This window comes from Pelodiscus sinensis, chromosome 13 (assembly GCF_052426305.1).
Source record: "Pelodiscus sinensis isolate ZL-2025 chromosome 13, ASM5242630v1, whole genome shotgun sequence".
In the NCBI taxonomy this organism is placed as follows: Eukaryota; Metazoa; Chordata; order Testudines; family Trionychidae; genus Pelodiscus; species Pelodiscus sinensis.
Window position 1 is genome coordinate 15,645,206 of NC_143064.1, and position 288,358 is coordinate 15,933,563.

Genomic DNA, 288,358 nt, shown 5'->3' on the forward strand with positions numbered 1-288,358 from the left:
GGCATTCGGCTGCCAATACTTTCTTCCCCAAAATTCACAGGGCTTGCTTGTGCTTCCAACAGTTGGTGTATTTCTCTGGTCTGAGCTCCTGGAGTCCTGTGATTGGGTGAGAGACTGAGCTTTTAGTTAATAATAAATAGAATTTCTAGCCTTAAGGCTGCAGAGAAAAGCTTGAGATTGGGAACCCGAAAGGCTAGAAATACCAAAGGCAAAGAGAACTTCAAAATTATTATTGTTAAAATCTTGTGGCATAGGGGTGGGGAGTAGGGCAGGCTGACTCATGATTTTTGCATGAGTGTTTGGACCCAGAGTTTTTCATGTGGAGGGTGGACCCCTATTTTGAACGTCTAGAATTTAAACTCTACTAAGACAGCTTTAAAGAGAAGAGGAAACATTCAATTTTAACACATTAACCCTATTCTGTGTAAAATGTGGCAGTTTCCTTTAGCAAGGGCTGATGGTGCAAAATCTACCCAAGTTCCATCCATTTGTTATGGCACCCACAAAATTCCACTCTGAGTTTCATTTTCAAACTAATCCCAAATGACATCATTCTCTACATCCAAGGCTTCTGCCGGTTTTGTGTCAAAACCAGGCAAGAAATCACTGATGTCAACAGAAAACCATAAATCATTCCAATCTGGCTGGAAAAGTTTGGGAGCTTCAGCAAAACTGAGCTGAGCTTCAAAAAGTGAAACACAAAACCAACCATGTTTGCTGGGATTGTGTTTTAGCCTGATTGTTTCCACAGCTGTATAATAAAATAATGATATCTGAACTGTTGAGTGTTCACTAGGTTTCTCCATTTTTCTCCCTCGATTTATTTCACATCAATGGCCCATATACTCACCTTGCAAATGTTATTTTCATATTTTTTCTGTTGGTTATATAGGCCAGTCCTGTAAATCCCCTCATTAATGCATGCTTACAGGATTGGGCCCTTAGGTCCAAATCCTGTAAGTGAACTATATGCAGGTGGATTCCTTTTAAATTAGAAGTCAAGGCAAACACTTGCTTTGAGGCCAATGGGATAGGCCAGCCCTGGAAACACAAGGAATAATATCTCTACATCTCTGAGAACTTGCCCCTGTAGATTGGGCAGTGAGGGATCTAGCTCATTATCTGCTAAAATGAAAAGGTTATTTAAAAAACATGGATTGTCCCTTTGTTTGAATAGCAGACTAAATGGGAACATTATTATTGGTATAATGGTAGCATCTAAAGGCCAGGACTTCAGTGTGCTAGGTACTGTGCAAACATAACAAAGAGATAGTACCTTCCCCGAGAGCTTGCAAACTGAGTGAGAGAGCATAGAAAAGGCAGGGACACAATAAATGGACAGGAAGAGCATGTGGAGACAATGGAAGACTGGTCAGCTGGAAAAACAGTGCACACAGCAAACAGCTGCCTACCTATTGTCCAGCTTTATATAGGCAGAAAGGCATTTAAGGAGGGACTTGAAAGAAGGCAAAGGGGTGACTCGGGGGATATTTAAGAGCACCTCCCAGGCATAAGGAGCAGCAGGACAGAAGGAGCAAAGATATTTGTTGGAAAATTTATTCCTGTAAAGTGACTTTACAGGGCAAAGATGAGATGCCAATGACTCAATGGTCCAGCAAAGTGACCAAGTCTGATGGAGTCATGCATGTGTAAGTCTGGCTAGCTTGTGGATCTGGTGTGGGAAAATCCTGATATATAGTTAGTGTAAATGTTTGGCCAACCCCCAGATCCTTCAGAAACTTATGCAGATGCTTAATTTTGCATGGGGGGGGGGGGGGAGAACACGCAGAAGTATTGTAAATGGTCAGAGTTTTACTGATGTGCACAGAACTATGATGATTTCTACCAGCTGAAGGTCTCCTGAGAGTAAGCCATTGATTTGGCTGAGGTTCTTCACAATGCATACATTTCAGTTCATGTGTAAATTTTTACAGCATCAAGCTTTGACTGTGAAAATGATGGGGGAAGGGGAAAGATGAGATGAACCAGCTGCTTCCTTATTTTATACATTCTCCTGCATGCGTTTCAGAGGGGTAGCCATGTTAGTCTGTAATAGAAAATACTTTAAAAACAACGAATAGTCCTGCAGCACCTTAGACACTAACAAAAACATGTTAGCAACCCACTTCTTCAGATGACTGTAGTTTAAGAGGTCCAGCTTCCAAATAAACAGCAGAGAAAGAGAGGGGATAGGGTGGGAAAGGAAAGGATGAAGAATGGGGAAAACATTGTCAGTTAGTGTCCAGGGAATGCTATACACTATGGCTGTGTCTAGACTGGCAAGTTTTTCCGCAAAATCAGATGATTTTGCGGAAAAACTTGCCAGCTATCTACACTGGCCGCTTGAATTTCCGCAAGAACACTGACGATCTCATGTAAGATCGTCAGTGTTCTTGCGGAAATACTGTGCTGCTCCTGTTCGGGCAAAAGCCCTCTTGCGCAAATCATTTCCGCAAGAGGGCCAGTGTGAACAGCACAGTACTGTTTTGCGCAAAAAAGCCCCGATGGCTAAAATGGCAATCGGGGCTTTTTTGCGCAAAACCGCGTCTAGATTGGCCACAGATGCTTTTCCGCAAAAAGTGCTTTTGTGGAAAAGCGTCCTGCCAATCTAGACGCGATTTTCCGAAAATGCTTTTAACGGAAAAGTTTTCCGTTAAAAGCATTTCCAGAAAATCATGCCAGTGTAGACGTAGCCCATTTGTTTAATTTTAGACCAGTGGTTCCCAAACTTTTCAGCATCATGCCCCCCTTTCTGATTTTTGAAAAACCCTCACGCCCCCCCCCCCAAAAAAAAACTTGAGCAAAAAAAAAAAAAAAAAAGTAACTGAGCAGAGCAGCAAAACTTGATGGGGGGAAGGGGCTGGGTCACCTCACACTCTCCTGGAATTTCTTCACACCCCCCAGTTTGGGAACCTATGTTTTAGACAGTGCCTGATAAACACCTCAAAAAAAAGGTTAGCCTGTTTGTATTTGGAACTTTACAAGTTGCTTATAAAAAAGTAGTCCCAGAATACAGTGTTTGCATAAGCAATTTTATTAGCTATGTCCACATTTAAAATGTGACAGCAGCATAGCTGCAGTTGAATTGCTATAGACCAGGGGTCTCCAAACTTTTCAGCCCGAGGGCCGCATTAACTATCAAACAGCAGTTCGGGGGCCGACTACACACTTGAGGTCCAAATAAAAAACAATCAAAACATGGATGTTGTTTTTAATTATTTATTTAATATTATTTTATTCAGTTATTATTTAATAACACATTGATACACTACACATGAACACCTGTATTAGTGTGAATGGTGAAATTGTTTCCTGGATGCCAAAATAGCAGACATTTCTGGCTTTAGATTTGTTGTCCCTAACATCAACAGTGACCTGAGATTATCATCGGACAAGTTTGTTCTCAAATTGTTCTTCACATATTTCAGACGTGGGGAACTCAGCTGTTGCTTCAGCCATGAAGACCTTGCACTGCTGAAAGTGCGTCAAGTTGTTGGCCTGTACTTGTTCCAAAAACAAATTAGCAGCATGCCAGGCACATGCTATGGGGTACTGCATTAATGCACTGGGGAAAACTCACCCTTCAGGCCAGCGAGAAGAAATCCAGAGAGTGAGAAAAATACTTAAAAGGAGCAAGGGACAAATGAAGCATTAAAAATTAACATTTTTCCTCACCTAGAAGCTGATTTTAGGCACTAGATCTGGTGTTTTAGGAGAGATCTGAAAGAATTTAATATCGATTTAAATCAGGGGTCACCTTTTTAAAGTTCCCGCCGGGGTTCACGTTCCCCCGCACGTCGCTGGGCGGGCGTTACCACCACCGCCCATCCTGCCCCCTGATTGGCCGGCTGCCCTGTCAGTCTGGGCGGGCAAACGCCGCCCATGCTAACCCCCGCCCCCTGCGCCGTTTGCCGCCGCGCGGCCGCTTGTCAGCGGAGCGGCCCGCTTCTCCTGCCCCGGCGCGGCGTGAGTACACGCCGCACACCCCTGACAGGGCCCCCCCACCGCGGCAAGAAGGGCCCGTTCGGCGGCGCCCCAGGGACGGTCTCCACGGGCCGGATGAGAGGGCCTCGGCCCGCGGGCCGTAGTTTGGAGACCCCTGCTATAGACTTTAGTGTAGATATTCACTACAGCGACCAGAGCGGGTCCGTTATTGCTCTAGTTAAAGCACCTCCCTGAGAGGAGGTAGCTAGGTTGGGATAGCTATGTCTCTCAAGAGTGTGGCTTTTTCATGCCCCTAAGCTACGGCTACACTGCCGCTTTTTTGCAGAAGAGGATATGCTCATCGCACGCTCATTTGCATATCTCTTGCTGATTCTGTTTGTGGAAGAGGTTTCGCCACTAAAAAGCCCTGTGAAGACAGGGCCATTTGTCAGGAAAAACCTCTGTTTTGCAAGATCCCTTATTCCTCAAAAATCCAGGTTTACAGGGTCTTGCGAAAAAGGGTTTTTTTCCCGACAAATGGCCCTGTCTACCCAGGGCTTTTTAGCGGCAAAACCTCTTCTGCAAAAAGAATCAAAAGAAGATATGCAAATGAGCACATGATTTGCATATCCTCTTCCGCAAAAAAACAACGCACTGTAGACATATCCTGAGAGATGTAACCATGCCACTATGAGTTTCCAGTGTAGACCAGCCCATAATGTCACCTAGTAATGTGAGCTCTGTAATGTTTCATCTATAGGGGAAAAAAATGTGTTTTTAAACACATCCTCCTCCTGAAGAAGGTTTAAAAATTGCACCTCACTGCCTACCAAAGTTGTTAGGTGCAAGCCTATCAGGTGCCAAGCTACCTTGATTCACATGGATTTTAATTTTGCATCTGCCTGGATCAAGTTTACCCTGTAGGAATACCAATTCTTTGTCCACCCTCTTTTGAAACCAAAACACTCAAACAGCTAACTGGGCAATGTATAGGTAAGACCTCCCCAATATGAGAGTAAGATAAATACTATTTGGTAATGTGATCTGGTGAAATACACTTTAACCCACAGTGCAATTTAAAATGCAGTACAGCAGACCACAGCTCTAATAGGGTAGGGTTTGCAGTTCAGTTTGCTATAGTACACTTTGTAGATCCATTAAAAACCTTCCTCCCAGAGTCAAGAAATCTAATTGCAAAGAGCTGGATGATGCATGTGATAGATGGTATTTTACTTGAATAGGCTCCATCTCTGCTGGGATTTGCAAAGGAACATTACATTGCACTCTACAATGATTTGCCTGACATTAGTAACAGAGTCACACAAACAAAGTCAAACAACCATCCCTGGTTTGCAGTTCTGTTTTTTCTCCCATGCATTCCCCACATTGCAGTGATGGAGGGGTTTCTGCCTTGGCAGTATTTATCATCTAGAGAAGAACAGGCAATCCTTACAGGAATTCCTTCCTGATTAAAAGCCAGGTAATCGGATTCTCCAGTTCATGCCAAACAGCCTTCATTAGTAGCAAGCAACTTAAAGTGGTAGAGTCAGGCCTGCAACCTGTGAAATTTTGCCCACAAAGTTTGAGGAGGAATCGAGATCTTCTCGCAGTACTAATGTTGTACTTAAAGTACAGTGCGGGCTCTTTTTCAGGCAGATAAGCCAAAAAACCACATTTATTGGTAATACATATATCAATCACTACTTTATCATATGCATATGATACATTACACTCATGCACTCACACACATACACAAACACACTTCATCTTGTTGTTACCAACTAGTTGCTCCCTCTAACTCGACTGGCCAGGTGAGTTAGATGGGGGAGGGGTGGAGCCGGGCTTCTGCGGATCCAGATCGATGCGCCGATGTTGACAAGACAAAACCCGGCGTTCTCCTGCAAGATACCTCAGATTTATAGTAGCTTCCCTCTCATGCAGAGCTATACCAGTTAGTCACCATATGCATATGCAAAATCTGTGTCATCCTATGCATTTGCTGTTAGCCAGCTGTAGCACCTTCTTCTGGGTGTTGTCTTAATGCTGCCACATTCATCTTCAGAGAGGGTGCTTCCAAAGGGAGGTGCCTGTTTCTGACTCCCAAGGACTTCTGTATCCTTGGGAGTCAGAATATCTGATCTTGTATCTCAGTATTGCAATGTGCCCACTTGGCAGGTCTTATTGTCCTCCGATCTGGCTTCCAGTTCCTCTCCAACTGTTGTAACTGCCCTGGGGTGCTTGCCTTCCAGGCCTTATCCGTTCATACCTTATTCATTCAACAGGGCAATCAATTAAGTAAGATGGGAGAGATCTATTCTGGTACAAAGACATGACTATACCAAAACATAATACAAAGTTATATATGGAAAGACTTAATACAAGGTTATAGAAAAAGGCTTAATACAAAGTAATATGAAAATGATACAAAGTTATATGAAGATGCTTAATACAGAGATTTATCTACAACAGGGCTCCTCAACATGCAGCCTGTGGGTCACATGTGGCTTGCGCCTGTGGTGCAGTTTGGGTTTACATGGGGCTCGACACACATCCTGCGGTTGGGATCCTTTGAACATGGCCTCCACTGGGAACTTGCTCCACAATGGCAAGTCGATAGAATGGTCTTCTGTTGAGATGCATTTTAGTAGTTAAATTCCTGGACTGTCATTGCTCATTAAAAGTGCTGTCATATGGGTGGAAATTGGGTAAATGTTGCATTTTATTAATATCAGCAGAACTGACTTAAATGGGGCCTGTGTGTTCTGTGGTCTTGCCTTAATCTTTGTATTCATGTCTGTCAGTGTGAAAGAAGCTATTTCCATTTATCTGCATATATATTTGCATGTATACAACCACACTTACATTGCGGCCCTCGGCAAGTGCTGTATCATTGTGGCTGTCGGCACTTCCAAAGTTAGTAGTCTTGATCTACACCATCGGGCCCCACCCCCATCAGGCTCCTGGCCAGATCAGTCCCATCTCATCCAACACACATTTAGGACCTAACCAAATTAAGGATGTTAAGAGGCGGGTAATGGACTAATTGTGTAGTGGATACAATTTGTATCAACTACATGATTAGTCATTCAGGGAAGGGTTCTGTCCTGGCTCACGCTGGATTTGGCTGTGGACAGGGTCTGCTGCTGGAGCAGCCTCCCCTACCTCCCACCCCTGCAGCTGCCTCTGATAGATGCAGCAGTGTGGGGTGAGGAGCAGGCAGCACCAGCGAGATGGTGTCGTGGGGGAGCCAGCTCCTGTTCCTCCCCTTGCTGCCTCTCATAGAGAGGTAGCAAGAGGAGAAGCGAGTAGTTGAGTATTCGACTCGACTAACTGATAAGCACACCCTTATTCTGGCTTCCTCTAGGCTCCCTGGAAGTCCATAGCTAGATCCCCCAGTGTGCTCCTGTAGGCTTTGCTAGAAGCAGATTTAGCTGGTGCATTTAATCTCCTAAGCTCTCTCTGCTCCTTCCCCACAAACCCCTCCATTGTTCCCCTCTTTCTGTCCTCTTCCTCACCCCAAACATCCACCCACTTTCCCTTTTTCACCAGCTCCTCTCACTGCCCTTCTGCCTTACCCAGTCTCTAGCACTCTCCTCTCTCCATTTTCACCCACCAGCCTATCCTAGACCATCTGTTCCCAACAATATCCTTCTCTTGTGCCCCAAAAGCTCCACCCTCGCCAAAGCCCCCACTTTATTTCCTCCCTTCACTTCCCTCACTCTATTTCACAATTCCTTCACTCTCACTCTTTCCTCATCTGCCAAACATTCTCTTCCTGATTTTTTTCTCCTCAATCCCTCCGTCTCTTCTCCCTCCTGCCTCAAAATGCAGCCCTGTCACCCGCTTCTCATTGCACCTTTATCTCCTCTTCCTTCCTCCAAATCTTCAGCATCTTTTCTTCCCCAAACACCTCCCTTCTCACTTTCCTCCCTCCAAGTCTCCTGTGTCTCTCCTCTTCCCCCACAATCCCTTCCAAATTCTTGGCCTCTCCCACTCCTGTACCCGGAATGCCCTGGGGTCAGGCAAACCCAAAAGCCCACAGACCAGTTTAAAGAGAGAAGAAACTGGAACCCTAAAAGATGGAACATACAGTAACGACCGACACAAAACCAAACTGGACAAGACTTTAAAATTGTCTCAGGGCTGATATGATTTACCCAGCATGCTACATCTCACACTAACAATCCTCAGCGCAGACTAGAATCACAGTTCAGGAAAGTGGTTTTTATGGGTGTTGCCTGCGGCTCATTAGAAAAACATGATGAGCAAGGAACTGAGTAGGGTTAGCAAATCTGTCAATTTCAATGAGACTGCTTGCCACCAGAAGGGAGGGTGAGATAAATCAGATTTTTTTACGGCTGGGTGGTTAGAAAGGCGCATGAGAGGAGTTTTGCTAAGAACACAGTGGTAGGGCTAGGGGTGTTTGGGCAGGTGCCTCCCACTTTGATTGCCTTTTGTTGGGGTTTGTATTTATTACTTCTATAAGCAACCCCTGATGTACCCACAATGTCCAGCCCTAGATGCAACCTTCCAGCTCCCTCAGCAGCCAGGAAAACAGCCCTGTCCCTTCTTGTGCAAAGCTCGGCAGGATTTACAGGTGAACATACAGCACAGTTTGGCAAGGAAAACCATTTTAGAGCATCAGAAGTGAGACTGGATACACTACGCTTTGTTTGTCCCCTGCAGGAGGGCCAGCACTGAGAGGTAAGCCACTACCAGGCTTTAATGCCCTGATCCTGCAGCGAGCAGGGTGTGGGCACACCCCTATACCTGCACGGAGTTGCACTCCAAAGTAGGAGAATCCACTCAGGAGCAGGCAGTTTGCAGTACAGTCAGGGCCAGAGACTTAAAGTTACAGGTTCAAGCCCAGTGTGGGTCAGTAATGACTGAAAGTTGTTACTCTCTGAAAAATATTTTAAGAAACTCAGTTCAGGTGCTCCTGGGCAGATGTCTGGATCAGAAGCCATTAGCTCAATTGTCCCCTTTGTTGGCCATCTCAGCAGAGACAGGCTGGATGGAGCTGGCTTGCAGACTGACCAGCCCTCGCACTCTAAAAGGTGGTCCTTTCAGGTCGGAGTGCATTCAATACATCTCCACTGCCCCCATCCTTACGCATTTAACAGCTCCATGCCCGTGTGGGAAAACTGGGTAACTGGGCATCAGCACATTCAAATTTCTGATTGGTATGTGAATGGGAAGGGGCTGACTGGGATGGGAGATGGGGAGCTGTGGGTCTCTGCCAAGCCCTGCCCACAAACCAAGCCCCTCCCAACTGAGATGCCACTCATGGTAGACTGGGATCTTCATAGTATGAGCATCCATCTCTCTTCTTGCAGCTCATAGTGACACTAGCTGATCATCCTCCGTCAGCACTAGAGGCCATGGCTGGGAGCTGCAGCTGGGAGTGGACCTGTGGTTGGAGCCAGGGGCTGTGGTCAAGGCCAGAACTGGAGCTGGAGCCATGGTCAAGACCACAGTGGGGTCTGGTGCTGTGGCCGGAAGCAGGGCCAGGAGCCGGTGGCCAAGGCTGGGGGTGGGGGTGGAGCCAGGAGTAGAGCTGGGGGCAGAATAGAACTGGGTGGTGACCCTTTCCCACCCACGGTGGGGGCTGATCTAACCCCCACTGCATCCTAAATGTTCCTCCATGCCTCCCTAGAGTGCTGCACCTCCCCAAACCTCTGCCCTAGTAATCAGAGAGCGCTCTAATCTCAATTTTAAAATGGCAAGTAATGGAGTATCCACCACATCTCCATTTCAGTTGTGCCGATGGCTAATCACACTCTCTATTAAAAAGCTTATTTCTAATGGATCTTGGTGTAACTTTTACAAAGAACCCTGTACTTGCAGAAATCTTTTAATGTAGGAGACTGTGAAAAAGTCACCTCTTTCCCCTCACCTGGATAAGCTAATTAGATTGAACTTTTCTGAGTTTTTCCACTGACTCATTGTGCTACCAAGTCCTGTAACCTCTCTGCATTTCAGAGAGCATCTGTAAAACAGAGACAACAATGCCTCCCCAAGAGGCTGAATAATTGTTTGTAAGACACTTGGGCTTCTTGGATGAGAGGTGGGTGCAAGTGCAAAGCATGCACGCATTTTTGAGACAAGTTAATTTCATCCAGTGAAAAGAAAACATCCTGTTGCTGTGTCAGAAAACACGTTATTGGGTCTGTTCCTAAGGCTCAGCTTCCCCTGAGTGACACCAGAAAGCTGGCCTGTGAAAAGTTACAAAACGCTGCTATCAAATGCAAAGTGCGAGTCTTCCCATGAACATTAGCACATGCCAGCCTTCTGGGGAGGGGAAAACATTTGTTCCCCTCAGCTAAACTGAATCAAACACCCCCAGGTGACCCAGCCTCACCTACACTGATAACAGTGACTGGCCAGGCCCCATGTAACAGAATGACACCGGGAACAGCGGGTGCAGATTCAGAAGTGGGTAACACAGGGCCTCTTGTGCCTGGAACAGGGGGGGGTTCATGCTTCTCTCAAACAGCCTATGTAAGAGGAGGGCTGGCCCTAGGGTTTGTGAGTCCCAGTGCAAAGTAACACACGGCAGGCCCCATCCTGCCCTTTATCACATCCCCGTCCTCTGCAGACTTCTCTGAGGCAGCCTCTCCAGCTCCGTGCCCTGCCCTCCACACCTTGCCGCCCTTCTCACGTTTCACCTGGGAAGCCAGAAGGGGGAGCCAAAGGGCAACTTTCCAAGCATGGAAGGGAGGTGGCTGATGGGAAACTCGCTCTCTGTAGAAGAGCCCAGAGATGAAGGACTTGGGGATGGTGGTTTAGCAGCCAGGCTGGGTGTCCCAGGAGTAGAAGGGACCTGTGTGTCTGCACAGAATACGTAGGGCTACAGCCGCCATGGGGCCTGCTTCTGCAACACTCAGTAATCAGGCAGATCTCTCCCAGAGGGCCAGAGTGCAGACTCCAGGCTCTGATGGCCGGCAGAAGTCCAGCTTGGTTTGTGCATGGCAGTGCTAAGGACTTCAAAGGAGCGGGAGGCTGCCTGAATTCACAGGGCTGCCTACGCTAAGTACACACATTGCACCAGAATATCTTGCACAGCCATGCTAAACTTGTGGGACCAGTTTCCAGGGGTGCCAAGCACCACCAGCTGCTATCAACTTCAGTGGGAGCTCAGGGATGCTGGAAACCAGCCCCCACGGAGATTGAGCCTCAGGCTACTCAGCAATTGCTAGTGGTTATATCTATAACTTTATTTGTAGCCTGAGATGAATGCCCAGAAAGTGTTTAAGAGGGAAGCCAGAGGCTTGTTCAAATGGAGGGCCTGCACCGGCCAGTGTAGACCCTGCCTTCCTTTCTCAAAACAGCCACTCATCTCCTGTAGCCACTGGAGGATGTTGAGTTCTCTCCTAGCTGTCTGTCTGCACCCAGGAGATGTTTATTTAACCCTGAGCTGGGCTCCCAGATGCTCTGAAAACATTTACTGCTTCTTCTGAGAGTGGGGGCTGGGATTTGCTGAAATGGAAATTCCTGGGAATGGAAAATGAGTGGGAGCAATTGGCATGAACGTCCATCGGTGCTATCAAGGAGAAGCTGGGTTTGTCTCAGCACGGAGATCAGGCCAAACAGTCTCTTCCTTTTTCTCCTTCGGCCCATTTCACACCGAGTGGAATTATTCAATGCAGAATTAGGTGAGGAAAGCAGCCAGATGCATGCACACGCGTCGCTGGCAAAACACTTCCCCAGAGACAAGTACAAAAACAGATCAGCACAAAAGCTCTTGTCATATCGGATTATCGGAGCTTTGATCTGATGCTCTTCTGCTACTCGGCCTCTGCCAAGGGTCAGGACCTCAGATCTCAGAGCATCCCTCGCCTACACTTAGCAAGGCCAGTGTCATGTCTGCCAGGGGTCGGTTAGTGCCCCAAGAATGAGATCAAATTACAGTTATTTATCCTGCAGTAGCAGGTGGGTGTCCCAGTCACGGACCATGACATCCCCACCCCATTGTGCAAGGTGCTGTACAAACACAGAACAGACAGTCCCAGCCTCCGAACGCTTCCACTCTAAGTAGTGACCCTTCCCTGAGCTTCCTCGGCGACAGGCCAGAACAGTAACTACATTTTCCAGGCACAAAACTTGTTTCTTCTCCTGCATCTGGAGCAACTCCACTGATGGCCCAGGGCCAGGTCCTCAACTGGTGTAGGTCAAGGTGGCACTAGGGATGTGAACTATCGGCTAATTGACTAATCGAGCCATAGGCAGGGGCTGCACCGGCTGGGATGCTGGGACAGCCCCTGCTTGTGGGGCACCCAGGCCCATTGAAAGGTAGTGGCTGCACTGGCCTCCCACAGGCCTGAAGCAGCCTCCTGGCCCTGGCAGGTGGGGAGCTGCTCCAGCCCCACCCATTAACCTTAGTCAGTAAGCCTCGCCTCTTAAGGGTGAAGCTTACGGGTTAACCCTTCACATCCCTAAGCATTACCTCAGTGCACAGTGAGATTGTGAGCGAGGCCCTCAGTCATGTTGAAAACTCAGCCACAGCCAGAGCAGGCCATACTCAGCAAATGCAACGCTCTTGAAGTCTATGATTACACCAGGGCAGCACTGACACAGAGGCTTCCTGTGGCAACCAGCGTCACACGCTACCAGATGGGCAACACCATTTCCCCCTTCAGCAGTTCTTATATGTCCCAGCCCCTTGCTCTCAGAGCAGGGATGGGCTGTAAAGAGAAGACTGATCAGAGTTTGCTGTGCCTATCAGACAGCTGAAAAATCAAGTCTTGCAAAGCCTGCCTCTGACGCACAGGAAAGCCCTGTCGCTGCCAGGCTGGGCTGGAGAGCGCTGGAGGTCCTAGCTATGATGAAAAGTCACCAAAGAATGTATCCAGAAGAGGGAAAAGTGTCTCATGGAAGAGATTAACTGGTTCCCCAGATGCCCACACACCTGAATTCCTGTGTGCCCAAACCATCCCCTGTCCCTACTCTGGGTCCAGATTCTGTAGCTGGCCCCTCCTTCTCTCAAGGACTGAACCAAAACCTCAGATCCAACCTCTTGGGCATTCTAAAGCCAGGTCCCCTTCCACCGCCTGCACTGTGAGTGAATGTGCTCTTACCAGGTGCAGCCTGGAGCTGGTGTTCCTTCACGGATGGATCCTCATTGCCAAAGCCTGGGGCCATTCTTGTAGTTTCCTGATGCCCATAGAAAGTGCTAGGAAATAAGTCGGAAAGTTTCCCTCCACCTCTTCCCCAATGTCCTGCGCTCCCATTGGCTTGAGTGGGGCTGCATGGAGCATGAGCTAGCCTAGGGTTTGGCCCATGGAGTCTAGACACAGATAACGTTCTACAGAGCTGGATCCGACGGCTGGATCCACCAGGAGATTTGCCACAAAGGTTTCACGAAATCGTTCTTCTGACGTGAAATGAGTGGGGGCTAAATTTCTCCCCCAGGAGAGACACTGCCAGCAGAGGAAGAAACATGCCAACATTGCTAAAAATAGACATGGATGGAGAATTGACAGGGCCAGATTGGGTGTGTGCCCAGCTGCTCTGGGTCTGCACACTGCAGCAGTCTTGGGGCCCATTTACTCTGGGGGCTGATCACTGTCCCAAATCTTAGAAAAGCAGGTGGGCAGACAGGAAGGTGGCTCCCCTTGTCTACACCAGCCTGCGAAGTGGGTCCAGCACACTGCAGGGAGCATTGATACCAGCTGAATGCTGGGCACCTCGGTGCATAGAAAGCCTAATGGGGTGAAATCTCCTTAGCGCTGCCCCTGTAGGGTGAATGTAGATCTCTTATGCCAGAGTCACTCCACACTGCTGTCAGTGGGCATCCAAGAACAGACTCCATCCCCAGATATGCCAGGTCACATACCCACAAAACTCCAAATAATGCAAATCACAATCCTTTAACCCTGACACATGCTCCCACCTCATTTTCCATGCCAAGTCTCCCTAGGAATAGTACACACCCCTGCTTTAACCATGACAGGGCCTCTGACTCACAGAAAAATCAGCTGGACACTGCACACAAGTGAGAAGCAAAAACAAAACGAAAACCAAATCCTCCCTTACGTAGCCCTGACTGAGAAGGAGAAAAACTCTGCCCACATTCCCTCCCCACCAGAGCCTAGTGGGGCCCAGGCTAGTAGATGTTGTGTGCTCCAGCCCTTCTGTGTGTGAGGGGTGGGGGGAAGAGGCTGGAACACCAGTGCAGGCTCCCCAATGCTTGGGGGGGAATCCTGAGCCTCGGGGGCCAGATCAAGACAGGCCGGGGCCCACATCTGGCCGGCCCCTGGACCTCAGGTTCCCACCCCTGCTGTAGTCAGATCACATGACATACTTAGAAACCCAGCAGGGCTACCTGGTATTCTTGGCTGTTTCTTCTGATTTTCTCCAGCTGGTCAGGGCTGACTCTTGGAGTTATAAATGTCTGGGAAACTGACACTGCAGAGTCCTAGCTGCAGCAAGTCTTGATTCAAAGGGCTAAATATAGAACCCCCTGGCCACCACCAAAGAGACTTTGCAAACATTCACACAGGGCTCACAGTGACTGACAAGCACACATTGACATACACATTCAGCCTCTAAGCTGCAGCCTGCTAATTTGTTAATCATTATCAAGCGATTGCTGGTCTCCCAAGCCTGAGGGGAAGGCTTCCTTGCTATCTTTTTGGAGATAGCTGACTGTGTTGTAAGTGCAAATGGCTTTAGGTGGAAGAGAACCTTAAGTGTTGTCCGATTTCCTGCTGCATGAGCTAAGACTTCGGATGAAAGAGAGTTATTTTTTTCATCCCCTCGCTACCATTCAACTCTTCTTTGCAAAGTCAAAAAAGCCGCAGATTGAGCTGGTCCCACTTGCTCCTGCTCATGGAGAAAAAGCCGTGGCCTTTCATCGTTTGCATTTAATTTAAGGGCTGAGCCAACCTTCTGCACGCCTTTCCTTTGCCGGTTAGTTGGAATAAGTGATGGGAGCACGCTGACTGTAGCAGGGTGGCACATACTGCATGGAGAGCAGCTTGTACCATTAACCTCTGGCGTGGCTTTTTATGATACTAATTGTTCCATTTTTCTGCATTTTACATAAAGCCATGGAAATAAATGCCACCTCCGGAGGTGCGGAAGGCCAGCATGAGAGCTACCACCAGAAGCTGGTGAGTCTTTGGGGGGGGTTGCAAACTGCCCCTTATAGAAATGAAGGGAGGTGGCAGGAGGGAGATCCCATTTCATGTCTGAGGGTGATAAATATAGAGCCTTTGCCTTAGGGATTGCTCCTGTCCCTTAATGCAGGGTGTATGCACTCCCTGTTGATCTGCAGTGACCTCCTGCTGGAAAGGTGGGGAGCAGGGGGGAGAGATGAGCCATAGGCAAACAGGACTGGAAAAAGCAAACAAAGTCAAGCTGTTCCTGATGCAACCGGGATGGGGTTTAGCCCTTTACATGGAGAACCAAGGAGCTGGGACTGGGAGTAGTGAGAGCAAACCAAGGAAACCGGTCAAGTGCTCCCAGGATGTGGGGCACAAGAGATCCTCAGCCTGAGTGAACCAAAGTGATTTCATTTAGCACAATAAGTGCTGCCTCTGGCTTGGGTCCATCACCCTGGCTTGGGTCCAGTTCTGTTTGACCATCACTTCTTCCAACGCTGCTTCCAGCGTGAGGTTTCAAGGAGACACAGAAGGGCAGATGCTGAGCTCTGCTGCACCAGTGAGTCTGGTGTGTAAGAGCCATTGAAATGAATGGGAAAACTCTTCTTAATGGCGATAGGACCAGGTTATCCCCCAGCTCCACAGAAGTCCAGATGTACACAGATGTCACAGAGGTGAGACTCAAGCCCTGAGTGTCCCAGCTTAATGCACCACAGATGCACCTTATACAGTTGCCCCGGCAGGAGCAATTAACAGGAGCAGGGAGGCAGAACGCTTCAGCAGCTAGGAGTTGGGAACATAAATGGGGACCCCTGGGCTGAGCCCTCTCAGGCACAGTCCATACTGAATCTCTGCAGGTTCACACAGCAGCTAAGTCCTGGTCTAGGCAGGATGGACTCATCTGAGCTTCTCTTACCTAAGGTAACCTAGACACACACACGAGTCACCAAAGTACAAACTGTCCTAAGAGAGATTAAGAGGCTTATGTAAGTGGCTGGCCGCCCTTCCCAGGGCAGTGCCGTTCAGGTCGATCAGTCACCCTGGCAGAGCTCCCAAGTCTTTCTCTGCTGGGGCATGTGGGGCGCTGTCAATTCAACCTACACTAGGGATGTAAAATCCTGTTTCAAATGTTAACCGGTTAAACTTTACGTTTAACTGGTTAACTGGCCTGTTGTGTAACACCGTGGGCAGGGAGCCACTGTAGCAGCCCCCCCTCTCGTGGCATGGTGTAGTGGGCCAGGCATCAGTTAACTGGTTACCTCTTTACGGTACGTCTACACAGTAGCACGTAGTTCGAAATAAGCTATGCAATTAGTATACTACTTGCGTTAGTATATTTAAAAATCACTTATTTTGAAATTTGGTGCTGTCTAAGCAGCGCTAATTTCAAAATAGAGCGCTATTCCGACGAGTCCCTTAATCCTCGTGCAACGAGGTTAACAGGATGTCGGAATAAACAGCCCAGTATTTCGAATGTATTTCAAAATAACAGCCTTGCTGTTCAGATGCACAGAATGCTATTTCGGGATAAATGCTGCACAGGGTTACATCTGGATCGCGCTCCTCTCTTTTAGCTTTGAGAATGGGACTTGATCCTGCAGGTTGCTGGGTGCCTAAATGCCCTCTAACGTTAATGGGAGCAGAGGGTGCTGAGCACCTGCGGAATGCAGGATGAAGGAGGCTGTTGCAGTCAAACACTATGTCCCTGTTTATGTGTCTCCCCACCTGCCAAATCACCAAACCCTTTTATGCACCAAAAGCCAAATTCTCCACTGGTGTAAATGGAGCCAACAGAGCCAGGCCTGACTGCATAAGCTCCATAAATGAAGAGCAGTGAGATACAAGGGTCACAAATGCACGTGAGCACCCCACAGCACCCCCTGGCTGGCAGGACACTATGTCCTGTTCCAGATACGTACAGAGCTCTTAGCTAATTGCTGTCTGGGTGATTTGTCCTAGGCATTCACTACCAGATGGTTCTGTAACAGCAGGAAACAAGGAGAGCAGGAGCAGACTGTGAAGGTTTCATCTGGGCTCAAATCCAGGTTAAAATGGAATGGCTTTACTAATGGACTCTTTGTCTACTGCATCCATCGCAGGAATACAGGCGGACTCATAAATGTTTCCAGAATCTCTTCTAATAGCATTTTTTTGGGGTGTGGAGATGGGGGATGGAGAATTTTCTAATCATTTGCATTCTCCCTCCCTCTGTGGGATCTCAATATAAGGCAATTATTACATCTCACACATTTAGATATTGGCTCCTTGCTGGCTAGCTGTAAAATCTCCTGATTTCACCATGACCCAAAGGAATAAACTTTCTGATGCAAAATCACTGCTTGTGGAGTTAAAGAGAGCCTATGAATTCAGAACTGGGAATTGGTAGGGGTCTGAGTGTTAGGGATTCAACAGTTTAGCGCTAGGGCTGTGTCTAGACTGCATCCCTTTTCCGTAAAAGGGATGCAAATTAGACACATCGCAATTGCAAATGAAGCAGGGATTTAAATCCCCCCCGCTTCATTTGCATAAACATGGCTGCCACTTTTTTTCGGCTCGGAGCTTTGCCGGAAAAAAGCGCCAGTCTAGATGGGGATCTTTCGGAAAATAAAGCCTTTACCGAAAGATCCCTTATTCCTTATTTTAAGAGGAATAAGGGATCTTTCAGAAAAGGCTTCATTTTCTGAAAGATCCGCATCTACACTGGCGCTTTTTTCCAGCAAAGCTCCGAGACGGAAAAAAGCGGCAGCCATGTTTATGCAAATGAAGCAGGGGGGATTTAAATCCCCGCTTCATTTGCAATTGCGATGTGTCTAATTTGCATCCCTTTTATGGAAAAGGGATGCAGTCTAGACACAGCCTAGAGGTATAATGGGATCCCATGTTCTTTTGCATGCAATGCTGTATGTACATTAACAATTAGATGCACACATACCTTCGCAAGATACTGAGCCAAACCCTGAGCTAATGTAAATCAGCAAAGTCAATGGAGCTACTCTGATTTATTTTATACCAGCTGAGGATCTGACCTAGGATTCCCGGTACCAAAATAAAGGGGAAGAGGGGTTGGTCCAGGCCTATCTATGAGTTAAATATTTTTATTTCACCCACAGGTCTCAGTTTTGTCACAGTACAAAATTCCCAGTACCTTGTGTTAGGAGGTCACCCGAGATGCTAGTGGAAGGGTGAAATAAAACAAAAGAATGCATATGCCTCTCTAGATCTAGTTCAAAGATTGTTTTAATTTTCCTTTCCCTCTCATGGGACTTCATCAAGGATGACATTTGGCACGTGCAAAAGCAGTTCCTAGAACAATGGATCAACTGCAGATTATGCACCTGAGCTGAGTTTTAGTCCCTTTGGTTTAGAAGAATTTTTTAAATAAGAGGTTATGAAAAGTCTGTGACTTCTGCTACATGCACATCTCTTAGCCACAACACTCCTGAAACTGCTGTGTGCATATCATTTGTGATCTCAAACTCCAACTGGTGCAGATGTTCAGTTTGTTACCCTGTTACATCAGGACTAGAGAAAGAGAGAGAGAGAGATTTTCTCAGCTTTGCGGATGCAAAGAAAAACAGATAATTTAGTCTCACCATGAGGGAATAACAATCTTTCCATTCCACTAGTATCCGTGGAGAATGTTAAATGGAAGCTACTCAAGTTAGATATTTTTATTTCAATTGATTCAGATAACTTGTATCAAAGAGTTTTAAAAGAGCTGGCTGAGAAGCTTACTGGTCCATTAATGTCGATTTTTAATGTGTTGGAGAAGTAGGGAAGTTCCAGAAGTCGGGAAGAAAGCTAATGTTGTGTCATTTCTTAAAATGGCAAACAGAATGACGCAGGTAATTATAGGCCTCTCAGCCTGACATTGATTGCTCACAAGTTAACGGAGTGGCTGATGTTACTTGCTTCATAAAGAATCAAAGGAAGGTAATGAGATTGGTGCAAATCAACACAGGTTTGCAGAAAGTAAATTCTGTCAAAGTAACCTGATTTTTTTTATTGACATTACACGTTTGGATGATAAAGGTACTACTGTGGATGTAATATTTAGAACAGATAATCAGCACATGAGCTCCCCATGTGACATAACAGCCAAAAGAGCTAATATGATCCTGGGTTACATAAAAAGGGACTCCCAAGAGGGATCAGAGAGATTGTTTTATCTTTATGTTTGGTGCAATGGCTGCTGGAATCCTCTGTCCAGTTCTAACCCGGTGACCCCAATTCAAGAAGGATGTTGGCAGACTTGGAGAGTGTTCCAGTAAGAACCAGAAGAACCATAAAAGGGCTGGAAAAATTCATCCTGTAGGGTAGGTCACTGCAGTAAAAGGCCCACAGCTGACCAGCTGTGCAGTGTAGACACTTGGGCTTGGCCTGGGACCTGGTCTGTGAAATCCCCATAAGGAGGAAAATCTCAGAGCCCAACTCCAGCCTGAGCCCAAAACATGTGCATCACAGTTTTTAGCATTAGAGCCCTAGATCTGTGCATTTGAGTCCATTGCCCTGGGCGCTAAGACTTGGCGCAGTGGGTTTTTTAATTGCAATATATTGTACCCAAAGTGATAGGCTCACAGAGCTCAGTTTAGCTTCACAAAGAGGAGACTGTGGGGTGACGTGATTACAGTCTGTAAATATCTAGGTGGGAAGCAAATGGCTCTTCAGTCTCGTGTAAGTGGGGGTATGGCCCTGTTATTGCGGGGAACTTTCTGGGCTTATACCTACCTCTGTGGAACTGGCTAGTAAAAGGGTCTGAGTCCTTACTGACACTCCCTTTACCCAAAGGCCTGCCTGGCCTCAGGACTCCCTTTCACCCTCCTGTGTAACCCTCACAAGACTGGGCCCACGATTCTGGAGTGGAGGGGGCGATCCCCAATCTAGTGGTCATTTAGCACAGGGGCAAGGGTGTCCCCACTCTGGGGTGCGCTCTCCACCCTGGATGCTACCCTGACCCCACTGATCATTGTATATAATTCAAAGCAACCAATTAACCATCACAACATGGGATGGGTTAAAGGAAAACATAACCCTGTGGACACAGGGAAACAACTGTCTCTGGGAGGGAAGGGCATTTCTCAGTCTGCTCCTCACCCCTCCCAGGCCTCCTTCCAGGCACTGGCTGTGCTGCAAGGATGCCTTGGGTCAGACACCTGTTCTGGCAGTGGCCAGTCCCCCTCAGGCTGTAGGTGGCAGGGCCCCTTCTTCCCAGTATTGGCCTTCCCCTTGGGGTTATGATCCCACTCCAAGTCCAGCCTGCAAGGCCTCTTGGTTGGTGGCATCTCCCTGCGCTGGGCCCTCTGCCAGGGTCCCAGCTACTCGCTGCACTCAGCAAGAGACTGCTCCAACCCCAGCAGCAGCTCCACTCCGCCTCCATGCTGCTGCTGCTTCTCTGCCTCCAGCTCAGCTCCTGGGGCTGCTCCTCTGGACCCTGAGGCTCTGCCCAGCTCCGGCTGCTTCCCTGGTTCACTCTGACTGAGGCAGCCCTGCTCCCAAGCTTAGCTCCGGCTCCTGCTCTCTCCTTAGCTCGGCCCACTCGTTCCAGCAGCTCCCGCTCACACAGAGAATGGGACCCCCGGCCTCCCTCATTGGCTGGCCTACCCTGTCAACAGGGGACCCACAGAATTGCAGGGCCCCATGGCAAGGTGGAAGGAGGGCTGGCTCCACACTCCCAGAAGGGGGGCGGGGACTCTGGAAGACAGGGCGGGGCTGGGACTAGCCTCCTCCTCCCCCCGCCAGCCCTGGAGCAGCCCTCCAGCAGCGATGTAAAGACCCTGGGCCCTGGCTGTTGCTGCAGTAGAAGCAGTAGCAGCAGTGTATGGGAACCTGGGGCCTTTCTGAATTGCCTTGCTCCGGGACAGTTGCTCCCTTTCCCCCTCTTATTGCCAGGCCTGCCTGTCAACCAGGATGACCTGAGGGGGCTGGCCTCTCCCCTCTGGCCCTGGCAACTGTCAGTCTCAGGGTCCAGCTTTCTCATTGGCCCTTCCCATTTCTTGTGATGCTAGGAGATGGCCAACCAAACCCCCTCCCACTAATTTTCAGTAAGGCTCCAAGGCTATGTCTGTTAAGAGTCTGCATCAATTTGTCTGTTCCATACAGTTGTTTTATTCACCCACAACACCCGGGCTACTTCGCGGTGCCCGTCCTGCCCTCTACGCATATGCTGTAGAGGCCAAAAGACGCGGAAAGTTGCCTCTGATTGTAGTCCCTAGATCGCCTGCCGGCGGCGGGGACAGAGGGTCCGGGCCCACCCACTCTCCTGGACCCTGGCCCAGAGCCCTAACACAGGGAACCGTGCTCCCTGTGGTAGCAGACAGGGGGTTACCCCTAAACTCGCGGGCTTCGCAACCCCACTCTGGGTCATTGTTCAATGCCACCGGGGACCCTCTTGGCAACCCCTCAGGTAGGTCCCCGTGCACTACCATCCCCCTCTGCCCCATTACCTGCCACCTTCGCCTTCTCCCCTCTGCTCGTGTCCTTCCCCAAACTTTTATCCTCCTCCCTCCCTTTCCACTCGGCGGGTGACATCATCCTCCCTGGTTGCCCCACTGCCCTATCCGCCCCGCCCCCTGTTGCATGGGTGACATCACTCGCTGTGACCGGCAGGGTGTTTTGCCCGAACGCCTCCCTTGCCCCCTCCTGCCAGATTCCTGTGCCGCGCATGCCAGCTCCCTCCCCAGGCGTACTTGTGGCACTTGCACTGCAGCTTCTGGAGGGGTGCGAGCACGTGTTCCTCCGGCGTCCCGACCCCCCCGTTGACTGTAGTGGTGGGGTTGCCTCACCCTGTCACAATGTCTACACTGCACACTTATTTCGAAATAACTCATGTTATTTTGAAACAACAGAATGCGCGTTGACACAGCAAGCCCGTTACTTTGAAATTATTTGAAAATAACGGACTTCTTACTCCGACTTCTGTAACCCTCATTTCATGAGGAGTAAGGTAAGTCGAAGGAAGAGTGTTCTTTCTTCAACTTCCTGCTGTGCAGACAGCGCCTAAAGCCAAGTGAAGGTACTTCAACTTCAGCTACGTAATCAATGTAGCTGAAGCTGTGAATCTTAACTCACCTTTAGCCCACAGTGTAGACATACCCAGTCCCCTTCCGCAAGCGTGCTCAGAAAAAGAAGTTGAAAAACTTATCAGCACCACTTCCTGGTGCATATCACATCACAGTGCAGGATGTATTAATGACAGAGGTGCTTCTTTTCATCATGTTACCATCGGTTAGACTCACTGAGCAAAGGGGCATGGCTAATGCAGTGTGACTGCAGAACCATATATGCCCTGGAAAAATGAATGAGTATAAACCGCAGCCAAAAAAAGTGCCTCTTCGTAACCCAGGAGCAATGATGGGGAAATGGAAATTTGAAACATCTCCAGATGTGAAAGTTCTCTTGCACTTATTTTTGGCCCATGAGACACTCATTGTGTGTGGGGGGGGTGTATGTTCTGTAACTATTCTAGGAAAATAAAGCTGAAGAGAGTGCACACCACTCTGAAGACGAGCAGGAAGAGAGCAAGAAAAAGATGGGGAAGAAAACTCTGGCTGATGTAATTCAAGAAATGAAAACTTTCCTTTGGAATTCAGAGACAAGAGAATGTATGGGAAGAACAGTTAAGAGCTGGGGTAGGTTAAATGGCTGAATTTCTTTCTTTCTTTTTTCTCTTGATGTGCTTCTCTGTGAATTTCCCTGCTGACACACTGCTGGAGCCAGCAGCCTCTGCAGGCCCCTTGGGAGTGTCGGAGTGGGCCCGGCTCCGTGCTCCCGGAAGGGGCAGGGCTGAGAGCAGAAAGGATGGAGCTACTGCCTGGAGCTCTGTGTGCCCCTCCCACCCGTGGCACGCTCCAGCATAGTGCTCTGGCAGCAATTTAAAGAGCTCAGGAATCCGGCTGCAGCTGCCGTCTTTGAATCACCGGGTCCTGGAGCAATTATCCCCTTTGTCCCTCCCCTTCTCCCTCCACCCTGTCAGCAGGCCTGGACACAGCAGGGAATCCAAATCCTAGACCTTTTAAAGGACCCATATCCATGCATCTAGCAGATGGCTCAATAAGGAATTATAAAATGCTCGCTGTCGATGTGCCCGTGGCACCTACAGCCACGGGGAAGTTACTCGTGTTTTTTCTCCTGTGCCAGAAATATGATTCCGACATGAGGGCTGCACGTTTGCTCTGGTGGTAAACACATCATAGATGCTGTGATTTTTTTCAGCTGGTTGGTGGCTTTTTGTGGTGCCTGGGGTTTTAATAAAGCAGACTTCCCCAAGCAGTTGTGACCTACCAGTGGGTGGCAGGATGTTGCTAGGTGGACTGCAGACCTGATATGGAAAGGAGACTTCCATTGCGGGCGGAGCGGGAGTGCAGGCCCACCTCCCACAATGGAAGCTGCTATCCGTGGGGCTGGTCTAGCTCTCCACTAGGGTTGCCAACTGTGCCTGAAGCTATTCCCGGAGATTTCCCTGCTCTACCCCCAACATGCCGTAATGTCATTTTCCTAAAAGAACCTATGAAAATTTCCAGAGTTGCTTTCAATAGTCACCATTCCGGGAGACGCCAGGCCATCTGTGGCGGTTTGGGAACCCTGCTCTCCGCTGGGGCTGCAGTGACACCGCGGTTTGGCCTGGCTGCCCTTTGTCACCATGGATGCAGGGTGGCCAGGTGGAATGCAATTGAGAGGTGCTGCAACCAGTGGCGAATTTAGAGTTAGTGGGGCCCTGTGCTCAGCTTCCTTTTGGGGGCCCCCTTGGGGACCCAGACAAGAAAAAGAAATTCTCTTCCTGCCCCTCCCATTTTTCATTCTTTATTCTTCATCCTCCTTCTAGATTATAAGTTATAAAAAGTAAATGAAAAAAAAGTGAGGTGCCTGGATTGTTTTTGGGGGTCTAACTTTTTTTGCACAGACCACTTGAAAACTGCTGAGGGTCTCAGTGGACCACTTAATGATCTTTCCAATTATTGTTTGTACCATTAGCTAACTATTGCAAAGTGCTTTGGTTGAGGGTGCTTTATAAAAAAAACCTCATAATCTCCATGGCTGTGGACGACAGCTTCAGGCACCCCGGTGGCCTTGCATTGGCTGGCCCGGCGATGTGGGGAACTAAAGGTAGTTCCGTTGGCCACCTGAGCGCCCCGGGCTCTCCATCCCCCAGCCACTTTCCCCCTCGCCCGCGGGCAGCTGCCACTCACCAGCACGAACAGAGGCTGGAAGGCTTCACTGGAGCATTGGGTAGCCACACAGCTGGTGGCTGAACAGAAGCGGCACTTTCTGGCTTCAAAGCGCCACTTTCCTCTGGCCGGTTGTGCGGCTGCCCCATGCTACTCTGAAGGCTTCTGGCCTGTGCTTGCGCTGCTCACTGCCTCCTTCCCTGCTCCTCCTGCCCTTCTGCCCCTCATATCCCTCTCTACAGAGGGACTGCTCCCCCCACTGCAATGCATCCTCCCCCTGCGCTGGAGGAGGTGCCACACATGGTGCTGGATTGCTCGGCTCTGGCGGCCCCATGCTATTGGGGGGCCTGTGTCAGGGTACTGTATGTTTCATTGTAAATCTGCCTCTGGCTCCAAGCTCTCCTCACTGGGCTGCGATTTTTGCAATGGCAGAAGCAGGAGGTGCTGCTACAGGTGGTCTGTGACCCCTTGGCAGAGTGAGGAGGAGGAGGCAGTGAGGGAAAGGTTTCTCTATGTTCGAGTTAGAGAGATATAGCTGAACTTTCATACCCATGACTTAACACACCAGTTCCCCCAGCTCAGCACTTCTAGTAAATTTCCCCATGACTGCGCCATAATTTTTGATAAAAAAATTCCTTGACCAATCTGTAGCCCTAAAGTTACCAGACACGGGGGTGGAGGGTGGCGCTGAGGCAAATCTAAGACTCGTGCCAGAATGCACAGACTGCAGGAGATGTCCAAGGTTGAGTGATTTTACTTAGACTGAACTAAAGATCTGCCCTGCAGTACGCCTGCATCCCCACAGATGTCCGTGGGTGTCCTTTCTAAGCTGATACTGGTATAAATCAAGAGTGACGCCAGGGAAGTTAATGGAGTTCACTGGTCTAAAAAGCAGTGTAAATGGGATCCTACTCCGGTGTGGATAAGTTGCCATGTAACGGAAGCAGGATTTGGCCCTGCATGTGCTCCATGGCCTTCGGTCTCAGCCTATACTCCCATCCTTTCAACTGGTAAACTGAGACCAAAACCATTAGGTTGGTGCAGCTTTCAAGCCAATCGCTGCTCTCAGCTAAACAGGTCTGGACAGCAGTGTGTGACCTTTGGGTTTTAGTAGCAATTTTCCGCAGTAGCATTAAAAGCTGTAGGAGAAAAAATTCACCAGTGACTTCAGCAAGTGGACAGGAAAGAACATTTAATTGGTTATTCATAGAATGGATTTGCCTGGCAACTGGAAGAGCCATTGCACTGTAGTAGACGCCCTTGCATTTAGACCGGAGCTCCATTCTCTCTGGAGCTAGTGTAAATTTGAACCTGGCAGCTAGGGATCTTAGTGCACGAGCCTCTAAAAAGCCAGCTGGCTCTCAGCTAAGGCTGTAGCAGACTCATTATTCTCTCTGTAAGTGGTCTCTGTGCCACTAAGGGGGACAAGGAAGCCGGCACTGGTGCTCCAGGAGGCCAACCCAGCATCTTTCATAAGCACTGAAGTCACCAAGGGAAAACATTTAAACACGTCTCCATTTTGGTGATGTTTGCAGCACTTCCATGTGGTCTAAGAACTTTGCACTCCCCTCCTGCCTCCCTGGGGCTGCACACCTAGATGGCTCGCACACCGATCATGGTTGAACACCACTTAGGTTTGTAAGTGTACCACTGTCCGGTGAGGTGTGTAAGTGGCCATTTGCACATTCTGTTCACAGTGACAAAGCATGCACTTTTGGTGAAATATCAGGCCCTGAAGGGATGTGTAGGGCTTTTCTGATGAGCGTGTAATTCCCACAAATGACTGAATCAGCTCCTTGTGCGTCTGTGTGGCTTAGCGTGTAAAGTGGTGCCCAGATGTCCCGGGGAAGGGTGATTGTGGATTAGATGAGATCAGTAGACACGCTGTGGGGTCCAGGTAAGTGTGTTAGCGCCATTGAGAGACCAGACAAGTATCTCCAAAGTGGATGGATCTGATTCACTTCACATTTACATGAGCATAAATAAAGAGCAGTTCCTGTGGCGGCATTACCCCGATGTTTAACTGATGGAAGCCAGAGAAGACTTCCCAAGTCTCTACTCTCCTAAAGCTGCTTCTCGCCCTGGGCTCAAACCCATGCCGTGTAAATCAGAATTACACACCCACGCTCAGATTCTAGCAGTGAAGCCAGAGATACAAAGTCAAGCCTGATCAAAGCATCCCTGCCCATCCCTTTGGATGAGTGGAGACTGTAGCCAAATAACTCGTGACATTACTCACATGAGTGTGGGAAGCAGGGGCTGGCTCAAAAGCTAGGATTTTGTTTTGACAGCCATTTTCATGGCCTTCAAAAAAAATTGTACTCTGGGCAAACCATGCTCAACAGGTTAAAAACAGGCCTTGTGGGGTGGTAGACTAAGAATGCCTGACCCAGAGCCATAAACATTGCTGCTGCTCCCTTACAGCACACAGATTGTGATGGGCATTTGTGGTTCTGTTTTCTTAGCCTTAAACAACTCATTCATGAGCATGAAAATGGTCAGTCTTGAACCTCGTGATGAGCACTTTTGCACTGGAGTAAAGTAGAGCAAATAACTTTGGCTTTACGCCAGCTGAATGCAGCCAATCGCGTTCTTAGTCCATTTCCTAAGTAGTGAAACGAGCCCAGACCAAATCTTGCCCTGCACTGTGTTCAAAAAGCAAAGGACAGACATTGTGGCGGCACAGAGTACTCGGCACCGGTCATGAGCCTACAAGGCCTCGCAACTTGTTTGCTTCTCCTGCCAAGTTTTCCGCGTCTCCTGCAAACTCCACAGTGACTAGCTTCACGTAAGTCAAGAGACCTGTTGTGGGAAATCAACTGAAGCAAGAGAAAACAGGGAGTGATTTACAGACGCTGCAGAAGCGACACAGCCAGTGAGCTGAGTGCCAAGGTTCAGTGGTGAGTCAATGATAGTTTTATAGCGTTGCTGTAGTGCCAGGATATTAGAAATATGAGGGGATGAGGTCATATCTTTTATTGGCCCAACTTCTGTCAGTGAGAGAGACAAGCTTTCAAGTTCACACAGAGCTCTGGGAAGTGTGACAGCTAAATACAATGTGGGACAGGATTGTTTAGCATATGTAGTTAACATATATTACTAGGGACCAACCAAGGTCCCGACTCATCTTCTGAAGGGCTTGTGTGGGTTTCCTTTGAGATCAGACAGACTGATCGCGTTGTGAACTTGTTCACTCACAGGCAATAGGGCGTTTTTGGCTTTCAGCATTTTCCTGTATGAGTTAATTCGAGAGTGTAGTGGTTGTCCCACATAGTTGCTATTAATGGGGTGTGTAGTGCACCGGATGAGGTGCACCACATGTTGTGACAGGCCTGTGTAGGACACATTGCTTTTGAAAGGTGTGCTGTGTGTGGGGAGGGGGTGGGTTGATCATTGTAGCTGTGGAGATATGCCTACAGGTTTTGCATCTGTTGTTCTGGCAGTGTCTGGTGCAGCTTGCATTTGATGTGTCCTGGTCTGTGGGGACCTTGCTTCTGGTGATGAACATGGAGAGGCTGCTGGGTGGAGGGGCATGTCTGACGTCGAGAAGAGGGGATTTGGGAAAGATTTCTTTCAGGATGTGGTTCCCATTAACTAGAGGTGGTAGCTGTTTAATGATACCTCATCTAGGTTCTAGTGTGGGGTGGTAGTGATTGCTAGGGATGTGCATTTGCAGGTTCTCTCAGGGCATTTGGGTGGCATAGTGTGGTGACATAATACATGTGTCATTCCGGCCAAACACAGAGCCTGGTTTTTGGTGGACATAAAATCAAGCAAAAATTTCTTCTGCATTTCCATACCCAGATTGTGGACTAACTGAAATACAGGGGAGACGATCTTCAAAGCATCTAGTGCTGATTTTATCCAGGTTGCTTGTGTGCTAGAATGGGTTGAGTCAATTCTGTGTACACACCCAACCAGGACAGATGCATTGACTGAACCTGCAAGCTCTTTATGGGTCTCTGGGGCTATGTCTACACTACAAGGTTTTTGTGCACAAACAGCCATTTTTGTGCAAAAAACGGCAGCGCGTCCACACCTCAAGTGCATTTTTGCGCAAAAAAAATACAGTAAATCAACAGGACAGAGGGCTTTTGCTGATAGTTATTCCTCTCCTCATGAGGAATAATTCCTTTTTGCACTTCAGCTCTTGTGCAAAAAGGCAAGTGTGGATGCTCCATTGGGGTTTCTTGTGCAAAAAGAGCCTATCAGAAAAAGCACAGGTGCTCTGATGGCCATTCTGTTAATGGCAATCAGAACTTTCTTGTACAAGAGCATCCATGCAGTGTGGACGCTCTCTTGTGCAAAAGCACATCACTTTTGTGATGAGCTTTTGAGGTGTGGACGTGTTTTTGCACAAGAAGGTTTTGCACAAGATCTCTTCTGCAAAAAGCTTCTTGTGCAAAAACCCTGCAGTGTAGACAAAGCGTTGGGGGTACATCAACACAGCAGTGTTATTTTGGAAAAACTGACATTGTTCCAAAATAACAGCGCTTGTGTACTCTACAAGCCTTTACTTTGAAATAATGTAGAGCTGGAGGATTTCTTACTCTGATTCATGGTAACCCTCATTTCATGAGGAGTAAGGGAAGTCGAGGAAGAGTGTTCTTCCTTCAACTTCCTGCTGTGTAGACAGAATCAAAAGTTGAATTAAGCTATTTCAACTTCAGCTTTGCAATTGACATTGCTGAAGTTGTGTAGCTTAATCCGACTTTAGCCTTGCTGAGTAGACATATCCTGTGAATTAACTCAAAGTCCCAGTGGGTCTTGAAGCATCAAACCCTCATTTTCTGAAAATGTTCAGAACCGTGGTGGTGTCTCTTTCAGGCAAAACCTTTAATTAATAATGCTGGATCACCTCCCCATCCCTTCGTGAATGCACATGGGTGGGTTACATCTATTATATATTTTGAAGAGTTTGTTTGTTTATGAATTTGTTTGTGAAAAATAAAGTCATACTTCGTGATTACCTACAGATACCAAATTTTACATAACCAATCTTGCCACATAAATTAGTGCTGAATGCACTACTTTTTAAACTGGAATATGCTGGGTAAATAATTTTTTTTTGTTTTTCTTTGGAAAAAAGTCATGACTTATGATTAGAGTTTATACAAATATTTGCTAACAATTAAAATCGAGTCACCTATTCAACTGTCATTTTAGTGCAAGAAAATTTTTAGTTACAATTCACAAAATAATTCAATTTAGTTATGGAAAGAGTAATGCAAGCTTTATGAGTTTCTGATTCAAATTTACTATGTATGGAAATTATTCAATAAAATGAAAAATGTTTGAAGTTTGAATTCCTACAAATTTAAAACTATTCTTTTATTTCCTTTTTGCAAGCACATTAATCAAAAATTCTATTATATATTTAATTTCTTGAAGTGTAATCTGTGCAAAATGACTTTGCCTGGTCAACAATGGGCCTCGCCACCTAGTATACAATAAATTATACATACATCTTAAAAACAATGGTTCTAGACCCCAGCCATGCTTAAATTCTTCCTTCATGGATTTTGTTTTTATACCAACCAATGTACTGTATTTATTTGGTCCTTAGCATCCTGGTGTGTACAACATTTGGTAACACACCTTTGTGCACATATACCCACTCATTCTCCTGCTCACATGAGCAGGCTCGATAGGTTTTTGCAGAGCATGGCATTTGAGCACCTAACAAGATCTATGCATTGGGTCGATCCCACTTTTAAAATAAGGGGGCCTCATAATAAACACTAAGCAAGGAATCAGCCAAAGCTTTCACATTGTGCATAAATACCAGCTGAAAGGGAAAGAGTATTCCAGGTCCAGATGGCTTCTCAGGGCATATGATGAAGGCGGATGAGCCAATCTTCAAAGAGTCTATTTTTTATAAGCATTCCTCCTTCCTGAACGGCGGGTCGACTGGTTGCTTTGCCGGCTGTTGTGCTTTACAGTGAGGATTTGCAAGAGCCCAGGCTACCTCTGTGATAGTGTTTTGCCCCATGTGTGCCAAAGCAAAACTGAAAAATAATGGTGGTTGAAAAACTAGCAGTGTTGGAAAGGCTGCATGATCAGACTCACAAGGCAGGGTGAGGACAGCAAGATACACGGGGAGTGTAGGCCTCAGAGGTGAAAGTAAGGGGGTGCGCCCCAGTGTGTAGCTCCAGCAAGAGCAGGCTGAGCTGTGGCAAAAGCCAGTAGGGAGCTACTTAAACAGCTGGCAGTGACCTGGGATGCGATTGGACAGTACCTGTAAGAAATGTAAGTTACTTTCACCCCTGGTAGGCCTAAAACTATCTCCTTACATGGAAGACCCTTACGGGAGGGGGAAGGGTGGGGTTCACTTGGCTTCAGCTCTCAGATACTCCGCTGATGTCAATGCAGTCTCCTGGGTGGGCAGTCAGGTAACTGGGAGTAGAATCATGCTCACAAGAGTACACCTGGGGTAAGTCCATTGACGGTGGTAGAGTGACTGCGTTCACCCTGGTGCAACCAAGAGCAGAATCTGGCCTATGGCCAGTCTGGGTGTGCTGAGAACTTGTGGGAGACATCTTGAGGTACCTGGTTACTCACTGGGCTCCCTGCTGCCTGATGACACAGCAGTTCCTCTCTCAGCAGATCTGGGGTAGGGTACACACAGACATCTGTCCCTCTCAGCTCCCACCCCTCTGCAGCTTCCTGGCTCACCACCCAGGATTTCTGTGATTTTGCTCCTGTCCAGCACAGAGAGACCTTAGGCAGGTGGCTGTTGAACAGCTCTGTCCTCTCCAGGGGGTTAGCACGTTGTTTCTGCAGTATCCCAGACTTTTCCAGAGAAGAAAGCCAGGAATTCTGTTCAGGTCTCTCTCATGGTTGGAACCTGCTCTCTGTTCCAGAACAGAGTTCAAGCATAGCTTCCTCCAGAAGGGCCCTGGCATCCAGAGGTCCCCCCCTACCTCAGCCTCCCTGCCAAGCTCCCTGGAGCCCTGCTGCACTGTAACCCTACCGCTGAGCCCCTGTTCAGAGCTCAGTTGAATTTGCCTTTCCATGTAGTTCCCATCACTTACAATCCCACCCAACATAAACACGAAGGGTGCGTCTAGACTAGCAAGATTTCTTGCCAGCTGTCTACACTGGCCGCTTGAATTTGCACAAGAGCACTGACTTTGTAATGTACAAAATCAGTGCCTCTTGCACAAATACTTTCACGCTCCCGCTCAGGGATAAGTCCTCAGGGATCCCGCTCAGGGATAAGCCCTCTTGTGCAAGAATACTTGCGCAAGAGGGCCAGTGTAGATAGGCACCTTAATTTTTTGTGCAAGAAAGCCCGATGGCTATAAAATGGCCATCAGAGCTTTCATGCGCAAAAGCACATCTGTATTGGCATGGATGCTTTTGCGCAAAAGCATCCTTGCCAATCTAGACTCTCTTTTGCGGAAATACCTTTAACGGAAAAACTTTTCTGTTAAAAGTATTTCCACAAAATCATGCCAGTCTAGACGTAGCCCTAGAGAATGCAGAGGTGAAAGTGCACATCTGTGTTCTCAAGGCTTGTTCCGCCAGCAGAATCACGGTTCCCCTGGGAAATGGCTGTGTTATGGCTTCACTTTACTTTCTAAACTACTGGTTTTTATTCAAGGCTTTGTTCTCCCAAGACAACCCCAACTCTCAGTCTGGTCCTGGAAAAGCGAAAACCCCAAATAGCTCTGGACATTGATCTTGTGAAGTAGCCAAGTGTAAAATGTATCTCAGAGGAGCTGAATTTCTAGTCAATGTTATTTGTAATGTTCCCTTAAAATGTGGTTCCTGGTATCAAAAAGCGGATGGTGGGATAAGAAGAGAGGCAATTTACCTATCTGTGGAGATGTCCCAAGGAATTCAAAATGTGTTAGAGGGTGGCTATCCATTGTCTCTTTATGTCTATAATGTCACTGTTGCTATTCGGAAAGGGTATGAAGCTGTTGTAGGTGGGATCTGGGTTCAGTCTGATCCTGTTGTGACGTAGTGGGGGTACCTGGCTGGTTTCTATGCTGCTGGCTCTGGGGTAACCCCCACTGGCTGCCGTGGGTACCACGACCCAGCAAAACAGGATGAGTCACTATGCAAACCAGTATGGCCAGACACCCCCCATGGAGAGGAACAAAGGAAGGTGGAATGCTGCCCTGGCTGGGGGGCAGGGCTGGAAGAGAGTGAGGGTATGTCTACACTACCCCGCTAGTGCGAACTAGCGGGGTAATGTATGCATACCGAACGTGCAAATGAAGCCCGGGATTTGAATTTCCCGGGCTTTATTTGCATAAGCCGGCTGGCGCCATTTTTAAATACCGGCTTGTTCGAACCCCGTGCCGCGCGCCTACACGCAGCACGGGCTAGATAGTTCGGACTAGCAAGCTATTCTGAACTATCTGTACGCCTCGTGGACGTACAGATAGTTCGGAATAGCTTGCTAGTCCGAACTATCTAGCCCGTGCCGTGTGTAGCCGCGCGGCACGGGGTTCGAACAAACCGGCATTTAAAAATGGCGCCGGCCGGCTTATGCAAATAAAGCCCGGGAAATTCAAATCCCGGGCTTCATTTGCACGTTCGGTATGCATACATTACCCCGCTAGTTCGCACTAGCGGGGTAGTGTAGACATACCCTTAGTTAGTTGCTGTCTGAGAGCATGGAGGAGACAGCCTAGGGAAAGGGGCTTGAGTTTAGGGGCCCAGTCTCCGCCATCTCAAGGGGGCCTGAGGCATCCTAGCCCAGCTCTGTGACCATATTACATCTGTGCTGTGCTGTATCCTGGAGAGGCAATAAACTTCCTCTATTCCACCGGCTGGTGCAGTCTGTTTGTGCCATTTCGGGGTGCAGGAGACGGGGGACCCCCAACCCGCCGTCACACCAGTGTAGGAATGTACATATGTAGATCCTGTCTAGACTCACCTATGACTGATGAGCCAGGCCATGAACTGTGGCTATAGCTCAGAATATGAGAATTTCCAGCTCCCAGGAGGATTCAGATCCATGGTTTGTGTGAGAACAGCTGCAGATAGTGGCTGGCTGAGACCAACAGACATGTTCCCTCTAATCTTTTCCATCCGTGTGCGGATTTTTTCCATTCGTGTGCAAAATACGTTTTTATGTGCACTGAGGCATGTTGCATGTGCAACACCACTAGGAAGCAAAAAACCTCCCTGTGGGCACTGTGCTAATCAGTTGGGCACCATTCGAATCTCTCCTGAGCGGTCGCACAAGCCCCCAACTTACAGGGAACGCTGACTCTGGCCCAGACTTTGCTAGAGTTTGAGGGGATTTGCATCAGGGGAAGGCTACTTCTGTAATTAAGGACTCTAGGCAGGGTTAGCAAAAACCAGATGCAAAGAAGAGTGATTGGGTCTGTCCTTTGTGACAGTGGAAGTAAAGCAACTGTGCTAACAGTGACATGTGCTCTCTCTCTTTCAGGCTTGATCTTATTCTTTTACCTCATATTCTACATGTTTCTAGCTGGCATGTTCTCCTTTTGTATGTACGGGATGCTGCTCACGCTGAGTCCCTACACGCCTACATACAGGGACAGAGTCTCTCCGCCAGGTAAGCACATTCCCACAGCCCTCCAAGCCCCCTGCTGACCTACGACTGCAGGAATGGTCTTGGTAGCCACTCGGGATGTAAAATCCCATTTACAATGTTAACCGGTTAAACTGCGTGTTTAACTGGGATCCCGGGGTGGAGGGCTGCTCCAGCCTGGCCAGGCCCACTGTGCTGCAGGCTGCTCTGGACAGGCAGGCTGAGCCCACTGCACGGCTCCATCCGGGGCAGACCACCGATTAACCAGTACCCCGGTGAGCATGCCGGTAAGGCACATGCTTACTGGGTGACCGGTAACCCTTTATATACCTAATAGCCACCCACATGCATGTTCTGTCTTTGTGGCTGCTGGAAGGGCGTTAGGCAGCTGCAATTCCATTTCCTTGATGGAGAAATCTAATGTGAAATTCTGCAGACAAGATTAAACGGCACATTTCTTGTCATGCCTGGAACAGTCTTTTCAAAGGTGAGGCGCATTGAGGAGAGTCTGCAGGAACGATATGTGTTAATGTGAAAGGGTGCAGCCAGAGACAGAGGTTGTTTCCCTGAGAACTTGTAGACTGTTAATTTTCCATTGGGCCAGATTCTCGGCTGGTGTGAAGCAAGCCAGTGGCAGTGTGTCCATTGACCCCAGTTGAAGATCTCGCCTGGTGTGTGTCAGTTAGGAGCTCAGGACTCTTGTTCATTTCTAGGAGCTCAGTGAAAAGATGAGTCAATTACACTGTCAGGGTACGTCTACACTAGCCCCTTAGTTTGAACTAGGGAGGCTAATGTAGGCATTCGAAGCTGCAAATGAAGTCTGGGATTTAAATATCCCGGGCTTTATTTGCATGTTCCAATCTGGTAACCATTTTGAAATTCCACTAGCCCGAAGTAACATTCCAGGAGGAGTAACAGTTAATTCGAATTAAGGACTTAGTTCGAATTGCCGTTTCACTGCCGCGTGTAGCCGCGGGCAGTTACTTCGGGCTAGTGGAGTTTCAAAATGGCGACCGGACAGGAACATGCAAATGAAGCCCAGGATATTTAAATCCCAGGCTTCATTTACAACTTTGAATGCCTACATTAGCCTCCCCAGTTCGAACTAGGGGGCTAATGTAGACATACCGTCAGTTTCTTGAGGCAGGGACTGTGTCTTACTATGTTTGCATAATGTCAAGCACGTACTCAGAAACCAGTAACTAGGATTATTGTAATCATGTGTGATACCAAGTATAAATGCTGATATAATGGTGTCATGAATGATACTACAGGTCTTCAAATCACATGACTGCTCAAGAAGATGCTATTTTTTTTAAATACCCAAACATGAAGTATCCATTCTAATTTTTTCCCAAGATGTACAAATAACCTAACATTCACATGACAAGCTATTAGTAGATTGGTTGTTCAGTTCCACTGATGCCCTTTTAAACTGAAGTCTTAAAGGTGAAACCCAGGCCAAAAAAATAAATAAAAATGTTTTGCCTTTTTTACATTTTTTCCTTTTTTTGGTGAAATGCAAACACTGTTTAAATCTTTTTTTAAATATATTTTTCCTGCTTGTCTGTTTCCATTTGAAACACCAGGTGCCCTTGCTTTCCCCATGCGTTACTGAGATCTTGGGGACCAAGAATAGGCATGTCCCAAAAGGGTGGGTTCTCCTCACACTTTTGCTGTGGCAAATTATCAGGCACCCCCTTAAACTCCATGGATTACACTGGTGTAAAATGAATACGAGAGGAAAATCAGCCCCTCGGTCTTAAACTACCTCCATAAAATCAGGGGGAAGCTTAAATTTATTTGCTAACTCACAAGGTAACACTGTAATATTTTATGTACTTCTACAGCACCTCGCACAATGGGACAGAACCTGGTTATGGCCCTTTAACGGGGTTTTCTCGCCACTGCAGTATCTTCTGCTGACTGTTTCAGGAGTTAACTCTGACACACAGTGTGCCCTCCTCTGGTGGTGTCTCGCTGCCCTCGCTTATGGCCCACATTACTCTTGGGACCACAGCATCCTCTTCATGACACAGCCCACCAGACATGTCATGCTCTGTTTTCCCCCTTTCAGGAGAACTGCAGTTGAGTCCAGTGTCTGGCCATGTCCTCAGTGGTGAGGGGTAGGAGGATTTGGGCTTGCACACTATGCTGGGTCTCACCCCAGGGACCCTGTAGATGGCCTCCACTTGATGTGCCCCCTCCGGCCCCTCTGCTCATTTCTCTGGGCCACTTTCCCATGGACTTTGGCACCCTCTTCACTCTTGTTTCAGGGCCTCGGCCTGTGAATCCCTGCAGCTGAGGAAGAGCCATCCTTACCTCACCCTGAACTGGTGGCATCATTGCTCTGTCCTGTGTGCACTAAGTTTTGTTGTTCAAGGCAGCCTGTTCTCCTTCCTTGAGCTCCAGGGAGCAAGTGACGCTGCTGTGCCCTGCAGCCCTCCTTATTTGGGCCTGCCTGGCTCTGATTGGCTGCTTCTTGTAGCCTCCCAAAGGCCCTCTTTAATTGGCTGCCTCTTGTGCCTCTATTAACACCTTGTGGGCCAGTGTAAGGCAGATGCTCCATAATAGGCACTTAGATTCTACTGCAATGTAAATAAATAATAAAATAATGCAATGTATTAATCTGCATTACCCAATTTAACCTCTTAGACTTACATACCTGAGCCAACAGAATCTCCATGACTTGTTAATACAACAAAGGCCTTTTTTATTTACCAGGAGTAATGATTAGACCATACTTACATGGATTTACCATTGCCTTCAATGTCTCTGAACCCAGCACATGGAAACCTTATGTGAACAGCATGCATCACTTCCTGCAAGGTAAACTGGTTGGCTCTTTAAAAATAAAGCACAGTCTTTATAGAACTTTGTTCTAGAAGCTTTTATTTTACCTTTAATAAACAGTAAAACACTCTGCAGACACTGGGCAATATGGACGAGGTGGTGCCAACCCACACATCATGTCAGCTAAACTGGGGCTGATAGCTCCATGACATTTCCAAAAGATCCGATGTTATAAAGATGTTAGGAGATGACAGTGACCATGTCCAATCTAGGCCAAGCCGCGTAGGAAATGTGGTGGGGGAACACACCCCTTTCCAAGGGTCTTTCCTGCAACCTCCTGCAATGCACTTGGGCAGCTTCCTTGGAGTGAAGTGAACCTGAGCATTCGCTCCTTTTATTTTTTGCTCCTGCCATGCTATCCTGATAAGAACACAGGCTTGCTGCAGCTAAGCCCCCACTGTCAAAATAAACTGCAAGGAAACAAACCACATGGGACCCCAAGAAAGATGGGAGAAGAGGACAGGGGAAGGCATGTCAACAGAAGTCCACAGGAAAGGCTTAGTAGACTGCAGAGCAGCAAGTCCAACCCCTTTGCTTTCAGTTGCCTTTGCAATAAATATGAAAGTACTCTAAAGAAAAGGTGAAGCACAAACTATCCCAAAAAATCAATGCTCCTAGTTCCCTGCCCATTCATTCATTTTTCAGGCCGGAGAAGCATTAGTTTCCAAAGGTTCTCCCTGCTCAAGACTCTCATTGAGAGGGGCTGGAATGTGATGGGGAGAGGAATGAATGTCTAGGCTCTATTTCCAGCCCTGCTGTTGAGTAAGGTTCCCTAACCCTATGAAGATTTTTGCATGTACTTAGCTTTCAGCTGCATGGTCCTTGAGTAGAGGTCCACTGAAGTTATAGAATTGGGTCACAAGTGTATAATCTTGACACGACAGCTCATCACTTGGTGCCCCCTGAATCCTCCCCGTTAAAGCGAGGACCGTAATACTTGCCTCAGTATGAAGGGTCGGCAGCACATCCATTCTTGGACACAAGTGTCAGTGGTAAAACTTTTGAGGTCCATGGTGATTTTTCAAAAAAATTGAATAACATAGCCCTCACCCTCCACCATCCATCTCTAAGCATGGAAATTCTGTCAAGTGTCCATCATGTAACTTGGTGATGCCAATCCCTACTTATTATGAACAATTTACCATTGCTAAAGTTGGTGCATTTTCTATACATGATGACTGCTGGATCTGGTATTAAACTTTGTCTCTTGGGAAGAGATTTTCCAGCTCCTTCAAGGCCTTTGACAACTTCAGCGTTGATGTAGGGATAGATTGTGATAGTGCATAATGTATTAACCAGTTCTTGGTTCACCTTAGCTTACAATGACAACATTCAAGAGGAAAAGAATATTGAGTGCCCGGCTGGCCGGTACTTTGTTCAAGATGGAAAGGAAAGTGAAGAGAAGAAAGCCTGCCAGTTCAAGCGCTCTCAACTGGAGAACTGTTCTGGGATTGAGGATCCTACGTTTGGCTACTCTACGGGCCAGCCGTGCATCTTACTGAAGATGAACCGGGTATCGAAAAACCTGGTCATTTTAATTCCTTCCTTGGATAGTACTATAAATTAATTATTATGCTGAGTTTGAAACTAGGCTAATTTTCTGAGCTAGTACAATCAGCTCTAAAATTAGATCCCCACATCAGGTGGAAAATAGCTTCATTCAGAGGAAGAGACATTCCAACAAAGAAAATTTGCAAAGCTCCTGGCACCTTGATTTGGTCAAGAAGCAGGCAACAGGAAGGTAATTCTTTGTTGGGATGTCTTTCCAGGCATTAAGCTATTTTTCGGAGGTCATGTCCCCTATTCTGCTCTCTTTATAGTTGTGCATTTTCTAAAGACCAGTGCATAATCTGAAATCTTTAAATATCCTAGAATCAAAGGGCAAGTTGCTGGCAAAATAAATGTAGAATACATAAGCTGCTTGGAAAAGCTTTGAAAGAACGAGGGGCTGGCCTTTTGATTGTGATCGTTGTAGTAATTTTCAATATGTGATGTATCGGCTCATCTGTGTCAAGCTAAGATCAAATGGTCATGTGAGGAAACAGCAGAAATTAGTTGCCTAGTAGACCTGGCTCTTTCTGAAATGGGTGACCACCAAAGTGGAAAACTTTCAGAAAATGTTTTTGTTGGGGGTGGTGTCCCTTCATGTAGAGTTCACTGGAGAGCCTCACCTTGAAGGGGCAGAAAGCCTGTTAGTCTTCTCCATTCCTGAGTTCTGGGGGGGTCAGACCCACAAGGAGGACAAGTGGGCAGGTGCATCCTCCCCCCACTTTGGGGTGAATGACCCCACTGGCTCATGGCAGAAAATGCCTCCAAAGTAACTTGCATTGGTTTGCAATCTGATCAGCTAAATAAGCTTAAGAGGGAGAGAGAACCTCTGGAGTGGGATGGTGATAGCGCTTGGGTGTCACAGGACAAGCTGCGCAGCTCACAGTTGCATGAATGCTTTTCTTTTCATAGATCATAGGCTATCGGCCTGGCTCTGGGATACCGGTGAGCGTGAACTGTGCCATTCAGGTAATTCTTTCACATATGTTGAGTGTTTTTTTCAGAAAGGGCCTTGCTGCCTCTCCCACTCCGTCCCTGTTGGTGATGAATTGCAATGCAGTTACAAATGTTTTACCAGCCCCTGTGTGAAGGACATTGTAGGGACCACTGACTGAGCGAGGGCTGCAGGTTTGCAAAGCTCTGTGAAGGTAGCTAGTGCTGAGTGTTATCTTGCCTCTCTCCATTTGGGACCTGATCCCGTGTGAGCTGCCAAAAACATCATGGGAATGCTGAGCCCTTCCAGCTTCCTGGGATGCCAATAGCAGAGGGTTCATCTTCAGCTCCACCCCTCCTAGGAACAGGTACACAGACAGAGAGGGGCTGAGACTGCCCCCTCTCTGTCCTTGACCCAGCACTCAAGGCCTGGTAAGTCTTCCTCTAGTTTCAGTGGGAACTGGCCCAGGCCTTTAGCTAGTAACAACGAGGCAATGAAGCCTGGAGACAGATTTATAGGAAGTAAACATGAACCTTTGTCCTGTTTGTTATTGTGCACTTGGTTCTCTGACGCATTCCAGCAACAGCTGGTGCTACGGGTAAGCACTCAGTATAAAAAGGTGACAAAGTACCTAGGCCTTTTGTGCTGGGGTCTCCAGAGATGCCTGCCAAAGCCCAGATGTGTTGTTGACCTGAGGGAGGCTGTACTGTACTGCCCACACATACTACACACCTGCTTATTTTTAATTACAGAAAGGCAATGAAAGTGCTCTTAGATCAGTGGACTTCTATCCAGGCAATGGAACATTTGATCTCATGTTCTATCCATACTATGGCAAGCTCACTCACGTAAGTAGAAACTTGGGGGCTAATTCTCTATTGGCTTCCCTTTAATCTCTCCTTGGGGAAGGAAGGGGGCAGGACCCAACAGGGAGACACTGTGAGATCATAGTCAGCAGGCTGCGGGCTGGTAGTTAGGACTTCCATGTTATATTTCTAGCTCTGACACTGACTTGCTCTGTGAGCAACTTATGTACCTCAGTTTCCTCATCTGTAAAATAGGTATGATATTTACCAGGGGCTCAGTTCTATTCAGTTTGCTGACAGCAGTAGTGCCATAAGCTGAAATTTTCCAAAGCAGCCATTGATTTGAGGTGGCTGGGCTTTAAAATGCCCAACTTGAAATGGGTAGGGCCCTGTTTCTTACAACATGCTCAAGTTGGGCAGAGAAAAACTGAGTTACCCCAAATCAACTTCCGAAAAGGTTGGCCCTTGCTTTTAATGGACCTATTTACATCTGGACTATTGTGTCCAGTTATGGGCAGAACATTTCAGGAAAGATGTGAACAAAAATGAAAGATGTGGAAAACATGATCTATCAGGAAAGATTGAAAAAAATATATAACATTTTTCAAGTATATAAAAGATGGGTTACACAGAGGAGAGTGGAATAATTGTTCTCCTTAATATCGGAGGCTAGGTCAAGAAGCAATGGGCTAAAATTACAGCAAAGGAATTTTTGGGTTGGACATTAGGCAAAAGTTCCTGTCAGGGAACAGTTAAGCACATGAACACTGGAGAGAGGATGTGGAATTTACATCAAGGGAGGTTTTTAAAAACAGGTTTGACAAGCTCTCTCAGGGATGGTCCAGTTGTTACTTAGTTCTGCCTTGAGTATAGGGGACTGACTAGATTACTTAGTGATAGGGTTGCCAGATGTCCAGGTTTTGACCAGATCACCTGGTTGAAAAGGGAACTTGGTTGCTCCAGTCAGCACTACTGACTGGACCATTAAAAGTCTGATGCAGTGACAGATTTAGAGTTGGTGGGGCCCTGTGGTCAAGCTTCCAGCCACGGGGACTCTGTGTGCTCCCTCTGCCCTACCCTGTGCACTAGCTCCACAGCCTCGATTGGCCAGGAATCCAAGTCAGTGGGAACTGCAGGGGTAGCCTGAGGCAGCACGCAAAGCCTCCTGACTCTGCCTCCGCCTAGGAGCCAGGGAACATGGTGTCACTTGCATGGGGCCACCCAAGGTGAGCACTACCTGGAAGCTGCTCCCCAACTGTCTGCCCCTACCCTGAGACTCCTCCCACACCTAAACTCTGTCCCAGAGCCTGCACCCCAAACCTCCCTCTGCGCCTCAAACTCCTGCCCCCAACTCAGAACCCCCTCCTGCATCCCACACCCCTTTGCTCCAGCCTGGAGCCCCCTCTTGCACCACAGATCCTCCTCCCCAGCTGCACCCCAGAGTTCTGCCCCCCCAGTGAGAACCCACACCCCCTCCTGCACCAGCCCAGAGCCCCCTCCTGCATCCCAACCTCCTCAAATCCAGCCCCACCACTGCCCACACCTTACTCCTCCAGCATCCCAATCCCCTGCCTCTGCACACAGCCCCCTCCCACATTCCAAAGTCCTCGGCCCCAGACCAGTGAACTCTTCTGCACCCCAGAGGCCCTGGCCCCAGTTGGAGTCCTCATCTCACTCACCCCAACCCGCTGCTCCAGCCTGGTGAAAATGAGTGAGGGTGGGGGAGAGTGAGTGACCATGGTTTGTGTGTGGAGTGAGCAGGGGCCAGAAAAGGGTTGGGGCCATGGGAGAGCGGCCTGGCAAAGGTCTTCAGTTTTGTGTGATTAGAAAGTTGGCCGAGTGAGGTTCCTTCTAGGCCTACACCTCTAAGATTCCATTTGGTGCGGGGAGGCTTAGATGAGCAGTACACATTCAAATAAGAGTTCAGAAAATTAGTTGAGGAAAAAAAAACCCATCACATGACAGGGAACCAAAGTTGTTGAGCAAAAAAAAAAATTGGACAGAGGCCAATACCAGACACCTGGCAACCCTAGTTCAGATTGAGATGTGTGAGCAACAAAATTCCCATTGTAAAAAAAACCAAAAGGAACAACAGCTCCCTTGTGAAACATAAGATGCATGCTCCAACCTTGATTTTTCAGGAGCCTGTACCTTGGGCACACGGATCACAAAGAGCATGATTATTTTTCATTATTATTGCAGACAAAAAAGCCACAATTTAAAGTGGCCAAAGGTATTTTATAACCTCATTAGCCTTTCCTTCCGATCATGGAAGGCTTGAATAGTAGCAAATCAATCCATAAGGAATATTATATTAGGAACTCAAATGTGTCCTCATTACTTTCAAACACATTGGGTCAGATCTGCAGCCTAGCACAAATTAGCTTTCCTAATCCTTGTAGCATCTGTACTGCTAAATCAATTGACACCACAGCAGTAGCAGGGCCCTTTCTCCGAACACTGTTTCACTGGCTGGGGCAACAAGATATTTGATGTTTTTCCTCCCTGCTCAATTGTTGTGCTTATCCAGTGCAGGACTGTAAATTCCTGTTTAACCAGTTAAGCGGTTAACTGCTTAATGAGGATCCCATAGGTGGGGGCTCCTTCAGCACAGCTGGGCTGGCGATTAACCAGTTACATCCCTAATCCAGTGTCTCGCCTTTTCAGATCAACTACACCTCCCCACTGGTGGCAATGCACTTCACAGATGTGAAGAAGAATGATATTGTCCCCATTCAATGCCGACTGAAAGGGGAAGGAATTGTGAATGATGCGAGTAACGATCGCTTCCTGGGCCGAATCACCTTTACACTCAGCATCGGAATGTAGCCCATGTATTCATTGGGCACTTTGTTTAACTCTGTTGATGGCAATCAGGGGCTTCCGCACCCCTTTGAATCCATGACATCAGAATATAGCACCTTTTGTGCTAGGGAAACAGACACCTTGTTTCCCATATAACTGAGACGTCTTTATTGGACTTTTTAAAATATATATTTATAGCTAGAGCCAACTGTCATGTAATATACACAGAAGAGCTACATTTTAAAAATGCAAAGGGCCTAACAAATATTAATGGTAGCAAAGATCCAGCCTTTTAATTACAGGTAGAGAGGGCCCACTAGCAATTTCAAGATTGATTTTAAATACTTACAGGATGTTTTAATATTATTTTCATAGGGTCACCTCAAAAGGAACATTCCTGACCTTTTTATTTTTAATTGTATCTGCAGGTACATTTCCCAGGTAGACACGACACTAATCGTTTGTCTGGGGTATTCCCTTGATTCTTTGGGTTTCATGTGTAAAACCAATAAAAAGGCCCATCTCAAAATCCCTTGAGCCCAGACAGCGGGGGCCACTGGGGACCTCATCCCAACTCAGCCCAGCAGCATTCGCAGGGGTAGCATCAAGCATGTCTTGATACAGGTAAAATACTTGTTGCCATTTCAAAGTCATAATAAGGAAGAATGATAATTTATGAATCACTAAGATTGTTGCCTGCACAACTGACCTGAGAGGACAAAGATGTACCCCCTCCTCTCTAATACACTCTTAACCTCTCTTCCCAAGGCCCTAGGAGTCCATTAGACTGAAAGCTTTTCCACCCTACTCCCCCCCAGCATCTCTCACTGGCAGAAAGAGAGTGCTGGGAAACAATACAAAGGTGTCCTTCTGCCCAGCCCAGAGCTGGGAATTCAAGCTGACTCTCTCTATGGCCAGGCAGAGTCCTGCTCACTAGTACCACTCCCCCACCACAAAACCTTCCAAATCCTTCACCCCTCAGAAACCAACAGATCACAGTGATAATGTCCCTTAAAACCAGAGAATTGTGAGGAATTGTGGAGCCTGTATCTGTCTGGGTGAAATTAACAGTGTGATATCAATCTTAATATATTGTATGGGGGTTTTCTTTTATACCTCCTGGTGTATGGCCAGTTGGTTAAATAGGCACCATCAATTCCACCTTCAGAATCCTCACAAGGATTTGTTTCACCCGTCGTTGTTTAGATCAACCTCATGGAAACTGTGCAGCTTGTTTATATGGGGTTGCTTGGGAGAACAAGATTGTCAGTGTTGCTGTTACTTTAGGGTTCATCAAGAGTGCTAGGCTCTGATCTTTGGTTTATTATTGTAGGGCTTATCACAAATGGTCGGTCTGGCTATTGAGAAGTTCTGCCCTATACAATGACTGTAACAACTGTACGTGTCAGGGGTGGTGGTGTCAAATTCATTCACTGATTTTGTAAGTCAAAAGAGAAATGAATATTTTTGTCTGACAGTCCTGCAAATTCACATTGAACCCTGACAATTCAGCAGTCTTTCTGCTGTGCACACCTGCATTAATAATGGAGGCAATGCAGGCTAAATTCTGCCCCCAGCTACATCTGTGTAACCCCACTGGCTTCAGATCATGTTCATAATGACACTTGTGTAACCCTGTTAACCTTAAATAGAGTAACAGCCTTTCCTCCTTAGTTCTCACCCTATGCTTTAGAAATTGGGGTTCTCCCTTCTGGTAAAGCTGTGGCATTGGGGGTTTTACCCTCTGTTCCTATGCTATATGCCAATGTATTGCTGAGTGCCCTACAGATCTGACTCTCTTCCCCTTTTGTTTCAACATGATGAGATCTGTGGCATTACACTCTGCACAGAGGTTCCCACCACTATCAAAGAAGGTTGAATGGGCTTGTTCTGAGACACCTTAGTGCTGCTCCTGGAATCATTGCGCAAGCCAGCACTACTGCTCCTATGGGCTACATGGAAGTCAAAGGCCAATTGGTGCTAGTTCCTAGGTTGACTACAAAAGTCATCACAACACATGGTTAAGTGCTCCCTCTTCTCCATTCCCTGGACAGAAACCCAAGGACTGGGGCTACGTCTACACGGGCACCCTTTTCCAGAAATGCTTAAAACGGAACAGTTTTCCGTTATAAGTATTTCCGGAAAAAACACGTCTACATTGGCAGGATGCTTTTCCAGAAATGCACTTTTTCCAGAAAAGCGGCCGTGGCCAATGTAGATGCGCTTTTCCGGAAAAAAGCCCCGATCATCATTTTCGCGATCGGGGCTTTTTTGCGGAAAAGACTACTGTGCTCTCTTCACTGGCCCTTTTCCAGAACAGTTTTTCCGGAAAAGGACTTTTGCCCGAACGGGAGCAGCATAGTTTTTCCGGAAAAACACTGACAATTTTACAGTAGATCGTCATTGCTTTTCCAGAAAAGCAAGCGGCCAGTGTAGACAGCTGGCAAGTTATTCCGGAAAAGCGGCTGCTTGTCCGGAATAAGTGGCCCAGTGTAGACTCAGCCTGGGTGTCTACGTTCTTTAGCTGGCTATTACCAGACTGTGTATACTCTATATATTATTTGCTGATGCTTACACATCTTGGTTCTACCCTCAACTTCAAGAAAACCAAAGTGCTCCATCAGCCCTCTCCAAATGTGGTACCATGTGCCCGATCTATTAAAAATCAATGGAGGCACACTGGAGAATGTCGATCATTTTCTCTACCTTGGACGTTGTCTTTCATCCAGGGCAGCGGTTCCCAACCTTTTCCAGATGGGGACCCATTTTGACAATTCAGGAAGACTTGGTGACCTAAGGCAATTAAAAAATGGGGGGAGGAGGGAGTGCAGAGCCACCCGGGGAACCACTTGGCGACCCTTTTGAAATGTAATAGCAACCCATATTTGGGTCCTGACCCATAGATTGGGAAACCCTGATCCAAGGCAATATCGATGTGGTTATCGAGCATCATCTGAGCTGTGCCAGTGCAGCCTTTGCTCATTTACAACACAAGGTTTTTGAAGATCATGACATTCGAACAGACCCCAAACTTCTTGTCTATCAAGCTGTCATTCTCCCACCACTATTGTGTGGGTCTGAAACCTGGACAACCTACAGACATCACTTGAAAGTCCTTGAGCGGTATCATCAACTCTGCCTGCACAAGATCTTGAAGATCAAATGGGAAGGCAGGCACACTAACATCAATGTTCTAGAAGAGGCAAAGACCACCAGTATTGAGACAATGATCATCTGTCAGGAACTTCGCTGGACTGGTCATGTTGTTCAGATGCCAGACCATCACTTCCCAAAACAGATCCTGTTTTCTCAGCAGAAAGGAGGATACCGTAACATGGGAGGACAACGGACGTGTTACAAGGACTTGCTAAAGGATAACTTAAAAAAGTGCAACATTGATGTTGGCACTTGGGTGACTCTCACGCAGGATCACTCAAAATAGAGACAAGTCCTATGCAATGGCTCCCTGCATTTTGAATTTGCCTGCCGACATACTGAGAAGAGGTGCAGGAGGGAGAGACTGGCTTCTAGTCATAGTCAACAGCCTCCTGCTGTACCTGGAAACATCTGTCCTCACTGTAATAGAACTTGAGGTTCAAGATTCAGCCTTACCAGTCACCTGAGGGCCCATAACTCCCATGGAACATGATCATACTTGGCAACTAGCAATCGCCCATCATTACCAGGCTGTGCAGGAAACACGTCTTTGCTCATTACAGTCTCCTTCTCCCTCCAGCAAGTGGAGCATGTTTATTTCTAGTATCTGGATCTGTGAAAAATGTATCCCAACTTATTCAACCATTAATTTTTCTGCATAGCCACCCACGTCACTGTGGTCCGAGTACTCCCTCCTGCACCCATAGGAATAGAGCGTAGCCTTCACTACAGCCACATGTACCGTGCAGGCCTCCCTCGTTGCAGCAAGACAACATACTCTTGAAAGTGTGCTTGCACTCATGTGGCTTCATTTCACTGACCCATTTAGGAGTGATTTTTTTAAAAAAACACTAATACCATCTACAATGTGTGTGATGAATGGGATCACTCAGCCCATTATCTTAGGTCATGAGAATAGAAGTACTGGGTCAGACCAAAGCACGATTTAGCCCAGTATCTTGTCATCCAACAGTGGCCAATGCCAAGTGCCCCAGAGGGAATGAACAGAACACATGAGCATCAGAAGATGAATCTCTTGATTATTTCCAGTTTCTGATAAAGAGGCTAGGGCCACCATTCCTTGACCATCCTGGCTATTAGCCATCGATAGATCTAACCTCCATGAATTTATCTAGCTCTTTTTTGAACCGTGGTAAATTGCCGCTCTTCACATCCTCTGGCAAGGAGTTCCACCGGTTGACTGTGTGTTGTGTGAAGTACTGCCTTTTGTTTATTTTAAGCCTGCAATGTATTACTTTCATTTGGTGGATCCTCTCATTCTTGTGTTATGAGTAAATAACTTTTTTATTCACTTTTTCCACACCAAAGAATTTTATAGATCTTTATCATATCCTCCCCATTAGTCATCTCCTATCCAAACTGGAAAATCTGTGTCTTATTAATCTCTGCTCATACAGCAACTGTTCCATACCCCTATTCATTTAGTTGCCCTTTGACACTTTTTCCCAATGCCAAGATACCTTTTTTGAGGCAAGGCATGCCATATTCAAGATGTAGGTGTATGATAGGTAAATTATTAAAGGAATAGAAAATAAGAGCAAATATCTCATGCTTCTATAAACCTTTCTTCAAATAATTTATTAATATACTGTCAGACTTACTGAGTTTTGCCTGGATCCTTCAGAGCAGAAGGCTGATGGTGGTGGAAAGGTGCAGGAGTCAGGGCAGGACCTGGGGATGTGGATGGGGGAGAAGAGGAGGCTGGAAGGGGTGGGGTGTGGAGGGGCTCAGGGCACAGGCCTCTTCTCCCCTGCAACCTCCTCCTAGCCCCCAGGGGCTTGTCTGTCTTTCTTCCCTCCCTCTTTGACACCTTAGGCAAGGGGCAAGAAGGTGGGAAAGGGAGCGATTTGGTGTGCTGGCAAGCCAGATGACAAAGCCCCAGCCCATCAGCCACTCCTAGTGGTGTGGTGGGCCCCAGTAAACACTGCAGGCTAGCTCTTCCCTGCAGGCTCACTGGCCTCTATGGACATTCTCACATCACATTCTTTCAAACATCAGCCCCTCCTTCTGCATGTTATGGAAAACAGTCCTTTTCCCAAGATTTCTGTGTGCCCTGGAACAACCACAGCCTGAGCTTGCTTTAAGTTAGAAGAGGAAACTGCATGCTAAATTTAGAGTCCCTAGATCCTATCGTTTAAGGAGTTCTTAAAGGGGCTGTGTCTACACTGGCATGAATTTTCGGAAATGCTTAAAATGGAATACTATTCCATTTTCAGTTTTTCTGGAAAAGGAGCATCTACATTGGCAGGCTGCTTTTCCGGAAAAGCCCCTTTTCCGGAAAAGCGTCTGTGGCCAATGTAGACACGTTTTTCTGGCAAAGAGCCCCGATTGCCATTTTCGTGCTCGGGGCTTTTTTCCGGAAAAGACTACTGGGCTGTCTACACTGGCCCTTTTCTGTAACAGCATTCCCGAATAAGGACTTATGCCCGAGTGGGAACAGAGTAGTTTTTCCGGAATAGCGGCTGATTTTGTACAGTAGAGCATTGTTGCTTTTCCGGAAATTCGAGGGCCAGTGTAGACAGCTTGCAGCTTATTCCGGAAAAGCAGCTGATTTTCTGGAATAAGTGGCCCAGTGTAGACACAGCCATGGACTTGCAGAGAAACAGACAGGCATTCTAAAATTTATATATAATTTAAAAGGACCGGACCTCTGTTGGATCCCATGTGATACTAGTTACTTCTCTCCATTCTGAAAACTGACCATTTATTCCTACCTTGTGTTTCCTGTCTTTTAACCAGTTACCAATCCATGACAGCTTACTTTAAGGCTGCATCTAAACTGGCATGATTTTGCGCAGATACTTGTAACGGAAAAGTTTGTTAAAAGTATTTGCGCAAGAGCGTCTATACTGGCATGTGCCTTTGTGCAAAAGATTTGCTTTTACGCAAAAGCATCCATGCCAGTGTAGAAGCTCTCTTGTGCAAGGAAGTGCCAAAGACCATTTTAGCCATCGGGCTTTCTTGCGCAATAAATTAACATTGCTGTCTACACTGGCCCTCTTGCACAAGAATACTTGTGCAAGAGGGCTTATCCCTGAGCGAGAGCATCAGACTATTTATGCAAGAACCACTGATTTTGTACATTACAAAGTCAGTGTTCTTGCACAAATACTCGCAGCCAGTGTAAACAGGCAGCAAGATTTTGCACAAAATCATGCCAGTCTAGATGCAGCCTAAGAGTCTTCACTGATAGACCTGGTCAAAGGCTTTCCACAGGATCCCTCTTGGCCACAGGCTTGATACAAAACCTACTAGAATTCTGAGGGATGCTCTCTTTGCAGAAATGATGTTGACATAATGTTCATCTGTGAGTCCAGTTAGTCTGTTCTTTAATATAGTTTCAACTAATTTGCCAGGTACCTAAGTTAGACTTACTGGCCCATAGTTGATAGAATTACCTCTAGATCCCTTTTTAAAAATTGGTACCATATTAGTTACCCTCTGGTTATTTGGTACAGAAGATGATTTAAGGATAGGTTACAAACCACAGTTAAAAGTGTTGTGATTTCATATTCAGGTGAATACCATCTGGTCCTGATGACTTATCACTATCAATTTATTCCCAAACCACCTCAAACTGGGATAGCTTCTCAGATGTGTCACAAAAAAAAAAAAAGGCTCAGATTTAGGAATCTCCCCTCACATCCTCAGCAGTGAAAAACACAAAGAATTCATTTAGTTTATCGGCAATGACATCATCCTTCAGTGTTCCTTTAGGAGCTTGATCACCTAGTGGCCACAGTGCTTATTGAGCTGGCTTCCTGCTTCTGATGTACTTAATTTTTACTACTTTTGGCTATCAAATTTTTTGACCTTTCTAATCATAGTTATATTTCATTTGCCAGTTTATGCTCTTATTTTTCCTCACTAGGATTTAAACTTCCACTTTTTGAACCATGCCTTTTTCATCTCTACTTCTTTTACTTTGTTAAGCCATTGTGGCACTTCTGTGGTTCTCTATAGGCTATGTCTACACTCAGGTTCTTGTGGCAGAAATATGCAAATGAGGCTAAGCATGGAATATCACCAAGCCTCATTTGCATACCTAATGAGCCACTAGTTTTGCAGAAGAGGCTCTTGTGCCAGAAGGAGCTATCTACTGATTAGTCTCATTCCACCAAGTTTAGGATCACTATCCTCATAGAATGTGCATAAGCACTTTTAAAAACTTATAATGGCAGATAACTAAATAGACATATGACAGACATTGACGGCTGAACTTACCTGTATTTTATATTACATCCTCTCTTCTTTCCTTAGGGAAGGGTCTATTAGAGATTCTGTATGTCCTAGTAATGTTCTGTAGGATCCATGTACTTCTCTGTACCTGGAAGCTTTTCCCCAGATGTTACTTTAAAAACTGCTCTACAGCTCTTTCAATGGTAAGCGCCAGCAATCTTGATATTTTGTTATAGGTAAAGCCCATCTTTCCTGTGTAGGCTTGCCCCTTCCCCAAAGTTTTGCCAGTTCCTAATAATCTAAACCCCTCCTCCCTACACCATCATCTCATCCACACATTGAGAGCCTTCAGTTCTGCCTATCTACTTGGCCCTGCATGGGGTACTAGAAGCATTTCAGATAACACAACCACTGAGGTCCTGTATTTCAATCTTTCCTAGCAGCCTAAAATTTGGCCTCCAAGATCTCTCTCCTATCCTTCCCTACATCATTGCTTTGTACATGTACGACCACCAGCTCCTCCTCAGCACTATACATAAGTCTATCTAGAGGTCTCAAAAGATCCACACCTTCACAGCAGGCAAGCAGGTCGCCAAGTGGTACTCCTGGCCATGGCAAACCCAGCTGTCCACAATCCAAACTTCACAGGTATGACATCTCTAGCAGCCTTAGTGGCCCCTTAAGTTTTGAGCATTATAACTGGGTATTGACCACTAACTTTTTTTTCCAGCACAAGTCTTTTGGAGGGGGTGGTATTTAATCATAATGATCAATCACCACTGCTGTAATCACATTAGGTTTCCAAGCAAAAGACAGATCATCATGTGATACTAACTTTGGTCAAAGTTTTGGAACTTGGGTATTCAAAAACTTAAGTGTACAGACTTCTAAATAAGCATCTTCAACACCCAAGACATCTTGATTTATGGGTACTCAGCATCTCTGAAAAATATTCAGACTTGTATATTGAGGTATCTCCATATACTTAGGTTTAGCACCTAGCTGTAAAAATGTGGCCTGGCATTCACTAAATAGGACTTTGTAGAATTACTCTAGTAACTTACCTTTAATGAGCCCTTTGTCACCACCACCTAGATTAATCTAGGGTAGATAAAATAATTTAAGGCAAAAGTATTAGAACCTTCCCTCCCAGCAGCCGAAGATCAAGCTGTCCTTGCTATATAGCCAAGGCTTCCATAGGTAATAAAGATCCAGTAATCAGTTTTATTGGCAATTTTGATGACACATGAACACTTTTTATAATTGCTATTGGTTGTATTGGTGAGCTAAAAAGATGGAACTCTGAAGACTGAGTGCTGAGCCTTGCTGCTAAACTTTCATAGAAGTTGAAAGGCACCAGAGCCATGGAGAGCACATAGATATTTCTTTTCATCACCACATGCTAAAATCCTTTTCATATTAACAGCATACTGTCTATAATCTTTAGTGTGCAATTATAAAAAATAAGTTACCCTTCCTCCTGTTCAGTTTTATTAACCCCCTACTCTTAAACTTGCAAAAGCCACATTCTGTGAATAACCAAGCAATGGCAGCACAAATGCCACCCATCTGTCCTGGTTTAGTCCTTATCTGAAAGGAGTTTGGGGTAAAAGAGCAAGAGACTGCTGTGTTTGCAAATCCATTGAAATTCAAGCCACACCAGCCCCTTATGCAAAGCTTTTAAAAGATGCGTTCACCTCTATCAAAGAATATTAAACACTGAGCAAAACATAGTCAACTCTGTTTAATATATATATACACTCTGTTTTCATCGGCAGATTTGTACAGTCTTTTCCAAAAATCCAGAACACCCAGTTTCTAACACTCTTCATGGCACAGTAATTTTAAAGTGCTTGCTTGATTTTGACTTCTGATTAAATTAATAATTTTTACTTTTAGGAAATTGCTGCACTTTAATAATGTCACCAGCTGGATTAAAAGGATGCAATGCATGAATCTCAGATCTGATTAACAGAACAGCAGGAATAGAACCTACTCATGTCACTGTGGAGGTGATGTTTTGAGGGGGGTGTTTTATGTTCAAAGTAGCCCATTTAGCACTTTCCCTCAGGAAAAGCATTGCAAGAGTACAGTAAAAATGGGAGACAAAAACTCCAACGCACAAGGGTTAATTTAAGTCCCCATCTGGAAAGGATCTAATCCATTCAGAGCTCTAATTCTGTCCCTTAGAAGGAACAGTGACAGCTCATGTATGATGCTGTAGTCAGAATAGAACTAACAATGTGATAAGAGCCTAAATAGTTTCTTTGAAATGTAAGTCAGCATTGAACGAACTTTCCTCCCCAATATTACTCAAATCTAAGTCTATTTGAACACCTTCTATAGACCAACCCCATATATGCTTTTACTAAACTTTGTTTCAGGCACCTATGCTTCTAAAGAAAGCCACATTCCGTATGAACTCTACTTTACATTCAGCACCTCACATGCTATATCCTCCTTCATGGTATCAAATGAGAAGGGAGATTGGAGCTTACTTCATGGGCTCTTTTGACAGTAGGCCCATCCAGAGAGGAGCACTCCTTCTGTAAACCAGTCATTCCAGAAATGAAAGTTCACTTCTCATCTGATTTGACTTAGTTCTTCCACAATTACCTGCATCCATTTCCAAGATCCAAACAATTTGTAAAGTTAAGGCCCAAAGCCTATCTGTAAATCAGGTGGAGATGCTCTTTCTGAACCATTGCTGGGGCAGAAACATTTTAACCTTGTAATACAGAAGATTGCTAAACACATTCCCTACAATGTCTAACCACCAGCTACTAACAGCCATGCAAAGAGGGTTAAAAAGTTGCCAGCCCATTAGGTAGTCCCAAAACCTAGTGTAAGAGCACAACAGCAGCTTCTGCAGATCTGCATCAGAAAGGTCCATGAAGGAAGATGCTCCTATCCCAATGGATCCATTCAGGGTGGCATAATTTAGCCAATAATAACTAGCTTCCATCCTGCTCCAGCCAAACTGTGGAACATGTTGAAGGCCTTTGTATGACAACATTAATGATAAGGTAGGGAGTTTAATTGGATACAATGTACCAGCCCATTCTTTGGTGGGATCACTTCTTTACTATGGTTGTAAAGAACGAGGTTCTAGAAAAATCAGCATTTTGTATACAGGATTACTTTGGAAGAAAGTTTTAAAATTAGTTCCTTCAATAGAAATGCAAGCTGAAAGATCAAAATTACCCTCTCCTTAAATAGACTGAATGAAAACTTGGACCTAGTGAATTCAGAATTTTCATTAGCCCAAAGTCAGGAAGCAGAACCACCTTTTGGTTAACACAAAGATGCTTAATGTGGTCCTCTTTGGACAAGATCAGTACAGAATACCTAGAGCTAGTAGCAGGCTTCCTTAACTTTGTCCGTTCACTAAGATCAGGTTCTTCTGTTCTTGGGCAACTTATGCTAGGACTCACCCAATCCATCTACACAAACATCTTTTCCAGATTGATATCAAATACATTAGTTACTAAGAGAAAACTTCTGGGTTATGTGTTGTAAAAACAAGGACCACCTTTGGATACAACAGGAAAAGCAGCTTTAAGTTAACCCCAGAGAACAAGCAGTTAGATGGAAAACAGAAAAAGGCAGCAGTAGTAAGTTTGCTTCTAGTAGTACAGTAGGAAAGATTTTGCATTTCTTTCCAACAGCATATACAATCCTTCGCTGGACAGCATTCAAACATCTAGCAGTGTTTAACTTGAGCATTATCAGAAGTGAACTGAGTTGCTGCATGTAACACTTGCCAACTGTGAGATTATGCAAAAGAATTGAGTTTAAAAATGTTGCATATAAACGGCATTCCCATCATGTCTTTTCAGTCAAATAACATTGCCCAAGGGACAGATATTGGTCCTCATCATAAGTGTTTCCTGGAGCTGTTTTACTTTACCTCAACGTCTTACAGTAGCTTCAGCTATGTCTGTTCTCACAATCATATGCACAAATATACTATCCTTTGTTTTAATATATCTAGTTGAAGAAAACCATAAACTAATAACTTTTGTTAAGGGAAAAAAGCAGCAGAGGCAGCACGAAAGATTATACAGATTGATAACCAGTACGACTTTTCCTTCTTCCAATGACATAAGAGATAAAGACAAGAATGATAAGGAAGCCAAGCGCCACACCCACTGCGATGGGGATAAGAAAGTTCAGGTCAGAATCTGCAAAGCATTCTTCAGCTGTAGAAGAAAAAAAAAGTGAGGGAGAGGAAGCATTAGAAACCAAACAAGCAGGGAGCAAACAGACCCTTTTAACATTTAATCCCTCCCTCTTTTTAAAACCTGTCATTCTATTTTTGAGGAATAAGGGATCTTGCGAAAAAAGGGTTTTTATCCAACAAATGGCCACATCTACATGGGGCTTTTTAGCAGCAAAACCTCTTCCGCAAAAAGAATTGGAAGATATGCAAATGAGCATGCCATTTGCATATCCTCTTCTGCAAAAAAACGTGTACACAGCCTGAAATCACTAGACCCTTCAAATCAACCATTGGTTGATTGAAGACCCACAAAATCAGCTACAGATTGTTTTGCAGTTGACCCCTGTACTCTACCCCTAACAAAAAAGTTGAGTTAGTGGATGGGAGAATTTATCCTGTCAACCTCCCCTCCCCCTGCAGTAACTTGACTTAAGGTATATCAACGCCAGTTGCTTGACTCTAGCCATGTGAATAATGTATCGTAAGTCAAATTACTGCATTCTCAGGCCATTGCTCTGTTTTCCTTGACAATGAATATCCCTGGGTTGCCTACAGCTAGAAGGTTCATTTGAAGTGTTCAAAGCAATCTGTCACATTTGGCCCCATATACCACTCTGAGTGAAGGTGTCTTCAGATCTTCACATTAGCATTCACTTGCAATTTCTTGCTCTCTCCAGACCTCTGGCTCTCTCACTGATGGCAGCCACAACCCAGGACAAAGTATTAATTGAGAGAACATACTAGTTGATCACTATGCAAGAGAGATTTTACCAGGATTAAAGCATCAAAATGGCACATTTTATCCCCACCCAACTGATTTCATTCCTTCATACATCACTGCATTTTCAGAAGTGTATGGAAAATGAGAACACAAAGGATATAGAAAGCAGCACTGTACAGATGGCTGTAAGAGAACCAAAAATATATCAGGGCAGCTGAAAATACTGAACACACACCACAGGCGCATATAGCTTTATTTTTTTTCCATCCATTCAGTACAAAGATCATGGAGATAATCACTTGAAGAATTAAGTAACTCATTGAAATCAACAGCATCATAAAAACATTTGTTGTAATGCCACAGTGGTTTTGCACAGTTTTTGGAGTACACATTAATTCTTCTGTTATAAATGATAAATTCAGAGTCAGTATGGGCTTCTGAGCATAGGATTCAGACCTAGCTCCAATGCCAACTCTAATCCCTTGGCAAGTTATACAACAGTCCTAGCTCACTTTCCCTATTGGTAAATTAGGGAGAAACTTACCCTCACTAGCCAATTGCAAGGACGTCATTTAACACTGCTGTTCATTTTAAAGCAAAGTGAGCATCCAATCCCCCAAGCTATTGGTCTTTGCTGGATGACCACTACCAAGAGGCAGGAGTTAAAATAACTTTTATAGACATGCAATCTAGTTCACCCCAATTCAGGTGGTATGATTTTGAAACCAGTTGTAAAAGCTTGGGAGATTGCTGCTGAAGAATAGGGTTTGTTTACTTTTACGTTTGAACAGAAGATGCATCTTGGACAGATGTAGCACTCTAAAAAGGTAGCAGCTACTACTTAAGTACTCCCCCATAAGTTGAATCTAACTTACAACCATGGCCTGTGGGCCATTTGCAGACCAATCAGCGCACAGCTACACCCTCAGTGTTGCCCTGTGTGGATGTAGGCCACAACACAGACTGCACATATAGCCCACATGCCAAACAGACTGAAAGCCACAGGTTTAGAAGAGATACTGAGACAAATTTATCTCAGATAGACACTTGCTAACAAACTGCCACTTATAAACCCAGCTTTCAGAGAATAAATGGATACAAACTACATTTTCCTCCCTACTATCCAACCAAAATACGTAAAAGTCTAGCCTCTGTGTTCATTCCAATTCAGAGGCCGCTGCTGTGCAGTACAGCATTGTGAAGGGGACAATTTATGGTACGAGCTATTTTTACAAGTGATCACAACTCTTTCAGGTTGCTATATAGTATTTACAATTTCATCTTGGCCACCTGCTACTCTGAATTTTGGGAAGGTAAGATTACGTGAACACTAAGTAGCACATCGGTACTAAGTCATTAATATGAACACAAGCTGATTTAATACTGAAAGGTGCCAAGTAGCCACCAATAGATTAAGTTTACATTAGCAAGGCAGGGAGATCAGGTTAGTTTTCTCAGATCAAATAAATGGTTTGGAACCTAACCTTTCAAAGCTTGGTGTGGCTACCAAGTTTGCAAATTGAAATACGGCTAATTGTACATTGATTCTACTACTAAGGCTGTGTCTACACTTGGACAAAATTTGTTGTTCATGGTTTAAGGACCCATGAACAAAGTTTTGCTATGGCAAATGCACACGTGAATGTTGTTCTCAGCAGGCATGCTCTCCTGCCAACAGACCAAAACTCTCCCCTAGAGGATGGAACTTTATTAGCAAAAGTGCCAACAAGCAGTGTTCACACAAGCTAAATGCAGCATTATGTAGATGAACCCATAATCACTGCAAGTCTGTTGTTCAAGACAGAAGGGGTACATTCTCTGAGGCATTTGGAAGCTATGCAGACTGGCCATGTGAATTCACAAAGACTGTGGAGTTAAGTTCCTGCCCAACCCATCTTCCCTTCTCTTGAATATCAGCTTTGACATTGGAGAGAGAGTCATGAATGCCATTAATTAGTAGCTCAAAAGACTATAATATCCTTAACAGTATTTTTGATCTGTAGACCAGCTGTACAAAGCAAATGAACCAAAGTGCAGTTAAGCTTGCATACTCAAAGCTGTATCCAGAGAACTGCATATACAGAGCATCTTTAAGTTGCAAAAGTCAGTTTTAACCATTCTATTAGAGACAGCCACACAACAGCTGTATTTGACAAACTGCATATAAGGCACTAACCTTTATTAGTATTGGATGTTGCAATGTACGATAGTATGTTAATACTTGATGACATCCACAGCTAGTTTAGTACTGATGCCATTCACAGCAATTAGGAACAAAACTTCATTCATATATAATCACACTGTACATAAGATCATAGAATTACTGATGTGGTATTTTTGGCAGCACTGTTTCCATATCCAGAAGATGAAACAAACTTTAGTATGACTGACCAGAATAAGTCACTCAAGAGGAGTTGTCAGATTCACACAGTACTAATTAAAAATCTGTTTCTTAAACAAGAGTCACTTTCAATAAATGGTTTTGTCAAATTATTCAGATGTAAGGAGAGTTGTTTTCCCCTATAAAAAAAGCTTTCCCGTATTTAAAACTGCTGATACCCAGCATTACGGCGTTTCTTGTGGCCTACAAAATAAGCCATAAGTACTAGAGCAACTAATCCTCCCAAAGCTGCTCCCACTACTATGGGCACAATGAAGTTGTCCACATCTGGGCTGCAGTCTTCAGCTAGATGGAAAAAGGGAAGTTTGAAAAGAAAGCCAGATGAATAGAAATAATGAACATTGCAACCTCTCCATAACTGTTCACATAGCTTTCCATCTAGTATTAGAGCTCTCCTTCAGCCAGACCCTGTTTATAGTTTTCAATGCTACCCCTCCCCATTTCAAAGACTTTAAATAGGAAATCCCATAGAATCCATTGTGTGTGTATGATGAGATTAACAAATGTAATATTCCAAATCCCTTCTTGGAGCTTACCACTTGTCTTCCCCCCACTCCGCAGAACCTGCAGGCCTTATTTGGGCAGATTTTCCATAGTTAAATGGAAATAAGGCAGTGATGCTGAAAACTGTTAGCTTTGCATCTGAGTGTAGTGCAGTTGAAGATGTGAACAGCCTGCTTCTCTTTATTAAAGCTATTTAAATTTTTAATCAAGAGTAAAATGCTTTGGAACAGTCATCCAAGTTTTTGCACTGCAAGATGAGCAAGTTCATTACAAGATGCAAATCTAGTAATTTGCAATTTTACCATCTGGTCTCATCCTGGAAGATATTTCAGAGAAGCTTAAGGGAATTAGGTGCTTAATCACCATTGAAGTTTAGACTTTGCCTAACTTTCTAGGAACTTTTTTTTTTTTAAAGTGTGAAGGTTCACTGATCTTAGATTAAATTTAAACTGCTTTTGACTTTAATCACACCACAGGCTGTGACTAATGATGCCTGGAGGATATGAAAGTGAGATTATCTTACTAATTGACCCTAGGCCAACAGCCAGGAGTCAAAAGAAAAGGATCTTTGATTTTACTCATCCCCCCTCCCTAATCAGACTATTGCCAATTCGATTCTGTATACCAAACATATAACCCCACTGTCAAGTCAGACTAGTAACAGAGGTGGGCAAGTGAAGATTTTAGTATTCACTCTTGAATCAAGAAACATATGTTACAGCATAATTATTAGTGCATGGTGTGACGTTTCAGCTAATGCACCGAATCTGTAATGAAACGATAAGAGTAGTTCTCCAGGGTAGAGTAGACCTACCTATCCAACATTTTCCCATGACATAGCTGTTAGTCAAAAAAGCTCTTATGGAGTTTTGCAACAAGTGATCAATTCTAACTTAAAAGCAATAAAGAAAGCACTTACATCAAGTACTGCATTTGAATTAACTATAGAAATGTTAGGAGAAGTTTCCCTTATTCAGAACGAGTTTTATGCCTGCTCTTTGGATTTCTGCAAGACAGATTTATGCAACATGAAAGTTGCATGCAACCACTTGGAGTATAACTGAGGCAATTGCTAGGCACCTTTTCTGAGCTTTGTAAATGACACCTACATCTTGCTGGCAGTTGAACTAGCAGAATCAGCTCTAGGTAACATTCTTCCTGCAGTATTCTGGGAAAGTTTATCCCCTTCAAGGACAGTACTTAGATCTTAGTGTACAGGAAGAGCCTTTACAAAGCATGCACAAATTCCAGCAAGAAAGAAGTCCATATAGTTCTCTACTTATAGTGAATGAAGTTATCCCTAGGTAAATTTAGGCTTGATAGGAGAAGCATTGTAAAGAGACTGACCTATTAATCTTGGCTATAACCTAGTCTGTTTAAGTTTGACTACTGAAATTAATTATATTTTGTAAGTCCACTTGAATAGAGAGGTATTACAATTCACTACAAGTGGGACAGTCAATATTCTAAAGAAAGTAATTTAATATTTATACTAGTGTTTTTAGAAAAGAGACTACTCTATAAGCAGACAATCCCTGCTAATGCACTTCAGAAAGATGGAGAACAACAGGACAAGAGAAGATTAAGAAAAGTTGTCCTACAATTCCAGCAATTAGGTTGGAGACTGATCTAATATAAGAACTCAATCATTTTTAGTCAAGAGGAAGTCTTTTTTGTGATTACTACAATTCAAAGAAATCATTGCTTTAATTAAAAAAGTTACCAAGATTCCTTAAGAAATAGAAGAATCTTTATTGTTTAAAGGAATATGTAGATTAAGCCGACAAGCAAGTCCCCACGGAGAAATACAATACAGAAAACTAGTGGTTTAAACACATGTATGAAACTTGATGTTTACATGAGCTAGTTACCTGCACATTGAATCTAGTATTTGGAAAGCTAATTCCTTGAATAAATCCAGTGTTTTTTCTTAAGTTAATATTTTTACACCTTCAAGAGATGGTGAAAGTTTAATCTGAAATTCAGAAATAGAGCTTGCATATGGAAACATGGGAAATATAAAATATTAGATGGACAAAAATAGCTGTAATAGGTATATTTTTAATCAGCACTTAACTGGCACATGTAAACAACAATTTCTGGCGTTCTATGAAGACAGTGTTACAATTAAATATTTTAATATAATTTATGTTTTTGGAGAAATTTGCAAAATAAGAATTAAGTTTGAAAATAGTTCCTCCCATTTACATGTCTAGTTTTGTTAAGGTTGATAGACTTAAGCCTGAGTTCTGCTGGGAATAAGCATTATCTAATTGTTCCTTCAATTTTAGAAGAACTGTCTTAAATATATAATAGCTGCTATTAAATCTCATGTTGTTACTGAGACCCAATTAGTATTAGATTTTTAAGAGCACAAAAGTCATATAGCTCTGTATAACTTTAACAAGCATCTACCACCATGACAATTCCAAGCCAATTTTAAGAAATTTGTAACTAGATTTCCCCATGAAACTCAGCCTGCCCTATGTTCATTAATATGACCAATCCAAGTTTATCACACAAAACTTATTCCTTTTTGGAAAGGCCACCTTTTTATATGATGCACTATGAATTACACCACTAATTAGGAGATTTGAAAATAAGCTCTTAGATAGTGAGGGCTAGTCCCTGGAGAGCTGCAGTTTAAGGAACAGTCCAATGGCATTACAGGTTTGTGTTTTAAGTGGAGGACCTACTGCAAATAAAGAGAAAGTTGCACTGAGTCATACTTTTGCATTCTTCACCGCATTAGTAACTCCTACACACAAATGCACAATTTTCACATTTCTGCACAGCACACAATTAAGTACAAAGTTCATGAGTCAGCAATTAGATGCCATCGTGTGACAGTTACAATGCAAATTGTTAGCAAAGAACCATTTAATATGGATACTTAATATGGATATTTAAAACAGGTGAAGTTGTGAGAATTGATTTTAGACCATTAAACTGAGAGCTTCTTTAACAGACAAAGGAAGTGACAAGACAGACTTTGAGCAAGGTATGCTTGAATTAAGTGCCCTTTAAGTCCTAGAAATAATTATTTATTCCCTTTTAAAGACTGGTGCCAGCAAGAATACTGTACCACGGTAGATTTGTCTGAGTTTTGATATCTTAGAGGATACCAGGTTAAAACAGTAAATTGGTTCCTGTTCACTTGTGCACTGCAATTTTCTGAAGCATTTTGAAACGGCTTTAACTACAAGGTAAGCCAAGTTAAATTTAAGTTACCCCCTTAATTTTCATATGTAAACTACAGGAATGAAGCTACCAAAATGAGAGGCTACTGCAGCTCATTGGAATTAAATGGGTTACTCCTGTCACTTCAATGTAAGCTTGCTTGAAAAGCCATTAGCATGGCATTTAGTGCTATGAGCCAAAGATGTACTAGGCACTTTGAAGACCCTGGCAAGCATTCCAGGTTTAATACATCATTAAAGGCACCCAGGTTATCCTGCAAATTGTGACAGTAACTGAGGAATGCAGGTGAGACAAGTTTAATGCAATTTTACAAGTTGTCCAGTGCATCATTTTAGTGCTCCAATTTAGGCTGTTCCCTGCGTCACTTAGTATTCGTAATACATACATGATTCTCAAGTGACTTGCAAGGTAATAACTTGAACCTAATAATTTGTCAAATAAGACTTGTATGCCACTTCTAGTAGTTATAAAACTGTTTCTTTGTTCAGGAAGCAGAGTTAGATCCCCAGTGTTTATCTGACAAAATAATCAAAAAGAGAAAGCACCCACAGTCTCCAGCCCTAAATAGATGATGCAAATGTTTACTTGAAGTTTGTTTGCATTTGGGAACTCGCACTTGCTTCATTTAAAGTGAGACTGGAACAGTAATCACATTCAGATTTACAAGGTTTGATATCCAGCATAGGTTTTTCTTCTGCCAATTATGTAAGCAATCACTATAATGATAATCAAGCCCGCAAGAGCAGCGCCAACTATAATTGGTATTAGAATGGTGTCATCATCCAGCGGACACTCCTGGGCTGTAGATGAGAAAAAGGTGGTAACAAGAAATAAATAAAGAGACAGTATGCTATGGTACTTCTCTTGGGAAACAAAACTATTTTCCTTAACATGAAGGCTCAAAGTTACTGGAAATATTTCTCATATCTGTATAGTTTAGTAAGAATACTGTACAGATTCATGGGTAGTTTCCCTATGTGCTATTCAGAGTTAGCAGATCAATGCACTTTTGGTGCAGAAAGTAGCATATTTACTAAAAAATGTTTAACAGGCTTTGAAGATATTGTAGGGCGTAAGTTTATGTCAGTTTATCAAATTACAGTATCAATTCTATTGGAGATTTAAATGCAAAGCTAGAAAAAAGCCAGGTTAGTGCAAGCCAGGCTGAAGTGCATACACAGATGTTTTATATTAATACAAATGTATGGTTCCAGTGTTGAAAATCCAGATGAAGATGCACTAAGCTAACATGTGGATGATGATAGCAGGGAGCACCAATTGTAGTAAGAATTCATTTAGTAATGTTTAAGGCAGCATTCAACATTACTATGAGGTGAGGTCTTCCAAAAAAAGATTTGAGACGCTTTTCACCTCCCATTCTAACTTACAATTTTCAGTCTACAACTCAGAAGTGAGCTGCAAGCATTAATGAGCATCTGTTGAAAACTAGGTACAGTATGTTACATTTGGCCTTCCACAATGAGAACTAGAACTGTTTATACTGCATCTCTTCAGAATTACTAGAAAAGATTATTTTCCACAGCCTTAGTCAATGCAAGATTGTTCTTTGCAGTAAGAGCTTTTTCCATTTTTTTGGGATTCTTATCACTGGAGTCATCCTTTCCTCCTCTAGCCCAATGAAAAAGCTTGGATAACATTCAGCAGAAGTGGTCTTTCCAAGCTTCATCCCATTATTTCTGGGGCAGTCTGGATAGCCTCCCTCACTCCCAGCATTTGCAGCTTTCAGTAATAGTATGGAAATCCTAACTCCCTAGGTTTTATATAAAGGTCCTGTTGTCAGTTTGTGATATGATTTTTTTTTAAAGCAAGTTACTTCAGGGCTAATCACTAATTAAAAGCCAGGTGTTCATATCAACCAGGAGAGAAGGCTGGTGCTGTTTCCAAATGGGAGTCTGAGGCTCATTTTAGCCTAAGCAAAAATAACATACCAGCCAATTAGTTATGCTAGTATCCATACAGCTATTATCCACCCCTATGTTATGAACCTTGTTAGAGCATCCTACAAATCTGCTTGATATTGTGTTAGTCTTACCTTTAGAATATCTGTCGTCTTCCACTCTGAATGGCTGAATCCTTAGATCAAAAGTATGTATTTGAAGGTCTTCAGTCACCACAACAGACTGCTCTTTTTGGCACATGTATGAACTGCCAAGGAAGGTGTCCCAGAGGCTGAGGTTGTTGTTTCCAGCATTTAAAGGTTCTTAAAATAAAGATTTTAATATGGACACTTGAGTTTTCTCTAGACTAAAGAAAGCCTACAAGTGTGCCAAGTTCAAAAGGTGTGCTAACAAAATAAGCCTATTTAGCTGAAGGCCACCAAGTCCATTTCTCAGCACTGTTCACTCTGAGGTGTGGTCATGTAGCAATTTAGAAGATTTACTAGTTTGTTGACTAGAGGAATTCAGCTTCTGTACAGAAGGCGGCGACTTAAAGCAGTTACATTTTCAGAAGATCTAAGTCACTAATCTACTCACGTGTTCTTGCATTGCCTTGCATCACTGCAATGTAAACTGCTTATACAGCTATACTTTTTGGCTTAGACATCTTGTTATAGATATTAATTGCCAACATATTAACAGTAGGCCTGCATGACCCAAGCCCCCAACCCCTATTTAAGAATTTTAAAATTAAAAACTGGTTTCTAGAGTGCTACAGAGATCTCAGTGATCTAGAAGACGGCTGTTCTATATGGATGGGAAACTTGATGTTTAAGCAAGTGTTTTAGTAGAACAGTGGTTCTGAATTTCATAGCACCCCCCCTTTGTATCTGTATCCTTCATGGCTCCGCCTTCCTGAAAATCTATACTTGTACAGGGGCAGTACATATACCAGGCACTAGAAACTTGTGGGGATACAAAATTTTGTATCCCCAAAAAAACTGCAGATATCTGCATCCACAGATGTAGAGACCCAGATAAAAAGCAGATATCTGTGGATTTGCATATCTACCAGGCACCCAGCTCTGAAGGCAATTGTGTGTCAGCAGCAGTGCTGAAGTGTGTGTGTGTGGGGGGGGGGGGAAGAGAATGGTAAAGTGATATTTATCAATATCACTTCACATCAGACTTTGTGCCCATTACCACCCTTACTTCTGTGCTGTTGCCTAGTCCTTGGTAGGACTTCTGAAGGCCGTCCTCCCCTCCCAGCAGTCCATCCCTTCTTCCCCCAGCAATGATCCCCCATACCTCCCTCTGATACTAAGCCATAAAGCATCTTACCAGAGCCATTTACAAAGCTGATCAGGGTGACGTTCACTTCCCTCAGGTAGAATTTTGGTACGTTTCCACTTGTGTTTTTCTGTTTTAAGAGAAAACTCCCATGATGTTAAAATTGAAGGTTATCCCATACACACAAGTACATATACATTTAAAAGTACATACTGCAGGAATGATCTTCTAAACTACAAGCATGAAAAAGCATTTACTGAAAGGCTACATGTGAGTTCAGTCACTTTAATAGGACGTACATCTGTGCATTAGACAGGTTACTGAACCAGGACACCTAGCAGCAAAAAATTAGAATGTGCGCTAGGATAGGGATGCAAATGGTTAACCAGTTAACGACTAAGCCTCACTCTATTACTGGTTCTGGCTAACTAGTACTGGCTAGAGCAGCTCCCTGCCCTCCTTGAGAAGTGGGTTGCTCCAGCCCCCCAGGACCCACCATGGGCAAGGGCTGTTCCAGTCAGTGACTCAGAGTACCCCTGCCTATAGGAGGTCCAGCTCACCCTCCCCCGTCACAAGCTTCATACTACTGAGTGTGCAGTTTCTGTAACCACTAGGATTTTTAACAATTATGTGGTTACATTTAAATTACTCCTAGAGTAGGGGGTGTAAAAAGTAATCTTGGGCAGTCAATTAAGAAACTCAGTTGCGTCACCTGAAGTGTAAGATGCCAGCCACCTCTACAACCCCGTAAGAAACAATGAAAAAGCATTTAAGACACAGGCACTATGCAAATGTTTACACAAGAAATGAAGATTTTATTGGAAGTCTAGTGCTCACTCGTAATATGTTACTTACTAAAGCAAAGGTGAAATCAATAAACCTTCTGTTGCTGTCGTTCAATTGCAGAGTAGCAGATGTGTTGCCACAGCTACCAGTGGCAGCAGTTGTCTTTGGGTTGATGTTAATCAAAGCAGGCTGAAATTAAAACCAAACGTTTGTCAATCAAGAAGCTTCTAGCTGTTCAAAAAAAGACAATCTGCTGCTGTCAGAAGGATTCCCTATTTCTCTCTCAATATCTCGTCTTACTCTAGAAGAAAGAATCAAACCAGGTAAGTCAGTCTACCACAGCATGAAGAATCCTATTTAGCCAAAACATTTTAGTGGCACTAAAGGCTAGCAGTACTGGACAAGATAGGAAAAGATCTTGCCCACCGACACTCCCCCATTCAACGGTTATGGAGCACAGGACATATCCTTTGTTTATTTTGTGCATCAGATATTATAGCTCTGGCAATCAGATGCCTTAATTCGAGCTCCCCCTGCAGTTAAGCAGAGCATCTGCAGACTCCAGCCTTAAGCTACTGAAATGCCCTGGTTAAGTTACAATATCAAGCATGGTATGCCTCAGCAAGTTACCATTTTAAACAGGTAGGTCGTTTTGGAGCTACAGAGTATCCCTCAGATACATATGGAATAGAGAGGACATATGTAACACTAAGGTAATGCCAAATATTGGTTGAGACTTTAGTCACGTATCTATATTTAAGCAAAATCCCCCACTATTGCAGCAATCTTAGAAGAGGTCATTGCTTTTAAGATACTAAAACCAGCACCTTCTCTTGGGAGGCATTCAGCTGCAGCCCAATTGTAGCCAGAAGACAGGTTTTACCACCATTTTTAAGAGAATAGTTTCCAATGAATGGTTTCTCCGCTGGCTTAGAAGTTGTAGTTGGGGAAGGTGATGAAGCAGTAGTGCTAGGTAAAGAAGTGAAGTTGGCAATAGTGGGCATAACAGTAGTTGAAACAGTAGGTTTATCAGCATCACATATAGAATCTGAAAAAAAAAAGAGAGTAACATGACTTCACAGCTACAAAACTGAACCTCCAACAACTGACTGTTCTACTGTCTTTTTTGCAGAGGGGAGTATTTTAGCCTTAAGTATACTACAGTGTCTCCTGCTCTGTTTCGTTTTGGTAAAATCTTTCACAATAAAGCATGCAGTAACAGTGAAGTATTTCAAACAGAATAGTCTTTCCATTAAGAGTAACAGAAGCAGCAATATAGTTCCATTCTGCACTGGCAAAGTTAGGAAGTGGTCACCATGCTAATATAGCAGATGAAGGCAGTAGGCAGAGGAAGTTCTGGCCAAGCTACTGGCTTTAAAGGAAAAAAGCTTAATATAAGCCTTTGACAAAAGGTGTCATATACTAAGATGCACACAAAGCATATGAGGCTATTTGTTAGCCACTGCCAAACTGGCCCCCGACAATCAAAATACTGGATATAACAAACAGGCAGTATAACTTGCTTACAGAGGTACCTTAAGATTCAGATATAATCTAGTTTTAGTGATACTTGAATTAGTTGCAGCAGCATATTCAAAAATACCAAGTCAGCTAGTAAATACTCATTAGGAATTGCATTTTTCCTAATGTGTCTGCATCACTGATTTAGTTTCATATCAGCAGTTAGCTCATGATGTGCACAAGGACAAATGCATGTTCATACTAATGTTGTTTCAAGAGTTTAGTCAAGGTAAGTAGCAATTCACGATTTTGCAACATGAAAGTCACATTGGATAGAGCCACCATGCAATTTTAAGCGACTTACCATTTTTACTAACAGTGCCATTTTGAACAAAAGCCTGCAGAGTGACATTCCAGAAGAACTGAGACACATTTGCAACCTCAACAGAGTCCAGGTGATGACATCTGTAGACAGTATTCAGTCGGACTGGATGCAGAGTGTCATTTGCAACAATAGTAATCACTTCTATAAGCAAGAGTACAGTTTAATCTTCATGTGTTTGAGAGAAAAGTTTACAATTTAAGACCGCTAACTGAATTAAATGCAAGGAGCAGAATTCCCATAAATGTAGTTACCTTTAACATCTCTTTGCTATGCATTTCCCTTCAGGTCTACTTTTTCAAGTATTGTAGAGCTAACTAAACAAGTCTTAGAAAATAAACTGCTCATCCCAGCAGGATACTTCCTTTTAAAACTGTTATCAAGGTACAAGAAAGGAATCCAAAGCTACTGCTTTGTTACTAACTGTGCAAGATTCATAATCTTTTTAGTGAAGTGCTGTGAATTGTAAAGATTTGTATTGTAGCACTAGTATTTTTAGAGACTGACCAACTCATTAAAATCAGCAAGCATGTAAAACTTTCCTCATCCATATTGAGAAAGATTCTAGTAGATCACTGCAATTATAAACAGTAACTTGAATCTACAACATTCATAAGAACTGACAAGATGCTCTTATTGGTCTACAACAGTTGTAAGAAAAACAGACCAGGGCAGAGATACGAATAGCTATAAAAACAGTAGCAGTATGGTACACTGCAGTAAACGCTAGTTTTGGTCATGTTCAGCTACATCGCAAGATAAAATCCCACATTTTACCTTTTTTTTTAGCATCTTTAAAGGCTACATCACTGGTATTGTAGGTAAATGTGATGATGTTCCCTCGATAAGTTTCATTTGTCTTAGTAAAGTTTAAACTCCAAGAATGACCTGCTCCAAATTGTATTGCTAGTAGTGGGTCATGTGTCTTATTGCCACAGGTGCTTCCCTTATGCGTTACATTGGTAGATGGTTCTAGAGTTACATTTTTCTAGAAGAGAAAGGTAGTTAATTCAGACAGACATTCCCCTCATTCTGGAGTATTTCCTGGAAAGTCTCAATTCTGTAGAAGTGGAAGCTTCCTATTTGTTTCCATTAGGAAATGTTGTGTGGAACAGCTAACTGAACTCAAAGAAGGGTTAAGAAAGTTACTCCATTATACACATTGTTCTAAAGTTTACCACCACTGGAATTAGAAAAGTGCTGTGTTGGACTCAGAATAGAAGTTGAAAAATCTAGCCAAAGGTCTTATCTTGCCTGCAAGACACTAGCATTTAGATTAGTGGTCTCCAACCTTTTTATTCCTGGTATTTTTCCAAGTGTAAGGACAAACCAAGATGTGCCCCACCTTTCCCTAAGGTCCCACCTCACTCACTCCATCCCCTGCTCTCATTTACTGACTTTTAACAGGGCTGGGGCAGAGGGTTGGGGTTCAAAAGGAGCCGAGTGGTGCTGACTGAGGAGTATCAGAACTAGGGATGTTCTGATACTAGCCTGGTGCTATGTGTGCTGGCTTTTATTCAGGCAGGCAGCTCCCAATGGCCACTTTCTAGCCAGAAACTGGCCAATGGGATTGTGCTGGAAGCAGGGGCAGTACCTGAAGCCTCCGCCCTGGATCAAAGTTTTGCAAGAGAAATGGCCCAGGTGCTGATTTTCTGAGTAGTGTGTGGGGCAAGCAAGGGAGTTTGCCTGGGGCTCCCCACTGCACCCATGGGCTGGATCTAGTGGCTTGGCAGGCCAGATTCAGTCCGCAGGCCATATTTTGTCCAGGCCTGTTCTAAAATAATTTTGTGACCCCTCCTCCTACACACTGCTTTGTGTGTTAGGACCCTTACAATTACATCACCATGAAATGTTAAGTTTAAAAAGGCAAAAATGATGAAGCTTACTATTTTTTTAAATCCCATGACAAACTGACCAAAATGGATCATGAATTTGGTAGGGCCCTAAGCATGACTGAATGGTGTGATTGAGTTTTAGGAAGGACTTAGAAATCAAATATTACAAATATTACAAGATTAGCAGCCTGATACTTAGCCTACTTATTGGAGAAAGAAAATTTTGTTTTGAAGTTTCTCAAGACTGAACATGGAAATGAAATGAATAGTACTTCTAACAGCAGAAGTTAGCATTAAATTCAATACTTACATATTCACTACTGTTTGTTTCATATTTTATCAAGAAGCTCATCATCCATTTTGCATATATGCATGTAGTATTGGAGGAATCTTTCACCTCTACTTCCACTGCATGTGACTGGAAAACCCCTATAATATATACAGTAATTGTTTGCATGTAAGACATTGATACTTCATTTTACAGTGTATTTCACAAATTAATTCACTACAAAATGTTTTAAACAGAGCAAATTCTTTCGGGTTTACATTAATTTTACTAGAGACATGAAGGCTACTTGATTTTCTAATACTAGAATTAGCAACACGATATAACTTCTAGATTTAAGTTAAGTTCTGGAGCTTTTATCTTGTCTTGCTACAAAGTAAAGAACATTTCACACAGACATTTAGCTCAGCAGAATTCACATTTTACGTAAAGGTAGCTAGGAAGCAAGATGTTTAGAAAGTTTGAGCACATTGGAATTTGTACTTGAGCTAAGCAGCTTGTCAGATCTTAAGAGGTTATGTCATTAATTCATTTAATTAATATTTGAACACTGAAGAAGTTTTGTATGTCAAGACAGAATTCCCTAAACAAGATGGTAAGAATGGCCGTAAAGAGTCATTATGCTCTGTTTTAGCAACAGATATGACCTAAGGCAGGGCTAGGCAAATTATGGCCTACAGACTGCATGAAGCCCAACAGAGCTTCTGACCCATCCTGTAGGATTACCAGGCCAGTGGCACATTGGGGCTAGGGCCGACTTCCTGCCCCATGCCACTCTCAGAAATCACTGGCACATCCCTGCAGTCCCTGGGAGGAGTGAGGGGGACAACAGGGCTTCATGTGCTGCCCTCACTAGCAGACATCATCCCTGCAGCTCCCATTGGCCAGGAATGGGGAAACTGAACCCCAACTCCAGCCATGAACCCCTTCCTGTGCCCCCAACTCTGCACAAGTCCTACACACATAGCCTGCCACCCACCTTCCCTACCTAGATGTGGCCCTCTGGCCAAAAAGTTTGCTCGCCCCTGAACTAAGGTGGCCTGCAAATTGAGAGTCTGTGGCTCTGTACCTTTCTTAAAATTGTGTTTTAGTTTCTGGACTTTAACCGAAGAGCCTAGTTAGTAAATTTAGTTCCCCTTCTGACTATAGATTGTCAATGCTACAGGTGTTTAAAAGTCTAACTTATGGGCACTTCTTAGTCAGACTTCACTTACTTGGTATCTACATTATATTACTAGCTTACCAGATGACCAGTCTTCCAGAAAAGAGACTAAAAATGCAGGACTTGACCAATAAAAAACAAGCCATTCCACAAAAACCACCACAAACCCTGTTTTAGCAGCATAGATCTCAAGTTTCTTTTCCTACAGAATGCTGAAGATTTTTGACTGAGTTATTCTCAAAGGCATTTTGAGAGAGACAGTATATAAAAAAAAAATCTAACAGTGGAAACTGGTTCAGCTTGTAGACTCCCTAGCTGCTGACAGGTAAATCAGCTTTGAGACTGGGCTACAATTTGCTATTGTTTCCCAAATATTATCTTTTATATTCAAATGACTACTTAAATCCAGTGATTTAAGTGATAGTGATAGCCAGTGTGTGATAGTGAGTCACACACTATCATTATTGACAAGCTAGAACTGACTTACTCTTATTATGGAAAGTGTAGCACCAAACACCAAGTTTCAGAAGCTTTACTGAAGGAACTTTGAAATATTAAATTGTACTTGTTACCACTACAAATTATTTTTATTTAGAGAGATTATAAATTAGGGAGATTACACTTAGATGCTTTTAGTATAGCAAGTGATTAAGACTCCAGTTTGGTTTATCCAAAAAGTGTAAGTGTTAAGAAATTTTAAATACAAGTGTCGCAATGCATAAGCCAGCTTGCCTATGCATGGTCATTTGTTAATAACGTTTCAGTGTTCAGAAAAAGCCAGTCAAAACTCCAAAAAGTCAGTGTTAGTACTTAAGGGTTTACAGTTTTGATCTACACACTCTACTTTAAAAACCAAAACAAAGTCTGTAATGTACAAGTTTCAAAACAACTTCCACTGGAGAGCACATATGTAAGCATTGACTGAGCTGTAAGGAATTGCGAAACCTGGTCTTAAGCAAGCATTCAAGCTTCCCTACCAGACCTTGTAAGTACTAGTCAGCCCTCAGCTACTTAATACCCCCCCCCATTCTTCAGAGAAAAACTTGCGCCTAGTACTAGACATTTTTCTTTAACCTCTCAAAAATGTTGCCTTCACCATGCTCCTGGCCCCTCTACTCTAATATGACAGGCTATCATGCATCTTTGAGCTTAGCAGACTGTACCCATTACAGAGAGAGTCCAAACGCCTCTGCACGTGACCATTACCAGAACTTGTCTCAACAAACTATTTCTAGAGACTGGAAACCTGAATATTGCAGTTATAGAATGTTTCACTTTCGTGTGGGTTTTTTTTTTTTTTTTACCATCACATTCAGTAAGGGAGATGCTTAGTGTTGCTCGATAAGAATCGCTACCATTTCCTGCTCTAGATAAGATAGGAGAGCAGTCTTACAGCAAGATGTTAGTAAAAGAAGTCACATGGAAATAAAGTCCAGAGGTATAGACATAAGAGTGGCAGTAATATAAACTTCATAATCTTCACATTATTATATATTAAAGATTATGATAGTTCTTTAAAACCATGGCAGTTATTCAAGACCACAACATGATTTATTAAGACAGTCCAAATTTTCATACGTATTCTACGAGCCACAGAGCACAATGCATGTAGCACTGAAATTACTATCTTCATATTGCCTAATCCTATGCTGCTTTTAAGACAAGACACTCATAGCAAGGACTCGGTTCTATTTTGTGCTGCTGACTTGCTCTGCAGCACCTGAATAAGTCTGCCTCATTTTCATTTTATGAAAAAAAAGCTACTGATGCACCTTCAAATAAAGTAAAGATATTTGAACAAAAGTACAACTGAAGTGCAGCATTCTCCTTTTGTCTTGCAGCTGAACTATTCCAATAAGAAAGAAGAATGACAGCAGAATTTAGAGCAATACCCTATATATGTAAAAAGTGCTCTTCCTGTTACTAACAATTACAAAGGATGTCTGGTTATAGTGGTGGGCCCTATTCAAAATGGAAAGTTGGATAACCTGGTTTTACCTCAAGCCTACATTTTCTAACCCACCCATCACCACCTGCAGAAATAAATTTGAAAACAATGATAACTTCTGATTCCTCTGGGAAAGTAATTTGTTCTGATGTGATGTGGATGCAGCAGAAGCTAGGGTTACCATACATCAAAAGTTTCCAGAAATAGCCTCTTTGAGCCTGCTTTCTCTGGGTGAGAAAAGATTTCAAACATGGGGGGTGGGGAGAAGGCTTGCAGAGCAGGCAAGCTGCAGCTCAGAAACAGCGCTTATTGCTCCCTTCCCTGCATCTGATTTGCCCATTCCCTGCAAGCCACAGCTGCTGGATCCCTCCCACACTCACCCCAGTCCTAGGGGAGGAATCCCAAAGGGCTTGTGCCAGCTGCCCTGCTACACTGACACCAAGTGACACTTTCCTCAACTCCACTGAGTATCCCCCAGGTTTCTTCTTCCCCAAGCATCCTTTATTTTGGGAATCTGGAATACGGTAACACTAGCAGTAGCAAGTGGCGGCACTTACCACTACAAGTTTTGCTGGAATAGCTAGGCCAATGAGAGGTGTGATGAAGTGTGATTTGTGACTGAAATAGCTGTTCTGGCAGAGAAGTATGTCAAAGACCAGACTCCTGATCCAAAAGAGAAGTGCCACTTTGAAAAACACTTCACCTGCTGAGTTGTCTGGTGAAAACCACAGGCTAGCTACTCTCACTTTGGATTAGTTCACCCAGTGTGAAAGGATATTGTGCCAAACGCACCAAATGAAGAATTACTTGCATCCATTAAGGTGTGGGGAAAGATGCCACTTAAAGTTTACCCAGCAGAGTATTACTCCAGCATACTCTGTACAGTTTGGATTTCTACTTGGCTTATTTGGACCTGCAAAACTGTAAAGACCAATTTGGCTACAAGTAAGAACATGTTTTACAGGAGGAGACTCTTGTTCAGGTATTTACAGTTACAGTTTTAGAGTGCTCTTGTGGAATACCCAGTATTTCAAGTAACAATGTTAATCCAACAGCCCAGAAAGCCATCAAAATGCAGTCTGTTGGTCCAAATAAGTTGAGAGATATATGACAAAAAGCTGGCGACTACTCCCCTATCCTTTTTCATTTTATTCTCCTATCCCTCTGGATAACTTAATATTAACCTGACAGCATAATTCTGTAAAAATATCAATACACCAAGGCTGGAAACAGCCTTTTCAACAAGTCAGGATTGCAATTAATTAGAAGAAATCAAATTCAGCACCATTTTCACTTTGCATAGGAGATCACATTGGGAAGACCTAGAGTTAGCACTTCTAGTCCATGTCTGTTCATCCCTATATAATGGTACACACTTCTATCCTAAACAGTAGCAAAAACAAACCTAAAGCCAGTTTGAGTTTGCAGTGAGAGAAAATCCAGGCCTTATAGTACAGAGTCCAAACTGAAATGCCACATTAAACAAAACAAAAAAATGAAGCCGTTAGGTAGACTAGGAAGGATTAAAGAAGCATTTCACAGACACCATGGGTCTGTTTAACACATAGAAGAAGGGAAGACTGGGGGGCAAGGAAGGGAGCACACCCTGGAAAAGAAGAAATGGAGAGTTATGACTGCCCCGAATATCATGTTGGAGCATCTTTACTGTGCTTTTGCCTGAAGCCCAGTTGTGCTCTCAGGGCACCCTCCCAAAGGTGCCAGAAAAGCAGCCACACAAGTGCCAGGAATGCTCACCCCGCCTCCTTCTCAGGGCTACCCCCCAGCACACCCTTGAGGGCCCAGCAGAGCTGGTTTGAGTGCAGGGGACTCATCCCCATCACTCCCAGGGCAAAAACCTCTCCCCGTGGTCTGAGCCTTGCCTCGAGGGACCAAGCTCCGGGACTTGGCGCACCTGCGAGCGAGATCCGCAACGCAACGCCCGGCCCCCAGCAGCCATCGCCCACTGCGCAGACATGACCCCCCCGCCCCTCCAAAACACATTCGCGCTACACGCAGGAGCCCCCCCCAAAGTCCACCCCCACCCGCACAGAGCGCCCCTACGCGCAGAAAGCCCGCGCCCACAGCCCCTGCACTTATCCCAGGGCACCCCCACCCCTTCAGAGAGCTCCCCAGAGCGCCCCCCTCCGCACAGCCCCGCCCCCAGAGCGCCCCCCTCAGAGCGTCCCCGCCCCCAGAGCGCCCCCCTCCTCAGAGCGTCCCCGCCCCCAGAGCGCCCCCCTCCTCAGAGCGTCCCCGCCCCCCCGGCATGACCCCTCCCGAAGGACTCGCCCGCAGGCTGCGGAGCTAGCCCCCGCCTCTCCCCCGCCTACTGGGCGCGCCGCCGCCGAGCACTCACCGGGGCCGCCGAGCACCAGGAGCAGGAGGCAGCCGCAGGTAAGGCTGAGGGGCCGCGACCAAGAGCAGCGCGTCGCCATGCTCACCAGTGTTGGGGCTCTGCGTGACGAACGGGCGGGCGCAGTGAAAGCGCAAGGCCGGTCATATGAAGGGGAGGAGCCCTCGGCGGGCAACCAATCACAGAGGCGCCTCACCCCACCATTAATTGTATGGGTCACAGGCATAGTCGAATTTATAACTAAGGCGGGCGGGCACAATATAAGACTAAGGGTCCAATATAAGACTAAGGGGACATCTGAGAATAAGGGGGAAAAAGGACTACATCAGCAGTTCCCAAACGTTTGTGCTAGGGACCCCTTTCACACAGCAAGCAACTGCGTGCGACCTATCTTATACATTGAAAACACTTTTTAATATTTTAACACCAGACCATTTCCCAGAATGACATGAGGGGAAACTAAGTTGTGGTGCCCGTGTTAGAAAGTGCTGAAGAACTTTTTCTCTAAGAATTTCTAGTGCTAGAATAGCGGGAGGGACTAGAACGGGACAAGGAGCCCACTGATACGGGACTAAAGAGGTGGAGGGAGAGAAACTGACTAAGGGGGGGGGGACTGGGAGCAGAGGAAAGAAGTGGGAATTAGGAACTAGTTGACTGGGAGGGTGGACAAGGTGTGGGCGAGTTTGGGACAAGGAAACCGGGAAGGGGAGACAATTGAGGGAATCAGGAAGTGGGTGGGTAAGCAGATTACACTGAGATTAGAGTCGTCGTCCTGGGAATGAGACTGGTCAGAGAGCTAGAAGGGAAGGGAAAGGAGGAGGCATGGAGACTGTGGACAAGAAGTTGCGGTGGGTGGGTGGAAATAATAGGCATTTGGTATTGGCTGTGGAAAGGGGAAAATTGGGAGTCAAACAAATGATTTGGAGTAGAAGACTCAGACTGGGTGGGTTTGTGGATGCTAGCAAGATGGGAGGAGTTTCAAGTACTTTTTAGAATTTTAATTCAAAGTGATCTCAACAAACTGGATATATGGTCTGAGGTAAACATAGGATGAACTTCAATAAGGGCAAATGAAAAGTACTCCACTTAGGAAGGAACAATCAGTTGCACACATACAAAATAGGAAATGATGGTCTAGGAAGGAGTACTGCAGAAAGGGATGGGGCAGCCATAGTGGATGGCAAGCTAAATGTGAGTCAATAATGTGACACTGTTACAAAAAAAGCAAACATCACCTAACTTCACATGCCTTTGCTTCACTTTAGTAATGCCAGCACGAAAAAAATTCTATGCAGACAGAAAATAGCAGAATCTGGCAACCCTGCCCATGGGCAACAGTAAACTCAAGTCTCATGGGCCACACAGATCCCCAATTGGCTGCATGCAGCCCAAGGGCCACAGGTTGCCCACCACTAGTGTAGATGATGCTTGGTTCTGTCATGAGTGCAAAGGACTGGACTTGATGACCTCTCGAGGTCCCTTCCAGTCTTATGAGTCTATAAAAAGTGAGTGGGACTGGGATGAGAAGCCAGAGTTATGGAGGCTGGACCTGGGTAGATAAGGAGCCAAGAAAGGAGAGAGACAGGACCAGGACAGGTAGAAGGGCATGAGCAGACAGTGTCAGTCTTGGTGAAAACAGGCAGAACACTTCCCTCCAGAGCCTAAAATAGAACTCAGGATTCCTGAATCTCAATATATCTCTGCTGTCAACAAATATCCAGGAAACACACTGGCAAAGTGTGTGTCCCATCCACCCCCTTGTGTGGGTCAGCCTTCTAGAGCAGTGTTTCTGAAAGCGTTCTGCGAAATCACTTTCAGAAACACATTAACTGGACGCCCCAGTTTGTTTATTTACTGGTGCTGCAGCCACAGAGCCTTGTGGCTCCCATTCACTCCGTTTTGTGCTTTGCAGCCAAGGGGAGCTGCAGGAAGTCGAGGTCCAGCTTTCAGGATCATGAACTGTGATCTCTCAGGCACATAGGACCATTTGCAGGAAGCAGTTTGAATATCAAAACAGAGACCTTCAACTAGACTATGATTGTAATTAACCTGGAGCCACTAAAGAAAGGGGGTCATTTGGTTAATATATGTGTAGCAGTCTGTGTTCTGGAATGCTCCTTTTTTTTAAATCAATTGGAGCTTTACTTCAGGGCCTTTGGATTAATTCCTAAATGCATGTGAATTTAAATGTTTCCTTGTGACATTTGTATTCTACACGACAGCCTTTACTTAGTACATCAGAACCAGAACGTGAGCAGGACCAGGAATTCAGCAGAAACTAAAATGAACCTGATAACAGCCTGTTTTATTGTCTGAGTTTAGCAGATTCATAGAAGTGACCAAATAGATTATTAAAACTTAACAAATGTTAAGAAGATTTGCTTATCACCAAATATGCCAGGGTATGATTAGAAACAGGTAAGGGATTTCTTAACATATATCTCATTTTTAACCTACCAATGCCCCCTTAACAGTGTCTCCTTTAATTTTAAGAACGCCCTTTGTAAGACTGACTGTGATGTCACCTCATCTCATTATGAGCTTATCACGTGCATTTGTGCATTATCATTTGTGCATTCTGAGGTTGGCTGAAACTGCTTCTTAGTATGTCCTGTTGGCTGTTTCAAGCAAGAGAAAAATGAGACAGTTCAAGCCTGAGAATTGTGGGATAGATAATTTTGCTCACCCAACTGAAGGGCCCAATCCTGCTCCCAATGAGGTCAGTGGCAAAACTTGCATTAAAGTAAGTGGGAGAGGGAACAGGATTTAATTTGTCTTAATAAAAATGACAAGCCCACACACAGTACAAAAATACAGACTGTGTCTTAGTTAACTTATTTTCCTGTCACACTCTGAAACAAGAGATACTGATGGCTGCTCTGGGTCTGTGGTTGCAAATTTCTGTTAGTTGTAGTGATAATGATGAGACAGCCCCATGGGAAAATCTCTGTAGGTCCCAGCTCCTAAATGTAGAGTCTGGGAGGACCTCTGTAAGCCTGGCCTGTGGAAACACAGGGATAGATTCTACCCTGGTGTAAATTAATGCAAGCTCCAGTGAGGCTAATGGAGTTGTGTCCAGAGATGAATTTGGTCTGCAGTATTCAGGGCTTTCACTTACCATTCAGCACCATTTAAGTGTTGGGTATAGTCTGGAACAGCGGACATTTGCATATTCTAAACAGCATCTTCATTCTCTCTCTCACTCATCTGACTCTAGCTATCTTGATCCTACTAGCAATGGCTGGGTTTCAAGGCATTCTCTCTGGCCCCAAAAGGGCTGGTATGGAGTCTGCATGACAGTTCTTTCTGGCAAGTCCCAAACCTTTCCCCACCACCGTGGAAGGGACAAAATAAATCCTCCCTTTAACAAAAACTGTCAGGTTGATTTTGTAAACCCACACCCATTTTTATTCCTCAAGCATGATGGCAAGGTTTATTGGTGAGGGTCAGACTTAGGGTGCCTATCCAGAAAGGTGCAGAATACTTTCTCGGCCTGCTGAAGGGAATAGGAATCGAGGACCTTACAGGATCCAGCCTTTGATGAGTACTTACTCTTAATTCTGTTTATTACCCTGGTGTCTAAGAGCCAATCAAGACTAGTTCTTTATTGTGCCAAGTACTAACAGAGCAACACAGTACATGCCCCAAAGGATTTACAATCCAAATAGACAAGACGTAACAGAGTGAAGGAATGCATAGAATACATCAGCAGAATGAAGACTGCGATAGCAGCAAATGGCATGTTAGAGCTGTGATTTTTTTCGGGGGGGGGGAGGGTTTAATAACAAAGAGAAGATAAGATGAAGGGAAAGGGACAAAGGAGATAAGGTAGGGAAGAAGAGGCTCAGGATGAAAAGACTCTGTGGAGGGATGAGGAGGTTGGAGCAGCCAGGCTATCTAATCAAAACTATAAAAAGTTCTTGGAATGTCCCAAGATCGCTGCTTTGGCTTGCATTTATGGTTGCCAACCCTCTAGGAATGTCCTGGAGCCTCCGAAAATTCGATATTAATCTTTCATTAAATATCACATGAAACCTCCAGGAATGTGTCCAATCAAAATTGATAAACCTACTTTTCTTACCAGCTGGAGTTTCTGGCTGATTCCTCTGCAATTTTCTTAGAAGGTGATATAGGGGTGGGGGGAAGGAACAAGCCTAGTGGCTCCAACATGAATAGTTTTCTTCTTGATTTGATGACATTGGTGGTGAATCCCATTGACTTTAGACATCAAGGCTCAGGCCTATATGATCAATTATTTACAACCAAGGAGTAGGGGATAGCAGATGAGGAGTAAGTAAAAAAATTGCATTTGACTGTATCGAGAAAGACTTCATGTGCATTTGGTATGATTTAGGGAAGTCCTGGTTGATGGCCACTTGATCCAGATTTAATGAGACATTTCCCATTGGGACAGTGTGATTTGAAATTAACAAATGGGATATTTCTATGTGGCAGTGCATTTGTGCTCCATGATGTATTGAATTTTCAGAATGGAGGTTTGGAACATCCTACCAAATGTTCAGAAGATTTTGGCTGCGTCTAGACTGGCAAGTTTTTCCGCTTGATTTTGCGCAAAAGCACTGACGTTCTACTGTCCGAAATCAGTGCTTCTTGTTCAAATGCTTTGACGTTCCTGTTCGGGCAAAAGCCCTTTTCCAGAAAGGTTTTTGCGCAAGAGTAGACAGTGTAGACAGCTAAAAACTGTTTTGCGCAAAGAAGCCCCAATGGCGAAGGGGCTTTCTTGCGCAAAACCGCATCTAGATTGGCACAGACGCTTTTCCACAAAAAGTGAAAAGCGTCCGTGCCAATCTAGACGTTCTTGTCTGCAAATGCATTTGTGGAAAATCATGCCGGTCTAGACGTAGCCATACAGTTCTAGTGTTGGAATATACAAGCCGCCAATAAAGGAGAGATAATATACATGAAATGCAATGGTTATCACAGTTATCCTGGTAAGTTTAGTCATTTGATTTGACTTTTACTTTAAGCCTCTTCTGCCTAGAGCTAATCCTGGCATACAAAAAACAAAACAATAACAAGGAGTCTGTACCCTGGAAGGGAAAAGAAAGAGGGGATTATGGATATGCACAATAGAGAGACATCAGACACAGACACCTCTGCATTATTGCAGCCACTTCAGGAATATTTCTTTTCCCATTGAGGCCAAATTCGTGGTTCAGTATGCAGGCTATGCAATGTGGATTTGGCTATCGTCTGGACAACAGCTTAATCAAGATCAGATAATATCCACTAGGATGTTACCATTATGAGGATTCTGCATGAAAGCATTAGCTTTTTAACATTAGGAAAAAAATTAGATCTTGAAAGGTCTGGACTGCCATATTGGTATATTTAAAGCAATTTCTTAATAACCATAGTAGTAAGTAATGTAGATTGTCTGAAAGAGGCAGGAACAGTCAACCACACAATTAAATTCAAATCACCTTAATGAAAATGATTAGTCAAGACTCTGGCTGTCACCTGATGCATTTTAATGAGAAACTACATCATGCTGCACAAAAAACAAAAACCCACAAAAAAACCTCAAAACACCAAAACCCCAAACTTCCAGCAAAAAGGAACAGGCTCAGAAGTAGAATTTTTCTGAAACTATGGGGACATGATTTGTGAGAGCTGACTAGAATGATAAGGGTGTGTGTGTGTCAGACAATATTTCAACATGGGGAGCTGTATAACTGAGTAATCAGTAGCTGATCCTTTTAAACTTGATTGCATTACCTGTCTGATTCTCCTTGAGGCCATAGCGATTTATTATCAGTCTTTAAATAAAATGGCACCCAGGTCTTGTGATTCGTTCATGTCTTTTTCAGCATCAGTTTCAGTATAGATCTGTTCTGGGCACAGCATGTTTATAGAGTTAGGATGTGAAAACCTGTGATTAGGATAACCATGTAATCGCTGAACATCTCAGCGGTTACACGCTTACCCAGGCTGTGAGCTCTGCAGTACAGGCAGTCCCCGGGTTACGTACAAGATAGGGACTGTAGGTTTGTTCTTAAGTTGAATCTGTATGTAAGTCGGAACTGGCGTCAGCCGCTGCTGAAACTGATCAGTTTCAACCGCGGCTGAATCTGGATGCCAGTTCTGACTTACATACAGATTCAACTTAAGAAACCCAGGCGTCCCCAAGTCAGCTGCCTGGGCTTCCTGTAGTCAGCCGCTGGTCAGTTTCAGCAGTGGCTGACGCCTGGGGCAGAGCAGCTAGGGTGCTGCTGGGTTGCTCCAGTAGCGCGGCTCCTTGGCTGTACTGGAGCAACCCAGCAGCACCCCAGCTGCTCTGCCCCAGGCGTCCTGATTCAGCCGCTGCTGAAACTGACCAGCAGCAGCTGAATCAGGATGCCTGGGGCAGAGCAGCTGGGGTGCTGCCGGGTTGGTCCGGAGCGGTGCTGTGGGACCAACCCGGCAGCCCCCAGCTGCTCTACCCCAGGGGTAGGCAAGAAAAGCCTGGTCTGCACGCTGGAGACAGCGATGGAGGGTGCCGGCTTCTCTGCAGCGAGGGAAAGTGATTAGTATGGGAGGGCAGGTTCCAGGGTGAGTCAGAAATGAGGGGTTCAGGATGTAGATGGGAAGATAGTGTGCGAGAGGGTGAGGGCTCCAGCTGGGGGTGCAGGCTTTGGGGCAGGGCCAGGGATGAGTTTTTTGGGGTGCAGGAGTGGGGCTCCAGAATGGGGCTGAGGGGTTCAGAGTGTGGAGATAGAGTGGGGATGGTCTTGGAGAGGGAGTTTGGATGTGAAAGGAGGTGTGGTGGATGGGCTCTGGGAAGGAGTTTGGGTGCAGGAGGGGGCTTAGGGCAAGGGGTAGGGCACTAGGTCCAAGCAGTACTCACCTTGGGCAATCTCCACAAGTGACAACATGCCCTTGCTGCTACGACTTGGAGGCACAGCTAGGCAGCTATGTGCATTGCTTCTGTCTGCAGGCACCTTCCCCCTCCCCCCGTTTCCATTGGTTGTGACTCCTGGCTAATGGGAACTGCACAGCTAGCACTCAGGGTGAGGTGGAGCACAGGCAGCACATGGACTCCACATAGCTCTTCCTTCTTGAGGACAGCATTTCTCAAATGTGGCCACAGGGGCTTTTCTTGCTACCACAGCCTCCTGCCTGGTGATGGGAGTGGGAACAATGCAGTGGCTTTGGGGCTTTGCCGGGGGGCAGGACCCAATTGTGGAACCCCAAAGTTGGATGAAAAAGCATCCAGGGAGCTGCCCACCTTCCTGGGGCTGGTGCAGTCAGGATTCAGGTCTAAAATGGCAGGCTGTATCCACGTGGCTTCTCCAGGCTCTGTGCTCTGGCTAAGAGGTGGTAGGATCTGACCCAAAGTTTATCATGCCTCCATACCAACCTACCCATCTAAGGCTTAAGTTGTCTTTAGGCTTCCTGAGGCAGAGTAAGTCTGCTGTGAAAAAAAAAAAAAAAGATATTTGTATGTTTGTTAATATTATTTTTCCACAGTAAACTTAGTGGCTAGCAAGTCTAAAAAAATAACCTAAAAAGCAAAAGAAACATCTAGGAAGGGGGGGAAAAAAAAAAGGCTGTGCAAAGCATCTTGTGTTTCTATTTTGTTTAGGTCCTGTAAAAAATAGGGACAGCTGTACATTATTTTTAAGTTTGGAAAAAATCCTACGTAAATAGTATATATCTTTCTCATTACCTTACTAGAAGACTTACCCAGTGTTGCTCGGGTCTTTCAGGGCAGGAGGTCGGTGAGTGTAGGAGTCAAGGTTGGGGGCAGTGAGGAGGTTTTCAGAGTGTGGGAGCTCCCTGGGAACGGCTCAGGGCAGCAGATGCTCTGCAGGGGCTGCATGGTAGGGGCCAGCCTGGGGTGGGTGGTGGATGTGCTGCCAGTTGTACTCCTGGGGTAGCCAGTGGCAAGGATTGTGTTCCTGGCCAGCAGCTGCTCCCATGGTCATTCTGTGTTACAATTGTCCCATATGCTTGCTGCCCCCTTGTGATCATTCATAAGTATAACTGTTGCTGCTGTCTCGCCTCCTCCCTTTCCATTTGATGAGAAACAAATCACATTCCACGCACATCCCATTGTCCTGGCACAGCCAAACCCTGACCTTGCTTTAAGTTATGATAAGAGGATGAAGATACATATTTGGAGTCCTAGCTCTTACCATTTAGGATGAGTTCTTGAACAAACGGTCTCTCAGACAGATAAACACACAGATAATTGACACACAAACTGAACGCTCTCAAATATATAGTAGATGGATCACAGGAAAGGCATATTTCAAGTCTGACCTCTGGTGCAGAAGACCAGCAGCTGACAGATAGAAAATGGAACAGGTAGTGACCACCTGATAATTAACCAACCTAATACCAATGGATGATGAAGTAGCATCAGCGATATTAAACACCACATGTCTTTTCTGCAGGCACTGTAAGAAGATTTTAAAAGGGACCGCATACGATCGACCAAATTGTGGAACTGTGTAGCATCCTCAGAAGGGGAAGGAGTCCAAAGCCACTCCTACCTGTTCACCTGGGGATAAGATGGGCTCATAAACCATTTTGGAATGTTTCTGTTCAAACAGAGGCACTACCGCTTCACCTTCTCCTTTAGACATTTTATTGGGCATCTCTGTTGGTAAAGTAGATGGATCAGGAGCTGGGCCCACGGATTTTGGGATTGTCAGATCTTTAACAGATAAAACATTTCCTTCTCCATGTGATTGAAGGATAACTGAAAAATTGCTGAAGTGGCCTCCCAATACAGCCATGAACCCCAGGACTGCCAATCTCCCCAGAACCAGGGTGCAGGAAACATATATGATCCGCATTCTGCAGGCAAGTGTTTCAAAACAAGCCACAATCGCTATATTCTTGTTTTGTCTTCTTCCCAGTAAAGATCTTTACTAAGACTGTACTAAGGGTAGTAGCAGGTCTGAATGTAGGCGTGAGATCCAGGTCTTGGGAGTCTCCATCAGAGTCCAGAGGAGGAAAGAATTCTGGAGGAAGACCAATAGCAACCTCTGAGCTTTTCTTCCTAACAGTGGATGATGAAGAATGTGGAACTAGGGAAACATGTCTCCTTTTGGAAACTGTTTCCTCCACTCAGAACTGATGAATCAAGTGGAGCTGGAAGATGAACTTGGGCAGTCATCAGTCTAGAACTCTCTGGAACAGAAGATGTAGCTGAGACTGGCCAGGAACCAATGATAGATTCAAAGACATGGACAATCTCAGATCCAACATTTTCCCCAACTGTATATCTCCTTTATTATGAAGTCAGAGGTGGAACAGACATCCACTTTGTCACCGTACCAGTCCTGTCAGAATCAGACAGATCCAACTGTTGGCACAGGAGCCAGCTTTGGTAACAGCAGACGTTTTGTCTCTGTGCTTCTTGTTTGGTGCTGTGGTAGATGGAACCAAAGGAGCTGCCAGCTCAGATTCTGGCAGACGGATCAATTCCATCTTTCTGAATCCAGAAGCAGAAGGTGGAACTGACCCTGATCTGCAACTGTGGGGTTTCCACAAGCTTCCAATAATCAGAAAGCACAAGGTATAGTACTGCTGGGCATGGCTGAGTTGTCTCTTGACCATACTTCTAGAAACATGACAGTCAGATCCAGTAACATGGCTCTTCACTCAAACATCTGTAGCCTCAGGGGCTTGACAGAGAACTGCAGGAACTGAGTCTGACCCAGGCTTCTTGGAAACCTTGTGGCTGGTCACAGAAGCAGTCTGGCCTCATAGCCATGTTAACTAGGACCTGATTGGATCTGTAAGGACTAGACCTTGTTGGGAACACAAATTCAGCACTACAGCATAGGGGCCACTAACCCTGGCTCTGCAGTCTGAAATTTCAGTGCAATTCAGGACCACGCTTTCTTCTCATAATACCAGCTACACCGATAAGGTTATGGAAAGCCTGAAGAACTATCACTTTAGCCCAAAGGTTTTGTTACATGAAGGCAGATTCAGGCTAAAACAATATATTAAGTACCAGGTGTCTTACAGCATATGGAAGGAAGGTGGATGTGTCTGAGGGCACTGCATGCAACTTTTACCTTTAGATTTACCTTTCCAAATGCACAAGAACAGCTTATACTCACATAGAGAATGCACATTGAGTAAGTAGCATTAACTTCTTAGACGGCATCTCAGCATTATCATTCAGGCTTGCTGTTCTTGCAGTACATCCTAGTTTTCAGCATAGAGCATTGCACGAAGAATGAGTGACTTGCTTTGCTCCAAGCTGCCAAACTGTTCAAGCCTGCCATAATATATTTTCAAAACATATGCCTCATGCCTTCACTGTAAAAGCAGCTGATTTAGCAAACCCTTATTTACCCTTTGACATCAGCGGGGCTTGCTTTGTGAGAGGAGAGCATCACTGTAGTGAAGTCTGCACAGACAAGTCCTATGCTTGTAACAAGTTTTCCCAAGAAGCACCAAATTTCAGATGGCACAACACACCATAAGGGTGGCCCAGCATCAATACAGAAGTAAGTATCAATGTGTACTTTCAAAAGTGTCCTTCATATTTCAGATTAAGCTCTACAATGAATCCAAGCAAGTTCTCACATAAGACAAGAAACACTGATTTAAGGCTAGCTTCACCCATTTCTTTCTCAAGAGTCATTCCCCAGTCTAGCCTAGGAACCTTGTATTTGGGTTCTATATTGTGAAAACAGGCAGCAAGCCCTATTCAATACTTTAGTACAGTTTTTAGTACTCCGGTGTATTCTGGGCCTGATTCTAAGCTCAGTGAAGTCACTGTATTTAATAGGGTTTGGAGCAGGCCATTAGGCTGGTATAGATGGTTTAAAATTCTCAGAAAACAATGTTTAAAACAAAAAGTGAATCAAAGAATGGAAACCCAAGTGAGCAGGATACCTCAACAAAAGGTTGATGAAATCAGGAAGACAGCAAAAATCTTGTTATCAAAATACCTCCCAAAGATATTAAAGGGAGTGTTAAAACACAGTAGCACACCAATATGTGCAAGTCTGATTAAAAAGACACACCACACACACAAATAAGAGTTTATCAACACAAAACTGTTTAATATTTATTAAATGACACAAAATACCTAGATAACAGACTCACTCTTTGAAAGGACATATATTTACATTATTTACCAACTTAACAAAGACTCTCTGTACCCATTTTAGACTTGTTATGAAACATTAAAAAGGTTTTGCTTTTTGCATTAGAGGACGCAAAGGTGACATGCCCCATTTGCAAATCTGCATAACTATAACATTTTGATGCAGTAAACAAGCACAATTTTATAGTCTAGTGGCCGAGTGAAGAGGCTTTTTAAAAGTAACAGGGTTAGTTTTTTCCCACTCCAGACATACTTCTGAAGAATTGTTATACAAAAAGTATATTACATTTTTTTGAATGCTGCTGTACTCTTACAACTTTACTGTAACTTTTCAAAGAAAATACTCTTCCTATTATATGAAATCACTAAAAAACAGTGGCATTTCAACTTTTTTTTAGATGCACAAATAAAACATTGTTTAAAAGAAAGCATTAGGGCAAATGATATGTTTAGGGAAATGAAAAATACTGTGACAAAAATGAGCATTAGATCAAAATATAAACCACAGCTAAAGCAACTTAACAAATTTGTTAGGTCTCTTATTAACTATTTACTTTGGCACCTTTGTGTGAACTATAGAACAAAACAATGTTTACAACACTTTCGCAATTACAGCATTTAAACAAAATGGTCACTTTTTTTAAACCAGCCAAGACAAAAAAAAAGTCCATTTATGGGTATAAAGATTAAAAACCTAAAATATATACTTCTAAGAATAAACTGCATTTTCTTATGAACAAGTCTGCTATAAACTGCATGCAAGAGTCAGGATTAAAAATGTGGCCAGACAGACAATCTGTTCAATAGCCAAATGAGTTGTGGTCCAAGCCCACTAAAACAAAATTAATATTGTGGCTCAATAGGCAGGCACATGATCCCAGCAAGTATAGCTGGATGCTAATCTTGGCTACAGCTTTGTCACTAACCAGGAGCAAAAACCACTAGAGAAGAAATGAACAATTTGTTGGGGGATATGCCAGTGTGGTAAATAAAGGGATATGAGGACATACTTTCCCCTGCTTTTCTTCAGTATCTAGTTTAGCCAGCATTCTCATAAGCCATTCATTGAGTTACTTGAATAGCTGAACTCCAAGTGAAAAGGTTAATTTGGTTTTCAGTGTCAAATCTTTGAAGCATGATGACAATTTAGGACATGAATTTCCTACACAATAGTCTCTGCATTTACATGTTGAAATAAATGGAATTATCAAAGTAAACAAAAAACCCTCACAAAATCTTCTGGCTAATTATAGTTGAAATTTAACACCCATCTAATTAGAGAGTCTAACCATCTCATTTTTCAATATGTGGCTTTGGTTGTATTTAACTGCTGCAACAGATTGGAGCAGGGGCAGTCAAATATGTTGGTTTCCATCCTTCCCTAAAAGGGAACCTTTTGATGCCCCTCCCCCAACAATATCCTAGAGAGAAAAGAATCCCCACATACATGGAGAAGAGACACACAATGCAACTGATACTGAAAGAAATTTAAAAATAATATAGAAAAGCCATGATCTTAATTTCATTGTTATACTCTCCCTAGTGGCTCTCTGATTGTGAGCTAATAATTAAAGGCTTGTCTGACTCCCTGCCAAAGCAGTCTCCAGCAAGAAACACCCGCCTGGAAAAATTATCCCTCTTGAAGGTAAAGGTGGCTCTGAATGTCTCTCACTGGATCAGAATGACAACAAACAAGTAGGCAAAAAAACTAACAGGTTTTTTACTATGGCTCATGTGGAGAGCTGTGCACATTTTACAGGAAGTCAGCTTTGAGGGAAGGATAAGAAATAAGCGGTACTGTTTATTTGGGACAAGCTACCTTCTTTTCTTCTATCAAGTGAGCACTTTTGGTAAAAAGTTTGAGGAAAAAAATTGAGACAACTTATACCATACATATGTGCTCACACACTCACTATAGGGATTATGTATTCCACAGGGCCTTAAATTGACAAAAGAATAGATTAAGAATAGGTGAGTGCCAATCAGACAGGTTAAGGAAAGGCCATTATTATTATTTTTAAATAAAGTAACATTTTCTTGCCTCCAAGGGTTGTCTGGCATTTCTCAGGGATGTAGATGCCTGAAAGTGGATCAGAGTCTTCATCCTGCTATGCAGCATGGCTGAAACTAGATGACTGACCAGATGATGTGCAGAGGAGTGTTCAAATATCTGTAAAAACTGGAAAAAATAACTTATGCTGCCACTTTATGATCTTGAAATATTCTGCTTAGAGAAAAAAAGGTTCCTGTTGCAAAAATGTCAAGCACTGTTTGGTGAGTCTCTGTATTCAAGCAATTTTTTACTCCCAGGTTTCATAAAGATCCAAATAATGCTCATGTAAACGAAGAAAACAGGATCTAGGTGTCTTAAAGTAATATTTAAGTATCTTTCTGTATGAGAGGTAGACTTTGGGCTCTTGGAAGCAAAGCCTGCTACTGTCCAGGGCTGAGTTCTTAAAGCTTTAGGTTGGATTGAGTTAATACCTAAAAGCAATACAAGGCAGGACACGTCTATAAGATTCTCACCCTTTCTAAACCTAAGATGAAGTTCAAGCCATTTAGGTTGTTGCAAAGAAAAATAGTATTAAAATCCATTTGTAATTTTTATTCATGTAGGGTTGTTGTTGTTGTTGTTTTTGGCAAAAACAGTTGCTTTTTGCCTCACTTTAAAATACATTTTTTGCTGAGTACTGTTGCAGAGAGTTGTACTCTCCTGCCCATGGCTAGTAAGAACTGAGTTTCTGTTGCTGCTGTTTTATATTAAGAAGAGAGCAAATACTTTACATTTTGGGGTAAACCATATAAATACAAGTCTAAGCTTGTTTAGAGTTTTACTATAGCACAGTTATTTAAAGAATGGCACATATTCTGTAACCTTACAAATCATTTTATGCTGTTACGAATTCATTTACATTTTGTCTGAATTGGAAGAGAAGATGTTTTCTACATAATAAGCATAACTTGACTTGGTAATTATTATCCAGCCCCAAGGGTGAAATCCAAATAGGAGTGAATCAAAATCATTGGTCATTTTGCTATTTGATAGATATATCCAGTATTCTGTACAGTAAATTAAAAGTTTGCATGCAGTTTAAGCATTTTAAAGGCTCTCTTCTGTATGTTAATTAACCTTCTGCTTCATACAAGTGTAAAAGAACATTAGCCATATACCAAGGGACTCCTCTTCAGACTCAGAGACAAATGGAATCACAAAGACCAGGTACTTTCTTACAGTTTTCTGCACATCATACTAAATAACATGCAAAGAGTTCAACAGCATTCTTCTTAAAATGTAAATAGTACTCTTTAAATGGGCATGTTAACCACTGAAAAAAGTTCACTCTACTATACTTTTCCATTACACCGCTTTCATTCATTCCTCGGTAGTATAAAAAGTCAAATAATGGGATCAACAGGCTAGTTTATCCACCGGCAATTTAGTATACACCAAATGTGCAGAAAAACAAAGGCCAACATATGTTTATGCAATATAGTTGTACTGGTTTGGGTTCTCTTTGTCTCTTTCCATGTAGTCCCTGTCAATTAAGGATTCTATTCTCTTCTTAAGGTCAGCAGGCTGTAAAATAATGCAGATCATCAGTATTCTTTTTTTTTTTTTTTTGCAGACATCTTTACAAAGTTTCTGATCACTCAATTCCTTCTACTTCAACATTACATCAACACACTTTTCAAATTACCACCTGAATACTTAAATATCTTATTGATCAATTAAAGGATTTTCCATGGCATTTCTGTAAGTACAAAAGCATGATAGATCTAAAATGTTTTTCACAGAAATAAAAAGCCAAAGCCTGATTGTCAAACAGAAAGCCCCATTAAAACTGGAGTTCAGGCAAACATACTGCCCATAATGTAATGCTTGCGTATTTTCTAAATTAGATCATAAAAAGGTATTTTGTAACAAAACAAAACAAAAAATGCTTCTGACCCATGCTCTCACCCAGTAACAGAGATGTACTTTGTACATTTGGAAGCATATTGCTTAATGCTAGGCTACTGCAATATATCTAGGCTGCTGCAAGGCAAAACCCCCATCATGAACAAGGGAGAAAGAGCGTGCCTGGTAGGGATGTGAATGTTTAACTCATAAGCCTCAACCTTGGTGTTTTCAAGAAAGCTACAGAAGAAAGTAGCAATACTTTCTATTTTACATTTCTTGCACTGGAGAATACCAGAAGTTACAGCTGGCTTAAGAATGAAACAAGTTATGTACACGTTTATTCGCAAACTAAGATCCGAATTCAATATGAACTTGGATGGATCTCTCACTATGGATACAGGTATCTTGGTCATTGTTTCAAACAACCATCAGCTAAAGGTGTTTTTAAATCTTAATTTCCACAAAGTGTTAGCCAGAACTATTTGTCTGAAAAGTTGTATTAGGTATATGGTGGTCTCTTCTTTATAGAGAAGTTTGAACTAAGCAGTTGGGAAGCAGCACCAATACTGGCACATCTAACAAAATTCCTAGAAGTAATAGCTTCCCTTCCAAATAAGAGTATTTCACTGGCTGTATTATTTATTTGACAGATCTCTGTGGCCAGATCTACACTGGCAGAGAAAAATCAATATAAGTTATGCAATTCTTTCTACAACAATTGCATAGCTGGAGTTGATACACCTTTCATCGATTTTATGAGGTGGCCCCACAATGGGAGGTGGTGACTTCCCTTACACCTTGTGACTGTGAGGAGTACTGCAGTTGACAGGGGCATCCTCAGCATTTGATTTAGTGGGTCTTTACTAGATCCACTAAACTGAACCTCAGAAGATCGATTGCCGGAGTGTCGATCCTCCGGTAAGTATAGACAAAGCCAATAACACCAATTAGGAGAAAGTATAGTAAGGGACCATAACTTATAAAACAAAAGAAAATCAGAAATTTACCTTTACTGGGAATTTAAGCTGGTTGTACACCTCTGACACAAGCAAATTGTGGCTCAGAGTCTTGCGCATCTTCATGATTCGCACAATTGCAGCATCAATCTGGTACTGCCGGTCCTGAAATACTCTCTCTGTAGTGCTTGCCTGCTCCTCTACCTGGATGAGCAGTTTAAAAAGAAGTTTTAAAAAGCACACTAAAATAGTCAAAGTAATCCTTTTCTGGTTATCTGACCTATAGACAGCTGCACATATACCACAGCATTTTTGGTGTCAAATATTTGTCTGACTTCCTTCTAAAGTCCTTTTTGGAAGGCTGTCTACAAAGAGAAACACGCTCATACAGGTGATTAAAATAGTTTGTTTCTGATATTAGGAGGAATCCAGTGACAAGTTAACACCTAGCCATAATATAGAAAACAAAATTTCAATGAAGGCTCTGAATTCTCTTATTCCCATGTAATCTAATCAGATTAAGCCATAGCAGTTTGCAAACATTTTATTTAGTACAGCTTCAGAAAATAAAAAGGTAAATGGCACAAACTACAAGTTCTATTTAAAGTCTGTCACATTCCTAGAAATATGGGAAGATCATGAGACTGGATTAATAGGATATTTGCAAGGGAATCTGATTTTGTTTGCAAATTTAAATTTAAACCCTATGGTTCACTTGCCACACAAAGTACACCTGCATACTTCATGAAGGTGACCAAATATGCAAACCCAACACTGGACAAAGAAAATTTACTGTATTTTTAACACATGCAAAAATAATCAAACTATGGATCAGGAGAAAGGGCAAGAGGGCAGCAATTGAAAGAAAACAAACCCCAAACCCATACCGTTTCTTTCATCTGGATTTGGTTGATCTTTATCCTGAAGAGTTTGTGTCTGAAATCATCATTGCATGTAAATTTATCACCATCTTCCACATCTTTGCCTTTTGGACTTTTAGTCAGTACTCTAGCTTTGCCACAAGCTAATGACTGGAGTGTTCTCCTTAACTCTCCATCCTCTAAAACATAAACAAACTGTTTAGTATTTTAGACAACAGTATTCAGACACCATTAACTGCATTTAATACTGACCTATCCCAGTAGCTTGCTTTATCTCCTCTAAACTGAACTCCTCTCCTTCATTAAACATAAGTAGCACCAGTGTCTGGAACAAAGAGACTTGAAGCTCTTTTTTTCCCTGTTGAGGTTGAAATGACCAGATGTTACTAAGTCTTCTTGAAAAGAAAGTAAAAAATTATTCTTCATGTGTTGTACATTAATTCAAATGAAAACTAAGCCTGAAGGAAAGCTATCCATTTTACTCAGCTCATGAGTCTGAAAAGGAATATTATTAGCCACTATGTGCTAACTATGAAATACAGCACCAGTCTTAGACAGTTTGTTCCCAACAACTACAAATATGGTATATATACTTAATGTATAGGTCTGAAAGTAGAAAAAAGTAAAATTCCTGTAATTTATCTATGACAGAAGACAGAATTATACCATCCAAGACCAGATACCCAGATTCATTCACACGCAATACTTTGGTGCCATTGCAGGAGCTACCCAATCTAGATGGTACCACACAGTCATTATATTAAGATATATTCAAGGTGGCTATTACCAATGCTAAATATTAACCATACTGCATAAATTTTTCCTAGAGGCATCCACTATTACAAAGTACCTCAAAATTGACAAAAGCCAGATTTCATGAATACCACAGCAGAAAATAACCTAGAGACCCAAGTACTTGCCTCTTTAAATTCTGCTTTTAGCACACAGTGACCTAGTGTTGATTGCCACTGAAGTTTCCTACCACTGTGTTTTCCCAGGTAAAAGGTTTTGAAAATCTCTTGAAGTTTTACCATCTAGAGAACAGGAAAGAAAAGAAAAACTCCACTTTGAATTCCATTTATTTAAAAACTTAAATAAATTAAAATAAAACAGTTTAAGGAAGAATTAAGTTTAGATACAAAAAACACATTAAGGTTTTATTTTTAAAAAAAGATGTTAACCACATACTTATGTCCTGAAGATTGATCTATTTTAAAAAGTGGCTATATTCCTAAACCCTTTATTCGAAAGGCAGTTAAACATTAAATGTTAACTAATGGCAAGCTTCAAGTAAGAAGTGTTCTACTTCTGTATGCAAAGTGCAGCAAAGTTATCCTTACCTCTGGTGGTAAGTGGACTTCCATAGGCACATAGGTTGGCCAATAACCCATAGTCAGGATGTTCACTGTTAGTTCAATGTTGCCAGGTACATTCTGATTTTGCATATACTGTGTAGAGAAACAAAAGCATTTTGAAAAAGTTGTGTTGTTTCCTTATTCTTACAGGTAAAACTACCAGGAAGTTAAACTGGCATTATCAGTGCCATGTCTGCACAGAATGCAAATAACCTCATTATATATTCTCTGCACAGAATGCCAGTTAATGACATGAGTATTAGAACGAGTATGACAGCATCTTGCAGAGGCTCTCAAAGCACTTTACAAACAGCACAAAGAAACCCTTATACCACCATTGTGAGTAGGAGACTCTTTAAAAAAAAAAAAAAAAAAAAAAAAAAAGAGAGAGAGAGAGAAACTGAAGCCAAGAATTTGCAAAAGTTAAAGTTATTTAATGTCAACACACCAAATCATTGGCAGATCCAGAAACACAACTAAGTTGTGGTATACTCCATCCATTAGTTCTTGGCTCATCAGCTTGTAATGCTGTTCAAGGTACACATTCAACAAGTTTGCTTATTTATTTCAATGTATTTCCCACTATAGGTACATTTTCTGCTGATTTTTCCTCTGTTATTAGTCAATACTAATACTAATAAGTCTGAAATCAAAGAGTAAACTAAAGTGGAAGATTCTACAAAGGCACAAACAGGATTGGAGTATTTAGTAGGATATTGAATACTTGCCGACTGACTTTTCAGTAGGAGTTGTGCTTCCAACTGCATTTTGCCTTTGAAAAACCATGCCCTCCCACGGATTTTTGTACAAAAAAGAAACACATTAAAAACTGCACCCTGCAAGTACACATTATTCTCTGTGTCTTCTGAAGGAGTAAAGTTCAAATAGTAAGGAAATAATTTACAACTAGGACATATTCTATATATTTAAACAAAACATTTTGGCCATAACACACTGTGACCCCAAAGCCCCCCAATGCCAACTGGCAAGAAGTACAGTAGGGTTATAGGTATCTCTTGGGTTTGCAATGTACATTCTTGTTCAGAGTATTAAATACAAGTCAATGTCATGCTATTCAACAGGATCTCTCAAAATGCATGTATATCTACACTGAAAATTGTTTTGAAGGTCTGTGTCTAGGGCAAGGGTGGGCAATAAACCAGAAGCAGTTCACCATGGTTAGCCCCTAGTGAGCCACTGTCATTTTATTTACCTGCACCTCTGCAGGTACAACCACTTGCAGCTCCCATTGGCCATGGATCACCTTTCCTGGCCAAGGAGAGCTGTAGGAAGCAGTGTCTCAGTCTTATTAGGGACGATCTAGATCGGGGTGGGCAATATAATGGCAGCAGTTCACCAAGGTTAGTTCCTGTGCCTCTGCAGGCATTGGACAATTGCAGTTCTCGTTGGCTGCAAACTGCTGTTCGCGGACAATGCGAGCAGCAGGAAGCAGTGTGGCCTGGGACACTGCTTCCTGTTGCTCACATTGGCTGCAAATGGTGATTCACAGCCAACAAGAGCTGTGATCATCCACTAACTGTGGAGACGCAGGAAAACAGCGGAGGGGGCCTGCCAGGGACTAACCCTATGGATTGGATCCGGCCTGTGGGCTGGAATTTGCCCACCCCGATCTAAATTGTGCTTTGTCTTGCTGTGAGCAGTGGACTAGACCTGATGATTTTGAGGTCCCTTCCAGTTCTAATATTCTCTGATCTGTGGCCAATGGGAGCTGCAAAAGCGACCACAGCTGGGCAGCGTAAGTAAATAAAGCAGTGGTGGCATGCCAGGGGCTAACTCTAGTGAACCATGTCCAGCCCACAGGCCAGTTATTGCTCAGTACTGGTTAAGGGACTGATCACCAGCAAATATGAACAACAGATTTTCTGTCTGTTTAGATGTAAATTAAAGTATAGTTCACCTTGGGTCTCATATTGGATGTTAGGGAAAGATTATAGGAACTTAAGAAATACCAACAGGAAGAGAAAAAACACCAAAATACCCATAAAACAAGACAACGGCAGTTGGGTGGGAGCAAAACCTTTTCTTCAGATGCAGTCCAATGGTTTGCTCTGTTGTATTTTGGGGAGTTGGGACACAAAGATGACACCCTAACATCCTTCACTGAGCAAGCAGATGGACAGAACTTTCTTTATTAAAAACAGGCCTCAATCAGGCTTTGTTGAATATGCTGGCTAGAACTTTGGCTGAAGTAAGCTTTTTTTCTAAAGGAGTATAAATTGTTTAGTCAGTAGAAAGCATGTTATGATTTTGTTTTATATGTAACTGCTTGTTTGCAATATTCTTACTACCACTTAAGTTGATCAAAGAACAGAGATTTATGTTTTCCATAATGAATTTAAGTGCTGTGGAGGTAAGTACATTGGTGATCTTGAGTTGAATCTCACAAGCAGGTGTGTACTGCTCCTCTGGGAACAGCAAGGCCTAGTAATTCTGAGTGTTCAGTGGATAAGATGATGGACATTGCAGGAAATGCTCTGAAGACTCCAGAATTTGTGTCTATATATTGTGAATTCCAGAGGTAGTGAGGCCTGAAGGATAGCGCTTGTGCTACCAGACACAGGTGGCGTCAGGAACAAGGAGTAGGAGTGCACAGCGCATGAGGTTCCAGGTGCAGGCTCTGGCCAAGAGGCACTTACTGTAGGTGGCTCCCAGCTGGCAGCCCACCATGACTATTGGGTAGGTTCCCTGCCTGCTGTGCCCCCACATACCACTCAAAGCAACCAGCTGCTGAGGCCAGCATATGTGTCTACATTGTGAAGGAAGGGATGCAGCAGGTCTCTGTGTGCTGCACAGGCCAAGATTCCTTCAAGCTAAAAGCAGGTAGTAGTGAGTTCCCCTGGGGTAGGTCCTACATACCCATAAAGTAATAAAATACTAAAAGACAAGCCACGGCAGGCTTTACAACTATACCTGTTTAAACTGTATCATGATGTCTTTTGAAAGCTCCATGTCTTTAAACATTCCTTCAAGCTTGCTGGTGAAAGCAGCTCCACATTCTGTAAGAGGTTTTTATAATAAAAAGCTAGTCAAAAATTAAGAAACAACACTTTAAATGGTTAAACCATATGTCAGAGAGCCATTCAAGTACAGCACACACGTACAGGTTCAGAAAATATCTCATTCCTAATTCCTGCGTCATCTTTATCTCCTTAAATTTGGGCCTGGATTAGAGCTTAGGAATTCTGGCTGACCAGGCACCAGATTTTGTGTTATGAAACAATGAACGACCATCAGTAAGAACTCACTGGCAATGATACAGGGTTGGGAGTCTTTATATTGGATAAAAACAATGACCCAGGAAGAAGCAGGACATTAAGTTCTCATAGCACAAGTATTTTGTACTAGATGCCCTCTGATTTACCCCCAAAGACCCAAATGGTACAAGCTAGATAAAGGCTGGGCAATCATTTTTGATTGGGGGAGCAGGGGCTGGCTACTCCAAAAATTTGGTCATGAGCCACACTTTTCTACAATATTCATGGAGGTAGTGCAGGGTCTGGGACTGAGATTGGGTGCAGAAGGGAGTTTGGGGTAGGGATCTGGGAAGGGTACTGGGGTGTAGGAGAAGGTTCTGACCTGGGGGAGAGGTGTGAGAGGGAGTGCAGTCTAGGAGGAAGCCTGGATATAGGAGGAGATTATGACTTGGGGCAGGAATGCAGGAGAGAGGGCAGTGGGTTGTGTCCTGGGGCAGGAAAGGTTGTGACCTGGAGTAAGGGCTTGGGGTGCCAGGTGCAGGCTCTGGACGGGAGGTGCTTACTGTAGGTGACTCCTGACCGGCAGCCCACTGTGACCCTCAGGGCTGCTTGTCTGCTGCAGCCCCACATGCTGCTCAAAGAGACTGGCTGCTGGGCCTAGTGTGTTTCCAGCCAATGAGAGCTGCGAGGACTATTCAGGGGGTAGGCACAGAATGTGGAGACCTCCCTCCCCACAAGGGGTGCACCTCACAGAGATACATGCTGGCCCCAGCAGCTGGCCACTTTGAGCAGCGTGTGGGACCATGGCAGACAGGGAATCTGCCCAAGAGGCCCATGGTGGGGTAAATCCAAATGACTGGTGGTCTGGATCTGGCCCATGGACCTTATTTTGCCTGCCCCTGAGCTAGATGATCAGTCTGAACTTTAAATTCGTGACTTATGCCTGGTACTAATATATTTGCTTATATGAAATTGTTTCCTTAAAACAGAATGGAATTATATAAACACAGCAGTGCAGAAAAAGATGTGTACGTACGTACATACGCATGCACTTTTCCTTTTTTTTTTTAAAGGAAATAAAAGGCAACATTAAAATAAAAACCTGACAAGGGGAAAAATATAGAAATTATAGTCTAAATTAGTGGTCTCCAGCCTTTTTATGCCCATGATAACTTTTTGAAATTAAGGGCATCTCGGAATCTACCCCACTCTTTCCCTGAGGCCCCACCCCTCAGACTCCATCCTCACCTCTCTCCATTGCTCATTCTCCCCCCACCCTCACTCACTTTTCTGGGCTCGGGCAAGTTGGCGTTCAGAAAGGGGTCAGATTAGGGCTTGGAGAAGGGTGGGGCGTGTGACCTCCTGCTGAGGGCACTTCCTGTGGGCAGCTTTCAGTTGTAGGTGCAGTGAGGCCAACTGCCTGCCCCGGCTCCACACTGCTCCCAGAAGAAGCCAACATGCCCCTGTGAGAGGGAGGCAAGGGGGCACATGGCTCTGCATGCTGCCCTTCTCTGCTAACACGACTCTTACAGTTCCTTGTTTCTGGCCAATAGGAGCTGTGGGGGCGGTGTCTGAAAGCAGGAGCAATGCGCCAAGCCCACTGCTCCCCACTCCAATGAGGCCACACTGGTTGCTTCCAGCAGTGGTGTGGGGACGCAGCAGGTAGGAGGCCTGCCTTGGGGCAACTCCACTGTGCCACCAAAGATCAGAATAGATGGGGAAAGCCACTAAGATCGACCAGCTGGCGCCACTGGTCTAAACTGATAACAGGAAAAAGCAGGGCAAGATACTCACCATGTTTGAGTTTGGAAAGCATAGATTTTTCTGCATCTACCGATGCACTTTTCCCAACTAAAAGCCGCTTTGCTAGATCTTTCTTATAGAAGGCCTCAAAGACATCTTTTCCTGTAATGTAAAAGATATGATTCGTTAACAATCAGATAAAACTTGTTTGTGAAAACAGCAACATTTAAATGAAAGGTTTCTTAAATGGGCCCCATCTAAAGTCCATGGGAACTTTTCAGTTAACTTCAATTAGCTTTGAATCAGGTACCAAATGAGCATTATGGGCACTCTACAACTAAATGACTGGAAGAAAAACTAAGTCCACGGAGATACTGTACACTTTTTAAAGGCAGATAGACTAGAATCAACTTGGAAGGAAATATTATATTATTACACATAAAATAATTAAACACAAAACTGTAACCCTTACCATAAATGAACCTAAATATAATCATAATTTTATCCAGCATTTTTTCAAGTTCTTCATCAGTAGCTTCTTTGTTGCCTGCACGTAGTTTTGAATCCACATACTTAGCTAAAAAGCAAAACAGGTAAAAGAAATTGAAAACCTGAGTCTGCTGTGCATTCAGAATGAACCTATATTAAAATTGTGACAAAACACAAGATCTTTGTGGAAAATCAGAACAATGAGCCATTATTATGAACAAATTTAGCAGTGCCATTCTGACAGCATTTTCATATACGCTGTGAAAACAATATTAAATTGCAATAGTTCAAGGTCCTCTTCTCATATGAGTGAGATACCACTTTAAATATGAGACAATGAAAATTCACAAACTTGTAACTATCATAATCACATAAAGGTCCTTAACTAAAGACCCAAGCTTAGTATAGCTAATGTAGCAGCAAAAGAAGGCATTGGGCACCAGAGTAAGATCTGTTAAAATTGATCGAGAAATTTAAACTTGGGAAGAAAAACTGCACATGATAGCTGATTTCAACAGCCAGTTTCAGTTTCAAATGGTGGGATAATACTTGCTAAAATGATTGAAACGCAGAAAATTGAAAACTAAGGCACTCAAGTGAATTTCCACTAAAATGACAGTGATATTCCCCCACAAATGTATACAGTCCAACAGATAACTTAACAGGTATGGCTCAATTACACAAGAAAGTGAGAGTTTCTGTATGCCACTGGGGCTCCATTTACTTTGATGGGGGGAGGGAGGGGGACAGGCAGGAAGGTTTTATGACTGGTGGATCCATAATGGCTCGGGCTGCAGACACCTACCTACATTGCTCTGTGCACATATGAAGTGTCACATGGGGACTCCTGAAGACCAAACTAATTCCACTATCAGGGAAGCTTTTGCCTAAACTCTGTTAGTGATTGACATCCCTCAACTGTTTCCCTGCCTCCCTCTGAAAACAAAACAACCTAGCCAATGAAATGATAAAGGGTCAGACTTCACAACGGTATCCAATGCTTTTTGGAATCTTAATAATCTTTTTCAGAAATATACATTGTGGGAGGAGATTCTACTATCTAGTTATGCTTTCTGTTAAATCTCATTTCATATGTAAAATCCCATCATTCCCCTAATCTGTTTGTCTAAAACCAAAAATCCCAAAATTAATAAAATAATAATAATAATAATAATAATAATAATAATAAACCCACAAAAAACAAATCACCACAGGAGAACAGTTTCTATGTAGGAAGAGGGACTGAAAAGTATACCTATCAGTTCAGCTGGTTTATTTGGTCTCTTGTTAATGAAGGTTTCAAAAGCTTCTTTCATAGCATTGACAAATTTCTCATTCTTCAAAAAGCAGACATCAATAATATGATCAACTTTATCCTTAAAGTCTAGCAGTTCTTGGACCATAGTTTTATCTTTTTCTGGGTTAATTACTATAGTGCTACCAAATGCCTGCAAAACAAAAATTCATCTTTCAACCAAAATTCTAAATACCAGATCTGCATGAAATCTTCAAATCAAAGGTTAGATGATTTGCTTCCCTAACACAGTGATTAAAATGGTAGAATGTACTTGCTATTCAGATAGCATTTTATATTTTGAATCGCCATACCAAGATAGAGAGCAATAATAATAATAATAAATAATAATAATAATAAAAAAAAAAAATTGGTGAAAGTCAGTGTATAATAGAACTTGCATTTCAGAAGAGATGCAAACACAATAGTAAGCCAACTTTATGGTACAACACTTAGATGATAGTCAAATTATATACAGCCAAAATATTACATGCTGCAAGAACTCATTTCTGCACACTTACATAGGTAAGACTCCCAGTGAAGTCAATTTCACCACAACAGTAATACAAAGAAAGCATTCTCCTACCAAAATTAGGATGCCTGTGTGACAATATTATTAAAGGTACAGAATCATCTGCCCACTGAACACTGAAGTCAATGGGAGTTTGCCTATGAATAAATGAAAGATAATAAAAGGTCTTTAGTGTTGTAATCTGGTATGTATGTCCTTTGCTTTTTAAGTAGCTTTCCCCCCTAAATCTACCACTCAGTGAAATCAGAGAATTTCAGTTTAGGCTGGAGCAATACAGATAGTGGCACTATACTTACACACACAAGAATACAAATGCTGCATGTATGAAAGTGTATTCCCATTTAATCAGGAAACACACTAAATTTATTGCTGAAAGTTAGAAAAAAACCCAAAAGCACTATGTGCAACACAAGGCATCAACAAACTAACATAACCCCACACGCGATGTTGGCAGCAAACTGCTCTTTTAGACAAGTTCTTACCCTGGCAATACGCTTGATGCTAGTGCACAGATGAAAGTAATCAAAATACATTCATGCAGTCTTCATTGCTAGAAATAGGCAAGTGTTTTTCCTTTGGTACACATAATTCATATGAATAAAAATTGGGATTTAAAATGTTAAAGTGAACTTTTATGAACAAATTAATGTAATCCAACATGTTAACGCTTTAAAAAAAAATGATAACTGAAGTATCACTTAAGATGGTGGTGTGGACCAAGCCTATATTAGTATAACTACATTATTGAGGAGTGTAGAAAATCCACACACAAATGACACAGTTATCCCAGCTAACCCCCACTACAAACAGCACTCTGTTGATGGAAGACTTCTCCCCTTGCATCGCCACTATCACTTCTTTGAGGTGGAGTACCTATGCCAATGGGAGAAGCTCTTCCACCAGCTTAGGTAGCGTCATTACTGAGCACTGCAATGCTTTAAGTGTAGACAAAGTACATTTGGCTTAGTAGTGGTTGAGGAAAGAACTTATTACAAGTTTTTTCTGTATATAAAACAAAACAAAAAATGACCGATCCTTAGACAATATTCAATTGATCTAAAACAATGTATCATTCCCAGTGCAATTTCAGAGGTTGTTCAGGTGCATATATGTATGCTGTTTAAAAGTTCCCAGGTCATCTGTTAAAACTAAAGTTGTATTACTAAGCTCCAACACTTGTTTAGACAAAGAAAAATGTTATGGACAATCCCCAGTGATTATATTAAAAAAAAAATCAGTATTAGCCCCTGGATATATATCAATACCTTAATGTATTCAATCCAATGCTGTAAGAGAACTTGCACTCCACCTCTGACCCGACTGAACAACTGATACAGAAGAGACAAGTCTTGAATTCGGTTTTCATCAAGAAGGTGGTTTAAACCTGTGAGTTTGAAAGTTTAAACATCTAAAAAAGGTATAAGCATTGGAAGCAAACCATGCATGCCAACAGAATGTAAAGAACTTCAAATCTCATGTTAACCCATTCATATCACTCAATATTTCCATTTCTTCTCCAACAGATTAATTTGTTGGTATTTTTTGCAGTCAAACTGGCTAGACAACAAAAATAGAATGGTAATCTGAATTAGTTCTGTACCTGAAATCCCTGGTTATATTGGGCCATGGATATCTTGGACTATTGCATTATATGTAACTGTGTCATCACATAAGCTTTGATCACTTATACTTCATTGCTACTTTAAATTCAGTAATAAAGTAGTTTAAGCTCTAATAGTCTCTGGGAAGCTTTGCTTGGAAGCTTAGAAGTCTTAAACTTCAATTTCTGCAGAAAATTAAGTTTTATAAACATTATAAAAATATAATTCTCTTCACGCAGCCAAGTAGCATCTTCATCTTTCACATTAATCACTTGTTCTAAAAAAAAAAAACTACAGCAGAGTCCAGGGACATCATGTAAGTAAGAATCCCCGAACACCCTCATTTCTAGTAGCTGCGAATAGGTGATGGCAATGATTCTCACCAGAAGACCTCTCTCCAGACAAATACAACTACAGCATTTGGCAAACACAGATCTAGTAATTTTCAAGTCAAAGGACAAAATATTAAAAAGGAGATCAGATGCACAATTTGTGTAGGCTGAACTCATGTATCCATTATTCACCAGCCATAGAGCAACACATGGACTCACATTGACTGCTTTTACTTTCTTTAAAGTACAGTAGCATGTTTGCTTGCTAATCCTAAATCGTCTCTATTATTATATCTGGCCTAATGCAAAAGCTACCTACAATCATGGTCTTCAAAATGTTACTGGACATCCTCAACTCAACATCTCTATTTGAATTCCAGTTTTCCTTCTGCTTTGCAATGTATTTGAAGACACCATCGTGGCTCCTTACCTCTGAAAAGGAGAATGGGACTTGCCCTTCTGCAAAATGTTCCAGTGCTACTTCATGAATTGAGTAGCAAGGGGTATTAAAGAATGATGTGGCTTGTGTCCTCCCCCAGCACCTGAATGTGTCACTTTCTTTTCAGCACAGGAATGAAAGCCCCGAAGCAGTAATTAGAAACATTTCTATAAAGAAGAAAGATTACCTTTCTGAAGAATGGCTGTTAAATGTTCACCTAGCAGTTGCTTTTCTACAGTAGCAATTAGTGGCTTCCTATAGAAGAAATGTTTACAATTACTTTTCCTTTTTCTATCACTGACAGCTTTAAATCTTATTTGGAGAACAGACTAGCCTGTCTTAAATCTCTATGTAGCACTTGATAGACTCCTGATGCATAACTTAGGACTGTGTGTTTCACAAAATTATATATAAATATATTTAACTTATTTCCCTCAGTAGGTGACCCTATTGTCTGGTTGTTCACTAGAGATTTATAGTAAACTCATCACTATGGTATCTGAGTGCCTCAAGGTGAAGCCAACAATAGGGCAGAAAGTTAAGAAATATGTTTCCTCCGATCTCATGGAGAGGGCATTCAGGCCCTCACAAAGCAAGACAACAGGTATCTGAACCAACTGCTCCTTAAAAAGGGAACTTTGCTAATAATGCATGCAGGAAGAAAGGATCCATTGAAGGAGCTAGCAGCTTCTTATGCTGGTGGCTGAGGTGGTGGTGTGAGGAGACAGCAAGCCTGGAGAAACAGCACACACAGACAGCAGTCCCGAATTCTTCCCCCAAAGAGTTTATCCCTGGGGTTGCTTCCTCATCCAGCATTCCTCAAATGCAGCCACCAGCAGGTGTCTTTTGCTGCCAGGACAGCCTCCAAAGCGTGGGGTGAAGACTCGGGGGGGGGGGGAAGGAGAGCAGCAGCCTCTCCCTGCCATACTCAGCTGTTGCTCCTGAATAACAGTCACCAAAGGCAGTGAGATGTACTGCCTTAGTGTTTGTTCTGGTGTTGCCAGAAGAGATTGGCATCCTGGACCACACAGCCTCCTCAGGGGCTCTAAGTAGCACTTCTGGAGACACATGGGGCCGGTATGCACAGCACTGGAAGTAGCTATAGTGTTCAGTCACTGAGATTCTCCCTTGGGCAGTTTACCTGTTCCCAACTGCTGGGGCATGAGGAACCTGGGGAACTCCACAGGCAGCTGGCGAGTTCCTGACCCTACTCTCGGGGACAGACACTTCCTGAAGAGTTACGAGGGTCAGTGACAGAGACTGGTTTGTCAGAGGGCTGGTGGCCACACTTTGAAGCCACCAAAATATTTATTGGGAGAACCCCTGCACTACATTAAGGGTACGTCTAGACTACATGCCTCTGTCGCTAGAGGTATGTAGATTAGGCTACCAGACATAGAAAAATGAAGCGGCGATTTAAATAATCGCCGCTTCATTTAAATTTACATGGCTGCCGCGCTGAGATGACAAACAGCTGATCAGCTGTTTGTCGGCTCAGCGCAACAGTCTGGACGCGCGGGTGTCGACATCAAAGGCATTTGTCCACCACCCAGGAATACCTCATCCCAGGAGGCATACCTTGGGTGGTCGACAAATGCCTTTGATGTCGAAACCCGCGCGTCCAGACTATCGCACTGAGCCAACAAACAGCTGATCAGCTGTTTGTCATCTCAGCACGGCAGCCATGTAAATTTAAATGAAGCGGCGATTATTTAAATTGCCGCTTCATTTTCCTGTGTCTGGTAGCCTAATCTATATACCTCTGGCGACAGAGGCATGCAGTCTAGACGTACCCTAAGAGGCCTCAGTGGCCTGCTCACTTCCAGTACCAACGTAAGTCCTGCTGCCCATCTACTCAAAGAGGCCAGATGTCCTGTTGCAGGGCTCCTCTCCCTCCTAGTAACCACAGAAGTGGCCCCAGAGTACATCTCTCTAGGGGAATTCCAGCATCCTTGCCAGCCACCTCCTACGCTTGAGGCCACCCCAGAAGATAATCTTCATTTTAAGTTTCCAGGATGATGAATATGTTGTCTGAGAAACGGATATTCAAAACATTTTCTTCTATAAATGGTATTTACCTCCTTGGAATTTTCCCACTGAGATACCTAATAATTTTTGCTGGTCTTGCTCTACTTTCATTAGGAAAGTTAACTGAGTACAGGCAGTCCCCAAGTTACGCGGATCCGACTTATGTCGGATCCGCAGTTACGAATGGGGCTTTTCTCGCCCCGGAGGATGGGAGCGGCGGGACGCCCAGATGCGCCACGGTCCGCCGCCCCCATCCTTCGGGGCGAGAAAAGCTGCTCCCAGTCTCCCTGGTCTGCAGGGAGACGGGGAGCAAAGCCTTGGAGCATGCCCGCAGCGGGACAGCCAAGGCGCGCTTGGTCTGTCCCGCTGCGGGCGTGCTCCCAGGCTTTGCTCCCCGTCTCCCTGGTCTGAGCAGCGGACCAGGGAGATGGGGAGCAAAGCCTCGGAGCACGCCAGCAGTGGGACAGCCGCGGCGCGCCTGGACTGTCCCGCTGCCCACGTGCTCTGTGGCTTTGCTCCGCATCTCCCAGGTCAGCAGACCAGGGAGACGGAGCAAAGCCGTGGAGGACTTGGGCGGTCCCGCCACCCCCGTCTCCCTGGTCTGCTGGGGGGGGGGAGGGGGTGCAGCTAGTGCCCCCCCCCCCCCCCCAGCAGACCAGGCTTTTCTTACCTACCCCTGGGGTAGAGCAGCTGGGGGCTGCCGGGTTGGTCCCGCAGCGCCGCTCCGGACCAACCCGGCAGCACCCCAGCTGCTCTGCCCCAGGCGTCCTGATTCAGCCGCTGCTGGTCACTTTCAGCAGCGGCTGAATCTGGACGCCTGGGGCAGAGCAGTTGGGGTGCTGCTGGGTTGCTCCAGTAGCGCCGAGGTTGCTCTGCCCCAGGCTTCCTGGAATCAGCCGCTGATCAGTTTCAGCAGCAGCTGACTTGGGGACGCCTCGGTTTCTTACGTTGAATCTGTATGCAAGTCAGAACTGGCATCCAGATTCATCCGCGGTTGAAACTGACCAGTTTCAGCAGCGGCTGACGCCAGTTCCGACTTACATACAGATTCAACTTAAGAACAAACGTACAGTCCCTATCTTGTACGTAACCCGGGGACTGCCTGTAGTTGCCACTGCTAGTAGGAATACAGGCTCTCCCTCCTAAAATGCCAAACAAGTCACATTAATCGCCCAAAGTCAAATCAGTTTTTAAAAATCAACCACTCCAGTTAGCTGTACAAGATAACAAAATTGGCTCCTAGTAATTCTGGGGAAAAGGAGAAGCGTTTGGCAGCCTACATTACATTCATATGCAAATAAGTCAGAAAATGAATGTAGTTATTTTGTGTGGCAAAAGCCTTCAATGGAATTAAAACAGAATGACTAAGTCAAGGCATATCACACTTACTGTGTACTCTGATCCAAATATGTGATAATTCTGTCTGCTTCTTCTTCTAATCGCTTGTTGACATGATGAAGATACTCTGGAACCTGAAAGATGAAAGAAAATACTGTTTAAATTATGAAGAAAATCTGAAGAGATGCAAGGACCAAAATCTAACAGCAGCTACAGATAATTTTAGGTCCAATAACACCAGGCCCTAGAGTAGGAACAGGCAAAATACTACCCATGGGCTGCATCAGTCCTGCCAAACCCGTCCTGGCACTGTCCCATGACCTAGCTATGGATGTTAAATTGTGTTTAATCAACTAATCGAGCAGTCAATGGAATTTCCATCAAGTACTCAGTTGATAAGGTGGGTAAACTGCAGAGCCGTAGCAGAGTTAGCTCCTGACTCCGGGAGCTCACCCTGCTGTGGCTCTGCCTTTTAAATGCATTAAGAGCCATCAGGCTCTTAATGCATTTACAAGGCAGATGTGCACCATGGGGGGGACCGGGCATGAGCTAGGACAGCTGATTCCCAGCTTGTGCCTGGTCGCCCCCAGTACATCTCTGCTTCTCCTGCCCCCCGTGGAGATGGTGCTGGGGGGAACCGGCTTTTAAGCTGGCTCCCTCCCAGCACTGGCTCCTGCTCCCCCGGATGGAGGCAGCAAGGTGGGGGGGAAGCAACTACTCGAGTCACTACTCGACTACCTGATAAGCGCATGCTTATTGGGTAGTGGACTATTCGTTTACATCCCTAGGCCCAGCAGGCTCCCTGCCTGACATACACTTGCATGCTACTCAATGTGGCTGGCAATGGGGGACATGGGATCTCTGTCTGCTCCAGGGGGAAGGGATGGGTTTTGTGTTGGGAATGAGCGTGGTGCACAATCTTGCAGCTCCCGTTGGCCAGTTTAGGAAACTGCCTGGGTTGCTCTGAGCGACATGTGGGGCTGCAGCAGATAGGGAGCATGCCTGAGGGTCACACTGGGCTGCTGGCTGGGACCCTGCACCTGGCACCCCAACCCTTCCTGCACTCCAACTCCCTGCTTGAGGTCACAAATCAAACTCTCTGCACCCTGACTCAGGTCAGAATCACCTCCCAAGACCCTGGACCCCCTCCTATACCCCTCCTCCAGGACAGAATCCTCTCATGCACCCATACCTCCTCCCAGACCCCACACCCCATCCCCTGCCCTAGAGGTCACAAACCAAACCCCTGCGCCAGGCTACAACCCCCTCCCAGACCCTGTACCCCCTCCCTGTCACAACCCCCTTCTTCACCCAAACTCCCTTCCACACCCCACACCCACTTCTGCACCCCAATCCCCTAACCCGAGCTCCCTTCTGTGCCCTACCTCCATCCCAGACTCTGTATCTCCTACCTTACGTTTTGGAGAAGAGTGCAGTCCTTGACCACTTTCCAAATTTTTGGAGTGGCCTCCTCATCCAAAATTATTGCCCATTCCTACCCTAGAGCAATGGTGCTTGAGTACATCTAGCACGAGTACATCTTTTAAAAGGTAAATTTGTAGGTTATACTACTGCTGAGACTATTTCCAGCTATCCTAGCACACAGAGAATGCAGTACAGGAACACATTCTGCTCTCTTGGAGCTCAGAAGTTTCATCGGTGGCTGTTAATAGGAAAAAGATTAAAACAAAATACCTCTCGTTCTTGCATAAGCCTCTGTCCCTCTGCTGCATAAAGACGATTAGTCTCTTCCAAGAATCTGTGTTCAAAAGAATCTTGATAAATCTAGGGAATGAAGAATAATAATTCAGTTTTAAGAACACACTATGCTTTAATACAAGTGCGATGCTTTTTTTCAGTTTTCTGCAAACTGAAGAAAATCTACTCACCTGCAAATCAGAAAGCATACTTAGAAGGCTTCGGAGCAAACTCCTATCAATAGCTTCACCATTTCTTTCCCTCTCAATCAGGAGAAGAATGCCATCAATGGTCTTGTTCTGAACTTTCTGATCGCTAATTATATGAGTCCTAAACAACTCTAAACCCATATCCCTAAAAAGGATTAAAAAACCTCTTAAATAATTGACATCAGTACCATCCTTGATTTATTTTGAACTATCACAATAAAAACCAACAGTACATAGTCGATTTTGATGCTCGAGTATTTACTGTCTCAGTTTCCCAAGACATTTCAGAGGCACGTAAATGCATACACACACATATACACACAAACAAACAGCAAACAACCACCAAAGGAAAACTCATGTATACATTCTCATATCTGTGCATACAAGTAAGAGATTTAGTTTTGATAATCACTTCATTTTAGGAAGTTAACCATTCTTGGGTTGAATTAGCTGGATTCAGAAAGATTAAAAACTCATGTTGCTTAAAAACTATTTCCTCAATTTAATATGAATGCTAGCATCTATTCAAAGATAAAGCAGATTTGTCAAAAGAACTAAACATAGAATGTAAGCCAAGGTACTAATCTCAACTCTGTCATTGGGTGTTCTTGGGCAAAGATTTTAAATGGAGAATGGCAATTTGGAGGCAAGGGTCTCAGTTTTGGTTGTCCAACCTGACACCTTAAATGGATTGGTGAATGGGTACTCATAACTTTCTGAAAAATTAGACCTTTACTAAGGTATATCAAGTTGCAGTCCAAACTCAAGCAATTCAGTCATCAGAATTCACTTTAAAAAAAAGCTGACCTCAACCTCTCATTGATCATGTCTTCACTATGAGATAATGGCAATGGTTCTCAAATTTCCCCCTCTCCTCCACAGACCACTTGAAAATTGCAGATTGTTTCACCAGACCCCTTGATGATCTTTCCAAATGTTGTTTGTACCATTAGCAAAGTAGTGTAAAGTGCTTTGTGTAAAAGTGCTATATATTAAAAAACCTTAACAATAAATGTTTTTTGTTCTACAAATAAAAGCACACGACTCATTTAAAATCAGCAGTGGTCTCTCTCCTGCCACAGCAACCGCACAGCTGAGGCTGGAAAAGAGGGCTAGCTGAGGCTGGAAAAGAGGGCTGGCTTTCCCCAGATCCAGAGCTGTGGTTGCTGGGAAGAGTCACCTTTCTTTGGTCGCTACAGCCCTGCATGTCCTAAATTCTCCCTACTGTCCCCCCCACTTACCTATTTTCCCCACTTCACTGCCGCTCTCCCAATTACTCCCTATTCCTGTGAAGGCCACCACCTCACCTTACATGTGCATCTTCTCCAGGGTCCAGGCACCTACTTAATGGATTCATGCCTGCAAGCCACTAGTTACGTGGGCAATCTTCTCTTGTGTGTGGCCACTTAAATGCACTTTAGACCACCTAAATGGAGCTTGCCAAACAGTTTGTGAATCTTGGAACCAGGGGTATGATTTCCCAGCTCATACACTTTCTTGCACTAGTGCAGTGGTTCCCAAACTTTTCGGCATCACGCCCCCTTTTTGATTTTTGAGAAACCCTCACGCCCCCCCCACCCCAAAAAAATAGCAGCAAAACTTGGGGTGGGATTGAGGCGGGGGTGTGTGGCTGGGTTGCCTCGCGCCCCCCCCGGGAATTTCTTCATGCCCCCCAGTTTGAGAACCCATGCACTAGTGTGATGAGAGCAATTGAAAGTATAAACAGTAGCATAGCAAAGGCAATGACAACAGTGGCATGGCTTAACCTGTAAATATGGACTTGAAATGGGTAAGCCATGCCATTACTGTCTGTCCTATTGAAGCTATACTTCTATTTATACTTGCATTACCTCAATGAGAACTAGTGTAAGTACATTTAGGAGACCTGGGAATCACAGCCCTAGCTGGTACTGTAGATGTAACCTTAGTTTCTCCCTTTATAAAAGTAGAACTTGTTCATATTTGTTATCCAATATATTTAAAGCATTTTATCTTTAGAAAGTTACATATGTACTAAATATCCTTATTACCTTTGATAAGTAGATGTGTAGCAAATAACTCTTTGACCCTAAATCCTAGATTTTCAATTACTGAATAGGCTTTCTTTTATTATGCAAACTGGAATTAGATTATACCAGTTCAGTTAAAATTTGGTGTTAGTCACTGCAAAACTCACACATTTCATGGAAATGAAATTCAAAACATTTCTCTCCAAGGAGTGAAAAATATAAACTAACGGAAATCCCTATATTTCAAAATACAGGTTGAATGTCTCTAGTCCAGGACTCTTGGGACCTGACTGGTGCTGAACCACAGAATTTGTTGGACCATAGGAGATCACTATTGTCTAGCAGCATTACCAACACTCCCACTGCTTACCTGGCTTTTAGAAGACACTTAGGGGTAAATTAGAGCTAAATAACAGCACAGAACACTGGGAGCTAGGATTGGTATCTGTAAACAAACTTTATGGACCATGGGAAACTGAAATCATGTCAGACCACAGATGTTGCTGGACCACAGTGTGCCGGACTAGAGAGGTTCATCCTGTAGTAAGACAGTATGAAAGAGTTTAAAAAAAAAAAAAAAAAAAAAACATCAATTTTATTCTTTGCATCCTTACCAAATTGATGGCAGCATTGAATTCTGAAGAACATAAGTTCGATCCAGGAACAAAAAGATACTCCTAATCATGATCTGTTGGAGGGGGAAAAATTATCAGCATTTCTATATCCATTAAAATTGAAATTCCAAATGTCATAAACCTCTATATGCATATGTGCCAAAATCATTACAATTTCTGGAGTATTCTGCATTTACTAGTATGCAGTGAGATGTTTTAAATAAGATGATCAACATGACATTTAATTTAGAGTGGGAAAGAATGAAAGTTAGTATTTAGACATGAACCAAGGGTAAAATTAAGATTCTCTCCCTCCCACCCCCCAAAAAAATGTTTATTGAAGACCAAAGTCATATGTTCAAAGATTCAGCTAGGGGAAGTGCTTTCAAAGCTACATTTCTACTAAGTCAGTGTCATTCCCTCCTATAAAGGAAGCCTTTACATAAGACATTAGATAACATTTCAGAAGCACAAAGTGTATTTGGAAAAAAAAAAAGTAAACTGTTAGGAATATAAAAGGTTTTTTTTAAAACTTACCATTTGTCTGCAGTGATCTTGCCAACATTTGTCTATTTTCTTTAGAAAAAGAACACTATCCAGCGAATCCATGAAAAAGCAGTTAAGAAAATTACAACAAATCTCATTGCTGACATTAGCTACCTAAAAAGCTTGAGAACTTGTTTACTTTTTCACAGTTTTCAGAAGAATGCATCACAAATTTACTAGCCACCTTTAGAAAAGATCACAATTTTTTTCATATTTTACTTATTTTTAGTTTATATCAGAGTCATGATTAACAGTTCAGGGCCAGGGTAAAATTATCAAAAGCACCTAAAAATCACTCCAGTCCCTCAGTAACATTATCAAAACCAAAAACTTAGAAGCTTAATCTACTTTAATGATTGTACTTTGCTAACATGAAAAACATTAATTACATATTTTTTAAAATTAAAACACAATGATTTATTAAAACGTAAACAGACAAGAATGTTATAGTTTCAGATCATATTTTCACAGGGACTCAAAATTAAATTTTACATACGAGATCATTTCCAAGCACAAATGCCAGAATTAAGGTGCTAATGCCAGACACATGACCCCAAATCTTATAGGTACATGTCTAAATGTACCATTTGCATTATGTTTTATTGTGGGCATACAATATGCAGGTGTAATATTAGTTGGTTATTGAAAGTATGCCTCTTAATAAACTACTAGACTTTCCAGTTAAGCAGAAAAGCTTTAAAAATTGCTAAAGATCCCAAACCAGTAACTGAGTACTAGCTATTTCTAGACTCAATACAGTTTAAGATAAAAGTTGCTGAAATTAATTGCCTCTTCTTACCTGCACGTAAAGCAGTTTCAGGAGTCTTCTTGTGTTTTACAACAGTTGATTCCATTGCTAATTCTTAGAAGGTGTCACTGAAGGGTGTTGTAACTAGGGATGTAAAAGTGTAACCGTTTAAATGGTTAACCAATAAGAATCAGCTTATTGGTTTCCGTTACGGTTACACTCTGGCTTTCTGGGAAGGCTTTACTGCGGGCTCAGTAGCAAAGCTTATATACACATGTAAGTTTGCAACAGATGTAACCATGTAACTACTAGCATTTTTAGCAGTTACATGGTTACATTTTAAATGATTTTTTTACATCCCTAGGGGTATGTCTACACTAGCCACCCTAGTTTGAACTCATTGCTGGAGGAGTAACGGTAGTTCGAATTAGGAGCTTTAATTAGAACTACCTAGCCCGTGTCACGTGTAGCCATGGGCAGGTAGTTCGAACTACAGGGCATTTAAAAATGGTGGTGCCCAGGAACATGCAAATAAAGCCCGGGATATTTAAATCCCGGGATCATTTGTAAGTTCGAATGACTACATTAGCCACCCTAGTTCGAACTAGGGTGGCAGTGTAGACATACCCTCGTTGTAACTAAAACAGTTCACGGACTGCATTTAACCATATTGTTGCACTCCCCTTCAGTAACACTTTTTGCACAAGTAACACTTCATTGTTTCTGTGAAGATCTCAAATGGCTCTACAAACATTTATCTAGTAGTTTAGCAGAAATGGAAAGAACACCCACAATGCCAAACTATAAGATAATGCTACCTTTCCAATACCATCAACTGATGCAAAAGAAACACGAGACTCTCAGGTGAACAGACTTTCAGTTCACCTAAAGTTAAAGGATATTCTCTGAATTGATGAATTTGTGCTTTGATGTGGTCTTCACAAATCTGTCTCAATTGTTTATACAAATTTGCAGAAATCTTGTAGGAGCAGAGATTTTCAACAGCCTAAAATAAATAATGAAACAGATATAGTAAGATGGATTTATCCCTTCCATAAAAAAATAGCACGACAAGTTTTTGATCCTTGAGCAAGATTCGCCCACTCTTGAACTTTACATAACATACTGCTGCTTAGAGCACAGTAGATGTATAAATGACATTACAGCTATAACGAGACAAAAAGGGCTTGCTCCTAAATAGTTCACAATCCATGGATCTACAGACTTCATGGGACTCAGACTATGTTTGTGTTGGAATAAGATCTGTGGCACAGCTGCAGTTGATCTGGGTTACTTGACTCAGGTTCACAAGGCTTGGGCAGCAGGGCTAGAGACTGCTGTGTGGATGTTCAGGCTTATGGTAGAGTCTGGGATCCTCCCTGCTCAGGGACCCCAGCCTGAGCCTAATATATGTCTGTGCATCAGTTTTACAACCCTGCAGCCAGAACCCTGTGAACCCGAGTCAGCTGACCCATCCTGGCTGCACGTGCTTAACTGCAATGTAGACATACCTTAATTGCCTAAGTGAGAAGTGTATGATTTGTCCCTACAGGGGATCAATTTTCCAGCAATTTTTGGGTTTTATTATTTTGAAGTACAGACACTTCAGGATTTATTTTATGAGCTACTGATCTTACTAAGCCATTTGTACTTCCACTGAGAGAGACAGGGAAGTGCAAGAAAGCACATTCGCGAGTGTTCACCCTTTCACACCCACCCCAAGTTCCCTCTAAACTCTGCCACATGTCGCCAGGTCACACAAGCTTAATTATGACTTGGACTTTTTTGGTAGTGCTCTGTATTCTATACTCTCTCAGTATATATATCTGAAGCCAGTGGTTCCCAGCCTTTTCGATACCAGCAACTGGCAAACCCATTCAAAAACATCTGGCAGATCAGTAACATGTTATTTGCATATCTGAATACTAATTATGCAAATGATGATTATACAAATAAAATGTTTCCAGTCCACCAAAAGCCAAGCCCCCAGTGCCAGGCCTAACCTCAAAATCCCCAACTCCTCCACTATCCCTAGCACCAGCCACAGAATCTCCTGCACTCAACCTCTCCCTCCCCCCCCCTCCGTTCCAGCATCCCGCCCTCAGAGGACCCCAGTGCCAGCCCTAACCCATAACTCCCCTCCACTATTAGCTCAACTTCCAGAGCCTCCCAGCACTAGCCCTGCCCACTCACCTAGCCCTTCGCTGGTACCCACGTAGTGGCAGCTCTGGGAGCCAGCGCTGGGGTACACTGCCCAGTGTCTCTCCTCCAGCCACAGCTGTTGGGAGATACATGTCCTTCCCCGCCTCTTGACCAACCGGTGCCAGGTAGGGGTGGGGTCTTCTCCTGACCACGGAAGAGCACTTCCCTGCGTGGCACCGGTTAGCTGACAAGCAGGGCAGCACGCTTCTCCCAACAGCTGCAGCGAGAGTGGTGTACCTCAGCCCTGGTCTCTGGAGCCACTGTGGCCCGGCAGTCAGAGGTTGGGAATCACTATCTTAAGCTATCTGAGGGCATTGTTAACTATGACCATTTGGGTGTGAATTAGAAAAAAAAAAAAAACCAGATGCATGTATCCTCAATGTTTAAGTGGAAAGTAAAAGGCAGTTAAGGTAAAGTCAGTAGGAATAATAGCATTGTGAAGTGACCCTGCTTATTATGTGGATGGCCCCTTCCTTGGTGCTTTCCTTTTATTGATTGTATTTATACTGAATGCACACAAACAACTGTAACAGTTAGGTTAACTAAGGTTTTTTGTACCAGAATATATGGGTATCAGAATATGTGGGTAGCTAATCTTTAGTTCCACATGCATCGTCTCTGTGATTTTCAGACTGCATTTACTCAGTTCAAAGTAAAAATGCATTCTGCCAGTGCCACTAACTCAGCATGGGATCTGACAGCTAAGCCCGGTTCTTTCTAGCTTCTGCATCAAGCACCAGCAGTAAAGACTCCACAGTCTGAAGTTAGCATTTCTGTGAAATGAATGCTGCTCACTCACCCATAATTATATTAACTCTAAAGGGAGAACAAGGAATAAAAAAATAGTGCGAACTTCTTGTGTCAGAAACTAACAGTTAACTCGGAATATATGGGATGCAGACTGACTGAGTTAGAGTTCATAGTATTTTCAATATACATTGTTTTCATGAATAAAAGTATCATACAACGTGCTACATAAGCATAAGCTGCTGGGAAAGTCACAACTGAATTTTCTGATATTTGAGAGCTTAAATTCTCGGTTTTAAGTTACATCAATATAATTTTTAAAAAACAATGATTTTCAACCATATTTCCTTTGCTGACCTTAACAGAAATTGAATGGAGGAGAGGACTCCTTTGGAAATCTTAGGCATAATCTGTGAACCACAGGCTGAAAATTACTGATTTAACAGGAAAACACTGTACAGTTCTTTGTTCAGATGGCACATAAGTTTCCCCCTCATTCTCTCATGCGTCTATAGCCTATGTTATCAGCTTCTAACTTACAGATCTTTAACAAGTGGAAAAAAGCCAGATCAAACTTTCAAGTAAACACAGGATACAAAATGTAACCCCTCTTTCATCCACATGGGCTTTGAGATTGGGAGAAATGACAACTGGATATGTAAAGATGGAACACCACCCTCAAGCCAGGTACACAACATCCACCCTGACTTAACTGACCTCATTAACACTGGTCCTCCACTTGATAATTTCCTTTTTTTGGGGGGGAGAGGAGAGGTTATATATATTACACACACATACCTGCCACTGTAATTTCCACTCCAATTCATTTGATGAAGTGGGCTTTATCCATGAAAGCATATGCCCTAATAAACCTGTTAGACTCTAAGGTGCTACAGTACTTTTTTTTTTTTGCGCAGATACAGACTAACATGGCTACCCCTCTGAGACGTAACCCTATCTGTCCTCAATCTTTTAGTTAATAAGCACAGCTAACAGTGTCTAGCCCTCTGTACTCCATTGGCAAAATGGTTTCTGGCCAATCCATTTGCATCTGATCCATCTCCGCTTTGTCCCTCCTAGGCAGCCTCTTTTGAAACGTTCCAGAATTCTGTACCCCCTGACTTTTGAAAACAGGGGCTGCATACATACCCACTGCATAGCGACTCTGTTTCCCATACTGCATCAGCGCAGGGACTTACGCACTTTGGAGGACTTTCTCTAGGTCCATTATGAATGGATGGATTTCAAACCATGTGCATTTATTTCAATGTGTAATAAGTGAAATTTTTAATATATGACATATGCACGCATGCGGAGCTGGATTAACTCCTGTGCGGATCAAGGGCTGTCAGTTTTTCGGAAGCCTCCTAAGCTCCAAGGTGGGGCCAAAAATGAGTGTTCAGAGAATGCATGAGGTGGCTATAGGCTGATGCAGGGTTGAGCATGGGAAGGGTGAGGGCTCTGGAAAGGAGCCAGGGATGAGGTGTCTGGGGTACAGCGGGGGGCTTCAGACTGGGGCAAAAGGGTTTAGTCTAGAGCTGTGAGTGCTGGGAAGGGGGCTCAGGGCTGGAGGCTGGAGTGTAGGGATGGGGAGGGAGTTAGGCTGCAGGAGGGGGCAACTCCCATTTGCTGGTGCAAGCCCCAGACAGGGGAAGAGAGAGAGAGTAGTTGGCTCTGCGTGCTGCCTCGTACTGGCCAATGGGAGCTGCAGGCAAGGGAAGTGCATCGATGGAGCTTCCCAGCACTTGCAACTCCAGCCCTGTTTGTAACATGTGGGGGACAGCAGTGCACAGAGCTATGGCCTCCAACCCCATGGCCAGGTAGAGCTGGAACACAGAGGCTTTAGTGTTGGTGGCCCAAGGCCTTAGGCTAAGTGGACTCTGCAGAAAAATCTGCACTTTTGGTAGCCTGGAGATCTTCTGAAGCGGTCCCCTTAGCCTAGTACCCTGGGCTACAGACCCTAAAGCCCCTTTCTTAATCCAACCCTGCATGAGCACCTGTATATTTGGAGTTCCATACAGTTATACATATTTGGAAAAAGTCACAACTCGCTTGTGTCAAATAGGATTTTCAAATATTTTGTTTTGACCCCAGATGTCAATTACAAAATACATGCATTTTAATGGAGAAATTCCACACCAAGTACGAAATTTTAAGAAAAACCACACACAATGTTTTTTTAAAATACACAGGTAGAGGGAATTGCCAAGCATGTGAAAACAGTGGGTTTTTTTTAAATGGAAGTATCTCCATATATACTGTACAACTGCTATTGCAACATTATAATAAATCAATATTTAAAATTATTGTATACAAGACATTTTGTTATTGCTAATGCTGCAAATAGCTACACTATACTGAAAAGATGTCTGTGACTTCAGATGTTCCTACTTGTGATTCACAGCAGTGGGTTATTCAGTATTAAGGCCCTGCTTGGGGATTCCACACTACCAAATGTATTAGCCATACTCAGGACATGGGACCAAGAAGCCTCCTCATCATGATATTCAATGGGTTAGTTTACATTTGTTTTGTGGGATAATAAGGTGTGTGTGGGGTGAGAGAGAGAGAGATCAGGTCTCAGGCCCTAGCAATAGGCACTTGGAGAAATGTTTAAAATGTCCGATTACAAATAAAATCAACTTTTTAAACAGGTAATTACTGCCAAAGTCTAGGCCTCTACTTTTTAGTATTGATGTACTTAAGAAAATTATTCCAGCAAATAAGTGTTTGTATAAAGCTTTGAGTTCTCCAGGATTATTTAGCTGCTTATCTCTGTACACTCTTCCTCAACTTCAACTTCAGAAGTAGATGAACTAACACAGCCCTAATGGCTAGTAGTCTAAAAAATTAAAGGCTTAAAAAAAAAAAAAAATGTTCACTCAGTGGGATTTTACTGGCACACAGATATGTCAAACTAAAACCAAGAAGCTTAACTCTGTTAAAAAACAAAATCTGAATCTGAACACATCCTTTTGAAAACTGTGGGAAGGAACTTCCATAGGCTTCTTTTTGGCCATTCCCGTCTCTGCTTGGATAATAACGTCTGCCAAAGCATATTTGGAATCGGATCCATTTACCAAGCAGCTGTTCACATGCAGCACTGGCTTATTTAGCATTTTAAATACTAGCAATAGCTATTACTATTTTTAAAATACGACATTTATTTTTAGATTCAACTTAAGAGTACAATCATAATATTTCTATTCACTTAAATATATTTAAATAATTATAACATTATAGTTGAGATTTTCAACACATACCAGGATATTCAAAGTCACAATTCGCAAAGTAGTTGTGACTCACTCTCCATGAGCATAAAGCATAGTGAAACCTGGTCTGTTTCTAACCTCTAAGAGGCTAACTTCATTTATTACTTTAAAGTAATGTCAAGATTCTCAGTAAGACTTTGTAGATAAAGGCCATCTCTACTAGTTAACTGATTAGTTTGTCCTTTGAGTGGTAGATCAAGGATGTTAAATATTGGTTAATTGATGTGCCAAGTCTCTGGCAGTGTGCAGCCAGTGTGCTCCGGCCTCACTCCTGAGAAGCCAAGCTCCCCTTGGGCGACAGGCAGCCAGTCCGCAATGCTGCTGCCTCTGATAAAGAGACAGCAGCACGAGATGGCAGCAGCCCCTGTCTAGGGGACGTCTGAACTCCTGGACCTGAAAATGAAAATGAGCTTGGCTGCCTGCCCGTGGGGCTCCTAATAAACTTTGCATGAAGAGCTGCAGCAGGGTAGGTCCCGGACACATCACAAGTCAGGGGTGAGGCAGGCTGCTGGCTAGCCTGCTAAAAAATGTACTGGCTAGGGGAGGGGGGGGGGGGGGGGGGGGAAGAGAGAGAAATGCATGGCTTCTGCTTATCGGTTAATCGACTACACCATTACATTCTTATGATAGGTTGTATTTTTCTTAAAGGCGTATTTGCAGTTCATTATTCAATATGGTACAAACCTCATTTGTACACAGTTTAAATACTTGGAAATCAACAACTGCTTTTGTATCTAATTTGCCATCAATTCCTTCAAATGCTGCAAACAAGACACGCTTTACTGTGGAACCATGTATATGCCAAAAGTGAAATTTCAAAACCTCTCTGTTTTTGACTAAAAGTCCAAAACAAGAATCTGAAGTATATGTAATATATGCACCGGGCAGTAAAACATTGGGACAAAAAAAAAAAAAAAAAAAAAAGGGTCAGTACGTGTTCAGGCAATTCAACTTCAATAAGACCTCAATACAGAATGCCATTACATATTTACTATAGCCAAAACCACATTCAAAATTCACCTGAAAAAAACATAAAAGCCTTTTTAAATGATAAAAGCTCGAGGAGAATAGGTGTACTTATTTACAACTAGGTGCAGCACTAAGTGGTATAAACTCCCCTAAGTTTAGCCAAAGTAACTGTGATTTCCTAAACAGTTTGAGGAATGTAACCACACATGAAGAAGTAGAAATGTAATTATATAAACAGTGAAGAGCTTAAAAAGGCCTACTACTCAGTTTAGACCTGACAGCATTCTTAAAATAAAATAAATCAGGGCAAAATAATCATTACTGAGGCATAAGAAAAAAAAAAGGAGTTTAAAATATTTTCACAGGTAAATATACATAATTCTAATGGCTAGCAATGACAACCAGGTGAATATGATTTTAATGAGAAACTATGGTGGCATTTTATATCTACTTAAAAAGTTAAACGATTTTTTAAATTAAAAATGGTTGTTCATGATTCCAAATTATGAATAGATTGCGTTTAGACAGACACAAATTGATTACATTTTAATCCAAATTGTCCGTTTCTTATCTAAACACCAAACATTTTAAAAGTTCATGTTTCTCCTTGAGCAGCTACACAGCACAAACTCAAAAACAGTAGCAAAGGGAATACAGCTTCTTGCCTTATTTAATTAATGTTAACTGTTGCAAGGGAAACTACACCTTAGATTATGCTCTTGGCAGGCAAAAAAGTTCTCAGTTCAACTTTAGCTTCTGAAAATCCTCTCTTGTGGATTTTTAAATTCATTTTGAGAAACTGTTCTAAGTAAACAGTTTGCTCTCTGGAAAAGCAGCTCCAAAATGTCATATTTCCTTTCTATTTTTAAAATCACAAATAAGTTTAATATGTGAAAAATGAACAGAGCATGTTCAGATGTTATTTAGAATGAAGGGCTTTAAACAGAGACCAGGCCCACCTACCTGATAGAGCTCTTCTAAATTGTACTTAATTGAAGTACTATTCTGGATAGCTTCCACAGCTTCTTTCAGTTTTTGCCAAGTTTCATCTGTGTAGTTTTCAGGCAATTTAGGCTTATCTAGGAGATAAAAATAATACTTGAGATCCTTTTTAAGGAAAACAGAAAATTCTAGTTGTTTTATAATGTAAAGATGACAAATTCGCAAATAAACATTCCACTAAGGATGTTAAGAGGTGGGTACAATGTGTATAGACTATACTATTACTCAATAAGGCGCTCAGAAGGAGCTACCCCACTGTGGCTCGGCAGTTCAAAAGTAGTAAGAGCCAGGCTCACAGGCAGCCCGGCTCCTACTACATTTAAATTGCAGAGCCACAGTGGGGTAGCTCCTGGACCCAGCATGAGCTGGCCTGAGCAGCCTCCCCTGGCCCACCTGCACTGCTGCCTCTGATGGAGGCAGCAGTGCATGGCCGAGGTGGGGGAGAGAAGCGGCACCACAGAGACAGTGCTGTGGCTTTTAAGTTGGCTCCCCTCAGCATCAGCTCCTGTCTCCCCTCCGCCTTGCTGCCTCTGAGATAGTGGCAGCAATGGGGGGAGGGGGGAAGAGGTGAGGGAGGGTGGATGGGAAGGGGAAATGCGAGTAGTTCATTTGACTGAACTACTAAGCTGATCAGGCAGCCTACTACTTTTACATCCCTAGCTTCCACTAAACATATATGAAAAAAATATCTTTAGGTATAAATCAGATTCTGCTTTCACTATTGGGTAGAGCAATGAAATTCTAAGTTTCAACTTGATTCACAGTGTTTAAGTCACTCTGTTGTGCCTGCACGTCACAGCGCTTGTAGCACAGATACCATCACTGGTCCATAAACTCTGCAATGCCTAGGTCTTAATAGTTCAAGTGAAAAAATATTGTCAGTCTATACTTTCATTAATACTGATTTTTATCAAGCTAACAGCACAGTGAAAATAATTAGAAAGTGACATATGGATTTATCATTGTGCATCAGTAAGATGAAGACAGCCTTTTATGTATAACACACGTTCCAAGACAGAGAACTATACATATCATATACATTTTTAATTATTAGTATGTACTACACTTCCTTGGCCCTTGTAGAGATGTGTTTTAGGTCCCAAGTGGGAAACTGGTGAAGGAGACTCGTCCCATCAATGTATGCAGATTTAAGCTATACTTACACAGGAAAAATGATTATAGACTTCTGTTTGCAAAGAAAACCTTCCGGTTTGAACCAATGCAGGTCTACAGGTTCCAGGGGTGGGAGGAGTTTAAGGAGAAAGATGCATACACTTTCAGATAAAGTTTGGCCCACAGTTTAGGTTTTGTAAATCCATTTTTTAAACAAAATTAAAACAGAAAAATTTACTGTCATTTTTTGGGGGGAGGGAGTCAAAATAAGATGGCATTTTGTTTTAAATATACATTTCCTATTTAGGTTCTCATGCACTAAGTAGAAATGTAATTAGCCTCCTGTTATCATCAAAGTTAAATGAATTAAAAAAAAAAACACGTGAAATTACAGTTTTAAAAACTTTTTATAATTTTAATAAGGTGCTAATAGTAACACAGATAGGGTTATAATTTAAAAAAATGTTTTCAACCTGTCATTTAATACTGACTAAATTAATAGCAGTCACAGAGCTGATAAATATTTGAAGTGTCAGCCAACACAATTCATAATATGCAACAGGTGCTCACAAGAATGTGTAATCTACAATTTTAACCAACATTACAAAAGTTGTGTAAAGCTACTGCACATATGCCATTCACCTACAAGCTGTTAGAGAAGCCATAAACGAAGACTAGATTTCAGTTCTATCATGTACCACGATCCTAAAATTCCAGAACGGAGTCAAACTAAATGTGGATAGTGCATTCTGACGCAGGAAGGAAGAAGTTTTGTAAGTAGTATCAGGAATACCAGAAGCAAAGTTATAATCTAATTTGAATATTCTAAATTAGCACTAGATATAGATGCATGACAAATTTACTGTCCTGATTAAGGCAATAAATTCCTCTACTCTTATATGTCTTTAAAGCACATGAAGTAGTTCAGTATCCTTTGGGAAGAAAATGTTATATAAACCACTGTTTGCTCAAAGTGAAGAGAAGAGGGGCAGGGAAATATATTGTCAGATTAGCATGTGGTGGTCCAAGAGAAGAAAGATGGAAAACTGCATGAACCTTGGATTTTGTACATAAGAACGGCCGTACTGGGTCAGACCAAAGGTCCATCTACCTCAGTATCCTGTCTACCGACAGTGGCCAGCACCAGGTGCCCCAGAGAGGGTGGACCGAAGACAATGATCAAGCGATTTGTCTCCTGCCATCCCTCTCCAGCCTCTGACAAACAGAGGCCAAGGACACCATTTTATCTCCTGGCTAATAGCCTTTTATGGACCTAACCTCCATGAATTTATCCAGCTTCTCTTTAAACTCTATTATAGTCCTAGCCTTCACAGCTTCCTCTGGCAAAGAGTTCCACAGGTTGACAACACGCTGTGTGAAGAAGAACGTCCTTTTATTAGTTTTAAACCTGCTACCCATTAATTTCATTTGGTGTCCTCTAGTTCTTCTATCATGGGAACTAATAAATAACTTTTCTTTATCAGCCCTCTCCACACCACTCATGATTTTATAGACCTCTATCATATCCCCCCCTCAGTCTCCTCTTTTCTAAACTGAAAAGTCCCAGTCTCTTTAGCCTCTCCTCATATGGGACCCGTTCCAAACCCCTAATCATTTTAGTTGCCCTTTTCTGAATCCTTTCCAAGGCCAAAATATCTTTTTTGAGGTGAGGAGACCACATCTGTACACAGACAGACGGCTCACTGAAAGCTATGCGCATTCCTTGTCTGCTCCTATAGCGGCTCATAATGCAGCTACTTGCTAAAATAGCTCACATGCCACATCACATCATCTTAAGCTTTGCAGCAATCAGCTTTGCCATAATTTTGTCTGGCCTCACATAGCACTCCGAAACTCAAGTAACAAGAGCAGCACAAATCCTACTGGTGAGAGGGTGGAAGTGGAGCAACAAGGAGAAGAAAAAAAAAAAGTATGCCAATCCATTAACAGGCCTAGAGAAAGGAAGAACTCAATCATAAAAATCTCAAGTATCAGAGGGGTAGCCATGTTAGTCTGTATCTGCAAAAGCGACAAGGAGTCTATAAGGTGCCACAGGACTAACAGATGTACTGGAGCATAAGCTTTCGTGGGCAAAGACCCACTTTGTCATGTGCATCATAAAAATCTTAGTAATCACCTAAACATGTAAGTTAATTTAAAAAGAATTAAAATAAGCACAGACCAGACAGTGATGGACAAAATGAGAAGTGCTGTGCCTATACCATTATCTTTTGCAGAGACCTGTCAAACAACCTGGACTAACCTATGTATTTTTTCAGTCAAAATTTTTACCTCAGGAATAAGCAAACGTTATCATTTGAAATAAGGGTGACTTAAAAGCAAAAAACAGGAGTACAACGTCTCAAATTCTTCCTCTCAAGAAACAGTGAAAATTGCCTTAAAAGTAATCCCAAACTATGGTGTCTGCCTCCAAGTGCGTACAAGATTTGTCAAGTTTTCCCTTTTACATTCACATGTAGGTATTTACCAGAGAAGAGTATTTCCAGTAAATCCTATTTACAAGCTAACTAGATCGCTTGTCATGTTGAAATTACACATAATCGAGTATCAACTCATCAAATTATGGTTTGTTGTTACCTTTAAAGTTCTTGATCACTAACTTCTTGGCAGAGCCAGGTTTACTGTTGGCGAAACTGGAGACCGTGGAGGAGGCAGCTTTGGTCAAGCCATTTGCATGATGCCCCACAGCCACAGAAGAAATCAAAAGGCTTTTATTTTTGAATTGTTGCTGGTGCTGCTGCTGAGAAGAGGCAGCAGGAGAAGAGGATGAGGAAGACTCTTCTGCCATCTTCACATCGAGTCCAATAAAATCCAGGGAGTCCTCAAAGCGCAGCTTCTTCTGCAGGTGATGGTTGGATGAGGGGCCACCAGAAGAGGCGGTGATGATAGAGGAAGATGATGAGTTTTTAGAAGGAGAAGAGGAGCAGGAGGAAATGGAATCAAACTCTTCTTTTTCAGAGTTGTTGCTGCTGTTGTTTAACTTTCTCTTCTTGCAGGAGGAAGAGGAGCTGCTGCTGCTATTACCATCAGTGGTAGGTCTGACCTCCTGAGCTGCTGGTGGGGGGTTGGGGGAAGAGAAACCTGTGGGAAACATGAACACACAGAGGTGAACTGCCTGAGGGGCATCAAATTCTTTTGGTGTGAGACAGAGAGAGAGAGAGAGTTAGTCAGTCTCTGGTTTGTTTTCTCTCAGAGGAGTCTCTTAACTCCTCCTTTCTGCCAGGACAGTCTTTCAGTTCCCTCCTCCTTCACTTTCTTCTCACAACAGAATGACTTATTTCCTCTCTTCACTGCTCCTTTGTTTCTTCTCAGCAGTTTCTCATGCCTCTCTTGCTTCTATGCTTCCCAGCAGCTTCTCTTCCTTCTTCTTCTCTCCACCCTATAGCCTCTCCCAGTCCTCTCTATACCCGGGTTCTACCTTTTCTGTTCCCACTGGAGTCTCTCAACTCCTCTCTCCTTCTTTTGCTCCTGCCCGCTTTCTCCAAGAAGAAACAAAAGGGGCGGCTGAGTGAGTATCTCTCGCTCCCTCTGGTCTTTAGACCCCTTTCTCCACCTCCTCCCTTCCCCGTTTCCTTCCTTCCTCTTCTCCTCAGCCCCCACCCCCTCGCTCGCTTTCCCCTCTCCTCTCGCCTGAGTTCCCTCGCTCTCGCTCTCTCGTCTCCCCCTCTCTCCCTCCTTCTCTCTCCCTCCCGGGAGGGGGGAACGGCCCGGGACGGATCGGGGCTTGTTATTGTCAATACAAGGGAGAGAGGGAGCCTAAAGATGGCGGCACATCCGGCCGCCAGGCATTGTGGGAGGCAACCGCCCGGAAACTCGGCTGAGGCCCCCAGAGCAGTGGAAGCCGGAGAGTGGGGGAGGGTCTCTCGTCACCGACAGACCGGAGAACGGGGCGGGGAACAGTCTCCCTGCGGGGCCTTCTCCCCGCTCGCTGGCTAGTTTAACCTGCCACCTTTTAGCACCCCTTCCGCTACCCTCTGACCTACCGGAAGTGATCATGGTGCCGGCTGCTCGCGCCGGGTGACGGAACGGGTCGTTATCCCCTCGCGCTCCGGAGCGTGGGGTACGTCGGACGGCAGGAGGCGTGGTTACAGCCCGACTCCGCGTGGCAGCAGGAGGGGGAGGGGCTGGGTTGGCTCCCTGTGGGATCCCGTGCCCGCCCACCCCACCGTGGACGGGGTTGGTTTGATCCTTGTCGGCTGCCGTACCTCCGCCTTGTCGAGTGAGGTAAGCGCAGGCCCCCGTGGTGCTTGGGCTCCGCCCGCTGCCCAGATCAGGGATGGGGCGGCTTGGGCCCGGCTTCTGTCACGCTCGCTCAGTGGGCGGGGGCGCCCCCTGGCGCGGCTCCATAGAACTGCTCCCTCCCCCTTAGCCGCTGGCAGAGCCGGCCCCGTGGGGTGGGGACGCCTCCCCGCCCACTTAGCTCGCGGGCTGCAGCCGCTCCCGCCCTGGGGCCGGGCAATCTTGGGACCTGCCTCTCCTGGCCGGGGGGATGCCCATAGTCCCACGGCCCTGCCTCCCTCGCCCTGCTGCCTGCGCCCCGGTCTGAGCCTTTCAGGCAGACGGGCCTGTTCCCCCGAGTCGGACAGCACCGCCTTGATCATCGGGTCTGACCTGCTGCCCTGGGCAGGTCTCAGAACCTCGCCCGCCACCCACTCTTCCTCAGCTGTTTGTGGCCCTCAGCTGCAGACTGGGTTGCCTTCCTACCGCCCCTCTTAGGGGTTTGTAGAAATGTCTGGGGGTGGGGTTTGACCCAAACCCTGAATGGTTGCCTTACTGCAAAAACTCACAGTCAAGATCATCTGAAGAAGTGGGCTGTGCCCACGAAAGCTCATGATGCCATCTACATGTTTTGTTAGTCTATAAAGTGCTACCAGACCATTTGATGATTTTAAAGTTTATTCTGTACAGACTAACTCTGCTACCCCTGAAGCCAAGATAATGTAAGTGCATTGTAACCCTTGCCCTGCCTATGAAGGCATACTGTAAGCTATCTACTTGACAGCTGGGGAAATATTCTGCAATACTTGGGCTTCCCTGGTGCCTTCTGTCTGAGGATGCTCTGACAATATTAAACAGGACTATGTAGCTCTTTAAAGACTAACAAGATGGTTTATTAGGTGATGAGCTTTCGTGGGCCAGACCCACTTCTTCAGATCAAATAGCGGAAGAAAATTGTCACAACCTTATATACCAAAGGATACAATTTAAAAAAATGAACACATATGAAAAGGACAAATCAAATTTCAGAACAGAAGGGGAATGGGGGCGGGGAGGTAAATGTCTGTGAGCTAATGATATTAGAGGTGATAATTGGGGAAGTTATCTTTAAGCATGAATTTAAGCATGAATGACAGTTCAGAGGATTCTCTTTCAAGTATAGTCCTCTGAACTATCATTCATGCTTAAATTCAACACTTTACGCCTAAGTTTGAATAAAGACTTAAATTATCTTACCCCATTACAAAGATAGCTTCCCCAATTATCACCACTAATATCATTATAACTCTGCTAAAATTTAGCCTAATGCAAATTTTCACAAAGCTTTGTAATCAAAATAAGTTTGGCTTTTGTTGGGTTTTAGAGTTAGAACCATTGGCATTGAGAGGGAGATAATTAGATCCCTTTCAGAACATCCTTTTTTGGTAGTGGTATGTTTTCATAATCAGAAAAAATATAAAAAATAGTCCACTGAATGTACTGTTGTGAGTCACTAAGGACTGAGAGATATTTGTGGGTGCTATCAGACACTGCTGTTGCAGAAAGTCTCAAAGAATTCCTCATAGTAGCTCACACCTGTTTGTTTGTTTGTTTTTTTTGACAGAAGAGGTCCTCAGAAAGACTGCTGGCAGCTATGTTATGCTAAAAAAAGATAACACTAACGTTTCTTGACAGAAAGCATGGTTTACAGAGATCTGGAAGAAATTTTACCGAGTTTTGCTGGAAATCTTTTTTTGTCTGAATACTAGAAATAAAGAGCTCAGACTTAAAACCTTGCATTTTTTCCACATGCAAGATATTTTGGAAATTGCTTTTGAGCCGATGTGTAATAGAATAAGTGTGCAATTATGTGGTTACTAATAGTGTAATAAGAAAGGTAAAATATAACAGTGTTGCTTTTATTACTTACTTTTTAGCCTAGTTAGTTTAGCTAGTCTTTATCAGTTTGCTCTTCCCTGTCTGCTTCTTCATGTCTCCGAAGCTATTTGAGAATTTTAAATGCTGTATACTTAGAACTAGGGATGTAAAATGCTATTTCATTGGTTAACTGATTAAACAAATTGTTTAACTGGTTAACTGAGTAAAGGGAGGAGGGGTGCCCCAGCCCAGTTGGGGTGGAGCAGTCTTGCTACCCCAGTGCTGCTTCTCCTCTAGGGATGTAAGTGAGCAGTCAAATACTTGACTACCCGATAAGCCTAGGCTGACTACTTGCATTCCCTCCTGCCCCTTGCAGCCTCTGTATGAGGGGCATCAAGGGGGGGAAGCAGGAACCATTGCTGGGAGGAGCTGATTTAAAAGTCCGTTCCCCCAGCACCGTCTCTCTGGTGAAGCCTTCCCCTCCCCTGTGTGGCTGCCTCTATCAGGTACAGCAGTGTGTGTGTAGTGGGGGGAAGGAGAGGCTGGCCGCAGTGGGCTCAGGCTCGCAGTGAGCAGAGGCTGCTCCAGCAGCAGTCCCTGTCTGCAAGGGGTAGAGGGTTGGGGGTGGCTGCTGGACCCGATGTGAAGACTGAGTAAGCTTGGCTCAGTCCCAGTTTGTAGTGGGTCTGGGACCTACCCTTGCTGCAGCTCTGCATTTTAAATGTACAGATTGAGCCTCTCCAGTTTGGCACCCTTGGGACTTGACCAGTTCTGAACGAGAGGATTTTCTGTACTACAGGAAGTCAGTATTGTCTAGCAGCATTACCAACACTTCCACTGAGAGCTAGGACTGGTGGCTGTAAACAAACTTTATTGGACTGTGGGAAACTTGGCCACATCCATGAAAGGTGGACATCCAGCTAACTAAAATCATTCTGGACAACAGATGTTTCTGGATGAGAGAGTTCTGGATTAGAGAGGTTCAACCTGTAGTAAAATGTACACCTGGCTCTGACTATATTTAAAATGCAGAGCCATAGCTGTGGTAGGTCCTGGACCCGGCTCAAGTTGGGACTGAGCTGGGCTGCCTGCACACCCAGCTCTTACTACATTTAAACTGCAAAGCTGCATTGGAAGTAGCTCTTACATCTGGCGTGATCTGGGACTGAGCACCTTCCCCTATAGACTAATTGTGTAGTCAATACAATTACCTGCCTCTTAACATCCTGACTGTCCTCTCCTCCCCTGCTGCAGACAGTGGCTGCTCTGGACAGGCTGGAGTAGCCCCTGCCTGCAGGTGCCTGGGCCCACTGTGGATGGGGCTGCCATGGCAAGTGGGGAGCTGCTCTAGCCCACACTTTAACTAGTTAACCTTTCACATCCCTATTTAGAACCTGCTAGGTGATTTCATTTGGAGTTGAGAGTGCAAAGTAGCTTGCATGAGGTACTCAGTGTAGAAATGCCACTGCTAATTAAGGTGTTATGCAAGCTAAGAAACAGGGAGTGCCCTGGCTTCCGTGTAAATCTTGGTGAGATTAATAATGATGAACAGTTGCATTACAAAACTTCATTATAAATGCTTTGGAATTTATTCAGTCTATATGCAAACATTCCAATCATGCAAAAATTAAAGTAGCCTTGAAGTCTTGGTTTGCAGATGTGCCTCCAAAGACACTCATATGCAGAAAAGAACCTGGGAGAACTGAAAAACAGAGGTGGTGGATATCCTGTTTTGGAACCCAGTGAGACAGAAAGAGTTCATCTTATCAGAAGACGGGAGATACTAGTTTCCTGGTGGAAGCCTTTTGTGTGATCCCTGTGGCCAAATTATGCTCTCAGTTTTACTGGTTATATATTTAGGTACACTGAAATCATTCCAGGTTTATGGCTGTGTTATTGGGGGCAACATTTGGCCTGTTCTTCATGCTATTTGCATATTGTGTGAATACAGTAATTTCTTAACTGTAGCCCTCTAAAAAAGGGTAACCATATCTAGCAAGGCTATGCTTACTAAGATGTAGCTGTATTACAGAAAATAAATGTCTTCCACAAAGCTCAAAGAAAATCCTCTTGGAATAGTTAGTGTCAAATTTCCCCCTTGTTTATACTCCAGTGAGAGAATAACAAGACTATTTGTATTGAATGAGGTCCCTAATTATTTTTTTCAAATGAGACTACAAATAATTGCTTTTTAAATTACTTATTTATATACTTGAGTATTTATATAATGTTGGAATTCCTTAATCTCTCTGAATTTCATATATTTATCATTTCTCCATGAGTATGTTTATTTTACCATTTGAATAAATGTTGCTTTTTATGCAGGTATCATTTTATACTGTGTATCATAGTTATAATTTTATTAAACATTAGGCCCTAGTAAATTGTACAGTATCAAGGTTGGTCAGTTCACTTTGCCTAGAAAAATAACCTAGCAGTTTGCATACTCAATGGGTTTGATCCTGTTTTCACTGAAGTCTATGAGAAATCTACCATTGGCTTCTATAGGAGCAGGATTGGAGCTCATCTGTATGTTTTCCTTTTTCTATCAGCTGTATAAAGAACAAAAGCATTTATGTCTAGTCTGACCCAATAAAATATTGATGGATACTTAAATTAATCTATTGTAACTTATTTAATCTATGATCTTTGTGCTAATTACCATGGTGGTGACTGTACATCCAGTTATCAGAACCATCACCAGATACGTTATAATTTGGTCCTAATCAAATATATAAAACATAACTGTCTTCACCAGAACCCATTCCCCCTTCCAGCAGCTGGGATCTTCATAGGAGGCCACTGTTGTTCCACTCCACCTCGACCTTCAGAAATGGCTCTTTAACTTTCCTTACCTTTGGTGCCAGGATCTCCTCCAGTGACACACTCCCTAACCAGTGTCAGTGTTCAGTCTTCAAGAAACGGATCTTTTTCCACCCTGCAATACATGGGGCCTTATTTGGAATTCAGAGGGTAGAGAAGGATAGCTTTTGTTCTGTTAATTTTTAAGACTATTTTGTAGTTTCAAAATACTCTGTGTTGAATAATGTTAATAATTACTTCTCCTTTCTTTTTGATGGACTATTTTTTGAGTGTGGGGAATAACACCCAGGAAAGTAGTGTTAAGGCTGCAAGTAACAAACAAGCTTCTGAAAGCATAATGAAGGCTTTGTTGTGCAATAGCTAGTAAAATTTTTATAGTGGTACATAAGACAACATTTCAATTCATGTATCAGGATGTAGTCAGATGTCAGTAATTAACAAGGAAAAATAATGTGGACCCTTTACAGTGCAGTAGGTTTGTGATCAATTTAGGATGTATTTATCTGCTAATTTTACAAAATTACATAAAAATGTAAAATAGAAGCCTTCCTTTTTGAGAACTTAAGGTCTCTGTCCAATGTATCTTACTGTGAAATCTCAACCCTAGCATCAGAGAAATATAAGAATTGTCATACCTGATCAGACCGGTATTCCTACCCATCCGGTATCCAGTTTCTGATAGCCGTCATTGCCAGATGCTTTCAGGAAAGTGTAAAGAAAGATTGAAGAGTTATGGAATAACCTGCTCACAGGGAAAGACTTTTCCTAATACCTCTCATGCAGAAGTTGGCTTATGTTCTGAAGCATGATGATTTATATTGTAAATCATATAATGGATATCAATAGAGGGCCTATTGCTAAAATTGGTTTGATAATTACTGATTTGGGTTTGAGCATGGGTTCATTAGCATCTAGAGCAGAGATTTCCCACCAGGGAAGTGCTGTTCTCCATTCTGTATGCAAATAAAGATGTCTGTCTGTCCTCTCCTGTCTTCCATGCTGTTGTATAGGGGTGTTTACTTAATCCTATCGCCCTTGTCTAGAGGGTTTAGGTGTGTCTTCCTCTGTCTTTGTCTTTGGTTCAAGCAGAGGGCTGGAGTGAGGTGGGTGTCCTCCATGAGCACCACACCCTGGTTCCCCAAGAACACAGCTTGTAGGTAACAGAAGTCTACTGTCAGGACAGCACTTATGCAAGTGTGCAGGGCAATACATCATATTTTGCTGTGTAGGACTGGGAGTCTGAGAAATGTGGATGACATAAATAGTGGTTGACTTTGCTGAAATGGTCTTTCTAAACTGGCGGGGCAATTGGCACATGTATTCCCATTATAGCGCCACCCTGCCTGCCACAGACTACATCAATCGGAAGGGTACTTCTTCATGAAGCTTCAGGCACCTGTGGATCACTGTAGGCATTTCACAGATATAAATATGGGGTGGTTGGAGAAGTGCACGATGCATGCATTTTCAGGAACAGTGGCTGTACAGAAAGCCTCAGGCTGAGACTTTCTTTCCATAACAGAAAATTAGTGGAGGAAGTGGAAATGATCCTAGGTAACCCCAACTTACCCCTTACAGACCTGGCTCATAAAGCCTTACAAGGGGCACCTCGACAGTAGTAAGAAGCGGTTCAGCAACAGGCTAAGCTGATGCCACATTGCTGAATGTGCCTGTGGGAGACTGAAAGGGAAATGGAGGTGTCTCAGTGGACTTTTTGGAGGATCATATCCCCAAGGTGGTGGCTGCATTCTGTTGCTCACATAATTTGTATGAGAGTTAGGGTGAAGTGTTTGCCTGGGGGTGGAACAGTGAGAGACAGCACCCAGATGCACAGTTTGAACAGCCAGACAATCATGCTGTCGGAGGAGCCCGTAAGATGGCTTATCAATATCAGGGAGGCTTTGAGGAACTACTTTGACAATAAGGGGCGCTGACATTTCTGTGTGTTGGGGTTGTATCCCTGCTTCATTCCACTGCTTATCCTGAAGAAGGCATTCCCATGAAACCCAGGGATTTTACAGGCTTCAGCCGGGGCCAGAGCAATTTCATAGAGGGATAAGGGATCTTTCGTAAAAGGCTTTATTTTCCGCAAGATCAGTGTCTAGATTGGCGCTTTTTTCTGGCAAAGCTCTGTGCCGAAAAAAAAGCGGCAGCCATTTTTATGCTAATGAAGCAGGGGAGATTTAAATTCCTGCTTCATTAGCAATTGCAATACGTCTAATTTACATCTCTTTTACGAAAAATGGATGTAGTCTAGACGTAGCCAACCCGTCATGCTGTCAACTTTGACCTGGTCCTGAACCTAGGTTGGTATGCACTTTATTTGTGGGGAAGCGGTTGGTACCAAGATGTTTCTTAGCCAGGCATTCTGTTACAACTTCTCTGGAATGTGTTTGCAGCCTGTGCCTGGTACCTTTTGGCATTCTTTATGCTTGACCTGGCTTATATTATTTTTCTTTAGCCAAGCCTCTTTCCTGCCTCCGGTTTCACTGAGCCAAAGTCTTGTTCACTAGATTTCAGGCCTGCTGTTTTTATGTTACAGGCCTTTAACTTACTACAGGCCTAAGTGACTTGGCTATGATTGTCTATTAAGTCATCAAGAGAGCCAGGAACTTAACTGAAATTTCCTTCATGCCTACTTGGTACCAACTACAAGGCCACCCTCCCAAGTCTCCTCTTGTACGTGTGTTGATGGAGCCCTTTTTGCAGGAAAAGTTGGCCTTCTCCAATAACTTTTTTTCTCAAACCAATCTGCATGATATCTGACTCTGGTCTATTTTAGTGTGTGTGTTTTAAATTTTCCCAGTTTGAAGTGAATCAGATTGTTTTACAGATTTCTCACTTGAAAATAATTCAGACTTGTTATTTTGGAATTTCTCAAGAACTGCTTCTCTGAGAAACCACACCAAGGGTTAGTCTTCAATGAAAGTGAGTTCCTTTTGAATCTCTCTCCCTCCCCCGCCCCGCCCCATAGTAGTCAGAAAACTCTTAGTTACAATTCATTCAGCTTCATCCTCATGAAGCTATGGGAGAGAGAAGGCATAATTTGCTGTCATGTGCAGCAGGTAGTAGAATGTTCCCTAAGGAAACATGGATCTCAGTACAAGCATGGAGGACTTGGGTATTTGTCTTATGGTATAGATATTGGCACTACCAACCTGTTTGCCACATAGTAGGATTTAGAGCAGGGATGGGCAAATTCCAGCCTGCAGATTTAGTTCCTGGTGGGCCCCAACCTCCATATTTACCTGTGCTTCGACAGGTATCCAGTGATCACAGCTCTCCTAGGCCACGGATTACTGTCCACAGACAATGAGAGCACCAGGAAGCACTGTCCCGGTCTGCCTCTTTCCCCCCCCCCCCCCCCTCGCCGCCTTTCAGTTGACTGAAATAGGCAGTCTGTGGCCCACCCCTGATTTTGGTGCCATGGCCTCATTTCCCCTCCACTGTACCCCCCCCCCAATTTGTCCTTTCTCTCCTTTGCCATCTGAGTTAGAAGATAGCATTGGGGCATGTTGACTTCTTAAACGTGCTTTTCAGTCTCTAAGTGGCAGAGCCTGAGTCCACGCAGTTCAGGAAGTAACTCCTTAGTAGTGGGGAGGAATAGCTGACTGGTGTGAGCATTGGCCTGCTAAAACCACAGTTGCGAGCTCAAACCTTAAGGGGGCTATTTAGGGAATCGGGGGCAAACTCTGCCAGGGATGGTTCTCGGTCCTGCAGTGAGGGCAGGGGACTGGTCCCTTCCAGCGCTATGAGACGGCTAGGTATAGCTCCATAGACCAGCACTGTAACCAGGGTTCCCCACAGCCAGCCCGATGAAGGTGCGGGCTTGCCAGACAGAGGGAGCGGGGCTTGCAGGGGTTGCGACGCGCACGCGCGTGTCGCGAGGGCCTGTGTCGCGCCTCGGCACGCGGAGAGCCAGGGGGACGCTCGGGCTCTGTGCCCGGCTGAGCGAAGGCGGGACGGGCCCCGCGCGGGAATCGGAGATTTGCGTCACAGGCCGGCGTGGGGCGGCAGACCTGCCGGCGAGGGGGTACCGCGCGTTGGCCGCCGGGAGTTGTAGTGCGCGCCCCAACCCCCCTCCGGCCGCTCGTCACGCGCCTTTTTTTTTTTTTTTTTTTTTTTGCGATAGTGCCGTGCGACAATGCCGTAAAGTAGGCCAGCTTCCGGCTGAGGCGGACGGAAGGTCCGGAGCCGCGTGTGAAGAACCTAGGGAGCCCGTGGATGCCAGTTCCGCCTTCAGCCCCTCCGTCCGCGCGGCCCCCAGGGACCCGCCCGCCGCCTGCGGCCGGCACCCAGCGCCCCCAAGATGTTCAAAAAGTAGGTGAGGGGGGCGTGTTCCCCGGCGGGCGGGGATGGGCGGGGGGCGCCCCTCGTGGGGCCGGGCCCTGCCCTCCTTGGCGGCGCTGAGCCCTGCGGATTCCGGGGCGGGGCGCCGGGTTCATCACCTGTTCATTGCGGCCGGGCTCGAGTTCCTGAGCCCTGCGAGGGGCGGGTCCGCTCGCCTCTCCTCACCGCAGGGCCTCCCCGCCCCTGCGCCCCCCGCCCCCTCGGTGCGTGTGAGAGAGCGGAACCGCCCTCGCAACCCTGTGCCGTGAGCTGCAACCGCAAGCAGGGGGCTGGGTAGTGTGTGTGTGTTCACTGCCGTAGGGAATAACACGCACACGGATAGTTCACAATTTCATTCAGTGCTGTAGGCTTGATGTTCTCTTCATAATGCTGTAGTTTGTGCATTTCTGATCCTCACACAATGAATGTTGCCTAACAATTAGGCCATGAAGACTTCTGATAGGTTCAATTATACCTAAACATAGTACTTAGGTAATGCTTGGGTCTAGATAATACATAGTCCAGCCGTGCATAGAGGATACTGGACTTCATTAGATCTCTTGAAGTTCTTTCCAGTCCTACAATTCTGTGATTCTCTGAAAGTGTAATTGTCCAGTAACTGATACAAATAAGAAGTGTCTTAAACACTGATACAATGCAATCTTTAGCACTCTTCTTCATTAATTTTTCTTGAGATTGTTAGGCCTGTCAAAAGCAAGTGTTCATGTCTAGGTTTTTTTACTGCTATTATTTAGCTAGTAGATTACAGAGGATATGTCTTTGCTGTAGGCTGGATAAATGGGCAGCAATTGATCTAGTGAGGGCTGATTTATTGTGTCTAATGTAGCTATACTAGAGGATTTACCTGGGTTCTTGTGGGGACTCAGGGCAGAGGTTGGGGAGTGCAGGAATCAGGGCAGGAGATTGGGAGGTGTTTGTGTGTGTGTTTGGGGGGGGAGGAGAGCTCAGGGCAGGGGGTCGGGAGTGCAGGAATCAAGGCAGAAGATTGGGAGGTGTGTGGGGGAGCTCAGGACACCGGGTTTGGGGTAGGCGGGCTCAGGTTAGGGGGTTTGGGATGTGAGAGTGAGGGCAGGGGGTGAGAGTTGTCGGGGGACACATGGTTGGGTTTGGATACGTGGTGGGGCTTAGGGCAGGGGTGGATGCAGGAATCAGAGCAGCGAGTAAGGGATCAGAGCAGGGCACTGGGGGGGTACTGGGGCCACCCATAGAGGTGAAGGTGGTTCTGGTAGGAGCAGTGTTCCCTCTTAAGATTTTCCACCATGAACAGAGTGAATTTTGGCTTGTGCATCAATATTGAGGTCAGGTGCGCTGTTTTGGATGTGTGCCGCTATAGCACCCAATTTATTAACACACATGTTCCCAGCTGCCAAAGCAGAACCCCCCTCCCCTCCCCCGGCCATGCTGCAGGTCCCATTCCCGGCCAGTGGAGCAGATGCACCCCCAGCATCATGTGACAGGTCCTCTTCCTGGCTCCAGCTCCTCCACCACATGGCAGCCCCAGCCGCTGGAGCAGGCCTCCTTTCCCCTGCCTCGTGGCTGCGGCAGGTCCTGGCCCCCTGCTCCAGTTGCTCCCTCACCTCACCATCTCAGTAGGCCTGCTGGGGCAGTCGCTTGCCATGTGAGTGCTGCTGTGCGGCTCTCCAAAGGAGGTTGGTGGAGGAAGAATTTTTTGTGCGTGGCCATGCAGGCATGTACCTTAGTGGGAACTATGGTCAGAGGAAGATGCAGTGGGCCTCGGTGCCTTCTGGGTGACAGATCCTGGCCCTGGTGTCTCTCTTGTGGGGGTTCCCAGCCTCCTGTTGTGGGGTGGGGTGGGGTATCTCCTCTGACCTCATGTGTGTATGTCTCTGGGAGAGGCTATGCTTCTTTGTCCTGTGGAAGTAGTGATGGGAGGATTCCCCCTCCTTCCCCTGCCGACTCTGTTTGGGGCACAGGCGCCACTTGCCCGGTCAGGTGGCTGGCAAGTTGAGTGCCCCATCCCCAGTTAGTTACTCTGTTGCTGATCTGGCTGTCCCCAGGTGATCACTGTAGTATAGCTATCCCTTGTGCTTGCTGTCCCTCCAATCAGCCCTCTCTCATTCCATGTTATGGAAAACAATCCCATTCCAGGTACATGCCATTTTCCTGGAACTACCAAATCCTGACCTTGCTTTAAAGTAGGAGAAGAAGCAGGTGCATACCAAATTTGGTGGCCTTAGCTCTTACCGTTTAGGAGTTCTTGAACAAACGGATTCGCAGAAGGGGTGGATGGACTCACGAACAGATAGATGCACAAATCTCTAAATATATATACGGGCAGTCCCCGACTTACACGGATCCGATTTACGTCGGATCCGCAGTTATGAACGGGGCTTTTCTTGCCCCGGAGGATACGGACTGCGGGACCTCGCGGTCCCGCCGCCCGTGTACTCCGGGGCAAGAAAAGCTGCTCCGCATCTCCCTGGTCTGCAGACCAGGAAGACGCAGAGCAAAGCTGCAGAGGGGCTCAGGCAGCGGAGCAGCCCAGGCGCGCCTGGGATGCCCCCCTGCCGGCTTCCCCCGAGGCGCGCCTGGGCTGCTCCGCTGCCCGAGCCCCTCCGCGGCTTTGCAAAGCCTCTGGGGAAGCCGGCAGGGGGGCAGCCCAGGCGCGCCGCGGCTGCCCCGCTGCCCGAGCTCCTCCACGGCTTTGCAAAGCCTCGGGGGAAGCCGGCAGCGGGGCAGCCCAGACTCACTGCGGCTGTCCCTCTGCCGGCGTCCTCAGAGGTTTGCTTCCCGTCTCCCTGGTCTGCTGGTCTCCAGCAGACCAGGGAGACTGAGAGCAAAGCCGCGGAGGACCCGGGCGGCGGGACCGCGGTGCGTCTCAGTCCGCCGCCCGCGTCTTCCTGGTCTGCTGGGGGGGGGGGGGGAGGCACAGCTAGTACGCCCCCCCCCCCCCCCAGCAGACTAGGCTTTTCTCTGGATGCCTGTGGCAGAGCAGCTGGGGCGCTGCCGGTTGGTCCCGCATCGCTGCTCTGGGCGCTACTGGACCAACCCGGCAGCACCCCAGCTGCTCTGCCCCAGGTGTCCTGATTCAGCCGCTGCTGGTCAGTTTCAGCAGCGGCTGAATTAGGACGCCTGGGGCAGAGCAGCTGGGGTGCTGCTGGGTTGGTCCAGTAGCGCCAAGGAGTGGCGCTACTGGACCAACCCAGCAGCACCCCAGCTGCTCTGCCCCAGGCGTCCCCAAGTCAGCCGCTGCTGAAACTGACCAGCGGCTGACTACAGGAAGCCCGAGGCAGAGTTGCTCTGCCCCGGGCTTCCTGGAATCAGCTGCTGATCAGTTTCAGCAGCAGCTGACTTGGGGACGCTTGGGGTTCTTAAGTTGATTCTGTATGTAAGTCGGAACTGGCAGTCAGTTTCAGCAGCGGCTGAATCTGGACGCCAGTTCCGACTTACATACAGATTCAGCTTAAGAACAAACCTACAGTACCTATCTTGTACGTAACCCGGGGACTGCCTGTAATATATAGATACATATCCCATCAGAATGAGAAGAGTAAGCGGAGTTGATGGGAGATTGTCATCTGTCAACTTACTGTGGTGACGAAACCGCGGTAAATAGATCTAAATATGTGGACGTTGGCTACATTATTTATGTAGCTGAATATGCATGACTTAGGTCAATGGCCTGCAATAATGTAGGCAAGGCTAGATAATGCATTTGTGCAGCATGTTAAGTTTCTATCATCACATCTAAATAGTTTTGTAATAAAGCATCTAGCATCTGGGAAAATGTACGTGATTCATTTTTTAAATTGTTCTTTTCACATGTACCCTGGATCTAAATAAATATATTAAAAAGTGATGTAAATAGATTTTATAATTGATATATTTTTATGTACTGAAATAACAATCAGCTGGGTAACATACATTTATCAAAGCAACGGGAGAACATGCTTTTTTGTGTACACAAAGCAAGGATAACCCAGAAAAACATAACTTGTAATATTGAAACCAACTGGGACAAATTAAGGCCCCAATTATGCAAGTTGTTCAAGGGGAGCAGAATCAAGCCCTAAAAACTGAAAGTTTGTGAAAAGACCCCCATTGACTTTAATGGAGCAGGATCCAGCCTTTGGGGAAACCCTTATGTTTGAGATTATTATTGAGTTCAATGGGACTGTCCAAAACTATAAAATTGGGCTTTACTTGCTATGAAAGCAAATAGTTTGCATCTAAACGCTATTTAAGTGCCACCTAAATGTTGCAAATTATGTTGTATTACATATATCAGATTATGTATTTCCTTTAAGAAATGAGTTGCAGATTCAAAGTTAGAAATGTATTTATGAGTGGCACAGGTGGGCATTCCATTAAAATGTTATGAAAAATGTACAACTGAAATACTGCCAGACATTTGATACCTAAATTACATGTCCCTTTAACATTTAAAAAATAGTCATCATATTGGGAGATTGCAGACACTGAAGTCTTGTTTTGTGACTTGGCAGGTTCGATGAAAAGGAGAATGTATCTAACTGCATCCAGCTGAAGACATCAGTTATTAAAGGTATTAAGAACCAACTGATAGATCAGTTTCCTGGTATTGAACCATGGCTAAATCAAATTATGCCAAAGAAAGATCCTGTCAAAATAGTAAGATGGTAAGTTTCTCTTCTTGTAACCTCCACTTCCAAATTGCCTTGATGTTTGCCTATTGCATACTTTTCTGTGTCCCAGTAAAATTGAGTTTATTTTGAGAAATGCTTTTTCTCTTGAATATCATAGAAGTAAGTTTATGTAGGAGTTTATAAATTATTACTAGTTCAAAAGTAACCATGTTCGTTATGCTTTAGGAAAGCTATGTAAGAACTCATCTGAATAACTGATCCATCACCTGGCACATATCTGGCATTACTGGAAATAATTATTTCTGAGATTGTTATTACACACACACAAACATAAATGTAGAAGTCTTCAAATCTAATTTGCTTAAGCTTGGGTAAGTTGGGTTGGAAAGTTGTATTATGAGGAGGAGGAAACTTGGGGAATATTTTTCTCTATTTGGCTTTCCAACTCTGAGTTAACTGATTCCGTTTTTTTACACAGTTCACAATATACTATACTTGTACTGAACTTCATTGTCAAATGTTAAAATTAGAAAAACAGAGAAAGCAAATCCATAGTGATTGAAGGACTGTGCCTCTTTTTTTATATTGGTGGTGGTGGTGGTGGGGGAGGATGGGAATACTGAGGAAATTGGTATGTGATCTTAGTAAAGAAACTTGTGACTGAAATGTTACTGCTGGAATGTCCCATTTCTGCATTAAATGTTGAGATGCAGGAGAAACTGAGTAGTATGAAGTGACATGCTCAGATGCACTACCCAAAAATATTAATTAACTCTTTTTATCTTCCAGTCATGAACATATAGAAATCCTCACAGTAAATGGAGAGTTATTGTTCTTCAGGCAAAGAGAAGGGACATTTTACCCAACTCTAAGGTTACTTCACAAATGTAAGTCTCTTGGGAGCGGGGCATAATGAGTGGAATTCAAATAGGCTTTAATTACTATATAAAACAGATGCAAGTGGTAAATTTTATCAGCCATAGATAAAAGGAAGATAGACCCAGTCAGTGAGCTGCAAAGTCACTGAGTTCTTTCTGCTGCAAATAAGGGATTGTTCCCTAACAGCATTTTTGTGATGCTTTGTGTAGTATTGTTGTTAAATATTCTAAGCGTTCCCCGGTTTCTCTGGGAGATTTTCCCCTGGTATTTATTCTGAATTGTTGTTTTATCCTATTACTGCATGTTATGACCCCTGGTTCTACCCAATATTTATTTTGATTATTTTAAAAAATAATTATAGGTGGCTATCATGTCAGCATCCTTTTTATATGTATTTAGCAACTCTACCCCTCATGCCCATTCTGCAAAACATATCTTTGATCGAACTATCCCTTTGAATTGTTTGTTTTTGTTACTCTTCTCTGAGTTCCTATTTGTTTACATTATTCTGATTCTTAAGGAGAACATTTACAAAAGCTCCTAAATCCAATGGAAAATCAATGGAATTGGGCTACTAAGTGACTTAGGTATTTTTGAAACAGCTTTTTTGGTCCAGTAGTGATGAGATCTGTGGAGCCAGTGTTGCCAAACAGCACAGCCTCCAGATAAATGACAGGATAATGGTAAATCGCCTACCATAATAAACTAAATTCATGATATGTGTAATCTGTCTTGTCTTTTTTAATTTGATTTAGAACATGCAGGTGTATTACAGAGTCAGTGGTATGGATTATTGATGTTTTCATTGCTTCTATAGTGTGGTAATTCTTTTTTCCCCCCCTCCTAGATCCATTTATTCTACCACATCAGCAGGTTGATAAAGGAGCCATTAAATTTGTACTCAGTGGAGCAAACATAATGTGTCCTGGCCTTACCTCTCCTGGAGCGAAACTTTACCCTGCTGCTGTTGATACAGTTGTTGTATCCTTCTTGGTCAATTACATTCACACGGGCCACAAGATGAGTGAATTGTCTATCACTGTATTTTACAAGTTAATCGTAGTTTGTTATGAATTATCCTGGCTTTTCAAGGGCCCTTCTTGTCATAGCCTGATAAGAGACAGAGACATTCAGATCCTTTGCAGAGTGAAGATTTTCTGAAGTTCTTAGTAAGTATACACCAAAACCAACATAACATAAAAGAGTACAGTTTTGTCTGTAGTTCTTTTAAGTGCTTATTTGAGGGTCGGGATGCTGTTCTGTTAATCTAAACATAATTATTTTAATGCACAACTTGGTCCTATCATCAAATCATCCAAACGAGCATAAAAGGAAATTTGGGAGGAGAGAGAATTCATCATACAAAATAGGGATGTAAGTGACTAAACGACTTGTCGATTATCCGATAAGCAAAAGCTTATTGGATAGTTGATACACTAGTCGCTTCCCCCCCTTGTTGCCTCTATAACAAAGGTAGCAAAGGGGAAAAGAGGAAGGGGTGCTTGGGAGAGCCGGCTTAAAAGCTGGTTCTCTCCCAGCTCCAGCTCTGTGAGAGGGGGCAGGGGCACAGCCGCATTTCAATCTTTGAAATGTACAAGAGCCCCCACTGGGGCCCTCATGCATTTCAAAGATAGAAGTGCCGCATGGAGCCCGGAGTCAGCGGGGAGTCCTTGCTGGCCCCGTGCTCCGTGCCGTGCTTCCTCTTTGAAATGCACAAGAGCCCCCCGTTGGGCTCATTTGAGTTCTTTTAGAACCCTTGGGTGAATGCCATCCGGTCCCGGAGACTTGTTAACATTAAGTTTTTCTATTTGTTCTAAAACCTCCTCTAATGACACTTCAATCCGGGACAGTTCCTCAGATTCATCACCCATAAAGGACGGTGCAGATTTGGGAATCTCCCCAACGTCCTCAGCCGCGAAGACTGAAGCAAAGAAATCGTTTAGTTTATCCGCAATGGCTTTATCATCCTTGATTGCTCCTTTTATATCTCGATCGTCTAGGGCAGTGTTTCCCAATTGGTGCTCCGGGGAACCCTGGGGTTCCGCGAAGTGAAACTAGGGGTTCCGTGAGGAGCCGGCAATCCCCCACCCCCTCTGAAAGAGAGAGAGCTGGCTAGCTAGCACAGGCATGGACAGCGAGTTGTATGGGCTCGTGGTGCCCATGCTGCACCAATATTTGGAACTGGAGTGGGCCCCGGTCCCCCCTGCGCATCCTCCCACCCCGGCCCCAGAGCATCTCTCCCCCATCCCCGTCCCTGTCCCGTCCTGTCTCGTCCCTGCTGTGCGCAACCTTCACTGAGCTTCCCCTTGCTGGGTGCTGCTGCCCTGCATGGCATGCTCAAACCGGTAGGCGGGGAGTCACCCAGGCGTGACGTAACATCACGGCCTGGGATTTTAAAACTGCTGGGCACTGCGTTGCGCCATATGGCTGAGTTGCGGGTTCGGAGTCCAGGGACAGAGCGCGGAGTCCAGCCCCACAAAGTGGAAGGCAGAAGGTAGGGGAAGCACTGGGAAAGGAAGGAGCTTGAGCAGAGGGGAAGGAGAGAAGGGGAAGAGAGGGGCAGGCACCAAAAGGACAGGGTAGAGGAGAGACAAATGCCAGGGGGCCAAGTGCAGACAATGAGGAAAAAGGCAGGAGGGGAGGTGTCAGTGGGAGGGGGACAGGGTGATGCTGGGAGGGGAGAGGGTAAGGGCATTGGAGGCTAGAGGGGGGAGGGGGAGGTGCTGGGAGAAGGCTTGAAAGAAGGGGTGGGCATGAGGAAGGCCAGGATGGAGCAAGTCGTGTGAGGGCACAGGGGCATGATGGGAACGGGGGCAGAGGGTGGTGGGGTGGGCATCAGGGAAAAAGGGCAAAGGAGGTAGGGGCAGTAAGAGAAGGGGGAGGCACCAGGAGGGTGCAGGGGTAAGGGAAGGTGCAGGTGCCAGGGGATTCTGGGGGTGAAACAGAAGGGCAGACACCGGCAGGGGAGGGACCAGCACCAGAGGAGAGACGCAGGGCAGGTTTGTAGAGGGAGGTGTTAGGGGATGAGGAGGGGTAGCTCAGATGATCAGAGTGGGGCTACTGGAGGAGTGGGTACAGGGAGAAGAGAAGGGCTGGTGGAAGGGGGCAGGTTGCAGGAGGGATAAGGGCAGTGGGAAGGGCAAGAGTCAGGACAGCAGAGGAGGGTGAGGAGTTGGGAGGCAGCAGGCACCAGGGGAACTGATGGAAGAAGGGGAGGAGATATGGCATCAGAGAGAAAAGATAAAGGTTTAAAAATATTTATTAATAACTTGGGTGCCACAGTGGCACATCCAAACAAGCCACATGAACTCAGTATTGGTGCACAACACAAAATTCATTTTGCTCATGCAAGGAAACTCTTAGGCTATGTCTACACTGGCAGTTTCTTGCGCAAGAGTTCTTGTGCAAGAACACGTCCACACTGCCATGTGCGAGCTGTGCTTTTGCACAAGAGCATCTATGGCAGTGTGGACGCTCTCTTGCCTGAGAAAGTGCTGAAGGCCATTTTAGCCATAGGGCTTTCTTGAGGAAGAAATTCATGTTGCCTGTCTACACAGGCAATCTCCATAATTTAAGAGGCCAATCTCCTAGAACTGGAAGGGACCTTGAAAGGTCATCGAGTCCAGTCCCCTGCCTTCACAGCAGGACCAAGTACCATCCCTGACAAATTTTTGCCCCAAATGTCTAAATGGCCTCTGCAAGGATTGAACTCACAACCCTGGGTTTAGCAGGCCAATGCTCAAACCACTGATTGCTTAGCACCCCAACCGTCCACATGAGTCCAACACTTCCGAGCCTGGATCCCTTTCCCCAAGCCAACATCCCCTTCTCCTGCATCCAGATTCCCTCTTAGAGCTTGTACTTCTCATCCCTTCCCACACCCAAATCCCTCATTCCCACCCCACACCTCCTGTCTCAACCTAGTGAGAGTGTATAAGGGCTGGGGATAGCAAGTGATGGAGAGGAGGGGAACAGAGTGGATGAGGCCTCAAGGAAGGAGAGCTGGACGGGTCTTGGGGAAGCAGACTGTGAGGGACTCCAAAAAGATCTCACCAAACTGAGTGATTGGGCAACAAAATGGCAAATGAAATTTAATGTGGATAAGTGTAAAGTAATGCACATTGGAAAAAATAACCCCAACTATACGTACAGTATGATGGGGGCTAATTTGGCTATGACAAATCAGGAAAGATCTTGGAGTTATTGTGGATAGTTCTCTGAAAACTTCCACACAGAGTGCAGCGGTGGTCAAAAAGGCAAATAGGATGCTAGGAATTATTAGGAAAGGGATAGAAAATAAGACCCAGAATATCTTAATGCCCCTGTATAAAACTATGGTACGCCCACATCTTGAATACTGTGTACTGATGTGGTCTCCTCACCTCAAAAAAGATAGTTTGGCCTTGGAAAGGGTTCAGAAAAGGGCAACTAAAATGATTAGGGGTTTGGAACGGGTCCCATATGAGGAGAGGTTAAAGCGACTGGGACTTTTCAGTTTAGAAGAGAGGAGACTGAGGGGGGATATGATAGAGGTATATAAAATCATGAGTGGTGTGGAGAGGGCGGATAAAGAAAAGTTATTTATTAGTTCCCATAATAGAAGAACTAGAGGACACCAAATGAAATCAATGGGTAGCAGGTTTAGAACTAATAAAAGAAAGTTCTTCTTCACACAGCGTGTAGTCAACCTGTGGCACTCCTTGCCAGAGGAGGCTGTGAAGGCTACGCTCTTTAACAGAGTTAAAGAGAATCTAGATAATTTCATGGAGGTTAGGTCTATAAAAGGCTATTAGCCGGGGATGGAAGTGGTGTCCTTGGCCTCTGTTTGTCAGAAGCTGAAGAAGGATGGCAGGAGACAAATCGCTGATCATTGTCTTCAGTCTACCCTCTCTGGGGCACCTGGTGGTGGCCACTGTTGGCAGACAGGCTACTGGGCTATATGGACCTTTGGTCTGACCCAGTATGGCCGTTATGTTCTTATGGCGCTCTTGTATTTCAAAGTGGAAGCACCTGCATGGAGCCTGGTGTCAGTGGGACTCCCCGCTGGCCCCAGGCTGCACATGGCATTTCAATCTTTGAAATGCACAAGGGCTTTTGCTGGGGCTTTTGTGCGGTGTTCCGCCTTTGAAATGTACTAGTCTTTATTGACTAATCGAATAGCCGATGGAAATTCCAGTGACTATTTGATTAGTTAGTTGATTGAAACTTAACATTCCTAATACAAAAGCAAATATAAAGAAATGAGTTGAGAGCGTTGCTCAACTGTATATTGATGAAGTAGTGGTCCCACTGATGTCAGAGACTCTTGTGATTGAGTGCAGCTAATCTTTTACTCTGTGCTTGTGATGGACTCTGGTCTTGCTTCTCCACTTACTGAGAATGGAATTTGTAGATTCAACTTGGCTGAACTCAAATGCCCCTGTTGTGCTGCTGCTGTTAGCATGTGTCATTGTTCATTTTAGTAATGAAAGAAAGGACATCTGACTTCTCTGCTGGTATCTGAGTTACCCAGATATTTTGTTATCCCCTGCCTTCAGCAAGGGAGAAGTCTCTGGTAGTTCCGTGACACTGTGAGCCCATCAGCCACTCATGTATTCTCCTCTGATCTTATTTCAGCCCTTCCTTTGCCTGCCAGTTAACAATGGGTGCATCCTACTTCACAAATCCCTTTGTGATATCCAGCCCCTGAGACTGGCTGTTCACATAATTTAAATCCTCTGCAGCATTCCAAAGTTTACTAGTTTTACTTTAAACCGCCATTCCTGTAAATGACACAGTATTCATGAGCACTTAAACCACCTTCTGTTTTATTCTAAGAGAGACTGATAATTTAACTAGAAACAATAGAGTATGGTGGAAACAAGTGCTTATGATGCAAAACAAAATCTGAAACAAATCTCATTATACTTTCAATAGTTACCTTGCCTATTCAATTCCCCCAGCTCGAAATTCTGTCTGTTTTGCAGTGCACAATTGTGGTTCCTCGGTAGCCAGGATCCAAATTTTTCTTGAAACCGTCCCAGTCAGTAAATGGAACCAGTGTGTTTTTTCCCAACACTGTTATTCTAAAAACAAGCTTTTGTTTCAACTCACAGCCAGCATAAAGCTCTGTTGTAATGTTCTTTTTTCACCTTTAGGTTTCTTTACCTCTGATAGACTTTGAATATGAAACCATGTATTGCATAATGCTAAACAATTGAGCCTTGCATTGTCCCACTGGCCAAACTTGGCAGGTTGATGATTCCCCTTTGCCTAAATGGACCATTAAGACATCTTAGTGATTAATCTTTACTTTTTTTCTTCAAGCCCATAAAGCATACTTTTAATATAGATTACGTTATTCCTTATATTATTATCTGTATGTACATCTCACAATTACTATGAATCTTCATAAGTTATGGGCTTCCTGTAGATATTTTACATATTATTATTTATGGATAAATACCTTGCAAATTGCGATCAGCATAATGAGTTTGTCTGGTCCAAGGGGGGAATTATTTGCAAAGAACAGGGGGTCCTTTGATTTGGAGTTTCTATATCACAACTTTATTGTTGTCTTAATATTGTTTTAGTTCTGTCATTGGTGTTACATTCCTCAGGATTTTGGTTCCTGGTATTTAAAGAAACATCCCAGATGCACCACTTTAATCAATGTGTCATTCTTTTAAGAAGGGTAAGGACGTCATCTTTCTTTAATAGACACAGAGGAAGTAGTTAGTCCTGTATTGCTATCAGTTTAACGTTACATGTTGTTTTTTTAATATCACTGCTGTTTAAAGACAATACAAATTGGTTGTGTGTGTCTTTGCATGTTGACTCAGCAGTTTAATGCACTTTTTTTCTGTTGAGTGAATCTAGAGCACTAGTTTAATTTTCTGACCCATGTTATTGTGTTAGACACTGCCACAATACAATCTTGTACATACAGTTGCTTTTAAGAACTAGTCTCTTGAGAGCAGTAAAAGAATAACTGTTAATCTATTAGCTGTAGGGGATAGTCAAGTTAGTCTGTACAGGATAAACTTAAAAAACAGCAAATGGTCTGGTAGCATTTTATAGACTAACAAAACATATAGATGGCATCATGAGCTTTCATGGGCACAGTCCACTTCTTCGTCCGGGCTGTGCCCACGAAAGATCATGTTTTGTTAGTCTATAAAGTGCTGTTACTCTAGTAACTATGATATTTCTGAAAAGGTGTTTCCTAATGTTCTGCTTTTATTTTTCTGAAATGTGTTTTTTTTTTTTAAAAACAAGCACACACTGGTATTCCTTAGCGGTATGTTTTAGGCAATAATGGCAGAAGGAAAACAACATGCACTGTGTGTTGGAGTCATGAAGATGTCAGCTGAGGACATGTGAGTCTCATTTTTAAAATTGATCTATATCACAGGGGTAGGTTAATTCTTAATTACATTTAGAAGACAGTGACTTAAGTCAGGGTTTCTCATTGTGGCTAGACTCAACTCATTCAGCCATGTTTCCTGCTAAGAAGCACAGAGAACAGTCTATTTTGATTCCTTCCCCCCTGCCTCACCCCCCCCCCCCCCAGCAGAAATGCAAACCATTATTTTATTTTGTGTGTGAGGTAATGGGAAGATAGCTCTAGTTCTCAAATATGGAGAGTGTCAGCTTGTTTTATTTTCATAAAGACCTAAAAAAAGAAGCATCTGTATACAAGTATGTGCTAACATATGGGACTTGATGTCCTGAGAGAGTTGTAGTTTGAAGTCTAGGAGGCTTGAGTCCATCACAGTGATGAGGAAAGCTTTTCATGCTCTGAAGATTAGAAGTCTTACTGATACTTTCTAGCTCTTGATGTTTTCTTCATCTTGTTCTCTCTAGTTGATCTAGTCATATCTCTCTAGTTGATCTCCCATGCATAAAATTCCTACTGCTGAGGTTAGGTAGCTTAGCTAAGTAAGAGGCCTATTGGTGGGAGAGAAGCAAAGTGGAAAAAATACTAGAGAAGGAGGAGGCAGAGAAGAGAATGGTTAACAGGATGTTTCTTTAGTTGCAAAAGGAAGGGTGGGGGTCTGTCTTCTAACTATTATTAATGTGTTATTTCAGATAGGAATGTAAGCAACTAGTCGAGTGATTACTCAACTACTTGCTTTCTGCCTGCCCTTGCTGCCTCGAAACAGGAGCTGGCTCCTCCCCAGCACTGCCTCTGTAGTATGGGAGAAAGGGGGAGAAAGGGGAGGCAGAGCCACAGTGGTCCCAGAGTCAGTGGGACCTAGGAGCTCCTCCTGCTGTGTCTCTGCATTTTAAATGTAATAAGAGCCTGGCAGTCCTGGAGCCAGCACGAACAGGGACTGTTGAGTCCCAGCTCGCACCAGCTCCGGGGGCTACCCCTGCTATGGTGGCTCTGCGGTTTAAATGTAGTAGGAGCTGGGCTGCCTGTGCACCCAGCTCCACCTACATTTCAACTGCAGAGCCACAGCTGGGGTAGCTCCTGGACCCAGCATGAGTCAGGTCAGAGAGCTTCCACTTATCGACTAATTGTCTAGCCAATACAAATTGTATCGACTGCACGATTAGCCAGTTATCCGCTTCTTAACATCCTTAATTTCAGAAACACCTAACTAACTTAGGCAATGTCTATATTTAAAATGTGACCGTGCTACAGCTGCACTATTCACTCAGAGTAGACACTACAGTGATAGAGGGATTCTCCCATTGCTGTGGGAGGTAGTGCCTAGGTTAATGCAAAATACTGTTTCATAATCTTCTACTTTTTAATGTACTCTTTGAGATCACCCAGCACTTTGATTGTAGCTGCAGAAAATAATGACAGAAGGTTGATAAAGTAACCAACCAAATTACTGCTTACAGTTGGGTTAGTCATTAGCTTAATGAGGTATGTGCTGCTGTTTAAAAAAATGAAAAATAAAGATCCCCAGAGGTATCTAACATTTCTTCTAGTTCTTAAACCTAGAGGTTGTGTCTACACTGGCACCCTTTTCCGTAAAAGGAATGCTAATGAGACACTTCGGAATTGCAAATTCCGCAGGGGATTTAAATATCCCCGTGGCATTTGCATGAACATGGCTGCCGCTTTTTTCCGGCTTGGGGTTTTGCCGGAGAAAAGCGCCAGTCTAGACGGGATCTTGCGGAAAATAAGCCCTTTTCCGGAAGATCCCTTATTCCTACTTTCAAAGGATCTTCCAGAAAAGGGCTTATTTTGCGCAAGATCCCGTCTAGACTGGCGCTTTTCTCCGGCAAAACCCCGAGCCGGAAAAAAGCGGCAGCCATGTTCATATTTAAATCCCCCGCGGAATTTGCAATTCCGAAGTGTCTCATTAGCATCCCTTTTACGGAAAAGGGTGCCAGTGTAGACACAGCCAGAATGAATTGGAAGTTTGAAGAAAGTGAAGCAGTTTTATCAAGTAATAGAAGGGTTGATTGAATAATTGAGGGTTTTATCAAAAGGGTGCAATTACAAATTGACAGAATGACAACTGGGCGAATTCTGCTGCTTGAATTACTTTTGTCACTTTAGCAGGCATTAGATAATTTGAATTGAAGGATTCCAATGTATAGAAACAGCCTATGCTATTAATTACCACAAATAAGTGGAAGCACAAATGTGGCTTAGAATTTAAAATACGCCTAAAACATATCTGAGTGGCTTGGTAATGGTACATTGCATGGTCATTAAAATGACTGAAGTTCAGTTCTATAATGTCCCTAGCACTCTGACATGGAAGGGCCATGTTGATCAAAGACCCTAAATTAAAATTTAAATCTAGGCCATTAAAAATGAAGTGTTAAATCAGTAGAGAACTGGTATCCAGAGGGATAGAGCTGATCATAGATAATTAGTACCTCTTGCTGCTTCATTAAGACTATAAGAACAATGAATTTGGAGGCGACTGTGCAACCTGCCTTCCCAGCAGGAAGCCATGGAAGTTTACTTGGGAGCAGAATAAGCAGGCATATAGCAGGCATATAGCTATGGGTGAGGCTTACCAGTTAACGATTCACATCCCTAAATGGATGAGGCTTACCGGTTATGATTAACTGATGGTGGCTGGTGCAATTATAGGCAAGGGGCTGTGTGAGCCTCATGAGGTCTACTGCAGACGGGGGTGCACTCCAGCCAGTCCAGAGCAGCCCCTGTCTGCAGCAGGGTTTATTTTGGCATCTCTGTTTAATTGCTTAAACGTAAGTTTAATTGGTTAACTAATTAAACGGGATTTTACATCCCTAATATAGATGATGTATTGGCTTCCGCTCAACCCATCTAATGACAAAAGTAATGTTCTAATTATATTTCATTTCAGTCTAACAGTTTCTATTGCTGTTTCTTAGAGGGATGTCAAATGGTTAACTGGTAAGCATGAGGCTTAGTATGCTTACCAGTGAACTGCGGTGGTGAGACATACTGGGAGGTGTAAACCTGGACATGAAAGGATGAGTGGTGGGGTGGCAGCAGGCCCCAAGTTAAAATGGTTAACCATTTTTGTGCTATAGTTAACCTGGTTAACCATTTTAACATCTCTAGCCTTTTTCTGTTAGATGGTGTTTGTTTTTCTAGTTTCATATCACTTAATTGTCAGATATTTCTGATTGCGATGTGAGGTGCAGCTGACCAGTAAAGTTTGATTCCTCCAAGAATTATGTATTTGGAACGTCATTATTTTGTAAATATGCTCTTCAAAAACTAAGGTATAAAGTCAAAATCAGCTTACATAGAGGCTCTGACACAGCTTTCAAATATATTTTACCTTGAGTTATCAAACATGACTACAAACTAATGCAGATGAGCCCAAAGAGTTGGGCTGAATTGTAGGTATATGGTAATGAACCATTATATCTATCTTTTACATTTAATTTTTCCTTCCACAGTGAGAAAGTAAACAAAGGGATTGGCATTGAAAATATCCATTATTTAAATGATGGCCTGTGGCATATGAAGACATATAAGTGAAGCAAAAGAAACAGTGTGACTCCAAAGGAACGCACTTAGAGTAAATGGACTGCTTTGTAATTCCTTTTGTTTTTAATGTGACTGAATGTACAAATTTTGTTCCGTGGCTATGCTAAATAAATCAAGTGAATACTGAAGTCCTGTTAGCAGTAATAGTTTGAGACTTTATTACAGTTCTTAAGTTTTTATCTTAAACCCATATTTTGGAACGCTTGAAGATTATATCTGATGAAAAAGTCATATGTGAACAGTGAGTAGAACATTTCCTGCAAAGAAAAGAGAAATCTAACAGATGTAAAATTTTGTGCTGTCTCATAGCACAATTTAAATTAGATTTAAGATATATTTAATACTTTTGTATATATAAAATTTCTGAAATGTCAATGCATTTACTTCTGGTAACAGGAAGTCTAGAAAGATGATATAGTTTCTGATTTTTAAACATTCAGACTGGATGTTTAAACATTCAGACTGGATGTTTCTATGTTCCATATACTTTGTCAAATTCTAATTTAACTTATTGTCCAACAGTAATGGTATGAATGTTTTACTCAGGTGAGTTGTCATTTTTAAAGATGCAGCTAGTTTATAGGATTTATGGACTATGAAATAAACACTGAATTGTGAGACACGTGACATTACCAAGATACACAGGATATCGTGTTCAAATGATCAGTTACTTTAAGATATTTGAGATCAGTTTTTCAATGCATTGGAAATCTGTAGTAGTAAAAGGGAAATGTCTACAATGGTAAGTGCAGACAGGCTCTTGTCTCATGCTCCTTGTTCAATTTGTTTTCCTGTTTTTGAGAGCTGTAGAACGGTCCAACACAGCCATGGCACCAAAACACAATGATGAAAATCATGTAGCCAGAAACTAATATCTCTGGGCCAAACTTTAAAAGGAATACCAACTTGGCCTCCATTTGTGCACTCATTCACCTGTGCACGTGCTGTTGTTATTAATAAATGGGGATTGCATGCACAAGATGCATCCTGTATTTAAGTGATTGTGCATGCAGATAGAACATTGTGTCTTGTGGAACCATCTGAAGCCTCTAACAGTTATGGAATGAACAGAATAACAACACTACATGACTCATTTTTGAAGGATTTATTAATAATGTGAATATTTTTATTATTTGTATTTGCAGTTTTTAATTTTGTATCAAAGGGCTTCTGTCTCATTCTATGTGTGTGTTTTGTTTGGGATCCTCTAATTTAACAATTATTGAAATAGAAATACTCTTCCTTTATCCTAAACTTTTATTACAAATATGGCGTATGAAATATATAGCTTGATGATTTCTTCATAGTTAAAGATTTCTCTTTTGGAAATTACACAATTATATTGCTCCTGCTACTTATTGTCGGGGGGTTGCACAGGGAATTGGCTCTACTTTCCTTTTGACTCCCTTGTTGATGTTAAAAGATGAAATATTGGCAAAGTTCCCATACGGTGTGTCTACACACCAAAGTTATTTCAGAATAACAGCAATTATTCTGAAAACTATGTGAGCATCTACACAGCAATTCTATTACTTCGAAATAATTTCGAAAAAAATGGATGGCTTATTCTGACTTCTTTAAACCTCATTCTATAAAGAATAATGCCTATTCCAAAATAGCTATTTTGAAATAAGACGTGTGTTGATGCTCCACTTCTGCTATTTTGAAATACAATGGCCTTAGTGAAGGGTAAGTTATTCCTCTTGGGGCTATAAATCGAGATAGCACGTCTACATTAGGGAAGCCTGCCTCAGACTAATTTTGAGGCTTCCCTGTAGTGTAGACATGCTATTTTGAAGTAAGCTATTTCAGAATAACTAATCCGGAATAGCTTATTCTGAAATAACTGCAGTGTAGACATAGCCTTTGGGAACAAGAGAAACTTAAGTAACAAGGGAAGCTGATAAAGACATGGAAGTGAATTGGTTACAATTTACAGAATGAGGGAAGGGAGTAACCTACCTTTAACACCTTCTGGCTATGATTTGCATAGTTTTAAATAGAGATGTAAACTCCTGGTTAATCAGTTGGTTTAATTGGTTAACTGATTAAGTGGGTTTTCCTTCCATGCACCCACCCCATGCAGTCTCCCCGCCCCCATGCTTGGCACTAGGAGCCAACAGCCCCTCGTGTGTGGTGCGGAGGGAGGAATGGGTGGCTTCTACAGGGGAGGAGCAGGCAACTCCCAAGGGGCTGGAGCAGCCCTCCGCCTGTAGCAGGCTGCACCTGGGTGCCGACTAACCAGTACCTGGACTACCATTTAACTGGTTACTTGTTCACATCCCTAATTTTAATGTTCCTTTAATGTAAAGCAAATAGCTCTAAAATTGCTTGCCCTGCCACTTCTTGGAAAGGAATAATACCAGAAGAGATCTCTACACAGAATAAGTGTCTAATTTGCTGCTGTAACTATAGATAAATTTAAATTATTTAAGAATGTTCAGTGACAGCAAGTTAATGAAAGCTGTTTAAAATTACACCTTTAGGTAAACTTGCTATTTTGGGTGTAGGCCAGACGTTACAGTGCTGCAGTTTTAACCTATCAATGTCAATAATGAAAAGGTAAAGGAAATACCTGTTTGAAACTGTCCGTGTGAGAGAGACTGTTGGAAACGCTAAAATGGCTGCTGCAGTAATATACTAAAATTGCCTATTTCCTTCTGGGGAAAGGAGTGCAGTAAAACATTACAGCCCCTTCCACAAAGAAAATGTTGAAAAATTAAGTAGAGGATCTATAAGTGACTGAAAACAGTCTAGTACCACCAACAGTCCATGACAACTTCAGTCCTTTCTTCTATATCTTTTGTAATTGTTATGGATGAGACGGAAGAATTCTACATGGAAACGATTCAGTTTCTAGTGCCTCTTTGTGTGGTCCTGTGACTAGGGATGTTAAGAGGCTGTTAATTGGCTAATCAAGTAGTTGATAGAATTTTTGACAACTACTCAGTTAATTGACAGGGAAGGCAGTCCGGCTTGTGCCAGGTCCAGGAGCTACCGCTGCTGCAGCTCTTCAGTTTTAAAGGTACTAAGAGTGGGGCTGCCTGCCCGCCTAAATCTTGGTAAATTTAAACTGAAGAGCTGCAGCGGGATTAGATCCTGGACCCAGCACGAGCTGGGCTGCCTGCCTGGCCGGAGCAGCCTCTGTCCACAGTCAGCTCGGGACACCACAGGCAGAGGCTGCTTTGTAGCAGAGGTTCTCTGTGGCCAGGGGCTGCAGCTGGAGTAGCCTCTGCCATGGTGAGCTTGGATCAGCTGCAGGCAAAGGCGGTTTTCTGGCATCCTCTCCTGTTCACCCTCCCAGTGCTGCTGGTGGGTGAGGGCAGGTAGGTGGCACCATGGAGATGCAGCTTCCCAGAGCACTCCTGTTTCTTGCCCCCCCCCTGCCTTTGCAAGGGGGTGTGGGGAGAGAGTCATCACTTGGTAAGTTGACTAGTCAACTACTTCTTTACATCCATAGCTGTGACTTTGAGGGACTATAGTCTAGTGACATGCAGAGACTGTAGTGATTTAAAATTCAGTTACACTATACAGACTATTAGTCCACATTTATTGTTTCATGGTCTTCTAGTTTAATTCTGCTCCATTTCCAAACTAGCATTTTCTATCATCCTGGGTTGTGATTTCAAGCTCTACTTCATCTAGCTCCCTTTCCCATAAGATATGGCACCACATTCCTAATAGGAGTGAAAACTAGTAAATACTTGTCATTATGTGAACTGGGAATTAACAGCAGATCTGAGTAAGAGATGCCCATTTTTAATCTCTTCTGACCATGTGCACTTCAAACGAATCGAAGATTTTATGGAGTTTAGAAAATGAAAAGAATTAGGGATGTGAAGGACTAGTCGACTATTCGATAAGCAAATGCTTATCAGTCAACAGGCTAGTCAACTAGTTTCTCCCGCCTTCCCTCTGCCTATCAGAAAGAGGCAGCGAGGAGGGGGTACTTCAAAGCGGCAGCACTGCTTGGAGCCTGGAGCTAGACCCTGGACTCCATGTGGTGCTGCTGCTTTGAAATGCCATGTGCAGCCTGGGGCCAGCACATGACATGTTAAAGAGGCAGTGCCACATGGAGCCTAGGAATTGAGCCCACTTCAAAGGAGGTGATGCCCTACTGCCTAATTGAATAGTTGATGAAAATGCATCGACTATTCAGTTAGTCAATATTTAACATCCCTACCTCACAGCAGGACCAAGCACCTTCTATGTCATCCCTGATGGATGTCTATCCAACCTGCTCTTGAATATCTCCAGTGATGGAGATTCCACAAATTCCCTAGGCAAATTATTCCTGTGTTTAACCACCCTGACAAGTTAGGAAGTTTTTCCAAATGTCCAACCTAAACCTCCCTTGCTTCTTGTCCTATCACCAGCAGCAAAGGAGAACAATGTTTCTCCCTTCTGCTTGTGACACCCTTTTAGATACTTAAACAGCTATCATGTCCCCTATGTCTTTTTCTAAACTGAACAAGCCAAATTCTTTGTCTTCCCTTTATAGGTCATATTTTCTAGACCTTTAATCATTTTTGTTGCTCTTCTCTGGACCTTCTCCGATTTCTTCACATCTTTCTTCAAATGTGGTGCCTAGATCAGGACACCATAATACAACTGAGGCCTAATCAGCACACAATAGAGCAGAAGAATGATTTCTCATGTCTTGCTCACAGCACTCCTGGTAATGCATCCTAGAATCAAGTTTGTTTTTTCTGCAATAGTGTCACGCTGTTGACTCATTTAGCTTACAGTCCACTATGACCCCTCAATCCCTTTCTGCAGTACTCCTTCCTAGATAGTCACTTCCCATTCTGTGTGAAAATGATTGTTCTTTCCTTAGCAGTGTACTTTGCAATTGTCCTTTTAAACTTCCTCCTATTTACCTCACCATTTTTCCAGTTTGTCTAGATTATTTTGAATTATGACCCTATCCTCCAAAGTACTTGTAACCCCTCCCAGCTTGGTATCATCTGCAATCTTAAGTGTATTCTCTATGCCAATATCTAAATAGTTGAAGATATTGAACGGAACCAGTCCCAAATTTTACCCCTGTGGAACACCATTTGTTATGCCCTTCCACCAGGATGCTGATAGTTAAAGGCTCAGATAGCTCTTTGCATATTCTAGGATGCATTTAATCATGAGCACTTTCTTTGACTGACTTGAATAGGTTAAAATTTACTTTAACTTATGCTTTAGAGTATTAACCCATTCAACTATTTTGAGAGACTCTGCAGTGCATACCATTACACCAAACAAGCTGATCCAAAGTGCAATGTAAGAGCTATCTAAGCAATATTTTAAAAGGACCCCCACTTGCTCAAGTGAATATCAGCCAACAGCTGCACCACTTTGTTTTTAAATATATTTCAAACATTTAACTTTCACAAGTTTTGGCTTGTTCTGTGAAACATGTCATTGATAATGTAAATCCACATTAGATAAAACTATCTTTGGGTGAAGATGCCTGCACTCTGCCACAGTTTAACAGGTTTTAGGGTCACAATAGCTACTTCTGAAAAAAATTAAACCAGTATTCTAACCACAGAAATAGTAAAGAATTTTTACTAACTGGTCAGTATCAATTGCAAACCTTTCCCCTATTTGTTTGTACTATGCATGCGGTGAAACGGAGTGTCAGTATCTGTCTTTCTGTGCTACTTGCAGTTAGCTAACTAATATTAGTTTGTTATAAAAGTGAAATTTTAATACAACAGCTTCCACACGCCCCAGGGGCTAGATATTTTGTCTAAAAACACAAGAGACCCAGCCTTGTGATAACCCAGTTATTTCTATGAAAACAGTGAAGGAGGTAGACTAACTAGCCATTTTGAGGATGGCACGTAAGTATACAAAAACTGTACATAACAGGAGTGAAGAACATTAGTGTATGTAATGTCTACTATGGCATGAAAAGGAAAATAATGTTTCAGATGCAGCATTTCATTCTCTTCAGTGATCAGGAGAAAGCAGTTTATTTTACTGTAATCTTAATTTTTTGAAATTGCTAGCTACTAGAAAATTCTGTTTAGAAGAACATATCCTGAGTTACCAGACCAAATGTGTTTTACAAGGAGATTCCCCATCCCCACTGAGGTTTAGAAGACTCCTTCAGATAGCATTATCAAACATGCTTGGTTATTCCCTCTGGCATGAGCTTTCTGTCTACTGCACCCATCTGCATGTTGCTTCTTAAATTGCAGCTTCATGGATGTTTTTTGGCAGAAAGTAGTGAACTCTGCAGAATGCTAGCAAGTGTACAAAGTAACAGAGGGAAATACATGTGTCACTAAACTTTTTTTTGAGCGAATCAGGCACAGCAGCCTTCAGCTGATTATGACATTGATTAGGTTTCTTCATATTAATGCTGCAACATTTTCCTGAAAAATGAAAAAAACTCAATCTGCTCATTTCTATTATAGACTAGAACTGAAATTGCTTTAAGCACTAGTGTAAAGAAAGCAGCTTAAAATTGTACTTTAATACTAAATCTGTATTTTCAGTTTTATTTATACATCTTAGAAAGATATAAAGATTTAAGTGCATGGAAGAATCAAAAAATCTTGCAAAAATATATTTAAATTACAATAGATTAAGATTCATTTGAGTTCACTTATAAATATTTAGTCATACAAACATCCCCTATAAACTTGTATCCTTTATCTCTCAAACATTTTAGCATTACCATTTCTCATTCTACACCCCCAAGAGCCAGAAACATTTTGCATAAAAATGTTTTAAGAAAAAAAATTCCCCCTTTAAAACTAAAAATGACCAAACCCTGATGTGCAAAAAATACAGATACCATCAAATACAAAAATTGCACCAGCTTGTATACATGCAAGTCACATTGTATATTAACAGCTGACTGCATGTTCTACACAATACATATGCCGCCTTTGAACAGGTATCAGTCATTGTCTGAACCTTCAGGAGGTAAGAAAACCAGTGCATCTTTGAAATTGTGCCCATAGGGTCTGAGCCTATAAACACCATACATCATTACATGCATGTGATTAGGAGCCAGTCCATTGAAAGTGATGGCCATGTCAGAACAGCAACCCTCTATTACTTGTTGAGGTTGATTAGTCATTGCTTCTTTAATAAGAGTACCAACTGATTTGGTGTTAAAGACATCTTTTCCTTCAGAGTCTTCTGCATTTTCAGCTAATACACCGGTATATTTCAGACAGACTGCTAGTTGTTTATCCTCAGAGAGTTTCCAAATCAAGCCTCCCTGTTCTGGACACTTGTCAGGGTCTTCAAAAATTTTAGAGAGTCTTTTTAGGGACTCTATACTTAAGACAATCCCTCCATCACCATCTACATACTCAAGCTCTCCTGATTTTACAGCATGCCCTGTATAAAAAGGCTGCGATGCATCTTTTTTCAGCAAGAAGTATTTGAGATTTTCTATAATAGCAAATGTAGTTGGATGTGCTAGAAAGAACCAGTTGTACTCATCTTTATAGCGTTCATACGCTAATTTATAAGCTTTTCTCATCATCACCCACATGTCATTTGTGTTGAGAACAATAGAATCAAACACCTTCACATTTTCAGAACTGTAGAATTCTGCCTTGTCACAGTGTTTGCTCCATGTTTCTTTCACTGCAGCCCAATGTCCAAGATCTTTAGGTTTTACAAGGATGATACAATAAACACGGATACTATGGCTGAGCTCCATTCGCTCGCCTTCTGACAGATTTAAGACATCTTCTTTGTTAGGTGCTTGAATATGATGATGCTCATGATGATGTGCTTTAGTCCCATGGCCCATTTTAATATGGCCTACGAGTGTAACAAACACACAGAAGAGTCCTCCTATCATCATACCTTTCACAAAAGAACTGCTTTCGGAAATCATTTTTTCCTAGAAAGAAAAGACACCTTTTGAAAGATTATGGAAATTTGTTTTATCTGAACAAACTTTTTCTGTTCACAATATAAAACAAGTTCTTCAATTTTAAACTGAAGTAATAGTTTCTCTAACTTTCTTCTGTAATTTAAATAATTAAGCCTCTATATATTGTCATGAACAGAAAAGCAAGAATTAAAATGCTCTTTAATTATTCCTGCATATTAAGGATGTTAAAGAATGGTTATTTGGCTAATCGTGCAATTGATACAATTTGCATCAACTACACGATTAGTCAATAAGGGTTGCTTTGCAGAACTGCAATGGGGGTAGCTCCTGGAGCATGCTGGCTGTGCATTTTAAAGTAGTAAGAGCTGCCAGGCTCTTATTACATTTAAAATGCAGAGCCAGCGTGAGCTGGGATTGCTCAATCCCAGCTTAAACTGGCTCTAGGACAGAGGTGTCCAAACTTTTTTCAAAGAGGGCCAGATTTGAAGAAGTGAACATGCGTGAGGGCCGTCCCCTGCACTCTCAGCCCCAAGGCGGAGGGCCCGCAGGGTCAGAGGTGGGCAGAGAGCACAGGGCATGCTGGCCTCACGGCGGCCCGGGGGCAAGGCGAACCCGCAGCCGAGCGGGGGAGCGGGGCTGCTGACGTGCCCTACAGGGCAGGCTCTAGGACCGCGGAGGTGGCGCGGCCGGAAGCAGCGCGCTGGGCGCGCCAGTTCAAAAGAGCGCCGGGGAGCCAGGAGAGGGGGAGGAAGCGGGGGCCGTATTAAATCGGAACATGGGCCGCAATTGGCCCGCGGGCCGGACTTTGGACATGCCTGCTCTAGGAGCTACCCTAGCTCTTACTACAGCACGGGGGGCTCCTGGAGCTGGTACTGAGCTGGTTCAGCAGTGCCTGTTCACGACAGCCCTGGCTGGCTGTGGGCAGGGGCTGCTCCGGCAGCAGCCGCCTTGAACAGAGGCTGCTCCCTGCTGGGACCCCTGCGGATAGGGGCTGTTGCAAGAGCAGTGTTTCCTATCTCCCCTCTTCCCTGCTGCCTCTGTTGCCAGGTGTCCAGTTTTCAGCCGAGCAGTCTGCTATTTGTGGCCCGTCTGGTTTAAAAAAAGACAGAAAATACTGGACATGTAAAGTGGCTGGTGGTTTGTTTTTTTCGGACTGAATGCTGCTGGGGGCATTCTTTCCCTGCCATGTCTTGTGGGGGGAGCATGGCGACTTAAAGGTGCAGCAACTTTTTTTTGGGAGGCTCAAGTTTAGTGCCCCCCTCTTTTTTTTTTTTTTTGCTCAACCAATTTTCCCCCCTGCCATGTTCAGGATTTTTTGTGAAAGTATCTGGCAACCGTACAACTATCTGATAAGTTTATCAAGTAGTCAACTTCTTGCTTACATCCCTATTACATATTCTTATGGTAACAAGTGACAGGATAAATATGTTTCCGCACATTAACTCTGTAAAAGTATTTTCCTCAAGGTCTTTATCCTCAGAAATCTGTTCAATCGCTTCTCTGTGTGCTGGATGGAACAACTTGGCACTCTTTCCTTAAGAGCTAAACTGTAGAATGGTCTCAGCTGTGATCCCTGGGAAACAATCAAACCTGGGTTATTTCCTAAGAGGGCTGAGACAGAGGATTTGAGAGTTTAGTACTTTATACAGAAGGCCAGCACAGACACGTTTGTAACATGACAATAGGTGAACAGATACTTTTCAATTAATCTATTACAGCCTTTGGCCTTTACAACTGAGAACAAAAGGTGCAAGTGTCAAGAGTATGAGGAAGCATATAACCTACAGAATGGCAAATAGCATAGAAAGATAACTTCCTCTTAGGCAAGGGTAGCATAAATCCCCAAAGTCAGGTGGGCCCACACAGCCAGGAAAGCACTACCTAGCATAAAAGTGCACCTCATTCCCCTCCCCAGATATGAACGGCAGGCACAATCACTTATTTAGTGTTCTGCATTATTTTGATTCTTCAGTTATTAACAATCCTGCCCTGGGAAAGGGCACAGGAACCAAGGATCCTTTGGGCTTTACGTGGCCTGTCCGAACGGGGCCATGTCCTGCTTTTCTCGTGACAGTAACGGCTCGCGCTGAGAGAGAGGTGACAATCATGGCTCGTGGAAGGAGGAAATGCCGGAGCAGCTGGTGCAAGGGCAGGTCCCTAGGAGGACGAGGCTGTTTACTCTGGCCCGCCCCTGCTAGGAGAGGGCGAGTGTGAAAAGAAATCAGAAGGGGAGGCGGGAGGGAAATAGGAGCCGATATAAAGACAAAGCCCAAAATACCTGGACTGGCCCCGTGACACCTGCTTACCCCAAGCCCGCTCTGAGGTGGGGCGACAGGAACGGAAGGGGGGGGCATCGCCCTTGCTGTGGGGCAGGAGAGCGGGGCGCACGGGAGCAGCCACGGGGGGGGCGGTGCCCACTAACGGCGGGGCCACCAGCGCCCGCTGGCCGGGGGGGGGGGTATTTTTCCCTGCCTCGACAGTGACACGTTCTCGGCGCGTGCGGGCTGGCAAGGCCCCATCCCCATCACTCACCGGTGCCCCCGGCGGACTGGCCCAGGCAGGAGAAGGCGCGAGCCCCCCGCACGCAGACGAAAGCGGAACTGCTTCCTCTTCCGGCCAGCCGGACGCAAGCGCCGCGCGCAGCCCTTCTAGCCGCCGGCCGCTCGCTGGTTCGCCAGGGGCGGGGCTGAGAGTGGAGACCGAGCGGCTAGATCAGGGGGCGGGGACACAGCCTCTCTCCCTCCCCCCTCCCCCCAACACAGCCCCTCCCCTTCTCTGCTCTTCCTTCATCCCTCCCTCCTCCCCACAGCCCCTCCCCCAGCACAGCCCCTCCTCCCCTCCCCCACGTCCTTCCCCGTCCCCCACAGCCCCTCCCCCCCACGTCCTTCCCTGCCCCCCACAGCCCCTCCCCCAGCACAGCCCCTCCTCCCCTCCCCCACGTCCTTCCCCGTCCCCCACAGCCCCTCCTCCCCTCCCCCCCACAGCCCCTCCCCCAGCACAGCCCCTCCTCCCCTCCCCCACGTCCTTCCCCGCCCCCCACAGCCCCTCCTCCCCTCCCCCACGTCCTTCCCTCCCCCCCACAGGCCCTCCCCCAGCACAGTCCCTCCTTCCCCCTCCCCCACGTCCTTCCCTCCCCCCTCAGCCCCTCCCCCAGCACAGCCCCTCCTCCTCTCCCCCATGTCCTTCCCTCCTCCCCACATCCCCTTCCTCAGCACAGGCCCTCCCCCTCCCCATCCTTACCCCCTTCCCATTGTTATCCCCTCCTTCCATCTTCCTCAACAGCACAACCCTCCTTCATGCCCACCCAACCCTCACATAGACCAACCCCCCTCCTGGCATATACATCTGCTTGCCATCCATCCCACACATAGCACAATGCCTTTCTGCACATCCACCCACCAGCCTTAATAGGGACGTAAAAAAGGTTTTAAAAATGTAACCATGTAACCGTTAAGAATCCTAGCAGTTACACGGTTACACACATGGTGGTCTCTGCAGTATCAAGCTTGTACTGCAGAGCCCACAGCGCAGCCAGCTCCCTGGGAGTGGGGCCAGCAGCCGAAGTGGGTGTGTACCAGGAGCCCCCTTATAAACCTGCTCTCAGAGTGCGCTGGTTCTGGCTGCCAGCCCTGCTCCCAGGGAGCTGGCTGTACTGTGGGATCTGCAGCATAAGCTTCGTACTGCAGAGTCTGCAGAGTGGGGTGGCAGCCGGCTCCTCAGGAGTAGGAACGGGAGCTGGCAAATGGCAAAGTGTTTAACTGTAATGGAAACCAATAGTTATCAGTTAACTGTTTAAATGGTTGAATGCTTATATCCCTACTCTCTACTCAGTCTGTGAATCCACTGACTGCTGAAGTACCTCACTAACTCACTGCCTCAACCAGTTTCACTACATCAGAGTGCCCACCCAGTATTGCACACAGCATTGTCCCAAATTTACTCATTTGTCTTCCATCATGGATGTGTCACCCAGTATCACACCCTCCTCATCCATTCCACACAGAACTACCCTAATCCCTGCACCTCCATTTGCCATCTCTCCATCTCTCTCACACACAGTACAGTGCCGCCCATATTTTTGTTCCTTGTCTCTCTTTCACAAACACAGCACCAACAGTCCCTGTGTACCTACTCATCACGTTACAGCAGTGGTTCTCAAACTGTGATCTGTGGCCACCTTCCATGGTCCGTGGCTCAAGCTCAGCCCCCCCTTCCCTCTCCCTGCATCAGTTTGCCCGTGCTGGCACTCTAGCCTCACGTCCCCATCCCTCCCCCCTGTGAGGTTGGAGCACCAGAATGGCTTCCATCTTGGGGAGGGGAAGTCCTTCCATGGGTCCAGCTCATGAGGAAGAAGTGCCCATATCCCACCCTCTCATTTTGCTCCTGCACTGCCCCCTGCCATGACCCCACAACTCCATCCCACTCCTGCACCCTTCCCCCTGACTAGACACCCTACCCTCATCCTGCTCCTGCACACCCCCTCCTAGTCAGACAGCCTTCCCCATGGCCTGCTCCTGCACCCTCCCTTGCTCCTGCACCCTCCACACTAGCTGGACACCCTATCCCCAGCCCGCTTCTGCACCCTCCACTCTAATCAAAACACCTTATCCCCTGCCCTTCTTCTGCATCCTCCCTTGCTCCTGCACCCTCCTCCCTAGCCAGACACCTTTTCCCCAGCCTGCTCCTACACCCTCCCTCCTGACCAGAGGCCCTACTCCCAGCCTACCTCCCTCCCTCCCAGACCTCATGCTCTCGCTCCCCCTCCTACACCTCACCTCCTGCATCCCCCATCTCTATCCCTCTCACTGGCAGCCCTGTCCCACACACTGAACCCCTCATTTTTGTTCCTACCCCAGAACCTAGGGGGTGTCCACAAAATCCACTTACCCCAAATCCCAGAAGAGAAAATCTGGCCCATAAGAAGCCCTGAACCTCAATACTCCTGGCCCTGTTGGGCTGGAGCACCAGAGGAGTGAGATGTCTCAGTTGGGGGCTGCGGTTTTTTAGAGGGGTTTTTTTTTTTTTGCTTCTCACTTGTGTGGTCCCCAACTGTTTTTTCTGTGGGTCAGTGGCCCCAATCCAAAAACGGTTTCCCGCCCTTTCATAAATAAAGAAAACATCAAAACCTTTTTAAAATGAAGTTTGATAAACTAACATGAGAAAGTTCAAGTGCTTACTCTGTTTAATAATTTAATATTTCCTTTCTTGCTGGTTAAATTAAATAGTTTCTCCCTGCTGCAGCACTATCAAAATGGCTGGGGCGTAATTATGTAATTAATAATGAGTTTCCATTAGCAACTGGTAGTCCACAGAAAGGTTTGCATTGAGCCAGGCCAGCCACGGGTCAAAAAGTTTGAGAACCACTGCCCTACAGTACAGGCAGTCCCCGAGTTACGCGGATCCGACTTATGTCAGATCCGCAGTTACGAACGGGGTTTGCTCCCCATCTCCCTGGTCTGCTGGAGACCAGCAGACCAGGGAGACGGGGAGCAAAGCCTCTGAGGACGCCGGCAGCGGGACAGCCGCGGCGCGTCTGGGCTGTCCGCAGACCAGGAAGACGGGGAGCAAAGCCGCGGAGCACGCGGGCAGCAGACAGCCCAGACGCGCCGCGGCTGTCCCGCTGACAGCGTCGTCAGAGGCTTTGCTACCCGTCTCCCTGGTCAGCTGGTCTCCAGCAGACCAGGAGACCAGGGAGACGCGGAGCAAAGCCGCGGAGGACCCGGGCGGCGGGACCGCGGTGCGTCTCGGTCCACCGCCGGCGTCTCCCTGGTCTGCTGGGGGGGGGGGGGGCGCAGCTAGTACGCCCCACCCCCCAGCAGACCAGGCTTTTCTCTGGACGCCTGTGGTAGAGCAGCTGGGGCGCTGCCGGTTGGTCCCGCAGCGCCGCTCTGGGCGCTACTGGACCAACCCGGCAGCACCCCAGCTGCTCTGCCCCAGGCGTCCCCAAGTCAGCCGCTGCTGGTCAGTTTCAGCAGCGGCTGAATCAAGACGCCTGGGGCAGAGCAGCTGGGGTGCTGCTGGGTTGGTCCAGTAGCGCCGAGGAGCGGCGCTACTGGAGCAACCCAGCAGCACCCCAGCTGCTCTGCCCCAGGCGTCCCCAAGTCAGCCGCTGCTGAAACTGACCAGCGCTGACTACAGGAAGCCCGAGGCAGAGTTGCTCTGCCCCGGGCTTCCTGGAATCAGCCGCTGATCAGTTTCAGCAGCAGCTGACTTGGGATACCTGGGGTTCTTAAGTTCAATCTGTATGTAAGTCGGAACTGGCATCCAGAGTCAGCCTGTTGAAACTGATCAGAGGCTGATTCCAGGAAGCCCAGGGCAGAACAACTCTGCCTCGGGCTTCCTGTAGTCAGCTGCTGGTCAGTTTCAGCAGCGGCTGAATCTGGACGCCAGTTCCGACTTACATAAAGATTCAATTTAAGAACAAACCTACAGTCCCTATCTTGTACGTATCCCGGGGACTGCCAGTATACACAACACATCAATTATATAACACCCATATACAACATTTGCCTCACATATATGAGAACTGTTTCCATAACACGTAAAATACCACACATATATTACCTACACAAAGGTGCCTCAGGTTAAAGTTGAGCATGTGCTTAAGTGTCTTGCAGTAATGATTCCTCAGGGCACAAACCTCTACCACTGAAGGTAAGAGAGAATCTCATTTGGCTGATAACAAAATAGGGCTAATTATATCCCTCTGAGTAGTTCTGGTGCTATCTACTAGGTAGCAGATGTGCACATAGGCACTAGACAAAACATGCCACTGTTTAGGTATCCTGAGATGCTGTCAGGTTTTTCTGTGGCAGAAGGCAGAGTTGGGGCCTTTTTGTAAAATGAAGTCATTAGAGTAGGGGTTTTTCTGCAGCTCTGTGTAACATGAAGGAAAATGTAAAATAGAGAAGAGACTCCTACTTCGAGGAATTACGAAAAATAACAAGACAACATTGAAATGGAAGGATAAAACAAAGATTTAACATTTTTCTGTTTTGTTTCTTTTTGGACATAAAAATATTAGAATCTGTCTTTCATTGGTAGGGCCCTACCAAGTTCACAGTCATGAAAAACATGTCACCAATTGTGACTGCTGGTCTCTCCTAATCTGGTCTTTTGTGTGTTTTTACCATGTACTATATAGATTGCACAGGGGAGACCAGTGTTTCTCAAATTGGGGGTCCTGGCCCCAAAAGGGGGCATGGTTGTGGTATTGTCACCTTTACTTCAGTACTGCCTCAGAGATGGGTGTTCAGAGAGCAGTTACTGTCATCTTGGCACCCAGCTCTGAAGGGAGCACCCCACCAGCAGTAGCACAGAAGTCAGGATAGCCATACCACCCTTACTTCTGCACTGCTTCCTTCAGGGCTGGGTGGCTAGAGAGTGGCAGTGGTTGACTGTGGGTCCAGCTCTTTAGGAAGCAGTACATAAGTTAGGGTGACAATACCATACCATGGCATTCTTACATCTATGCTGCTGCTGGCAGTGGCTCTGTCTTCAGAGCTGGATTCACAGCCAGCAGCTGTTGCTCTCCAGCTTCCTGGTTCTCAGGCAACACCACTGTCAGCAGCAGCACAGAAGTAAGGATAGCAGTACTGCAACACCCCCCTCCCCTAATAACCTTGTGACTCCCTGACAACACCTTTTAGGTTCAGGACCCCTACAGTTGCAACACAGTAACATTTCAGATTTAAAAATCTGAAATAATGAAATTATGATTTTAAAAACCCTATGACTGTGACATTGACTGAAATGGAGTGTGAATTTGATAGAGCCCCCCTCACTGGTTATTGTAGTATCAATAATAGTATCAGTGACAGAGGTCAATGCTATGCACATCACAGAGGAGAGTAATAGACATGAGATGCCAGACCTGTGCTTACAGAGAGCAATACTTTATAAAGGATACTTTATAAAGGAAAAAGCTATCTGTTCAACAGTCAACAGGTAATGGACAGATAAGAGAACAAGATCCACCCTACTTTTATTTTAGGAATTGTAACATGAGGTAATAGCACTGGCTATTTAAAACACAGCATAACAAACTTTACTACAACTATTCCTGGCACTAGTCAAGTATACAGCCGCATGAGATTCATGGATATAGTTTTTCACACCTGGCACAAGTAAACATGATTATAAAAGGATTAGATTGCCTCAGTGTCTTCATATATTTGCAGAAATAAAATGTATACTTTGCTTTGTAAAATGTGGTTGCTTTTTCATTTGTAGCAAACATGACCTCTTCTTTTCTCTGCAATTTGTAGCCACGCAGGAACTTACTCTTGAGGGAGTTATGATAACTAGTGGGGAAATGAAGAGGAAAAATAAGAAGAGAGAGTCTGCCATCTTGTGGTGAAGTGCAGTTATATTTTCTCTGCTAAACAGAGAGGGTATGTCTACACTAGAAAGTTAGTTCGAACTAACGGACGTTAGTTCGAACTAACTTTCCTATGCGCTACACTAGCGCTCCGCTAGTTCGAATTTGAATCGAACTAGCGGAGCGCTTAGTTCGAACTAGGTAAACCTCATTTTACGAGGACTAACGCCTAGTTCGAACTAGCTAGTTCGAACTAAGGGCTGTGTAGCCCTTTAGTTCGAACTAGTGGGAGGCTAGCCCTCCCCAGGTTTCCCTGGTGGCCACTCTGGCCAACACCAGGGAAACTCTATGCCCCCCTCCCGGCCCCGGACCCCTTAAAGGGGCACGGGCTGGCTACGGTGCCCGTGCCAGGTGCAAGCCTGCCAGCACCCAGCTAGCAGACCCTGCACCTGGCACGGCACAGAGCCACCCACCCGATGCCCCCCAGCCCACCCCCTCTTGCCGGGACCAGGCTGGCGGCTCCCGGGAGCTTGCCCTGGACCGCAAGAGGCGGGCACCTTCCTGGGCTAGTGCGGACATCGTGGACCTCGTCCACGATCTCCGCACTAGGCACAGGAAAGTGGCCGGCTAGGGCAGGAGAGCTGCCAGCCTGGCCACCCAGGACCAGGTGTGCATGAAAATCAAGGGGGTCCACTGAGACCCCCGACCCTGAGCCCTGAGCTTACAATGGCCGTCCTGGGTCAGACCAAAGGTCCATCTAGCCCAGTAGCCTGTCTGCCGACAGTGGCCAACCCTAGGGACCCTGGAGGGGATGGACCGAAGACAATGACCAAGCCATTTGTCTCGTGCCATCCCTCTCCAGCCTTCCACAAACTTTGGGCAGGGACACCACTCCTACCCTCTGGCTAATAGGACTCCATGGACCCAACCTCCATCACTTGATCTCACTTCCCTTTCAACTCTGTTCTAGTTCTAGCCTTCACAACCTCCTGCAGCAAGGAGTTCCACAGGTTAACTATTTGCCTTGTCAAGAACAACTTTCTCTTACTAGTTTGAAGCCTGCTACCCATTCCTTTCCTTTGGTGTCCTCTAGTCCTTCTTTATGGGAACTCATGAAGAACTTTTCTGAATGCACCCTCTCCACCCAACCCCTGCTTTTAGAGACCTCTATCCTGTCCCCCCTCCGTCTCCTCTTTTCTAAGCTGAACAGTCCCAGTCTCTGTAGCCTCTCTTCATCTGGGACCTGTTCCCAACCCCTGATCATGTTAGTTGCCCTCCCCTCTCCCAGCCTTTCTCTTCCCCTCTCCCACCTCCTTTTCCCAGTCTCCCCCAGTTTTTTTCAATAAAGACAGAGTCAATGTTGGAAGAAACGTTATCTTTATTTTGTACATCAATAAGAAGGGGGGCTAGGGAAGGGCAAGTGGAAGGAGGTGAGGGAGGAATGGGGTACGAGCCCCCAATGGGGAGGACTGGGCTGGCTCTGCGGGCTTCTGGGGGTGGAAGCTCTCCTGCAGCCCCCCAATTACTCCCTCTCCCCAGATGGCAGCCTGCGGCAAGTGCAGCCGGGCTGATGGCCGAGTGGTGTGATGTGCCCAGTGTGGGCACTCAGGGCACTCCAAGCCAGAACTTCTTTGCAAGCGGGGCACCCCTTAGAACTGTGTGTCCGGGGTGGGGGTCGGGACCCTTTAAGCACAGCCCTCGGCTAGCCTGAGACAGTATCTCCATGCTCTAAGTCCTCCTTTTATGCCCTGCCGGCACTGCTTCCGGCCATCATTAAGCCCTGTTCAGAGTCCACTCAATGTGGACTTACTAGTTCGAACTAGCAAAACGCTAGTTCGAACTAGTTTTTAGTTCTAGATGCGTTAGTTCGAACTAGCTTAGTTCGAATTAACTAATTCGAACTAAGTTAGTTCGAACTAGCGCTGTAGTGTAGACGTACCCAGAGAGATCAGTTGTAGATTGGCTCCGGCATTATATCTTATTAGAAGATTTACCTGGAGTTGCTCAGGCCCTTAACTAATTAATGTTTGTTTTGGAAAATAAAATGAAAATGTACATGCTTCATTTGAATCATTGCTGTGGGATGGGCCTGGAGATGAAGGGTTCAGTTTGCAGTTTGCCCCAGCAAGGGCGGACTATCCTAGCCTATCCTCTTATTACAGCAATTTGGGGCTAGGTGAGAAGCGCATCTCCATGCTCTAGCAGGCACAGCATGAGGAAAGGTGCATGTCTCCCGGCTAGAGCACACCCAGGATCGTCTGTCCTCTGTGCTCGCCAGCCACAGTGAGAGAGGCAGCAAACTGTGCACTTTCCCCTCGCTCTATCGTGAAGGGGAACAGACAGCAATGTTCCCATACAAATTGGGAAGGGGGAGCTTGCAGCCCCCCCGCCTTCCTTAATGGGCACCTGGGAGGTGGCAGGCAGGGCCGGCCCGAGCCCTTTTGGCACCCTGGGCCCAGGCGCGTGGTGCCGCACCCGGGAGCACGGCGCATGCGCGGGCCCACCCATGGGGCACGGGTCCGCCCCCCCAGGGAGGGCAGGCTCGCCTCCAAGGTGCATGGTGCATGCGCGGGCCGGCCACGGCCGCTGGCGCGCAGCCCAGGGCCTGCCCCGAGGGCGCACAGCGCATGCACTGCCCAGCCCGGCCCAGCCAGCGCTTCTCACGTGCACGCTGGGCCATGCAGGGCCCCACGACCGTGGGGGGGAAAGGGCGCTGCTGGCCAGTGCTGCGGGAGCCGGGCGCGCGGCGCCTGATGGCAGCTGTAAGGGATGCTGCGAACCCGTTACAGCTGCCATTAAGTGCCCCCTATCGGTTGGCGCCCCAGACAGCTGCCCAGCTCGCCCATGCCTAAGTCCAGCTCTGGTGGGAGGGTCAGGACTGGGGCAGTCCTGGAATGGGGAGAGGGCACAGACTGGTAATTCCGTCTCTTTTCTGTGTGATTTCATGTGTCCATGTATGCATTGGGGGAGGGGGCAGCTTCAGCCTCTCCTTTACACGCTCCCCCTCCCCCCGGCACAACTAAAGTTATGAGAGGAAACTACATACCATATTTGGTGGTCCTAGCTCTTACTCTTTAGGAGGAGTTCTTGTGCAAACAGATGGATAGACAGACAGACTCACTTGCTCGCTCATAGACAGACAAACTTTCTCATATACATAGTAAACTAGAAGTCCTTAACTCAATTAATTTTTGTTTTTTGGAAAAGAAAATGAAAATGTACATGCATCATTTAAATCATTGTCCTAGGGTGCGGTTGGGGATGAGAAGTTTAGTAAGCAGGCTGCCCCGGGGAGAGGACTTGCCCTAGTGAATAAATCCCATCAAACCTGCTCTCAGTAAGTAGTATCATATTATTTAGTTGAATCAGCACAATGAGGAAATTTGATCTGCCAGAGTATAATTCATTGGCCAGCCTTCTGCATCACAATATGATGCAACAGAATCCTCTCCCCACCCAAGTAGGGTTGCCAGGGGTCCAGTTTTGAACCGGACAGTCCAGTATTTGAGCTTTCTGTTCGGGAAACAAATTGAGAAAATATCAATGTCCGGTATTTTCTAACCAAGGTGCAATGTTGACTGTGATGTAATGTCAAGTGTGTCTGGTATTTTTGTTGAAACCATCTGGCAACCCTACACCCAAGTCAATCTTTAAACATCAAACAAAACCTCATTATTAGTTAAAATACTTTGCGTACAGAGGAACTTTTATTTAGTGATACTTATTGTTCTTTCTTGTGACGTGAAAGTAGAACCCCCAGCAAATTTGTGAATGGTTATGAAGCACAGCACTCCAGCTGTCTCTCCCTCCACTGCTGTGCACTTCCTGCCCTTTGCTTGGAGCTTCCCCTTCCCCCAGGGGGCTTCCTGCTTGCTGTGCAGAGCAGGTAAGGGAGAGGAGGGGCACTGATGTCAGGGTGCCTGCTCTCCTATCTTGTATTAGCTCTACAGAATGGAGAAGGGGGCACAATAGGCTTGGCAGTTTGCTGGCTGTTTTTGGGACTGGTGCAGGGCCAAGGCAGGGGGCAGCTTGCCATAGCCCCACTGCAGCACCACCCAGGAGCCATGTGAGGTAACCAGTGTCCAGCTGGAGCCAGCTTTGAACCCCTGCCCCAAGTCATGAACCTCTCCTGCACCCCAAGCCTCTGCCCCAGCCCTGAGCCCTCTAGACCCAAACTTCCTTACAGAGCCTGTATCCTGCCCCCCCTCCTGCCTCCCAACTCTCTGCCCTAGGCTCAGCTCAGAGCCCCTCTCACACTCCAAATCCCTTGCCCCAAGACCAGAGCCTGTGCCCCAACCCTCTGCCGCTGCCTGATGAAAGGAAGAGAGAAAGGCGGAGGGAGGTGTGAGCAGGGACAGGGCCTCGGAGAAGGGGCGGGAAGGAGGTGGGGCAAGGGTGTTTGGATTTGAGGTAGATCCTGAATTGCACTTAAATTAAAAAAGTGATCTTGTGCTTAAAAAGGTTGAGGACCACTGCTTTAGGAAAACAAAGAACAGTATTCCCAAAAGCAGCATCCCTCGCCACTCAGAATTTCTTTTTAATATCTATACCCCTTCTCCAAAAAGAGCATTTTGTTTGACTTCAAAGTAAACAAACTTTGATGAGCAACTGAAGCAAATAATAAGAACAGAAATGTTGTTGCTCACCAGGCTTCAGTGATTTCAGAATTATAACTCTACTGCCATATAGGATCTAATTTGAGATATAATTTCATAAATATTCAACGCTAACAGACAAGTTAGGCAAAACTCTGTTCTCATTTTCATTGGTGTAAATCCACAGTAATTTCACTGAAGTGAATGGAGTTATTCTGGATTTACTTTGGCATAAATGAGAGAGGAATCTGACCCTGTATCCTTAGGTATGCCACTGATATAATTTGGTAGTGGTGTACTTGGGTTACTTCATGGCCTGCACTGCAGTTTTAAAGGATGTAGTTACAAGGCCCATATGTGATGTGTGTGGCTGTGTGTGCACGACGGGCGTGAATGCACCCTGCACGGTCCTCCATGGTCCACCTTGGGGCCGATTTTGGCCAACCCCGGGAAGGCAAGAGTGGCGCATTGCCCCAGCCTCCTTCCCCCATGCTCTGGCCAGCTGGGGGAAAGCAGGGAGAGGTGTTGTCTCAGCCTTTCTCCCCCATGCTTTTGCCAGCTGGGGAAGGCTGGGACTGATTCCCCCCTTCCTTACCCAGGAGCATGGCTGGGGCTGGGCTGGACTGTGGGGAGGCGAGGCTGGGCCATGGGGCAGCCACCAGCCTCTCCTACAGCTCACCTCCCCCACAGAAATTCCTGAGTACGGGCTTGAGTTATTCTGTTATATAAATGGCCATATTTTTTTATTGGTGCAAATCACTGTTGCTCCATTGACTTCAGTGCAGGTATGTTAATTTATACCAACCCAGGCTCTGGCCCATAGCCTTTAAAGCATGTTGAGATTCATATGGATGAAAGGTGCTATTTCAATGCGAAGTGCTGTCAATAGCAGTTACTATTACGCTTCTTTTGGGACACTCTTACAGAGAATCTATTGATGATTTTCACTCTGGCTGAGGTCCAGCCTTGATGATTTTCAGATTTGGGTAGAGCTTTGCATCATTAGGTGAGGCCCATCTCCTCAGTTTTTGATTTGCAGGGATGATTCACCTCTGGGAACTGTGAAAGAGATGAGTGAATTTCTTACATCCAGTCTAGTTGCTGGGGCAAACTTTCATTCACAGCTACAGCATGTACAGACTTTGCTAAGAAAGCCCTGTTCTCTTCTCTGACTCAAAAAGGCAGAGAATCTAGTCATACTGTTAAGTGAGTAGTATGCTCTGTAATATAATTTCTATGTTTCTTTTTACTATTTATTGACTATATTGGGATGGGAAATAATTTTTGATGGGGGGGCATGCCAAGAATTTGGTAAGTGGTTAAAGGCTGCACTTTTCTGTGATATTAACGGAGATGGTGCAGTGTCTGGGATGGAGGTTGGGTGCAGAAAGGAACTTGGGTAGGGAATTGGGGTGCAGGAAGGAGTTTAGGAGGAAGTTGGGGTGCAGGTGTGGGGTGCTGGAGGGAGTTTGGGTGAAGGAGGGGATTATGATGTGGGACAGGAGTGTAGGAGAGGGAGCAGGGTCTAGTAGTGAGTTGTGATCAGGGGTATGGGTGCAGCAGGAAGTGCAGAGGTGTGAACTGGGTCCGGAGGGGGTTGAGAGTGATCTGGGTTAGGGATGTAGGATCAGGGGGAGGTTTGGGTTGTGACCTAGGGCAGGAATGCAGGAGGATGTGCAGAGGTTTGGTTTGTGACCTGGGACATGAAGGGGTTGTGACCAATGTTCCCTTTAATCTTTTCCATCCATGTGCAGAATAAATTTTATGTGTACCAAGGCATGTGAGAATGTGCACCACCAGTAGAAATAAAAAAGCTAGCTGTGGGCACTCTGCTAATCATCTGGGTGGCATGTAACTCCTGAGCAGCTGCACAAACACACAGCTTACAGGGAACACTGCTTGTGACTTGGGGCAGAGGTGCAGAGGATTTGAGTTGTGAGCTGAGGCCGGGAGTTGGAGTGCAGGAGGGATGTGGATTCTGGAGGGGTTCTGACCTGGGGCAAGGGTGCAGGACGGGGATACAGGAAGGGGTTGTGAGCTGGAGCCAGCGACCAGAGTGCAGGAGGGGGTGCCAGGTGTAGCCTCCAGCTGGGAGCTACATACCCTAGGGGTTTGCAGACTAGCAGCCCAGTGGGATCCCACCCCACAAACCATTCAAAATGGCCTGCTGGTGTGGCCAGCCTGTGTCTCTGCGTGGTGTGTGCCAAAGGGGGAGGCAGGCTCCCTGAGATGCCTGCACTCTCAATCTGGGCCTAGGCAGCTCCCATTGTGCTGAGGGTGGAGCAGCATGTGGACATCAACCTCCCCTCAATGGGTGCACCCCATAGAGATGACGCACTGGCTCCAGCAGCTGGCTGCTTTGAGCAGTGTGTGGGGTCACAGCAAGAAGGGAGCCTGCCCAAGGGTTCTGCTTGACTTCTGGATGTTAGCATCCCAGAGGATTGTGGCAGGCCAAATCCAAATGTTTGGTGGGAGGCATATGGCCCATGGACTGAATTTTGCTTGCCCTGATCGATATATTAGATACCAAACATACTAATAATATCAGCTGTGACAAAAAAAAGAAAACAGTAAACACGGGCTATCGCAGCATTCTGCTGTCAGCACAAGGACCTGGAGCACCATTGTTGGTGGTTCACTGAAAAATAAAGACAGAGTGAACTAACTTTTGCTTTTAATTAGATTGGTGCAAATCCAGAATCCTCCACTGACATAAGTAAAGTAAGTCCAAATTACATATGTGTAACTGAGGGGAAAATGTGGGCCAGTAACTGCATTCTGGCAGTTCCAAAATTAGATACACCACTGATGCTGTCTTTCTCATGTAGTTGCCTTTGGCCTCTTTCTATCTACAGCCCTCCAGGTGGTTATCACATTCCAGTGACTAGAGGTCAGTACAAAGTTAATGTTATGTATCTTCTGTTTTCATAATCAAGCCCAGGTTTCAATTGCTTCAGCAGTTGCTTAATCATGTACTAGAAAGGGTTTCAATGAGCTGCAATTCGCTGCTTCAGCTGGTGCTTCAGCAAATTGTTTTCCTGCTAGAGTTTGGTGAGATTCTCTGTGGCCCTGACAGAATGACTAATGTAGTTACAGATTTCAAATGTCACTCTAATATATTTTCAGTGTTGCTTTTATCATGCAGCTGATCAGGGAGGACGAAGTTAAGCAGCATGTAAAACATAATATAAGCCTGAAATGACTTTTTGAGCTTCACAGTAGTGATGCTTTTGCTTGATAGTAGAAGAAATGAGGAACAATTGGGCTATGTCTACACTGGCACCCTTTTCCGGAAATGCTTAAAACAGAACAGTTTTCCGTTATAAGTATTTCCGGAAAAAGCGCGTTCTACATTGGCAGGATGCTTTTCCGGAAAAGCGTCCGTGGCCAATGTAGCCGCGTTTTTCCGGAAAAAAGCCCCGATCGTCATTTTCGCGATCGGGGCTTTTTTCCAGAAAAGACTACTGTGCTGTCTACACTGGCCCTTTTCAGGAACAGTTTTTCCGGAAAAGGACTTTTGCCTGAATGGGAGCAGCATAGCTTTTCCGGAAAAACACTGACAATTTTACAGTAGATCGTCATTGCTTTTCTGGAAAAGCAAGTGGCCAGTGTAGACAGCTGGCAAGTTAATCCGGAAAAGCAGCTGCTTTTCCGGAATAAGTGGCCCAATGTAGACACAGCCTTGAAGCATATAGTAAGGTAGCCTGGTAATGGATGAGGTTCTATCTCACCATACAGTGTCAGAAGTTATAGCATAGGCCAGTTCAGCAACAATTAGATATCTTAGCACTATTATAATGTAGCTTATTTAAAAAACAAAACAAACGAAAACACAGTTTTTTGCTACACTCCATCTCAAATTACTAATGAAAAATTAAGTTGATAAGATTATTACACTATATTGCATCCAGTGTTCCCTCTGATTTTTTCTATCCATGTACAGAATAAATTTTGGTATGCGCACCAAAGCATGTGTGGATGTGCACCACTAGTAGAAACACATGCTGCTGGTTGTGAGCACTCTGCTAATCAGCTGGGTGGCATTTAAATCTCTCTTGGGTGGCTGCCCAAGAGCTCATTTTACTGGGAACACTGGTTGCATCACCTTAATTCTTAAAACTCCAGTAAATTACTATTTCAAGTATCTTACTGAAGCTAGGCTGTTGAAGGCTGGAATCCTGTCAAATCTCATGAGTTAGGCAGGGTCAGATCTAGAACAGGAGAACAGCAAGGGAAATCAGAGATAGCAAAATGTGGGATTATTGAGTCAATAGGTGAAATTCTTCATTCTGAATCAGTACTAACCTGACATTAAGAATGGCAACATACAGGCTACGTCTAGACTACATGGCTCTGTTGACAGAGCCATGTAAAATAGTTTATTCAGCATAATCAAAGAAGCTTCATTAAAATAAAAATGGCCGCCGCGCTGTTCCGACAATCAGATGATCCGGCACAGCGCGGCAGTTTAGATGCGGCGCCTACTGGAGCAGTCGACAAAGGCTTCCTTTGTTGACCGCGCCGCGTCTAGACTGCCGCGTTGTGCCGGATCAGCTGATTGTCGGCACAGCGCGGTGGCCATTTTTATTTTAATGAAGCGGGGATTATTTAAATCCCCGCTTCTTTGACTATGCCGAATAAACTATTTCACGAGGGGTCAGAGAAGTCAAAGGAAAAGTGTTCTTCCTTCAACTGCCTCCTGTGTAGACAGTGCCAAAAGCTGAATTAAGCTATTTCAACTTCAGCTATGCAATTGACGTAGCTGAAATTACGTATCATAATTAGACTTTTGCCCTGAAGTGTAGCTGTGCCCCCAGATGGCTTTCCTGGTGAGTCACCTGAGAGTGGGCTTTTTCTTATCCCCCTTTTGTAGCTATTGGGGGGTGGGGCGGACCCAGTCCCACCCACTCCTCTGAGTCCCGGCACAAGTATCACTGCTGAGTATCACTGTGGTCTGTTGCTTTCTCATTCCCTGGGCCGCTTCCCCAGGAAGCTGCTCTGTCCAGCTCTGAGGGCTTTGTGGTCAAGTTCTCCCTGTACACTGACCAGGGTTCTGCAACTTGTTGTAGTCTGTTAACAGCTAGTCTTCAGCTGCTGAACCTGGATGCTGACCAGGTTTGAAGTCTAGCTCCCACTCAGAGCTGTCTGAAGTACTGCTGTCTTCCCTGTCAGTCCCTAGGTCTGCCTGGATCCAACACCAGTAAGGAACTGCAAGGCCCTGCCCAGCAGCTTCTTTTATATCAGCTTGCTGGGTCCTGATTGACTGAGGCAGAAGCTGCCACTCTAGTCTCCTGGAGGACCTCTTTTCTGCCCTTTTATCTGAGGTAGGATGCAGCAAGGCCTCCAGCAAGGGCTTTGGGCCTAGTCCACCCCATTACAGTTAGTAAAAATAACCTCTGAATACAGTTGTCAGTAGGAGAATTGTAGCACAATCTTCTGGTCCAGAGTGAACAGGGATTTCTGAGTTAGGCCTGGCTAGACTGGCCATTTTTTATATTGTGTACCAGTTGTTATAGCATAGTTTATGCAAGGCCAGGAGCATCAAACTCATTCAGTGAAGAGGACTGACTCCTCTTTGAACTAAGGCTTGTGGGTTGCGGTATACATGTAGGGTCGGGCACTTTCCTTGCTCTACAGAGAGACTCCCACTGCCATCAATAGGAGATTTGAGTGCAGGGTTAGAATATAACCACTGTGTAGTAGCTAAATCCACATCACTTGTTAAGTTGAGCTCATGGGCTCCAGCCTGCTGGCAAGATATTGGACTTCACTGGCTGGTCCAGCCTATATGGATAAAGCCAGATCATATTAAAGAATTATGTTCTGGTCCTGACTTTTACTACGACTAGTGCACTGTTTCATAACATGGGCCTAACCCAGCTAGGGTACACCTACCAATTCCTTTGCTTCTGTGGCTAGAGCAGAAGGCAGGGATAATGGCCAGTAGTAGGCCCATGACTGTGGCCAGGAGCAGAGCTGGGGGCCCAATGGAATTGGGTGGCACTCCCTCTCTTCCCTTTCATAGAATCATAAGATTAGGGTTGGAAGAGACCTCATACTTCTTTAACTTACTGGCAAAAGCCTTGTGAAAGTCAAGGTATATCACATCCACCACTTAACCTATATCCACAGAGCCACTTACCTCACCATAGAAGGCAATCAGGTTGGTCAGGCATGACTTGTCCTTGGTGAATTCATGCCCTAATGTGGCCCTCCCATGTTTCCCACCCTCCTAGGTGGCATGACTCACAGTTTGGGGACCATTGGGCTAGAGCCTTTCAGACTTCTGTTCTTGAAAATCTTGGCCTCTTGATGTCCAAATGTACATTTTTAACAGTCAAGCTTTCTAATCTCTATCAAAGATGGAGCTGTTCTGTCACTTGAATTGAAGAGGGGTGTAATCAAATTTTGAATTTATGCATCAACTGGCAAATACAACAGGAGGCTGACAGAGATTGAAAGACACATTGGGCCTAGTTCTGCAAGAAGCTGAACACTCGTGACCCCCGCGTGTGGGATCAGGACCATTCTGAGCAAAAAATGTACAATAGCTGCAAGTGATACAGCTGCAGTTTAATCTGGGATAACAATAGCTATTTTAAAGCTATCTATAGTCCTGACTAGCTCAGTCAGTTGAGGGTCTTTTTAGTCAGAGGATATAGGGTTCAAACTCCTTGTCATGTTGTAACATTTTCTCTCGTTCAACCATTAGGTGCAGAAATTGCTGGATTACATTTTATGGCATGTTTAATACGAACTAATTGATCATAACAGTTTCTTCTAGCCTTAGAATCTACAAAATTGATTATATATGGTAACCATGTGGATGGTTAAGGGTATGTCTACACTACCCTCCTAATTCGAACTAGGAGGGTAATGTAGGCATACCGCACTTCCAAATGAAGCCCGGGATTTGAATTTCCCGGGCTTCATTTGCATAAGCCGGGTGCCGCCATTTTTAAATCCCTGCTAGTTCGAACCCCGTGCCGCGCGGCTACACGCAGCACGGAGTAGCTAGTTCGGATTAGGCTTCTAATCCGAACTAGCTGTACTCCTCGTGGAATGAGGAGTACAGCTAGTTCGGATTAGGAAGCCTAATCCAAACTAGCTACTCCGTGCCCGTGTAGCCGCGCGGCACGGGGTTCGAACTAGCAGGGATTTAAAAATGGCGGCGCCTGTCTTATGCAAATGAAGCCCGGGAAATTCAAATCCCGGGCTTCATTTGCAAGTGCCGTATGCCTACATTACCCCACTAGTTCGAACTAGCGGGGTAGTGTAGACATACCCTAACTGGTTAACCATTATCCAGGAGCAGCCCATGTGGGCTGGGAGTTGGCAGCTTCGTGAGCGGGGTGGGGAGGGGGGGCGGGGCGGAGAGGGCTGCCAGCTCCCAGCACACAAGTCTGGGTGGCCTGGAAACTGGTAGCTCTCCCTCCTCCACTGCCACTTCCACCCAGTGCAAGTCTGCCGACTCCCAGCCTGCGAGCCGGCATGGGCTGGAAGTCGGCATGGGCTGGGAGTTGGTGGCCTCATGCGGGTCAGGGAGGGAATAGAAGCAACAGCAGAGCTGGACCAGCCCCTGCCTGTGACGTGGGAGCTGCTCCAGCCTGCCCCCATTTAATCACTTAACCGGTTAATCATAGCGTTTAAGCAGTTTACTAATTAAACAGGATTTTACTTGCCTAGTAATGATAATTTCATTTCACTTTTTCTCTTCTTTCCACAATGAGAAAAATAAAATGAGGAATTTGGCATTGAAAATAATCATTATTTAAATGATGTGCCCTGGCACACAGGAAAATATGTAAAGAAGATGATGATACCGTGTGACTCCAAAGGAGCCTGCAGGAAGGCTTTATACATCCTCCTATTTTTAACGTGAGTGGAGCGGAATGAGAAAATCATCATCGTCCTTGTCTATGCTGCCCTTGCTCAATCAATTGAATGCTGAAGTGAAGCTACATTCTGCACCGCTGCTACTATTGAGCTAACAGACACAGTGCCCAGAGTCAGGCTGACATCATAGTTGATGGTTGTTGTGCACAAATGCATGAAAAAAAGAAAAGAGCGGGAGGAGGAAATAGCCATGCTAATTCTCTCTCTCTAACACAAGGGAAAGAGTCACTATTGATCAAATAGAGAAGGACAGAAAAAAGCTTTAGGTAAAGAAATCTTCAAGCTTTGGAGAGACCTTACATATAATAGAGAAGGAAATAGAATCCTCTCTTTTTTCTTTTTTTTAAAAAAACTCTTACTTGTCTTTTTAAAAAATATGAAACAAAAATCATTATTTTTGGCATGTTCTCAAGGAGTTTGTATTTGGCTACATAATTAGTAGGACCCAGTTTTTGAAAAATGCTTCCAGACAGGTATTCATTGGGAGCTAGAAACTCCTGAATTCCAATACTGGGTCTGATGGCATGTGCTTCTGTAGTTGTGAGCCACTCTCTTACACCTTTCTGTTTCCATATCTACAAAATGGAAGGATAATATTTCTGGGCCTGAACCTTCCACCCCCAGAGGTTGTGGAGATTAGTTAGTTAATGTGTGAAGATGGAAAGCTCTAAGTACTGTTGCTATTTTATTGTTATGATGGTTTACCTGGGACAAAAGGCGTATGCCAAGGCAACCTCTTCTGAAAGGAGGGGGACTGAGTAAATACTGAAAGGAAAGAATGAATGAAAGCTTGAATTTTAATAGCTACTGTAAGATGCATTTGAGTTCCCAATAGTCAGGAAAGGTGAACATTCTCCCCCTACTAACCATATCTGTTTTCATAGAAGAAAACTAAGTTTAGTAAATGTCAGATTCTCCAAGAAGATGTTTATTTTTCTAGACTGAGAATGGAGCAGGAATGTCAGCACAGAGATGTCCCTGGCTGATAGCACCGAGACAAAACAAAAATGTCTATTAGCTATGGTTTTGGTGCAAAACTGGATTGTTAACAGTGTGTAGTGTATCAGCAGCAAATGCATTGCTGTGCGGGCAACCCACATGTGGGACCTACCTTGGGATTCCTAGTCATTGAGCTGGCAGAGATCATATGGATCATGACCGTGACATGCTTACTGTGTGGGTAGGAAGGAGGAGAACAGCATCACTCTTCAGCATTCCCTACTAGCCAAGGACTCACAGACAAAGTGGATTGTCCTGTCTGTCCCTGGGGAGGGAAGTGTTGACTGTGTGACCATGATCAGGAAGAGAATGAACAATAGCAGCTTTGCACTCTCTGATCCTCATTGGAACAGGCATCTGAGCAATGCTGACAGTGGGTAGAATAATGGCTGTGCTGCCAATGCTACAAGTAACATGCGGGCAAAGACGGAAACTGTGTAAGGCCTGAGCTCTGTGGGGTTCACTCTCACTTCTTTGTGGATATCAGGGCTACGTGTCGAATTTTAGAACCCTGCCTCCTCTAACCAGATGCTGGGAATGCAGCTTGATAGGGGCAACTGAAGGCAGCATTTTTATTTAACGAATATAATGGGCTGCACTAGATGCTCTTGGCTTGCACAGATCCCTGTCATTGAAGCCACTCATCTAGTGTCAACTAATGAATCAAAAGGCTCCCGAGTCCTCTCTGCCACTGGGCCCGCCTAGAGGACCTCTTTTGATGTAGAAACCTATGGAAGTGTAACGCTTATCTGCACAGCTGCATGACATTTCAGGAGATGCCTTCTGCTTTCCCTTGAAATCCTTTGGAACTTCCAGGCAAGCTGGCCAGGCCATAGGAGCATGGCCCAACTTCATTCATAGGCTGGAGTTCCACGAGAAAGATCCTCATGGAGCTCACACACTACAAAGTTCTCCCTTAATTCTATACAACTCTAGGTCACTCTCCCTCCCTTGGATGGCTGGCAGAGTTGTCAAGCTATCATTAGTTCCATCCTGGAAAGTACAACGTGATGGTTACTGCAGCTCAGAGCAGCAGCACAGCTAAGCTGTGAGTTTGGTTTTTGCTGTCAGTTACGCATTTTTCTGGTGACAATATGCCAGGGCTCTTTACCACTGCTCCCTCCTGCCAGCTCATGCTGTCCCATTTACATGGGAAGTAGGTTCCATGATGTGGATGTAGGGGGAAGTATGTATTGTGTAGTAGTCACTTCCCCTCCTTGCTCTCTATTCTGTAGAACTTCCAGGTGTTGATTCTCTGCATGATGTGCATTAAAGAAGAGCACATGGCTCTTAGAATAAATCTACCATTTCAGATGGGCAATCATAAAAGACCATCCTATTTCCAAGTCATAGCTGTACATTTAAATTCTTATGAGAGAAATGTAATAGTTACTTGTCAACGCTTTCTTTTAGCTTTAGTGTCAATTTTATTATTTAATTACCTTGAGGAAATTGTAGTGGAACATATTCAAATTAAGCATGTTACAATAAATTATTTCACAACAATAGGAGAGCAGTTTTCAGAGAAAATTTGCGAGACGCTAATGTAAAAAGGAGAGTGCTGGCTAGATAAATCTGTTTTGCAATGTGAATTGTCAGTGATGTACAGTACTGAATCATAGCCTAAAAGACTGAATTTTAAGTGATAAAATTATGTGCTCTTTTTGCTGCTGTAGAGGTGTATGGCCATTATGCATATGCTCCTTAATAAAAAAGCTTAGAATCAGAGGAGCCTGGGAATACCAAAAATGTATTGAGTTTCTGTTCAAGACATACTTTCTGCTAACCAAGAAATCCAAACCCATCAAAATACACAACAGTCTTTGTATTCAATACTTAATTCCCTCCCCTTCCAGTTTTAGAGCAAAATTAGGATTTAACAGTGTTTCTCAGAAACAGAGCTCTTGCATCTTGCGGTCAGGCATGATGATTGAGGATGAGAACAAAGACAGAAGATGCTTTAGTTTGGAATTGACTTTATTTTGCACCTTTAAGTAGTTTAAAAATAAACGATAAATAATACCCCTGGAGTCTGTGTAAAGAGCTTTTATCAAATGAATTACCAGAAGCATTTTCATCAGCTTCTTGTTCATTGTCTGGCTTCTCTTTATGAACTAAAGAAGACTTTTGAAAATGCTAGCTGGAATGTGAGTGTGGAAATGCACGGAGGGAGGAGAGTGCACTATAGTACTTGGAAGATTTCCGATGGTCATGGTTCACTTAATTGAAACAGTGAAACAAGTCTGCTGGACTGCGTCACAGTGGGCTCCCAGCCAAAGGGTTGGTCACTAATTTAGATGAAATGTTCAGCTGTGATAATGAAACAGCAGGAAGAAAACAGCTGAAGAACTGAACAATTGATGATCCATCATTTTGCAAATGGCAATACATCATTTTATTAAAATAAAAGGGCCAAGATATCAGGGGACACGTGCTTTTTAGACTTGTGTGCTGAAAGGTGTGTCAACTTATTGCAAAAACTGCCTCTGGCCTCTAACCCAGCAATGGGCATCTTAGGTTAGTGAGTGGCTCGCCTTCATCTTAGCGGGCCACAAGATTATCATAACCAAGATACTTATGAATAGTTAATTTTTTAGGTGGCAGGGCAGCTGCTAATTTTCTAAGGCACACCTAGGCCTAATACAGGTATTATGAAGGCTCTGGCAGGAGATCCCAGACCACAAAGAAGGTCTCCTCTGGAAAAGCTGATTAAGGAGCTCTCTAGGGAAGGTGCTCCTGTAGGGAAGAGATTACAGCAGGAGAAAGCTACTGAGAGATCCCAGTGAATGGATCTTATGAGAGAGTGTTAGGCAGTCCAGATTGAAGAGGAATATATGTCACACAAGAGAAGAGTTGCACTGGTTTGACCACTTCAAGAGAGTACTTCCCAGGTCATGGCAGGAGGCCTGACTACAGAGAGGGCCTCAGGTCAAGATGGCCTTACTGGTGAGGAGCCTGGGTGGAGGACACAGATGGCTGGAGGAGGGTGGTGGGTAGGCAGACAGACTAAGTTGAACTTGAGCCCCCAGCTAGGAGGCGAAGGCTTACTTGTATACCATGTTTTGTCTTATGGTTAAATAAATGGGCCCCCTGAAGGGGCACTGTTTACAGCATCAAAACCTCATTTGAACTCACCGAATGTCTATTTGGGGAAACTGAGGCAGGGATGCAACTGTGGTTCTGCTCTGGGCCGCCAGGAGGCCCCCGTAACAAGCCCTTAATTTGTTTCTTAAATTTGATTTGGTCTTTGGAGTCTCAGGTCGAGTTAAAATGCTATTAAAAGAACCCATCCTTCTGTGACCAGCTCTTTATGTTAAACACAAAACAATTTGGTCCATAGTACACTGTGCTTGAAGACTGCCAAGAATTGCTCGAGTTTCTATTTCTTTCAATACCATTCTGCATTCTCACTTCTGTAAGCATTCTCTTTCAGGACTCATCCCTATTCTCTGAGTCAAGCGAACTTCCTTCCCAATGAAAACTCTTTGGCAATGATTTTGTATTTGTGCTTGATACGGAAGTTTTCAAAAGATCTTCACAGACACTAATCAGGGTAAAAATGCAAACTGCCTCTGAAATCTGCCTTTTCTAATGTTTCCTTAGGAAACCATTTTATAACTTATAAGCACGCTTTGGCAGATGACGTTGTCCTTACTGTAATAAATCACAGGAATATAAGACACTTCATTGCAGCTGCAATATGGCTAGTTAGGATCCTATTCAAGAAAAAAGGCTGAGGCAATGTATTTTCTTTCCTCTAAGCCACCTGTGCCATTCTCCCCACCCCTTATAGATCAAGTAAGAAGACTCTCAGAATACTTTTGTAATTGTCTCTTTAGATTTATAATCTGCAAATGTATTTTTTTAAAGATAAAAATACCCAAACCTTAAGAGAGCTCTTTTAAATGTTGTTAACTCCCCAACTTCCTGCATGGTTTTCTGTATCTTTTTAATGAGGGTGAAAAGAAGCTTAATAAGGTGTTTTTGATTGAAGGTTTGACCTGGAATGACTTTGACTTCATATTATGAAGCTGATATATATACTGTAACATAGTAGCCGTAATAGAGGAATCTTGTGATTCACTGTAACAGGTAGTGTTGTAAAGAGGGATGGGATTTTGGTTTAAAAAACCACGACCAGTGAAGAGATTGTCATAATTAATTCTACAGCTCATTCTGTAAAAACGCCATCCTGCAACATGCTTAACCCCTGCTGGAAAGTGCAATGTGGCCATCAGTGTCAAAACAACTCCCCAACGATTGAGCATGTTTAGTAGCTTACAGGATGTGTGTATCTTCGTACCATATTGGGCTAGAAGATAGGTCCGCTCACAAGAAGCCCCAGGCACTGACAATTTCTATAGACTTCAATAAGAGTTGTGGATGCTCAGTGTTTTTAAGGTATCATAGTTTTTTAATTTAAAATATTCACTAGCACCTATTCCCCCATCTGTTCATGAGCTGGTCTGTTGTTTGTATTACAGGCATCAGGAGTTCCCATATAATGTCTAGTTTGTTAATGGGTTGGGGAGGAGGGAATGGACCCCTTCCCAAGCCATGTGGCAGAAATTTTCTGGAGCTGCCAATGGTGATTTTGCAGGGTTAGAGTGGTGTCATATTAATGTAAATTGAATAAATGGGCCCAAAGAGTCAAAGTTACTATCCTGTAACTGTCCAACATTAAACAGAAAGGAAAAAAAATATATTTAAATCAAGGTTTGGGGTTTGGAATACAGAGACCATCCTGCTTAGTACCATGGCAAACACACTGACATAAACGTCTTTTATCTCTTTTATTAAGATACAGAAAGGTAGAAAACAGTTAGGCTGTGTCTACACTGGCAAGGTTTTTTCGGAAAATCATCTGATTTTCCGGAAAAACTTGCCAGCTGTCTACACTGGCCGCTTGAATTTCCGGAAAAGCACTGAGGATCTAATGTAAAATCATCAGTGCTTTTCTGGAAAAACTATGCTGCTCCCGTTCGGGCAAAAGTCTTTTTCCAAAAGACTTTTGCCGAAAGGGCCAGTGTAGACAGCATAGTTCTGTTTTCCACAAAAAAGCCCCGATCGCTAAAATGGCGATCAGGGCTTTTTTGCGGAAAAGCGCATCTAGATTGGCCACAGATGCTTTTCCGGAAAAAGTGCTTTTGTGGAAAAGTGTCCTGCCAATATAGACGCGCTTTTCCGAAAATGCTTTTAACGGAAAACTTTTCCGTTAAAAGCATTTCCGGAAAATCATGTCAGTGTAGACGTAGCCTTAAAGTATTTGAAATATGAAGTATTAAGGCTTTTATTTTAGCCATGTTTTCTTTTCCTTTAGCTGGAAGGAGTTTTTAGAAGAGAAGACCCCTTATTTGATAGTTTCTTAGTAATAACTCCCCTTTTTGGGGAAAAGAGATGAAACTAGGTGGGATGGGCTGGAGCTGTTGTTGTTCAAAGTCTGATTCTACTTCCTAAAAGACAAAACAAGACAAATATAAAGGGGAAAGAACAGAACCTCAAAGATAGAAAATGCAGAAGGCAACATCTGTATTCTGTGCATTCATCATTCTGCTAGATTTGGTGGTCAGCAGAAAACAAATGTTTCTGAAGTCACCCTCATCTACTTGCCACCATCTCAGAAAACACAACTGTCCCACTGCCCAGAACAAAATGTAGTAAATATACACAATTCACTTTAGCACTGACTTCTCAGCTTGATCAGGAAATAGTCTATTGTCCCTCTGCTTACAACTAGCATCTGCATTTGGCACTGTTTTCCCGGACTGGTGAACAATTCCAGAAATGGCAGTCTTTGGGGAAAGTCCATTTTATTGAGGCAGCTCTGGAAATGAGGATTGCAGTGTCAATGACCTTCACTTAGAACAGTGGTTTTCAAACTCTGGGTCATGACGGCTGGCACTGAGTCATAAAATGTTGGGCAGTGGGTCTTGTTGCTGCAGGAGGATCAGGTGACCGGTGGAGGTGCTAAGGTTGCCACCTGCTTGCCCTGGCACCGTAGATTGCACTGCACCCCAGAAGTGGTCGGTAGCAAGCCCAGGTCCTAAATGTGTGGGAGGAGAGCAAACAGGGCTCTATACACTGCTCTGAACACTAACTCTGCTCTTCCATTGGCTGGAAAGCTTCTACTAGGAGCAGCAGGGTCTGCAGAGCCAGGAGAGGCAGGAAGCTGCCTTAGCACCCCTACTGCACTGCTGATTGGGAGCCGGTCAAGGTAAGCCCCTCCTGCCCCAGCCCTGTCCCTCCCCAAAGCCAGAGCTTCCTCCTGCACCCCAAAACTCCCATCCTCAGCCCCACCCAGGAGCTCACACCCTAGTCAAATTATGTTGGGTCACAGGCATCAACCATTTTCTTCAACTGGATCACAAGAAAAAAAAGTTTGAAAACCGCTGGCTGAAGAAAGATCTTAGTCTTGCCATTACCAGGAATCTGTATGAAGGGTAATGCTGTATGAAGCTAAGCTGGCTATACCCAAGGGCATAACTGGAACTGTGGCAATTAGGGTTGCCAGATAGTTTCAACAGAAATGCCGGAGACACTTGACATTACATCACAATCTACATTACATCTTATTTAGAAAATACCGGAAATTTTATTTTCTCATTTATATTTTCTCAATTTGTTTCCCAAACAGAAAGCTCAAATACTGGACTGTCCGGTTCCAAACTGGACACCTGGCAACCCTAGTGGCAATACAATTACAAAACAACCAGGGCAAATAACTCTTGATTTTCACCAATTCCTCATTCTCCTCTCTCCTGGTTTTCATACGCATCAGAAGTGCACATGGCAGCTGTTGAGCAGATGGCATGTGCTTGGAGTAAACATTAAATCTATCTCCTCTCTGGAATGTGGTTATTCAGCAGAAGCATCTGGCCAGGCTGTTGACTCCCTCCCCCCTTGGCAGCTGTGGAGCTGCCTTCAGGCCAATGTCAGCCAGGTTACTCACATGCTGGGTGACTTGGCCTACTGGAAGTCTGCCTCACAGGCTGGCTCTCTTGTCGGCAGCTGTGGGTCATCCAGATCTGAATAATCTACCTTGTCCTGAGTGCCTCGCTTAAATAATTTGGATTACAAAGAATTTGGTGGCTTTTACGATTTTCCAATTAGAATCCATCAGGGCAGTTTGTGAAACCGGGACTGCTGTGCTCAAGTGCTCAAAACGCACATGAAGCAGATGACAATGATATTTCCGAGGGCTGTGTGGCACTTGGAGGCTGGAGCAGAGCCTTCTGTGCAGGGGTTCCTAGGTTCTGGTCTCAGCTCTGTCCCTCACCTGCTGCAGGAGCTTGGTCAACTGACATAACCTCTCTGCTTTCCCATCTGTAAAATGAGATTAAATAATATTTCTCTGCTGCAAGTGTGTGTTGGGAGACTTTGTTAACTGGCATGCATTGCTAACTCATTCGTCAAATTTGTAACTGTACAATGCTGGGGAGGCTAGGGCCTGGTTGTTAATCCTTTGTTAGAGATGTATACATGTCACTAAATATACCAAAGTGAAGGAAAGGTCTTTTAAAGCCCAAGAAGGGTCTTTTCTGAGGAGAGGGGGGACCACAGTACTCTGACAATCTAAAGATTATATTATTGGTAAATATATTTCTTAATATGTTCCACTAAACACTTCTTTTTTTAAAGTAGCATTAAATCCAAATAACTGATTTAGACACCAGCTACTTATGTTCCCATATATAATCCCATATATAGCACATCACACAACTAGATTGTGGTGTAGACCAACAGGTATCAGGGCATATGGCTATGTAACTGTGATGACCCTGTTTCCTTTAAATGTCTTAATTGTTTGCCTGCCTGTTTACTGTGAGATAAATTTAATTTCAAACTCATAGACTCTAAGGCTAGAAGGGACCTACCTGATCATCTAGTCTGACCACCTGCACATCGCAGGCCACAGAACCTCACCTACCTACTCCCGTAATAGACCCCTAATCTCTGGCTGGGTTTATTGAAGTCCTCAATTATGATTTAAAGACTTTGTTACAGAGAGTCCAACATTTACTCTGGTTTAAACCTGCAAGTGACCCGTGTCTCTGTAGACGAAGTTGGAAAAAATCTCAGGGTCTCAGCCAATCTGATCTTTGAGCAAATACTAAAGCATTATCAATGGTAGGTGCAAAAGTCACTGACAGGTGGACAATATGCTTTAGAAACTGTTCCAATGCTTTAAAAATGTTCCACATCTTACTACTTCTATATTCGAATGAAACCACTGCATATAAATCTCCTGAGCAAAGGCAGCATCGTCGTAGGATTTGCAAGACATCAGTGGACCCCTGTATCCATTAAGTCCTGTATCCAACAGTGGCCAAAGCTGATACTTCAGGAGAAGGTGGAGGGAAAATGTGCACCCAACTGATTTTGCTAGAGTAGACGGAAAAAAATCCTTCATGACTCCTTGGCAATCAGCTTATGAGCTTGGACTGAAAGATCTGATTACCCCTGTGTGGCAAAGTCCGTTTTGGGGTCTCCGGTTGTCCCCTTTTCCTTGCCTTGCTACCACTACCTTGAGGTTCCTGACTCTGCCTAGTGTCTCTTTTTCATGGGTGCCCTGCCCCCAACACCACCATGAGTTCGTTCCTGGTTGCCAACAACCATCTGCTTTGGCCCAGGTCTTCTGGGCGTTGCCCTCCAGTGCCTTGGTCTGGGAGGCTCGGTGTCAGCCTTTCCAGCTCCTCCGGTACAGTGGTGTCCGCCAGCCCTTCTGCGGGAAAGAGCACAACCAGTCCCTGCTCTCCCCCCTGTTCTCCTCCTCCCCTGCTCTTTTGAACTCCCCACTCTGTGTGGCCAGACGTCCCTACGCAGTGGATGTGCGGCAGCCCCAGGGTCCTAATGCTGCTGCATTCAGGGAGGGTAGCTGCCACACAAGCGCGGCAGGCTCGGCGTTCACCTGTCGGGGTGTGCCAACAAGCCACGCTCGGGCGGCTTACAGTGTGGGGGTGTGGAACCCCGTCACACTCTGTCTCATGGTAGCTACATAACTACATTGAATCATAATTGCCTAGCCCTTTAAACACCCAGTTTCAGTATTTAAATGTTGGATTATGGGAGGTAGGACAAAAATCTCATTTCTACAGAGTGTGAATGTGGCCCGAAGAGCACTCTAGAGGGTGTGCTAGGGAGGCATTGCTTCAGGCCACCTTGGGACCCAGTCAGGCCAATCAGGAAGTGCTGTAGAGTTGCTGCCCATTGTCTCTGGGAGGAGGAACATCATTATCCATTTTAGGTCTGACCCTGCATTCACTGAAGATAATAGCAAAATTCCCACTCATGTCAGTGGTTCGGGATCAGGTCCTTAGGGCCTGCTTTTTGAAGGCACTGATTTCTCTCTACCTCTGACTCTACCAAGTAGGGTTTGAGTGAGGCTTTAGAGGGGGAGTTCTCCAGGTAGAGGAGAAGCAGATACAGGAGTCTTGAGGGAAGTGGGTGTTGTATTTGGGGCTTTCTTGCTGTGTGCTGAGCTTGTGTTTGTGAGTGAGGGTTGGTGTGTGTTCTTTTTTGGTTTTTGTTTGTTTGTTTATTTATTTATTTATTTATTTTCCCCTGTGTTTGAGAGTGAACGAGGTGTACAGATAGTTCGGAATGGCTTGCTAGTTCGAACTATCTAGCCCGTGGCGCGTGGAGCCGCGCGGCACGGGGTTCGAACAAGCCGGCATTTAAAAATGGGGCCGGCCGGCTTATGCAAATGAAGCCCGGGCAATTCAAATCCCGGGCTTCATTTGCAAGTGAAGCCCGGGAAATTCAAATCCCGGGCTTCATTTGCAAGTGCGGTATGCCTACATTACCCTGCTAGTTCGAACTAGCTGCGTAGTGTAGACATACCCCTAGTGACAGATGATGTGGGGAAAGCTGAAGTACTCAATGCTTTCTTTGCCTCTGTATTCACGGACAAGGTCGGCTCCTGGACTTCTGCGCCAAGTGACGCAAGATGGGATGAAGATGGACAGCCCGTGGTGGGTAAAGAACAGGTTAGGAACTATTTAGAAAAGCTAAACGTACATAAATCCATGGGTCTGGACTTAGTGCATCCGAGGGTACTGAGGGAGTTGGCAAATGTCATTGTGGAGCCTTTGGCTATTATCTTTGAAAAGTCATGGAGATCGGGAGAAATCCCGGATGACTGGAAAAAGGCAAATGTAGAGCCCATCTTCAAAAAAGGGAAGAAGGATGATCCAGGGAACTATAGGCCGGTCAGTCTTACCTCAGTTCCTGGAAAAATCATGGAAGGGATCCTTAAGGAATCCATATTGAGGCACTTGGATGAGAGGAAAGTGATTAGGAATAGTCAGCATGGATTCACAAAGGGCAAGTCGTGCCTGACCAATCTGATTAGCTTCTATGATGAGGTAACTGGCTCGGTGGACATGGGGAAGTCAGTGGATGTTATATACCTTGACTTTAGCAAGGCTTTTGATACGGTCTCCCACAATATTCTTGCCAGCAAGTTAAGGGATTGTGGATTGGATAAATGGACAGTAAGATGGATAGAAAGATGGCTAGAAGGCCGGGCCCAGTGGGTAGTGATCAATGGCTCGATGTCAGGATGGCAGTCGGTTTCTAGCGGAGTGCCCCAAGGTTCGGTTCTAGGATCGGTTTTGTTCAATATCTTTATTAATGATCTGGATGAGGGGATGGATTGCACCCTCAGCAAGTTTGTGGATGACATTAAGCTGGGGGGAGAGGTAGACACGCTTAAGGGCAGAGATAGGGTACAGAATGACTTAGACAAATTGGAGGATTGGGGCACAAGAAATCTGATGAGGTTCAACAAGGACAAGTGTAGAGTCCTGCACTTGGGACGGAAGAATCCCAAGCATAGTTACAAGCTGGGGACCAACTGGTTAAGTAGTAGTTCTGCAGAAAAGGACCTGGGGGTTACAGTGGATGAGAAGTTAGATATGAGTCAACAGTGTGCCCTTGTAGCCAAGAAGGCTAATGGCATATTAGGTTGCATTAAGAGGAGCATTGCCAGGAGATCCAGAGATGTCATCATTCCCCTTTATTCGGCTTTGGTGAGGCCGCATCTGGAGTATTTGTTCAGTTCTGGGCTCCCCACTACAAAAAGGATGTGGACACATTGGAGGGTCCAGCAAAGGGCAACCAAAATGATTAGGGGGCTGGAGCATATGACTTATGAGGAGAGGCTGAGGGACTTGGGTCTGTTTAATCTGCAGAAGCGAAGAGTGAGGGGGGATTTGATAGCAGCCTTCAACTTCCTGAAGGGAGGTTCCAAAGAGGATGGAGAGAGGCTGTTCTCAGTAGTGACAGATGGCAGAACAAGGAGCAATGGTCTCAAGTTGTGGTGGGAGAGGTCCAGGTTGGATATTAGGAAAAACTATTTCACTAGGAGGGTAGTGAAGCACTGGAATGGGTTACCTAGGGAAGTAGTGGAGTCTCTATCCCTAGAGGTGTTTAAGTCTCGGCTTGACAAAGCCCTGGCTGGGTTGATTTAGTTGGAATTGGTCCTGCCTAGAGATGGGGGCTGGACTTGAAGACCTTCTGAGGTCTCTTCCAGTTCTCTGATTCTATGATTCTATGGTTTGAGGATTCTTATCGCTTAGCAGCTACTCAGCTCCTTGTAGGCTAGTCGCTTTATTATGCGAGCCTCTCACTCTGACAGTGGAGAAAAGATGGTAAAGCATACTCAGCGAGATGAAGAGGTCCAGAGTGACAGAGCAGGTGCAAACTGTCCATGCCATCTCTTTTCCCTGCAAAGCCCGCTCCTGCCCTTGTGTGTAACTGATCAGAGAGTGGCACTGAGCCAGCAATCCACTATCTTGGAGGCTTTATTTGCACTTGACCGTAATAGAAAAATAATAATAAAAATAACCTATATTCCTGGAAGGCCCAACATCTGCCTCCCATTCCCTAATTTATTACCATACTATTGCTTCATCTATTTTACTAGATCTGAAGATGCCTTCATTGCTTCTGATATTTAGATGCAGTAGAAACTATTGCTTAAGTGAATAGCTCTTGAAATTGTTTCCTTGCTGGGAAATTATTAATTCACCATATGGATTCAGCTTATGTATTTGAGCTAACAGTGCACCCAGAACTACACAAACTGCTCCTTATGGTTGCTTAACTTACATGATGGTAGGATTATTTATTTACTTATTTATTTTATTTAAGTCAAAGGTCTCAAAACCTGCATTGGCTACACTCATTCAAGACTTCATATTAGATAAAATACACTGTCTTCAGACTGAGATGCATAACTAACAATGCCTGGTCATAGATCTCAACATGCTTTATGAACATAGATAAGAATCTATTCTCATTTTGCCAATGGGAAAACTGAGGCACAAAGAGTTGCGTTGACTTCCTCAAAATGAAATGGGGCATGTCTTCACTTCTAACTTGAGGTGTAAGTTTTAGCTTGGGTAGACTTACCTACCCTGGCTCTGATAGAGTTAGCATAGTAGCTGGTGGTGAGAGAGGTTAGCCACCCTCAGCTCCTATGAAAATACCTGTCAAAGGGTCTAGATATGTATGTGAGGTGGCTAGTCCCACCCACTGCTTCTGTTGGCATGGCTATAATTTATTTTTAGTGCATTAACCCAATCAGAGCTAGCACAGATATTTCTCCTGGAGCTGAAAGTGTAGGCAGACCCAGCAAGAATTAGGCCAGGTCTGCACTATGGGATAAATTTGAATTAAGATACATAATTCTAGCTACATTAATTGCATAGTAGGAGTTGATGTATCTTGATTTACTTTGGCACTGTACCCATAGCAAGAGGTCAATGGGAGAAATACTTCCATTGACTTTCCTTCCTCCTGGCAAGGAGTAGGAGTACCAGCGTGGACAGGGGTACTCTTAGCGTTTCGATTTAGTAAGTTCTTAGTAGACCCACTAAATTGAATGCCAGAAGATTAACCTCTGGAGCATTGATTTGCTGGTAAATATAGACATGGCCTTAGTGGCAGCACTGGGACTAGAATCCCAGTTTCCTAACTTGAATGTTGGACTAGGCCTTTCAGTTCTCTGGGTCTGTGCCTAGAAGCCCTTAACTTATCAGTAGTACAGTAAAGTCAGTGGGTGGTGTGTGAGTATTACTCATAGGAATAAGGACTTGCAAAGTAAAAAAGAAAAAAAATTTGGGAACCTCCCTATTAGTATTCAAATGGAAAAAAACCCACAGTGAATCTGGAGAGAAATAAGCTATCCTGACTTTTTCATAAAACAAAATCTAGGGAAAGTTTAATTCTAAAACTAAAAGGTGCCTATTAAAATAGATGTCTCTTAGCTAGAGGGAGAATTGGCTTTAAAATGTCTAGTCTCTCTCCATGGCTGTGTCCAGACTCAGGGTTTTTTTTGAAAAAAGTAGCCTTTTTTCGAAAAAACTTCACCTGCGTCTAGACTGCAGCTGCGTTCTTTCGAAATTAAATCAAAAGAACGCGGCTTTTCTTTCGACGGCGGTAAACCTCATTTCACGAGGAAGAACGCCTTTTTTCGAAAGTGCTCTTTTGAAAAAAGGCGTTCTTGAATGCCAACAGGACTTTTTAGAAAGAGAGCATCCAGACTCACTCTCTGCTTTCTTTCGAAAAAGCGGCTTACTTTTTCGAAAGTACTGCTTGCAGTCTAGACGCTCTTTTTCGAAAGAGGCTTTTTCGAAAGATACTTTTGAAAAAGCCTCTTTCGAAAGAGGCTTGTAGTCTAGACATAGCCCATGTGGCACTTAAGCCTCAAGCATAGATGTTTCCAAGTGCTACATTACAGCTGAATCAGAACCCTTGGAAGCCTTATAGCTCAGCTAAGCACGAGAGTGGAATCCTGACAGATGAGAATGGACAGAACAAACTGAGTGAATCAAATGATTTTTTAAAAATATACAAACTATACATAGCTCTATACTTGTTTAGCTGTTACCCTTCTATCTCCCTGACTCAGGAAAGTTTTAGAAAAAATGGCAAAACTGATGGCTTGTAATAGTGGCAAAATATTCCCATTTTAACCACATGTGGGTGGTACAGAGCTTGAACAAGGAAAGCAAAGCTGTATTTAAACCTGATGTATCTCCCCCACTGTCTATGCTAGTCTAGCTAGATACATATCTGCACCAAGGTGTAGGCATTTTATGATACATACCAGAGAGGCCTCAGGTTTAGGATAATTTTTTTTAATAGAAGAATCAGAGACACAAGCCAAAGAAAAACCAGGTACAATATGGATGCGTGGTCTAGTAGTGGTTAGGCTGCTAACATAGCATTTGGGAGACTAGGGTTTATTCCCTCCTTTGACTCAGACAGAGGTAAGCAGCTCCTGTAATCTTTTTGTGTTTCAGTGCCCCATGTATTACACAAGAAGCGTTATCTCACAAGGGAGAGGTAAAGACAAATATATTATAGCTCGTAAGATGCGTAGCTATTGTAGTAATGACGGTCACATGAGTATCCAAGGTTACCAAACAATACAGTCCAAATTATAATGTGCCAGCAACAGACGCAAACAACTTATAAAACAAAATACAGACCAACACTTCCTCCTGGTGGGTTTATTAGTGTTACCTAAATACAGTCAGAGGATGGGTTGTCTCTTTAAGGACAGGCCTCCATCCCAAATTCTGGCCCTTCAGGAACAGAAACTGGGAATTGTAGTCCCCCCAGGTGTCAAGTGATTGATAACATTAAGTGAAAGCAAGGCTAAAAAAGCTACTTGCTACCATAGCTGGGTGGCTGTTCCTAGTGAAGTGGAGCAGCTGTGGTGAGTAGGTCTCTTAGGGTATGTCTACACTACCCCGCTAGTTCGAACTAGCGGGGTAATGTATGCATACCGAACGTGCAAATGAAGCCCGGGATTTGAATTTCCCGGGCTTCATTTGCATAAGCCGGCCGGCGCCATTTTTAAATGCCGGCTTGTTCGAACCCCGTGCCGCGCGGCTACACGCAGCACGGGCTAGATAGTTCGAACTAGCAAGCCATTCCGAACTATCTGTACGCCTCGTGGAACGTCCACGAGGCGTACAGATAGTTCGGAATGGCTTGCTAGTTCGAACTATCTAGCCCATGCCGCGTGTAGCCGCGCGGCACGGGGTTCGAACAAGCCGGCATTTAAAAATGGCGCCGGCCGGCTTATGCAAATGAAGCCCGGGAAATTCAAATCCCGGGCTTCATTTGCACGTTCGGTATGCATACATTACCCCGCTAGTTCGAGCTAGCGGGGTAGTGTAGACATACCCTTAGGAAGAAGACCCAGAGGACCAGTCTGGGGAACGTCTAGTTTCAGGGCCACCTCTTCTTTGGGGCAAAGCCAAAGATTATTAGGGACATCTGGAACTAATCATGGGTCTCCAGCAGAAGGCAGTGAAAAACCCCCTCAGAGGAGAACTAATTGTGAGTGTCGTAATCATGAGTCAATGAGGCCTTTGTTGAGGGCTGAAGATTAAAGTCCATGGAAAGCAGAGGAAAATTTTTTTGGCCTGGGATTCTTAGGGGGCCTGAGACCTGGTCTGTGCAGCTACTCTTTGTCTGACTGTATCTATGGGTATATCTACACAACAGGACAAAGTCAAATTAAGATACGCAACTTCAGTTATGTTAGTTCTGTAGCTGAAGTCTAAGTAGTTTAACTCAGCTTTTGATGCTGTCTACACTGCAGGAAGTCGAAGGAAGAGCACTCTTCCTTTGACTTCCCTTACTCCTTGTGAAAGCAGGGTTACCAGCATCGACTGGAGTGCCCCTCTCACTTCGAATTACCTGTCTTAACTAGATCGCTAATTCAAACCCTGGAAAATCAACAGCAGCAGCTTTGATCTTCCTCTGTAGCGTAGACGTACCCTTTGGTTGGGACTTGTGGAGAGTGGGAGAGGAAACCAGCTTCCCAATTCCCTGAAACCAAATTGAAGGACTTTGATGAGGGAGAACCTTAAATTGATACTCGCCACTACACTGAGGGGTGAAGTTTGGAGCCTGTGGCGAGCCAAGAATATTTTACTTGGATTCTTGCATTTGGCCTGGAAAAGATGGAGTCACCAAAACAATCTGAAGAAGTTTGTCTGTGCAAATGAAAGTCAGGAAGTGGCTACATCCTGACGCTAGATAGCAGATACTGCTGTTAATCTGCCATCTCTCTTGGCTAATTCCAGTGTTAATCTTAGAATGAATGGAGAAGGCAGACTCCTGTATTGGCATGTTCAGGGAGCCATGTTCAGGGAGCTCCAGGAGGTAGGGAGGAGGCGGAACAGGGACTTGGTGTAATGGAGGCATGAAGAGGTGGGACAGAGGCTTGAGGGAAGGGGTGGACTGGGGGCAGTGTGGAGGTGGAGCTAGGGTGAAAGGAGGGGGCAAGTGCTTCCCCCCAGCTGGAGGGCAAGTTGGAGTCTACACTTGGTAGCATCTGTTTTATAATTTGTAGCCTAGCAATTTGTGAAGCTGCTTGGGATATGGGCGATCCCACCTCAGTTTCCCATGTAGAGGGAGAGAAAGGATGTATATTTAAATATCTACACAGAGTAGAACAAAATGACTATAATCCGATGGTTAGGGCATCCATTTAAGAGGAGGAAGACCTAGGACCCATTTCCCCTACCCCAACCCTGCTTTTATTATTAATCCATTGTGCCATGGTGTCCAACATGCTAGCCGAATGTGGCTATTTGGCCCATTGAGCATGGCTAGTTCACTATAGCCATTATAATGGCTACTGCTTCAGAACTGCTTCAGCCAGGGGGATTATTAAGACCCCGCTTCAGGATAGTCCAAAAACTAATGGAGAGCACACTTTTCTGAGAGGTGAGAGACTTCTGGTGCAAATCCATTCTCCACCCTCCCACCCAGGTAGAGTGAAGGGAGTGGAACCCCAGATCCCTACCTCCCAAGCAAGTACTCTAAACACAGGGCTGAATTCTCATTTCTCTTCTATTTTCTAACTTAGATCCACAAAAAATATGTCTGGCTCCTAAATTGCCTGCCTCTGGTAGTAGGTTCCTTTGGTGGATCGAGATAGGAATTGCCCTGTAGCCTGGACTTAAGTGCCTATCTCTGAGAAAGGGGCAGGGCTTAGTACACATTCCTCTCCTTAGCATCTCCAACTGGATATCTTAGGCAGCTCCCCACCTGGCATGCCGGCTTATGTGAATCACATTATTGGGTCTCCGTCTCTCCCTATTCATTGTATAGGAAGCCAAGGCACCTAATTCAGCTTTGTAGATAAGTGTTGTTCTTGGCTATGTCTACACTACAAAGTTTTTGTGCAAAACCAGCCGTTTTTTGCACAAAAAAATCGACAGAACAGAGGACTTTTGCTGGTAGAGTTATTCATCTCCCCACGAGGAATGACTCCTTTTTGCACTACAACTCTTGTGCAAAAAGGTATGTGTGGACGCTCCGGAGGAGTTTTTGCGCATGAAACCCCTATCAGAAAAAGCTTTCTTGTGCAAGAGTGTCCATGCAGTGTGGACGCTCTGTTGTGCAAAAGCACATCACTTTTGTGATGTGCTTTGAGGTGTGGACACGTTTTTGTGTGCGAAGTTTTTGTGCAAAAACTCTTGCACAAAAGGCTTCTTGCGCAAAAACCCTGAAGTATAGACTAAGCCCTTGTGATTTATTTTTCTAGGTGCTGTGATGCTCAGTGTCACAACATCTAACACCTGTCATGGATCCCACCCTTAGTGCTACTGCTTACCTACTACTTTCTATTTGAGTTTTTCAAAGTACTTCACAAGTATATAGCAATTTAAATGTGCAGCACGGCTTTGAGTAGCTATTACTATTCTCCATTTACAGACAAGTGAAACGGAGGCCCAGTGAAGTGAAGATGCTCATTTTCAGAGGAGTTGTCTTTCTGCGATTACAGCTGAAGTCAGTGGAAGCTGTAGGTGTTCTTTATTTTTAAGAACGAGGTCTTAAATGACTTACCAAACCAGAATTCTAATGTCCTGACCCCTTAATTTGTGCCATACTTGCCTTTTAAACCATATTCACAAGTCAAGCACACACAGAAATAGAAACCACACAGTGAAAATCACCTTGTAGCTGATGTTTCATGCTTGAGCACATTAGAATAAGACATTGGCATGAAGACATAAATAACCAGTTGCTGCATGAGATGTGAGGCTGCTGGGTAAAAGGCTATTGGAATTTTCAGTCAATTCTCCATGCCTTTGCTGTACATCCTCACTAGCTGTCCTGGATTACAACTATTTAAAAGACAAAACAAAACTGGTTTGATCATTTTATTAAGCCGGAGTTTTCACTAGTATGAAGTACAAATCCAAAGAGCCCACTTGGAAGGGGGACTATCCAGCTGTTCCTGGCATATGCTGTTGAACGTGAGAACAAATAGACTAGTTACTGCACCAATAAGAGTTCTAGCCAAGTGACAAGAAATTTCCCCAAAGAAAGACCCTGAGATGGATTTGTCAAAACTTTTATTTGTAATCCAAATTAGAGCAGTGTAGAGTTGGTCTCCAGAGTAGCTAATATGGGGGCAATCCCAAAGATCAATACAGAAAAAGAGCCATATATTTAGCAAGAGACAGAAAATCAAAACAGAATCCAAATAAATGAGAAATTAAGGCTGTGCAGCAGCTTGAGCTACGTTTGCCTTATGGGGAAAGCTTATTAATGTAACTAAGGCAATTTTGCCAGAACTCTACATCAGTAATGTGGCCTGTTCTCCATTTCTATTTCTCTTGTGATTTTTAGCTAAATAATGGGGAGGGGAGCAGATCAACAAATGATAGAAGACCGAACAGACTAATTAGAACCTTGCAGCATGTTAAAAGATGATATTGGAAAGTGGTGATAGCAGTGTTGGAGCAGTTTATCACAGAACAGAGGCAATATAATTCCTAGTCTAGAGCAGTAGCCTTTATTAGATCTGGGTAATATGGCATATTGGATCCATAACTTGTGAGAGTCCTCTGAGTGCTTTACATTCTTTTAATCCAGTCCAAATCTTAACCTTTTAATATCCAAAGAGAGAGGGTCTGAGCACACTTGCCACGCGAAATCAAGGATTTAGCAAACCTGTAGCTACGCCGAGAGTAAGTGGAGCATGGGAGTGTGTGCTCTAGTCCTGGTTAGGTCACTGGCTTGCTGCGTGAGCGTGGGGCACATTGCTTCACTTCCCTGAGCCTGGGTTTCACCAGCTGTAAAACCAAGGCTAGTGAGTAGAGTACTACAAATGCCAGCTGTTGTCACCAGTACAGAAAGAACCTGCTGACCAGCAGAACTCTGGCCTCCAAGCTCCCCACAACAGGCTTACCTCTTAAGGTAAACCAGTGCTCTTTAGCTGTAGTAGTTCTAGGGCTTATAGCCCCTTTTGAGGTGTATCTACACTGCAGCTAGAGGGGTGACTGCAGCACATGTAGCTATATCCCAGCTGGCATTAATATAACTACCTTAGCTGCCAGCAGTAGTGAAATTACAGCAGCATGGACTAGCCACCAGATTAAATCGCAAGGGTCCTGGGCAGGCTTGCACAACCAATACTACTATGGCTTTACTGCTGCTCCTGTTTAAGGGTATGTCTACATTGCATTCCTCCTTCGAGAGAGGAATGCAAATGCAGACAAATGAAATTGCAAATGAAGCACAGATTTGAATTTCCCATGCTTCATTTGCATAATGGCATCCAGCTGCTTTTCCGAAATACCGTATTTCGAGAAAAAAAAGGGGTTATTTTGAAAAGAAACCCTTCCTTCGAAATAACCCTTAAACCTCATTTTTGAAGGAGTAAGGGTTATTTCTAAGGAAGGGTTTCTTTTTGAAATAACCCCGTTTTTTTCTCAAAATACGGTATTTTGGAAAAGCGGCCGGATGCCATTATGCAAATGAAGCGCGGGAAAGTCAAATCCGCGCTTCATTTGCAATTTCATTTGTCTGTATTTGCATTCCTCTCTCAAAGGAGGAATGCAATGTAGATATACCCTAGCCGGGGCCCTCACTTCACTGCACCATGTCCGCTTCTGACAGCAAAAACTACTTTATGACTCCAGAAGGGGAGACCAAAGTCTGAACCCACCCACGCGCCACTGCCCTGGGCGAGGGAGACCTAAGCTGAAATTCAAGGGCTTCAGCCCCAGGCAGGGGGCCTGCAACCTGAGCCCTGCCAACCAGGGACGAAGCCTGCAGGCTTGGGCTTTGGCCCTGGTGACCCCTTTCAAAGGGGCTTGAGAACCACTAAGCTAGCCTGATTAAAGCTAGCTCAGGTCTGCTTACATCATGTGTCTGTGATGTAGATTTACGCTTGGCTCCAGCTGCTGGAAACTTTCCTGAAGGCACAACCTTGAGCCACTTTGAGGCTTCAACCTGTAGAAGTAAATGGTTTATACGCAGCTCAGTACATTGCAGGCTGTTCAGCATGGCAGTGAAGTACAGAGATAAAGGTGAGATGATGGGATCGAGTCTATATGCCTTCCAAGCCTGTGTAAATGAAAATAATGGAGAGGTGTGTTATATGTTGACTTGTGGTGATGAGGAAAAGACAAACGTATCCTACGAAAACAAGGGAAGCTGATGCAGACTTTGACAGAGCAAATGAAAGACAAGGTGAGTGAAGTAGATTGAACCAATTGCTGCTGGTGAGACGGACACGCTTTCCAGCTTGTCAGGTCTAGGAAATGTACAGAAGTTGGTCCAATAAAAGAGATTACTTCACCCACCCTGTCTCTCTAATATCCTGGGACCAACATGGCTAGAGAAATACTGCCTATAACAAATCAAGTCATTCATGTGTCTAAGCTTACGGTAAAGCAATAGGCAGCCTTCTGCTTGCCAGTCTGAACTGGAGATGTCATATTTTGGATTAATTTCAAACTGGAGACAAATCTCAGAACCAGGAATTCTCAAATGTTTCTTTAGAGGGGACTCAAATCTTAATAACAAGTGCTTTATGGATGTCTGTGTTCCCAATGCTGCAGATCAACTTTCTTCTCACTCACAACCCTCATTACATCCCTTGGCACCAACACCAAGTGTGTAAGCACAAAATGTTGGGAACATGTGTATGTTTTACCTTCATGTATTGAGATTTAACAATGGAAATGAGGTTGACAGGGACGTTGGAATAGCAAGCCTGTTATATTTCAAAATAATGGGCTTGCTGTGGAGACGCGGAATAGCTATTTCGGGATACTCCGGTATCCTGAAATAGCGTTGCAGTGTAGACGTAACCCCAGAGTGCAGACTGCCAGTGGTCCAGGGCTATAGTTAGAGAGTTTCTGTTATGGAGGCCTACAGTACAGACTAGGCCAGGACAATACTGCTCCAAACTGTAAAGATAACAGTACACACTGCCCTTTTTTCCTGAGTAACTGCCCTGTATTTCACATTCCATCTAGATTTTATTCTTCTTGCACTAATAAAATATAAAATAAGCCTCTCTAATTCATGATTTCCCACCCATTCATGCAGACGCAAGCTGTTGTTTCCTTAAGGTGTATTAATGGTTCTGTTATCTCCTGACAATGACAATATTAATGAACGTAATCTGTATCTGCCTCATTCCACTGTAATTAAGACAGTGTCTGACAAACAACAAGAACATGTTTTCTTTGTGATTAACAATGTTCTAAGAAGATTTTGCAGCTTCAAGGTAGGAGCTTGCTTGTCTGGAAGAAACTTAGGAAAAGATCTCTTTCAGAAGCGAGGCCCTGAAACAGCGACTCTTTGTATTTCCATACCACTTTCCCCTGCTGGACAGGAAGTGCGTTGTAAATGCTGATGAAATTAGCTTCACAGCACCCCTGTGAGGTATGTGTATATTATCCTAAGGGGTAGATGGAGAGGCACAGCATGGCTAAGTAATTTGTCCAGATTTACAGAGTTGGGACTCAGCAGTCTTAGCTCAGTTGCATGTTTTCAAAACTCAGGGGTCAAACTGGGCCAGGCAGCAGTAGCTTGGTGAGCTGGTATCTCTTTTGGGGGCTGTTATCCTGTGCTCCAAGCTCTCACTGAAAATACATTGCCTGTTGGTCTTGCAGTTGTGAAGATAACATTCAAAACGTGAACTGAATGTAACCAATTCCTCAGTCTACAGCCAGCCTGAAATAATAAATCTGAGAAGGGTTTGAACTGCTACTATTCATCTCATGGGGCGTTAACTCTGGAGCCTAATTATGATGACTCAGATGTCAACACTGAGAACGTGCCTCTAACGATTAACTAGTGCAGAGGTTCTCAAACTTCATTGCACCATGACCCCCTTATGACAACAAAAATTACTACATGATCCCAGGAGAGGAGACTGAGGCTTGAGCCCCACTGCTCCAGGTGGTGGGGCCAAACTGGAGGTCAAGGGTTTCAGCCTCAGGCAAGGAACCTATAATCTGAGCCCTATGGTTTCGGCTTTGATCCTGGGCACTGGAGCTCAGGTTTCAGCCCTGGGTCCCCGGAAGTCTAAGTCAGCCCTGGTGACACATTAAAATGGGGAAGCGGCTCACTTTGGGGTCCTGACGCATAGGATGAGAACTGCTGGACTAGTTAACTTCTGATCAAAGAACAGAGGAAAGGAGAAGGTTGTGTAGATTTTCTTAATACGACCAATCTAATTTCCACATCATGTGTAGGGGAAGCCTGGGATACTACCATTAATCTCTTAGCCTGATTTCCTGATCTGATCTGATCTGAGCCTGATTTCCTCTAAGGGAAGGACCATCCATAATACTTGGGCACTGTAATTCCACTGCTCAAATTCAGATAGTGGTGGACCTGACTGGCACTTCTGATTCCACATCATCGACTTAACTGATTCAATGTAACAGAGGTTTCACACTGACCCTCAGTACCAGTTTTGAATGGACTATCACAATCCATTATGTTCTTTATGAATATTGCAGTTCCTAAATTAGCATTTACTAAAGTTCTCTAGTAACTGGTATAGTTACTCACCTTGACACACAGGACTTGGTCTGTGTTACTTCTATAGCTAATAAGGATCAAACCGTTATTTCTCAAGTTCTGTGTTCTATAAACAGTTAACAATGGGCTATAATAACTTCAAAGACGTTCTTGTCGAGTGTCATTGCTTTGTAGGAGATTTTGAACTTTGCAGAGGGAGCCTTTGCCATTCCATTTAGCAAAGGTTTTAATACTGTGGGCCTAAGAGACTGTTGTCCACGTTGTCATAGATTCCTATATGCAAACATATTCTTGAAATATTGCTAACAAATGCTGCAGAGTTTTGCAGATCCCTTAGTGCACATCCCTTAGAGTAGATGCATGGTAATGGGCATCTGAGCAGAGTTCTGCAGAACTTTTGAGCTCTCAGGGCAGGGAAACAGGCTAAATCCATCACTGATGTAAATGAGGCTACTCTGTTGAAATCAATGGATTTGCATCTGCCGACACCGATGGTGTATTTCAGGGCTATCATCCCTGATGCTGGCTGAATGTGCAGCCATGCAGAGTGGCTTAAATTAGATGGCGTGAACAGGCAGGTCAATAGGCTGTCTAATTTAATAGCCTGTCAGTAATGCTGAATCACATGACCCTCCCAGGGGCTCTAATTCTCTGACTGTATAAATGGAGGGGAAAGATTAGTGGGTGTTTAACCCCATGTTTGCTGGGGTCCGGACAGTGTCATTGTACCAGTCATAGGTGGTATTAAGCAGGAATGTAATGATCTTCTTTTGGAGATCTGAGAGAACTGTTAAAGGGTAGATGCAGAGGTGAAAGGAACTTACATTTCTTACAGCTGCTGTCCTGTTGCAACCTGGGTCCCTGACAGCTCTTTAAATCACTCCCTGCTGGCTTTTGCTGCAGGTCAGCCAGTTTTTGCAGGAACTGCGCACCCGCTGACTTTCACCTCTAGGTAGATGGGTTGTAATCAGGAGAGAGCCTTTCCCCAGCCTAACCCCAAAGGGAGAAATTAACCCGTGGTAAAAAAAACTAGCAACCCACTAGGGAACAACAAATTATGCCAGGACTGGGCAGTTTGCCAGGTAAACAAGGTAGCAGAGGCAGAACAGGCTGGCACACCTGCATATAATGTACTGTCCCTGTCCTCAAAGTTGAGTACGATGCCAGTGAGTTATAGCTCATCTTTCTGTAGAATTAGCAGGAGGGATTGAACCTGTAACCTTAGGGCCTAAAGCCATGTGCCATTACTGCATGAGCTAAAAGCCAACTTCCCTCCACTTAATGCTATAGAGCAAACTTAATACTTCCTTCTCAGTGGTCTCAGTTGCCTCTGGATTATATTTCTATTAGGGCTGTCAATTGATGTGCGTTAACACTTGCGATTTTTTTAATGCATTAATCGTAGGTGTTAATGCTCCTTTTTGCCCAAGCTAGAGGGAAAAGTGAGCAGCTCTCACCAGAGTTAATGGCATCAGGCTCCCTGGATCACTCAGGCAGAGCTGTGTATAAATGGTTCTGTCTTCTGTCTCTCTCTCTTCTCTTGGGATAGAGCAGATAATGTGCATAATGAACAAAACCTCCCTAAGACCACAGGCCAGCCTGCCAGATCCATCCTTCCTGGAACTCAGGCTTCCAGCTGGCAGCACAGAATTGTACTGCTGTTCCACTTCACTGGTAATCCAGTAGGGTTTTGCATGAAAACATGCCGAGGACAGTCTTGTAATTATGATTAATGTGAACCATCTATATGGCAAATATGCATAGATGGAGGAGGGGTTGCCTAACGCAGTATCTTTGGGTTCATATAGCCTTTGGGGTTTATAATCCTCTAAGACATTTACTTTTTGTGACATGTACAGTGACTGCTGTGCTGCAGACGCTTACAACAGCTGCTCCATTATAGATGGAGGGAAGGTGGGAGTTAATTTTTAAATGGAAAGATAGGGAACCCTAAAACTAAAATGAGATTAGGAAGAGGGAGTTGGGGAGCTTTCAGAATGCCTGCATCTCCCCGGCTCATGCCTCCCCATTTTGTTGACTTTTAAAATTTTGAGGACAGCCTCTGAAATCCCCGCTAATGACATGTGCACGCGCTCATTGCTGGCCAGCAGCACCTGACCAAAATTAGGTCATGTCTGTCTTTTCCCCATTGTAATGTAATTCCTTGCTACACTGTAGTGTAAGTGGAAATTGCTTTTGTGTCGCAGAAGGGAGGCAGAGAGCCCTTTGGTGTCTTAACAGCTCTGACAGAATCAGTTAAAATGGAAAATTACTGCAGTGTGAAGATCAGCCCAAAGACACTGACAGAGTGCAGCAGGTTCAAATCAGCCTTGATTAATCCGTCAACTTTGATTTAAAATTGGTGACTTAAAATTGTCAAGGTCACTAGAGATGGGACAATGTTGTTGCTACCTCCCTGGGACGTGAGGGGTTGGACTTTCTCATTTATGCTAAATGGACAGTCATTAAGAAACTGTGGCCCGTAGTGGATAGCAAGTTTATTTCCTCCATTTAAAATGTATTCCCTCATCCTACAAATTGGAGTGTTGCAGTTTCATGTTAAATTATATCAAAGGGTGAAGGGCTACAATGAATAGTTGAGTTCTCTGATAAGATCTTAGGCTATAGCTTCAGTGAGATGTGAACATCCTACTTTTGTAACTATCTGACAGGGAGACTTATTGTACATACCTCTCATAAAATGATCCTTATAGAGAATCGTGCTATTACATACAACAAAACGATTCTTTCTGAATATTTTGAGTGCTTACTGCTTTAGTAGAACTATCATGGCCACAAATATTTAATAAGAGAAAGTAATAAGAGAAAGTATCTGGTTTCAAGATTAAACTAGATGGGTTTATGACGGGGATGGTTTGATGAGATAACATGATCTTGGTAGCTAATTGACCATTCATTATCAGTGAGAAATAGGTCAATGGAGGGATGATAGGAGTTACTACAGAGAACTTTCTGGGTGTCTGGCTGATGAGTCTTGCCCACATGCTCAGGGTTTAGCTGATCGCCATATTTGGGGTCGGGAAGGAATTTTCCTCCAGGGTAGATTGGCAGAGGCCCTGGAGGTTTTTCGCCTTCCTCTGTAGCATGGGGTACAGATCACAGCTAGAGGATTCTCTATATCTGAGATATAGGTGAGAGGATTATTCTAGGAGGGGTGGGTGAGATTTTGTGGCCTGCACTGTGCAGGGGGTCAGATTAGATGATCAAAATGGTCCCTTCTGACCTTAAAGTCTATGAGTCTATGAGTAATGAACAGAATAAACCTCAGCTAAATATGCGAATGCTAACTGGCCTTTATCATGGAACTTCTCAAACTGCTTTCTATATTTAATATTTCTGTCTATTTTAGATGCACAGAGATCCCTGTATTTCAAAAATGAGTATCATGTTAATAGGTGGAAGGCTTCCTTATAGCAAAGCTTCAAAACAGCAGATTCTCAGTGGACTAATAATTGCTGTGTGCAGGCAGGGTCAACAACTTTTAGTTCTCTGTAGTTAACTGGCTGCAAAACTGTGCTAAACTACCAAAGCTATATATTTACCCCCCACCCCAGCATAAAATAATTAAGAGGAAAACCTCTATGGTTAAATGAGGAGATTCCTAAATGATGCACATCAATAACTTAATAATTTATGATTTACTTATGCAGATTTGACAGTCACAGCACTGTGGCTAAAATGAAAGTGTGTGCATTTTCTCTTTTCTGGTCTCATAGACATAGGAAGAGGTTTGTGGGTTATTATTGTTTTTGTTCTCCTGCAGATTCAGTGCCTCAATAAGCTGTTATTTATCACAGCTGAGAAAACCAGTGAATTCAAAGAATGACAAGTTGAGAATTCGTCTGCCTATAAAAAGCCTGGATGGACAATCTGTAGGAGATTTGGGACACAAAAGGGGGAAAAAGTTTTACATGGAGAAGTAATTACTCACACTGTCCTTCAAAATGTTTCTTGCAAGTTTTATTATACTTTAATAAACAAACAAACAAACACATATAACATAAGGCTTTTTCCCTAACCCTATGAAAGAACAGTACAGTTTGCATGATGTTTTGGAAAAGGTTGCTATGCTCAGAAGCTTGTCATAAAATCACGATGGCACAATGAAATATAGCTGATGTCACTCAGGAATGTTTCTGTGCTCTTTCTGAAAGTGCTTTCATTGAAATTTACATGTACACAGCAGGGTCTCAGCAGAGGAGAAATTTAATTTAGTTTCTGTCAGGAGATAGATGGTTCGGTAAAGGTGTCTGAACACGGATGAGATGCTGTGTTAGGTAGCGAAGTGATTTTAGAAAGATAAGGCTGCAGGGGTCCCCTAACAAAACTGAACCCTTTGTCCAGTCCTGTGACAGCCAGCGTCTGTCATCTGGTGGTGTGCCTTCCTTTTCCCTTAATTAGTCAGAGAGGACAATTCATTGTAGGTAAACCAAAAATATGGAAAATGTATTTAGGGAAAATTTACAAAAATAAGCAATTCAGTGGGTAACCAGAAGTAGATCAAAAACAAAAGAACAATTTAACCTGTACAGTAGTCAGTTCCCAGGGCCACTGAACAAAACAAGCCTTTAGTTGAGTCTAAATAATAAGTATTATAACCAGTTTATAGAAACCTCTTGAAAGTTCCCAAGACGGTTGCTCAGGACCTCTTATCTCATGGCTCCTGGAGAGTCTTGAGAGAGGAGCACTGAGGTGAACCCTTGTCGTCTCCCCCGCCTCAGGTGGAAAGTAAGTGGCAAGGTTGCTGGCTATTTGGTGGTATTTGTGGAGTCTTCAGTATGGCTGCGGCTGTGTGGTCTGGAAGTCTAGGTGACCTGAAAGGAAAAGCCCGCGCAACCTGCCACTAGGATGGGCAGTCCTGAGCTCTTTGGCTACCAGCCTTTTATGCAGTCTGTGGTGGGAAACCTCTGTGAGGGAGACCCTGTAGAGTCTGCCTGTACAGGGAAACCCCATAGGATCTTCTAAGGTAATTCTGGTTCTACCTGGAACTTATTTACCTCTCTGCTATAAAAAGGCGGGAAAACCTTTGCCTGTCAGACCCAGTGTCACGGGACTGGTCTTTGTTTTCAAAATGGATGCCCTATACATACCTTTAAACATTACAAACCTAGGAGTTTTCCCATGTTACATTTTTTATTCCTTATTCTGGTAATGCGATATATAAGAATTTACAATAACACAGGCCCCAATCCTATAAACAATTAAGCACAACTTCAGTTTTGTGACCCTGACTAGCCCCATTGGCTTCAATGGGATTCTTCACATAACTTAAAGTACATGTGTGGTTGCAGGACTGAGTCTATAGTTGGTCACTGTTAAATGCTGTCATGCTGCTTGTAGATCAGTTGGATTTCTTTTTTCTTTCCAAATCTATCCCCAGTTCCCCACATAAAGTTATTTTAAAGCAGAATGGGAATAGGGAGTGAAACATAAAGGCCACATGTTGCCATGCAAAGACCTTAGGGATGGTTCCAAGTGTACACCAAGAGCTGGTTAATGCTTTACATATTATTGGTTTGAAGGCCTGCGTTTGCTGATAGGCTGTCAGCTAGCACTCGGTTTATGCTGGTTAGTGGAAGGTTGGCACTCCATTGAGTACAGGCAATGCTCCACACACCCAGTCTGAGTGGGGCCTCTGAGTGGCATGAGACAGGCAGTAAATTAGCACAAGCATCAACATTACCTGCCGTCATCTGCTTTCACGTTGCCCGGCTGTCTCATCCCTCCATTTTGCTCCATCATCTTCCTTGTCTGTTTCTTGCACTAGCCTCTCCTCACCATTGCTTATACTAGCACATTGAACATATTGAGCCAATCTCCAAGACTGCTACCTAGAGCTATTTGAAAAACAAAATGTCCATCCTTCACGAGATGCTGAGACTTCAATTTTTCGTTTTGCCCTGAACTGGGATGAAAAGTTGAAATCTAGGAATTTTTTTGTCACACAAAATCTTCCAAAGTGTAGAATACTGTTGTCACAGTTCAGTCCCTCAACCCGGACACTCCAAGTGCAGTGATGGGGGGCCGGCTAGCAGAATAAACTCTGTAAAACCTGTCTCTGGCACTCCCAGAGACACGCTTGTCCTGTCTTAGTCTCCCTGAGATCCAAGAAAAAAAGATAAATAAAAATTTGCTGCCACCACCCAAGTGTACTTAAAGAGATATAAAATAAACCCTTTTCCAGGGAAGAGATCACTTGGGAATCCCCTCCCTAAGGCAAAGTTTCCCCCCTGTCCCAAACTCTGTTTTGCTTGGAATTGAGAAAACAAACAGAGGGAATCTGCAGAGAACAATGGACTCTGCTTGGGTAACTAGGCACATAAGCCTAAGGACACAACAATCAACCAATATCGGTTAATCAAAAGAAAACTACTGTTGCAAGCATAGTAAAATGACTAGGTAATAAATAGCTGTGAAGCAATGTAGACTCAGGAAAAGTCCCTGGACTGTAATCAGGGACTTTTTACTTTTACAAAAGAGTAAAACAATTAGCCAGCTCAGACATGATTTCCAAACCCCCCAAATGAGGAAAACAATAAACCCTGATGGACTATCTAAACTTTTCCCTACTTACACATTTCAAGAAGTCCGTTCTTGGAGAGAGAAAGCATCTCCCATCTCCTTCAATACCTGGGAGAAACTGCTCTGATCTCAAACAAAGAAGAGAGAAAGAAAAACCCCTCTTTCCTGGTTTGAAATTCCTTTCTGCATTTTTATTGGCTGACTGCCCCAACTCCCTCTGCAGGTGCATCCTCCAGTTACTTAACCCTTTCCTCACTCTTCACATAAGTCAGACTTTCCTTAGCAGCTCCTGTTTATGAGAACTGTATACAAACCTTCGGACTTTATGTTGTAAATTATAGCAAAAATTAGAATAGGTTTAGATAACTCCCCGCAAAAAATGTAGATGAAGTTGATAGATTCCCATGAAAATTTTTACTCTTCAAATCCATGTTTTCTGATAACTGGTCTGTCAGAAAACATTTACTCAGCCCTGCTGCTACCCCAACCACATGCAGATCCTTTCCTCTTACTAACAAATTACCGGAATAAAAATGAGCAGTCCTTTGGCACTTTAGGCTACGTCTACACTGCAGCTATTCTGTGTCTTTTGAGCAAGCCTGTTATTTTGAAATATAATGGGGCTCACTATTCTGATGTCCCTGTAAACCTCATTCAATGAGAAGTAAGGGATGTTTTGGAATAGTGATTTATTTCAAAATAAGTGCTGTGTAGACAGTGCCAAATTTTGAAATAAGCTATTTGGAGTTGACGCAAAATAAGCTACAGAATTTGCATAGCTCAAATTGTGTACCTTATTTTGAGCTATGGGTGCAGGGTAGACGCACCTTTAGAAACTAAAACATATATTGTGTCATGAACTTTTGAGGGTAAAAACTACTGGAATGACCATGGTGAAGTTTTCTTGTATTTAGGGATGGTCTGTATTTGTAATGCAGTAATGAAAATGGTTGTTGTATTATCCGGATGTGGCTACTTGGCCACACAATGAAAATGTTGCATTCTTTTCCTCACCATTTTGTCGATTTTAGGCTTTTTAGTATGTAAACAATTTGGGGTCATGAGTGTCTCTACTTTCTTTTGTATTTGTACAGTGCCTTGCACATTGCCAGAGCTATTAGACATGAATAGAGATTGCAATTTTGTGTTATGAAGGAATACTTTCTTATGGTTAGAAAAGAGAACTGGAAGTCAGGATTTTAGTTTCTATTGGTATGACTACACAACAGGCACAGCTACACTTGCCATTTAAATCACAAAAAGTTTCTATTTTGCACAATAATTGTAGGCACGTCTACACTTGCCAGTGATCTTTTTTGTGGCGATGTGCAACTGAAGACACATTCTTCCTCTTTACACAGATTTTAGCCTCCAGAGAATGTTCCACAGTGCCTAGGTGACCATTCTGCCCAGCAGCTGTTCTTCACTGATGCTGGGTAAACAGAGGCCCTCCCTTTCCCTTGTAAAGCCCTGAGAATTTGGAAACTCCCTTTCCTGTTTTTTTGGCAAGTGCTCGCTTATCTTGCCAGGTGACAATGGCTGCTCCAGGGAGCAAATGATCCCCTGTTTGGAGCCATGCTGAGCTCCTGAAGCTAATCAGACCTCAGGGAGAAGAGTCTGTGCAGAGACCCAGGGTACCCTGTGATCACCCCCTACCCCCTCCACAAGACCTATCCTCAAAATGGAGAGGGACTGTGAGATAACTGCCTTGAATGCACTGCTCTCATCTGAGATGGAAGGGCTGCAAATGTGAACACAATCTGATGTCCGTGGAAGTGAGAGCACAAACCTGCACTTTCTTTTACCCTATCCCCAGTCAACGGACAGTGCAAAAACTTTGCAAGTTTAACCTAGCCTATTAGTGACATAGCCTTGCAGACGTAGCTATACAAAAGGCATTTAGATGCAGCAGCTCTGGACTCTGGAAAGTATAATGGAGAACTCATTTACAAGTGGGGAGAGCTTTGAATACTCAGGCTGGGGAGCATTCAAAGAACATAAAACTTGAGTCCCAGACCTTGGAATCCAGAGCTGGATGATGTGAATTACACCATCTCAGTATCTTGACAGCACAATTGTTTGCCAGCAAGCTATTGCTCTATAGTGCCCCAGCCAACTACAGAAAAGAATACTTCTAATTAACAGAGTAACACTTTGGCTGTGTCTACATTGGCATCCCTTTCCGGAAAAGGGATGCTAATGGGACACTTCGGAATTGCAAATCTGCGGGGGATTTAAATATCCCCCACGGCATTTGCATTTACATGGCTGCCGCTTTTTTCCGGGTCGGGGTTTTTGCTGGAGAAAAGCGCCAGTCTAGTAGGAATAAGGGATCTTCCGGAAAAGGGCTTATTTTCCGGAAAATCGCGTCTAGACTGGCGCTTTTCTCCGGCAAAAACCCACAGCCTTCAAGTGCAGGGACATTTTTCCTTCTTTCACTTCTTTACTGAGACACTTCTAGCGCCATAATGGCCACATTGACCAAATGAGGCATTATAAATATGTTTATGAAATGTTACATTACTATGATATTTGCCTGATGAAAAATGGCACTTGCAAAACAGATCACCTTTAATGGTGAGACTGCTATTCTACTGACTGCTGTTATGTGGAGTATCTTTTGGGGTTACTCTTCTTCAGGTATTGCCTCCCCTGTCTCAGATGTTTGACACTCTAATTATTTTTCCCAGATGAGTGGCCTTGTAAGTGAAGGTCCCTTTGTTTCCTGTCCATATTTCCATCCACCTGACCCCTCTTTGTTCAGTGTGGTTATTCCTGTTTATAGTTCCCAATTTAATATCTACAAATTTAAGTAACACATTGCTGTTACATTTTCATATGGCAGCCGGAAGAGAAAACACAAAACTAGGCCTAATGCTGATCTCTGTAGGTAGCTTTATTTATAATCTCCTCCCTTATTCAAAATACTGGAGTCCACCATTACTCTTTACTCAGGACCTTCAATTAATTTTCAAGCCACATGACAATGTTCCTGTCCAAACCAATTTCACTCAAATGTTCCAATTATTTTTGTGAGGCATTGTATTAAATGCTTTACTAAAGTCTAAATATATTGCATGTCGTCTTGCATTCTCTTCAGCAATGATTTTTCTAAGTTGCTCTGCAAGATCTGTCAATTTTGCCTGGCACAGTTTGTTGTTTGGTCACAGTTCCGTTATACTCCATGTTTGTGGCTTATGGATTTTTTTTTTTTATTTGATTAAGGATTGAAGTTGAACTTGCTTGATAGCAGTTGTGTCAGGAATACTCGTCTTTCCTTTTGGAAACATTAATACCACATTTGTTCTCTCATTGCCATGTGTATACACTGTGAATGAAAATAGAAAAAGCATGTATAACATAAATAGAAATGTATTAGCCTGTCTTATGCTAGTAGACTAGTACAGTAGACACCAACCAGTAGATCGGGATCTACTGGTAGATTCTGGAGTCTCAGACAGGGGATCCGACTGGTTTGGCCAAGAGCTATCATGTATCAGCACTTCAGCTGCTGCACACCTCCTGCCCTTTGACTTGGAGCTGCCTCCCCCACCCCTAGAAGCCTCCTGCTTGCTGGGCTGCACAGGGGAGGGGGAAAAGAGGGGTGCTGATTCAAGGTGCCCCCTCTCCCACCCTGTATCCTATCTCCACAGAGCAGAGAGGGGGCACAACAGGACTAGGGAAGGAGTTTGCTGGCTGCTTTAGAGAGTGGTGCAGGGCCAGGGCAGGGGTGAGCCTGCCTTAGCCCCACTGCACCACCACCCAGGAGCCACCTGAGGTAAGCAGTGCCCAGTTGGAGCCCACATCCTGAAACACTACCCCAGACATGAGCCCCCTCCTGCACCCCAAGGCCCTACCTTAGCCCCGAGTACCCCTGCATCCAAACACTGTCCCAGAGCCTGCACCTAGAACCCCCCAACTGCCTGCTCCAAGCTCAGCTCAGAGCTCCTCTTGCACTTCAAATCACTTAATCCAAAACCAGAACCTGTGCCCCAACCTACTGTCCCTGCCTGGTGAAACTGAGGCTCTGTCTACATTGCATCATTTTTGTGGAAGTACACAAAATGACGAATAAGGGTTTTTGTGCAAAAGGTTTTTTTTGTGCAAAATGGCCCCATCTACAGTGCATTTTTTTCTGCAAAAACCTCTTCTACAAGTAGGATCAGAAGATAATATGCAAATGAGAGCACGAGAAATGCTAATGAGCGCTTCATTTGCGTTTCCTCTTCCGCAAAAATGATGCAGTGTAGACTGAGCCTGAGGGAGGATGGCGAAGAGGGAGAGAGAATGGAATGTGTAGATGGGCCCAGTGTTGGAAAAGCCTCTTTTGGAAGAAAAGTGGACAAAGATACACAAATTGTGGTTTGCAATTTGCGTATCTTTTTCCACTTTTCTTTGTAGTGTAGATATAGTCTCAGTCTTCTCTTTTCTAAACTAAACGAGCCCAGTTCTTTCAGTCTTCCCTCCTAGCTCATGTTTTCTAGGCCTTTAATCATTTTTGTTGAAATGTGGTGCCCAGATCAGGACACAATACTCCAAATGAGGCCTAATCAGTGCAGAGTAGAGTGGAAGAATGAATTCTCATGTCTTGCTCACAACACTCCTGTTAATGCATCCCAGCATCATGTTTGCTTTTTTTGCAACAGTGTCACACTGTTGACTCATATTTAGCTTATGGTCCGTTATGACCCTTAGATCCCTTTCTGCAGTACTCCTTCCTAGACAATCACTTCCCATTCTGTATGTGTAAAACTGATTGTTCCTTCCTAAGTGGAGTACTTCGCATTTATCCGTATTAAACTTCATCCTGTTTACCTCAGGCCATTTCTCTAGTTTCCCAGTAAAGCAAATTTCCCAGTAGAGCAGTGAATCAACAAGGCATAGGTATGCCCTGTGACCAGTTCATGACTTGTACAGTGTCTTGGATGTTCTAGGGAGTCCTGTAGTGCTCACTAGTGCTTGAGGAGGAGAGGGTGGCTGGCCCTGGGGCTGCCAGAGATGCTTGGGTGGCCCTGGAGTCAGCCTTACTTCCCGGCTGCAGAAGTCACAGAGGTCCCGAAAAGTCCCAGAATCTCCGTGACAGACTTGCAGTCTTATCTACTATATATAAAAACGAGGAAATGCCCCAATATGGCATCTGCTTGTTTCTGAGGCTTGCAAAGTATAGAACCAGAGAGCTAGAAGAGACCTCAGAAGGTCATCAAGTCCAGCCCCCTGCCCAAGGCAGGACCAATCCCAATTAAATCAACCCAGCCAGGGCTTTATCAAGCCGAGACTTAAACACCTCTAGGGATGGAGACTCCACTACTTCCCTAGTGTGACGGGGTGTCCTCGCCCCGTCCCTTCTCCGCTGCCGGCGAAGCGCTGGGCAGCCGCTGTGGCGGGGAGGCTCACCCATGCGCCGCTTGCTCCCACATCACTTGGCTGTCGCGCCGGGCTGACGTCAGGAGGGGCGACGTCAGGGATGCCCCGGGGCGGGCGGAGGGAGCGAGTAATGGCCCCGCCTACAAGGAAGGAGGCGGGGTGCGCGCCGTCCCGGATCAGGGACATCATGCAGGGACGCTGGCATTGGGCGGGGCTGAGGCAAGCTGCCAGCACGGCCCCCGCCCGTGAAAGGATGGTCAGGGCGGCAGCGGCCATTTCAAAAGGCACACCAGCCCAGACCGAAAGGTTCCGAGCCCGGGCGAAAGGTCCAAGGCTGGGAGAAAGCGGTCAGCCGCAGCCAGGAACTGTCCCTCCTCCTCCAGCAATCCTGTACTCGAAGGGGAAGGTGAGCGCCGTGGTGGAGGGGCTTTCGAGGAGAAGGGAAGTAGCCCAGGGCAGAACCCGGTGTGATTGGCGGGTCAGTGCGTTTTGGCGACTCGCCCCACTGACCAGACCGGATCCTTCATGGATCCAAGTCCTTAGGGCCGTGGGCTGCGGCTTGTGAGTGAGGGTGGGTCCGGGCCCCCCCTTCTCCCTCCACGGTGTCTCTTGTCGCTGTAATGAGGGTGTCACGGCGGTGCTACGAGCGGGGAATCAGAGGTCGGGGCTGACTCGAGGGAGGAGTGGTGGTGTTGCCGGTGATGAGCACCCGAGACAGATTGTAGGCGGCCCAGCGATGGGCTGAGTGAAGACGGTCGGTTGGGAAGTTGAGGCACGGTGGGGGAGGTGGTCACAGGGGCGCCTCCTGACACCTAGGTAACCCATACCCTGGGTCGTCCTTTTTTCTTTTCTTAAAGTCTCTGTTATTCCAAAGTAGATATTAAAAGCCAAAGATTTAAAACAACAATTTTATTAAAAACAGATAGTTGCAGCGGCACAGGAGCTAGCAAACAGAGCTGTAAAGAGGGGAGTTTGAGTGGGAGTTTGTAAGGGGAGTTTGGATTGTGGGGCTCATTTGGGGTTTGTTTTTGTCATGGGGTGTGTGTGTTTTGGTTTGTTTTTGTGTTCGCTGGACTAACAGGATTTAGGTGAGAAAGCTGATAAAACACAGAGGCTGTGTCTAGACTGGCCAGTTTTTCCGGAAAATCAGCCACTTTTCTGGGAAAACTTTCCAGCTGTCTACACTGGCCGCTTGAATTTCCGCAAAAGCACTGACTTCCTACTGTAAGAAATCAGTGCTTCTTTTGGAAATACTATGCTGCTCCCGTTCGGGCAAAAGTCCCTTTTGCGCAAAACTTTTGTGCAAAAGGGCCAGTGTAGACAGCTGAGATTTGTTTTGTGCAAAAAAGCCCCGATCGCGAAAATGGCCATCAGGGCCTTTTTGCGGAAAAGCGCATCTAGATTGGCCACGGACGCTTTTCTGCAAAAAGTGCTTTTGTGGAAAAGCGTCTGTGCCAATCTAGATGCTCTTTTCTGAAAATGCTTTTAACGGAAAACTTTTTCGTTAAAAGCATTTCCGGAAAATCATGCCAGTCTAGACGTAACAAGCAGTAGAGGACATAAGGAGGATGATTGGATGTGGCAGCTGCGGGATGTACATGATCTGGAGGGGGTACCTGAAAGGAGTTTTGTTTGCATGTAGTACCTCCTGATAGAGCTGATGGAAGAAAAGATCCAAGGACTGGAGATGCAGGTGGAAACTCTGGTTGAGTTTAGAAGGAGGTTCGAGCAGATGATGGAGCAAAGGCATGAGGTGGCTGAAGGGGAAAGCTTAGATATGCAGATGGAAGCAGGATCAAGGGCCTCAGAGGGGGACTACTGGGTGAAGAAAATGGACAGTGGAAGCATGTGACTAAGAGAACCAGGCAGAGGAAAAGATGGGTCAGTGAAGGAGAAATAGAGCTCAAGAATAGGTATGTGGAGTTGGAGAATGAAGAAGGGGTACAGCAGGTGGACAATGAAGTTAGAAAGGTAAGGAAGAAGAGAAGAGTGGTTAGTCCCTTAGATAAATGGGAAGAGTCGATGGAGACAACACCAATAGTGAGCACAAGGAGGATACAGGATGGGTTTAAGAGGATTACAAGGGAAAACAGGAATGGAAAGGACTTGCAGCCAGAGGAAGCAAGAGATAGACCAGAGAATCGCACTGTCACCAGGAAAAGGCAGGTCTATGTGATTGGGGACTCCTTATTGAGAAGAATAGACAGGCCTGTAACCAGAGCTGATCCAGAGAACAGAAGGGTGTGCTGTCTGCCAGGTGCTAAGATATGGGATGTGGAACTGGGGTTGAAGAGGATCCTAAAGGGAGCAGGAAAGAATCCATTGAGCATCCTTCATGTAGGAACAAATGATATGACTAGATTCTCACTGAAATGAATCAAGGGAGACTATGCCAGGTTGGGGAAGACGCTTAAGGAAATCAAGTCTCAGGTGATATTTAGTGGGATTTTGCCTGTTCCTAGAAAAGGGCAACTAAGGTGTGACAGGATTATGATGCTCAATAGATGGCTCAGACAGTGGTGCTATAAGGAGGGCTTTGGGATGTATGGCCTCTGGGAGGCATTCACGGATAGAGGACTGTTCTCTCGGGATGGACTTCACCTAAGTAGGGAGGGAAATAGACTTCTAGGATGGAGGCTGGCACAGCTGATTAAAAAAGTTTTAAACTAGGAATTTGGGGGAGATGGTTGGGAGATGTCTAGGTAATCTCTACGCCAGATTTTAGTATTGAGAGGGAGGAAAACGAAGTAAGAAAGGATATAGCTGGGGGTAGGAGAATGGACATAAGGAGGAAGGGTAGAGTGGATACTAGTCTAATAGGTCATATTGGAGGTACAATGTCCGTGCCAAACTGGGTAAAGAATGTGAGTGAGGCCAAACAGCAAAAATTAAGATGTTTGTACACCAATGCGAGGAGCCTAGGTAACAAAATGGAGGAACTAGAGCTATTGGTCCAGGAAGTGAAACCAGATATTATAGGAATAACAGAAACATGGTGGAATACTAGGCATGACTGGAGTACAGGTATTGAAGGGTATGTGCTGTTTAGGAAAGACAGAAATAAAGGTAAAGGTGGTGGAGTAGCATTGTATATCAATGATGAGGTAGATTGTAAAGAAATAAAAAGTGATGGAATGGAGAAGACAGAGTCTGTCTGGGCAAAAATCACATTGGGGAAGAAAACTATCAGATCCTCCCCTGGGATAGTGCTTGGGGTGTTATTAAAGGTCTAACTTTAATAATAATAGGGCTCAGATTTACTTAAATGTGATAGCTGATGAATTCCTTCATCAAGTAGTTGCTGAATCAACAAAGGGGGATGCCATTTTAGATTTGGTTTTGGTGAGTAGTGAGGACATTATACTTTAGGCTTTAGGCCTATTCAGCTGATTCCCCGGAATGGGGCCACGCACCTAAGGGGGCCCTGCTCCTGGGTGCGCGACGCATGTGCTGTGCCCCGGGTGCGCGATGTGCTGGGCCCCGGGTGCGTGACGCATGTGCTGGGCCCCGGGTGCGTGACGCATACAGCGTGCCATCCCGGGTGCCCGGCGCATGCGCAGTGCCCCGGGTGCAAAACACATGCGCGGTGCCCTGGGTGCGGTGCACGTATAGTGCTGCCTGGGGCGTGCGGCGCATGCGCAGGGCCCCAAGCGCGCAGCACATGTGCAGTGCCTGAGGTGTGCGGCACATGCGCAGTGTCACCCAGGGCGCGCGGTGCATGTGCAGTGCCGCACCCGGGGCCCTGCGCATGCGCCGCACGCCCCAGGTGGCACTACGCATGCACGGTGCATCTCCCAGTCTTCTTAGGTGTGGTTAGGCCTCAGTTGGAGTACCGTGTCCAGTTCTGGGCACTGCATTTCAAGAAAGATGTGGAGAAATTGGAGAAGGTCCAGAGAAGAGCAACAAGAATGATTAAAGGTCTAGAGAACATGACCTATGAAGGAAGGCTGATAGAATTGGGTTTGTTTAGTTTAGAAAAGAGAAGACTGAGGGGGGACATGATAGCAGTTTTCAGGTATCTAAAAGGGTGTCATAAGGAGGAGGGAGAAAACTTGTTCATCTTGGCCTCTGAGGATAGAACAAGAAGCAATGGGCTTAAACTGCAGCAAGGGAGGTTTAGGTTGGACATTAGGAAAAAGTTCCTAACTGTCAAGGTAGTTAAACACTGGAATAAATTGCCCAGGGAGGTTGTGGAATCCCCATCTGTGGAGATATTTAAGAGTAGGTTAGATAAATGTCTATCAGGGATGGTCTAGACAGTATTTGGTCCTGCCATGGGGGCAGGGACTGGACTCGATGACCTCTTGAGGTCTCTTCCAGTCCTAGTATTCTATGATTCTATTATCCCTATTTTTTAAAGATGAGGCATCACAGAGGGTATGTCTACACAGCAAAGTTATTTCGAAATAACAGCTGTTACAGTAAACTTCCGATAATCCGGCACCTTTAGGACCCAGGGGGTGCCAGATCATCAGATATGCTGGAAGGGGGGCTCTGAAGGGTCGGAGGGGGGGTGTTGGCGGGGAACTGCGCCGTGTGGGAGAGGGCGGTGCTGCGGGACCAACCCGGCAGCACCCCAGCTGCTCTTCCCCCGGCTTCCCCAAGTCCGCTGCTGCTGAAACTGACCAGCGGCTGACATGGGGAAGCTGGGGGCAGAGCAGCTGGGGTGCTGCCGGGTTGATCCCGCAGCGCCGCCCCTCACCTGAGTGGCCCTGCGGGACCATCCCGGCAGCACTCCAGCTGCTCTTCCCCCGTCTTCCCCATGTCAGCCGCTGGTCAGTTTCAGCAGCAGCGTACTTGGAGAAGCCGGGGGCAGAGTAGCTGGGGTGCTCTGCCCCAGGGCTTCCCCAAGTCTACCGCTGCTGAAACTGACCAGCAGCGGACTTGGGGAAGCCGGGAGCAGAGCAGCTCCAATTGTATGGCTGGCCGGAGCACTTCTGGGTTCCAGTTAGTGCTGGACTATCAGGAGTGCCGGACCACTGGATGCCGGACAATTGGAGTTTTACTGTATTTTGAAATAACTTTCCTAGCATCTACACAGCCAAACCGCTATTTTGAAATAAATTCGAAATAGCGGATCACTTATTTTGAATTTGGTAAACCTCATTCTACGAGGAATAACGCCAGATTAGAAATAGCTATTTCGAAATAAGTGCTGTGTAGATACTTATTTCGAAATAGGGGGCCTCCAGCTTTCCCAGGGTGACACTGGCAGCCAGCCCTCCACCACTCCCCAGGAGCAGTCTGCCAGCTCCCAGGAGCCTTCCTGGTCCAGGGCAGAGATCATGGACCTTATTCAGATTTGGGGGGGATGCCCCCAACATCCATGATCTCTACACTAGACGGAGGACCATGGACATCTATGGCAGGATAGCTGCCAACCTGGCCACCAAAAACCACATGCGAACCCAGGAGCAGGTTTGCATGGCAATCAAGTTGGTCCAGCGAGACCCCCAACCCTGAGCCCTCTCCCACTCTCTCTTCTCCCCTTTCCCGCCTCCTTTTCCCAGTCTCACCAGAGTTTCATTCCGTCCTCCCAGTTGTGTTAAATAAAGAGAGTTTGTGTTCATGAAAATACATGTATGTTATTTTACATCAGGAAGGGGGGTTAAGGAGGGGTAAGTAGAAGGTTGTGAGGAAGGAATGAGGCACAAGCCCTTAGTGGGGCAGACTAGGGAGGCTCTTAGTGCTCCTCAGGGTGGAAGCTCTCCCGCAGGGCCTCCTGGATACTGACAGCCCCCCAATGGGCCTCCCGGATGGCAGCCTGCAGAAAGTGCACCCAGGCTTGCAGCAGCTCTGGCTCCATGTTGCCGAGTGCTGTGGTGTCCTGAGTGAGGGCAACCAGAGCAAGCAGAGACAAAATGCTTTGCTGTCCCTTATCGAGGTAGACAAGCAAGCAGGGAAACCTGAGAACTGGCTGCCCCGAGAGGGGGGAGGCGGGGAGGTCCCTTTAAGCACAGACCTCTGATAGCCTCAGACAGCAGCCCCACATAGTAAGTCCTGACCTGGTGCCCTGCTGGAACTGGTTCCAGCTGGCCTTAAATGTAATTCAGAGTCCACTCAGTGTGGACGTGCTATTTCGAAATAGCAAAATGCTATTTTGAAATGCATTTTGTGTGTAGATGCGTTATTTCAAAATTAGCTATTTCTCTCTATACCCAGAGAGACTAAGTGACTGTTTAAGGCTGAAGACAGAGCCTTTGGCACAGGACAGGAGGGACTTGCCCAGCTCTTAGGCTAGAGCTCTATCTGCTGGAACGTCCTTCGTGCTTGTGATGGGATGTGAGTGGGCTGCTGAACTGGGCCTGTAATGATTTGTCTACCCTTGAATGTTTTTCCGTTCTCCAGCCTGGGGTAGCTGGCTTTTCTCTACATATTTTAAATCTTTCAACAGATCTCAAGTTGCATTTGTGTGATGTAGTGAATTTTTTCAGTCAGCTCACTTAGGCGAAAGAATCGAATGTTTATGTCTCTAGGAAGAGTGATAAATAGAGCAGACAGAATGTTCAGAAAACAACCTAGAGAGGACTCAAAAGACAGACTAAGTGTCTGAAAGGAAACAAGAACCTACACAAGGCTGAAAGCATGATAAATGTGGAGTGGTATAGATTTGATGAGTAGCATGAAAAGAATGTTTATCAGCTTCCCCCACTTTTTTTTCAAGCGTAGAGAATCCAGTAAATAGCTGAATGTCATGGCTGGCAACAGACTTTGCTGGGCCTGGGGAATAAGTGGGGGCTTGTCTCCAAGCCCTGTGGAAGGGGTGGGGTTAGGAACTAGTCTCCCTTAGCTAGCCCTCAGTGCCCCATGATACTCTGGCAGCGATCTAAAGGATTTAGGGCTCCAGCATCAGCAGCCTAGGCCCTTTTCAATTGCTGGACCCCTAGGTACCTGCCCCCTTTTCACTCCTCCCCAGTGGTGGTCCCACTGAATGTTATTTGGTAAATGCAAATATTGCAGCTCAGGAAGTGTGAAGCATTTGCTTAATGGTGCAGTGTGTATAGATATATATATATAAACATATATGTATTAAAAATGGCTCAACTGTGCAGTACGGAACTTGAGATGGAAAGTAAGCTGCTTCCAAATTTCCCAGTAGAGCAGTGACTCGACAAGAAATAAGTATGCCCTACAGCAGGGGTGGCCAATTATTTTTGATGCGGGAGGGGCCACTTCAAGATTTTGGTAAGTGGTCAAGGGCTGCAGTTTTTTCTGTGCAGGGGCTTGGGTCTGGGATGTAGGATGGGTGCAGACGGGAGCTCAGAGTAGAAGACTGAGGTGCAGGAGAGGGTGTGGGGTCTGAGAAGGAGTTTGGGTCAAGGAGGGGGTTGTGACCTGGGGCAGGGACTTGGGATGCAGGGTCCAGGAGAGGGTATGGGTGCAGGAGAGGATTCTGGCTTGGGGGAGGGGTGTAGCAGGACGTGTAGGGCTTGGGAAGGAGTTGTGACCTGGAGTGGGGGTGCAGTGGGTTTGGGTGATGACCTGGGGCAGGGCGTTGGGTGCCAGAGGCAGGCTCTGTCTGGGAAGCACTTAGCTAGGTGACTCCTGGCCAGCAGCCCAGCAGGACCGTTAGGCAGGCTCCTTGCCTGCCACAGCCCTGGGCTGCTCAAAGAGGCTGGCTGCTTCATGTGCCCCTCTGCGCCATATGTTTGGTGGGGAGGAATGGAGGCTTCATGTGTTGCCCCTGCCTCCAGCATAGACTCCTCTTGCCCCTCCCCACACACCATGTGCAGAGAGGCACATGGAGCAGGCAGCCACTTTGAGCGGCTTGGGGCTGCTCTCTGCCTGATGGCCTGGGTGGAGCGTGCCACAGTCTGGATTCAAAGGCTTGGTGGGCTGGATTCATGTAGGGTCACATGCGCGAGCTTCACTGGTGCTAAAAGTGCCCCTTGGCACCCCTGGGGTGAGAAGCAGGCACAGCTGTGAGGGGGGAAGGGCATGACCAGTAAGGGAAAACCCCTTTATGTGATTTCATGCTTCACATCAGTTATGTTAGCTTTCTTGCTCTTCAGTTATCGAGGGATAAGATAAAATGCAAGTAAAGCCAAGACTATAACTCCAACGTTAAGCTGGCCTTGAAATTACTGCCACAGAAGGAAATTCAGCCGCGGCAGAAAGCAACGTACTCATTGCAGACCTTGCTTAGTAAACATGCCTGGACTGAAAGAAACTGGTTTCTCTCTCCTTTTTTCTAGAAAACAGAGAAATAAAAATTAATTGATGCTAATGCTGGAGTTAAAAAACCACACGCCATAAATTGCTATTCTTACAATCTTAATAAGCTATTTTTAAAACTGAGGCTTCATAAACAACCCATAATAGAGGCATTGAAACAGACGGCAGAGATCATAAAAATGTCGAGCTGGAAGGGACCTTGAGAGGTCACCAAGTCCAGCCCCTTATGGAGGGACAAAGTATACCTAGATAATCCCTGACAGGTATTTATCCAATCTATTCCTAAAAACTCCAGTGATGGGGATTCCACAACCTCCTTTGCAATCCTATTCTAGAATTTAACTACTTTTAGAGTTACAATTTCCCCCTAATATTTAACCTAAATCTCCCTTACTTCAGATTATGCTCATTACCTACTTGCCCTGGCTTTGGTGCACGTGGGGAACAAATCTGATCGTCCTCGTTGTAACAGCCCTTTACGCAGTGGGACCTGATAACAGTCTTCATCTTCATCTTATTTTCTTGCAACTAAACATGCCTGGCATTTTTTATCTAAAGATATTGATTACGTCACTTTTTTCATCTCTCCTGTCTCTATTTTTCTTTACTTCCGATCACACATTGCGAGCTTTAAAAATGGATTGTGCAGTGTTCTTTAATGTCTGTTATAAAGGCAAAATGTTGCATGCAATTTCATCGAAAGCCTCTTGCAGAGCCATATAATCAGGGTAGTTGTAACTTTTGCTCATCATTCATCTTGTGGATTTGCTGTGCAGACCAATTAAATCCTTTAAGAATTTAATGTAACTGACTGGAGTGCATGCACAGAGCAAATTACAGATGTACAGTATATGTTGGCTCTTAAATGTATGCAGCTTTATATGATAAAGTCTTCTCTCTCTCTCTCTTTCAAAAACTCCTCTTCATATGAGCTGCTCATTTACTAGTGTGCTGGCCAATGGCATAGTGATAAGTTTGGAAGTGCAGAGGCTCTAGACCCTGCTTTTAGGATAGTGTAAATACACGGAAGGGGGTGTAGTGTCTGCTCAAGTAGAGATAAGAGGCCACTGGTAGCTGGGCTGAAGGGTCTCTGTAACTGCTGGCATTTTGAAAGGGACTTTCTTTCTAGATATAGCAGGAGCTTGAGCTTGAGGGGTTGTGATGAGGGAAATTGACTCTTGTACCATGGAATTTATTTGCATTTTGGGATATTCACCATATTTTGAAAGCCATGAATTCCTGAAGTCCTTTCAAAATGTTTACAGAAAACTAGCCCAAGGTGCAAAAATGCATGGAAAGGCCAGTGCTGGGTGAAGCTTAGCTTTTAGGTGCGCAGCTGAACTAACCAGTTGTGTGCAGGATTGTGATCCTGTGCCAGTTCCTATTGCCTACAACAGGTCCTGGATTGTCACATGTGATTTTTGTCCAGTTGCCCCTTTCCGGTGTTTCCCAGGGGGAAGGTGGTAAGCTGTTCTCTTGCTACTCACAGTAGATTGAAAATGGGGTTCCCCAGTGTCTTTTTTGGGGACTTGGACATCAGAGCTCCCCTCTACTCTGCTGCCTGCAGGAGGTGTCTGTTTCTCTTCCAATATCCCAAGTCTCCATCCCACTTCAGTCTCTCAGAATACACTACTCTCTCTACTCTGTGTCCCATCCTAACTGCCTGTGCTGTCTTCTTGCTGCCCTTTTCCTTTAGTTCCTTATACAACACATGAGTTTGGACTCAAACCAGGTGCAAGGTTACTTTGCACTCAGGCAGAACTCTAGAGGAGATATTGCTTGCGGTATCTCCTTAGCAGAAATCTGCCTGTCCTTCAGGAATAATTCCTTTGCCCATTTTGTAAAAAGAGGGTGGAGAGTTTATTACTTGTTTTATGCATGCACATTACTGTCTTCACCTTGCATGGAACACTAACTTTGATCTATGAATAAAAATTCACTGTGTGTCCCTTGAAGACATGTTTTATTCTCATAGTTATTCCAGTTTTGAAACTAGAAGTAGTCATTGGGCATTGGGTCTTCAGGGATTTGTGGCCCCTTCAGATTTTGTTCTCAAATTCTGTTCTCCTGCAAGACTGCTCATATAGTAGCTTCTCAATGCCTATGTGGCTATGTCTCAAAAGCAGTGTTATTTTGGAATAACTGACATTATTCCGAAATAATGAAGAGCCATTACACTACAAGCCATTATTTTTAAATAACGTCAAACTGGAGGACTTCTTACTCTGACTCCTGTAACCCTCATTTTATGAGAAGTAAGGGAAATTGAAGGAAGAACACTCTTCCTTTGACTTCCTGCTGTGTAGATAGCACCAAAAGATGAAATAAGCTATTTTGACTTAAGCTACGCAATTGATGTAGCTTAATTCGACTTTTACCCTGCTGTGTAGATATGCCCTGTGTGTCAATACAGTTCATAAGATAGTATACCAGCTTCAACAGAGAATAGGTGCTAGGTAATAATGGGTTAGATGGACAGTTTGCTTCCTAGATCCAGAAGGGTTTGGAGTCTAGGCCTCAAGCAACTTTCTGCAAACTGCATTTACTGACACAATCTTAGGCAATCAGAAAAATGGGAGGGGAATCAAATTCACTAGCATGATGTTAGGGCGGGAAATTCATAGTAATTACATAATTTCTGTTTGAGGCCTGCTCTTTTGAAAGATAATTCATGGACAACTATCATCTGTATGTCCTCTAATGCTAAGACAGAGGTGGGCAAATACCAGATCTGGTCCATCATGGTTAGACCCTGGTGGGCTGTCATCACTATATTTACCTGTGCCTCTGCAAGTACGGGTGACTGTAGCTCCCATTGGCTGCAGATTGCTGTTTCCGGCCAATGGGAGTTGTAGGAAGTGATGTCCTGGTCCGTGCTGCTTCCTGCAGCACCTATTGGCCAATGGGAGCTGCAGTTGCCAGTACCTGCAGAGGCACAGGGAAATATAGCAGCAGAAGCTTGCCATGGGCTAACTCTGGTGAACTGTGACCATTTCATTGCCCACTTCTGTGCTACGACAACTGACGTTTTGTGAGAATAATAAAGGGACTGGGGGCTGCTTTGCACATTAAAATATTGACTTATGTTGTAACCTGTTTGATGAAAAACACAAAATAATAAAATGCCTTCCTTGGTTTGGCTGCAGAAGCAGGGCTTGAGCTTTGCAATGTGGCAGCCAGGTAACCTGGACATCTTTTGTGCTTTATTAAATTATTGCTCTACCTGTGCTAAGGGGTGGAATCTATATGGGATTTGACAGCTCACTTGCTTGACAAGATTCACATCAGGAGACAGTTGAAAGAAATGTGTCATCTGTGATATAAATGTTTTGTTGTTTTTATGAGCTCTGTAGCTGTATTGTGTATTCATCAGTGGCTTTTTGACTCATGTTCTTTTTCCTCAGAGCATAGTAACTTAATGCATTATGATGTGATCAGTTTTAATTTGAAGATTGTTAGATGGGGAAGTATGGACAACAGACGAATCATAACATGAGTTTATATATGATCTAGGGATTACAGTTATGCTTCAGTGTCCTAAAAAAAGATGCAACGTTTTTAGTGGATTTTTGTACTGTCAAGGCTTTATTGCTAGTTGGCAGAAAATATTAGGTTCTCTTTATTAAGGGCTGTAGCCACATCACCCAAGGTGATTCACCGTGTTGTGCTCTAGTATGTCTGGAAAGCTAAGAAGTCAGAATTGGTCAGTACATGAATGGGATTCCTCAAAGACAGGTGGTGGTATAGCAGGAGGTATCAATTTCCTTGTAGTCATTAGTTCACTACCAGCATGGTGTTATGTAGCACTATACTGGTGTAGGTGGCATCCTTCAGATGGGACTTAAAACAAATGTCTTAGGCCATGTCTACACTAGGAAATAATTTCAAAATAACTCCTAAAATAATAATTTCAAAATAGCTACAGGGAAGCCTTGAAATTAGTGTGAGGCAGGCTCCCTTAATGTGGATGTGCTACCTCGACTTAGAGTCCCAAGAAGACTGGGGAGTAATTACTTTGAATGACTCTGGGGAGTAGTTATTTTGAAATGGCAGCAGTGGAGCATCCACACTCCTGCTATTTCCAAATAACTATTTTGAAATAAGTTTATTCCTTGCAGAAAGCAGGAGTTATTTCAAAATAATGGGCTTGGCAGTGTGGATGTTCTGCTTGTTTCTTTGAAATAACTCCTTCATGTAGACCAGGGATTAGTGACTAAATCATGTAAAAATAGGGCTTTGAAGCCTGGTATTCTTGATCAAATTCTAGATCAGGCAAAGTCAAGAATGTAAGTACTTCAACTGTTGTGTCATGTTGCTGTGTGCTCTTGTACAACACTATTCTTTAGGGCTACGTCTAGACTGGCATGATTTTCCGCAAATGCTTTTAACGGAAAAGTTTTCCGTTAAAAGCATTTGCAGAAAAGAGTGTCTAGATTGGCATGAATGCTTTTCCACAAAAGCACTTTTTGCGGAAAAGAGTCTGTGCCAATCTAGACGCGCTTTTGCGCAAAAAAGCCCCGATCGCCATTTCTGCGATCGGGGCTTTTTTGCGCAAAACAAATCTGAGCTGTCTACACTGGCCCTTTTGCACAAAAGCTTTGCGCAAAAGGGACTTTTGCCCAAACGGGAGCAGCATAGTATTTCCGCAAGAAGCATTGATTTCAGACAGTAGGAAGTCAGTGTTCTTGCGGAAATTCAAGCAGCCAGTGTAGACAGATAACTTGCCAGTCTAGACACAGCCTAGGTGTTGAACAAACTTTTATGACTGATTAGGGGACTGAGCATGGGGAAAGCATGAGTTGTATGCTAAATACAAGATTTCCATAGAGTGCCTGGAAGAGTAAGGAGGGAGAAAAGCAGTAAAGAATATAGATACCAGGAAATGAGGAGGGCCTGGAAAACATCAAATGCAGTAGAGAATCTGGTGAGATTAGTCATGGCTGGTCGGTAATGTAGGCAAGGGAAGTCACAGCCTTCCCAAAACAGCCGACATGCCCAACTGCCTAAGTCTGGGGCTGCAGCGTGGCAGCTCGGCTTGGCAGCCTGGCCGCTGGGGAGGGCCAGGCTAGGGATGGGGCTGCAGCATGGCAACCTGGCTCTTCACATGGCCAGGAAGCATCTGGCTGGGGGTGGGCAGAGGTTGGCTCCAGGGTGGGGCCTCAGGCACAAGAGGTGGGGCTGGAGCCAGGGGTTGCCTTCCCTAGCTGGGCTTTCACCTGCTGCCCATGGTTAGAGTAAATTGGGGAAAGGCAGAACAAAAGTGAGGACTGATGACAAATGGGGATCCCATAGTTTCTGATGTGTAAACGTGGCAGGTGCAGTATGTGGTTATCACGGAATTCTTAAATTATCTGCATTTAGGCTAAACAATCGATACCGAGTACTTATTAATGAGCAACATGAATAAAGAATGGCTATAACAGGCTTCCTCTGTCATGCTCTTTTTACAGAAAGACCCTTAGTTTGCAGGCCCTGGATGTGAATGCACTGAAGCAAGATTTTATAGATTTAATTTGTCTCCAAAATGTGCATGTAACACTAGGTAATCTTCATTGATCCCAGTGCTGGAGATGGAGATCACATAGTCAGCACATTTTATTATTTCATTACATTATCACAATTGTGCTCATTAGGCACGCTTCATTAGAACTTTGACATTCTGTTGGGCTGGTCCATCTACAAGCTACTCCTTTCTGGATTTAAAGGAAACTTTCTTCTTTAGAATTCCCTTAATATATTCCTTTGTCTGGTCTCTTCTGCTGGGATTTCAGAATAACAGAAAAAAAATTGTTTATAAATAGATAAAAGAAGGTACCCAACAGCGTGCAGGCCAAATTGGATTTTCTCTCATGTCCGTAGCACTCCATACTTAATAAATGTTATTAGGATAACAGTGGGAGCTGAAATAGCCTATCAAGTTTTAATAAAGGGATTATCTCTCCACTGGCAAACTGTAGCAGTGTGTTTACATAGTTGCTGTTTTAGTGTTAGTTAGTTCTGTCACTGGCCTGGCTGAGTTCCCCCTCATGGATGTTTGCCAGGCAGCTACGTTGGGACCTGTATGCTGCAGCCATGTGCTAGTAAGCTACCCTGGGTTTGGGCTGGGTTCAGCCGCTTTCTCAGGCATGTTTCCTAGGTACAGATGCTCTGGTTCCTCTTTTAATGAAGGGGACCCTGAGATCCAGCTGCCCTAGGTTCTAAGTCCAGTGCTGAACTCTAACAAGTTTCCCAATAGCATAAGCACACACCGACCCTCCTAGGTACTATGGTTTATGGTCAATCCCTTCATGAGCATATAAGTTGAAGCAAATAGCAGTCTCTTTGTAGAGGAATTTCTAAGTCAATCTTTCTCTTATTCCTCGACAGATCACAAGAGATGCTATGCACAGTTTCCTTCCCTGCCTCTGCTGTCTCTTCTTCTGGCTCCTGCCTCAAGTCCCCTAACCTGTTCTGATCCAGCAGACCCAAGGTACCCCTCGCTCTTCAACTTCCCTCAACCCATTCATGTTCTTTAAAAAGCAATTTCTAAAGCCAAGTTTCCACTACCAAGTTTTGTCAGTGTAGCTATATGGGTCAGGGATATGAAAAAACCTACTCCTGAGCTCCGTTTGCTGGCAAAGCCCCAGTGTAGATGCAGCTACATCAGTGGTGGGCAACTGGTGGCCCATCGGGGTTTTAGATGTGGCCAGAGAGACATTTTGTTTTCCCATGTGCAGGGTTGCCAGTTTCTGCTGGTTTCCAGCCACAGAACTTTTCTTCCTACCAGTGACACACACGTAAAGCAAGGACATATGAAATGAGGTGCATGCTGATTGCACACAACATTGACTGTGAGAGCCGTGCGCTCCCTCTGCATCTAATTGCTGCTATGGCTCCATTGGCACACCCTGCAAATTCCAGGTACGCAATACAAAACTACCCTATCCCTGGCAACCATCTTGGTTACAGCAATCTTGCAGCCTACTGAGATGAAGTGCATGGGCAGCGGGTATAAGAGGTGGGGGAGGGCAATACCTTCCCAAACTGCCAGGGATGGCCGTGCCCACACAACTCCTCCTCCCCAAATGCCCCCTGCTTCACATGGGCTCCTGGGCTTCAGCCACATTGAGGCTGGAGTTGCTAGGGGGTGCTGTGTTCTCCCTGTGCTCCAAGGCCAGGGAGACTGGGACCGCAGATTGCCCACCCTCCCTATGCTGTATTGCCAGAGAGACTCCTGTGGAGGGCTGGAGGCTTGCGCCTGCGGTTGGGAGGGCTTGGCTCCTGTGGGGAATGGGGCCTTGGGCAGAAGGGGTGGGGCTGGAGACTTGTCTCCCCCCCCACTCTATGTTCACCCATAATGGAGGGCCAATCATGTGTCCTACTCACTAGTCTAGTTTGTCCATTGCGGAGCTATGTGAACAGAGTGCTTCTGTCAACATGGCTAATGATATTAGAGGAGATATTGAGATGTTACTATATTGACAGGAAATACTCCACCTGTCAGCATAAGCTGCATCTACAGGTATGTCTCTGCTAGAGCGGCACTGCTGTAACTACGCTGTTGGAGCGATGCAGAGTAGACGCTACTATAGTGGGAGGGATGTTTGTTGCTGTAGTAAATCTCCCTTTAAAGTCTTCCATTGACCTAGTTGCATCCACAGGGGGAATTAGGTTGACCTAACTACATTGCACAGGCATACATTATTTCACAGCCTGAGTAATGTAAATAGGTGGACCTAAACTATAGGTGTAAACCAGGCCTATCCTCTTGGCTGCCCTGCCATTGTATGGTAGAATGCTGTCAACCCTCCTCGTTTTGCTGGGAATCTCCCAGAACCTGGTAACAGTTGTCTCATGGAGATCAAGTCCATCTGATTGATTTTCAGCTGCTAAAAGGCTGGCACTACTGTGGGGCTAAGGCAGGCTTCCTGCCAGCCTTGGCTCCGCACCACTCCTGGGAGCAGCCAGCACATCCTTGCAGCCTGCTCCAACTCCACATCCTCTTTGGCTAGGAATGGGGATCTGTGGCCAAAGGGAGTTGTGGGGGTGGTGCCTGGAGGGAGTGGCAATGCCTGTAGTCATGTGCCCCCCCCCCCCCAGGGGCTGCAGGGTCATGCTGGCAATGTCCAGGAAAGGCATGGGGCCACCCTGCTGTGCTGCTAATTGGAAGCTACCTGAGGTAAGTGCCTGTACCCTGACCCCCTATCCCAACCCTGAACCTCCCCCCCCAGAAACTGCAACAGAAACTGCACCTCCTTCCATTTCCAGCCCTCTGCCCTAGCCCGGAGCCCCCTCATGAATCCCAAATCCCTTCCAGACCCTGCACCCCATGCCGCCTCTCAGAGCCTATATGCCCTTCTGCACCATAACCTCTGCCCCAGGCTCAGCCCAGAGACCCCTTCCCACACTGAGCCTCTTGGCCCCAGCCCAAAGCCCACATCCCTTCCTGCATCCCAGCTCCCTTACCCAGCTGTAGTCAGACATGAACCCCATCTTGTTTCCCCTTGCCCCCCAGAGAGCAAGGGAAAGGCAGTCAGCCTTTGATGCCCTGGGAACGCAGGTGTGCTGCCTGTCCCTGAGTCTACCGTAAACAGAAACCAGACAGTAAATGGGCTAGCTGATGACTGGGAGGCCTCCCACCGCCCTGATGGCTAGTACCAGTAATTGACACGCCTGCACTGTCCCAGGAGAAGAATCTTCACCCATCACATACCAGAGGTGCCCATTGTCTGCATTTTCCCAGGTGTGAATTATGTTTTGCACCCTTCATGGGAAACTTGGCGTTCAAAGCCATTTTTCCTAATTGGCCACTTGAGACCAGGAAGAAGCCTACGTGACCCAAGGGATATAAGGAGGGGTTTACTAGCCCACCCCATTTGAGCTCCAATCGTCTACGCCTGCTGGCAGGTATTGATTGACTCCCGAGGTCTGTGGGATGCCCAACCCCGCCCTACTTCTTCCCGAGGGATTGAGAGAAAGACTCTGGCCACGCCAAGTCTGGAACACAGGGGAGAGAATATATACCTGCTAGGTGTCTATTTTGCATGCATTTAATAAGAGCTCAGAGAACCAAAAGGGTTTCATGGTACCTGTAAGTGACTTATTAGTGTAATTTCTGTCCTGTCCTTTGTAGTGGCTGTGTTATCTGTAACACAGTAGTAGCATTTAACAGCTAAGTTTACCCTGTAACAATAAAATAGTAACTGTTTAAGCTGTGACCTGACCCCTTTAGTTGCTGTAACAGAACCAAGCACAATTTTAAAAAGAACTCCAGCCAGTCATAAGGGACAGCTATATGGAGAGCTTGGGCGTTTTGGATCGTGTCACTCCCAGGTGACAGATCCGTTGGGGCATCTCTCAGTCTTCCCGAGACTGCCCGCTGCGAAGATATCTGTATCCTAGCAGCTGAAATCTGAGGTGTAATAAGCTCTCCCTGTAAACTTCTTGGGGCGCCCGTCAGTCTCACCTAGACTGCCCACTGCGACGGGGCCTTGTGTCTCAGCAGTTGAAGACTCGGGGGTAACACACACACATGCACTGCCCTGACCATCGGCTGACACCAGCCCAGTGAAAATGATTGAGGGTGGGGAAAAACAGGGGATGGAGTAAGTGGAGCGGGACACTGGGGAACAGGCAGGCAGGGAACAAGGCAACAGTGTTTAGGTTTGTGTGATTAGACAATTGGCAACCCTAGTATATGAGCAACCCATTTGTAGTGTAGACAAGGCCTAATATCTGTGGTCTCGGGATCTTTCTGCTGGGGTTTTCCAATTGCTCCAACTGCACCCTTTGCAGTCAGTTTGGGGAGAATGGTATTTTTTTCCCTTTAGTTTGTAGGTGCTCATATTAGAATGGAAATCTATTCAGCTCACTGCCTTTCTGTTCCTGGACAGGGAAATATGTGACACCAGCCTTCTTATTGAATGGCTGTTTGAGTATACACAGAGGCATTCAAGGATGCAGCAATTTCATAAAATCAGCCAGAATTCATATAGAGGAAAGCAGTTTAATGATGCACAGCAGTTAGGAAAGGAGAGGAAGCCAAAACTGTTGTATTTCATCAGTTTTTAAACTTTTGCCTCCTGCAGACCACTTCCCAACACAAATTGCTTCATGTACCCACTTACTCTCCCAAAATCTCACAATATGGTTACTAAAATATATCATTTTAGAGGCCACTGGCCAAGGATTATAGTTTGAGAACCACTGTACTATGTATCTTCTAGTTTATGTATTCTAGTGATTGCCATGATCCAAGGACCTAACCAGACAATTGAGAAACGGAATCTCTCTAAAATAAAAGCAACATAGGAAGACAGGATACAGTTCTCATATGGAATCTGGTAAGGCATTTGGGTTCAAAGCATCAAAAATGTTTTCCCCATCACTTACATTCACTTGCAAATGAAGCTTTGTAGCCCGTACACATTTCAGAACCCAAGTTGAATAAAAATAGGAGTATTTAGATAAATTGTAGTGCTACTACAAGTTGCAAGATTAAAGCTGCTAGGAGGAAAAAAATCAAATGGCTGAAATAAAAAAAACGCATCAAGACAGGGTTAGCTAACCTGATTATAGCTGATTTTGAAGCTACTTTATCTAGTACGAAAAGTCCAAATTACTGGACGATTTCTAGTTGTTCTATATCTAATCAATGCTCACAAGGCTCTGATCAAGCACCATTACAGAGCAGCTAGGATTATATGTGAGAAGAGAAGCTGGCAAAGGTATTTTTTGACTGCATTAGCCAGAAAACCCAATCCATCAATTGAGAGAATTGAGATAATACCCACTTCCTCAAACTACTAGCAAGCAAGAAAAAAGTGATAAAACTGGTGTTTGAGAGCTACATTTCTAGTACTGCAGGCTTTCTCTAATGAAGTGAGCATTCACAAAATTTTGGAACCTCTTGACTTCAGTGGAAACTGACAACTCTATGTACACCATAGCATTAGATCTCCTATGACTATAGCTGTCTTCATCCCCTGTTTCTCTATTTTTCTCCTCTAAGAGGCCTTCATGCTTGTGTCTTAGCTGTTTTGACATTGCTTCAAGGTTCTGCAGAGTGGAATGATGGTTTTGCTGTCTATGATATGAAAGGCATCCATTTACACCTGTGGCCATTTTAATTCCCTTCCGAAACTATAACCATCACTGACAGAATCACTGTCTCTCTGTACTATGACCAGAACTTCATCTGATTTTTTTTCTTGCTATACATGCTAGGAATCTCCTCTGGGGAACATTGAAGAAACTGCAGCAATGTGAGTTCTTGGTCTCTTTAGGGAAGCAAAACTCTCAAGATTTTAAATTTTCTTGATCATACTGCGCCTTTAAGGCTGCTTGTGGGAAGGAGAGAGAATTCGCCAAATAAGTCAAACTTGAAGTGGGTGAATGAAGTGTGTGTACGCACAAGTGAGTAGGTCATTGCTGAGATGTAAGACTTGGTGGAGCTCTGGTGCCCTTCCACAAATTGTAGATTAACAAGGATGAATTTCTATGGTGCACGGATCATTGTAAGTAGTGCACTGAAATGGAAAAACAAAGAGCGGTGAAACAACAAAGGACCTGGTACAGACGTGGAGACGTGGCTGTGTAGAGCAATAAAACTGATAGACAAAGGTCTCTGGAGGCCTAGAGAGGGATGGAATGGGTAGACCTGGGTGTGGAATTGAAAGTTCCAGCAAAAAGACGTGGGAGAACTCAGTTAATTTTGGAGCTGTAGATAAGCAGGGATAACTCAACTACTAAGACACTGTATAATGAGAGCCAGAGAACGAGTTGAGTCATCCCAGCTATCTGATGGGAGCAACATGATCTGCAAGCTGTCATCTTTGAGTAGCTTTATCAGGAAGTAAACTTCAGCTGTCAGAATGGAAGTTCCATTGATGTTTAAAGATCAGTCCATACATTTATACAGAACTCCAAATGAGGCGTTTGTGACTTATTTCCTAACTGGAAGATTTACCTGGCATTTTTTGGGTCCTTAACCCAATTAATTTTTTTTGTCATTTAAATCCTTGTTCTGAGGTGGGGCTGAGAATGAGGGGTTCAATATGCAGATTGCCCTGGGGAGAGAGGACAATCCCAGTCCTTTCTCATCGCAGCAGCTTGGGGCCAGGTGAGAAGCATCTCTCCATGGATGCTGCAGCTCCAGTGGGCACATCTGGGGGAGGGGGTTCATGTCCCTCAGCTGAGGCAGGTCTAAGTTCTCCTTTTGTTGTGCTCCCCATCCAGAGTGAGGAATGCAGCAAACTGGGCATTTTCCCCTTGCTCCCTGACAAAAGGGAACAGCCAGCAATTTTCCTGTATGAATCTGTGTGTAGGGGAGCTTCAACCCCCTTCCCTTAAAGGGTACCTGGGGGGTGGGAGGCTCAGGGCTGGAGGGATACAGGCCTCTTCACCTGCCTGATGATTCTATTTATTTTCTGTATGATTTTATGAGAAGCAATGCCATTCCAGGCACATCCCATTTTCCTGGCACTACCAAACCCTCACCTTGCTTTAATTTATAATAAGAGGAAATAGCGTACCAAATTTGGTGGTCCTAGCTCGTATCATTTAGGAGGAGTTCTTTGAATTATATAGTAGATGCTAAAATCACCAATGCACAGTGAGCAGAAATATTTCTGTTCTTGTTTTCTTCAATTACTTCGGAGATACATGGACTTCAGATAAATCAAAATGTAACTTAGGTAGCAAATACTATTATCCTGAATTATGGATCTCCTCCTGTAGTTAATACTGAATAATAGTTCTAACAAATATGATAATGGCTTACTCCAAATATCACATCAAAACTTCCATGATGATTAAAAAATGTGAATTGGATTGTCTACTCCTGAGTGTAGGTAACGTACTTGCCATTCTAACGAGGGCTGGATGCAGTGGACTGCATTTCAGCAAGAGATTCTTTTTCCCAAGACGAGACTGTAGATGTCAGTGTTTAACTAGCACAGTTTTATTGACTGGGCTCCTGCATTAATTTAAGTCACCCTTTGATTCTTACTTTCTACTGCAATGGGAGTTATGTTTCTGATACAGGGATTCAGCATCTTGAGAAGAACACTCCCTTTCAAGAAAACAGAATATTTGATTAAAAATCCTCCTTGTTTTTATTAAAGCTGTCTTTTTTCTCTGAGTTTTCATCCTGCTACAATAGGTTGGTTGTGTATACTTGTAAATATACACATCAGATTTGAAGCTCTAATTATTGTTTTCCCTCTGAAAAGGATAGCTTTTTTTCAAAACTGCTTCTATTTTGTGCAATGTAAAGTAGCAGAACTTCTATATGTCTTAATGTTTTGGAGTTCATGCCAGAGACTTTTATTTATTTTTCAGACAGGATTTCCTTCTAAACGTACAGTTGAAATTCCTTTTTTATGTGAAGGCCTCAGACAAAAGTGGATTAAAGCAGCATATTGTTTTTCATATTAGATGTGTCTGCATGCATTTACAATCCAGAACGTGATTTAATTTGTGCTTGTGTTTATGTCTTTTTAAGGAAGTATCTTCTATCATAACAGGTCTGACCTAGACAATTGGATCTTATCTAGTTAAACCCTTCAATTACTACACTACAATGCAAATAGCATTTAAAGTATTTATAGCGCTCAGCACGCTCTGACTACTTATTGCTAAAAGTGAATTTTATAATATGTGTGTATGCTGCTCATTTTTAGAGGATTATTCTGTTACTTTTGTAAACAGGTGAATAAAATCTCTTCGCGTTGCAAGAGTGAAAGATGAGTGCTAGTTGAAAAATAAAAACCTGTGATGCAGGGAAGAGATAAATGGAATATTTTCTTTCTTTGTGATAATTCCCTGAATCATTATAAGCTGGGCTGGTAGTGCCTCCTACTAAGACTGCTTAATATTTTCCTCTATAAGACTCTTATCAGTTGCTTATGATTTTGCCACCTTCTGACTTTTCAGGCTGAATATTTTCATGCCAGGTTTCCCATTAGGACTAATTATTTTGGAAAATTTCTGCCAACATGGTTCAGCCGCTCCTGAAAGCAAGGGAAGGGAAAAATACATTGTTTAGTGCTCATGTGAAAGTCTGGCCATCTTCTGCCTGAAAAACTCTACTGCCCCTATAGTTTGTGGTAGAGGCTTAAAATACAAAAGAATGTAACAGGGACATGTTTTGTCATCACCATCAAATTCCCCCCAAATTTTGCTAACTTATGAGCCCTGGCAAATTCACAGTTTGTACATACTACTTAGAGGCTATTTAGATTTTTAGCAGCTAAATTCCCCTTGGGCTGAGCAAGGCTTTTCCCTGCCATGCTAGGTCTAGGCACTTGAGCAGAGATCAGGAAGCTGAAGTCAGTCTTCCTATAGGCACAGGCAGTCTGCAGGGATGATTTAAATGTGGAGGGACAAAGGCTGGACTGGGGGTCAGATGGGGGCAGTTTAGGATAAGGAAACTTGGAAGGTGGGTGGGGAGGCTTAAACTGCTGGGGAGGCGGGAGGGAAGGGAAGGAAGGAGCTTGGAGAAACTACTTGTGAAGTCTTTGATCCTCCTCTAGTGCTGCTGGTCCACATGGAGCAGAAAACCTCATACAACAGTACTAGTTACTTCATTAGCTCGAGTGGCAGAGGTGTCTGTGTCGGGTCTAAAGATTTAGACCCTGCTGGATCACCCACAGGAGAGTCAATGTGATTGCACATAATGGAATTTTTGTTTTTTTTAAATGCAAGAAATTACGTGTAGAACCTTACACATAGAAACTGTTAAAAGCACATGATTTAAGAGTGCGCAGTCAAGCATTCAGAAGTTAGGAAATGCCTGAATTCAAGTTGTCTGTGCCACATTAATTTAGTCTCTTTGAGTGTGCGCATTATGATACTATCTTGAATTGCATGCAAATACTTTTTTTCCACATGTGGACAGATCTCTTTGCAGAAATCCCTCCTCCCCCCCACCAAATCCGTGGTCAGGAAGGTTATGAAACACAGTTGAGCTCTAGTCTCTACCACAGACACTGATCGACCTGATGCTGTATTAATATTCACAGAGCTAAACCCTTCTGGCTGATCTTGGTCTTATTGAAGCCAACAGAACTTTGCATGGATGTCTGGGGTCTCTCCATGCAGGCCCAGTTGCAGGACCTTATGACTGTAAGCGGATTGGGGCAACCTAGTTATGCCATAACTATCTGATGTGACTGTCTTTGGAGTATAGACCATTTCAAGACTTCAAGGGAATAGAAAAGGCCCACTACTCTGCTATATAATTCAAAGCTGCACCAACCTCTTAGTGCCACTGGCATCTAAAAGCTAAAATCAGTCAATTGTCTTTATTCTGCAACAACAGTTCAATTAATATTACCTTAGTCATGCACATGACTAATATTCTAAACTGATCCAATATTGGACAATGGGTTGTGGGAAACATTTGCCTTTTATTTACTGTTAACTGAGTATTATTAGTTTGCTGCCATTCTCCCAATTTTCTTAGCTAAATTAATGTATTTGGGAAATTCTAAGTGTCTCCTGTAACAGTCTCAGTTCTGATCGGCTTAAAATTTGTAAGTAATGTACTAATAGTTACATTAGACTTGTCATCAATTGGACATTGTCATTGAACGTTTCCCATAACAATCTGTAGGTCCTGACCCTGCAGTGTAAACGCAAGGCAGCAATTCTTGGTGACTAGCAGGATTAGGTCTTGAAGAGAAGGTCCATGTTCCTACAGGACAACATGGACCAGCAGAGGACCTTGAGTAATACTATGCAGGGAATGTTCTTCATGTCACTAATCAATGATTCAACTGCAGCAGTTTTGCCCTATGAGGCTGCTATCTGCACACAAGGTGTTGAGCTTTGACTATGACACGGTTCCGTCACAGGAAGATTGATTTTAAATTGAATGTTGACTGAGTGCTGTGACTGGAGCAGCTCTTTGGAGGAATCTTCCACGTCAAATAAAAAGACAAAGAAAAGATTTCCTTTTGGGGTTTTTTCCTAGCTCACATGCAAGCCTGGGACCATGCTATTATGTGTTCCTGACAGTAAAGTACACATCCTGTTCCTATGCTGCATTGCTGTCTTAGCCTTAATCAGGTTGTGTTGTGAGCTTTGGAAGCTTTTTTTTTCTTTCAAAATGATTGTTGAAGTAACTAATGTTAAGAATACATATTGATGCTACAGTATTACAAATACTAGAGAAGTTATACAGTGTGGTGGCTGTAGTGGCTTACTACCTCTTGGGGTCATCCTCTTGGCCTCATTTAGGCCTCTCTTTTCAGTCTTCCTGATGATCACCTAATCACATAGGTGTGGGAACTAGGGATACATCTACACTAGCTCCCTAGATCGATCTAGGGAGGCTAATGAGGGTGACCAGAATTGCAAATCAAGCCCGGGATTTAAATATCCCTCGCTTGATTTGCATGTTCCCGACCAGTCGCCATTTTAGAAATTGACTAGTCCGAAGAAACTGCCCACGTCTACACACGGCAGTGAAACGAGATTCCGATTTAAAGCCCCTAATTCGAATTAGCTGGTAAATCTCATTGCAGGAGGAATATCAGCTAATTCGAGTTAGGGCTTTAAATCGGAATCCCATTTCACTGCCACATGTAGATGCGGGCAGTTACTTTGGGCTAGTCAATTTCTAAAATGGCGACCAGCCGGGAACATGCAAATCAAGCGCAGGATATGTAAATCCTGGGCTTGATTTGCAATTCCGGTCGCCCTCATTAGCCTCCCTAGATCGATCTAGGGGGCTAGTGTAGACGTACTCTAGAGGTGCAGGGGGTACTGTAGTACCCCCGGGCTCCTGACTATGCACCAGGGCTTTGCTCCTCACCTGAGCTGGCAGGGGGAGGAGGGGTGGTGGTGGACAGCAGTAAGAGAGCTGTCTCTTTCAGTACTCTCACTCTTAAAAATGTTCCCACTCCACTGCCCAGCCAAGAAGGAATCTCAGCCTACTGGGGCTGCAGAGCGACACTATTTCCTTGAATGTTAGCTTGCATGGCACTGACCATCTGATGTGGTGCTCTGGCAGGAAGCAATGATGTACTGGGCCTCTGAGGAAAAATCTCCAGTTCAGTAACCATACAGATTCTAGAGATTGCTCCCCATCCTAGTTAGCGTTGGGTTCCTCAATTAGTTAGAGGGTTAATATGGATTTAAATTTGAAATCGTCCACACACAAGTAGGATGTATGTAGTGCTTTCTATGGTATTGATGGTTAATACTGATGCAGATTTGCTTAATTCTACTTTTCCCTCCAGTGTGTCCACTCATCCACCCTGGCTTAGTCAGATATTTTGTTCTGACTAATTTCCTAGCTTGACAGAATGCTCCTTCTCCTTAACAACAGTTCTCAGAAACAGCTTCTATAATATTTGTATGAGACTTCACACTATACTCTTGCACTAAATAATACTCTCTCACTCTGGCAGTGGGTGCAGAGCAGAATTCTTGACTCATCATGTCTAAGTGGCAGCTGGAGATTTACCAGTTTTTATAAATGGTTTGGGCATGCATTGGGCAGAGCATCTTTCAGGGCTTGATTATAAAGATGTTAAAACCCTCGGCAAGCGTATCCTGGGGTGGGGTGCGAGGCTGGGGCCACCACTCCAGTGCCCCAGATGCAGGGCCTGGGGCTGCCCCCTGCTGCAGGCCCCACCCCTGTTCCATCACATCCTTTTCCCTATGGCCTGCCCCCACTGCCCTTCCCTTCCTGTCACCTGCTCCTTGCCCCCTGCCTCGTGTGGTGCAAGCCGGGGATTACTGGGGGGTGGGTGGCAGCAGAGGACATCCCACACTCAACCTGGAGGTAGGAGCCGGAGTGGCCTAGCAGCCTGCTCTGCCCTACCATGTCCTGCCATGCCACCCTCCCAGCGTGCTGTGCCTCACATGTCCCCAGTGGTGGGAAGCAGAGTGCCCTGGGGTCGGGGTGCTCTGCTTCTTGCTGCCACAGAGAAACCATGTGCAGCAGGCCAGGAGAGGGGGGGCAGGACAGGGAGGAGTGAAGTGGTACAGGCTGCTAGGCTGCTTCGGCTCCTGCCACCAGGATGAGGGTGGCGCAGGAACAACTTTGGCTGCCAACCTGCACCTGTCCTGTCTATAGGATGGTTGAGGTAAGCAGCACGGGGCCTGTCCTATGGACAGGACGGCTTTGCCCCCAGCATTTAGAATCTTAGTTAGCTCAGAATGTGGGAACCGAATGACTTTGGAATGCTGCTGAAATGTGGCAGATTTTCATATCAATACATTATTCAGTTTGAGTCGCTTCTTCAGTTTCCAGCTTGCCTAGCCTAGTAAGTGTAAACTAGGGGTGGTCAGATTTGTCCGAGAGCCAGGTACTTCAAGCGGCTGGTGTTTACCTGTGCTCTTACACCAGAGCACAACCCACACAGATTATAGCTGCTAGTAGGCAAACAATGCTCTTGATCAAAGCTGGTCTTTTAGCTGCTGGCTGCTCAGATCAAGATGCAGGCTGGGACCTTGCTTATTTGAGCTGCCCCTCTGTGTTGGAAATGAGCATGGCCATGTGTTCCACTGCAGAGCTGTGGGTTGCACCAGGGCGAGCTTTTTAGCGACCTTTTTAGATGGAACACAATTTGATTTTTGCGTTTTTGCTTTCCCTCTGTGTGCCTGTTTCTTCTCTGACCCTTTGTCTATTTTTACTCTTAAGACTGTAACTTCTCCTGGCAAGGACTATCTGTCTTCACTGTGCCTACTATAACAGGGCCCACCAGCTAGGTTTCTAGGTGTCACTGTCAGAAATCATAGCTCTTGCAGCAGAGCATAGTTATTCTGATCTTTCTCAAAATCTCGCTAGTGATTCTTATGACACCCTCAAACCACACCCCCAAGAGCCTCCAGCAAAGTAGTGATTGGACTTTGGTGAGTTTAGGAGAGCTTAACAAATTGAAAAATAGTAAATTCCTACACAAGTGAATTGGTGTCATTTGCTAACCAATGTACAGTACAGGGGGAGTGAGAAGGAAACTGTGTAAGGACTAAGTGAAGGGAATCTCCATTGGCCCTCTTTGTTTAACTGCAGCACAGAGATAGTGTAAGGAGGTGCAACTCCATAAACATGTGTGATGTAGTGGGGGGGAACTTGCTGGTTTCTATGGGTCTGTGGTAACCCCACTGGCTGCCTCCGGTATCACAGACCAGAAGGACAGGGATGTGTCATTATGCAAAGGGATCTCTCAACCAGTCCGACCGGCTAACCCCCATGGAGAGGAACAAAGGAAGGTGAATGCTGCCCTGGCTGGGGGGCAGGGCTGGAGGAGAGTGAGTTAGTTTCTGGCTGGGAGCATGGAGGAAGCAGCCTCAGCAAAGGCTGGGGGGTTTAGAAGCCGAGACCCCTGCCACATATCAAGGGGGGCTGAGGCATCCTAGGCCTGCCCTGTAACCTGATGACATCTGTGCTGTGCTGTATACAGGAGAAGCAATAAACCACCTCTATTCTACTGGCTGGCGGAGTCTGTTCGTGCCATTTCGGGTATGCAGGAGACAGGGGACCCCCAACGCGCCGTCACAACATGCCTGTGAAAATGACTTTACACCTAGTCTAAATTCAGCCCTTTGTGTTATGGAGACCAATTGGTACTTGTCTACAGGGCAATGTTAGCTTGTAGGACATATCCTTTGTGGGGACTGGACTGCTACACAGTAGCAGCTTGCAGGTTGGCATGTTAAACTTGTCTGTACTTCATGAAGGAGGAGTTCCCTGTATACCTCCTGGGGAGGGGGTTGGGAGGTGGGGATTGAGGGGCAAAATGCTTGGCCAGGTGCTCTGAGATCCTTGTTTGAAGGGCATCCAATGTGGTACGAGTGCAATATACAGTCAGAACAAAATACAGGACTATGTAGCATTTTAAAGACTAACAAGATGGTTTATTAGATGATGAGCTTTCGTGGGCCAGACCCACTTCCTCAGATCAAATAGTGGAAGAAAATAGTCACAGCCATATATACCAAAGGATACAATTAAAAAAAATGAACACATATGAAAAGGACAAATCACATTTCAGAACAGAAGGGGGATGCAAGGCGGGGGGGGGGGGGGGGAGGAAGGTGAATGCCAGTGAGTTAATGATATTAGAGATGGGGAAGGGGAGATGTCTGTGAGTTAATTGTATTAGAGGTGATAATTGGGGAAGCTATCTTTGTAATGATAAACCATCATCTAATAAACCATCTTGTTAGTCTTTAAAGTGCTACATAGTCCTGTATTTTGTTTCAGCTACACCAGACTAACACGGCTACATTTCTATCACTATATACAGTCAGGATTGCTTCACTCTGGTGGTTCAGATTAAACCACACTGTTTAAAAGAGGGACAATAGCAGAGGGCCTGCAAGAAATTCTTTCTTCTATACACCTTGGCTATGTCTACACTGATGGGCTATTGTGCAAGAATGGCCATTCTTCCAGAAAGCATCCACACTGCCCACCCGCTCTTGCGCAAGAAGATTTACAGTATGGTGGTAAAAGAGGACTTCTTGCGCAAAAGCTACGTCCTTTTTTAACAGGTGTAAGTCCTCTTGCTCAAGAGGGCAGTGTGGACGCTCTTATGGCAGGGATTACTTGTGCAAGAAAGCCCTAAGGCTAAAACGGCCATCAGAGCTTTCTTGCGCAAGAGAGCGTCCACACTGCCATTGATGCTCTTGCACAAAAGCACAGCGCGCACATGGCAGTGTGGATGTTTTCTTGCGCAAGAGTTCTTGTACAAGAACTCTTGCGCAAGATGTTCTTGCGCAAGAAACTGCCAGTGTAGACATAGCCCTTGAGTTTTGTGATCAGCTATTGAAATTCAACCTCTCTGCTTCTACATTCCCCAGACCTGAAGGAGAGTGCTGGGTAAGCTTAAAAGCTTGTGGATCTAAGGGTAGGGCTCTATGGTGGGAGGGATAGTACAGTGGTTTGAGCATTGGCCTGCTAAATGCAGTGTTGTGAGTTCTATCCGTGAGGAGGCTGTTTAGGGATTTGGGGCAAATCTGTCAGGAATAGTGCTTGTTCCTGCCATAAGGGCAGGGGACTGAACTCAATGAGCTCTCAGGTCCCTTCCAGTTCTATGCAATAAATGTTTCTCTGTATAACATGCACTGCCTTTTTTTTTGCAGCAGAAGATATGCAAATCACACTCTTATTTGCATATCTTCTGCCTATCCTTTTTGTGGAAGAGGTTTTGGCACTAAAAAGCCCTGTTAGACGGGGCCATTTGTCGGAAACCCCCCCTTTTGTGCAAGATCCTTTATTCCTCAAAAATGAGGTGTATAGGATCTTGCGCAAAAGGGTTTTTTTTCCGACAAATGGCCCCATCTACATGGGGCTTTTTAGTGGCAAAACCTCTTCTGCAAAAAGGAATGGCAGAAGATATGCAAATGAGAGCATGATTTGCATATCTTCTGAGGCAAAAAAACGGAAGTGTAGACATAGCCTCAGTAACAGAAATTGGTCCAGTGAAAGGTATTCCCTCACCTACCTTGGTTCTAACCTATCCCACTGGCAGCCAGAAGTGCCTGTGAAATCCTCTTTTCTTTCACTACTTGGGTACTGTATGTGGTAACAGATACATTGAAATGTCCGAAGACATTGTGGTACCAGTGCTTAAGTGCTGACACCGAGAAAAGATTTCACATTGATGGTGTCAGACAGCTGCCTATTTAAACCAGTTTTCCAGGGGTTTAAATGGATTATATTTTGAGTCTACTCACCTACAGTGAAGTAACTAAGGGCCTGATACTGAAACTCTTGTTGATATAAGGCAGTGATGGGTGACCTCCAACCTGTGGGTCACAAGCAGCCCACCAAGGTTCTGTGGGTGGCTCACAAAATATTTTGTTTACAATTGCTCACATGCAGAGTTGCCAGATTCTGCTGGTGTCTGTCCAAGTATCTTTTTTTCTCCTACTGGTATTACTAAGGTGAAAGGCATGTGAAATGAGATGCGTGCTGATTGTGAGAGCCATGCACTCCCTCTGCATCCAATCAAAGAGCTACTAGGGATCAATCAGAACCCCCTGCAAATTCTAGATATGTAAGGGCAGTTAGCAAACCTACCCTATCCCGTGAAACAGCCTTGATTATGTTCATCTTGCAGCCCACTGGGATGAAGGAGGGCCACTCATGCGGCCCACTCACAAGCATAGGTTGCCCATTGCTAATGTAAGAGACCTTGCTCATACCCATGAGACTGCTTGCATGAGTAAATGTTTCAGGTTTGGTCTCTGTTAGTACATGAATCCCTCCCCTGACACCAACAGATTAACTCAGAATCTGTGCAATGTCAAAACTCACTCCTCCTTTGGTGTTTGGCGTTACTGGTAGCTCAAAAGCAATACCACAGGATGTTACACATATGTCTGTGTTCTTGCCGTTACGTTATGTAGCCGTTTGATGTCTCTCTGTGCAGTGTAGAGTTCCAGGAAGGATGTCGTGTCTAATCAACAGTGGTGGTGTAGCTGGAATTCAAGCTGTATGAAGAAGCCAGTTTGTTTGTAGTTGAAGCTGTTTTCCTCCTGTTAAAGAATGACAGTGACTTCATAGGATAGATCGGGTGAGCAAATACTAGCCTGCGGGCCAGAACTGGTTCCCCAGGGTTAGCCCCTGCTGGGCTGGTGCTGCTATATTTACCAGTGCCTCTTCAGGTACAGGAGATTGCAGTTCCCATTGATTGCAGATCACCATTCCCAGCCAAAGGGAGCTGTGGGAAGTGGTGTCCCGGTCTGTGCTTCTTCCCACAGCTCCCATTGTCTGGGAACGGCGATCCACAGCCAATGGGAGAGTCATGCAGCCACACCTGTGTAGGTGCAGGTAAATAGTGGCGGTGGCCAACCAGGGGCTAAAGCTGGTGAACTGCCAGTTTTGTTGTCCTCCCCTGAGGTAGATCATGACTAAGCCATAAGGGCTTGTCTGCATTATGGGCTGGACTGATGGACAGCAATTGATCCAGCGGGGATGGCAGGTTGATTTATCATGCCTAGGCTGGGATGCAGGCTCTGGGATGGAGCTTGGGGGCAGGATGGGGAGGGGCTGCAGGCTCTGGAGGGAGTGGGCTGCAAAGCAGGATGGGGAGGGATTGAATGGGGGGAGTGCCATGCTTACCTAGGGCACTCCCTCTGGCAGTGGGAGGCCAAGGGTCTCTGGGTGCTTCTGCCCATGTGCACTCCCTCACCCCCCTGCCACTCCATGCACTACCCTCCATGTGTCCTTTGGCCCTGCCTGCTACCCTGGGCAGTTTAAAACACCCTGTGGGGACTCCCTCTGCCAATACCGGCAGTGCTTTGGGGCTAGAAGAGCTTCCAGCCGCTTGCTCACCCGGCTGTCAGCATGAGCATCCCAGTGGCTGGTGGGAGTGGGGGTTTGGGATCTCTGTGTCATGTGTTGCCATGTCATGGAGACCTGCCTTCCCCTCCCCCATGCCACAGAGATGCACATGCTGGTAGCCACGGGGCTGAGGTGGGGGGGAGCAACAGGAAGTGGCTCTAACCCCACTGTGCTGCTGGTGGTGGTGGCAGGGGTCTCCTGGGGTATTTTAAATTGCCCAAGGGTGGCAGGTGGGGCTAGAATGTGCATTGGCTGGCAGGGAGCCAGGGTTATCCAGGGGGCAGGAAGCATAGACAGGCAGCAATTTTGGATGAAACCTGGCACCATGGGCCCATATAACTCACCACCTATGGAATCACCATCATCCTTTGATTTGCCATTTGGTTGGGACAGGCCTCAAAAATAGCCACAAGCTAACTTCTACTGCTAGGAAAAACTTAAAAAAACAACAAATAGTCTAGTAGCGCCTTCAAGGCTTACAAAACCTATAGAAGGTATCATGAGCTTTCGTGGGCAAAACCCACTTCTTCAGATGGTATTCTTCTAATACTCCTGTCATCTGAAGAAGTGGGTTGTGCTACTAGACTATTTGTTGTTTAAGTTTTTCCTGATACAGACTAACTCAGCTACCCCTCTGAAACTTCTATTGCTAGGTCAACTTTCAGACTAAATACACCCAGATGAATTGGAGCAGTGCTGACTTGACTTGGCTTTTTATCTGAGCTTGCCTAGATAGACTTCTTCCACCTTGTGCGAAAAGATTACCTGGTGTTTAATGTACTTTTTAAGATAGCTGACACACATGCATTTCAAACATATGCAAAGTCAAAGGTGTTTTGTTAATCACACTGTGTTAATAAAGGATTACATTAAGATCCTGGATACAATTGTTTATGAGTTTATGAGGTGTTCCCAAGGAATCTCTAAATAATTAGGACAATAAGTGAGAGATTAAAACAATAGCAGATTTTACTGATAGCTTTAGTGCTAACATGTTTGTTCCCATAAGATAGCCATATGTTTTAGTTACTGAGGTAGCACAAATGTGCCTGTTGTTATTTAATAGATACAGTGAGTAAAAGTAGCCTTGGAAGGATTGTATTTGTTATCAGGAAATATAGGTAAACATTAATTTCACCATATATGCACAAGCCATCACAGTAGGTTTCCATCAACAGTAATTTAAATTTATAGGTAGGCAAAATTAAAAAAATGCTGCTTGAGAATGTACTGGAGTCAGAATTACGCTTGTTGCAAATGAATAGTCAAAGCAGGTATATAATATGTTGATTTAAGGATATTTTCTCTGTATATTTTGATATGTCATGTTAACAATTTGGGCTTTAATGGCTTATAAAGCGTTAACCTTTTAAGTCGCAACATCTACCATCGCTAAATAATTCTGACATCCCCCCTCACAATAACAATGATGCAGCGAGAAAGCTGAGATGGGTTATTCTTTTTCACACAGCATAACTTCAGATAGTCTTCAGAGGGATTAGCAAACATTAGTTGTGCTTTGAGTATGTCTTCTCATTTAAATGCATTAGCATACTTTTCCACCCATTTTAGAAGACAAAAGTTTTTGATGCTTTGATTTTCTGCACAGCTTGTGTTAATATTTGTCTTTGCACAAAGAGCTGCTTACATCTTTTGTGTATGCTCAGGGGCCAGAGGCTGAATTTGGGCTGCACCCAGCACTCACTAGATAACAAGATGGCCCCTGCTGTGGATGCTTTTAATTGGTTTGCTGGAGTAAACCAGCTGAAAAGCTGGTTGTGTTATCTGCCTGGAGTTTTCTCTGGCATAAGGTTATCCCTGAGTGCTATAAGGGCAGCAGAGCTGAATATATACCACTGCAGCTAGGGCCTACCCTCCCACTGGAGTCATTAGGGTAACTAGATGGCTTAAAAAAAATACTGGACACACTTGATCTCAGATTGGGGGGAGGGGGAAAGAACTGGCTGGGAGAGGAGTGGCCGGGAGGAGGTCGGGGGGAACGGGACTGGTCAGGGGAGATTGTGGGTGGGGGGAACCAGCTGGCGGGAAGCAGGGCTGGCACGGAGGAGGAGGGGGAAGGAAAGGGGGAAGCAGGGCTGGCCGGGGGAAATGGGGGCAGGGGGAACCAGCTGACGGGAAGCAGGGCTGGCCTGGAGGGGAGAGCGGGGCTGGCTGGTGGGAGAGCGGGGCTGGACGGGGAGGAGAGCCGGGGGGAACCGGCTGGTGGAGAGCAGGGCTGGTCAGGAGAGGGTCAGGGGGTGCAGGGCTAGCTGGGAAGGGTAGTGGGGGGAGACACTTGGCTCGCGGGGAGCGGGGCTAGTCGGGAGGAGGTCGGGGGGAGAGAATCATTTGGCAGGTGCACGCAGATCCTGGGGTGCTGCCTGTCCCACGCATGGCCCTGGCCCCCTCCTCTCTACTGTGTAGTTGCATACTGCCTTGAGGGCAGCACGCAACTACGTACTGATACTCATAATAATAAAACTTACTTAATTAGAAAATACTGGGCATTTATATGTCTGGTATTTTTTCAATTTTTTCCCAGACAGAAAGCTCAACTACTGGACTGTCCGGTTCAAAACCAGACACCTGGGAACCCTAGGAGACATGTCAGGGGGATGAACAGGGAAAATGGGTGTGACTGGCATGCTGCTGTGCGCTGGGGACCTCCAGCTGCTGGAATGGTCCCTCGGCAGTCTGTGCAGCCACCTGCTACTGTGAACAGCCCTAAGGGTGCCCTGGCTTGCTACCCCTTTTCTAATAGGGTAATTTTTCTCTGTTGTTATTGAAAAAACTGCCCCCCCAGTAAAAAGTCTGGCCAGGCCGCTTTTGCTATAGTGGGCTGCAGTACTCCTCGGGAGAAACTGGCTGTACCCTTCCTGCATACCATTGCCTTTAGAAAAAGGGAAGGTGTGAAAAGGGGAAAATAGCCTCAGACTCTCCCACCCGTCACCTTGGCGTGAGAACTGCGGAGCTTACCTGGTCGCATGAAACCTGCACAGTTTCGGCCCAACCCCTGGGACACAGATCCTCGCTTGGTGACCATTGGGCCATATATGGTAATATGCAGGTGTGGGAAAGCGATATGCAGATTTGGGGATAAATACCCATCGCACAGTTCGCTTGAGGAGGTCTTCGCAACACACGTACCACCGTGCGCGTGCCTTCTCGTATACTTCAAAGTGCTGCCAACCTGATTAACCGACCAGCCACTTCCCCTGACTCTCGGGCATAACCAAGGCCTTTGCAACCGAACCAATATTTTTGAAATGTTCCATGTGCTGTGTAAGTTGGTATGTATGATTTGATTTTCTTTGTTGTATAAGCTTAGTGTTGTAGTTGTTTTTGGTAGTACATAGAGTTTGTAGTTATTATTGTTATTAATTAGTGTAGCTGGATATTTTTAGAATAGAGACTATTCCCCTTGCCATTCCCATCCTTATATTTCTGACACGTTTAACTAGAAATTGTAGAATAAATATAATAAATACTGTAAATTCATTATTAACACGGTCTATTAAAAATCTTAGAATAAATACTATAAATTCATCACTGTTATAAATAAATATCTTTTATTTGCTAAAATGGTCCATCTGGTTCTGTCCTTCCCCCCTTGGGTATGCATCATCGGATCTGTGATTCTCGCGACATCTGTCATACCTTTTTATATAGATGGATTTGGCTTTTTTTCCCCTCTGAGAAATGGGTATGATCGCATTTATCTGCCTTTATAGAATCCAGATTGTTACAAGTTAGAGCAAATACTTTTAGCCGTAATGAAGATGGACATTTTTAAGAAGCTAGCCCGTAATGTCTGAGGCTTCTCACAGCCAAGACTATATTTTATCTGTCAGATTTCTTGGTCAGCTGGTGACAGGGCAGGTTTCTGGCACGGTGTGAGTGCTGGCCAGAGCAAAGTGGAGAGAAGTCCTGCCCTCATGAGCTTTGCATTGAAAAGCCAGATGATAATACTTAGCCACTTTCCTGAGCAGGGAGTAGTGGAACCGTTTGGGTGGGAATGGCCCAAAGGAAGGATGCTGCTGCTTGCTGCCTATGATGTTTCTGACTTGTTCTGTTAGGGTCTCCTGCCCACCTTTCTCCATCTTCGTTTGGGGGTAGAAGGAATCCAGTTGTGGCTGGCCCTTACATGGAGAGGGAGGTTCCTTTTTATTTTCGCCTCCCCAGGCACTGGCAGAAGAACTAACCAAATAATTGTGATTCTGAAATAAACAAAAGGATACATACATGCCATTCTCACTCCCACTGACTAGACCTTGCTCCTGGAGAACTTCCAGATGGCTCTGGTTTTCCTTGTACCTACATATCAGTTTCCTCGGTGTACAAGCAAGTGTGCCATTTCGGGAGGGTAGAGGGTGCAGCAGTCGTGAGCTCCGGGGCGCAGCTTGCTGTTCATCCTGTTCCCCGACCTATCAGGAAGTGAGGGGAAAGTGCTTGCATTCCGTGCATACTTCCCACACCTGGCTGGGGGAGTTCACCAGCCAGGTGAGGGAGGCTTGCACAGAATGCAAGCACTTTCCCCTCACTCCCTGATAGTCCAGGGTACAGGATGAAAAGCAAGCTGCGCCCCGGAGCGCACGACTGCTGCCCCCTCTACCCTCCTGAAATGGTGTCCTTGCATATACGTGACACGAAAATTACCCACAAATCATTGCAAGTGCAAACAAGCGGCAAGCTGGAGACTGGGCCCTTAAATGTCAAATGAAGTAACCAACCTAAAATATCTCTAGTAACTTCCACTATTTTTATAGTTATCTCCTTTGTTTCTAGCCACTTTTCCCCTCTGTGCCATCTTGCTGCGTAACAGTGTTTAGCAAGATGCTAGGCCTGACGGTCTCCATGGAGATAAGGATAGATTTTTGTAACGTGCTTGCTATTCCAAGTGATTAACTGGAGCAGACAGTTCATCCAACCCTTCCTTTCTTGTTACAGTTCATATGTCATAAAGACTACGATGCTGGGAGAGCTATATGCAGTTCACTTTATATTGATGAGCTGTTAGAGCCCCCATGAAGGCAGACCATTTTGTCATAAGGGCGGGGGGAGGAGAAAGAGGGAGAAAGATGTTGAGCAGAGTTTGCAAGAGACAGTTATTAGCTAGTTTTGGAACGGTGCAAAGGGGGATTTGCACATGTGCCCAGACTGTGCAATATTTCTCTGGGGAACAGCATTGACTCACTGGAAGATGTGCCACGAACAGTAAGTGCCTGAGGAGATGAGGCTCTCGAACTGGGTGAGATCACCTGCATAGTCTTGCATATGATTATTCCAAAGTGACAGAGTGACGCTGGCTATTAAAGCACATCCTCAGCCAGGATTTCTCTTCTCAGGCTGTTTTCAAGAAGAGCGAGATGCTGGTGCCTAATACGTCATCAGTTTGGAAGTAGAAATTACTCTTGGGGTTTAGTGCTGGTCAGTGCAGGAGACCGCTTCTCTGGGGAAGCCAGGTATCTTGTATCATACAACTTTCCCACCCGGTTTAAAATAAAGCTCAAAATCAAAATGAAATAAAATGTTTCACCCCAATACTTTCTTTTTTTCCCACTTTTTGGTTTGCTGAAAATGTTGAAAAATTGTTTTTGGAGTGACCTGAAATTATTTTTTTTCTGGAACTGGCAGCAAACCATAAACCAGTTATTTGTACAGCCCTACCTAACACATTTTTGAACATCTTTATTTACACGACGTGCTTCAAAAAAACGTGCTCACATCTTAGCGAGCATCATTTTTAAAATGCTGCCCCTTTCCCTAGTTTAAGATCTGTTTAAGATCTGTCTCTATTTCCCCCTGTGTAACGTTGAGATTAAAATATTTGTGGAATGGGGTTCTTGTGAGTTAATATTTGAATAGCGTGAAAACAGTTAATTGTAGATGTTTGTAGTTCTAGTTATTCAAGTATGTGATGAGGGTGTATAAACTCCGCACGAGCATGAAAAAGATTAAGGAACAGCTCTGGACTGGAGCAGTCCCTACCTGCCACACCTGGAAATCATGCCAGGACTGAAGGAGGTCAAAAGAGGGACTGCCACTCAGATGGGGCAACCCAGGTAAGGGAACAGGCTGCTGAGCTTCTCCAGCCCTGGTGAGAGTGCTGACAGCTCCTGCCCTCGCTGCGGGAGAGTGCAGAACCCCTGAGTCGAAGGGGAAAAGAGCTGAGACTTCCACTTGAACCCCAGTGGACTTTGAAGTGGGTAGAGATTCTCCCAGGTGCTCCTCTGACGTAAGATAAGCCCGCATCCTGGAAGGAGCCTCTTACAGCCTTTTCTTTACCTTGCTTATGTTGAATCCCTTTTCCTGATTGTGGGCTTTTTGGTGGCATAACCAGGTACACAGAATGGGGCTGAAACATCCAAGAGGTCCTGACTGGAGTGCAAATGCTGGCCTGCTAGTAAGATGCCCTACAGCAGTGGTCCCCAACACATGTGGCGTATAGGCATCCCTGCTCCTGGGCATGAAGCACAGGAGCAGTGCCAGCCCCAGGTACGCGGCGCATGAGTGCTGCCAGCTTCTGGGTGCGCGGTGTATGGACGTCCCCGCCCCTGGGCACGCGGCACAGGAGCGGTGGCAGCCCTGGGCATGCAGTGCATGGGCTGTTCTGGCCCCGGGCGCATGGCGTATGGGTGACCCTGCCCCAGGGCAGGCAGCACAGGAGCGGCACCAGCTCCGGGCGCGTGGCATATGGGCAGCCCCGCCCTTGGGCGCATGAGTTGCCCCCCCCGGGTGCCCGGTAGCCCCAAAAGGTTGGGGACCACTGCCCTACAGCATTCAGTGGAATGGGAGTGAACTGATCAGACTCACATGTGTGCACACTCCATGTTGCCTACAGAGGGCAACCTATCACAGACAGCTTTGTGGCACTATATCAATAACAATGTACTATTTACTGGAAATACGGTCCGTGGAATATTTCCATCTGTGTGCTTTGACCCCTGAATATCTTTGACCTTTGGTTTGTTCAGTTTGTCTGTTGCTGTGGTTGAAATGGCTGCTCTAACGTTAGCTAAGACTCCTGGAACTTCTCTTGTTAAGGAAACTGAAGGAAATCTTCCAGTGACATTAATCACTGCCTGCAGCAGCTTGAAAAGGGCAGAGAGGAGCTGGCATGTCACAGAAACATCATTGTTGCAGCTCAGTTTCTGGGCAGTGAACAAAAGGGGAAATATTTCTCCATTTTAATATAGGGTTGACTGGAGCAATCTTAATCAAACCCAGTAAGAAAGGGTATTGCTAAAGAAGTTTATTTCAGTGAAATTGCCCATTTTATTTTGTTTAATTCTTCAGTTGCTTTAACTTTCCCATGCAGTGTTTAGTTTTAAATTTGACGTGCTCATTCCAAATGGAAATAATGTGGCACTGGTGCATACTACTGTTTTTATATTGGTGCAGTGAAAGCTGTGGCTTTCCAGGTTGGTCTTTTGGATGAGACCTTAGAACCCCACACAGTCTTTCAGGTCCCTCTATAATCTGTAATATATGTATGTGTGGGCTTAGCCAGCGGTCATTTGGCCACAGTTTCTTCTCTGTTTCACAGTGTGCTGATTGTCTGCCACCCGTCATCCTAAAAGTAGCTGCATTATGCCCCACTAATCTGATGCTTGCATTGATCTCAGCAGAATTACTCATGTGTCTGAATGGTCAGGACCTAACAGTTACCTTGAAGGATCATCCCCAACACATGCAGCTCTTCAAATATGTTGTTTCTCTTTATTTTTAATCAATGTAGAAAGTTTTGGGCAAAAATGCCATTGTGTTCAGTTAAATCTAATCAGGTTGACATATATGCTACATTCTGGGATAATAGAAGGTTGAAATTTTTCTGCTGGTTTCCAGAACTCTCAACTCTGTTGGCTGCTCCTTACTGAGGCTATGTCTAGACTGTAAAGAAAAGCTAGAAAAAGATACGCAAATTACAAACTGCAATTTGCGTGTCTTTTTCTGCTTTTTTTCCTGAAGAGGCTTTTCTGAAATTTGGCCCATCTACACAGGGCCAAATTTCAGAAAAACCTCCCCTTTTGGAACATTCCTTCTTTCTCATACAATGAGGATTACAGGGATGGTGAAAGAACGCATCCGCTTTTTCAGAAATTCCTTGGATATGGCATAGCTTTTTCGGGATACCTCCAGTATTCTGGAAAAGCTCTGCAGTGTAGACCATAGCCTGAGTGATGCAAATTAACAACTATGTTTCAAGATCCCGAGTTGGCAAATCAGGAACTCAGTTACTAAGCTCCAGAAAATCCAGTATTATTCTTTGTCCCTTTTGTGTATTTTTAGTGTTGCATTTTTGGAAACTTTTGACCCATTTGTTTGATTATCAGAGGATTGGCTTTGCAGAAATATTAGCCAGAGCCTGTGCATGAAGTAGTATGCAGAATGGAATCTGTGCCTTTTGCTGTGCATACTCAGTAGCTATAGGGAACATGCGCAGCTCCCAAACTCCTCTTCAGCAATTAGCTTGATAGTTAATCTCTGCTGAGGCAGCAATATTGAGGGCCTGATTTTTCAAAACCTTGTAAACCTAGGTGTGCTGGCAAAAATGCCAGTCCAATTGATATCTAGCAGTCCTGCACCCTGAGCCCTGGGAGCCCAAGTCAGCTGGCATTGGCCAGTCACAGGTCTCTAATTGCAGTGTAGACGTACCCTTTGTAGAGTGTGATGGCTATTGAAAAGAGGTCTGATCGTCAGCTACACTATAGCTTGTACTGTTGCTTCCCTCCTGGAGCTGCACTAGCAATGAATTACAGACTTGGATTATAGCAGGAGACAAGGGTCTAGCAGTGAAGTAGTGATTTGATGAATTCCTGTATATGTTTTGAGTACATCCATCAGTAGAAGTGTGGGTGACATGTCTAAGAAGATAGATTCTCTTATAAAACCAGCCATAGGTGAAACATTAAACATATAAATGTCTTTTATTAAGCACAATCAATCCGCATATGCAACTAAAATGACAATGCATGAAAAGCACTAACAATTAAGACATAAAACATACTATGAGGACTACAGGCGGGAGAGTTGCACTACACTCGACATAAACCTCTCCATAGAGATTGCCTAAATACAGCACAGTGATAATAATACATAGCACTTACCTTGTGCTTTTCATGTTCGAAGTGCTGTGCAAACATTAACTAATTAATCCTTCTAACAGCCTTGCAAGGGAGATAAGAATTATTATCCATTATAGTAATAGTCCTGGCAAATAATGCAAGTTGATTAACATTGGCAGGGTATTATAATATTATAAGTCCAGAACCATCTACATAGACCCAAATGGCCATTTTATTCTTCCCAGAACATCATCAGGACTGTATTTAATATCTCCTGTTCAATCCCCAGTCACATGTGTGTTTTTATCATACAGGGGTTTGTATGTGGATGATTTCAGAACTGTAAACTAGAAAATGTCCCTCTTCTGCTAGTGCTATCTTGCAGGGTACAGGCAGATATAACCCACATCCCTCCCTCCCTCCCTCTCACAAAAAAGCAACAACCCTAAAGTGAAAATAAAAATAATTCTGCCATAAAGCTACAGCTGGTCCTCAGCAATGAAATTCAGATTTGAGATTTTTCTTTGGGCCCACCACTATATAAAATGTACATATGTGTGTGTCTTGATCTTCTGAACATTTTCTGTGATGTGTGTGAATGAGATCAGCAATACCACGGTCCATTGTACTTTGCCATATTGCATCAATTTTCAGCCATCTCAGTTTTTTTTAAAGAACCCTACCAACCCTACCTTTCTGTGAAATATGTGGCTATGAAAATATGTCATGGTGTTGGCTGGGTGTTTTCTATGTACCTGACCTTTTTATATTTCTGAGAGTTCTCCCTGTGAGCAGAGTTCAAGAGTCAATTCAATTTGTGCTGGTCTGTTTGTACTAGATGACTACCCTGCGCTCTTTTTATTTTCCTTAGGCCAGGTCTACACTGGTGGAGAAAATCGATGCAAGATATGCAGCTCCAGCTATGTGAATTATGTAGCTGGAATTGCGTAGCTGGAGTCGACGTATCTTGTACTGATTTTTCTGGGGCAGTCCCAAAGTGAGAGGCCAACAGAAGAAACTCGCCCATAGACTTACCTTACCCCTCGTAACAGCAAAGAGTACCACAGTCAACAGAGGTGCACTAAGAGGTCACTTTAGCAGGTCTTTACTAGACTCACTAAATCAAACCCCAAAAGATTGATTGCCAGAGCATCTGATAAAAGGAGATATGGCCTTACTCTATGCAGGAGTTCCCAACTGTACTGCACATATCACTGACAGTATGCAAGCTCGATGGTCCGTCAGTTCACTTTACATTATTTTTTAAAAAGAAGGTAGTACATGAACCAATATAGCTTGGAAATTGCTTGCTCATAAGTAAGTCCTTGTATGCTGGGAGTATCCAGGGTTGCCAACTTCTGCAACGATATCATGAGTCTCATGCTGCTTGGTATTTTATTTAAACCCACTGTTCCTGAGACATTGGATTCAGTAAGAATTTCAGTGCAGAAGCCAGAAAGCAAATAGAAAGACCCACGAATGTGTTATTTTTTGTTTGAATCATGATTTTTAAGTTAGTTTCATGATGTTTCTGGGAGGCTGACTTGTGACATTGTGACTTAACATTTCTGAGTACATGTAGTACTCTTAGCTGTAAGCATAATGTCACTACATTCCACATGTGAGAATGTGATTCATTTCCATTGTAAGGAGCATCTTGTTGTGAGGGAACTTGATGTTGAACAATACCTGGCTCTCACATGGGAATGTTTGTCAATTGCTTTTGATGGGACACCAGGATGCCGGTAGCATACTTACAGACACAGTATTCAGGTCTAAGTCACAAGACATTTGTTTTGGGGGCTTATTTGGGGCTGGGAGAAGATCTTATTCATGTGTTACTTGCACATGCAAAACTCCAAAAGACTTCCGTGGGATTTTCTGCTGTACAGCAGGGTAGGATCAGATTCTTGGTGTGTACTTGGATCTGTAAGGCTGTCTCTGAATGTATAGTTGGACCAGTCAGATGATAGAAAAGATTCACTGTATGGCTGTTTTAATGTGATGTGAGTTCCTCCTGATAACTGTTCTTTGGATTTACATACTTGGACACATTGGCCCATATTGTCTCACAGAAGAATGTGCAAAATGTCCCTTCATTGCAGTCAGCATGTGGTAGCTGACCACTATTTGTATTGATACATCCTCCTCTATAGAATTATGAGCTTTCCCACTTCACTTAGAATGTTAATGGCTTTTATCTTGCCTTTGTAGCAATACCTTTGCTAGCTGCTCTACAGCCTGGAAACTGAATTTTAAAGTGCCATATCAGGAATATTTTAAAAGACGGAAGCTGATCACAAGTGTAAGAAAGTTCATGCCATTAGTGCAGGTTTATTTCCATGTGCAGATTGGACAGTTCCTTGCTTAAAACTATTTAGATCCTTTGCTACAATTGCAAATGCAAATAGTTATGTATGCAATAGGTTTTGCACATTTGCTTTCCATTTTTCAAGTTTTGAAAGTTGAGATTTTCAAAGCCACCATTGGGGCTGGATACTAATTTTCAATTGATTTTGATGGGAATTGGACCTCTAGGTTCCCTAGACAGCTTTGGACATTTCAGCCTAAAATAGAAAATGCCAGCCAACCTTGTCCAGTGCAAGGTCTGGGATATTGTTTGGAAGGATCCTTTTCTTTTGTTGAGTACAGTAAATGAGGAAGATTTCAACTGGACAAAAAATTTGGCTAGAGGCAGAAGGAAAAATTCTGCTTGAGTAAAGAAGAGTAAAAGTAACTAAAATATTTATTTTTACTAGCTTGGAAAACAGCCAGATGTTAGGCAGACTTTTGAATTTTTCCAAGCATAAACTTTCCTGTGTCATGCGCTGGTACACACAGTGACTGATAATCCCTACAGCAGATTATCAGTTGGAGCATTCAGTGTGTACAGGATAACGGATGAGGAGTGGTGTTTAAGTGGTAGCTGGCATTTATCAAAAGCAATGGAAAATATGCCATTATTTTTATTTTCTCCACAACTTGTGAGATCTCAGACAAATTCTAATGAGATTCTGAAACACCAGGCTTATAAATATTAATAAGCAAAGCTCTTTCTTGTGCACAAAGAGAGATTCCATTTTGCAATTACGAAGTTTCATTCATGTGAACTGTACTGCAATTTGTTCTTCTGTCTCCTTCACAGGAGAAACAAAATTCAAAGTTATGGTTGAATCTCTGTTCTCAGTCAGCTCTGTTCTGTCACCTGCATACTGTAACTGATAAGGTATTTAAAATCACTGAGTATTCAGAGGTTGCCAACCAGTGAGCGAGTTTACAAAGTCTTATAAACACACAGCATGAAAAGACTGTAGCCAGTATCTGTCAAAAGAGAGAAGAATGTTAGGGCTTGTCAAAAAATGTCTGTTGAAACTATCCTTTCTGACAAAACAGTTTCATCTATGCATGCGTGTATGAACAGTCTCTGCTTTCTACATAACATTTTGACTTTTCATTAAAAAATGATTTTTGGTTAAAAAAATATTTTTGTTTAATGAAAAGTCAATTTTCTATAGGAAAACGATGAACTGTCTTTCTGACCAGCTCTAGAGAGTCTTCGTTGAGGTGAGATGTTGTTTCCATTCATTTCTTGCTCCCATGCAACACACTCAAACTGAAGTCCTTAACCAGGCCGTAGTGGTAATTTTAATTTTCACATAAACTGCAATGACTTTGTGTATTAATTTGCTACCAAACTATGCAGCATCCATCTTCCTTAAGTCTGTCAGAATAAAAGCAGTTTGGAGTTTTCAGGTCCAACCTTTTTCAAATATAAAGGAACAGAAAACAGTAGAAAACTACCTAGGGAGTTACTTTTTCTTCTTTTTCTGGAATACTCTATTTTTATGAATACCTTGTTTAGTTTACCTCATATTAAAAAAAAATCTACCATGGCAATCTGCCGTTTGTGGATTTTTGGGCAGATTATCTTAATTTTGAAAAGTCTCAGAGGGGTAGCTGTATTAGTCTGTACCATTAAAAACAATGAGTAGTCCTGGGGCATCTTAAAGAGGAACAAAAATATATAGTATCATGAGCTTTTGTGGGTAAGACCCATTTCATCAGATACATTTGATTGTAAATAACAGAGTCCAAGAAAGAAACTGACAATGGAGATGAAGCTAGTTAGGTGGGCCGGATATGTTCCATCATAGCTCTTTTGATGTGGCAATGCAGATATCAAAGGCAGGGGAAATTGGCTTTGTAGTGTGTTAACCAGTTAATATCTTTATTCAAGTCCAGGATCACAGATCCCTGGTGGCAGGAGAGTGTGCCTGCTGGGAGTCCAGCAGCTGGGAGCCCCAGCCACATGGGGCAGCAGTGGGGGCTGGTGAGCCCCAGCCTTTGCCATTGGCAGCTGGCAAGCCCCGTCCCTGGGGAGCTCCATCTGGTTGGGGCAGCAGCAGGGCTGCCAGCGAACCCAGTTGCAGTGGGGCTGGATTGGAGCCAGCTGCAGGGAGAGGCAGCGTGTAAGGAGGCTGAGGGCAGGGGACCATCATTGGTCCAGAAAATTCCCTCATTCAAGACAAGTTTAGGTCCTAAGGATGCCAGACCGGGGGGGGGTCCAACCTGTAGATGAAGTCCAGTTCTGCAGTCTTAATTTTGAAGACTGTCATTACTGTCTTACAAGTGAAAGTGGTGTAACCCGCAAGGAGATTACTTGGATTCCCGGGGCCTTGTCTGCTGGCAGCTCAGGGAGAGGCTCTGAGTTTGCCTTGGCTCCCCCTCCCTACCAGGGCCAGAGTCTGCCCTGCAACCCATAGGGAGTGAGATGCCCCTCCCAGGGGGAAGGAGGGGCCATTGTTGAGGGAAGTCTGGAGCCAGCCACGGCAGGGGGAGGACTGGCTGTGTGGGAGCTAGTAAGCCCCAGGCCTGCATGCAGGGATCCCCCTGAGAACTAGCCTCTAGGGACCTGAAGGCAGGATCCCTCAGCTGGGTTTATGTCTCCACTGTTGATTCCCAGTTTGTGGAGTTTGCTGGGAGGCTTTCCCCAGGCAGGCTGAGCTGGCTCTCCGGCTCCCTGGGTGAGAGGAGTCACCGCATGGTCAGCTCTGCTCTAGGGGTGAGTTCAGGGCTGCTGCCTACTGTGTGTGTCTGAATGCTGGGCTAGGAGGTTATAGTTTGAATGTTGGTGCAGTTGTGTGGCCTGCACCTTGAGCCCTGCACCCCTTCGCGGTGAGGGGAAATTCTGGGACCGAAGCAGCCTGATTCCTGCTTGAAGAGGATCCCTGTGAGAAGAGAGCAGCCCCTTTGCAGAGACTGAGTCATCTCTCAACCTGACGCTCATTCACAGAGTGTGAGTGCACCAATTTTTAGTTAGTAAGTCAGGGAATTTGTTTGGGGATTTTATTACCTGAAGCATATTAAACCTGTGGAGGGATTTACTGCCTTCTCCCATTTGTGAGTCCTTTGGGCTGTACTGGAGCTAGTCAGCTCCACTGCTAAACCCCTGCAGAGAAGGATTTTGTGGTCAACAGTCATTAAGGGCCCCAACAAAGTACGTGTACCAACGGGACACTGATCTTACAGTTGCTGGGCACCGGTGACCCTAAAAATAGTGTTTTACCCTGTTCTGTTATATTTGTCTCCTGTTTAATATAATTGTGTTTATTATAGTGTATGTGTTTGTGCTATTTTCTGGGAGTCTCCAACTATCTGGCAAATAACGTGGGGATTACCCTGGGCTAGAAATTTCCTCCCAAGCTGCCCTGGTGACCCTGCCAGGAAGGAGTGAAGGGGGTGGAGGCACCGCCAAATAAATCAATCAGAATAAAGTTGAGTGGGTGGCAGGATCCAGAAGAACCCAGACCTATCCATCAAAACCTGTAAGGAGATTGGCTTTAAAGAAGGTAACCAGATGGAGAGGGGGCACTACAGTAGCTACAGTCATTTCCTCTGGAGATAGGAGCTTTTCTCCATATACCTGAACAGTGAATTGTTTTGAGGGCAGTCTATAACTAGATTGGTTCCTCTGGAACCTTCTTTCCTGTCTCTTTGCAACTTTTGATGATAAGTTCTCCTTAATTGTATGTAAGAGAACGTTCACCATGGAAGACAGATTGATGGATAAAATAGCAACTCTTTCAGATTGCAACATGGCCAGGTGTTGTTTATTTACAAAATCTCTCAAGCCAAAGATAAGATGCATGATTTGGGAGTTTAAAATAATAGGCATTTAAACCAAAGGCTCTACCTTACTTTCCATCTGTCACAGAACTTGCATGGAATTGAGAATTAAAGAAAAGGTAAAAGGCAGGTTAAATGCAGTTAGTCAGTGGTAGCGAGTGACCTAACGGAAGAGCACACAGACCTTGGATAACTATTGAACCTCCTTGCAACTCTGTTAAAGTCAGGGAAGTTGTGCACATAGATATATTAAAACTAAATTGGTTCCTGATTTGAAAGTTTGCAGGTCCTTCAAAAATCTGTCACAAGGGACAGCTACATAGTTCAGCACAGAGAAAGGGAGACAGATCCTCTCTGTTCTCTGTTTTGACAGTGACTTAAGTGTTCAGTAGGAGCTGCTGCAGGTTGGCCATGGCTGAGAGCCATTCCCATCGTCGGATAATGTTCTCAGTGAGCAGATATCCAGCTGACAAAAATTGCTATTACAAATGAGCACCCATTGGCATGCTGAAACAAAAGGGGTTGAACAGGCCCGTAGAGAGAACAGTCCTCACCCCTTGACAGGTCCCTCTGGATGACATCTGAGGCACAGGACAATGGAAGTAGCCTTCCCTGATGCCACTGCCATGCTGTACCTGATGGAACTTAGCTGAACTTTGTTTTGTTGCGCCTTTCTCCACCTGAACATGCTGTTTGCCGGGCAGGGCCCTCGTAAGGGCTGTGCTTTTCCTCCTGTGATCGGGGGAGTAAATTCATTTGCAAGAAAAAACAAAATGGAGAATGGAGTGACTGCCAGTCTTTCCCATGGTCTGCCACAGGCATTGGACCTTATGGTTCACATTTTCAAGTCCTGCAGTAGTAATTTTCCATGATTGCATTCCTTTCCAGTCTGCGTCCTCTAAATAGATCAGAGAGAGAAGATTTTTAGCAAATGGATCAAAGGGATTTTTACAATGCTTTTTGTTGTTGTTCAGTCTCAGGTTCGGAGCAGCGTTGATACAGATTATTCAATATTAAGCTTTCATTATTAGCCAATGAGAAAATGTAAACACATAAGGCTTTGCAGCCAAATGACACCTCTTAAGACAGTGGTTTCCAGCCTTTTAAAGCACAAGATCACTTTTTGAATGTAAGTCAATCCGGGATCTACCTCAAGCACAAATACCCCTGCCCTGCCCCTTCTCCAAGGCCCTGCCCCACTCCTTCGCTGTGGCCCTGCCCTCCTCACTCTCTGAAGATGGAGTGCAGGAGAGAGGGACAGAGTGACATCAGTGCCCTGCTGCCTCTGTCTCCCCCACCCTGCACAACAAGCAGGAGGCTCCTAGGAGGCAACTCCATGGCTCTGGGCAGGCAGGCGCAGCAGGGCAGTGGGGGGAGGGGCAGTTGAAGAGCCTCCCGGCCATACCAGTCAGAATCACTTGTCAGAGGCTTCAAGATCTACCAGTAGATCCTGATGTATTGGTTGGTGACCACTGCCTTAAGATCTGGCCCACGGAAGTATGGAGGGACTGATATTCAGTGTATATTACACCTCTGTAGTGCAAAACTCCATTGGATCTACTCAAGCTAGCTATTGAAGGGGTATTTAGATTACCTGGCTCTGATTTCTTCTTGTTGTTTACCAGCATTTATGTGCTCAAACAAGAAATCAGATGCCTTCAGACACAAACCCTTTAAGTGCCTGCTGCCCTTGTAACACCTTTGGCTGCGGTGATCCTGCCAAATATCACAAGCTAGACAAGGTCAGCCTGGGCTTTTGCTTGGATTAGAACCCTCCTAGGTGTAGCTTGTTTTTAGGTGACATCCTTCCCCTGATTTACTGTGTGTAATAACTAAAACACTCATCCCCAGAGACATGACATAAACCTCTTTCTTCTGCTGCCCCCCTCCAGGGCTGAAACGACAAGCATTACTCCCTGACCTGCTTTTCTGAGCAGCAGGGTGTGTGGGGGGGTGGGTATTTGAATTTGGCCACCAGGCTTGATGAAGAATGCCTGTAGACAATGAACCCCAGGCTACCTTGAACAGTCAACTATACTTGAGCAGCATAGAGTTAAATGCTACCAGCCTAGAATTGTCTCATTTTACATCCACTTTGCATAAGCATAGGTGAAGAGTCAAGGTAGAAAATCTCCACACAGAGTGAAGAGCTTACCAGAGAGCTTCCCACATGGCCAAGTCAAAGCAAAATGAAGGGGGAAAAATTTTATGAAAATGAATCCGTGTATCCATATTCCATCTATCATGGATGTTACCCCAGGTGTGGCGTATTGGGGGTGAGCTGTACCCTATGGCACATAGTATACCCCAGCATGGTGCTAGAAGGCACTGATATAGGAGGTGCTCCTTTTTAAAAAGAGAACCTAAATATATAACCAGACCACTTGAATACCTATCGGGAGACTGATCCAGGTTGTACTTGTTTTGTAAGGAAGTCATGTCCCTTTGGAATTTGTGATGATTATGATCTTTAGAGATCCTAATCACTTGTCTGTTTCAAGGTCAGTGGCAGTTTTCACAAGAGCAGGAGCTTTAACCCTGATGTGTTACTCAAATATCAATTTGGCTAATTGCATTTTACTTACTGTTCCTCTTCCATCTCCCTGCCCCAGCAGTTCTAACTAGAAGCTGGGTACTTTATTTCTTATCCTCAGCTGTGCTGTCACCCACCTGCTAGACTTCACCCCAGACCTGGCTGCATTTCAGGGGTGGAGGAAATGAGTATGTGTAAATTGGTGTTTCAACTTAATAGCCTCTTTGAATGGCCCTCCAAGTCAGTGGGAGTTCTTTGCACAGAGGGAATGGTGACACAGCAAAACAAGACTCTCCACTGGCCTCCTAGGGCTTGTACTGCAGGGTTGAAAACAGCAGGCTTGGCTGTCTGGTGTAGCTAACACCCTTGTAGCGTTTCAGAGCCCAGGCCCTACCCCAAGCTCAAATATCTACACTACTTTTTTTAAAGCCTGTACTGTCAGTTGACTCACTGGTGCAGAGCGTGGTTTTGTTTTTTGCTGTGTAGACTTACCAAAAGTGACTGCAGGGTCAGACCTTGGCTTCTAAACAGCCTTTGGTTCTTTGGCATGAAAGGTGCTACACAGGTCAATTATAGGACCAACATTAGTTTCTTCAAACTAAATGTGTGTAAAAATGTAACCTATGAGGAGGGGCAGAACTGAGTCCTCAAAGCTGAGTTCTGTACCCAAACTTTCTCAGCATTTGAATATGGAGTTTTGATTTGGGGACATTTAGGCTTTGTCTAAACTGCTGGCTTTTGCCGGCAGAGAGTATGCAAATGAAGTGCTGATTAGCATTTGTTGCACTTCATTTGCATAATCTGTTTGAACCATTTTTACGCAAAAACAAGCAGTGTGGACGTTTCCTTTTTGCGTAAAAACCCCTTTTTGCGCAAGATACTTATCCCTCTCTGGGAGAGGAATAAGGGTCTTGTGCAAAAAGGAAATGTGCACACTGTTTTTGCACAAAAACAGCTTGAATAGATTATGCAAATGAAGCATGACAAAATGCTAATCAGCGCTTCATTTGCATACTCTCGGCAATGTAGACATAACCATAGATAAGTATGAGCTGGGAAGTTCAGCCCAGATGTACCATCCTCCAATGCTCAGCCCTGTTCTGTGCTGGGTCTTTGACACGGACATATTTCTGCTTTAGAAATCATTTTAGTGCAAACAGATATTAAAACAGCTTACTTAGGAGTGGGCCGTAATAATGCTGGCAGTGAACTTTTAATGTCCCAATATCATGTAATAAGCTGCATGAAAGAATTAAACACTTGAACATCTAAAGCTTTATTTTAATATTTGTTGAACTGTTTGTCTAAGGCAGACTATACAATAAAAATACATTATCTTACCAACCATGAAAGGATGCAAAAATAGATTTCTCATTAGAATATCACTTTGCAGTACACAGCAAGGACATTGGCAGGCATGTTCTCTAGGTATTTACCTGTACAGACTTTCACAAGCAGATGCATTGGCTGCCTTGAATTGGTTCAAGGACACGTCCCTCACAGAAATAGAAAACTTTGAGCAGCCCCAGGCAGTGCTTTTATTACAGTCCAAAATTAGAGCTAACTTATTTTTCATAATTCGTGATAAAAGCTGGAGTAGCTGCATGACTTTTTTTTTAATTATTGAGAATGTTTGAATATGCCTGGCAGAAATGTGTACTTGAACATGAATTGTTCTTTAGGACAGTGAATCTTTCCTCTTTATGTATATGACAGATTTTTTGTTAAGATTATTTCCTTCTTGCAATGCTGTATTTCAGGACAAGAAAAATTAACACTGCATGCCACTCAGTTTTCTCCCCATATTTTTGTAACCTATTACCACTTGCAAATTCAGAACTTTTGACAGAATTTAATTGAACCCAGGTGTATCCTACAGAACATCTGCTTATTTTTGGTACAATTATTAACACTGCAGCTGATGAAGAGGAACACAAAGGAATGGAAAATTAATGTAACAATGAATCAAACTGCAAATTGTGAACTAAAAATAGCCAGCAAAATAGTTAAGGGATGGTAGAGGGAAAAGAATAAAGAAAAGGAAAATATTAGCATATTGGTTAAAATTTCCCCTTGCATGCAACTTCCTCAGAAAAAAACCTCTCCCACCCTTACCCTAATGAAGTAACGCTGCCCATCTTGTAAGACCGAGATTGAGCTGCCATTATTAGGAATTAGTGATTTCTGCGTTTAAATTACAAGACACCTAGTTAGACAATATGTCTCCAAAATATTGTCTCCTAAAATGAGAATTGGGTACCTAATCAGACACGTATTAGACCCAAAGTCAAATATTTCACTAAGATTACAGTTCTAAAAGCAAAACGAGTGGAGCTGAAGAATCACAGAGCTAAATTCAAAAGCAACTCTAATTTTCTTGCTGGTGTAAAATCACTCAGGGGTGCATATTAGTGGTGTATTGGGCATAGCATAGCTCTGCTTTAATACAGTTCTCCTCACATTGTGGCATGGCCCCTGCTTTCCCAAATCAATGTCAGTCTGGGCTGGCTTTGTCCCCTCCACAGTTTTATTGTCCACAGAGAGATACCCTGCACAAAGGTAATGCTCCCTTGGTCGTTTCTGGCCACTTCAAATACACTTTGTTCTTTTTGGGTGCCATACAGGGAATTTAGTAGATCGGAGAATCTGCCTTAGTGATGGTATTGCCAGTTCTGTTGCCGCTTCTAGGGATTTTTTTTGGTCCAGTCTATGTTTAAAAGTCCCAAGTTAAGGTTCTTCCATTACTTCTTTCCAGATCTTCCATTACTCCTTCCCAGAAGCCGTTCCATGATCTAATATCTGTCACTGTGAGCAAACTTTTTCTGATATTCAGTCTAATTTTTCCCTTTCTTGATTTCATCTTCCCACAGCTAGTTATGGATTCACATACCATAAAGGTGTAGAATACTTTAAGGAGACTCCTTGTATAATAAGTCTCCATAGAATTGCATAGAGCAGTAGTTTTCAAACTGGGGTATGCAGACACTTGTCAGTGTGGTACCCAAGAAATATCCTATAAAGATGGACAACACTGCTTTAGTAAGTGTTGGCAATCTAATTATGGGCATGTTATGATCCTATCTCAGATGGAGGTAAGTAGTATACTACATTATTTGGAAAGAGGTATGTAGCCTAAAAAGTTTGCACGCAATAGCCCCAAATGCGCACTTTTATTATATTACACCCTTCTTGTTGTCTGACGTCTTTATGAAACGACAGCTTTGTAACAGAGAAATGCAGGTGAGAAAAGAGCATTGCCGTCATAATGGTTCTTGTGGAAAGCTATGCAGCATACTAGTCTGCATAAAATACTGTATGAAAATGCAGAGGACAAAGCAGGTGAAGCGGAAGAATATATGTAGGTCATGCAGGAATAATAAGGCTACAATCATTGGATCACAAAGCTAAATTTCACTACAGCTTTCTGACTGTTGATACTTATATGTTGGTCAAATTTTTTTTTTGTACTTTGCTGATTCGTTAGTATGCTCTCATCTGTCCATTAGTACATGGGGTGTGTAAATAGGAAGAGAGAATCTTCCCTAAGTTTGTGTTTGGACCACACTTGCAAGGCTGGGCAGCTTTGTGAAAGGGAAGGACTTTTGTCAGAGATAGGGTTGTCAGATGGTTTAACCAAAAATACAGACCCCCCCCACCCCCCAAAAAAAAACACCGGGAAAAAAAAATTCTGTTGAGGAAAAAAAAAAGGGGGAAACCAAAGTTGCTGAGCCAAAAAAAAAAAGCATGGCCCCTTTAAGAAGAGACTTTTTGCTGGCGGCCATCTTGTTTTTCTGCTCCAGCCTGGGGCTTGGCCCAGTTGCTGAATATGCTGTAGGGTTCTCAGATGCCTGGTATTTTCACCTCCTGGCAGGGGAAAAAAAATCAGACAATACCAGGCATTTTAGGTATCCGGTATTTTCTGAATTTTTTTTACTGGACAGGAGGCGAAAATACTGAACTGTCCAGGTCAATACCGGAGACCTGGCAAGCCTAGCAGAGATCCTAGTATGATCACTCCGGGAATCAGGGGAGGATTTTCTTGGGAGCAAGGTGCAAAAAAATCAAGAAGGCCCACCGACAGGGGGACCAAAGAGGGCATTTGCCCCAGGGCTAGGCAATTCAAAGGGGCAGTGGTGGCAGCTGCCACCCCTGGGGTCCTATGAGTCACTGCTGGAGCACAGTAATGCCATTCTGTGCAGCTCTGAGGGCTGGGCGGGGGTGAGGGGGGAACATGCCACACTCCGGGTGGCATTGAGAGCTGGCTGCCCTGGTCCCTCCCCTTCTGCCCAAGGCCCCGCCCCTTCTGGGGTGCAGAGCAGGCCTTCCCCCACACCTTCCCCTGGGGCCCGTGGTGGCTGTCGACCCCGCTGGATATTGCTGTCTGGATTAGTTTCTGGAGGCCTGTAACTGGCCCAAGCTGCGGGAGACACCTTGTAGCAGCAGGTCAGTCTGCAACAAGAATGCTGTGGCACCAGTGCCTTTGCACTCAAAGCCCAGTGAACTTTGCAGCACTGCTGGATGAAGCTCCAGAGCCAGCATTCTTTAAGCTCCGCTGCCAGGTTAATTGAGTCTATTGTCATGAAATGTTTCTCATTCCCATAGGTCTGTCCCCTGCAGCCTGGCTATAGTTGAAAATAGCCATTGATGTAAAATCCCTCAATGAGCGTATCTGAAAGTGATGACTTTTGAAGGTGGGCTTTTTGACCATGTACTCCAAGTGGTTGGACGTCTGGGATGTTATCCAAATGGCCTGGTGCAGAGCCTTCTTCTGAGGGAGAGGGAGGGATAGGGCATAGCCCTCTTCATTAGATCACTTCCAAGGAGGGGCAGAGCATTGGAAGAAGTCCTGGGGAAAAGAGGTGTGTGTGGGGGGTGGGGAGTTGTTTGGGGCATACCAACTGGCTACTCATTTCAGTTTGCAGGGTCTAAGGGCTGAAACTCTCATAGAGAGGGTGTGAGGTCCCCTCAGCCCTGAGGAACCACCAAACAGGGTTGCTTTCATCCCCTAGAAAGGGGAGAAGACAAGCATGTCCTCAAGGGATGGGGTCCGTGACCCCAGGGAGTGATACCGGCTGCGGAGGTTCTTTTCTTCAAAGAGGAGGGAGAAATGCCTAGCATGAGAGACTGGGAGGAGGACTGCCCATTAGGGGCTTCCATTCATTTGGGACTTTCATTACCATGGAAGATATGGAGCTGTGGTTTAGTCGAGGAGCAAAACCCATGTAGGGAGAGGGAATCTGAGCATATGGTTAAAGCCACTAGGAACCCAGGATGGAGTTTAAAGCTGTTGCTCCTTGACAGAACCTTTTTGCCTCAGCCCTACTTTTGGCTCAGTGCCAGTGCTGGCATCGCTGCTCCCTGAAGAAACAAGCCCTTCAACCAGTTCTCTCAGCTTGCCTACAAGTTTGGTGCTTGATTTTTGAGCCTGCTTCACTTGCTTTTCTTTAAGAAAGAAAAATATGTCAAAACAGAAGGTTTTGGAGGCTGTGCTTTGTCAGTCTGGCACAGCCAGCAGCTTAAAGTTACTTTTGCAGCTCTGAACTGAGGGGTGTAGCCTACTCGGCTAACCTGCTTGCTTGCTTACCTATACAGGCAGTCCCCGGGTTACATGTATCTGACTTACATCGGATCCCTACTTACAAACGGGGTGAGGCAACCCCGCACTAGCTGCTTCCCCCCAGCAGACCAGGGAGATGCGAAGCTAGCGCCCCCCCCCCCCCAGCAGACCAGGGAAACACAGAGCGGTTTTTCTCAGCAGACACCTCAGCTTGAGAATAAAGGACTGAGGGAAGTGAGGTGTGGGAGAATAAAACTGAGCTCTGGAGAAATGTTTGGCTAGAGTTTCCCCTACTATATGTAGCAGTTCCGACTTACATACAAATTCAACTTAAGAACAAACCTACAGTCCCTATCTTGTACGTAACCTGGGGACTGCCTGTAGATAGATATATTCTTATAGATTTATTATTTCCTTATGATTTGATTATAAGTTTATTATAATAGGTTACAATAGGTTTATATTAGAGTAGTTTGGCTGTAATGCAAAGGACTTAACAGAGTGCTTCCTGTATGTTGAGCTAAGGCAAAGCTAACATAACGGCTGTGTCTACACTGGCATGAATTTCCAGAACTGCTTAAAACGGAATACTATTCCGTTTTCAGTTTTTCCGGAAAAGGAGCATCTACATTGGCAGGCAGCTTTTCCGGAAAAGCCCTTTTTCCAGAAAAGCGTCTGTGGCCAATGTAGACGCGCTTTTCCGGAAAAGAGCCCCAATCGCCATTTTTGCGATCGGGGCTTTTTTCCGGAAAAGACTACTGGGCTGTCTACACTGGCCCTTTTCTGGAACAGTGTTCCGGAATAAGGATTTATGCCCGAGTGGGAGCAGAATAGTTTTTCCGGAATAGCAGCTGATTTTGTACAGTAGAGCGTCGTTGCTTTTCCGGAAATTCAAGGGCCAGTGTAGACAGCTCGCAGCTTATTCCGGAAAAGCGGCTGATTTTCCGGAATAAGTGGCCCAGTGTAGACACAGCCAACATGTCTGGGATCTTTCACCCAGATAGCCAAGTCAATGTGTGAATGTTTGGGACCCTTCACCTAGATAAAGCGACCTTCAATGGCATAGGGGCTTCCAAGAACACCCTCAAACTTCAGGTACATCACTACTTGGAAATACTCTAAATAACTGGTTAAGACCACCCCAAATAACTGGGTAGGACAGAAATAACAGATGTGACACATAATCATAAAAGGTCCAGGGTAACAAATTGATGTATATGATCACAAGTTGAGATCAATAATATACAAACCTATAGGAAAAAGACTCTTCAGCATTAGCAAGGTAAGAAAATACAAATAAGGAGGCAAGGAAACTGAATATGTATCAAACGTAACAACCTCAGCGTAGCTTATTATAAAAGTGGCATCCCCGCTTAGGGGCAGCAGGAGAAGATGTAGTTCTTGGGACATGCCAGAATGATGGCCACTGGTGATGTTGGGGATGGTGATGGCAATGCTTCAGGTTGTCCTAGAAGAAATGGTGTGAGGAAATGGAAATACAGATGTACATTCCCTATTTATCATGTGAAATTGGGATGTGTGTGACAGTGCTAAATGTGTTAAACTACATGGCTGCGTCTAGACTGAAAAACTTGCCAGCTGTCTACACTGGCTGCTTGAATTTGCGCAAAAACACTGACAATCTGATGTAAGATTGTCAGTGTTCTTCTGCAAATACTATGATGCTTCCATTCGGGAAAAAGCCCTCTTGCACAAATGTATTTGCGCAAGAGGGCCAGTGTAGACAGCTCAGGACTGTTTTGCGCAAAAAAGCCCAGATGGTAAAAATGGCGATTGGGGCTTTCTTGCGCAAAACCGCATCTAGATTGGCATGGATGTTTTTCCGCAAAAAGTGCTTTTGTGCAAAAGCATCTGTGCCAATCTAGATGCTCTTTTCCGCAAATGCTTTTAACGGAAAAACTTTTCTGCTAAAAGTATTTGCGGAAAATCATGCCAGTCTAGACGAAGCCCAGATGTATACTAACAAAGGTTACCTAGGGAAATAGTGGAGTCTCCATTCCTAGAGGTATTTAAGTCCCGGCTTGACAAAGCCCTGGCTGGGTTGATTTAGTTGGGATTAGTCCTGCCTAGAGCAGGGGGCTGGACTTAATGACCTTCTGAGGTCTCTTCCAGCTCTATGGTTCTATGATTCTATGATTCCTGTAGTGTGAGGGTTGTAACTGTGCACACCAGGTCTCTCAACCATAGAATAACTTAAATACTGGACCTGATCCTGGGACGAAGGCCCAGTCAACCCTAAAGGTTGGTAACTTGAAATTCATAGGTAATCCATATAATTTATTCAATCTAAAGACCAGGTAATGGGGAAAAATACTTTAGACATTTTGTTCCTTTGTACAGTTATTCCTTGTTGTGTTCCGCTTCCTCATTAATGTTGTTGCTTTCCTTGTAATGCTATATTTTTTGTACTGGAAAAAAGGGTGGTTTTTATACTGCTAAAAGCACCTTTTGGCTGTCTGGGAGAGTCATGTCCCTTTTGTGTAGGAGTTGACAGTTCCTGCTGGCTTGCTGGCATCTGATCTAACCAGATGCAGAAAAGGTGAGGCTGGGTCAGTAATCATAGATAAGGACAAGGAGGGGGAGCTCTGCCAGGGAGAAATGATGATGATGTTGCAAGACGGAGAATTTCTTGCGGAAGTGGTTACAGGCTGTGAAATGGTGCAACTTGACAGGCACTGTGTAGTGTCTTCTTTAAAAGATATTTCCTACAGATCTCAGCACAGGTTTGACAGTCTGCACTTCTGTGTTTTTCACTGTACTCAAACTAGGGAAATTTAAGAATGGAAAACGGAATTCCCTCCCCGCCTCTGAATACGGTAATCTACCTAAAGTACTAGTTTGATTGGAAGGGGGAAAACCAAGAGATGATCACACTTTGGGTACATCTGTAGCTTTAATGCCATTTCTAATACTTGCCTAATTATGGTGACTGTGACGTAATATAATTTAGGGTTACCCTAACAAATATCATATCCTCCTTAATTACTGTGACTGAAGCATGGAAAGTTAGAGCCCCAATAGGCTCTGAAAGGTAAAGTAAATGAGGATGCACTGGAAATTAACAGTTTCCTTTCACGGAACATAATTTTGACTCATAGGCAAATCAGTCTAGAGATGTTAGACAATGTGTAATTGAATAATCGTGTAACCGCATCAATTTTTAGCGATTATGTGACTATTTGATAGTTCCCTTGGGTGGGGCCAGCAGCCAGTGGCGCTCCTGGTCCCACTCCTGGGAGCACCTGCCACCTTGTGCTGCTGCTTCTGTATCAGAGGCAGCAGTGAGGGGTGGCAGAATCATAAGAACATAAGGTAATTATCATGTGATCCCTCTGCTGTCATTCATTTCCAGACAAACAGAGACTAAGGACACCATTCCTACCCATACTGGCTAATAGCCATGAATTTATCTAGCTCTTTTTTAAACCCTGTTTTAAACTCTGGCAAGGAGTTCCATAGGTTGACTGTGCGCTGCATGAAGAAAAACTTCCTTTTGTTTGTTTTGCATCTCCTGTCTGTGGGGGGCCTGAGCTCTCCATGGACAGAGGCTGTGCCACCATCTCATGGAGCAGCCTCTTCTGTGGGAGGCAGCAAGGAGGAGGGCAGGTGGCTCCACGGAGCCAACACCCAGAGAGAACTGGCTTAAAAGCTGGCTCCCCATGCGTATTGGCTCCTGCCTGCCCTCCTTCACCCCACCGCTGCCTCTGAGAGGCAGCAATACAGGGGGACAGGTGGCTCCATGGGAGCACATGCATATGAGGAGCCGGCTTGAAAGCTGGCTCCCTGCGGGCACTGGCTCCTTCCTCCCCCCATTTGCTGCCTCTGATACAGAAGCAGCAAGGTGGCGGACGCATGTAGTTGACAGGATTCACCCATAAGCCCAGGCATATTGGTTAATCATCTAGGAATACGTCTACACTGCATCCCTAGTTAAGACTAGGGATGCAAATGGAGATGACCGAAGTAGTTAATGAAGCAGGGATTTAAATATCCCGCGCTTCATTAACATGATCTCACCGGCACGCTGGTTTGAATCACAGCTGATTCGACCCAGAAAGTGCACGCCGGGACACATTAGTTTGGACTAAGGGCGTTAGTCAGAACTAATGTTACTCCTCATTTTTTGAGGAGTAACATTAGTTTGGACTAAGGGCTTTAGTCTGAACTAACGCATCCCGGCGTGCACTTCCTGGGTCGAATCAGCTGTGATTCGAACTAGCTCACCGGCGAGATCATGTTAATGAAGCACGGGATATTTAAATCCCCGCTTCATTAACTACTTCGGTCGTCTCCATTTGCATCCCTAGTCCGAACTAGGGATGCAGTGTAGACGTACACTAGTTGACTACACGTTGACATCCCTAAATCAGACCTCCCCATCCAGGGTAGCATCTAATTTTCTTAGATATTTTGAAGAACCTGAGATACTGAGTTTTGCTTTGGCTTACCCAGTGTGCTAGTACAGTGGGAAAATGGCTTATCCAAGTGCACTTTAATTAGGAAGCTGGTGTCCGAGGATCATATTAGGAGATATTAAGATCTAGAGAATAATTTGTAAAGTTGGGGGGAGTAAATGAGTGTTTTGGAAAGTGGGATAACAGGTCAAGCATAACTCAGAAATATGGGAACTAAGCAACGAAAATGTAAAAGCAAACTTCTAGGGCCTGTGTGGCTCAGGGCTTGGTAATGGGCTGTAAGCTTTTAGCCTCAACTTCCAGTTCAAATCCAGCACAGATTAACAGGGAGTGAGTATTACCACCCAATGGATGTCTTATTGCTGCTACTGGTATGTGGCTGCATGTGTTATGGAAAGGGCAATGCTGACCACCTGTTTATATTTTGTATGAATGATTGTCCTGCATTCCCTCAGAGGTAGTGGAGCAATTTGCATAGTGGGTGTGCTAAGAACCACTGAACCAAACTGTAAAGTATGTGTATGACGGAAACCACTTCAAGCCAGGGGCTGCTGCAGCATCCCTAGTTCCAGCTCCTATGCATTTTCCTCACACATGGTTTATTACGGTAACTGATTATTCTACATGATGGGTGAGACTTGCCCAAAGCTGGCCTCGCTCCACATCCATTAATCTCTGTAAAGGTCGGTCTCCACTGCAGTTAAACACCTATGGCTGGCCCATATCAGCCACATTAGGCTTAGGTAGCTTGGGATGCAGGGCTGTAAAACTGCAGTGTAGATACTGAGGCTGGATCCTGAGTTTTGGGACCCACCCTGCTTGTGAGGTCCCTGAGTTTGATTTCGGGTTTTAGGTCTGTAGTGAGTACCATTCATTTAGGGAAAATGATGTAGCTATATTTTGCACTTCACCTACTCAGCATGTGGTCACAAACTATCTATGTTTGGTATTTTAGGTGCTCAAAGTCCAAGTATGGAGCTAATTTGGGATTTGTAGTGAGAACCTGTCAGTATTTCTTTCTGACCTTCTCTAAGTGGGGTTCCATTTTAGGGCTCTGGCTGTAACAGATGATGGCTGTGCTGTTTGACTCCTCACATGAGACTCAGCTCCCCATTTGCTTTCTCTCTCTGGTGAATTGAGTCCGCTTCAGAGGATGCCAGTCGGCGAGTGCCTTCTGGCTGAGATCACGCTCCATCAAGTACTCCATTGTGTGCGCACGTCTGCAAAGAGTAGAGTGGAACAGGACAGAAAGCGAGGGCTGGTGAACACTGAGAAGAACCTTCAGCACCTCTTCTCACTGCATGATGTTAAACAAGAGCACTGAGCCATTGCACCCTGCATAGCACTGAGCCATTGCACCCAGTCCAGAGGCATATTAATTCTCTTTGCTGGGATCAAAAGTGCTTTCTGCTAAGGTGTGTGGTCTCAGGTGGTTGGTACAAGTGCTGTGGGTAAAAAGCATTCTTGAAATTACAAGTGGCTTAGTGGAATGGGTAGAGGACTGCTTCGTTACAAGCTCCAGGGAGCAAAAATATTTGATGCCAGCAGCAATGCTGTTTTCACTTTTGCTTCCAAGAATTTGGCTCATCCTGCAGTTGACTGGGCATGTGATCCTGAGTGACAGAGCTACTGAATACTGACATTTCGGAGAGTACAATGTGGGAGGAAGGAATTATAGTTTCCTTCATCGATGAGAAAACAACTGGTTTTGTGGGAGGTCAGGTGTCTGTACAAAATGTTCAATTTGGTTCTCCATCAGATGTCAGAAGTTTGGGTAGCAACGTGTTGTGCCAAGAGCAGTGAGGTGTGTAACTGGAGGCTTGATGCGTACAGCTTGGGTATTGTACATTATATAAGTGGCTTTAGAAGGAGGAAATATTTTAAGATACAGATGAAACTAGTATAGTAAAGAATGGAAAGCTCGTATTTCTGTTTTCTAGCCTTTTGTATCCCAGTTAGCTGAGCAGGAGCAGAGTATATGAATCCTAAAGTAACTGCTCTGACTGAGCATCATAATTTCAGCTCATAAGATTCCAAAAATACATTGCAAAATAAAGCTGTTTGTCGAGTGTTTCCTAGCAAAAGGGAATGAAGTCTGCTGTGCTACAGAACTGGTAGTTGGGCAATGATTTAGTGAGTGTTATAAGACTCCATTTATTCAAAGCAGAGTGGTATATTTTTTTTGTCCTGAGCAGTATTTTGTAATGCTGAATCCCAGGCATTGCTGACAGAGATACTTTACTTTTTATGGTTGGATCACTGGTTTATTGGCTGTTCACTTTAAAAGGATTTGACACTTTATTTTTCATAATTAAGGACCTACCGACAACAATCAAAAGCTCTAGCAATGATCTTACTATAAATTAATTCACTGAGTAATGTTACATCTGCATTCCCAGTTGCTTGAGCTTGGATTTTCTTTTTCAAATTCATTTTACTGTCATCTTTGAGAGCCTTCTGCCCCTGGTTTGGTTTCATGGCCTGGCTGCTGAATTCAGTACAGTCAAACTGCCAAAGAGATTGCTTCATATCCTCTGCTTCTTAGCAAATTGCCCTCCATGCTCTGGCACCCAGTCACAATTGGTTATGCTTCATTATGTCATTCAGTAGAAACTCAGGCTCCTGAAGGCTACCATTAGGCTTCCTCTTTGTCTGAAAGGCAGAGAACGTAAGTGCAGCCTCTAAGACCTTTCCAGTAGCTGGGAGAGGAAGAAAGATCCTATGTGCCAGCAAAGCAGTGACAGCGGAAGACACTTTGATAGGCTAGTTTTGTTTTATAACATTGTGTATCTCCCTTTGGTTTAATATATTTACCTGTGAAGATAGGATTCTTCACATGAAAGAGGCTGTCTAACCTGAGGGAAGAAGGATGGTCTAGAGTGGGGTGGTTGGGAACGTCAGGCCCAGAGGCTGGATGTGACCCCTGGCTTGCCTGGATCCAGCCCCTTAGGCTCAGGGCTCTGCCCCAGCATTGGGGAACCTCCTGCCCCACCATGGGGCTGAAGCACACAAAATCTACTAGCCTGGGCCCCCACAGGCTCTGGTATGCGAGGGAAATGTGGGGCATATCTTTCTCCTTCTGTTAGGGACCACGTCAGTGACAGGATTTGCTTCTCACTTGTGTGCAGCCTGGACTAGATCTTAGGGCATTAATCTTGAACTTGGGAAACTGCGTGTCAAGTCTCTGCTTCCCTACAGATTTACTGTATGACCTTATGAAAGCACCGAGTCTTTTGGTGCCTCAGAATGCCATCTGTAAAATGGGGATAATAGCACTACCTCACCTCACAGAGCTATCGTGAGGACAAATGCATTCAAGATTGAGGCCCTCTGATAAGTACCTTACAAAGACAGCTGCATTCCCCACCCCTATATCCCATACACACTCGTAAAATAATAAATATGGGGAGAGAAGACTCGAACTGGGAATAGAGTTCCAGGACCACTGAACAAAAGCTCTAGGGCTGTGTCTACACTGGGCCACTTATTCCGGAAAACCAGCCGCTTTTCCGGAATAAGCTGCGAGCTGTCTACACTGGCCCCTTGAATTTCCGGAAAAGCACTGACGATCTACTGTAAGAAATCAGCTGCTTTTCCGGAAAAACTATGCTGCTTCCGCTTGGGCAAAAGTCCTTTTTCCGGAAAACTGTTCTGGAAAAGGGCCAGTGTAGACAGCACAGTAGTCTTTTCCGCAAAAAAGCCCCGATCGCGAAAATGGCGATCGGGGCTTTTTTCCGGAAAAGCGCGTCTACATTAGCCACGGACGCTTTTCCGGAAAAAGTGCTTTTCCGGAAAAGCATCCTGCCAATGTAGACGCTCTTTTTCTGGAAATACTTATAACAGAAAACTGTTCCGTTTTAAGCATTTCCGGAAATTCATGCCAGTGTAGACGTAGCCTAGGTGTTTGGAGCTTGGTCTTTCAGCCTATTTCTTACTTGAGCACAATTGGCTACCACTTGCTTTGTCTGGTAGTCCCATGTCTCACTGGGAGTTCCGAGGTGAAGAATGAATTTTCCATCCACATATTTGGATGCTGTAATGCTCTGCTGCACTTTCCAATAAACCCATGAAAGCTGTTCTCTTGTGATTCTGATCCCAGTGCCCATGCCTGTTGCAGGCAGTAAAAACTATTTTAAGTTGTGAATGCATTTTTGTAAGAGAGTCATGAGTTTCGTAAGGTTCCTGCTCTGTTTTGAATCAGGGAAGTAGTATGTGTGTGTGTGTTTTTATATGTTGCATCTTAATTTCTGTCCTGGAAATCGATAGTGATAAAAAGTAATAAAATATCAGCTGAAATTCACAGGGGAGGAGGGTGTCCTTTCTGTTACTCTTTGTATAATGATAGGTTATGCGTGATATCTCTCTGAGCGAGGACTCTGTGCCAGGATTTTTTCTGTCCCTTTAATAGCATCACATAAAATAGCTAAGGCTTTAGAGCTATTTTTATCTATGGTTTGTAATTAACAGACTTACAGTCTCAATAGCATTTTGCATAGCACAAATCAGATGCTGGGGTGAAGAGCCTGATATAAATATCTAGCTTGAAATCAAAGGTGAAAGTGACATGTAATCCTGTTCAGCTGTTTTCTGCATTCTTTTATGGCCCCTTTCCATTGCCATGACCGGTGGATCGGGCAAGGTGGGTCTTTTTCCAGCGTGGGTCAGGGGAATCACTGAGAGGCTCAGAGATAGCGTCACACTAATTTCACAATCCATCGTTAGCATGCCCAGACTGTTCCTTGTGACTGGAATGCTCCTTTAGAGTCATGGCTTCTTGATATGCTATTTTTAACTTATCATGGCAGAGATGGTGGTGCAAACTGGTTATTTACCTGGCTCCTTTCACAAGCAATAATTACTATATGTTAATATATTGCCTACTTCAGCACTATGACTGTAGGAACCTGAAAACTGGGGTTTCTGGCAGTTCAAGAGATAGCATTGCTGGGCAGAGCTTTTGAATTGGATCCAAGATACAAAAGAAACCTGTCCCATCTGAATTGAGACCATGTCAGTAAAACTCCTTTCCTCATCTGAGCCTGTGCCAAAATTTGAGAGTTGAAAATTCAGCGCCAGTCATGGAAACAAGTGTTGTCTCTACCACACTAGCTAACACTTCAAGAGAAACAGCTGAATCTCTTCCAACTAGCATTTTGCCCCAAGTTAAATACAAGATGGGAGGAACTGTCAAGTGTTTTAAAATGAGCCAGGGAGGGGAGTTTAAATCACCTCAGATCTGCCTCTCCAAAAGGAAGCCATTCCAGCTCCTGGTGAACTTTCTCCCCTCCTCAGTAAAATAATTGAGAATTGCAATCCTGTTGCCCATACTGCCTAATCTACCTGTAGAAAATAGATGGAAATGAGACCTATCAGAATGTTACTTGGCTATGTGGCTATAGAGACAGGGGTTGCTTTTCAGCTCAGTAAGGATAAACTGTAGTCCCTGGCTACAGAAGTTGGTGAAGGAGATTATTCTTGCCTATATTTATTTAAGCCGGGGCTCAACTGCTGCTTGCTATCAGCCAGCTAAAAGGAGAGAGCTGCCCAGGGGTGGGTGTGCCCACTACAATTATTTAGCTGTGCAAGATAATTAACTGTTAACTGTTGATACGTAAATACAGCTCATTCCAGGATGGGGATGGAATACGAGGTGTGTCTATGTAAATCCAATTCAGCCAGGGCTGATGGAGGATCAGTGTTGGAATGGAATGTGGTGTATTGTAAATAATTTGGGGCTGTTGTGGGGGTCATAAATCATGCTACCCCTAAATGTGGGAACTGTAAAACATGCCACCATTGCTTGTAGGAGAGACACCACCATCATTGTAAGAAGTCTCCGAGGAACAAGCTTCACCCCTTCCAGAGTTGAGTGAACTGAGCTGGGGAGAATGTATAAAGGGCTTGAGTCAGCCTGCTTCACACTTGCTCGGTGTGAGCTATAAGATTGGCCCAACATGCCCATTTCCCCCTTTGTTTTAAGGACAGACCTAAAGCAGACTCAAGGGCTATATCTACACTGCCATGATCTTGTGCAAAAACTCTTCCAGAAGAGAGTGTCTACATTGGCACCTGCATTTGTGCAAGAGATGTGCTTTTGCGCAAGAGCACCCATGCCAGTGTAGACGCTTTCTTGTGCAAGAAAGCTCTGATGGCCATTTTAACCATAGGGCTTTCTTGCGCAAGAAATTCATGTTGCCTGTCTACACTGGCCTCTTATGCAAGAGTTGCGCAAGAGGGCTTATTCCTGAGCGGGAGCATCCGAGTTCTTGCGCAAGAAGCACTGATTTCATACATTAGAACGTCAGTGTACTTGCACAAGAACTCGCGGCCAGTGTAGACAGGCAGCAAGTTTTGGTGCAAAAGCGGGTGCTTTTGCACAAGATCGCACCAATGTAGACACAGCCCATGAAGAGTCTTTTTGCTAGTCCAGTGGAAGCTAGAATCCTTTGCCAGTCCAGGTGGCTAAAGAGTTGAAATCACTAAGAGGTGAAATCACTGGTTTGGCTGGGAGCCAGACCAGTTGCAGCCAGCGAGGAGCGGCATGGAGCGGCAGCAGGCACAGAGCGGCGACCAGCGGTGACAAGCGGCATGGCACGGCTGGTAGGAGCGGCGGCAGGCGACCAGCGGTGCAGCGCGGTGCGGCTGGTAGGAGCGGCAACAGGTGACCAGTGGAGCGTCTGGTGGCATGGATCGAGACAGCTGGTGGAGTGTGGTGGGGTGACTCATAAGGTGCCTCTGATCTATCTCCCCACCCCCATTTCTACCCAGGTTGGAAGGTGAAACCCCGTGGGTGAACTTTTGGACTCTGGGTGGCACTGACCAGGGACAGAGACTTTTGGGTTGTCGGACTTTGAGACTTCGAGTGATTCTTGGCTGGGGACAGGGGGCTTAGCTCTTGTTTGGGTTATGAACTCTGTTTGTGGTATTTTCCCAAGTTAATGCTGTGTGACTTCTCTCTCTGCTTTATTAAATGTTTCTTTCCTACACTCAGACTCAGTGCTTGCGAGTGGGGAAGCATTGCCTCTCAGAGGCACCCAGGGGTGTGTGAATTTCCCAGGTTACTTGGTGGGGGCTTGAGTCGGTTCTGTGTAAGATGGACCCCAAGATATTGAACCCGTCCCTGGTTGCTGCCAGGCCTACCCGGCAGAAGGGTTATATTTAAGCTCAGGTTAAAAGGTTCACTTGCATGAAAAAACAATCACCGTTTTACTGTCAAATCTTTTTTTCTTGTCTGAAGAAGAGCTGAATGCTTAGCCAGGATCTTCTGTGCTTTAATTTCTCATGGCCAAGCCTCTTGTCAGGCCAGGATTGTATGGGAGAAGTCACACTGCACTAAGAATTTCTGGCCAATCTATGGTAATGTGTGTGTGCACCTGTAGCCTCTGGGGTTAGGCACACTCTCAGACACATTGAATGCTGTCCTTATGCAACATAGTGATAGAAATGTAGCCGTGTTAGTCTGGTGTAGCTGAAACAAAATACAGGACTACGTAGCACTTTAAAGACTAACCAGATGGTTTATTAGATGATGAGCTTTCGTGGGCCAGACCCACTTCCTCAGATCAAATAGTGAAAGGAAATAGTTACAACCATATATACCAAAGGATACAATTAAAAAATGAACACATATGAAAAGGACAAATCACATTTCAGAACAGAGGAGGGATGCGGGGGGGGGGGGGAGGGGCGGAAGAAGGTAAATGCCTGTGAGTTAATATTAGAGGTGGGGAAGGGGAGATGTCTGTGAGTTAATGGTACTAGAGGTGATAATTGGGGAAGCTATCTTTGTAATGGGTAAGGTAGTTGGGGGTCTTTGTTCAGCTCCCTGCGGAGAGTGTTGAATTTTAGCATGAATGCCAGTTCAGAGGATTCCCATTCAAGTGCAGATTTGAATGTCTTCTGAAGTAGGATGCATGTGATTAGGACATTGAGACAGTGTCCTTTCTAGTTGAAATGGCAAGAAACTGTTTTTTCTTTGTGATCCTGTCTAATGTCTGTTTTGTGGGCATTGATTCTTTGGCGAAGTGTCTGAGACGTTTGTCCAATGTACATAGCAGACGGACACTTTTGGCACATGATAGCATAGATTATATTTCTGGATGTGCAGGAATATGTATTCTTGATCTTATAACTCACTTGGTTAGGCCCAAGAATGGTGTCAGCAGAGTGAATACTATTCTCTCATCTCACTGCAGCAAGGTGAGGATAAGTGAACTAACATCCATGCAGTGTCCAGGTGCTGGGCTGATTGGCGTTACATAAGTACTTAATGTGGTTTATTTTCTTTCCAAGAACTTCCTAAACTTCATTGTCACTTCTCTGTTTTTAAATGTGAGGGTCACCTTTTAAATATGATAAACCCCCACAATGCTGCTAACTGACAGCCTCCAGCATCTCATTATTTTGGCATAGAAAAATCTTTTTTTCAGAGGTGAAAAAGCAATGTGGGGAAAAAACATGCTCACATTAAAAGTATCATGACACTAGCTTCTGTTTAAATGAAGATTGATATTAACTTACAGCTTTCAGTTGTAACAAGAATAAACCTTTCTCCTACATGAGTCTTAATGCTGGAAATTTTAGCAACACTAAATAATGCTAATTGGCCTCAGTGCCTCTAAAAGATAAAGCTGAAAAGGAATCGCTACTTCTGCCTACTTCCTGTCAATGAACACAGAAAAATGTCAACCTACAGGAATCTTTTCTACCTCTCACCCTCCCACTAAACCAGCACATGGGCCATATCCAGGCATTATAGTGTTCCTTGCTACCACGTTCTTCATTTTCTGTGGTGTAGTGTTGCACGGATTGTGAGAGAGCTGCCATTCTCTCCCCTGGAGGTGGTTGTCTCTCAGTGATGGGTTCAGTGATGCCTGTGTATCTATAACTTTCAACAGCGCGGCAGCCATGTAAATTTAAATGAAGCAGCGATTATTTAAATCACCGCTTCATTTTACTATGTCCAATAGCCTAATCTACATGCCTCTGTCGCCAGAGGCATGTAGTCTAGACGTACCCTTAATCAGAGAATTTCAAAATAGTGGTTTGGCTGTGTAGACGCTAGGAAAGTTATTTCAAAATAACAGCTGTTATTTCGAGTGAACTTTGATGTGTAGACATACCCTCAGATAGGAAAGGGCTATTTTCTACATGGGATACTAAGGCATGGAGAAACTAAACAACTTGCCAAAGATTATGTAGGAATTTTGTGGTGGACCTGGGGATTGAACCAAGTCTCCCAAGTCTCTGTCTAATGCTTTAATCTTGGACAAGCCTTCCTCTCTGTAGGGATGGGAAAGATCTATTAGGTCAGCCGGTCCATCTCCCCAGCAGACTCAGGGTTATTTCCTATCTTACATTTAATGGTGTTTGCAAAGTCTAACTTTGGCATTGGAGTTTCCATCATTTTACTATGAGAGGTTCTTTTGAAGATTTCCATTTTGGAGGTGTTTCCTGACACTTAGTTTAATTTTTTTCTTGTAGCATTATCTCCCTGTTCCTAGCTGCAGCTTAGGATGTAGGACGGTGACGGCAGGGTGGTGTCTCTGTGCACTACAGGCTGAAAACCACTGCTTTAGAACCACTGAAGTCACTGGAACTATTAGCATGTATAAAGTGAAGTACACCTGACAGCATTGGCAGGCATGGAGTCCAGGGTTGGTTTAATTGCCCTCTTTTCTTTGTAATATATTTGTGTTACCCTAACCTCCCCATTTTCTTAGCACATGTGCTACCTTCCATAGCTTTATAAAGATAAATGTTAGTGAGTCAGCATCAGTTCATGTGAAGTGCTCATTAGCTTAGCTGGAATGTCAGTAAAAATTACATCAGTGCAGGTGAAAGATCAACTGAGAAATGCAAAAATTAAAATCACAAATACAAATGTCAGAAGGATTCAAAATCCCACCAATTTCAGGCTGGGAAATTGTAAAATTCCAGTGAGTTGTAAAGTGGAGTAGGGAATATTTCTGTTAACAGCAGAAAAGCTAGAGACCAGTAATGCTGACAGTATTTTTATTCCCTCCAGCAACTGTAAGCTATTTCCCTATTTGTCTTATAAAACACATTAGACTGAATCTCCCTCCTCAAGACTTCTTAAGTGTCATATAAACATCTCTTGAGTGCACTGCCTAATATCTTCTAAAAGGATTCTGAGCTATCTGATGAACCCACTTGCAGTCTAGAAATGTTTTACTTCTACCAGAAGCATTTTTCTCCCATGGAATGACTAAAAAAATAGTGGAGAATAAGGCTAACAATGTCTTGCACCCTGTCAGATCAGGTGTAAATGTCAATGACTACACGGGATGAGACCAGGTTGTGATCTGCTCCCCCAACTCTGCTCCAAATTAAAGGCCCCATCAGTGGTCTGCAGATGGAGGCTGGGGTCTGTCTGCACAGACTGGAAAAGGTAAAAATCTCCTTATTTCCAAGGTTCAGATTTTTAACAGAGATGCTAACAATTGTGGACTCTTGCATAAGTCTTCTTCCGGACTTGGCTGTTCCTCCTGTAAGACTTCTCTTTCTCCAGTGTTTGGTCCTTTCCATCATATTAAGGGGGAAGTTAAGGAACAGCACTAGATGCATTGAGTCAGCATCTCTCAGAGCAGGGGAGACCAAAGGAAGAAAACTAAATCCTATTCTAGGAACCCTTTGTGGACAAGGTCCTTTTTAACAAGATGGTGTTACTATCCTTCTAGAATGTGCTTTCAACGTATGCCCAATGACAATTACTGTCTTACAGCCAGTACCTAGAACCAATTATTGTTTTATATCTGTGCCTATTACCAATTAGAGTTATACATGATCAGCCCTGTTCGTGCCGAGTTCTGTGAACAGGGGTCTGCTTGTGATACGTGGGCTTATGTTTCAGGCCCTCACCTTACTACAGCATACACTATAAAGTCTGTGTTGGCTAGGGTGTGAAAAATCCACATCTCTGACTGACATAGCTATACCAGGCTAGCAAAAGACTCTGTTGTTTGGGGAAGGGCTAGCTTTAGTGAAAATGCCGACCTGGGAGAACTTGTATTTTGGTGCCCCTTAAGTTTAAGTATGTAGTAGTGAAAATTTCAGAAATAAAGCAGCAATCTCAAATGTTTTCATAAATTTACACAAAAAATGGACACAATTTGATTCAATTTTATGAAAATAATAAACTATGTAATTCATAAAAATATTATATTTGTGTCAAACTAAACATTAAACACTAAACTAATGAGTAAGAACAAATGCAAAATGTTGTTCACCAATGGTATGTCTACATTAAAACCCTCTGTCTGCAGAGGGATGCAGATTAGGTAGGTTGACATTTTAAACAAAGTGGGGATTTAAATATCCTGTAAACCTCCTTGCAGGAGGCATAAGGGATCTGTGGAAAAAGGCTTTCTTTCTCGACAGATCCCCCTCTAGACTGCCGCTTTTTGCTGACAAAGTGCTGAGTCGGCAAAAATGGCGGCCATTGTAATGCAAATTCAGCACGGGATATTTATATCCCTGCTTCATTTGCAATGTTGACCTGCCTGACCTGCATCCCTCTGCTGACAGAGGGATGCAGTCTAGACATACCCCAAGTGAGCATCTACACTGCATCCTTACTTCGAAATAAGCTATGCAATTTGCGCTATGCAAATTGTGTAGCTTATTTCAAGGTAATTTTGAAATAGCTTATTTCGAAATAATTTCAAAATAACACTATTCCGAAACATCCCTTAACCCTCATGGAACAAGGGTTACCGGGATGCTGGAATAGCGCACCCATTATTTCAAAATCTATTTTGAAATAACGGGTTGCTTTAAAAACATGGAATAGCTATTTCGGGATACTTCCAATATCCCAAAATAGCTCTGCAGTGTAGACATAGCCACGATGCAAAGGTTCAGAAGGCAGCACTGCATGCCTTTGCTGCTGCAAACTGTGACATTTCCTGTGACAGGCAAGATTATAAGCCACAGCATTCTCCACAGATAGGAGGTGGAATTGGAGTCTCAGGAGATGGAGATAAGGCACAACCTTGGGGCACATGAAGGAAGCTGCTCAGTCTTTTGCTCCCCTGGGTGCGGGGCCTACTATTCTCTCTGTACCTCGCAAAGGGAATTGTCATTATCAGTGCTTCTTGGCCAAGCCCTTCCTTTAAGAGCAAGATGGGGGATGGATTCTTTTAGATTAAATATTTACCCTAAAATATGAGGCACAAAGGCAGGCTGCTATTTTTCAATAGCATCAGATTGTAAAATGATACACTGGGTGAAAAACCGGACTGGGTCAGGAGAAAGGGGTCTGGAGAGGTGGCAAAATTTGCAGATGCTACTAAACTGCTCAAGACAGTTAGGACCAAAGCAGACTATGAAGAGCTTCAAAGGGATCTCACAAAACTAAGTGATTGGGCAACAAAATGGCAAATTAATTTTAATGTTGATAAATGTTAAGTAATGCACATGGGAAAAAATAATCTCAACTAAACATACGAAATGATGGGGACTAATTTAGCTATAACCACTCAAGAGAGATCGTGGAGTCATTGTGGATAGTTCTCTGTGTGCAGCAGCAGTCAAATAGAATGTTAGGAATAATTAGAAAAGAGATAGAGAATAAGACAGAGAATATCTTATTGCTTCTATATAAATCCATGGTTTGTCCACATCTTGAATATTGCATACAGATATAGTCGCCTCATCTTAAAAAAGATTTCTTGGCATTGGAAAAAGTTCACAAAAGGGCAACAAAATTGATTAAGGGTTTGGAACAGCTGCCATATGAGGAGAGATTAATAAAAATGGGACTTTTCATCTTAGAAAAGAGGAGACTAAGGGTGGCTTATAGAGGTCTCTAAAATCATGACCTGTGTGGAGAAAGTAAATAAGGAAAAGTTATTTGCTTGTTCACACAGCACAAGAGCTAGGGGTTGCCAAATGAAATTAATAAGTAGCAGGTATAAAACAAACAAAAGGATGTTTTTCTTCATGCGGTTCACAGTTAACCTGTGGAACTCCTTGCCAGCGGAAGTTGTGAAGACCAGGACTTTAGCAAGGTTAAAAAAAGAACTAGATAAATTCATGGAGGTTAGGTCTAGTAATATTTAGCCGGAATAGGTAGGAATGGTGACCCTAACCTGTTTGTCAGAGGCTGGAAATAAATGACAGGAGAGGGATCACTTGATGATTCCCTGTTCTGTTCACTCTCTCTGGGGCATCTGGCAATGGCCACTGCTGGAAGATATTGGGCTAGATGGACCTTTGGTCTGACCTAGTATGTTCTCATGTACCCTTCAGTGGTGTTCTTCCTCCACAGTTTGAGCTGCTCTGCAGAAGACCTGGCTGCTTCTTTGCCACAGCTGCACTTGCCCCTTATACCTGGTGCTTGGCCTGCAGCTCCAGGCAAGCTCCATGCTGTCAGATGGGGGCTCCATCTTGTCTGAGCCATGGCCCTCCTGCAGCTCTCTGGCCACTCCTGACTCACCAGGGGTGTCATTTCAGATTGTGGTGGGGATTGGGAGAGGCAACTTTAACTGTGATTCCAGAGGATACATAGGCACTTGACATTTCTAGGAATTTTGTTGTTGTTGCAAATAACTTTGCAAATAACTTAGAAATTAGCTGTTGATTTCACAGCACACAAATCCTGAAATATTTCCATCAGTAATAATTAAATTATTTACAAATAGGGAAAGCATGAAAAATGGTGCTTGAGAACTTGCTAGAGTTAACATTCAGTGATATAAATTTCTGAACGGGGCTTGTTGCAAATGGATAATGGAATGAATAGTTAAATTAACAAATCTTATCTGGTATTTGGATATTTATTTTGTATATCTTGGCATGTGATATTGACATTTAGTGGTTTTTGCTGTTTTCTTGTAGTCATGTTGGTGCCAGGATGAGAGCCACAATGTGAGTGAAGTAATATCTTTAATTGGACCAAATATGGTTGGTGAAAGAGACAATCTTTGGACCTCCAGAGAGCTCTTCTCCAGAGTGGTTCTCAAAAGGGCTAATTTCTCAACAACCAAAGCTGGTCCAAAATAAAATAAATTACCTCACCCACCTTGTTTCTCTGTTTGTATTTTTATAGATGTAAAGCTCGAACTCTTCGAATTTCAACTTCTACGGTCATTAAAAAAATTATCTGGCCTCCCCCCCATAATTTCCCTCACCCATGAAAATTATAAAAAGACAGAAAGCTTAAGTATATATTACACAAAGTTATAAAAAATAAAAAGTGCATTCTACCAAGCCTATGTATAAGCCAGAGCAGAAGGGGTGAAGCATTGCAGAGGGAGTGGGGAGATGGGGCAGAGCCTATATTCCCATTGAGTTCCTT

At 44.5% G+C, this 288,358-nt stretch overlaps 5 protein-coding genes and 1 long non-coding RNA gene across 14 annotated transcripts; 3 read left to right on the top strand and 3 right to left on the bottom strand.

Moving 5' to 3' along the window:
• Positions 1 to 14,422: 14,422 nt before the first annotated feature.
• ATP1B4 (ATPase Na+/K+ transporting family member beta 4) lies at positions 14,423 to 58,268 on the top strand. 3 transcript variants are annotated; one of them, XM_006115403.5, is made up of 9 exons: positions 14,423 to 14,578; positions 14,974 to 15,038; positions 22,495 to 22,657; positions 33,606 to 33,734; positions 36,435 to 36,539; positions 37,880 to 38,076; positions 39,024 to 39,080; positions 39,798 to 39,893; positions 42,519 to 58,268. In XM_006115403.5, the coding sequence occupies exons 2-9, from the start codon at positions 14,976 to 14,978 to the stop codon at positions 42,678 to 42,680; spliced, it is 972 nt and encodes a 323-aa protein (XP_006115465.3). In that variant the 5' UTR covers positions 14,423 to 14,578; positions 14,974 to 14,975; the 3' UTR covers positions 42,681 to 58,268. The 3 variants fall into 3 exon arrangements, with proteins under 3 accessions (XP_006115465.3, XP_006115466.3, XP_075797103.2); XM_006115404.5 differs by lacking the exon at positions 14,423 to 14,578 and adding an exon at positions 14,585 to 14,835; XM_075940988.2 differs by lacking the exon at positions 14,423 to 14,578 and having other exon boundaries at positions 14,919 to 15,038.
• Positions 51,742 to 74,623, bottom strand: LAMP2 (lysosome associated membrane protein 2). Of its 3 annotated transcripts, none has more exons than XM_006115401.5 (9): positions 74,466 to 74,623; positions 69,024 to 69,142; positions 67,656 to 67,866; positions 66,861 to 67,022; positions 65,863 to 66,083; positions 65,105 to 65,224; positions 64,301 to 64,379; positions 63,115 to 63,282; positions 51,742 to 54,214 (listed from the first exon to the last, which is right to left on the bottom strand). In XM_006115401.5, exons 1-9 carry the CDS (start codon positions 74,542 to 74,544, stop codon positions 54,072 to 54,074), a joined length of 1,302 nt encoding a protein of 433 aa, XP_006115463.1. In that variant the 5' UTR covers positions 74,545 to 74,623; the 3' UTR covers positions 51,742 to 54,071. The 3 variants fall into 3 exon arrangements, with proteins under 3 accessions (XP_006115463.1, XP_006115462.1, XP_006115464.1); XM_006115400.5 differs by lacking the exon at positions 51,742 to 54,214 and adding an exon at positions 55,192 to 57,641; XM_006115402.5 differs by lacking the exon at positions 51,742 to 54,214 and adding an exon at positions 59,589 to 61,861 and having other exon boundaries at positions 74,466 to 74,622.
• A 2,165-nt stretch (positions 74,624 to 76,788) lies between these two features.
• Positions 76,789 to 89,012, top strand: LOC142831249 (uncharacterized). Its single transcript, XR_012906926.2, has 2 exons — positions 76,789 to 77,181; positions 87,591 to 89,012. It is a non-coding gene; the product is annotated as an uncharacterized LOC142831249 (long non-coding RNA).
• CUL4B (cullin 4B) lies at positions 85,472 to 129,669 on the bottom strand. 3 transcript variants are annotated; one of them, XM_025180874.3, is made up of 21 exons: positions 129,534 to 129,669; positions 123,374 to 123,877; positions 119,624 to 119,739; positions 112,373 to 112,476; positions 110,714 to 110,783; positions 110,177 to 110,250; positions 107,536 to 107,698; positions 107,342 to 107,431; positions 105,698 to 105,780; positions 102,468 to 102,535; positions 101,174 to 101,292; positions 99,338 to 99,530; positions 98,066 to 98,170; positions 97,645 to 97,755; positions 95,567 to 95,652; positions 92,621 to 92,728; positions 92,201 to 92,314; positions 91,533 to 91,638; positions 91,287 to 91,459; positions 90,451 to 90,603; positions 85,472 to 89,119 (listed from the first exon to the last, which is right to left on the bottom strand). In XM_025180874.3, the coding sequence occupies exons 1-21, from the start codon at positions 129,550 to 129,552 to the stop codon at positions 89,024 to 89,026; spliced, it is 2,655 nt and encodes an 884-aa protein (XP_025036659.2). In that variant the 5' UTR covers positions 129,553 to 129,669; the 3' UTR covers positions 85,472 to 89,023. The 3 variants fall into 3 exon arrangements, with proteins under 3 accessions (XP_025036659.2, XP_006115461.2, XP_025036661.1); XM_006115399.3 differs by lacking the exon at positions 129,534 to 129,669 and adding an exon at positions 124,780 to 125,069; XM_025180876.3 differs by lacking the exon at positions 123,374 to 123,877 and having other exon boundaries at positions 129,534 to 129,656.
• Positions 129,670 to 133,821: 4,152 nt separating this feature from the next.
• MCTS1 (MCTS1 re-initiation and release factor) lies at positions 133,822 to 150,579 on the top strand. Its single transcript, XM_075940986.2, has 6 exons — positions 133,822 to 134,014; positions 138,511 to 138,663; positions 139,420 to 139,517; positions 140,357 to 140,490; positions 146,800 to 146,867; positions 150,361 to 150,579. The coding sequence occupies exons 1-6, from the start codon at positions 134,004 to 134,006 to the stop codon at positions 150,440 to 150,442; spliced, it is 546 nt and encodes a 181-aa protein (XP_075797101.1). The 5' UTR covers positions 133,822 to 134,003; the 3' UTR covers positions 150,443 to 150,579.
• Positions 150,580 to 156,901: 6,322 nt separating this feature from the next.
• On the bottom strand, positions 156,902 to 161,057 carry C1GALT1C1 (C1GALT1 specific chaperone 1). Of its 3 annotated transcripts, XM_075940985.2 has the most exons (3): positions 160,848 to 161,057; positions 159,753 to 159,888; positions 156,902 to 158,321 (listed from the first exon to the last, which is right to left on the bottom strand). In XM_075940985.2, exon 3 carries the CDS (start codon positions 158,313 to 158,315, stop codon positions 157,359 to 157,361), a length of 957 nt encoding a protein of 318 aa, XP_075797100.1. In that variant the 5' UTR covers positions 158,316 to 158,321; positions 159,753 to 159,888; positions 160,848 to 161,057; the 3' UTR covers positions 156,902 to 157,358. The 3 variants fall into 3 exon arrangements, with proteins under 3 accessions (XP_075797100.1, XP_075797099.1, XP_075797098.1); XM_075940984.2 differs by lacking the exon at positions 159,753 to 159,888 and having other exon boundaries at positions 156,902 to 158,338; XM_075940983.2 differs by lacking the exon at positions 159,753 to 159,888 and having other exon boundaries at positions 160,848 to 161,054.
• Positions 161,058 to 288,358: the final 127,301 nt, after the last annotated feature.

Bases quoted from the DNA above. Each gene is read 5' to 3' on its own strand.
- ATP1B4 (XM_075940988.2), top strand. From the start codon at position 14,934: ATGATACTAATTGTTCCATTTTTCTGCATTTTACATAAAGCCATGGAA. The intron at 39,081-39,797 runs GTAATTCTTTCA...TTTTAATTACAG, and splicing joins GCGTGAACTGTGCCATTCAG to AAAGGCAATGAAAGTGCTCT. The intron at 39,894-42,518 runs GTAAGTAGAAAC...TCGCCTTTTCAG, and splicing joins ACTATGGCAAGCTCACTCAC to ATCAACTACACCTCCCCACT.
- C1GALT1C1 (XM_075940984.2), bottom strand. From the start codon at position 158,315: ATGATTTCCGAAAGCAGTTCTTTTGTGAAAGGTATGATGATAGGAGGA.
- LAMP2 (XM_006115401.5), bottom strand. From the start codon at position 74,544: ATGGCGACGCGCTGCTCTTGGTCGCGGCCCCTCAGCCTTACCTGCGGC. The intron at 69,143-74,465 runs GTGAGTGCTCGG...TATATATTATAG, and splicing joins CCTGGTGCTCGGCGGCCCCG to GGGTTTTCCAGTCACATGCA. The intron at 67,867-69,023 runs GTAAGTATTGAA...TTTCTCTTCTAG, and splicing joins AAACAAACAGTAGTGAATAT to AAAAATGTAACTCTAGAACC.
- MCTS1 (XM_075940986.2), top strand. The intron at 138,664-139,419 runs GTAAGTTTCTCT...TTTATCTTCCAG, and splicing joins CCTGTCAAAATAGTAAGATG to TCATGAACATATAGAAATCC. The intron at 146,868-150,360 runs GTGAGTCTCATT...TTCCTTCCACAG, and splicing joins AAGATGTCAGCTGAGGACAT to TGAGAAAGTAAACAAAGGGA.
- CUL4B (XM_025180874.3), bottom strand. The intron at 107,432-107,535 runs GTGAGTAGATTT...TTCATTCCCTAG, and splicing joins GTATGCTTTCTGATTTGCAG to ATTTATCAAGATTCTTTTGA. The intron at 89,120-90,450 runs GTAAATTTCTGA...ATTATTTTACAG, and splicing joins AGCTTAAATTCCCAGTAAAG to CCTGCTGACCTTAAGAAGAG.